Genomic DNA, 288,358 nt, shown 5'->3' on the forward strand with positions numbered 1-288,358 from the left:
GGATTTTCATATAATAAAAGCATATAAAATATATTCATCTAGCTAAAAGACTTTATACTGAGCTTTCTGACAGCAGTCAAATGCCTTTGTTAACTTCAAAGGTGACCCTTGCAATGCCAAACCACCTTCCCTTGAAAGAAGCAGCATTTGATGCAGGAAGTAGGGTCCGGCATTTTCAACTTTTGGACTGCCAAGGGGCCCCCATTCATGGCCCCTCGCCCCTCTGTTGCCATCAGTGAGGGGAGGCGCAGCTGGGAAGGGCCTGGGTCCTCCCCCATCACAATCAATGCAGATGACCTGCAAGAAACCCAATATAGCCTATGGCCAGTGGTCCTGCAAAAGGAAGGGGATGTTGCCTGGAAGAAGCAGGCACAGGGTAAGCTGAGCGAAGTGGGACAAGGGAGGAACAGAGGACAGTTTTGACTTGTAATCTCTAGGAATAACTACCTATATGCAATGCTCTACTCGACTCATCTTATTAATGATCCACTGCATGCCAGTGGCCTAAGATCAGAAAGGCATTGAGATACACCAAGTACTGGTCACTTCTCTGAGATATACTCCTGTAAGTGGAGCATTTATTTTGAGTGGGTGGCAATTTTGGACAATGCAAGGCAAAAAGGAAACTTAACAGTATACACATCAGGATTAAAGTACACGTAAATTGGGATTAAAGTACACGTAAATCAGGATTAAAGCTCAGGCCCTTTGCAGATGATTCATTCAAACCCATGTTCTGAAGAACTGCACTGATCTTGAGATCTCATGTTCCCTGAGCTACCAGGAGCTCTCCAAGAGCTGTCTACATTACTGTGTACATAGCAGTGTCCTGGTTTCAGCTGGGATAGAGTTAATTTTCTTCCTAGTAGCTGGTATAGTGCTGTGTTTTGGATTTAGGATGAGAATAATGTTGATAACCCGCTGATGTTGTAGTTGTTGCTAAGTAGTGCTTAAACTAGTCAAGGGCTTTTCAGCTTCCCATGCTCTGCGGGGTGCACAAGAAGCTGGGAGGGGGCACAGCCAGGACAGCTGACCCAGACTGGCCAAAGGGCTATTCCATACCATATGATGTCATGCCCAGTATATAAACTGGGAGGAGTTGGCTGGGGGGGAGTGATTGCTGCTCAGGGACAGGCTGGGCATTGGTCGGCAGGTGGTGAGCAATTGCATCACTTGTTTTTCCTGGGTTTTGTTCCTCTCTTCGTTGTTGTTGTTTTCCTTTTCACTACAATTTATTATTATTATTGTTGTTGTTATTATTATTTTATTTTATTTCAATTATTAAACTGTTCTTATCTCAACCCACGAGTTTTCTTACTTTTGCCCTTCCAATTCTCTCCCCCATCCCACCGGGAGGGGGAGCGAGCAGCTGCGTGGTGCTTAGTTGCTGGCTGGGGTTAAAGAAGGACAAGGAGCTAAGGCCTTTTTGGCTGCTTGCCTGAGATTGGAAAGTTCACTCCCATGCACTAGAAATGGTCACAGATCTCACGACAGCACTGTCCTCATAGCAAAGGCAATTCTGACCTCCCCCGCCCCCGAACCTATTAAGACTATACTAACCTATTAAGCAATAAACCCAGAGCTTATTAACTAGAAAACAACACTAAAATAAAGGGAAAAAACTGAGCTCGATTACAAAACATACCTTCCACAATGCAGGACAAGGAAGCAGAGAACATTTACATTGCCAAGGCAGCTCATTTCATACACTATGCTTCCCAAGGTGCTCTGATGCCAAAGCGCAAACACAAACAACGCAGAGTTGTGCTTACCACAGAGGGGCATCAGGCTGTGAAATTCCAGTCATGAAACAGCCATTTCTCACTGTTTTGTTCATATACTCTAGCTGCAAGGGTAGGCCAGAAGAATTTTTTTACACAAATTTACTACTGGGAAATTTTTTAAAAAATCTCCTACAGCTTGTGCACTATAAACTATAGCAGGAAATGTATCATAAAAGCAGCACAGTCAGTAAGTATTCCAGTCAGGGTAAAACCGAAAGAGAAGAAACAGCTTAGATGTAGTCTTATGTGCTATACCTGCCAAAGTTCCCACATCAGGTTTCATGGCTTTATGCTCATATTTTCCTTTAAAAGGTATTTTCTCCTTTCACTGTAAAAGAAGCTACACTGTCATCAGAGGAAACCAACCAGGGTACTTTCTCTATAGTCAAGCTCACTCTAAAGTCAAACTGAAAAAAAAATTACACTGGTAGTTTGGCTCTGTAATTCTTCCCATTTAGCTTATAATAAAAACAGGTAATGCAAAGTTTCATTGTTCCTTGTGGTTGCTGAGCTGATAAAGGTTACAGTCTCTACCTGGGAATTTGCCAATCTGTATAGCAAATGGCTTTACCTACAACCTGGTTTGTGTGAATTGTTCAGGTATCAGTGTTAAACATGTCTAAATATGTCTAAACATGTACTTTGATTTTTTTATACTTTAATGTTAGCCTTTACCATTGTGAGCTCTTCTCATTTATATTTTTAATTTTGTAGCTTTGTATTTCTGTGCAGTGTTCTGCATGGGAACTGAACCCTCTCAAAAATCTGAACCAATCAAAATTCAACCTTTGTTATGTGCTTTGCACTTAATGGGACTACTTCATCATCATTAAGCAAAAACTATACAGTCTGGGTCTAATTCTGATCAGTAAAAAATTTCCAACTGTGAAATCAGGTTCAGACTCAGAAGGCTGAATGAAACGGGATCCCCCAGCCATGGGGAGGGGATCCGTCCCTCCCCACTTACCAGCCACTCAGTAATGGCAGGCAAGGAGAATCGCCCATGGCACTGCCTAAAGCATGCTCCTGTCATTGCCCTGATGAGCTCTGGTGTCCAGCACAGGAAAGGAGGAAATATGCTGCCTTATTTTATTCCCTCATGTCATTGTCCTTCCTTGTATTGTGACTGGACTAACCCACATGTCATCCAGAAATGGGAGCCACCTCATGTGGCTGCTGAATTCAGGGCCACGAGGAATTAATTGCCTGCCTGGCATCTGTGTGCCAGATGAGGGAGGGAAGAAAAAAAAATGTTTCAACTCATCTGTGGGTGAGTAGATGTTTTGGCTTTATCCCACTACAACTCACATGTGCTGCTAGCTCATGAGTTGATCCACCTACTACACCAGCACATACTTCATTTGCCAGACTTTCTCATGGGGCATAGAAGGGATTTTCTTATATGGGAGAATTTGCAAACTGTAGTGTAAACATCCCAGCAGTACAGGCCTCTGGTTACATTTCCATCTGTCAGAACTCTAGAAGTTTCTAATGCATCTGGCAAACAAACAAACAAGCAAACGAACGTGCAAATCCATTATAAAAGTGAAAAATCTTCCAGGGCTACAAGACCCACTTCTATGCTTTCACCAAACCAAACCTTCTTAAAATATAACACTTAGGTTCTAAAACATTGAAAAAAACCCTATTTTAAAATGTTTAATAAAATCACAGTAATTGCCTCTAAATGAAAACCAAGGATTGACGTATTCCCCTCTGATATATGTGATGGAGATGATGCTGGGTATTCCAATACATGAAGTGCAGACCGTCTGCTCAGTGCAAGAGAATTCCCTCCAAGTTTCCTGCAGAACAGACACAGTTTCCTGTAGCAGTATGTTTATCTGTGAGAAGCTATCATCTTCTCAGCAGTGCGTCTGACAAACACAAACCCTTGCTAAAGGGAAACGGAGCGCTGCTAGGAAGACAGCGAGAGGGTCGTTACATCATTGAGCACTGATTCATCTTAGCCTTGACTGGTATCTGATAAACTACAAATAACCTAAGGTACATTTTAATACTCTAATCACTTTCACTCTGATTATATTTTTCCAGATCAAACATAGGGAAAGAAAACGTGATAAAACTAATCCTTTTAAAAAAAAAAAATCACCTTCTTTAGACTTGCAAGTGGTACCTCAGTGCTGCAAACAAATACCACACTTCCTTTTTCAGAACTTTGTGGGTACGCAAAAGTACATTTAATTTTGGTTTTGTTCATTACTGGGGACCAAATGCTCCAGTGCAGTACAGAATTTCTCTCCCTCTCCGTCGTATGACTTCCACTGCTTTCTCTAAACTCTCAACTCACACTCCATAATCTCTGCTTATCTCTTCCCCCTGCTTTTAACTTTACCCTCAGTGAAAAAAAACTGAAACACTTGTAACAAAATTAGCCTGCTCAATCCACCTATATACTAAGTCCTTGTCATTTTCTATATTCCTATGAGTCAGTATTTTAACCACAGTCTATTTTCAGCAGATCTGACCTTTTGTATACCTACCTTCCACCCCTTGTGCCTTTTTCTTTTTGTACAAGGCACACCCTGATAGACAGTTCCTATCCTCTACCTCTAAGTGTTGTTATCTGGCCTCATAATTTTACCAGATAACTTAGGAAGATAGCAGAAGTTTGTTGACAAGCTACAATCTAATGTACATAAAACTGAAAAGGGAGTTAATGTATAATGGAAAAGGGAAATGAGTTAAAAGGCAAGCTCCTAATAAAACCCTCTAAGAATGTGCCATGCTAGAGTGCCAATGAACTGTAATGGAGACCATGGGCAAGGCTATTCCATAAAGAGCTATTAAAAACTCCTGTAAAATAGGAGCTGCAATCCAACTGTTTACTTTTATCCAGACATGCTTAACTTTTAATCTAAATCAATCCCCTCTTTTTCCCCTGTGTGCTTTTCAGAGCTAGCAACCACTTCCCCAACTAACCCCATGTAAACACTCCAACTCATCAGTCATACATTAGATGTCACAGAAAGTGTTTACTTCCACACTACAAACTGGCAGCTTCAGTAAAACTAACTAGAACAAGTACATTAATTAACGGACTTCTGCTTTTGACAACAAAGAGAAGAAACCTTCACTAAGTAGCTCTCCAAATGGCTTGTTTAGGCTCAAAAATAACAAAGGGTCTACTGTGAAAGGAATAATGAAGTTCAGATGTCTGTTGCAAAGTGTTCCCAAAAAAGCAAAAAGAATATTACTATATTTGCATCCTCAATAAAGCTTTCAATTCCTCTTATTGTCCTGTCTCCTCACTTGAAGCTATGCCTTTTGTCTATCCAAAACCAAGGGAAGTTGGTTCAAGTCTTCAGATTGAGCCCACAGCTAAATTACAGCAGTTCTTTCTGTCTACGACATTTCCTACCCGAGCCAGCCAGCCAAAAATTCTATCCATGTTCTCATCATGTCGAGTATTGCAACATCCTTTTCTCGGGAGTTACCAAGCACAGTCTTGTCCTGCTCCAGTCCACCTAGAAAGCAGCTGAAAAGATCAGCTCTCTCATTCATCTTTTCCCCATTGCATCCTTCCACTGTTGGCCCCCACATGAAATTGAAGCTCTTTATCTTCCCCTTCAAGGCCTTTCTGATTTCTGCCTATCTATCCATCTATAGAGAAAGATTAGCTCCCAGCACTAATCAGCCTATTCATCACCGCTGTTTGTCTCAGGAAGGCACCTCTTGCAAAAAATTACACTCACAAGGAGCTCCCATTAAATAAAAGCAAAGGCATTTTGCTATCCTTTTCCAAGGATACACAATCCCTTTTGCCATGGTACACAGATGAGAGTGGTGACGAAAATCACCTCCCTGTCTCCTTCCAACTGCTTGGACCTGTTATCCCAGGCTTCATACTCAGTGCAAACACTGTATTGGAGGGGGTGTGAGAAGAGGAAGGGAGGATGTTGTAGGTACCATACGTTTACACAGTTCCAGTCACAACAGAGGTCTTCATCCATAAGTGCAGTTCCTAGACACCGATAATAAACAAAGAGTAACAGCATGCCCGGCAGAGACAGGCTTCTCAATCCAGGCTGAGAGCGTCAAATCCCTCTCCAGCACAGCGCAGATTTCACACACAATTGCTAGCTGCTCTCTTTCCAGCCTGGTTCCCCTGAAGAGGCCATTCCTGGTGTCTCCAGCACTCAGCCCTGCCTGGGTCTCACAGCCCCGTACCCACCCGTCACACGGGAGCAGCCAAAGCCATGACAAAGCTCCCCGAGCAGCTGGGGACTTGGAGCAGACCCGTACACTGATGCGCTCCAGCTGCTGGCAGGGCCCCTTCCTGGCTGAGTGGGTGGCAGGAGCTCCAGCGCTTGCGGTGAAGAAGTGAAAGCATGCCAGCAGCCCCGCAAAGTGATTCACAGCTCCCCAGTAAGCATTTTCCTGTTGAGATGACTGTGCTCCCTGCCTTACACATGCTCTGCTGACAGGCTGCAAGCAAGTTCAAAGGGTCAGCAATCCTGCAGCAGATACTGGGGGAAGACAACCAGCAGAGCCAACTTCAGCTACATCACCAAACAGGAGGAAGAGTGGTGCCACTGCATCACATCACAACAGGAGCGGGAAGAAGGGGGTCAGGACTCCTCTCAGGGAACATCACCAGCCAGTTTTGTAGCTCCATGAACAAAAAAACCATGTCATCTACCTGCTAGCAGAAAGTAATACAGAAGTCTCTGCGCTTGGGAGGGGGTCCTGCTGGGGTTTCTTGCTCCTCTTCCAACTGTGAAGGCTGAGCATGGGTAAGGGTGAGAAATACTGGGGGGGGCATCAGAGAACTGGAGAAAATTCAGAAGCCACCCATGTCCCCGAGGGACCAGCAGTGCCTAGCACAGACCAGCACTAAGCTGGCTGGTTCAGGCCCATCTGGAAACAGAGGAAACCACATAATTCTGGAGGCTGGCAGGGACTCCTGAAGATCACCTAGTCCAACCTCCTGCTCACAGCAGGGCTATAGCTTCAAACAGCACCCGTAGACCTCAGGGAGTTCTTGTTTCCATACCAACCTCAGACAGCTCATGGGTTTCAGGGCCTGAGCTGAAGTCAAATGTTTGTAGTAATAGAAAGTGGCTTAAACCAGGCTGAACACACCATGTGAATGCCCATAGTGCCATAATCACAGGGACTGGGGATACCGCCACCATATACACGCATTTGTCCTCCACCCTTCTGCTTTCTCTGCATCTTCGACCAGATGCAGTTCACTATTTGCTGGAAAGCCAAGCAGCCTCTTCATCTGTGTGTGAGAATAAAAGGACAAAGAGCCAAGAGTCATGTGCACAATGAAGACATTATGTTCCAGACTTCTTCATTATCTGCGCTGCTCGTGAAGGAACTGGGGGCGGGGAGGACATCAAAACCCTCGGTATGGGAAGCATTTGAGTTGACATTCAAGTACAAACAGCTTTGGTCTATTAGACTTTCTGCCACCGGAAGTGATTACATCAGTCAGAATTTGAATACACTCTGACCTAGATTTTCAGAAGCCCATAAAGAAGATGGTTGTCCCAATCCACTTTCACAGGTATGTACTGATTAATTTAGGATTTGCTGTTCTATTTGTTGAAAAATAAAATAAAATAAATTTTTAAAAAATCAACGTATACAGACAGTGGGTTGAGAGTTGGAGTTTGGGTGAGGATGCAAATGATCTGGCTAGGGAGTGGGAGCTGTAGGATTTTTTTTTCCCCAGAAAAGCCTGGGAATTTATATCTTGTATCCCTGTTTAAGTATCGGCAGGAATGTTGTAAGCAGATTGATCTGACAAAATCAATTAATTTCCTGGTCCTGCTGGTATGTTTGTTATTAGCCAGTGTCAGCTGACTTTTGGACAATGAGTCATGTCATACTTATTATCAGCAATATGTCACTTTTCCTTGTCAACATTTCTAAGCTCACCTGGAAAGCAGAGTACACTGGGAACCTTACAGGAATCTTCTGCTGCTTCTTTTGGGAATTTACCTGGCAGATCTGGGCCTTGTGCCCACCATCAAAGATCTGCTGTTGTCTTACAGTGATTTTATGTAACAATACATTAGTGAGGAGCCATAAAAAGCCATACTTCTCATAACATGAAGATTGAAAAGTATCAGAAGTTTTCTCCAAGAAGTGTTAAATCAGAGTTTTATGGTGGATTACATGAACTTAAAATTTTTAGTGGGGAGGACAAGTGAGATGATGGTGCTGATCTGTTGTTTTTGACAATTTTTTAGTATCCCCTTTTAAGTGTTTAATATGTAAGAGGAATGTTTCTAATTAAACTGAGTTGATGGGGAACACATCTCTAACCTCCATGTGAGACAATGCTTCTATGACCACTCAAAAATTACCCACCATTGCAGTCTGCTTTTATTTTCCTTCTTGCGGGTGTCCATGTCATAACGACAAGTTAGCTTAGGCAATTTAGCAGTAAGCAATTGTAGCCGACTGTTACAAGCCTCCTTCCCAGCCTCACTGGTGATCCAGCAGCTCACCTTAAACCATCTTCCTCCTCCTCCATAAATCACACCCTACTGCCCTGCTATTCCAACCTCCTTTCCTTCTGCACCGTGCTCAGTTCCACTCCCTGTTTGTGATTTCCTTCAGCTCTACATCCCCCATGGCTCAGCTGGTTTCCCAATGAAAATAATCCATCAGGATTTTGTCTCCCTCCTCCCTAAGGAAAATGGTAGCATCTAAAGCTACTAAATCTTCCTTCACAGAAGCTTGCTTTCCCCCCCCCCCCCCCTTTTTTGGTTTTGGTGGGTTTTTTGGTTTTGTTTGTAAAGAAAATAAAAGACAACAATGCCAGGGCACAGTTTTCCTTCAGTCTCACATTCAAAATGTCTTTAAAAGTTGTGGAGTATTGTTAGGAATCTCAGCTCTGATTCTGACCACACTTTTTGCAGAAAGCAGTGTCCCAGGCTGCTGAACTCTATGTGACTTTTAAGCTCTTTGAAATATAGGCCACCCTCCCCTTCAGCCCATTTCCAACAGGCTGAGGCTCTACATCTCTCTAATCGAGCTCTGCCCAGCATGTTACTGGGAGTTTCTTTACTCAGTCTCGCCCTCGTTTGTGCGATAAACAGTTAGAGATTGCATTGGCCTTCAGAAAAGAACAGAGTTCAACAAAAGAGCTTTGTAGACCAAAATCATACAAGATTTAGCGAGCTCTTCAGTAAAGAACTAATGATTAGTTTCAATTCTGAATTATATGTGATATTTTCTATGGGATCTAGCACGTATGGTTATGACTCCTGTCAAATTAGAAGACATGTAATCAGAACAGATTAAGAAAGCAGGAATGAAATTGCTTTGTATGTGGCAAAATAATTCTTGGGTACAAAAAACCCACAGCAATTATGGTAAAAAAAAACTCAGAGTGTATGTAAAATAAACACACAGGGATGATTCAGCTGCAAAATGCAGAATGATCAACTGCTTTTAGGAGTGGTGGGATGCAGGTTTTTGCTCTCGCCATTAGAAAACAGAAGCAGCATTTACAGGCTTTACTTCTAGATAATCCCCAAACTCAAAATAAGTCTCAAGCAAAATGAGACCCCAGTGGTAGGAATGTCGTTATTTTCAGCATCTGGTTTATGTAAATTCAATGTACAAACTGTGCACAGCACCTTCAAAATAGACTGCATTTTTCATTCTCTCCTGACATCAAATCGTCCATCCAAATAAATTAAAGGATTAAAATATCCAGTAAACCATAATACACACTGTCAGTAGCCCAACTAGGAAGAGCTTTTCATTAATGAGGTTATTAGATGAAATACACATAATAATATGTGGAAAATAGATGTCTTGTGTGCATTCCTGGTTGCTATACAATATCAAAAAGAGAAGCCAGAGTAAAGCAGCGTAAAAACAGAAAGGAAAATGCACTGTCTTTTGATGTCAGAGTTGAAATATGAGAACGTATCCTCCAGAGATGATGTCATGCATCAAATTCTCACATAGCAGCTAGGTGATTTTTTTTCAGAATAAAACTAGACTTTTATTTGATGAAAAGGTACATATTTGGATTATTAAAAACAACTAGGAAGTTTATATTATTTTTTGCTGGGGCTAAAAATCAATTTTTTAAAGTAACACATCTGTATGTTTAATTTCCATTTTTCAAAATTAAATGCTTTTAGTTTTGTTTCCAAATTAAGCTAATAATTGTGGACTAATATAAAACTTTAAAATACCAAGAAATAGATAAGGTAACTTTTCTTCGAAAAATGGAAAGAAAAACACCCCACTTGGTTTGATTCCAAAGGCCTGTTTTTCTAAGTGAGGCAATTAAAGTCACAGAAAGCTCCGATTTTTCTGTGATGTGTGCAGCTGTTTCTAGACAGCTCTGCACATCTGTGTACCCCTTCCCGTGTGGCCCCCAGAGGAGGGAGACCAAGGCTCTGCCCCTGCGGAGGCAGGTGGAGACACTAGAGCACTGCGCTCTACTCCAGCCTTGAACCTGTCCCCCTTGGCAAGCTCCTCTGCTGCTGTCAGGCTGTCTCCTGCAGAGCCGCCACGAGTTACGGCTACACTACGCTGTGGGTTCTGAGAGGACACAGGAGCTTGAGATGAGAAACAGCAGATGTTAAGGAGGAGAACAAGAGTTTGAGGGCAGAGGAGTAAGAGTCTGTGGAACTGGTTGTTAGGAACAACGTGGAAATGGTGTCGGAAAACGGTACAGTATGGGATAAGATGAAACAAAGAGAGGAAAAAAACCTCAAAACCCAAAAAGACATTTTTAGCAAGTACTTTTGAAATGAAGTGCCAGAGCTTTGCATTCTAATGAGGTCATAATGTCAAGTCTCTGTTTTCACTTCAGAATGAGTTTTACATAAATGTAAATTATCTAAATTCTTACATTAATGTAATTTATCTAATTCTAATTTCCTGCAGAATATTTGCTTGTCATTAAGCTGATATGTCCCAGTACTGGCCAGCTTTATTCTCTTAGTCCTCAGCTCACCTGTCTAGGAAAGGAACAGGGAGACAGGCTCTCTGTTTCTGCAACCCTTAGAAAAAGAGGTCAAACTGGATGCTAGGCATATTTTGTGCTCAAGCTGCAGCTTCACTGTCTAGAAAGAAAGCAGGTCCATCACTAGAAGCTGACCATTTGTGAGTTTGTTTCTTCTCAATCTTTTATCCAGACTAGTTAGTTTTCCTACACAATCCTAGAAAAATCACACAGTCTTCATTACAATTCTGGACCATTGCATCTTTAGCATTGAACAACCCTCTTCAAAGTTGAATCCACCCTTTCCATTCCACCTGTGGCCAGCGTGCATCTTGTAAAGTAAAATACATGTAGGCAATACCAATCAAAGATCTATGCAGAATGTATTCAACTAACATTTAGCATCTATGTTGCTCATTACTTCCTAAGGGATCAGAAATGAATATTTTCAGTCAAATGAAGTCCAGTCACCTAACAGCCTTAGTACAGTTTGGAATTTTCTTCAGTTGTGCAGATCTCCAAGAAAATCTTTCAATTATCCCAATTTCCAGAAAAATGTTCCGAAAAGTTATAACCTATCCATTCATTTTAAAAAGTATATGTTCATGAGTCAGGCTTTTTTTTTAAACAAGGCTGACAGTGGATAAAAATAAGACTCACAAAATCCTGACAAACCCAAGAGAAAGAGGATGAATGAGAACTATAAGTACAAAAATATCCATATTCAACACAGAGCAATTCTCCTTGCTGCAAAGACAGAGAGAGTTAACCTTAGCCAGTGTTTAGACTATTCATTTCCACAGATTTTGTTCTACTACCTTCACAATGCTGCTTGATGTCTAACACAGGATTTCACATGGACAGGAAACTCCCCCTTGACCACAGGAAAAATTCTGCTCTCTCTGGCCTTAAAGACTGTGATTCCCCTTTTGTATTACAAAGTTGAGAAAACCCCAGAAAACATTTCAGATCCTTGTACTTCTGAGTAAGCTTCCCGCCCCTTCCAGATTCAGATGTTAGTTTTGGCTCATAGGAAACACTGCTGAAGTCTTCATCAGCACTTCCTTTTTTTTGGGTGGGAGGTTTGATCTTCATCTTGACATGCTGCAAGCCAAACCCAAGCTTCTACCTGGGAGAAAAGATTAGGCCCCACTCAGGTGTGGTTTTTTTTCATTCTTTCTGTTCCAGATGCAAAGCAACTTACATCAGCTAGGATGACACAACTGAGATCAATGCAATACCTGCAGGTGAGGGGGAATGCTTTCAGGGTATTGCTCAAGCAAAGTAAGTGCAGCTCATTTCAGCGGATCTCCAAAAGAGGAAGCATTTGTGAAACTGGTAACACGATGCTTTAGCCAGCTGTCACTTGCTCAAGCTGACAGCAAAGTGCTAAAGAGAAACTAAATTAAGAAAAAAATTTTAGAAAAAGCTGGAGTGTTTTAATTTTCAGATATGCTCCAGGGTGCTTCTCTCTGACGGGTGCAGGGATGCACTAAGCCATGTAGGAGCAGGAGAAGGGGAGTACGGGGAAAGAGCTGGAACTACCTTGTGCAAGGAGGATTTCTGGAGGTGGGGATGCAGAACTGGGGGAACAGGTGAGGTGGTGAGGCTAGGGCTGGTTTTGCTAGGGTGCGGGATTCACAGACATTTGTAAGATCAGGTGTGGAAGGGAGTGGACAGCATGGATTGCTACAGTCAAAGAGACTGGAGGCCAGAGTACACAGTTTGGGACAGACCGCTCTGTTTGGATCTACGGGACAGTCATGTAGAAGAAGAAAAAGGCAGATGAACTGAATCTACACATAGCTTCCCACTAGTCTATTCAATTTTCAAAGACCTTACAGTTTTAGAGACAAATAAAAGCAATTTCCAATTTCTAGGAAAATTCTTCATAGTGATTTCATCTCCAGTTAATGTGGAATACCTTTCTTCTCAGAAAAGGCTACTTTATTTGATGATCGATGTCTCTACTCCCAGAATTTATAATGGTTTACATTACTATCATGCAAACTTGGGTCTTAAACTCACCTGAACTAGATAAATTAAGAGAGAAGTGATTGACTTAGAAAAAAAGTCTACAATAATGATACTGCAAACATTTTTTTTGTGGACAGTGATGACTAAAAACACAGAAAATTACATATTCATGCAATTAAATCACAACATTTGTGCCTTCACTTAGAACTGCTGCCATTCTACAGCAAAACTTCATTGGCTACAATTATCAGTCCTAAAATGATGTGGGCTCTGAAGTTCATGGAAGTCCTTCCTTCATTAACTTCCATAGGCTTTGGAACTCGGTTTTAGGACAAAGATTATTTAGTCAAGGTTGAAGCTACCTTTCTCAGTGAATGTCAGATAAACTGCAACTCTCCTAGTGTTTTTAGCCACTCAAACTACCACTGATCTCTATGGTCATGTTTCTGTCTTGTTCCGCCCTTGGTGTGGTTCAGAAATTGAGCATACCCAGGAGGTATACTGTTTCTCTTTTTTTTTTTTTTCCCTTTCTTCCTTTTTTTCTTTTCTTCTTTTTTTTCATCCTCTTTTCTTAAATCAGCTCCGTATTTGTTATTAAGCCTCACTGGTTGAGCTTCTTTTTAAGCAGCATATTCTTACTGTGACTACATCAGACTTTTTGAAGACCAACAGCAAATACATGAACTCATTCAAGAGCACTGTATCTACAATGCATTACACTATTTGAGTTAGCCAATTCAAATAGGTTAGCATGCAGTGAGAGCCAAAGTAAGAAACACAGCAACACAGTTTTACTGACTGCCAGTCCTCTTGTTGCAATGAAAGCTAAAGATAAGATTCCTGTCATAAAAGACTCCTGGCACTATAACATATCAAACAGACTTCCAGAAATAAGTGCAAGTAGGTGTTTAGTGTGCACAGAATGTCTCTCATATAAACTATCTCCTGGAATTCACTCCATGCTTCCCACCACTCGCTTTTCTATGTGGTCAGTCTGCCACCGTTCCCTGTCCTACAGCACTGACCAGCACCTCTTGCAAGACCTGCTCTCCCTTTTTGCACAGCTCTGGAGTTCACCTTCTTGTGAAGAAGCATGACACTGCTGAGCTCATCATGAGGTCTTTTCTGCAGAACTGTTCAGTTTGCATCACGAGTTGACTCCCTGATTTTGTCACATTTATCTCCACCCCTTTTCAATGAAAAAAGAGGGGCATAGTTCAAATCAAAGAAACTGCTTGCAGGTTGCAAATCCTTGTTTCCTGTGAATTATTGTCTTCATGAGTTACACACTACAACCACAAAAACCACAGAACCTCTGCCAGGTCCTCCCTGACACAGTACTATCATCTCCAGCTACCTCCAGGTTTTCTATACTGGCCCAGAAAATCCTCAGTCGTCTCCCATGTCCCCAGAGCTCACCTCCCTCCCACGAACACTGCAACATCATGCTTGTATCTCATTTGGCCTTTAGCTACAGAACAGACAGTACAGGCTGCAATTAATCTGGAGCTGCACATTTTTCCAGGGGCTGGCATACTGCTTTCACACAGAGCAAACCAGGGTTGGTTCCTCCCTGCCTCTTTGTAAATGGGTAAATAAAATGGTGTAAATACCTCTCGCCTCTGCCCAGCTAATGATTTTCATAAAATGTGAGAGCACTTAGTATCTTTGGGACCTCTCCTGTGCTTACACTGGATTTTACACCTTTGATCACATGTATTGCAACAAGAAAAATGAACTTACACTGGATTTTACACCTTTGATCACATGTATTGCAACAAGAAAAATGAACTTCTAAATCCCTCTTCTTGCCACAGCCAGCTAGAAGTTAAGCAGGTGCAACATCTACATCAAATAATCAAGATTTGTAATAACAGCACTGGGAAATAAATAAAGTCCCATTACTTGTTTTGTTTGGGTATTAGTGCTTTGTAGATAATGCACACCCATCAGCTTTTCAGGTATGTGAAAGGACTGGTTACTGCCAAGTCAAATTTAGATGTTTGTATTGAGAAAGTTTTGATTAAATTCTTCTAACAAAGAAGTGAATACAGCTTTCACAAAATATGTGTGTTAGATTTCTTCACTCTTACTTCACAACTTCACTGTAGCCACCAGGAAGGTGTAAATACCAAGAAAGTTGTTTGGCATAGCAGGGTAAAGCATGCAATTGAACTTTACTGCTAAAATGTGTGGGACCGAAAGAGTGACTATTTACTTTCCACTGCTATCATTGCATATTTTGAGTTAAAAACCTCCTACAGTCATAAGTTTAGTTCTTGTTTCTTACTTTCAGACCTAGTGGGAAAAATACATCAGCTTACAGCGGATGAAGAACATGTGTATTGATGGATTTTATTCTTCGTTTTGCTTTTCTTCAACTGTAATGATTAGAAACATAATTCATCCTCAGGGAATGCTTAGGTCTCAGAAGAAAGTTTGGCAGCAAGAAGCAGGTGCTATAACTCATTTCGGAATGCAGAAGGTCCATACTACATCTCTAGCCTCCTGGGAGATAGCTTTTTCCTCTGTGTTTGCAGAGCTCCTGGCATCTAGAGTTTGGCCAGGGTTTCAAAATTATATTAGAAATAATAGTATTTGAAATAGTGCTAACTGCAAATTATTAGGTTCTATCAGGATGGTTAACTTCTAGAAACGATACTGATGCTAGTACATGAGCACTATTTTATCCTATTACCCTATGATTAAGAGGCCTGAGAGAAGAGCAGGGAAGCAGTAAGCTGAAGCTCAATAGGCAAAGGAAATAAATAAAACAGAGAATCAGCTTGTTATGCTGACATAGCTGAGTACATGTGGCTTTCCACATATAACATACTCTGCTCTTTTTTTGTCTGTCCACAGCTTTCAGAGAAACAGTGCTCCTCCGCTAGCTGTGCCGAGTGTGGAGAGAAATTAAATTCCTTCTTCTAAAAAATGATTCCATTAATTAAGATACAAATTTGAGTCACAAAAAGAGAGGAAAAAAAACCCAAAAAATGCATATAGCATATGGGCTAAACTAGGCAATTAATTTCCAGAAAGAAAAGGACGCAGAACAGTAGGCTTAGGGCCTAGGTTTAACAGTGGTGGGAGAAGGGTTTTGGTTATAAACACAGTGTCAGAATTTGCTAGAAAGCAGATAAATAGTAAACTATCAGTCATGGTACTTACAGAAGAGTGTTGCTACATAGCCTAATTGTCCTCTAGCCAGTTGCAAGCTAGTGATTTTGCTTCAGCTTTCTAGCTTAGTAAACATGCGTGCTATGGAGTACAAAATGGAGATGTCATAAACTGGAAAAGCACTTTCCCACAGGCGAGTTGCAAGAAGCATCAGACACTGCTGAATCCAGGCTGAGCCATGGCTGTGGGAACAGAGGAAAGACACTAGCTGGAAACAATCAACCCCACAGGATAAGTAATTAAATGTTCTTTTGCTTTCCTCACCACATTAGTAGTGGAGCTACTAAGCCATTATGGACTTTCTTGAGGCTCCAACTTTGGGTTGGGCCTGATCACGCTGGAATTGTCGCTGGCGAGAAACTTCGACACCCTCAAACGCTGCATCCCACCACTCTACGTCAGCACGGCCCTGCTGACCCTCCAGGCACAGACCTACCAGAGACCCTTCCCCTCACACACACCACTCCGCTCGCCTTCCTCACCAGAGGACCTGGCACTTGCTTTGCATCCAGGGAAGAAACCACCCATGGGAGTGTTTCAGCTACCCCGCCACCCACAAACACACTTACTACACAGCAGAGAAGTCCAGCGTGAGTTAAGGTCACTTCAGCGAGCACAGTGAGCCAAACCAAAACCTCCCTGGACTAGGATTCAGGAGGGGAAAGCCGTCTCTCCTGCTGCTTTGAGCTGGGACAAGCAGGGCTCAAGTGGGCTCTAGAGGGGCAGGTAACAGGAGGGGGAAAGACCTAGAGAGAAAACACCTGAAATGCCAGCCAGCCTGCATGGCGCTGAGTAGGAGAGGAAAAGGGACAGGGGCAAGTGCTTGCCTTCTCAGATGTAGTATTCCAGGACAGGTTGTGAGGGATAAGCCTCTGTTCGCAGCAGGACGTGTGTGCAATGGTTTACAGGCTCTCAACTGATGCAGGCACAAGGGAGTGATCATCTGACTGCCTAAGTGAAAAAACACTGCAAACCTGGCAAAGCAGCTGGCAGTACTCAGCCAGTTTTCTTAAGGGAGGAGGGGAGGCTATCAGCAGCTGCTCAAGGGAAGTATTCTGGGGTTACCAGGAAAAGAGAATACCAGTGGAGAAGATCGCTAGAATAAAAAAAGAGGGAAGGCACCTAGTAGGCTTTTGCTCTTTCTGGAAGCTCAGCTGACTAGGCCACCTCTGAGCTTGCAGGTTTTGTAAGCTGCAAGCCTCAGAGGAGCGTGCTCACACAGTATTAAATCATTCCAGCCCTTAGCACCCGTCTATTTCCTGTGTTCATTTTTTTGGATAGCTTCACAAATTCTGTTGTGTCAGCTATTTAGACTAGCTTCTGAAGTTTTGTAAATAAATCACTTGAAGGGGCTTTGCCATTACCCAAGTGTGTTGTTTCTTAGGGGTGTAATCTTCCACAGCTTCTGTGAATGTCTGAAGACGTGTGTTAACAGCCTTACCTCAATACCATTTCTAGCAGTGCTTGTTCATGTTCTTTTGATAAAGAGGGTACATCTTGCTCACCTTAAACACAGATTTTCTATAGCTCATCCTAGACTTCAGGCTACTTCATCCCCTGAATTGTTTGCTGCTTAGTTCTGAGGACAAATAAAAGTACCTGCCATCTAAACTCTCCTTGGAAGTACAGGTAACACATCCTTCCACATCCCTCCAAATCACATATCTGTAGTATGAAGTTTCTCTCAGTAGACCGAAACCAAAGTAGTCATGTTTCTGCACGCCTGACCTACTAACCATCCCGCTTGGTTTGTTAGCTTTTTGGTTTCCCACACATAAAACCTGTCCTCTCCAAACTGAGAATGGAAGACACACTCCAGCCCATATGCCTGTAGGGTTTTTTTAAACTTAATCTTATATCTGATGACACAAAAGTGTGTTTGCATTTATGCTGACCAAAGGCTGAGTTCCCTCTTGCAGGTCACTGTGTTTTGCTGCTGTGGGAATTTCCAGAAAGAAGTAGATAACAGAAAGGAAAAGCTATGTGCAGATATTCAGTCTGTACCACTCCAGCGGTAAGAACCTGAGAGCTGAAAGTATCTGTGCCGCAGTGGGGAGGACATGTCAGTGCAGCCCTCCATCCGTTACCTGCCGGGTAGCGTGCGCTCCACCGAGGGACAGTGATGGAAGTGCCTGCAGACACACCAGTTTCCCTTTCTTCTTTCTCTCCTCCCCCTGTCCACACCAACAGCCTTGATCATGGCAATCATTGCAGTTTGGGGGACAAGGTGATTAGTAAGCTTTTCAAATCTTCTTTTTAAAAAGACAAAAGTTTGAAAAGAAGGATTAAAAAAACTCAGCATTTTCCACAGCTTAAAGGCCCTTCTGCATTATTTCTGTGCCCTTTAAAGTCTGGAATGCTTGTGTTGGTTGGGTTTAGGGGGTGTGGGTTTTTTTTCTGTGCCCTAAGCAACTTCAAATTTCCATAAATTAGAAACACGTTTAAGTTTTGGAAAACAATTTTTTGGCAGTTGTTTTTGCGAGAAAAACATACTGCAAACACAACTTCAGACTGTGCTACAAAGACCTTTCAGGTTGGACTGTACTGAGCAATGCAAGACCAGCCTAAATATTTGAGCAAGCTGGCACATCAGCCAAGCGCAGCACACAGAGCCAGGGTCTTAGATGCAGTTTACATGTAAATGTGGTAGTAGGCTCACACTGATCAGTCCTTCAACCAAGGTAATCTGGGAATAAATCCACAGGGGTTTTGTATTTTGAGAGAGTCCAAGATGACTGGATTTTTCAGATACAGAAGTGTAACTGGTTCCAAAAGGGTTGCATGGATGTAGGCAGGTAATAGTGGAAGCTTAATACTTGTGCATGAAAGCCAGAATAAGTAAAACTGCTGAAGTGCCTGCTGAGTCCACTAAGATAAAGCCACATCAAAGAGTTATTCACTCTTTCCAATGATGTTGAGGGGCAATGGGTGACAATTAAGTGCTCTGTCATTACAAGTTGCTTCAAAACTACTTTAGAGATAGCATAGTCTCGTAGCCCAAAGAGATACTTGTTTTTTCATTTAATCCAGATAACATACTAGATTAACTGAGTCACTAAATTCATTAATGACATGGATTATTTTTCAAATCATAAAAAGTCATAGCTGTAGACTGTAGAGTGTGTTGGTTTTCCCCTGTAAAATACTTGCATTTGATCAACATGAATAAGGACAAAACCTTTTCCAGAAGTGAATATTGACTCAGCAAGGCTCTAAACTTCATACGCTCCTTCCGAAGCACCTTAGGACCAGTTTCCAGCAGCGCTGAGAACGCACTCACTAAGCAAAAGCCTGTCCCTTGGCAGTGTTGTATACTGTTACCACAAAATTGCCAAACCAGGTATCATTTGAAAGACTCAGCCTAAATTTCAAGAGAAGTATGGTGCTAAATTGCCAGTGAGAATTTGGGAACTCCTGCAATTTGTAAGATCAGACAAAGAGTTCAATATTTAACGATGTGCCTAAGAACTAAGATACAGTTACAAAGAGAAATGCATAAAATCTTACTTCTTTGACCTTTGTTAAATTATGATTTTTAAAGATATAAAGTGGACAATAGCAGCAGCAAAAATCTCATTTTATAGCTTCAAGGGTCTGTGCAAACATCCTCTACTCACAAATGGCAACAGATTAGCTTTCGGCAGATTAGATAGGAAGTCTGTGTGGCACATCATGTCACGTTATAATGAGGAAGGAAGCTAGGAGAATTTTGGAACAGAAGAGAGAAAGTTGGATTTGGTTTTCTGACATAAACCCTTATAACATAGTGTCATGCCGTTCCATTTGTCTGGTAAAGACTGTGATGGTGCGCTTGACCCCTTGACCAGACTGGTGGTGGTTTGGTGCAGGCTCTGGAAGAGGTAAAGGCCTGAGCCACAGCCGGGCCCTGAACCTCTCTACTTTCAATCTGTTCTCTGAAAACCCACAAAGGAGCAGAGTGACACGGTGAGCATCGATGCATATGAGCTTGGAACACCAATCATGCGGCTGACACATGAACAACGAGTGGCTCTTCTAAGACTCATTTATCCAGGAACAAAGAAAGTTGTGGGTACAACTTAACTTTGTTAAGTCAAGTCACGTTTTTACAGCATCTTATTAAACCCACTTTTGCTAATAGCTTTGTCAGTGATTCCTTAAGCATTCTAAATCACCCATTTGTGACAAAGACTTGTGGTAAAGACCATGGGGAAATGCAAATATAGGAAGTAACATCTGTAAAACCCTGTTTTAAAATCTCAGCACCATGTGCTCTCACACTCAGTGGTACAGTATATGCTGAACTTTCAAGGAAAACAGGAAAAAAAACAACTCTTATTTGCTTTATCATCAGTATATGTTTTTGTCTATCTTTTGCTTTTCATTGAATTGCAAAGGCTTGAAGTTACATGTTTGTCTGCGTCTTCTGCTCATGAGTTTTTCTTATACATACACCTAAAGTTGTTATATTATAGCACACTGTTACAGACAGTGCTTCAAAGTACACACAATACACAAATGGTTTCAATCCCTCACGGTTTAGAGCCTAAGTTACCTTCAAAGCATTGGAGAAATAGGGACAAGGTATGCTAGGATTATGTCATGATGACGAAGTACAGGTATTTCTAGCATGGAATTCAAATAAGCCATTGCAGACACGTACTAGTCAAATTTTCATTTGACAACTATTTTTTGTTTGGTTTTTTGGTATTCCAAGTTCATGCAATAAGGAGCCTTTAAACCGAGATTCCAGCTCTGATTGGCAAGAGGTTCAGTACAGATATAACCTGGGGGAAATTCCATATTTGAGGAAATGCATTCTTGGTGTGTGTCTGAAGTCATGCAAATGTTGCGGATGTGAGGGAGAGAGGAGTAGGCAGGATCATCATGCAGTACATTGCCTCCTTCTATTGTCACTTTGATCATCCTCACCGCTGCTACGCTATGCTGTCGATGCCAAATGAGACTTACCTCACTTGACTTGACAAGAGCCAGCATAGTTTTGCCTGTAGCTGACTAGGACTCTTTCTCAAGTAGTAAAGTATTTGTTATATCAACTCTTAAGCTTCACGCAAAAAAGCAGAATAATCCCCATGGGTTCAGCTACAATTTTTCTTGTGGGATTTGCTCATAGGCTTCCTATAGCAACATATCCAAGTACCAGTTAGCCTTAACCCTGCTTACTTAGAGAGCCAATAGTACATGAAACAGACTGTTATAGTGTATAGTTACAATATATAGTTATAGTATAAGGTATAACTCATTGAAACCACAGAGCACCCCTGTCAGATGCTCAGTATTTGCCAAGCTGAATTAAGTGGGATTTCTAGAACTGAGAGGGTGACTTTAGGATACCTCAAAATGGCTAAGCAGCCCAAAGAAATCAGAGACTGTATTTTGCCTCCTGCATTTGGCAGAAAAACAGAATACTTCCTTCTTTTTGTAGCACACCCCAAAATACTTAAGATTATAATCATGAGAAAGACTGGGAATTCTTTCTTTCGGCTGAATAGATGCATGGCAAAAATTCCAGTTTTGTATTCTTTTAAGGCTCAGTTTTTGCTCTCAGGATGTGTCATGTTCTTACCACTGAAAAGAAGGGTTGCTCTTCTGTGATATCCAGAGAGCAGAGGGAGTAGTTGAGTATTAAGACTGCAGCATTTCATACTGTTTATGATGATGTTTATGAAAATTATTTCCTGTTATCAAAAAGATGCAGTGTCCAAAAGTGCTGTTCCCTTTATAAGGTCATATTGTTGGACATACTAAGGGTTCTCTCTTCTCCTGGACAAACAGCCTCTGTAAGGTCACACAACCCTGTAGACATAACACAATGACATTTTTGGATGATGATGCGTAAGTGTTCATTACACATTCTCTACATTATTTGCACTTTCTCTGTTCCCATCACTATCCTGAGAATTTTATTAGTAATACAGGATAGAAGATTATACGCATTAAAATGTTATGTAGTGGACATAAAAAGTCCATATGGATCTCTGCTGAATGAGACGTGGAAGACCTGCTTATCTCTTCATGCTTATTTTTTTCAGTGTGACTTCTGTGAGACTACATGGCAATGTTTTATATAAAACTGTTCTTCTAGCAACGTGTAGCCATTTTGTTCTATGGTTTAGGATCCTGAAAAGTTTGATTCTATTCCTCTGAAATCTGCTTGAAAGAATCCTTTATTTTGTAGAAACCCTGTTTATATTCCTTGCCAGGTTTTTGCATGCAAGTAACAATTAATTGATGTGGTTGTGAAGGACCAATGCTCCCTTTTATTAGGGGGCTGCTTAATGTTCTGCTCTCACTCCATAAATTTAGTGACAATTATTCAAGCTTCTCACAAACGTACTAATAAAATTTCACCATGGCTTTTTAAATTGCATTCTTCAATATTCTGTTTCTACAAAATTGAAAACTATTTAAAAATAACACGTGATTCTGAAGACAGAGTAAATGGTTCGCTTTTGAAATAACATGACAATATTTTAGTAAGAAAAGTCTGAAACTCTGAAACTCAAATAAACGACCCCTATGCAAAAGGAATCATACCTGTTCCTAATATGAACAGAGCAATGAATAAAATGAAACAATGTAATTTTAAAAGAATGACCATATTTATTTTCTATTAAAAACAGACAGTACATCAAAGTTGAAAATATAAATATCAAAATTATTCCAGAGTTAGCCAACTAGCTTTGTTTGGCAGCAATGTTTTACAACATCATTGTGCAATAACATGCTCTGGCAGATTAAACTCCACAAAATCCATGATGTGTACCTTTTCTGTTTACATCATAAATCATCCTACAACAGTAAGATAATTGTTCTGGCGTATGTATAAAACATCATACAATAATACAATGTATGCTTTATGAAAGCTGGAAAGAAGGAAAGAAGAGAGAATGTCTCTTAATGCTTCCCTTACACCTTTGACTCAAACAAATTTAAGCAACAGATATTTACCCTCCCATTTGCAGTCATTTAACATAGGCAGTTCCAAGTAAACACACAAATACACATATATTAAGAGGATTTGTTATAAATAGCTATTGTTTTATAGGCAGCTTCAAATATACAATCTTCCATATGTCTGTCTTTGAAAAATTAATGTCCCAGTTTAGTCTATAAAAAAATAAGAGTTCATCCACAGGTAAATATCCTTAATTAGAATGCGACTCTGTGAATGTCCCAAAGAGTTTGTCCCAGTGGGTGAAGTAAGGAGCATAGTTTGATTTGAATTTCAGATGATGGAGATCATGATGTGGTGCTCCTCCGTACAAACCAAAAGGCACAAGTCGGTGAGTTGACCACGGAAGGTCGTATCCTGAATGGTCCTCCACTGACAACCAGATGTTTACAAGGAAGAAAATCATTTCTGTCAAAGGATGGCATCCGAGGAGCACTGGGTTGATAGCAGCAAAAAATCCCAGCGAGAGCAATTCCCATACACTGGAATACTGTGTAGTAAGAGCAAATGTTGACACATGCTTGTGATGCACCTTGTGGAAGGTCTTGTAGAGCCAAGGCACCTTGTGATGAAGCAAATGCCACAGGAAGTACTCAAAATCAAACAGAAGCAGGCAAACTACTACTTCCAGCAGGGCCTCAGGCAGCTCTGGAGCGGTCACTGGTAGATTCATTGGTCTCCAGTACCAGTGGAGAAACGTCACCGGGAAGATCAAAACAGCATGGTGATACGCGCTTTGAAGAATGCAAGGCACCATCATTCCAAGAGTTGGATAGTTCTGTGGCTGGATTTTGTATTTTCTCAAGTTTGGTAGTCTAGTGCTTAAAAAGTCCAGTGCAATATATGGAAGACAGAAAGCCATGTATGCTGTAAAAGAAAACAGCACTGGAAAAAACGGTGACCTGATCAATGGCTCCTTTGCTGTGACAAAGTCCCAAAGAGACTGGAGGCACGACCTGTCTCGCTGTCCATCCATCGCATAGCTGAGCAGCACTCTGTCTGGCAGGCTGCAGTTCATGCTGATTGCAGTCTGAGAGGTCTGTAAATCCTGCCAGCCTTTATCTAGCCTGCTCAAGGGAAAACTCCGCCCATCAGAAATCCTCCTTACTTAGTAATGCATAGCTTTAAAGAGGAAGTTTCCTTTCCTGTTATACAGATATGGTATAATGCATTACAATCTCAGAACAGAATTAGCTGGCCAGGGTAATCACTGGAGCGCTACAAGAGACTTTCACGATAGGAAAAATAAGCAGAAACGCAAAACTCTTAACACTGGAATTCAGAGAAAGAGGGTAGGAACATTTTCCACTCCACTTAGTGCACACACTTGCAAAACTGCTGTCTCTCACTAATTTTAAATTGTGTCATCCTTTGTTATCCTTTTGCCTTTCCAGGTAAGGAAATACAACCTACCATTGATCTTTTATGTGACTTCTACCAAAGATGTACGTGTACCTAAACCGCAGGTCTGACCTGTGCATGTTCGGTGAGTAATGGATGTGTGCAAACACATTTTCTTAGTGATCCCTTGGATATACAACAGGCTGAGTCAAAACCTTAAGGAGACCTACACTATGCTTCCAGCCTGAATGTGGTGGCTGTGACTTATCTCCATCTACTTTTGAGGTCATGTTCTCCTTTATGCTCCTGTATCTACTTGACATGGCAAAATCCTCCTGACTTGACTAGATGCAAAATTGAGCCAACAACATTTGAAGAACAAAATATCCCCCAGTTGCTGGGAAGAATACAAGGTAAAATCTCATTATGCTTCCAAGCAGATGCTTAGTGACAAGTATTATTGCATTATTACAATATTCACTCCACATCTCAATAGCTCTCTGAATAGCTATGTTATGGAAATCATCCTTTACCTAAGTATCAAACTAACTTATGCAATTAAAAGATCCATTGGTTAGACCTACGTACTTTAAAGGATCTTCCTTTGACCATAGGTAAGCACACAGCAGACAGAAGCTAGCAGGCTTGACTCCCAACATTTCTGATTTGCTACAAGTATTTTAGGGGTAAACGAAGGTTTTGGTTTAACCACTAAGACATCACTTCTTTTATGCTTTTAGAAAAAGACAAACAAAGCTTTGAACATTTAGGGAAACAGAGCTTGCCATCAGCTTCCTGTGAACTCACCTCTTTTGTAGGTACAGCATTTATTCTAACATTGGAAATGAGCTCAACTTCCTGGATGGCTTTATTAGCTTGTTGAGATGATTTTAGTCCTTTGCTATTCAGAAAAGAAATCTGATGGGCAGGAAATGGGAGACAGAATTTCCTTGCTTCTCAGAAATTAAGAATGATTAACTAGCAGCAACCTTTTCTGAACTATGCATGGACTTCTCCTAATACATGTTTGCTTTCAGTCCTAACTATTTTCTCTTCAAGAGATTCTGCTCTTAAGGAAGTGCAGATTTTGCTCTCTCCTTAGACTTCAAGGAGTTTACTGAAACAGTAACATTATCTGTGCTATTATTCAGGCAATCAGAAGTTCTTTGTTAGAGACAGGCATGGTACAGCCTTCAAAGACTCTACCTGTTGCATATATATTTTAGAAAAAGATTCAGATTCTCTGCTATTGTGAGACTGTTCTGTTGAACTCAGTTAATTCAGACGGTTGAATGTAGTGAAACTAAAACCCAGTGAGAGACACTAATTTAATGGATGAGGATCTATATCCAAGAGCTTCATTTCAATCTTCTGGTTGTATTTTATCCTGACCTCCACTTCACAATAAGGACATGAAAAATGCATTTGTAACTGAATCACCATCTGGGTCTGAAAATATTCTTGTGAGAGACGTTTTCTGTTGATTTATGTAGTTACAATCAGAAATTAAGCCTCCCAGATGGGATACCTGATTCTCCATTTTATTAGAATTATGCAGGGACTAAATTTATTCTATAATGTATTCCAAATCTGCCTAAACAGAGATTGACAGAAATTGCTCAGCTGCCCTAAAGACACTCCTCCGACTAATCCCTAATAGCCATGTGAAGTCTCCAGAAGTTTTAGAATCACTGCTGCCTGCAAGCTGAGATTTAAAGAACAGGCATTTTGCCTGCAGATTAGGTCATAGAAAAATATTCTTAAGTCCCTTAAGGAAAAATAACGGCATTCTGCAGTCTTATTGCTAGCACATCCTGCAACATAACGCCCAAGGAAGGTGCAAGGCCAGCAGCACTCACCTGGGCGGCTGGCGCAGCCCCAAGCTGGCCCGCAGGCCGCAGGGCCAGCAGCGCCGCCGCCCGCGCTCCGCACCCCGTCCGCCCGCACGGCTCGCCCCGGCCGGCTACTGGGGCAGGCTCAGCAAGCGAGTAAGCTCAGAAAAAGGAATCCTCATGCATCAGAGAGGGCAAACCCTTATCCTCCAGAAACTGAGTTCAAGCTGTTCGGCTTAGCCACCCAAAAGCACTTACCACGTATTTCTGCTCTGCTAGCTTGGGTTTCTTTGTCAGCGCAAGGTACAATGTGAAGAAAAGACGAAGTATACGCAAATCCTTTCTGCACTCAATTCAGCAATACCAACCCCAGCTTTTTTCGCTCAAGCTACGATGCTGCCAAACTTTCTCATGTGTTACAAGACTCTAAACGGGTCTCTCAAAAAATCAGGACTCCTGCTACAGAGTTTAGGTTGAAGGGCACATAGTTTGGAATGAGGCCCCGCAAAGGGTCTTAAATAGATTCCACATGAGCGCAAGACGCAGGCACCTACCCCAGGCTGCACCGTTAGGTACGAGCTACAAGGTAAAGAGCAGAACAGCAAGCGGGTAGGAAAACAAGGAAAAGTGAGCAGAAGGAAAAACCAGGATCAACATGCTGAAACTAATGTCACAGCAGCAGAGGCAAAAGTTGTTTTTCCCTCCTCCTCTTCTCCCCCTCTGTATGGTAGGATTATTGCTGTACCAGAGACAAGGCAACATCCCAGTGCGTGCTGAGCCACCCACCAGAAAAAGGGCGCTGGGGAAGAGGGTTGATAACTTGTTCAGGGCAGTAGCGGGGAAGCAGGAGAGTAACCAGAGCAACGGCAGGCAGAGGCAGTCCCTTCTCTCATTTTAAAAGAAATTGTCACCACGCTGGAAAAGCAGAACGAGCCCGAGGCCCTGCCATCCCAACTCACCTCGCTCCGCGGGCCGGGGCGCCCGGAGGCGCGCTGTCCAGCAGCACCCGCGGCCGCGCGGCGAGGGCGCGGGCCCCGGCGGCCCCGCGTGCCCCCGCGCCTGCCGCCGCCGCTCCGCAAGCAACAGCGCCCCCGCGCGCCGGCGCGCGCCGCCGCCGCTCGGCTCCCCCCGCCCGCCGCGCCGCGGCCGGCCGCCGCCTTCCCCGGGAACCGCGTTCCGAGCAGCTGCCGGCGGCGCGGCGCGCAGGAAATATTCCCGGGCTTCGTTAAACATTTCAGGGGTAACAAACCATGCGCTGCTCTGCAGCGGGGCAAAAAGTCGGTAGGCGTCGGTCTGTCACAGGTCTTACAGGTGTAACAGGCTGGGAGGGAAAGAGGGAGCCGTGCGTATTTGCATCTTTTCAACCTATAGCCTCCTTATGTTTAGGCATACCGAGATTCAGGTCCAGGATCTGAATCCAAAGAAGGGACATGAGCCTCTGCTCCTCCCTTCCCGGGCAAGCAGCTCGAACCCTGAGCCCACGGGCGCGCTGAGTGCTGGAGGATGAACGCGCAGTCCTCTGCAGTTTTGATGAAAAACTTTAGCCTAAACGCAAAATACTTTTCTTAACAGGACTAACACATTTTCCTAATCAAAATATTTTCATACCAACACTCCACCTCCCTAACCAAGCTCTGCTGAAAACCTCTCCAGCCAGCACAGAAAGCAAGCTTAATCAAAAGTCTTTTTAATGAATTCCTAAAAATGGCCGGGGATGGAAAGCTGCCAGCACAGTAAACTGTTAATTCTCAAGCTTTACCTTAGCAGGATCAGTTTTCAAAATAATAACCATCAGGAAAAGATCCTAAAATTCTTTCATTCAGAATTCCTAATTCAGTAGTGGGAAACTGATTTGCATCTTCTGTAACTACACACACACATCATTTCTGGAGGAGTCAGTACGCAATACAGACACGTTTCAGCTCAGTATCCTCAGAAAATAAGACTTCGGCAATCATGTTACAGGTGTGGCTACTGTCCATCCAACGTTCGTAATTTTTTATTTCATTGATGGTTCAATGATTTTGTTCATATAAAGTTATTTGAAAATGGGCTACTGGAGAAGAGAGGCCATTATTAGCATGCTCATGATGGGCAATGCTGCAGCATCAGTTTGTATTTTATAAGGCATCAAAGAAAGGCAGAAGACATTATAAATGCTTTAATTATAGGAAAATCTTCCACCAAGAGCCATGCTTTATTCTGTGTCAGAAAGCCTATTCAGCCATCAAGGTTTCTCTCTCATATTTTACAGATTAAAGCCATTTGTAACTTTTCACGATATTAATGTGTTCATGTTTCCTTTTTTTTTGTATGGCACATTCACCATAAAGAGTAATTTCTAGAAAACTGGTTTATTTCGTTCCCAAGCTGACAAAACTGTTTCTCTTACAAGGTCCAAGGGAGTAGGAGCTCCGTTTTACCACCACTTCTTATGCTGAGGCACTTCTATGTTGTTTGAGTTGATGTGTAAACTTTTGTCAGTGTTATCGCTAGCTACAGAATCACTAACTAGTGTAAAAAAGCTCTGCATTGAGCTAGCACATCATTCAGTATGCACCGCTAACATACACGCCCTCTACCGTCCTTAGGCCTTCCGCATGAAATCAACAGCGTGAATACACTTGCAGATGACTACAAAAAAATCCTTTTCAGGTTCCAAGCACAACATGTGGACAAAAACACATGCCTTTATGTCTGCATAAGCCCTCGTATGCCCAGCTGTGTTGTACACCTGTAAGTCAAAACCCTGGATTGTGCACTCACTTCAGACGCGCACAGGTCCGTAAGTCTGGCAATCCATCAGCTGAACGGGGACTACTTTCTTCTGGCTTTCTAGCATAGTTTGATCACATCACTAAATGCTGAGACTAAGTCAGCAGAAGGTGTCCGATGCCCTCTGTTGTGCTAGTACACTTTTCTATTATCCAAAGCTGACGTTCAGCCAACCTTCAACATCATACATACGCACCTATAACACAAAGATGTCTATAGAACAGACCCTAAGTATGTGAGATCTGCTCTGAAAAATGTACCATTCATCATTGCTCATTCTTATTAGACCAAGCTTCTCGCTCTTCTCCTCTATGTTCAGGGCACCTTATTTTGCACATTTCTTTCCATAGACACCTCTCCAAGTTTGTGTCAAACAGTGCTTGGAACTTCAGCAGGCCAGGGAGAGCACCGCAGCTCGCAATTCCCATAGCCATCCCTGCTCCAGCGAAGCAGAGAAGCTCCATAATGGCTTTTGTGTAAAGCTTCCACTGTTCTGGCTTTATTTGCAGGCACACAAGGGGTTCATCAGCTGACAAAGCCGGCAACACAGAGGATTGAATACACCCTGCTACCTTGACTGCACATCCACTGTATTCAGAATGTACAGAAAGGTACAGCCAGCGCATATTTATTATTGAAGATGACAAAGGTCAAAAGCTAGGTCAAATGTACCACGGCAAAGATTAGTTCTCTACCTCATTATGTGGTTAAATGCTATTTATGAGATTACCAGACAGTCCATTAAGCAATCCAATTACCCAAGGTTTAAGAATGTGATACAAGAAGCTTTCCACCATGTCAGTGGTTTGAAAGGAGCCTTACCTGGAGGCTTAGAAAATGACTCCGTCTTGTGAGCAGTTATTTACGATTGGTACCTTACTTAAAAGTCTCAGAGAAGTCCCCCAAAACAACATGAATGGCCTTTTAGGCTTAGGAAAAGCCTCTTTCAGGACAAAAGTAAAAATGGAAGCTTACTTATTTTACTTTTTCATTCTACTTGTTCTATGGATGAATAGTTGTGAAAAACAGACTCAGCTTTCTGGATTCTGTCCCAAGATTCACATGCGTTCATGAAACAACAAAAAGTCAAACACAGCAAATTGCTCCGAACTCCAAGCAGGTCTCATGTTTATTGAAATATCTCAAGCTTAACAAACATGATGCACACGGCTGTTGCTGTGTCACATACCCTCACAACTGCTAAGTTAGCCACTTCGGATTCCTACAGAAACTTCCTTTCATCACAGCAAAGTGAAGCAAATACGGCTGCCACAAATACAAAGCAAACTTCGAGGTCCTGCTAGGAATCGCCACTGAAATACCATGAACCGCTTTTTCCTTAAACAAAGCCTGAGGATTCCCTGAGTCTAAATTACGAATAAAAAAACCCAACCAACCAAACTCTAATTTATGGCTTATGCATCTTTTTGTGATTTTTTTTTTTTTTTTTTTTTTTACAAAAAAAGTTTGCCTCAGTTTAAAATGCACTATTTTCTATGCCATGTAGAAAAGGCTTTTTATCCTGTTGGGATTACTGACAGAAATCTGGGTTGAATCCAACCATGGCACAGAAATTTTCATTCGGACTGTGGCAACTGACTCTGGAGATCGTTCATACCTCTACATCTGGCATGGAACTTTTGTACAATTCAGAGGAGCCAAAGTCCTCTGCATAGTCAATGGAAAGAGCAAGGCACTGATACTACAGACAATTACAGCTCCAAAGGCAGACCCCTGAAGCAGATGTGAATCCTCCCCCCCGTTAAATGGGGGCTTAGCCCAATTTTGAAGTGGCAACTGAGACAAATGGAAAGTGCCGTTAATACTGCCAGGCTTCACCAGGGTGTTGTACAGTTGCTGAACACAATGGTGGCAAGCACCACATAAGCAGCTAAGAAGTAAACAGATCTTCAAAGCAGCAGATGATTAAGGAGAAATGTTCACACACATTAAGTCACTCAAGCTATAAAATTAATGCTTTGGCTCTTCCCTCACCAGTTAGTATACTGGGCGAGTTTGCTCTCTAGTGGTCAATGCAAAGAAAAAAAAAAACCATGAGTGTGTTACATCATTCTCCTTGAAAGCCATAACCTATTGACAAAGCTAAGTGCAACTGGTATTTCTTTTAACCGCTTCTCTTATTCCAGGAATCTGCAAGGGCAAATAACGATCCTTATCCATAGCTGGTATGTGAAACATGAAAAGCTTCAGGGACACCATTAAATCAAGAAAAATGCAGCAATGAATCAGTCCCAAAATAGAAGATTTCAGCTGACAGTGGTATCTTCTCTGGCTTCATGACAGTTCTTCTGGGCAATATTGAAAAAGAAATTCATCTGATGTAGTCATCTTGTATGTGATGGCTAAAATAATAATGCAGCAAAAAGTCACTAAGTGCTTTTTAAAGTACCAGCACCAAATGGGTCACCGCAGTACAAGTAGTACTTCTGAAAGGTACTCAGAAATGGCAATGTTTTATGCACAGTGAAATACTTATTGTTTTAATTGTCAAGCACCTGAGGTGCTGAATGGACTAACTTGTCTTTCAGACATGTCACTAAATTTATATGCACTTGACATACTCCTTTTGTGCAAAGTCACACTGCTGGTTTTTGAGTACCATGCCACTGTGTGCAAAATCAGCAGGACACAATGAGGATTTCTGCAGGAGAGAGAAATACTACTGAGAAAAACAAACCAAATACGAATCCAATTCAGTAGTCATTGCTGGCATTTTAAAAATGCATCATAAATAAACAACGTAGCATTATTGCCAGAAAAGCATATGTTCCAAAAAGACAAATTCCCGGTGAACTAATACTCTGAAATACCATGCCGCTTTAGAGATACTTCTTAATCATGTTAATTATTTCATTATACATGCGATAAGGTGCATCAAGGCCCCAGATGAAATCTAAGTGTTCCCATTCTGGAATGTTTTTGTGGTAAACCAAGTTTGTGATCTGAGTGAGCAGCATAGCAACATCCTTTGGGTCTGCCAGCCAGTCCTGTCCACCAGTCCACACCGCGGTTGGTACAGTCATGTCTTTTATTTTGTAGAAAGGGGGAGTAGACTGAAGAGGTGGAAAGTGAAAACAAAAGCATTAGAAAGAACAAGTCTTCAGTGTGATACTACACTGTAGTGCAACATACTAGGAAATGCAAGGAAAATGTATCAGATTCTCATTTTCTCTTCCTCTCTTGGGCAGCTACAGATGGAGATGGAGTCCTAACTCAACAGAAAATGTAACTCCAAGAGTCCTGCAATACTATAGCACACACAGCAGTAAAGATGTGGTTTGAGGAGCTTATATGATGGCAGGGTAGCACAAGTCTCAGACAATGCATCCCATTCAAGTCATTTCTAAACCCTAATCAAATGCTAAAAGTGATTGCTACTCTGAAAGTATGATACTGCAATCTTTCCCAGTCACTAAAGTGACACAGGCCAAAATCTTTTCAGTATTGCACACAGCAATTTAGAAACAAACATGCGTTGAGATTAAACAGGCTGAAGATAAGCAATACACATGAATTGACAGTCTGTGCCTTATTGTGAGAAGTGCAGTGGGGTCTCATGATCTAGGCAGGCAGGACCACCCTCAAGAAAGTGTGTCATCACAACTTTTTACCCAGGCATGGGCTCTGTACTGAGTTAAGACTACCACAGAGCTCTGTAGTCCTGTCTTTTTTTTGAAAAGGCAGATCTCCAGTTGGTTACTGGGCAACACTAGTGGCTCTTTAGCATGCAGCATAAACACAACACCCAGAGAAGCGCCCAAGGACTTTTTTTTGTGACGCTCAAGAATTATAACATATCCATAAAAGATGTCTACCTGGTTGTAGTGAGCCATATTTGCAGCCTTGCTTCCCCAGTCATAAGCTTTGAGTTCCCCGGTCTTCACAGCCTAGAAATAAACAAATATTCACACATACAAAGAACTGCAACACTTCTATTGCAGGAATAAAAAAGTATAGGTCATCTGGAGAACTGGCAAAGGCAACTGACACAAGAAACAGTTAAATGCCAAGTATTAACAAGGACAAGTGTCACTGCTCTGCCAGCGTCGCAGGAGTAGGAAACATTAACATTCAATACCATTAGACTTTGTCCCTTAAGATTTCACACTCTTTCACAGCAATGGTAGGGAAAATTAAGGAAAAGAGTTTAGTGTATCCAAAGTCAGGGTGTGGCAGCTCCATGCTTACTTCTGAAATATTTACCTTGCTGTCAAAGGTTTATGAACACAGCACGGAGCTTTCTTACAAAGTCTACTCTGTATGATTTACCACCTGTTATTTTTCAGAAACAGAAGTCTATATCTGGAAAAAAAAGAAGTCTTCACAGATTTCTTTCCGAGCCAACACTTGAACAGCTATGTACAACAGAACATATTGCTTCTGAATAGATGACCAAGTTCAGTTACAAGATCACAAGTAGCACTGACCACTGCTTCCATGGCAAATGTCTTCTTGTATTTGTCAGCCTGCTGAGCAAGCTTCAGGCACAATAGCACCACAGGCATGAAATCATGCACTGAGGTGAAATTCAGAATACACTAATAAAATAGAAAATTAAGCCAAACAGAATAGAACAGAACAGAAATCCTGCTGCTTTTCACTGGCTAAAAATATAACTTGTAATCAAAACAGGGTTTTCTGAAAGGGGAGCAAATACTTGTTACAGCATCTCTGAGTTAAGTTATTCTGTTGTATTGTTTGTTGGTCTGAAGTACTTATAGTTAGCCTGTCTTCAAAGAAATAGGGGCGAGGAGTGAGCCACCATAGGTCAGTATCATCAAAGCAGCTGCAGTGAACAGTTGCCATTCTGACAACTGGCAGTTCCAGAATTTCACTTGGGCTATATTACATATATATTTTGGCACTTTATTCCATTTAAGTATCAGAGATACCCGTATTCTACAAACAAGCTAGAGTCATGGACATTTTAGATTCTGGAAAATCTACCTGGCTCCAGTGGATCATGTTTTGCACAGATGTGCCCGCAGGGCAGTGTGTCGAATACACATCCACTCGGCTCTGCAACAAGATAATTAATACAGTTTACTCCTCCCAGTGCAACAGTGCAATCATTATTGCTTCTTGAATAACTAACAGAAAATATTCCATTCCTCTTAGAACTGTTATAAACAAAAGTTAACTGGAGCCATACATACAGATGAGGTAAAAGGTTCAAATGTTTTGGGGATTACTTACAATTAACTGCAGAACTTTAAAGCTGAACTTTAAACCTGATAATGATATCCCTTAAGCATTTTTTATATATTCAGAATACCTTTTTAAAAGTGCTAGTATTGTAAGAATTGGGAGCACATTAACTAATATTTAGATGGACCTCCAGAGAAACCTTGCGTGACTTTACATCTGAACTAGTAGCTGTCAGTCCACAGTGATTCAGAACTTCATACACTTTGAGTTTAGAAGTACAAAATACCCAGGGGAAACGTAAATCGTGGCAGGAAAAACAAAAATTTTCCAGAAACTGGGTCAGAAACTGGGCCCAGAAAAAATAATTGCACACGTCCACCGAGAGACCAGAAAACTTCAACAGTTCTCTTGAAAATGGTTGAAAACTGTATCTTTATTCCTCACTTCCTTGCAAAAGGAATTAAACACTTGCACCATCATATTAATTCACTTCTCTTACCCACTTCCCCAAGAGATCCAAAATAAAGTATTTTAGCTTTCCAGTAACATTTAAAAGGTTAATTCTATCCATCCAAGCCGGGAAACTACATCTATACCAAAGAAAGATATTAATCCAAACTCAGTATGAAAGCAGCATTAGTTTTCTTCTAATTACATGTAAAAGACAATGAGTGCAGTGATACACAGTCAATACTGCGTTAGAGTTCACAATAACTCAGCTATTAAAAGTCGCCAAAACATACCATATTCAAGTTTCTCTCATTAAAACCACACAGAAGAAAGAATATGTTGCCACAAAGGTCATCAAGTATTCTGTGGGTGCAAACATGGGTAGCAAGCCACTTCAGCAAATAATTCTGAGGGAGGAATTGTTTCTTTCCAAACATGTCCTGCAAAATAACAAACACATAGGACAAACATGTAATTGCATAGAATGACCTGGGTTTAGTTTTTATACTATAACATTCTTAAGGTAATTATTCCCATTTGCACTGGTGACAAGTGTGTCATATGAAAATGATTTATCTCCTTATCAACCTTGCTTACAGTCCAATGGGAAGGTCACGGGTTAGTGCTTCTGCTACAAATGATGCAGTCCACTACCCCCACAAAAAGTATGTGGGAACTGGGACTATCATTAAAGAATTCCAAACGTAACCTCAAATTCTAATCAGTTTTAAATTCAGTATCTTACAAGAGTACTACACAGCTTCTTGTCATCAAAATTGTTTAAGGCTAAAGTATTTTAAGCTGCATCAACTAATGTTAAATGGCTTTGTACTTGCAACTTTGTCTCTTCAAACCATGTAAGAAAATCAAGTTGCATAAGCTGTGGTGGCCACTTCCTCTTGATGAGTATTTTTAAAATGTCCAACGATTTGAAAATGGCACAAGGATTTGAAAATGAGCACTTCCTCAAAAAGTGACACAGGTCTTTAAAGATATTCCTGACCCATGGTTTTGTGGCTGTTACGTACTTCTGCACTCCAATTTTTTTTTTTTTTTTTTGCAAGTCACCATGAGAATCAAATTCCTCAGCACAACATGAACATCTGCACAGGGCACTGATCAGCTACTAGCCTCATTAGGCAAAGCTCATTACACCAGGAGCAGGAGACCACAACTGTTAGTATCACTTTTACGTATCTGCCTTTGGAGTAGGGAACTAATAATGCAAACAGACATGCATTAAATGTGTACAAGGTACATTAGAGAAGGGTTTATCTCACAGAACAAACAGCTCTGTGTGGGAATCTCCACAGGTGGTGGAAAGAAAAGCGATGGTTAAAAAATGACAGATAGCAGGGCGTTCACAACGTCTGACTTCAGGCACTTACTGCAGCCTGCCAGTCTGCCTACATTCCCTTTGATGTTAATGGGCAAAGGTAAACTCCTCCAGAGGATGATTCACAGCATCTAAATAAAACTGCTGCTCTTAATCACCCTCTGAAGGATCCTCTTGTAATACTAAACAGTTAATTGTGAAACAAATCTGTTTAAGTTCATGACAATTCAAAAGTATTCTGTATAAAGCTATCATATGACTCTTCTAAAACAGACCAACTATTTAATTCATCATGTGATTTCTGTAGCGTAAATTCTAGAAACGCGTAAATTCTAGAAACGCGTAAATTCTAGAAACGCGTAAATTCTAGAAACGCGTAAATTCTAGAAACGCGTAAATTCTAGAAACGCGTAAATTCTAGAAACGCGTAAATGGAAAAACATAGTTTTATTCCATCTATTAAGTTGTAATTGTAAAATACTACTTTAAACTGATACAAATTGTCTCATTAGACAGCAGTAAAGCCAGAGAAGCCACTGCTTACTTCCATAGCATTATTACGGAAAAACTGGCCCAGTATTCTTGTCAAACATGGCAATCTAATCACAGCTATTAACATTCTTTGCTATGCTGTTTTCAACTAGAAAGGGGGGACACCTCATTTGGCTTAAAACATTTACACTCAAATACAAACCTTGAGTAGCAGGTCAGGAAACACTCCAAATTTTGTCAGAGGGCTAGTGGCAAACTTGACCGTAGCTACTGGTGCCAAGGCAAAGAACATTTTGATTTTCTTAGCCAGCTGTGGCAAAGTCGAAAAAGCAATGAAAGCTGTAAATAATATGAGAATAATTAACAAATCTCACTGACACAAGTTAGATGAAAATTTTACCTGGCAGTGATTCTATAAAATCTAAGATATGTTGAGTGTGAACAAGTATTTTTAGATTAATAGTTTGACTGTCGTCTCTAGGGTCGTTTAGATATTTTAAAATTTATCTAGTTACTATGGAACACAAATTAAATGAGGCTAATCAGAAGGATTTGTTTTCTTCTGAAAAACAAGTTCATGCTAACAAACCCAACACTCTTCCAGCTCTTTCTACCTGCAGGTCTAAAAGCACCTGAGCCAGGCTTACATACAGCAAACTATTCTGGAAGTGGGAATCTTTATTCTACATGTCTGATGATTCTAATTTTATGATGCACAGTTCATCAATTTATTTTAATAGAAACTGTACTGGTGGCTGCCTGTGACTTCAATTTATCATTTCAACAGCTTCCCACTTTAAGTAAACACAGAAAAGTTAAGTTTTTTCTTCTTCATGTTGATGAATATTCCAGGAAGCAGCTAAAACCCAAGAGCAGTAGATTTCAAAAGCCCTATTTTTATATCTTTAAACCACATATGTGGAACTTGAGATCATTTCAAACACAATATATTCTAACAAATGCATCTGTTCACATACCCATTGTGGTGCCCTGTGAATGGCCAACATAAAATACTTGTTTCTGGCCAGTCTTCTTCAAAATAAAGTCCACTGAGGCTGGAATGTCATACTTAGCCATTTCATCAAAGCTACAAAGCAAAGATAAAAAGTCAGTTGTGTACGTAAAGTTATCAGTGTGGAACAGCTGCACAGAGCTTTACTGCACTGCAGACCCATTGTCTGGACATAAAGAAAAGCTTCCTTTGGATGAAACAGAACACTCTCGTGATTGAGTCTTCACACCAAGCACCGGCAAATGCAATTAATGTTCTACTAACCACGTATGAAGGCTGTCTCAGGACACTATACTGACCATAAAACTCCCCTTTACTGCCCCTACATATGCGACAGCACACGTAACCAGAAAAAAAAAATCTTGTACATTTACAATGTGACTAAACTGAGATGATGGGCAAAGAGTGGAAGAGAAGCCTGCTCCCAAACAGCATATGTAGTTTCTCTAGTTTCTCTAGCAAGACGAGGATACCTGAAAACCCAGAATTCTTCTTGCTTCACTGTGAAGTGTGTATGTTTCCTGGACCAGGTGTTCCCTCTGCTGTTTCCCAGCCATACATCGTAGCCAGCGTCTGCCAGCATAAAGCCGAGGCTGTTGTAATCCAAGTTTGTGATCCAGTTGCTGGCATCTGCAAGCAAGCCATGCTGCAGAAACACAGGAGGCCTTGGACCTGAAAAATAAAGCATTTATCATAGCTTCCTGTTCATCTGTAAGTGAATGCCTAAGAATAATTCAACTGAAAGTCTGCTTTAGATTTGCACTTTGAGTATGTAAACTACTTGACTTAATCTACTAAGATTAGCAATTTGTGTAATATTCATAGTGCCATGAAATCACGTGTTTTTACAAAAAGCTACCTTTTATCATTAAGAATTTTAAACTAGCAACTTGTTAGTTTCCTAACTAGAGCAAAAGACTCCTTGAAGTTCAAAACAGACAGCAAATGTGCAATAAGCAAACATGAGAAAAGCAGAAGCTACAAGAAAAATACAGGTAGCCTTCACAACTGTTTCAAGCTCACAAATACTGAGCAAAGTCGCCCAAACACAGAAACAGCTAAACTATTTATGACCATTGCCTTGCCCCTAAACCTGAGGAAGACATTCCCATATACGTGCTACTGAGATCTTTGTTTTCCAGTTAAGACAATGCCAAACTAGGGTGCTGAGCTGTGGAAATCTCTGCGACTGGTACTGATGTTATCTCTACACAGCTGTCTTCCACTACCAAAGCTGTGGCAGAACCTGAAGAGCAGTACAAGTAGCCAACAAGGGAATCTATGTTTCAAAGGACTTTCTCCCCTTGACTTAAGTAGTTAAAAGAACCACAGTCAACACCCAGGTGGAATTTAGGAAGCCTCTCTCCTGACTTCCCCACCCTGAAAAGGCAAATGACACCTTTATGTGGAATACAGATTAAAAAAATTGAAGGTTCCTGTTTCTACACAAAGAAAATAAACTACCATATAATCCTTTAGGAGGAACATGACCTTCAGAAAATCCAAAGACCTGTCTCTGGATCTCGCAGTAGCACAGGTGTTTTGAGGCTTTTTTCTGCTTTAATAAGTGAAATCTGATAACATGGTAACTTTAGCTCAACGCCAGAGATTACTCAGAAATTTACCTCCTCCAATGACACATCATTCTACTACAATACTAACTCACGCAATACTTCCTCCATTGATAATTTAGACTTGGATCTTTCAGCAGAAACAGCCAAATCACAACTGTTTCAGTCACATACACACTCCAGGTCATGTCCATAAATCCTTGCTGTGCGTTCCAAAATCCAATTAGCAATATTCCTCCCTCCTGGCAACCTTTATACCTGTGACAAGGAACCTTTTCAGTGCCTGTTTTTCCCATTTTGTTAAAAAAACGTGTTGTGCCATACTGCCCCTGCAACCAGAACAAATCTCCAGCAGTGCCAAACTGGCACTGGAGACAGTACAGTTCAACGCACCTGTTTACTCCGCTGCAGTAATACTTCACTGCCTTACGAACAGTATGCAGGATTTTCAAGCCTAACATTAAATTTGTTTTCAGTTATGTTCACTTTTAGCTTTGATACCTTCTTCCCTTTTACTAAATGCAGATCAACCAACTTCTGATTTTTTGAAGAACAGGCTCTCCTCAAGCTGCTACTTGCATGTTTCATAACATAGGAAGAGGAAAACTGTTTAACTGCTTTAATGCTTTAATTCTCTTCTCTTATTAGCCTCCAATTTCTGCCAGTTCCTTTTTCACTTTACCAAACAGTCACCAGATCTGCACATGGATTGCACAATCACATGACAAACTGACTTGGACAATAATAATTTTGTATCACCTCTGATCTTAAAAACACCAGAGGGGGAATAAGAAAGGCAGGTCCTTACGTTACCCTTTCTGCTATAAAACATTTTGTTCTCTTCACTGCACGCCCACAAAGTTGAAGACAGACTTATTTCCATGCCCTTCTTACCCACGCTATGCAGTTGGTTTAGATTTTTAGTTAATACTAAAACCAAAAATCATTGATGTTTTGCTTTTAGGTTCTCTGGACATGTTCCCTTTTTTTTTTTTTTTTTTTAGCTGAAGAACTGTAGGCTTTGTTCCAAAACATCATGTGATACATAATTCCAAGGGTTCCTATTCTCATTATGCAGGTATTGCAAAAGAAGAATTATGACACATATATGCTAAGTGAGCAGTAACACATCATTGGTATCTTTCTGAGAAAAGATACCAAGTCTATAAAAACTTAAGATCAACATGAACTTTGAAATCTTCATTCTTCTAGGAGATCATACTTCCCCAAGTGTGCTCAGTAATCCTTGTTTTTAAAATTAAGGCACTTTGCAAAACATGAACTTGGGGTCGAGGGTGTGGCAAGGGGAATGTGGAGAATTCCCACAGGTCAGGAAACTTCTGTTTGCTTATGTCATCGATGAAAGATTCGACAAAATCAAAAGGTACAAAGGCAGCCTGTCTTTTTCCTGTGGGCTTCTCTGAAATTCTTAAGTACAAAGACACCTGCCAGGTTTGACTGGCCTGCACTGATCTTTACACACCCACCTTGTGAGAGACAGCGGACAGCGCAAACATCCTAACTCATACAAAACCAACAGATAAGGTCAGGAAGACTGCTGCTTGGCCTTTGGCAGAGGAGAGGGTTTTTCCATGGGTCTTGTTCGCACCCAAGGCTGTAGGACAATCACTGATTTCTTTTGTGAGCTCCATGTTTTTACATCTCATCCTAGGTTTTTTCAGTCCAAAGGGTTCTGAGGCAGTCCTTAGAATGCGTACAGTTTCTGTGTAAACAGGCTGCTGTTGTATGCATGCGATTGTCTGTAGGATCTTTTATAAGGGGTGGTGACAAAACTGGTATCAAATTCAGCCGCTGCTCTTCAAGTACACTGCTAATTCCATACGCAGTGTACAAGGATGGCAAGTCAAAGACTATGTGTCTCTCCTCTTCCACATACATTTGTCTCATTTTTAAAGCATCCCATAATTCAGTCCTTGCAAAAACCTTTGCCCATATCACTCCCTTAAGTTTCAGCTGACATTCCCCCTATCCATCCTCTCCCCCACCTCCTCACCTGTACACCCCCTGCATCCCTTCCATGGTTTTACACCAGCTTTCACAGTAGTTCTTACAGCCTGTAACAGTGCTCCGGTGGCACATGCGAATGCTTCTCCCAGTCCCCCATCAAATCACATCCATAAAACAACCTGGTCTGGGCTGACTGTTGCCAACTACCTGTTACATATTCTAATTTGCAATATATTTTTAAATGTATTGTACTCAAGATGTTCTGAAGGGATTTTATCTTATTACATTTTTTTACCTATTTAAGCAGCTGTGTAAAATGTGACACCCCAGTAGTATGTAGTATTGGTCTGGCTTGTACCTTACTGCAAGGGGAGCTTTAGAGAGGTTAAAATTAACAAATGAATTCTTATTTTATGCCGAAATCAGGCAAAAATTATTTTCTGAACATTCTAGTGGGAAGTCTTGCAGTTTAGTTATATTTCACCAAAAGAGATGTGTGAACTGCCCCTACTTCTGAAAATGGTCAGGCATTTTTAACAAACTTCTTCGTTATAAAGGAGCATTTTTAAAAATAGGGTTTGAAATAACCCAACAATGTTACAATCAATCTCTTTTCAAGAGACTTTTTTTACACAAAAAACCCCAACAAATCTCAACCCTTATTTTCCACTTCCTAGAAAATCCAGGCCCTCTCAGCCCCTCAAAAAATCAAACAATGAAGGGCTTGTATTAATGTCACAAAAAGGCAATGCCAGGAAAATACAGCTTTCTAACTCCTTTTCCCTTCCTTTACTCAAGTCACTCTACATGTACGTAATCCATTTTGGCCATAACATTCACCAATAAAACATTCTAACTGCATAGGTCATACAGTCTTTAATCTTTTTCTGGATTATTACAGGAGCAAAAGTTTTATAAATCAAAGAGAGCTTTTTCATGACTTCCCATTTTTCCAAGCAGAGATAAATCTTACCTTTGCTCCTCTCATGGCCTTTTCTTCCATAAGGAATTCTGTTAACAGAAAGGATATACCCATCTTCTGTTGTCACTTCGTACTCCTCACTAGGGTATCCCCTGAAGGTAATAATTTGACTCTGAAGAAAGAAAAGAAACCACCTTGGAGTAAGACTGCCAGCTTCCTCAGTTCATTAACATGTGCAAAGTACTCTGGGTTCCTCCCAAAGACAGCGATGTGAAATTAAAGGATGTAGTAGGAATGTGCCACACCACCCGCCTATTCAATGCAGACAGGTTTTCTTATGAGACTTATCCCAGTATAGAGTCAGGAACTAGACAGAGCACAAACCTTATCCCAGGAACCTGGGAGGACTCCGAGCCTGTCCCCATCCACTGTCACATTAGTTACTCACACACTGCTTACAGTGAGAAAGGAGACGGCAGTGTTGAAAAGGAGATGGCGAAACACCAAGACACAGATTTGGCAGACAAAAATTGAAACTGTCTGCTCTCAAGGAAAGCTGTATCTTCCGTTAACAAACAAGCGAGGACAGCAAAAAGCCACTGGCACCACAGCAGCATATAGAAGAAGAAAAGGGGGGAAGAGTTCACCTCTCCTGAAGGGAAAGGCTTCTTTAAAAGCACTTCAGATTTATATCTGAGCTTTATGCCAAATTCTCCGTTCTACAGAGGACACAATCATGTTTAGGCAATGTGCTGAAACGAACCACAAACACAGCAGCTTTAAAACACACTAAGGTCTCACTCCTCGCAGGTGTGAGCTGCTGACATTGCCACCTCAGCTCGTAGTTTCACGTGCCATTTCTTACTCACCTTTCTCCTCAAACCTTGTCTGTTGCAGAGCTTTTAAGTGACTTTGCTGACAAGCCGAACAAGAAAATAATGATAAACCCCCCATGCTTGTTCAACACTATGATTTCATCAAGAGGTTTATCTCCCGTCTCTTATGTCTCAGGCTTTATGTTATTTTCATTTGATGCAACTCCATTAGGACAGAGAACTTGCTATTTAATTGGGTTTACAACACCGACAGTGCCTTGAGAAAATGTAAGAGATGGAAGACATGACGGAATTCTACTCTTAGGCTGCTGGGCAAGGAAGAGAGGGAGCATTTAATTAAATATGCTATTTATTTTAAATATATCTTTAATCACCCACAGTGACATTAACACTCCAAAATTATTTTAAGGCTAAATTCCATTCAAATGCTATTTGCCTTAGACTAAATGACTATTTTCAGTCCTCGAAATGATACATACATGACACTGACGGCTCAAGCACTTCTTTTCTTACAGACCCTAGGAGCACTTCTAGCTTCAAGTATCTTCTTGCACATATGAGAAAGTAGCACAGTTTAGATGGGGCAGAGGAAAGAGCAACCAACACCAGTTACTAACAGCAAATATTTTCTGGAGTTGGCTATTGCGGTAGAAGGAGAATAAAGTTAAGAGAGTAAATGCCACATGGGGAGAAAAGCACACGGGAGCATCATGCTAGCAGCACAAGTACGCTTCATAAACATGTGCTTTTCTAGCAGTGAAGAGTGTCCCGACTCTAGCAAAAACCACAGGTCTGGATCAGAAAATATGGGAGAGAAGCGTCAGCCACAGGCAACAGGGGACCGGGAAGGACCTGGAAGGAGGAGAAGAGAAAGCCGCCGTGTAAGCGGAGGGTGCCAGGAGCCGCCGGCTGACCGCCCACCAGTGGCTGAAGCCTCCCGGAGCTTTCGCCGCGGCTGCCGAGGGCGGGAGGCTGCAGGCTTGCGCCCGTGGAGCCGCGAAGGGGCCGCCCGGCGCCCGCAGCCCCCTCTGCTCCCCTCCTCGCCCCGTTACAACCCCGCGGCCGCAGCCGGTGACAGTCCCGGGCGCTCCTCCCTCACCGCCGCGCCACTCACGATGTTCATGTTCGTTTCGGGGTCCACATTTCTCCTCCCTCTGGCGAACGCGCCCGAGCCGGCGATGCTCTGCAGCAGGAAAGCGGCGACCACCAGGCCCCGCATCCTGGCCCTGCGGGAAGGAGGCGGGAGGCGCCCGCTCGCCGCGGCGAAGCAGCACCGGGCGCTGAGGCGGCAGCGAGCGGGCCCCGCCGAGCCCCGCCTGCCGCCTCCGCCGGCCGCGGCACCGGCACGGGACCGCGTGACAGGGGCGGGGGCGGCCGCCCGGCTGACAGGGCGAGAGCGGGGCGGCCGCGGTCCTGCCGGCGGCGGGGAGGCAGCCGCGGGCCGGAGGCGTTGTCCAGCCCCGAGGGGCTGAACGAGGGCGGCCGGCCCCGCCGCCGGGCGCTGCCGGGCCGGGCGCCCGGGCGTGTCCCGCACCCTTCGCGCCTCCCCCCGCGGGTGGCTGGGGCCCGGCGGAGCCACCCGGCGGCCGGAGCGCCCGCCCTCCGCGGAGAGGAGCTGCCGCCGCGCCGCGCCCGACCTGCGCCCCCGCCCGCCGCTCCCCGGGCGGATGAGCGCAGCGCGGGGCGGCGGGAGGAGGGCGCTGGGCCGGCGGCGCCGCTCAGGCCACGCGGCGCGGCCTATCGGCGGCGGCGGGGGCCGCCCGGCCCACCTCGCCGGGCCCCGCGGGGCGGGAGCCCGCCCGGGGGCGGTGGCCGCCGAGCCCCGCGTAGCCCCCGGCCGCGGGCCGCTGTTGCCTCTCCCTGCCGCCGGCCCCCCTCGCCCGGCGGCGGGCGGCCTTGGGCTGCCTGAGCCGGCGTGAATCAGCGTTTCTCAAGTAATACTTGTGTGGATCCCCCCCGCCCTCCCGGCTCCGTTTTCAGAAATCCTTCAGCCCCGAGGACGGCGCCCATGATTTTTGCTCCCCAGCCCTCCGCGTCTTCTGCATCTGCTCCTCCTCGGAAGTCTCCAGAATCCTCAGGGTGCCGCCCTGCGCGGCTGCGTTTCATTTTCGGCCCTGGTCCCGCCGCGGAGCCCGCAGCGGCCTCCAGGGGAAAGCGGCAGCAAGGAGCGGGTGGAGCCTCGCCCGCCGCGGCCTCGCCCCGGCGCCGGAGCCCGGCCGGGGGCTGCCTCCCCCGGCTGCCGGACGCCTGCGCCTCGGGGCCAGCCCGTCCTTCGTAAGGACTGTGAAGCGTTGTCAGCAATCGCTGTTATTCTTACACAAAGAGAGCATCTATCCACCATTTTTGAGCATAGTCTAAATATATAAAATCTAATACAAGCGGGCTTAAGTTTCATGCAGGCACACGGTTCCAGCAGGGTTATCATCCGCTTCCTGCAAAGCTGTTTTATCTTCATGTTCTGAGTCAACTAGTCGGCACTGTGTTCCACACCTATCATTTCCCAGAGAAGCGTGTCTGTGGTCAGGGGATGTGTGACCAGCCTTGCAAAAACTTGGACGAAATTCAATCCTATAATATAACTATTCAAGTTACTACAGCCATAGTAATATCTTCAGAGTAATACAGAAACCTGATATAAAATACACAGTGGTAAGCAGGAATGTGTCAAGAGCAGAAGTGTTTCTGTTTGTTTAGAAAGCATTAAGGTTTTAATCGAAAAATAATTGAAGTTTTCATAGCATCCCTTGTTTTGATACATGGATACATCACTCAATACAAGTGACACTACGCAACCCTTTGCATTCCTGGATACCATTTCTTAGGGTCGTTTGGTTTTAAAGAACTTGGGTAGCAAAAATATTGCTCAGTGATTCACTGGGGTTTTCTGTCAAATTAATTACAAGGTACCCTTCCCCCCTAGGGGAAAACCCAAGTTATAAAATGCCACAACTGCTGCTGCCAAACACAGTAATTATATGCTAAACTAGGCTAAATTGAAACCAGAATAAAATAGGATATTTAAAGTGATCCTGTCATTTACTGTGGTATAGTTCATTTACAATATTTTAATAATGAAAACTGCATTTCAGGCAATTGTTTGGCTGGGCTAATGCTACCAGGGGAGAGTTCTTTGTCAGCAGGTATCCATTTCAGCTCCAAGGAAATGTACAGATATGAGTTTTCTGCCTAAAATATATAGATATTTTTGAAGCCATTCCCTGTTCTTGTGTATGTCCAGAACACTCAAGTAAACAAAGCCTTTGTATTAAATATGAATGCAGTTGTTGTTTCCAGCCCATTTCTGCACAAGTGTTTTCCAGGAAGCTCTTGCATTTGCTGCTGTGCAATGCAGCTCTCCCTGATCCCAGTCAGCCCAGCTGCAGCTTTCCCCGAAGTGAATGCAGCAGGGCTGTGGAAGGATTTCTGACGTTTCCTGGGCTGTGCCAAGCGAGTTACAAAGATGGCTGCAGAAAGGCATTGCATAACTGCTCTCTTACTTTCACTTACTCTATTTTAAGCACTTCCCTGCACTTATTTTATTCAAGAGGCATTTGTGTCAAACCAAAACATGTAGATGCAACTCAATTTGTAAAAATATGGACACCAGGGCAAATTTTTGCATTCCACAAGGAAAATTCCTGCATTTTCCCATATATGCCAAGCTAGGTACCAAGTAATGTACCAAGGAAAACAGACACCCGGGACAGAAGCAGAGACAAGAAACCCATAGATACTTAGCAGCGTAGTAAATCATTAGTGTCCACATTTGATTTGGGGCTTGCAGAAACCTTTTAAATACATTTTTTCTACAACTACCTGCAACCTTTATTTTCCATAAAACACATGAATCTGTGTAGATGCCCTAATCCTTTTTCCTTCCCAATTCACTACCTCTTTTCACCACTTATCAAATACCTGATTGCTAGAAGGTTGCATGCTACTCAGAGTAGTACCTGTACTAACCTTTATCTTGAGCTCTGAAATATCAGCTCCAACAAACCCACACACACACACACAAAATCACCTCAATGAGACACAAGAGGTGTCTGTGTTACTAAGGCTCTCCAACTTCTTGTAGAAACCAGAAGTTCTCAAATGTAAGACTGTTTGTTTTGTTTTGTTTTTAAAAGAAGGGGAAAGGGAAAGAAAGGAAAGGGAAAGGGAAAAGGAAAGAAAGGAAGGGAAAAGAAGGGAAAGAAGGGAAAGGCAAAGGATGGCCTTGCCCTGAAGAGTTACTGCCTACTGGGAATTCACTCCATGCAGGCTGAAATTCCCTGCACTGCCAGGAGCCTTCCCTGAGAGAGCACTTCCCCAGCAGCTTGCGGGCTGCCCCGGCCTCCCCCCGGACAGCCCAAGGGCCACTGGAGCCGGCCAGACAGAGCCACGACCTGCCCAAACCAGGAGGATGAGTGCAGCTTACCACCAGATCCAGAGGTTTGCTCCGCCCGACATAGATGCTTCCGACACACTTGTGAGGGTGGGGATACGGACTGTTCATACCGCAGAAGATGAACTTTTGTAAGCCAGAACCTAGAATTTTTGAAAACATACAAATTGGCAGTCAGAGATTATATAAATTTATAAATAAAACCATGGAATACTGTTAATTCTTGTCTGTAACTGCAGAGATTGGACATGATGGCAGCAGCAGCACTTCTGAGGTGATAATGAGGTTTGATATAAATGACTTTCTGGCTTGTTAGGACAGAGGGACAACCTTGTGCATCCTCCACTAAAAACCTCACAAAACGAGCGGAGCTGACACTGTCATATATCAGAAACAATGAGAAGCCTTGTGAGGCACCCTTATATACATTTTTATTTGCTTACTCCTACAAAATGGGGGGTGAGCCGCAAATTCTACAGATATTAATTATGAAAGGACATCAGACAGTATCTAATTAAACATACTTCTTAACAATATGCTCTCACGTTCTAAAATGGAATGGATTCAAGAACAGAGAGGTTCTGTGATGCTACTTAATAGATCTTGTTTATGGGTAAAGAGGAAGCAAATCTTACCTAGATAGGTAAAGACAAGAATTTTTTTGTTAGTATAATGAAAATCTTAGTCTAATGCAAGAATTATCATTAGTCTAGATCTAATTATTACGAGAAGAGAAAGAATAATAATGCAGTTAAAGTACTTATTTACAGAAAAAGTCACAATAATGGTAATATTATGGTTAAAATTGTTATACGCACACACGTGCATGGGCACTTCTTAGTTTCTGCTCCTTCCTCTAGAGATTGTTCCTCTGGGCATTCAGACCAGTAGCTTCAGGCTGCTGGAGGGAGTAACACCAACAGGCGCCAGCCACTGGTCTCCTTTCTGTGGAGAAACATGATGCTAATGGTGGTAGTTTCTTATTCCTCTCCCCAGCATCCACTTTGGGTCATTTTTATACATTTGCTAACATGCTTTTACACCTTTCTTTTTCTTCACTGGTCTGCAGCTTCAGGTTACATCTCAATTTACTGTATATAGTGCTATTTACGTGTGTTAGATGCTATTTCTTTGATCTCTTTGTTACCCCTAAAAATCCATTTTATCAAGCCAGGTTTGCATTTTTTTTTAACCTAAGCATCAGTGAGTTGTTTTTATCCATAGGGGCTCCAGTACCCAACCTGTGCCCCATCTCTTTGTTAATGTGCAGCCCTGCAACCTGGCATTGCTGTTGCTGGCAACAGGCCATAAGCTTTGCACTGAATTTGCATGGCCTCGGGACCAAGACTTGCCAGGCCTGCTCTGTTTGAGCTTGTCCTGCCTTGCCTGCAGCTTTGTTTTGCTTGGCACAACTGTGGCAGCAATTTCTTGAATTGACTGTCTGTCTCTAATTTGTTTTACTTTCGTTTATGCTTGCAGAGTGCAACTGCAGTTTTATGTAGAGAGCAGCAGCAAACAGTTGTTCTAGGTGGAATGAGATATTTAGTACTCTTACACAAAGCCATAGCATGGAGAAATACAGGCCTGGTACAACAGCAGAGACCTTGCAACGTGGAGACACAGGATGAAGGAGAACAGGCAGGGGCAATAAGATGTTGCGTGAGTGTTCTGTGGATGACACAATACCAGTAAAACAGGAGCCTAAAGCATGGTGCAAAATTCTGCAAAGATCCATCAGCAGAGGCAGGAGGGGGAAATGACCCTACCCTAGCCTGTGCATGATTACCAGGTCAGCCTATATTAGCCTGAAATATTCTTATCATAGATGCCTCTGGATTTGAACAAAGTAAACGCTGGGAGCTGTTGCCACATTCTTCACAACACAATGTAATGCATGGCACAGAGCCAGGCTGAAAAAAGCAGGTTAGTGACTCCTAAGTTTCTATTCCCCTGCTGGCAGCTGTTCCAGCTTCTTTGGCAGATTCAGACATAAACTGAAGTTTCAGTTTCTGGTTCCCATTAAATGACTCACCAATCACGTGAGGGCTGGAGCGCATAAAAGGGAAGTCATAACAACAGTGAGCAGCACTCCTTTGGCTTTGAAGCTACCTTAAGACAAGCGAGCAGAGAAGCAAAAGCATGAGGTAAGCAAGCAACCCAGTCTCTTAAAGATGCTTTTTTGCTGTGCCGTGGGAAAACAATGCTTATTATTTACATAAATGTAAGTAGTGAGGGACTTTGGGGATCCAAACAGCAGAAAATATTTTACAGAATATTTACTGGAAGAATCAAAATAAAATCAGCATGCTATTGAATACTGTAAGGTCATTGCTTCTCTGATAAGGGCCAGTCTCTGTGAACAGAACTGACAGTCAGAAAAGCTGTGTGCATGCAGTTCAGGGATGAAATCCAGGCTGCATCCATAGCTAGTGCCCAGCCAAATGGATGGCTGGCACTGATGTGTTTGAGAATTTACTTTCTGATCTCTACTACTGCAAGGACCGGCAAACAGGGCAGTGCAGGTTCTGGGCTGCAGCTTGGAGCCTAAGAGTGGGGGTAACATTTTCTGAAGACTGCCACGCATGCACAGAGGTGCACGCACACATACTCAAATAGGGCAAAGCCAAGGTCTTTATGACAACTTTGGAAATTGCATTTACCAGTTATGTGTTGAACTAAGCTAAACTGTATGTAATCTGCATCATAAACCTGTTTTTGTGACATTCGTGAATATTCATTTTCCACAAATGTCTTTTCATTAATTACTCTCCACTGTTGTTTTCAGCCATGGACGTTGTCATGGTTCTCAGTTGAGGCAATAAAAAAACCCACACGTTTCGTTTTGAATTGAATGGGACTACTGAAATGCTTCAAGCTATTCCTGCTGATTTGGGAGCCAATATCTGTTCTGTGGTATTCATGGCCAAAGGTTTCTAACAAGACAGTGATAATAACAGGAACTTACTCTCACTTCCCCTTCATCCCAGAAAAACTGTAATTACCTCACTTACAGTTTTCTAATTAGGAACAGTTGTTAATATCAAAAACAACAGTTAGGCAGAGGAGATTATTTGAGAAAGGCAAGGAAGTCTGTAAGACAAATTATGCATTAACAGCATTTAGAAATACTTTTTCTGACTGACCTTCTTCCAGTACCTCTGTGCCACATGGTTTGGGTGGAAACACGTATTCAGTGTTGCTTTCCCCAGTATCCTTCCCACTGTCCCAGAACCTGTAAGAATTGCTTCCTGATTCCTCCTTGATTTGCTGCCTCATAATTTTGCAGTCTTTCCACTCCTTATTTTTTTACCCAAAAGACATCTCCTCTTTTAGATGATTGTGCAGATGAGCAGCAGCACACGTTTTACCACACAGGCTGTTAGACCCTCTAGGTTTTACAGGAGGGAGAGAAGGAACAAATGTTGAAAAACAGAGAGGGATAAAGGGGTATTAAGGACCAGGTGTATGTAAACAGGGTCTAGTCAGTATGCGTGTGTGCATGTGTCTTGGGGTGAGGCACCTGGGTAGCAAGAGGATCTTTGACCAGCTACTGGATGTCCAAAGCCAGCTTCTGGGGATCCATAGGGTTAGTGAGCGATGAGTGTGTGGTCTGTGCCAGCAAGTGGAGTGGGGTTGCACCCCTGGGGGCCTGTGCATCCAAGTGCCAGCAGCTGGCGAGACTGGTGGGCTCTAGGAGTCAGCTACTAGATATATCAGTATAATCACAGAATGCTTAAAAATAGTGCTATGATCTAACAAACAAGGATCTACAAATGCAGGAAATTCAGGATTAAATTTATAATCCAAACCGTAGAATATACGGAGACATGGGAAAAGCACTATATCACTTTCCCTATATTGTGGGGGAAGTTTTGTATCTGATTACCTCTTTTGCGTAGGCTTCAGCAATTGTTCCCGGCATAGGTAATATGTTCCTGAGGCCCAGAGGTGTGCCAGATTTACCATGGAGACTAGCCCTCCTCTTTGACATCCAGACCACCAGCTCTGTTGCTGTGTAAGAGGTGCCCTCATACGATGGCAAGGAAAATTAGTAAAATAACTATTCAGCTCTTTAGACCTATGGCTTCCCACAGCTTTGGCTTGTTTGAAGTACTGTTGACTAGTGGCACCAGATGAGGTATTGCCTGCTTTTGAAGTACATTATGCCCGGTTTAAAAACAAGAGTAGGAAAAAGCAAATGGAGTATAAGTTTTTTTCTTTGATTTCTTCTAGTGCCATTTCCAAGAATTCCTTGAAGAGCTCCCTGCTGCAGCTAGAATGTCATTTTACGTGGACTTTGCTGAAGCAAGATGTGGATCTTGATGACCTAGAGGAAACAATAGACAACCAGATCGAGTTTTTCATGATATCCAACACCACAAATTATAATCTACTATCCTATGTGTGCCACCTAAAGAATTCAAATGAGGAAGCCCTGAGAAATCTCCAAAAAGCTGAAGAAGAAGTTCAAAAAAATCATCCAGATGAAATTGCCAGGAGAAGTCTTGTTACCTGGGGGAACTATGCCTGGATATATTACCACATGGGGAGATACGAAGAAGCTCAAACTTATGTAAGCAAAGTGGAAAACAGCTGCAAAAAACTTTCAAGTACTGCTCAACTGAAGATTCAGCTTCCAGAGATCTATGCTGAGCAAGGATGGGCATTATTAAAGTTTGGGGCAAAATACTACATGAGAGCAAAGAATTGCTTTGAAAATGCTCTGAAGAATGAACCCAAGAACCCAGAATTTAATGCCGGCTATGCAATAGCAATGTATCGTTTGGAAAGTTTTTCTCAGCGACAATGTGAAGATGTAGACCTGTGCCTCGAGCCCCTGAAGCGTGCAGTGGAACTGAATCCAAAGGACACCTTCATTATGGCATTACTTGCATTAAAACTTCAGGACTTAAACCAAGTTGATGAAGGGGAGAAGTACATTGAAGAAGCAATGCAGAAAACCCCTGATCTTCCTTATTTCCTGCGATATGCTGCTAAATTTTACAGAAGGAAAGGAGAAGTGGACAAGGCACTCAAGATTTTGAAAAAGGCCCTAGTGGTGACACCAAAATCTGCCTTTTTGCATCACCAACTAGGACTCTGCTACAGAGCAAAGCTGTTTCAATTGAAAAAGACTACAAGATACCCACCTCAAGAGCAAGTGGAGGAACTCATCCGACTTTCCATTTTTCATTTTAAAACAGTGACTGACCAAAAGACAAAATTTTTTTCTGCCCATACTGACCTAGCAAACATGTATGCACAAGGAAGGAGGTATGAAGAAGCAGAAGAGGCATTTCAGAAAGCGTTTCAGATAAATATTCTGTCCTGTAGTGATAAACAAGAACTCTACTACCATTATGGCAATTTTCAGTATTTTCATAGGAAATCAGAATCTGAAGCCATTAAGTATTACATAGAAGGGCTGAAAATTGAAACAGAGTCTTATGCAAGAAATAAGTGCAGAAATGCTCTGAAGAAATTGTTGGAACAGAGAATTCAGGGAGGTTTAGGAGATGCAACAGATTTTGGTACACTTGGACTCTTTCACAATCTAAATGGTGAGAAACATGAAGCAATTGAGTGCTATGAGAAAGCCATTGCCTTGGATCCCGACAATGAAGAATATCTGAATGCATTATGTGAGCTACGACTTTCCATCTCAAGCTAAAGCTCACAAAAATCCTGCACACCGAAAAAAAATCCCAAACCCAAGGACATTTCAATAGACTCTCAAAACTTTTTTTTTTTTTTGAAGGTTGAAGTTATAACCAAATGAAACATCTGATGGCATCACTTTCTAGTGATAATGTAGAAACTGCAGATGATGATTGTTCATTTTTTTTGTTCTTTCACCAATAGAGAGCATACTTGGAACAACTAAATAATAGCTAAGCTTTCTTAGTCTTTGTTGCTAATGCTGGTATAAGGTTGTGTTTAAGTGATGATCTGTAGAACACAGAACTTCTAAGCTGGAAATCAGAGCTTACCTTCTACTGAGTAAAAGATAAGGGAATCATATTGTAGTATTTCATCTATCCACTTGAAAGGCATGCTTATATACAAATGCAATTTCTGGTGCTTTTTCAGCTCTTTAAAAAATGTCTTTTTTATTGTTATTTAGAAGAAACTTCCATGGAAGACTTGTTCAGTTTACTACCTGGTATGTTGTTTAACTATGAAATATAACCACTGTTTGGCTAGTTCATTGGAAAGCTTACAAAACATGTATTATTGTTGTGAACTATTAAAGAGCATTGTATCCATCAAGTGTTGCTTCTGGTATCTCTCTGCTGACCCATCCTCATGTTAGCAGATGAAGAAAAGGGAAATGGCCATTCAAAAAAGTAACAGGGATAAAGGTTTGGCAGGATATGAAAGGGTCATTTGATATAGCCTCATTTATTCTCCCAAACTCTCAGCAAAGCTGTCTTCAGAGGTGCTGCACCAAAGAATTAAACTGTGCACAAAACAACATCTGTCTAGTTTACCCAAAACCACACCCTCAGGAACCACTACAGCAAACATCTGGAGAGGAAGGAAAGGCAGTCTTTGAGATGCCAAAGAGACGGCTGTCTCCAGCCATGCTTGTGAAACAAGCCATGGGTAGAAAACACACACAAGAAATATACTGAACTGGACATGCAGGGCAGAGTGCAACTAGAGCAAAGAGTTGCATGAGCACCGGAGAACAGGCCAGCAGAACGCAAGGGGCATGTGGGAAAAGGGGTGGTTGCCCAGTGCGCAAAGGCCGGTGCAGGGGGGCGCGCGCCACAATATATTATAATATACAGTATATTTTAACATACCTTAATGTACCTGATGCTTTCCGAGATGAGACTTGTCTGACATTCAGCCCTGCGTCTTGTAATGCAGAGGCCCGGACAGTTTACGCTGCGTCTCTCGTACCTCCTGTCGCCTCTGGAGAGGCTAAAACAGAACAGACCTCATTGAAACCCAAATCCAACTGCAAAACCCATCTGAGAAAGGCTGATGAACCCGCCTCCCTTTCCCAACCATCCCCCAGTCCCAAAACTTTGGAAAGCCCTTACCTCCTTTCTTCAGGGAGCTCATTCTGCTCCTGGGCTTCTCTGGTGTCAGTGCTCTGCTGTTCCTTCAGTTGATTGCAGCTTTTGAGCTAAGCTGTTTGGGTAGGTGTGCTTTGACATTTAGAGAAGCAGAGGTGTCTGTTTGAGGTAAGGGCTTCAGGACCAGTCAAGGTTCAGCAGCATATATCATATATCATATTTATCAGCAGTCCTGGTCAACCGGGGAGGTCCCGGATGACTGGAAACTAGCAAACGTGACACCCCTCTACAAGAAGGGTCGGAAGGAGGATCCTGGGAACTACAGGCCTGTCAGCCTGACCTCGGTGCCAGGGAAGGTCATGGAGCAGGTCATCTTGAGTGCCATTATGCAGCAAGTGCGGGACAACCAAGGGATCAGGCCCAGCCAGCATGGGTTTATGAAAGGGAGATCCTGTTTCACTAACCTGGTCTCCTTCTATGACAAGGTGACCTGCTTAGTGGATGAGGGGAAGGCTGTGGATGTTTACTTGGACTTTAGTAAGGCCTTTGACACAGTCTCCCACAGCATTCTCCTGGAGAAGGTGGTGAATGGAGTCAAATCCAGTTGGCGGCCGGTCACGAGTGGTGTTTCTCAGGGCTCAGTACTGGGACCAGTCCTGTTCAATATCTTCATTGATGATCTGGATGAGGGGATCGAGTGCACCCTCAGTAAGTTTGCAGATGACACCAAGTTGGGTGGAAGTGTCGATCTGCTGGAGGGTAGGAAGGCTCTACAGAGGGACCTGGACAGGCTGGACCGATGGGCCGGGGCCAACTGCATGAGATTCAACAAGGCTAAGTGCCGGGTCCTGCACTTCAGTCACAACAACCCCATGCAACGCTACAGGCTGGGGGAGGAGTGGCTGGAGAGCTGTCTGGAGGAAAAGGACCTGGGGGTATTGGTTGACAGCCACCTGAACATGAGCCAGCAGTGTGCCCAGGTGGCCAAGAGGGCCAATGGCATCCCGGCTTGTATCAAGAATAGTGTGGCCAGCAGGACCAGGGAGGTGATAGTGCCCCTGTGCTCGGCACTGGTGGGGCCGCGCCTCGAGTACTGTGTTCAGTTTTGGGCCCCTCACTACAAGAAGGACATCAAGGCACTGGAATGTGTCCAAAGAAGGGCAACGAAATTGGTGAAGGGTCTGGAGCACAAGTCTTATGAGGAGCGGCTGAGGGAACTGGGGCTGTTTAGTCTGGAGAAGAGGAGGCTGAGGGGAGACCTTATCGCTCTCTACAACTACCTGAAAGGAGGTTGTAGCGAGGGGGGGGTCGGTCTCTTCTCCCAAGTAACAAGCGATAGGACAAGAGGAAATGGCCTCAAGCGGCGCCAGGGGAGGTTTAGGTTGGATATTAGGGAAAATCTTCGTCACTGAGAGGGTGGTCAAGCATTGGAACAGGCTGCCCAGGGAAGTGGTTGAGTCTCCATCCCTGGAGGTATTTAAAGAACGGATAGATACGGTGCTTGAAGACATGGTATAGATGGACTTGGCAGTGATAGGTTGACGGTTGGACTCGATGATCTTAAGGGTCTTTTTCCAACCTTGACGATCCTATGATTCTATGATATATGGTAGAAAGTACACTTGTATGCAGCTTTTTTTTTTTCAGGTCAGTAATTTTGTATTGGGTGTTCAGGGGTGGCAAGATGGTTTAATAGTATGTTTTTGTTTTTAATTCTAAAAATGCTCTGTATTTTCCTGGACTTCCTGACTTTTTTGAAGATCTGTGCAAACTGTTGACACCATCTCTTACTAGGACTGATGGTGAGATGACCTAGCAGGGGTTAAGGCGGGCATCTTGTTGCATCTGTATATGGAGTTTCAGCATTTCTCAAGAAAACAGCTGGGACATAAGGCATAGTGTCCTTCAAGGTACGGAACAGCTCACCACCTTTCCTGATCGCCAACTGCGTACCATGTTTTCCTAGAACCTTTGCAGCAGGCCCCTCATAGATTATAAGCATCAGGACTTCACTTATTTTATGGGCCTGTAGCAGAGCCCAGAGCCTGTAGGAAGATGGAAGAGAGGAGGTGCTCGCAGAACGCAGGGCACAGCTCAGAACAGCAGCTCCCGAGGAGCAGCCGACACAGGGGGTTCAGGGGTGCAAATACAGGGCAGGAGCTGTCAGGAAGGAGTGGGCTTCCTTCCCTGAAAGTTCAGGAGAAGAGAAGGGGTTTCTAAAGTTTTGGGACCAGGGGATAGTTGGGAAAGGGTACCAGAGAAGCCCATGGAAGAAAGGGCTGAAAGGACAGAGAGAATGGGTAGAGGATGTGGTTGTCTTCAGATAACCAACTAAAAGTCAGTATTCTTTACAACAGGCCAGCCTAATTCCGTGGTATTGTACCTTGGTATAATAGATCACAGTGCTCAGGAAAAACTAATGCTGTACTTCCAAAACACTTCTGAGCCCTAGCCAGTACTGTAGAATGAAGCAAACTGGTGACAGAGCCCATCAGGAAGGATGTGCACTTTTGTTTCCAGCCATCCTGGAACATTCCTGCCCCCACAACAGCAGTCCCATGTACAGACAGGATGACAGGCCTGAAGGAGTGTAAAATATGATGGCAGATCACAAAACATCAAGAAACCTCTTCCTTCTCAGCTCTCCCTCAAAGAATCTTTCATAATACAAGCAAAAGTAATCAGGAGCTTAACAGTGTACGAAATACAACCACACCTTCTTCCTAAGAAAGGGCTGGGGCAAAATCCATCCTTTTTTTCCAGCCGCCTGACAGCTTCTCTTTTACAAAGGTCTTTTACCTAGGGCAAGAGCAGGGAGGGAGAAGAACAGGAAGGACTGGGAGCAGGACTGACACACCACTCCTGAAAGCTGGTAAGAGCAACAGCAGGGTTGAAGTCAGGAACTGGTGACTACCTATGGTGTTGTGGGCAAAAGGGTATATTAGGCGACCTCACTGCCTTTCTCCATCTTGAGGCTTCTAACGGTAGCATCGTTGCCATCCAAACCCTCCTGAAGGCATGGAGGGCAGCAGGGAAGAATTGGAGGAAGAGGTGGTGCAGGTTCCCAAAGCCGTGCTGGCACATTCATGCTCCCCTCCACACCCTGCCACCAGGGCCTCTCCTGCCTCTCTCCTGGAAGATGAACCTTGCGGAAATAAGGAGAAGCAATAAAGTATTTTGAGAAAAATGTGAGCCTGAATTTTTATCAAGAGTCAGAGCGGCTCAACCTTCTCCACAGTGAAGAAATTGACTGTGAGGCGTAGTGATGCAAGAAATCTATTTATTGTGCCTTACCTTCTTCGGGCTCTGGAGGATTGCTCTGGGCTGCAGTACTACCCGGGGATGCTCTGTGCAAACACTGCCTTCTAGCTTTTGCCTTGTGTCTTGTAAATGAGGAGAAATGTTATTTCCCACAGGGTGGTGCTGCTGCATTGCCTGGCGTGGCAACACAGGGAAGAGGCTGAGCTTGAGCTTGGGGAAGTGGACAAAACACACATTTTGCAGTGTCCAAGTCCAATGGGCAAAATCAGAACCACACAGAAGCTGAACACCTCTCAGTTCACACCCAAGTATGAATACATCACTGGAGCCTACACTAGTGGTGCAGGGGGAAAAAAAGGAGTGAAGATAACCCTTCAGGAAGTGTTCATTTATGAATCAAAAGCACCTTATAAATTATATAGAAAACTACTGGAACACACCAGAATAGTCACTTAGAAGAAGGTATGATTTATTGAGGTGATCCCGACTAAGGACTTCATTATGCTGACCATGAAGTACTGTTACAGCTTAACTTAAACAAGCTCTTCCTTCTCACATAAATTTGTTACACTTTAGACAGCAAACAAGGAATTGTTGTGGCAATATAAAATATATTCACCATATAGTAGCACAGACAACCTTTGTTTTTCAGGAGATAAATTATCATCCAAGCTGGCAGAAATGTTTCAGGCTCCAAGTTTTCTCTTTTTTTCTGAAAACGGGATTATTTTTCAATAGAAGGTACTTGACTTTTGTAATGCTGTTTTCACACAATTTTTCAAGGTACAATTTATTAAATGTTCTAAAGCTGATCTGATAAAAATTATTACTGGAGCATAAGCAATTTCAAATGATTTCCCCATTTCAAACCTTATGGAATGGAAACAGATGGGATAACTTCAGCCGCTGTAAGCAGTTTCACTTAAACTGAATTCCCGTTCACTGCACGCAATAGAGTATTATTCCAGGCAGGATTCATCTGAGGTAGGATCTGCCTGTTTCTGTCTCGGACAGGTGTTACCCCAGCCAAGTCAGACCACGCTGTCCCGGGAAGCCAGACAGGCTCAGGGGTGCAGTGCTCCGTTCAAGCTCGTATCCATCAGTGCTCAACAGGGCTGGTGGGAACATGCAGTGTTAGCCTGGGAAATTGTTCACAGCCAGCCCAGGTATCTCTGCCTACTGCTGCACCGTGCCATGCCAGGAAATATCCTCTGTGGAGAACAGCCTGAATATTATAATCTCTGAAAAAAACATTGCAGATACAATAAACCATTTTTTAAAAATGGTATAATCCAGAGACTTCAGTAATGCGCCACCTGAAACGTTTCACATGGCAGGATGAAGACGAGCTGTTCAGTTTGGGTTGTGTGGATCATGGGGTGGAAGCCTGGCATGAGGCTTTGCAAACCTGGATTGCATTCCCGTTTCTTCCACTCGCAGGTCATTTCTTGTTATGCTTCCTCCCTTCTGTTTCTGAGCTGGGGAGATTCACAACAGGGCTGATATTTCACAGTGTGTTTTATGCACAGAGAGCATCATTCTGGTATATAAGCTTTTGTCCATTGGCTTAATTCAGAGCAGAAACAGTGTTAGAAAATCCTGAAATAATTCCATAATTTTCTACAAAAGGTCCGTGTATAAAACCAGTTGAATGTTTTCTGCTGAATTAGATATTTAAAACAAGAAATACTGCCTATGAAAACAAGAAAAAGCCTATGAAAAAATATCTTGAAATTAAAAAAAAAATCAAAATATGCTAATAATGTATTACACAGTATCATTTACTAGGATAAAACGCATATAGTATTATTCCAACAGACTTTTATAAGATGCAGTTCTGGTATGAGCAACTGCTGACATGTCATGATGTGGTAAAAAAAGTAATTAAATTTTTGTAAAGTAAATAACAGTGGTAAATTATAACTTGTTGAAATAGCTTATGTTCTTTGTAGACCACATATTTCCTACTTTTTGATATAAACTTTTGCATTAAGATCTAAAACAATATCTTTATTGCTACTAATAAATAAAGCCACCTTTTTTTTCCTCCCAAAGGTGCATATTTTTCCTAACTCATTAAGAAATACTCATGGATAATTTTTGTCTTTTTTTATGAATGTATGTTAAAATCAAAATTAGGGCCATGCAGAGCTGAAAAAAGGTTATGTCATTAGTTCTAAGCAATTTTTGCACTCCCATCTCTTAGTCTGTGCTCTGATCATGTAAGTCATGCTACTGGCTCTGACCACACTTCTGAAGCAAGGCAGCAAGAAATGCTTTGTTTGAGCACAGACAACTAAAGTCAAACAATTTTAATATATTTGAAATATGCATGAACAATAGAACTACTTGATACACATACTATTCATACATATAAAAAAATACATGATACCACTATGAATGTACTCTTGATCTAAATCAAATTTGTGAACATCATCCTATTTTGCTTTCCCTTCTGAGGCACAGACTGGAATAGGTCACCATGAGCAACCATTGAATACGCTGCAGATGATTAACAAAACTACTAGTTCAGTATTAAGAAAAATTATTTGGACTCTGATCAATTTGCTAATGAACAGAATGCAGCTTTCTACAGCACCAAAACACAGAAGTGATTTGCATTGCAGAGTGTGAAGTTCCTCCATTGCTGACAACAGTTTCACTCTGGAAATGCAGAAACATCCCATTATTTATTAAATCATCACATCAGTAATTTACCCCATGAGCTACATTGAGTCTATAGCTGCCATGAAGCAGCCAGCTGTAGTATATTCCTCACGTAAGTAGCAGGAAACCATCAGCAAATGGCAGCTGTTGTGTTCTGGCCATCCAGGACAAGTGACCTGATCAGCTCTTCAGTTGGGACAGATGAGTAATTTGCACCATCTGAAGATACAGCCCCTAGGTCCAAGAAGAGACAAACTTGCCACTGCGATACACAGAAACAACTTTGTCAGCCAACATCCTCTTTACTAATAGCCTGTGGAATGGGCAGTTTCTCAGTCATCTGCTTGCACAGACTCTAAATTTTTTTCAACAGCTGCTAATTTTACAGGAGGAAGAGGCTCTGTATTTGGAAAAACACGAGCCTCTCCTCTAATCTCCCGGGCTGCCTTTGGGCTTCTTCCAACTAATGCAGCTAAAGCAGGTTTGTCTATCAGCATGCCTAGTCCCCTGGCACAAATTTACTCCTTTTCAGACAGCAGAGGAACCACAGTACCTCTTCCACCCTCCCAGACAAGGATCAGCTGGAGGATCATACCTGGAATGTCAATGTTTAGAAAGTCAAGCTTTAAAATATCCAGAAAAAAAAGCAGCAACCACCTCAAAATCTTGCTGTAGGGGGCTTGGGAAAGCAAGCCTAAAAACATATTTGAAATTAAATTGCAACTTATGTACAAAATTCAGGCACACTGTAAAAATTAAAGCTGCTCCAGTGATACTTTCAGCATAAGTCACAGTTTCCTGCCAGATTTTCTAAAAAAAAAAAAAAAAAAAAAAAAAAAAAGGGCTTTGGCATTTGAAACAGCTATTTGGAAAGAGTTTAATGCAGACTGATAATTGTGGAGGTGTTTTGGTGGTGCGTGCAATTAGTCCATTGAAACATAATAGACCAGACCACCAAAAAGCTTATTTCATTAACACTGTTTTTGAAATAATTTAAACTTTATTGTTAAGTTTTGGTGACTGATTACTTTATAGTTTTCTTTTGATTATAGCCAATTATTATTTTTGAGATTACCTGTGGAGTCAACATATTGCATTTCAAATAAATCTGTGAACATTGGTATCTACAAACTCTATTTTCAGTCTAGCTTTCTTCTGTTACTACATTAACTTGGTATTACTGTTGCTGTATGTAGATTTTTAGCCAACTAAAACACAACAGAAAAATCTAATTGAGCGATGCCTTTTTTCACAGGAGTAATATCTTCAACAGCATAACACTACGGAGCTACCTCCATCTCAGTCACGGCTGTGCAGTGCTGAATCCTGACGGTGCTTGTCATCTGTTGCTGTAGCTGTTTGTATCCACAGCCAAAAATTCAGCATCCTTTTGGTCTAATTCTGCTGTGACAGAATAAGCTATTGCTCCGTTTGTCCAGATGTGCTGTTTGGTGCCAGTATCATTGGTGAGTGACTGCAAATGTGTTCTTTTGATTTTCTTTGCTAGTCTTGCAAAGCACAATAACGTTGAACTAAATATCATAGAAAATCCACACAGGAGGAATGATGCGGTATAGCTGCCAGTTGTGTCCACAAGCCAACCTGTAGGAAAACAAGTCATGGGTTTTTAAACGCCCACCAAAATTCTCATCATTTACAAGTCCTGTCATCAACAGGAGTTTTATAAACTTCTGGAGTTATCAGATACAAATACAATCAAACGGTATGGGTTTACATCACCATCACTATACTTTTACCTCCTGGGGCAGAGAGGGATTTGTCCTCAGCAGACAGATAAGATTTTTATGGGCTTTTGTTTAGAGGTCAAACCCATGAGAAAAGGCACAGCAGTCGTCACCACAATATTAAATAAACATCTTTCAATTGCATCGATTTAACTGGCAGTCATTATAGTCATTTAGACATGCTTAGAGAGCCCTGGGATTAAATATTGTGTGCATGAGATCCTCATACAGAAACATCTAGTGAGCTATGCCCTAGGCTCATCACTTAATTCCATTTTGCCATATTTTTTTGCTATGGAAAATTAAATTAAAAGCTGCAGAAGCAGAGGTTAATTGGGAATTGATGTGAACAGCAGACAAAATATGCAAGACATATATACATGGCTGTTTGAAAAAAGATCTCTGTCCTTCCACAATATTCAAAGTTCTTTCTAAAGAATAATAGGAGTACAGCTCTCATCCTTACTTCACTGTGATGGAACCAATGGGGAAAATGATGGTTCGATATTACAGTGATGAGCCTGTGACCAAACAGTAGTAACAGCTGTCTCACCCACCTGTTCCAGGCAGTCTGGAGATGAAAAGATCAAGTCCTTCACACACAAAAAAAATCCTTGGAATGAAACTCTCTTTATATTACATTTTCAAAATAATGTAATTTCACACTGAAATCTTTCGTTCCTTCTACTTACACAATTTCTGAACTACATGAAGCAGTGATGTAACAGCTCTTAGAAGCCCTGTTCCATACTGTTTTCTTTTTTAAATTTCAAGTCACTCTGTATGTAGAAATCATCCCATCAAGACAGGGCTTAAGTGGGATCTAGAGTCTTCTGAAGGTCTAGGTATGTTATTTCCCTGCCCAGGGACTACCTCCACATGCAGTGTGCATTTGCTCTCCTTCCACATCACACTGATAGGTAAATCTGAAGTAGTGATAAGATTATAGGAAAGTAATTTGTGAACTGACCTGCAACAGGTGGGCTCACTAGATATGGTATGGCATGCAGAAAACACACGACACCCAGTGCTGCTGATAAGGAAGAAGTTCCCACTACATCTGCCGTCACGACAGGGATCAGTGTTACATAGGCTCCATCGAAGTAGCCAAAGGTAAACGAGAAAGGCACGAGCAAGGGGAAGTTTTGGAGAACTGGCAGGAAAAGACAACAGAGGCCATCCATTCCCACAGCAAAGAGGTAGCAAAAGTGACGATGCTTCTTCAGACACCTGCAAATTTCAAAACAGAAAAAGATTATCACTGGACACAGCATCTCAGTTTGTATGACCTGGCACTCAGCACTTCAGTCTCTCTCTCTCTCTCTCTTTTATATAGCTCAAATTTACGTCCATTTTCTTACACAGTCTTCAAGATGAAAAGCTCAACACTGATGAGCCCAGGTAGGGAAAGCTGCCCACTGACAGCTGCAGAAACATCTGGTAAGCAGCAGCCCATGCTGCCTGCCGTGTTCTTCGGGCTGCCCCTAGTGAGGGGAGCCACTCTGCTGCCAGGATTTTGCAGCCCTCTGAAGTTTCAATGTTCAAAGCAGTATTCCATCAGGCTTTACATCCCAGCTCAGCAAGGTGCTCCCAGTATTATGCAAAAAATATTACAGTATAGCTCTCTTAGCTGTCATTCTTCACATCAGCCCTTAAACACTGGAGTTTGTGTGAGCTAAGTGAGATGGCAATTCCCTTTCTCCCTGCCCCACAAAACCAATGATTGATTTTTCCCACAAATTGAATATGCACAAGGAATGTGTCCTTTAGAATCAAAATCCTTCTTAATTTAGCCAGTCTCTCCTGATGTTACAGATGCTGCACACAGATGTTTGGAGTGAGCTGAATTAGCAAAGCATGGTGAGCTCTCATATACTGAAAAATGCGTAACAATTTTAGGTCATTTCTTCTGAGTATATGCCTGACAGTGTTAGGCCAGACCCTTGACCCTTTTCCATGAATTCTGTGCCTCCCCAGCAGCACAAAAGAGATGGAAAGCAGAGGAAGTAGAGTGAGATCCTCTAGGAAATAGGTACAGAGGATCACACTCAACATACTTCAGGCAGGGGGTTACATTTCCACTGCCAAATGCAAGAGCTTTGCAGAAACACATCATTTCTTCAGGGAAAAAAAAAGAAATTAAATCAGCAGAATTGAACAAACTCAGAAGAGACAAAAACATTAAATAGTAAGCATTTCTGAAGGTTAGACTGTGATTTTTTTTTTTAAAGTTACACTTCCTACAGAAAAAGCCCATAATGTTAAATTTTATATGTATTATACCTCACTTGCATCCAGCCTCTCACCAGCTAACGCTTACACTTGCTTAGCTGTAAGCTATTACCTTCTGTCTGTTAGCCATCCAAAGGTGATATTACCAATGATGTCTATGACACCAAGTATGGACATGAGGAAGGCAGCCTGGTGATGAGTCACTCCAACGCTCAAAGCATAAGGCACTAGGTAGACAAAAAGAGGGCTACAGCCATATGCCATAAATAAAACCGACACTGCCAGCACCATGAAGTCTGGCATCAGTAAAAAGTCATATTCCTTCCATGAACAGTAGCATAAACATTCATGAGACCATGCTTTGATTAAAGGTGAACAGATGGACATTCGCTTTAAGTCTCGTTTCTGTGCTTCGGGGACATAATCCTGTTCAAGAAACTCAGGAGCAGTTTTACGGTCCTCTTTAAGAGCAATAGGCCGCATCAAGGCACCACAGACACAGAGGTTTAAAACAAAACCTCCCAGGATGAGTAAAGCTCCACGCCAGGAAAACTGCTCGATTAAGAGCTGGACCACGGGGGCCAGGATGAAGGTACCGATTCCACTTCCCGACATGGCTATTCCATATGCCAGCGCTTTCTTTTTGTTGAAATATTTGCCCACCATTGCGATGGCTGGAGAATAACAGAGTGCAAACCCAAGTCCTAGAAGAGAAAGCACAGTGCAGATGGCTTAATACTGAGCATGACATATGGAATACATTAAATTAAACCACATAACCTACTTTCATTAGCACAAATGAATAGGAATTTTTTTGATTCTGTATCACACAGCTCAGTCACAGTGTGAAGAGAAACCAGGATGACTGCTTTCTTCCACTGTCAGGGTCACTGACTTGACAAACCTAACAGATCATCATTAATCCATGATAACAAGGCTCAGAAAGAAGCGATGGGGTTCACTTAACAAGAACAAGGACGATCAATAAACGTCAGAGAAATAGTGTGTCAGCTTCTCCTGGATGCAGGATGAGGTCTTGCCCCAGGGTCTGTGCAGATGCTGGCACTGGGCACACTGTCCTGATGAGGCACCATTTTGTGTTTCAGTCTGTTGCAACCCTGAACGTTAATTTTCAGGTCTCTGAAACACGGTACAGAGTCTGTCTCTGCTACTAATATTCTACAATAAACCTTTTTTGTCAGCTAAATAAACTCCACACAGCAGCTGGTTGGAGTCCTGACCATTAAATCCCTGCCTACAAGTAAAGAGGGGGAAAAGCCTCAGAAAACAAAGCCATGTCCAATTTAGTAAACAAATAAGATCCATCTCTTGGACCGGGAAAAAGATTGTGGTCTCTGCTGCAGAACCAGAGAACAGATTTTAATCATCAAATGCTTGCCCTAACACTAAAACATAGTTCTGAATCAGCTGCAGAAATGAGTTCCTGACTAGGTTTTTGGAGCATGTGCTACATTGAGGGTAAAATGGTCCCCACTGCCTTTGGCAGAACTTGCCAATAGAGGAGACAATCACCCGGCGCCGAAAACAGCTTGCTGTGTCCTCCTCAAAGGCTACACTGTCCCAGGCGGGCACTAAGTCTGCCAGGATGGGATAAGAGGATTAGAGGGACTCTGGGTGGCAGGTGCCCGCTCTGGCACCCCTCAGGAGGCGAGGGGAGGAGCAGGGCAGAGAGCTGCGGTTGGACCTGTGTGGGCAGCAGAGCTGCAGGAGCAGCCCTGAGCTACACATCATCACTCGAGAGCTGTGAAAATCATACTCTATTTGGCATACACACCATTTATTTTTTAGTGAGTTGGCAGGGGGAAATAGGTCCCAAAAAAAGCCAATAAATGTCCTGTGAAAAGTGGAAATGCAAAGTTTGGGGCTGAAAACATTTTCATACCTCTTAGAAGAAACTCTGCTACTTATTGCCACTCCCCCATCTCACCTCTGCTTCACTCCTCACAGTTTCAAGTCCTGCAGCTTTTATGGCTGTAGACCTTCACCAGTTATGCTCCCACCTCCTTCTCTGGGTTGGGGCACCACCTCTAGCCTTTACCAACAGTTCACCTCTCCATTAATCAGTCCCCACAGACTAGAAGGCTCACTGCTTGTAGAATTGGCTCTTTACAACTCCATGTACAAAGTGCAACTGCTTTTCCACCTCAGTATTCACGCTGCTAAGGAAGCCTCAGTGGCATTAGCATGGCACAGTCCCTCGAGTTACAAGGAGCCTTTTTATTTGTTATGAACACATTTGTCAAAGATTAACATTGTAATACAGGAGTGGCATGCACTACAATAAGGATTTTATTTTTTTTTTTAAACAAATAAGCTGTTGGCAGCATGTGAACTGCAGTAATTCCACCAACTTGTTACTAAACAGCAGGGAACCAAGTACAAGGGCTTATATCACCGTGGCTACCAGGTCAGTATTAATGAGGAAGGAATGTCAGTGTGACCATGGGCACATCTCAAGTTCCTCTGTGCACAGCAAACATAGGGAGATAGGACAGAGCAAAGATATTTGTTATCACTGTACCTGAACGCAAATGGAGGAGCTGCTACAGCAACACTACCAACCAGCAATTTGTTTGCTTTTCAAATGGAATGGAATGCAGAAAAATAAGGTGCACAGGTGAGGTTCCAGGTGTTCACCCAGTGGTCCTCTGCCCACTTACTCTTTTGTTTTTATTTAAACTTTTTTTTTTAATATGCAAATATTTTGGGGCAGTCTAGAAGTCCTACCGTAACAAACTCCTCCCAAATCACAGGCAAAAAAGGAAACATTTTGGGTATCACCTGCAACAGGAGTCCTTCCTCGCCTCCCATAATTTCAGAACTTTATCCATAGTCCTCTCTCTAACAGAAGTTAAAGGGTTGCTTTTGCAGTGTGCTGCATCTGGGCTGTATGAGACTCACTGAGTGCTGAAGCCCTCACAGGGCCAGCCAAAGCCTCTCTTTTACAATGAAGGGAACAGGTCTGAGGATCTCTATTGACCAGTGCGGTGGCAATACAACATGGAGAAGAGATCACTCCTCTTGAAAGGAAGGACCATCATTTTTAACATTCCTGTGTTGTTTTCCTGGCAGGAGCAAAGGAGCTGAATGTCTCCTACCTGTAAGGACTCCTAATGATATGTAGAGATGTTCCAGGCTGGTGGCAAACGAACCCAAAATTAGTCCAGTAGATGCAAGCAGGCCTCCTAGCATGATACCAACTTGGCAGGATACATGATTACTGATTAAACTCCCAAGTGGGGCTTCAAAGAAACAAATAAATCTGGTAGTTAATGGCAGGTCCTCACACACAGTTTGTTGCAACAGTCATCAAGGAAAGGAAGCAGTAGGCAAGCAGGAGAAAATGGTGATCACAGCTACACAGAGTGGTCTTCCAGCATCTCCTCCATCACAATGGTGTGAGCACCAAAATACTTCTAAAAATCATTTTCCTGAAAGTCAGGATAAAACTGAAATTTACAGTAGCTTTCTCAGCAGCCATTTTAGTAGAGCAAAGTCATTATGAGACACTGCTACTCTGCAGTTTTTGGGGTCAAGAGAAGCAACAGCGACAGCCCACACTGTTCATTACTCCACACTTACAACACTGAGGCCTTCCTCCACCTGGAATTTGCACTTCAACCCTCAGTAACTTCAGGCGTCCTTCCTCGCTCCTCCCTGGCCTTATGAGCTCTCCAAACAGGAGAGGTCTTACATCTTTTGGCACATCTCCAGGGCTGCTACCCCTCTCCTGCACTTTTCCAACATTGATGGCTCCCAGATCACCCTCCCTCTACCATGGGGCATCATCACCAGCCCTCTTCCTCGCCACTACCTGCAATGCCAGGGCAATGTTATCCTTATTTCTCTTTTTTTCCCCAAGGTATAACCTGGCTGACACAGAGAGTTCTTATGTCTCATTCCAGCTGTGTCCCTGTGGCTTCATAGCAATTCTCATGGATTAACCCTTTTCCACAGGATTAGGACATGGATTTTCACCTAGCTGTACGGTTTTAAAGTAAACCCATGAGAAATTTGGTACAACTGCTGCATTGGTGCATGTCATTTTTAGTAACACTGAATTTTCTTTTAAGGGAAAAGACTATTTGTAAACATACAAGTTTGCTAAAAGGAGGATGACTGTGACTTGATCTGAAGGTAAGATGTACATCTTGTGCTAAGTCTCAAATATGATTCCAATCAAAACGCAAAAGAAAAAAGTGCTCAGTTAGTAGCTCTCAAACACAACTTGTCCCACTAGACCTAGATAAAAGTACGTTTCTGAAAACTTAGCTTATTTGACAAAACAAAGTTCTGCTTCTTTTCTGTAGTATGAAGACACTCCCTTCCTGCACAACTATGCTGCAGGAAGCAGCTTGGATATACCATACCCCAGAGAGCCCACAGTATCTATCTTTCCCAGCTTACTCCACCAACTTGTGAACATGCTAAAACCAGATGAAGCTGAAGAAAAAGCAGCCACATTAGTCTTAAAAGGGTAATACACACCACAGAGCATTGTAGCGCAGTCAACAATGGAGTGGATCCAAGCCGTTCTGGCATAATCCTGCCCAAAGTATGCCTGGAACTCCACAAAAAAAATGGAGATGCACCTAGGAAAGAAAACATGAACACCAATCTGTTGAACGTGGGATATTTCCGTCACAGAAAACACTGGTCTTGCTCTTTAGGTGTAAAGAGTACCTACTTGAAGGTCCTCTCCAGCTCCCAGGAAAATCAAATCTGTGGTTTGCCTAAATCCCAACGAAATGGAGAAATTTTTAAACAGTTTCTAAGGGATTTTGGAAATGAAGGGCTATCTTAATGAGGGACAAGACATGAAATGATGTGTGCAAGTTGAATAATTCCAACAGTACTCTGTGTAAGGAACCTAGGCTAGGGTGATTCAACCAGAGGAGAATAGTTGCTTTGCACTGGCAACAACTGAATCACAAACTGGTGTCCAACTATTATCCCAACAGTGGATTTAGACAATTCGGCTGATGTAGAACTTAATTCAGCCAGATAATTACTCCAGAGAGATTATGAACATTATAATACCACGTTTCTCACTGTGGTATCGGCTGATAGATTTTTATAACTCGTATTATTTTTAACTGAAATGAAATTGATGTTGTAATTATCACCGGCAATTTATAGCCCACATCCTCATGTTGCTTCCCTGGTATGCAAAGCCCCAGCTCCTCAGTTCTTCACTGACCTGGTTGCTTGCTAATGGTGGCATTCACATCTGCACAAACTGGCAGGGCAGGGCCAGCGTAGTACCTATAGAGCCACCACCACCTATAGCTATGTGTTCATGGATGCACAAGTGCAAAGCAAGTGAAAAAACAACTCATGAACAGAGAACCAAAACACAGCAGGAGCCCATGGACCTTCCAACAGTTTATTAAAATGCTTCTAGGAGAGGCTACTTTGCTCTGGTTAACAAGTGTTACTGTTCTACCTCTCTCTGCAGGGGAATTAAAAAGCTGCATAGTTTCATTCTGGTTTGTGGATCAGCAAGAGGTCCCTTTTCCCCCCTCTCTTTTTTTTCCTCCTGCAAATCAACAAACAACCACTTTCTTCAGCTTTTTTCTTGCACATACTTCATTCTTGTATGTACTCCAGATGTATGCCAGCCATTGGATGATTTCTTGGATGTTACGCATTTCACACGTGAAAAAGGAATTAAATCCACTAGGAAATCTCTACTGTTATTGCGGAATTGGTACATTTGCATACATAAACTAACACTGTGTCAACATTTCCATGCCCCTTTTATGCTGTTGACACCAAGAACCTAGACTTTAGATCCCTAAACCTAGCAGCTTTATTTTAAAGGAAATGTAAAATTTAGGTAGGAAACACTGTATTTACATTATACTGACTGTCCAACAAGACACTGTCTCAGTATTCCTCACTTACTAGTGTGCCCATCTCTCTGCTTAATATAGCTTAAATGTCCATGTTCACACACACACCAGGCTCCTCTGTCTCCAGCTGACATCAAAGTCACCCAACAGCAGCTGTGGAAGCCATCTCACCCCAGATGTATACATTATGTTTATGCAAGGCAGCAGTCTATTCCTGTTCTTTCTATTTTTGAGAAAATATGTTCTGCATATTTTGGATACCAGAAGGGTATAGAGAGGGGCCTCCTCTCTAGGGCACGGACCTTCTCAGGCTGGATAGCACCCGAAATGCTTGAAGCAGGAGAAGCGGGTATTTACAGGTTTCTCAGATAGACACAGGAGCCAAGCAAATCCACTGGGACTAGCAAAAATGAGCATGGCTGTGGGGTCAGAGGGACACAACACACCCGAAGAGACCCTACATGATTCCTCCCTCCCCGACCAAACCACACAGCCTGAAATAATGCTGCCTGCCCGAGGCTTTGATTCTGAAAAAAAATCAAAGAGAGGGTGTTGAGAGATAGAGCAGCTGTCAGAAGAGGCGAGACTAAAACCAGACAGATCATAATCCCTCAGCCATCCCCACAGCCTTAGGGATTTCCGGAAGCCTTTAAAACTGTAGCAAGAGAGAGGTTTGTAGCTAGCCAGAATAACCACTGCAGCTGTGGGACATCAGGGGAGATCCCAAATCCTCTTCCTAAGGGGGGAAAAAAAAAGGGGGTAATGCTGCAACCAGGTCAGAAAGACAAGAAGCAGCCCCTTTACCTCGTCACGGCCCTGGTACAGATAGTGACAAGGAAGCAGCCAGCAACGATCATCCACCCCCAGCCTCCGTCGGGAGGGCCGGCGTGCCGGGCCGAGGCCATGGCGCAGGCTGGGGCGATTCCTCCCTCCTTCCCACCTCAGTGGCAGGGGCCAACTCCGGCTGGCTCGGCGAGTGCCAGCTGGGGCTGCCTGGCACATGGGTTACTGGCCATCTGAAGGGAGAGAGAGAGAAAAAACAAGCAGAGAGGGAATCAGGGTATATCATACGCACTGTAACCTGAACAGCTGGGCTAGGACATACTGCTTTGGCTTTACTGCATAAAAGCGAGGGTTTTCTTTCAAATGCAGTTTATGAAAATTTGTTGGAAGCAAGAATGCCATCAGAGTTTGTCCCCGTGTCTGGTATCATTTATTTCAGGGTAATTTGCCTAGCAGTTACATCCTAGCACGATACCCTTTTCCCCCACAAATGTCACAGCACATACATGTAAGTCACACACTTTACTGATGCCAGTCACTGCAGGCCATTTACCTTCAGTGGGCTCTCCCCTCTCACACCAGTCCCGGGCCTGAATTGTATTTTCAATTGCAGTCTCCACTCAAAGTAGCTATTCTTCCTTGTACACAATTTAGTGCAAAATTTTCGTTTGCGGGAATACAGTTTTCACCTTTGTATGAAAAGGGAATATTTGCTGCAAAATCAGAGCACATCTGATTGCAGTGACCATGAAATGGTGGAGTTCGAGATCCTTAGAGCACCGAGGGTGCACAGCAAGCTCACTACCCTGGACTTCAGGAGAGCAGACTTTGGCCTCTTCAGGGATCTGCTTGGTAGAGTACCATGGAATAAAGCCCTGGAGGGAAGAGAGGCCCAAGAAAGCTGGTTAATATTCAAGGAGCGCCTCCTCCAAGCTCAGGAGTGATGTATCCCAACAAAGAGGAAGTCAGGCAAAAACACCAGGAGGCCTGCATGGATGAACAAGGAGCTCCTGGACAAACTCACATTCAGAAAGGAAGCCTACAGAGGGTGGAAGCAAGGACAGGTAGCCTGGGAGGCATACAGAGAAATTGTCTAAGCAGCCAGGGATCAGCTTAGGAAAGCTAAAGCTCTGATAGAATTAAATCTGGTCAGTGATGTCAAGGGCAACAAGAAAAGCTTCTATAGGTATGTCATTGATAAAAGCAAGGCTAGGGAAAATGCAGGCCCTCTCTGGAAGGAAATGGGAGACCTGGTTACCTGGGATATGGAGAAGGCTGAGGTACTCAACAACTTTTTTGCCTCAGTCTTCACTGGCAAGTGCTCAAGCCACACTGTCCAAGTCTTAGAAGGCAAAGACAGGGACTGGGAGAATGAAGAACTGCTCACTGTAGGAGAAGATCAGGTTCGAGACCATCTAAGGAATGTGAAGGTGCACAAGTCCGTGGTACCTGATGAGATGCATCTGTGGGTCCTGAGGGCACTGGTGGATAAAGTTACTAAGCCACTATCCATCATATTTGAGAAGTTGTGGCAGTTTGGTGAAGTTCCCACTGACTGGAAAAGGGGAAACGTAATGCCCATTTTTAAAAAGGGAAAAAAGGAAGACGCGGGGAACTACAGGCCAGTCAGCCTCACCTCTGTGCTCAGCAAGATCACGGAGCAGATCCTCCTGGAAACTATGCTAAGGCATGTGGAAAATAAGGAGGTGACTGGTGACAGCCAACATGGCTTCACTAAAGGTAAACTGTGCTTGACAAATTTGGTGGCCTTCTACGATGGGATAACAGCATTAGTGGAGAAGAGAAGAGCAACTAACATCATCTACCTGGACTTGTGCAAAGCATTTGACACTGTCCTGCATGACATCCTTGTCTCTAAATTGGAGAGACGTGGATTTGATGGATGGACCACTTGGTGGATAAGGAATTGACTGGATGGTTGCACTCAAAGAGTTGCAGTCAATGGCTTGATGTCCAAGCAGAGTGACGAGCAGTATTCCACAGGGGTCGGTATTGGGACCGGCACTGTTTAACATCTTTGTCGGTGACATGAATAGTGGGATTGAGTGCACCCTCAGCAAGTTTGCCGATGACACCAAGCTGTGTGGTGTGGTCAACACACTGGAAAGTAGGAATGCCATCCAGAGGAACCTTAACAGGCTGGACAGGTGGGCCTGTGTGAACCTCGTGAAGTTCAACATGGCCAAATGCAAGGTCCTGCACATGGGTCAGGGCAATTCCAAGCACAAATACAGGCTGGGCAGAGAATGGATTGAGAGCAGCCCTGAGGGAGGTATTGGTTGCTAAGAAGCTCAACATGACCCAGCAATGTGTGCTTGCAGCCCAGAAAGCCAACCGTATCCTGGGCTGCATCAAAAGAAGCGTGACCAGCAGGTCAAGGGAGGTGGTTCTCACCCTCTACTCCACTATAGTGAGACCCCATCTGCAGTACTGCATTCAGCTCTGGGGTCCCTGATATAAGAAGGACATGGACCTGTTGGAGTGAGTCCAGAGGAAGGCCACAAAGATGATCAGAGGGCTGAAGCACCTCTCCTATGAAGACACGCTGAGAGTTGGGGTTGTTCATCCTGGAGAAGAGAAGGCCCCATGGAGACCTTATAGCAGCCTTCCAGTACTTAAAGAGGGCCTAGAGGAAAGATGCAGAGGGACTCTTTATCAGGGAGTGTAGTGACAGGACAAGGGGTAATGGCACTAAGCTGAAAGAGGGTAGATTTAGATTAGATATAAGGAAGAAATTCTTAACTGTGAGGGTGGTGAGGCACTGGAACAGGTTGCCCAGAGAAGGCATGGATGTCCCATCCCTGGAAGTGTTCAAGGCCAGACTGGATGGGCCTTTGAGCAACCTGGTCTAGTGAAAGGTATCTCTGCCCATGGCAGGAGGGGTTGGAATTAGATGATCTTTAAGGTCCCTACCAACCCAAACCGTTCTATGATTCTATGAAACCACCACCACCACATCCGTGTCTACTTAGATGGAAAACAAAATTCAACACTTTTGTGGGTGTCTGTGTCTAACCTAGCCACAAAAAATGTTGATATCCAATCTGGCATGAAGCCAGAGTGGCACAGAGAGATTATACCCCTATTTGGCAATAAAGTCTCCCATTACATTATCCTGCCAAATTCACGTGAACAAGCAGAGCAAGTACCAGTGCTTTAAGCCATGCGGCCACCACACTTTGCATCTAACGCTAAGGGCCTCAAAGGTGGATTTATTGTATTATTGCAAATTTAATATGTTATGTTCAACTGCCTGGATGATTGAATAGCCCATAAGAATCCATGACAACCACCTGAATTAACAGGGTGCTGATAAAGTTCAAATTATTTTGCTCAAGGGTTTCCTGGCAATCACAAGTAATGCTGTTTGGTGGAGTTTGTATAAGCACATAATACATCACAGAGAGATCCTGAGCAATTCAGACATACCTCTGCAGCACTTTTTCAGAGTCTTGGCAAGGCAGGTCTTCTTATTTTGGATCTGAGCAGTATCTTTCACTGTCCCTTCTGGAAGAATGAAGATTTCATTTCAAGTTCAGGTTACTAAGGGTGGAGGAGAAATTTCCAGGAATGCCAGAAGGGATAACAGTAACCCTTGAATAAGCAGAAATACACACAAAAATCTTTCAGAGGAGTTAACAATCTCCACATACAGAGCCCTAACTGATTTTAATGCGTGTACAGCAATAGCCGGGTTTCAGGACCTCAGCCTAGGTCTCTAGCCCAACTTCCCAGGCAAGCTTCAGATAGGGTCTGAGACCCTAGTTAGCATTTTAGCTGTACATTAATGTACTTGGGAAGAATTTGATGACATATTAGGCTAAGCAAACATAGATTTGATTACGTGATCACTTGCTGTTATTTTCACAGAACCTTGCCTGCCAATGTACACATGAACGGCAAACATTTAATGAGATTACCAGCAACCGAAAACAGCCATATTAAGAGAAATGCCTGGCCAACATAGAAATAGGCCACCCAACGTCCCCATAGTAGGATCAGTACAAACCTCATCTCTTTGACTTCACGCTCACTTCAGGGAGTACTATACCTGTCATAGCCACTGAACTAATAGTAAATTAAATAATTACCTTTCTTGTTGCTGCACATGTCTAATAAACACTTATTATGGCATCCTGGCAATTTTATTCTGAGGTTAGAAAACTTCATTTGCTTACACCCTGGTGCTGTTTTTTAATTATCCATATCATGGATGTGGACTCTGCAAATGAAGTCCAACAGGCAGAAAGCACGTACTTTGTCTGAGCAATCACATCCTCCGCTTCTCAGCCCTACCTTGGTTTGCTCTCATGTTGCATCTTTTTCTTAACCTTTCTGGTGCAGGATAAGACTCTTATTGCATATCTGCTCCACCTTTAGCACTGTGAGGCCTGATGCCCACTGGCAGTGCTGGTTGCTATCATAACATATCTCAGACGTGCATAAAAGTTCCTGCTACTTGAGATGGCTAAAGGAAAGCAAGGTTAAAAGAAAAGCTCATGAAAGAGCTCTGCACTTTGTAACATTTGCTAGATAATTTTCAGTCAAGCATTAAGTAAATGTGCTTTGCCGTGAGTTCAAAGATGATGTAAGTTGGGTGAAGGTAGCAACAAATTCTGCTGATCCCTAAGAAAGCCTCAGTTACCCAGCATGCCCTGACAGTTCACTAAACAGTAACTCTGTTCCCCAAGTTAATACATTAGGTTTAATTTGGCAGGATAAATAACCTATCAGTTATTTCAACAGCTGTTTTTGAAAACTCTGGAAAGGAAATAATAGCTCCTGAGAGCATCTCCCTTACTCGGTCTGCTCAGCCAGCAGAAAGGAGTGGGTGAGGTTAATAAAAAGGCAGTACTATAACCTTGCACCTCATCACGAGATCCCTTTTGCTGGAGAAAGGAGCACAGAAATCCACGGCAGCCTAGCAACTGGCCGGCACAGCAACTGACCTTTTAAAACACGGCATGCAGCCAGCAAAGCACTCGCTGCCCCTTCCGTCTGCCCCTCCTTCCACTGTAAGATTTTCTTCTTTAAACAAATTAATTCAATAATGATATCGCAACAGCGTGAAGTGAAGATGCAAACCATTTTTGTGATGAAGGACAGAGGAATAGCAGGTACAGTAATACCAGCCTGTCTGGGGCCCGGGGGGTTGCTTTTTTCCTACCTTGTTCAGCTGCTCCATTTACAGCGTTGATGTACCTGGGCAGCTCCATCATCTCAAGAAATGCTACCTCACCTGCCAAAGAGTTTGGATGCTTTTTGAAAAAGCTCCATTTGTAGAAAGGATATGGCTTCAGCCAGAGCAACAGGCACAAGGTCAGGTTTGTATCACAGCTGTCCCACGGTGGGAGCACACAGCCCCCGGACCATACTGGGGGTCTCACCCTGCTACTTTCTGCTTCTTCACACTATTCTGGCTACACAAAATTAAAATGGCTGTGCATTAAGATGGCTTTGCAATTTCTTTCAGAACTGTATGGAAGGATTTTGTGCAGTTTATCCCAAAGGAGCTGGCCCAAATATGTATAGAGCATAAATAAGTGCAGAATCCAACACTTACTTTTAACTGTTTGACAATACAGAGATCCATAAGAGAAGAATGAGAAGGAGACTTATCTAGAATTTTCTTTCTGGATCAGTGTAAGATATGTACATACACATAAACTGTACATGCCATTTGCTACCTTCACAGCGATGATGGGTTGGGCAAGGCCTGAGAAACTTGTGACAGTCCCTGTGTCCAGAACGCCAGGACACACTCCCAGAACAGGTTCATTTGCACCAATGAATTTAAACCCTATTTTTCTTGTGAACAACAATGTACACAGCTTTCAAAGTCACTTTGAGAACATTCGTGCAGATTAAGTTTATGAAGAACAAGTATAAAGCAGCGTAAGCGTAGCTGGAGAAAATTCATTACTGCTTAGATTGAAAGGTAATGGAATTGCATATATTTACCACATTTACCACCCTATGCACCTAGCTCTAGGGCAGTCTTAATATTTTCCTATATTTACCCTATCATGTAGCTCAAGGACAGTTCTACTATCTTTCTTACTTTTCTTGACCTTAAGATTATACCAAACATTAATAATTTGTAGTCATTTGCTACATTCATTCATGTTAACCTCTTGCTTTAATACTCTTGCTTTCTGTTCCCTTTTCTCTGACTGCTGCATCTTTAATAAAAAAAAGAAAAAAACAGAAGAAAAAAACTATGAATAAAAAAGAATAAAAAGGGCACAGAATGAGTAGCAAAGGATAGAAGAAGGGGAGAGAGAGAGAAAAATGTTAGATAACAAAGAGAAACATTGTATGTGCTATGTGACAGTGGATCATAAGAAATGTATAAGATTAAATATTTAACGTGTTTTGAAAGAGTTAATTTTTTAGGTCTTGAAGGATCAGGGATGACCTTATCTGTAACAATATGCAGGAGAGAAATGAGCTTAAACCAAGTAGCAGGTTAAAGGGAAAACAGAAAACTAGCAGAATACTGATTACCAATTAATAGCCGTATTACCTTCTTGTCACAGGTCTCTCTAATTCCACGGTGTCAGGGATCTCCCTTCCCCACTGACCAGTGTCCTCCCCAGAGGCTTGCTAGCCACTTAACTCATTTCCTACATCCCATCAAATACAGCAGAGCACATGTAAGTGGGATGCAGTATTTGATATGAGCACAGAAGATGCCGACAGCTGCAGAAGCTTCTGTCAACTGGATTGTCAAGAAATGGCACTTTTTCAGTCTCCTTTTGCTCCCAGCCCCCTGCAATTGCATACCATGGTAGGCACTACAGTCAGCAGTCTGACAGGCAGCTAAATTCCAAGTTGTTCTTAAATACATGGGAAGTAAAGACTCTTCTAATTCTGTACCACTCTTGGGATTCAAAGGCTATTTCTAATCTATTTTCTTCAATAAAGAGCTGTCCCATCCTGCACCCTGGGTCAGCTATTTAACTGGAAAAGTACAGCTTGTGTTGATTTCAGCAGAGGCTATTTATCAAGAGGTGTATGATTATGACTTTGACTTGTTTAAAAACAACCCAAGAGGTCCTTTCCAACCCTATAGTCCTAAATAAAACTAACTCCGCTGAGCATCTTAAGGCTGCTACTCTATATCCTCAGCTTCCTTTTCTGCTTAAAGATGTCTCTGTCCAGCCTCTAGATAAAACTAAAGTATGTGCTTTTCTGAGAAGACTGGCAGGTTGGTCCACTGAAATTTTCCTTGTGCAAGCCAGTAAGCCTGAGGATTATGTGTATCTATATAAGCAGGACACACATTCAGCTTCTCAGATCTCCATAAATTCAGTACCTCTCCAGCACTGTTACGAATGGTTAACAACAAGAACCACTCACCTGAAAGTTCATTCAGGGAATTGTACTAGAACCAAAGTAAAGAAAAAAAATTAAATACAAACAAAAACCAACCTGACTTTTAATTGCTGTCACAGCACTAACACAAGAAACATATTAAGACAGATTGCAATAACTTTTTCCAGTTTTTTTTATCTATAATATCCCTGCATAAATCTGGATGGTTTACTCTGGAAATCTTTAATCTTTTTTATACTTTTAAGGAGAGGTTTCCCTATGATACAAAATAAGAGCAACATTAATAACCTATTTATATTCTGGTAGTACTTTGGGACTTCTAATCAGAAAGCAGGTGTCACAATGCTAGGCATCACACAAATATCTAATAAAACTTGCCCGGCATCCAAAATGTATCAAGATAGAGAAGATGAATCGTATGACAGCCCAGCTTATTAACTCCCATCACGATGCTGAGCAGCAAATGTTCTTCATTTGCTTCAGCTTGTGTGTATGAGGGAGGGAGATCACTGTTGAAGAGGACGGACTGAATGGAGCATAGATGTAGGAACAGGAGAAGCAACATGGAAACCAAAGGGATGTTAAACAGCTGATAGAGAAGGGAGGTGCCAGAGAGAGGCATAGGTGAGTGGGGTGGCGCAAAAGAGGGGCAGGAGTTGAGAAAACTCCCTTTTACCCAAGAGCAAAAGTACTCAGAGCAGAAACATGAAAAAGATAGTAAAAAGTAAAGGTCGTAGAACAGCACAACGTTCATTAGTTGCTCCCCTACCGAGAAGCATGTCACTGGAAAAGGAAGAGCTGCGCTGGCCTCCCACAAGGATGGCTTTGCAACACTGTCAAATAGATCAGAAATTTAATTTGTCAAATATGCCAGAAATTACTAAACCAAAGGGCATGGCTAGAGCCCCAGCAGAAATAGTTACTGTCTGCTGAGTTGGTAGCACTCTGATGAAAAACGTAATGTGAACTTCCCTTGTCTCTGGAAACCATTTTATGGGGCTAACAGAAAGACAACAGCCTGACAGAAGAAGTCTACAGCAAAAGGTTAAGCAAATTGTAACAGAAACCTTTTGACCCTTTAACATAGTTTCTGGCTAGGTTATCCTTAAATAATGCAGGTTAACTACAGAGGGTAAAAAAAAATACAAAGGAATATTTTTGTAAGAAAACACCTTTACACAGAAAGCTTGACTTTAGCCTACTTAATCCCACCTGGAAATGTGCATTTTCGATTGACATTCTGGAAGGTTTTTAAACTAGCAAGCGCAGTGCTCACCATTTCACTTTTTACTGTGATGAAAACAACAGAGGGCTCAACTACTTTCCTTGAGTACACCGCTGTTACCGAAATCAGAGCTGAGCCCATGACCGTGCACACCCTTAGCAAGGTTATGGTCACCCATGTTCCATCAAACACATAGTTTCTCCCTGAAAGAGAATGCTACTCATTGACTAACTGATAGCCAACAGCCACGCTGCTGGGGGCGGGGACCATCACTGTCGCCATTTTAACATCTTTCTTTCCCCTTCCTGCAAATAAGTGAGAATAGCCAAAAATTGTTACAAAAAAATATCAGGAAACCTTTTGGGGAGGAAAAGATCAGTCTCTGCTGTCCAATAACTGCAATTATACAAGACTTCTAAGACAATGTTTTGGAATTTTTGGTGTTGAGGGGTTGCTGATGACATATTAGTATATAGTGAAAGCATAAGATAATGTCAGAATTGTCTGATTCTTATTGTTTTTCTAGTATCTCTACATTTTAAAATATTTCTATGTTTTCCTAATATTTCTAATATTTATTTCTAATAATTATTTTTAACACATGGTGGGTACGCAGCAGTTGTGGAAGGAGGTTTTTTTGTTTGTTTGTGTACAGAGCTACCTATATGTTTATTGATTTATAATTACATTGCATTTATCTATTACTTTTGAGATTTATGACATATCATTAATGATGACTAAACATTTTGTCAAGCAATTCTCATTTACAGTTAAACTTAAGTATGTGATAGTCCAATCATTTTCTGAATCATCAAGCACTTATTAATATCCCATTATATCCTTAAAGAAATGTTAACATACAACCACAATTGTTTGGGAATGCTGAAAAAGGTTTTTATTCAAAGTGGTCTTCAGCTGACACTTTTCCTACATCTGGTATATTAATTTTTCCATCTTCAGGAAAATCTTGCCCTGAGAAACTGAAAAGCTGCCATAGAACATGTGGAAATAGGACATTTTTTCTTAGACCATTATACAGTTGGTCTGTGGAAATCACTACTCTCTCCTTCTTTTACAGATTCTGCACCCCAGATTCTACTTGGGTGATAAGGATCCAAAAATCAACCTCTCTTAGCTTAGCTGGAGATGACCTGGCAAAGAAGATACCAAGCAAGTGCTCTTCTGATCCCTCCAGAAAAAATTAGGGTGTTGTCAGGCCCCCCCAGGAGTGCTCAGACACCAACAGTGCAGCTGCGCCTGGATAAAACCGAGGAGCTGAAGACTACGGAGACATCTTCCTGTGCACACCTGGAAGTGCCAAAGGCCACCCAAAAGCTGTGGTTGCTGCCAGCTTTTATGTCTCGTCTCTGACAAGAAATCAATGCAGATGGACACCGTTTCCAGCATACATCCCTGGTGGGGTGTCACAGCCCGGGGAAGTGCTGGCAACCGTTTGGCGGTGTCCTGGGAGAGCTGCCACCCAGCGCTCAGACACTCCTCGGCAGAGGGGAAGCCAAGAAAGCAAGAGGCAGAACCATGGGAAACTGATATGCCCTCACCTCGAAATCTCAGTGATGTACTTACAGAAAATGTACTTGTACTTTGAGCTCTTTCGCAGTTGTCATCTTTTCAGCCCTTCCAGTTATGGAAAAGCCTTATTCAAGTTATGCAAAACTAATTTGGTTTATAATGCCCTTGAGGTTGGGTTTAGTAAAATGAGGAACTGCACTTAAACAAAGACATCTTTTTCCCCTGTTCTTGAGGTGTTCAGAGCCTGAGTAGCATTATCAGGTTTTTAACAGTTCACGCAGAAAAATACTTTTCACTGTTAATTTTCAAGATGTGAATCTTACACAAGTGCTTTTTAAAGGGAAAGGAGATGACTATTTTAGAAAACAAATTCTGTACCTACAGAACAAGCTATCCAGAAGATTGCCGCTATTTATCTGATGTTCTAGGGCTGCTGTTAGCGTCAATTCATCATCTTCTCCTTCAACATGCAAGATTTGTTTGCAGAAACTAATCAGGTGTGAAAAGGCAAGGCAGGTTATTTCCTCCTGTTCACACAAGCTTATGTTCTGAAACAAAGCTATTAGGATACTTAATGCCATACGTGCTCTTCTAATGGACAATACACACCATACAATAGCAAACTGTCACTGTGACGATTATTTTTCTTGGGAGGTTTTCAGCTGAAACCTTGAACTCTAAAATTACTATCTACTATCATTTCAAAGCCACTATTAATTTTCCCTTTAATAATGATAATATATAATTGTTGTATATACAATGGTGCATTAATATAATCCCCAGCAGGAATGGAAGAAAAATCTCGAAATACTGGAAAGACAGAAGTTTAAGACAAAAACCAGGATGTCTGCCGTTTCCCGAAACAGGCTTCCAACAGCAACTACTGACGAATGTTGCTTTACAGGGTTAGGCATTTCTGCCAAGTCACTGCACAGATCACATTTACTCTATTAAAAAAAGCATACAGTATTATGTATATATAATAATATATATATAAATAATATAGCCATAGATACATACCAATGAACACATCTCTGTACAAGAAGGCTTATATATATGTCATTGCACACAAACTTAGCAAAATAGCAAAAAGAAAATAGCAACAGGGAAGCTGCTAAGCTGGGAAGGAAACATCAAATACTAAAAAGAAAGATAAGGAAACAGATGGAGGACAAGAGGAAAAATTCTTAGCATGCTATAAAAAAAAAATCTCTGACCAGGAAGAATGTATTTGACAGCATGCACATCATGAAAACGTGTATCTGCTCGCAAGTAACAGTTTATCTTAGTGAAATGACACACTGAAAGTCAACAAACAATCGACACATCTTGGGCAGATCAGCACATTCTTCATGCTCGGTCTTCCATTCAGCCTCACCAAGCCACCCGTATTTCAACTAGATCCTTGCTTAATAGCCTATTTTAGCTTTTAGGGAATCTTTAAAGCTGTGGTGGTTTTGACTGGGGTAGAGTTAATTTTCTTCATAGTAGCTAGTGTGGGGCTAAGTTTTGGATTTGTGCTGAAAACAGTGTTGATAACACAGGGATGTTTTAGTTACTGCTGAGCAGTGCTTACACAGAGTCAAGGCCTTTCCTGCTTCTCACACCACCCCTCCAGCGAGCAGGCTGGGGGTGCACAAGAAGTTGGGAGGGGACACGGCTGGGACAGCTGACCCCAACTGACCAAAGGGACATCCCACACCATAGGACATCATGCTCAGCATATAAAGCTGGGGGAAGAAGAAGGAAGCGGGGGACATTCGGAGTTATGGCGTTTGTCTTCCCAAGTAACTGTTACACGTGATGGAGCCCTGCTTTCCTGGAGATGGCTGAACACCTGCCTGCCAATAGGAAGTAGCGAATGAATTCCTTGCTTTGCTTTGCTTGCATGCGTGGCTTTTGCTTTACCTGTTAAACTGTCTTTATCTCAACCCACGAGTTCTCTCACTTTTACCCTTTCAATTCTCTACCCCATCCCACCGGGGAGGAGTGAGCGAGGGGCTGTGTGGCACTTAGTTGCTGCCTGGGGTTAAACCACAACAAAAGCTTTGAGAAAAAGTGCCTCAAGTTCCCTCTGCTGAGTGAATACTGGTGCAGCTGCTTGATTACATCATTTTCAGGAATGATCAGCAGAAACTTTCCATGTTACTTAAGGGTGTACTTCTGCTAATTAGTATTGCAGCCCAAAAATACAGTTTCTCAATTTTATGTTAAAGAACATTTCTATCTACAGAGAATGTTTTTGTTTTGGTAAGTGAAGCATGGGAAAAAAAAAATCTACCTGTCCTATTAAGTGTATTTTACCTTTGCTCTCCAGATTTCTGGCTATGTTAATTCTTTAAAAGTTAACTTCCATTTTCATTTTCTCTGCTGTTCCCATACAGCTCCTCTTCTTGGCAGAACTGTCAGCAAGCAGAATATTACAGCAAGTGTTTGAGCATGCCTATGTTCACATTTAAGGAAAGAAGATGTAATTGGAGAGAATGCTTGAGAAAAATAGCTGACCACAAGAAGCATGGGATTAGCTTAACTCATAAAAAGCACGAGACCAAGGACTCTGCAGCAAAGGACGCAAGGGTGCCTCTGGCAGGAAAACTAACCTGTAAGCAGGGAGGGCAGAAATTTTACATAAGAGAGGTTTGAGTTACGTTAGGAGTAATGAGACAGTATGTAGAAAAACAGGAAACCACTTTCCCCAGATTGTATTATGTTTGTCTTTTCTCTTCAACAGCTACACTGAAAAGGCAGATAGCTATAAAAGAAAGAGGAAAAGAGCCCATATGGAGCAGTAAGACAAGACGTTAGGGAGTCATCTTGTTAAATGTTAGACAGCAATGATAAAAGAGCCCATAAAAGGTGATATCTTAAAGGACTTGAAAAGGGAAAAAAGAGAGAAAGAGACTGATGCTATCTAAGAAAAAAAAAACCACCTAGAAATTTACCTAAGAAATTGTCATAAAAGAATTAATAAAAATGCTCCATCTCTTCTTCCTATTAAACCCAGTCCAAATTACAGCAGCTGAGAGCAGCAGAGCATTTACAACCACAGAACCAGCGCAGCCTGCCAAATCTCCCGTACAACACCCAACCACTCCTATCAGCAAACTCTCAAATGGAAACACTTCAGAAGCAAACTATGCAGGCTCTGCTGCTTCATGTGATCCTACAGACCAACTGCAGGCCATTTATCACAGCATCTTGAACTACTGCAATAGAAAGTTTATAAAAACGAACACCTGGCTAACAAATTCAGGAAAAGATTGTAGAAATAAGTACAGGCTTTCAACCTGCTACCAAGCTCCCATAGGAGTTATGAGAAAGTTTAAAAAAAAAAAAAAGTAGTCCTGGCTCCTCTATCAGCATCCTTATTGACACTAATGGTCAAGGAGTCATTGTGAAGAAATGCATTTGCTAGCTGTTCAGATTGGACAATCATATGAGTACTGTTTGGTCAAAGTCTCACCACACATCAGTTTGGGAACCAGAAAACAAGAGACTTAAAAGGAGGACTCAACAGTTATCCTGTTATTCCAGCCAACCTTGTAATTGTCCCTTAACTAGATCCTATTATCAGTAAACCTTTTAGTGGGATCAGTTTCACTGTAAACAGCTTATTACATGGGTGACAAAAGAAGCAAAAAATAACTCAAGAATGATCTGACAACAAAAATTATGTCTAAAATCAATGTTTATATCTTGATACACAAGACGATGATATTCCTTCAAATCTTCTCTAAAGTTTTTTCCATGAAAGAGAACAGGCCCTAGTGATTTTTTTCAAGAACATCTTCTATTTACAGTGAAAATTCACCCCATCTAAGGAATAAACTATAACTATTATGATAGCATTATTTAAATTGCACCTTCCGAACTACCTGAAAGAGTAACATGGAGTATCCCAAAGAACAGTTGTTACAGGGAACTGTTGGTTCACCCATAAGTTCATCTATACCATAATAACAAAAGGATAATCTTGATCTCACATTAAAACTGATAGACAAAAATTAAGGTCAAATTAAATTAATATCTATTTCTCAGCTAAGAGCTCTCTCACTGAACTAACTTTCCATTTCCAGTTAAGTAACACCTGTGTATGTTGGTATCCTGAAAAACACCCGAAAGATGTCGCTAGCAGTGTCTGCCTATGAACCTTCCTGAACAAAGCTCTGTTGCATGCTCCGAATCCTGCATCGTTAGATCATTTTTCTTCTTGACCTGGCATCTCACATTAGGGCAGGTTGCATTTGATAAATTTTAAATTACTACAAACTTCCACATTCATCTGAAGGAAAAAAAAAAATCCCAACCAACTTTTAATCGGTCCTCAAGTGCCAGCTGATTTCCTTTTCCTCCTTCGCAGCCACCCTAAAACACACTCCACTTGTTTCACACATTATCCTGCCTGTCACCACCTTCACATCCTCTGGTTTTTTCCCATTTTTTCCCCATCCAGTTTTTATTTAGTGCTTCAGTGCCAACTGCATAGTCCTTCCCTGTCAGGAGGCATTGATACATTGGCAACGTCATTTACATGCTTGCTATATTCTCTAGGAGCAATAAAACTAACTTTTTTAATTTTCAAGGAGTTCGTCCAAGGAGTAGCTTCATGTACCAGGTTTTCACAACTGTGTCTCAAGATTTACTTTCTCATTTGATTAAAATAAAAGAGTAAAGTTGCCTACTAAAGGAGTCCTCTGCAAAATACCGCTGCCGATATGTCGCGATGCCCATGCAAGAGCTCTTATTTGAAGTGCTTTGTTATCCCATCCTTTCTGGCAAACAAGCAGAACTTGGAAACTCTGACAAGTGTCACTTTACCATCAGTCATGTGTTGGCTGTTTCTATGTAGTGTGCACCATAAGCAAAAGGCAGAATTATGTCATCTGGGTTGCAACTCCCCGGAGATTACTCTCCACTCCGTTAACTTCATTAAGAATAAACTAGCTGTGTGGGATAATCCTATTTATTCTTTCCAACTTGCTACACCGTCAGGCTAAATTAAATGGACACTGATAGAACGAGCTCTGACCACAAATGAGAAAGGAAACACTAGCTTCATGAAGAGCAGAGGATGGTGGATCAGGCAGGGGAGGAGTCACAGTTCATCCTAAATTTCCCATTCTCTCTTGCGCTGCCTAGCTCTACTGCCCTACATACTCTGCATCTGGATCTTTAAGCAAACCAAAATGGTAACTGTTCGAAGCTTGGGATCTGTGCTGTGTACCACTGAGCTAAAGAACAGGGTACAGAAATAACAGTGTTTGCTTCTACAGGAAGCCGGCTCTGGCTGGGATGCACAGGGATGTCTCTGCTACAAAGCTTTTTTGCCCTGCCAATTTGCATTGCAGCCACATGTCAATTTGCAAAAATGAAAATGAAATTTGACCAGTTTAATTGTTCTCCAATTACATCCTGTTTTGACTGCTGAGATTTTCACATATTTAGGGTGGAAGCCAGGTCCTTCAATACATGACACAAATTGCTTATTTCTGCTGAGAGTTTGAGGGCCCTTTGTGATCAGCTGTGATGCTGCATTCACTACATTCTTCATCCAATACCAATTTCTCTGCTGTCATCAAGTTGTATTTTATGGCAGCTTCATTTCCCAAATTAAATATTTGGGCCACTTTTAATACAAAATATCAGATGCACAGAGAAATAGTCTGAACTGGTTTAGATGAGGAAAGAGAAAATACTAATTCTATACTTAATAGTGAAAACAGCTTTCACACAAAAAGCCCCAGATGCTACTGGAGCACAGCACTAATATCACTCAAGTGGAGAAATTACCTGGTCTTCCTATTAACTCAGTCCCTTCAAGAGGGGAAGTGCTGCTCCTCTCAGCTGGCTCTTCTTGCTCAGCTGATTTCCATTCCAATATTCTCTCTGCCCACAGGAGGACTTTTTTCTGTTCCTTCAAAAAAGGCACTTTTGCTTGTTCCTGCCAGTATCATGCTATAGCTGCTCCAACGACCATTCAACCTCATGAAATAAAGAAAGGCTATTACAGAAGTTTAGCAATGAGAGAGAAAGGGAGTCAACAGGGCGAGGGCATTTGATGAAGAAGCTTCCCAAATGCCTATTGGCTTTATCCAAAACAAGTAGTATTGGTTTGTTAGATTAAGCAGATCAGATAGTGTAACTTTCAAGCCTTTATGGAAGGAAGTGTAATTTAAGGGGATATTTGCATGAAAGCAGGGTTGCCAACAGATACAGTCAATAGGGAGAGAACTCTCCAGGAACATGTTGTAGCACAGGACATGATCATGGTGAGAAGATATGGGCAGTGGTTTGTTATCCAAACTGACGGGATCTCATCTGGAAGGCTGCAATGCTTAAAAAAAAGAATGTGAACTACCAGAAATGTTTCTTTCTCTAAAAAAATGAAAAGCTGCTTCTAATGAGAAGTGTAACAACATCAGGAAATTCAAATGGGAATATCGCATCAAATGTATTCCTTAAGTGCCAACTCAAAACATCAGGTTACAAACTCAAAAGTTAGGCCATATGATGAAAAAGACAGCCCTAATGCTCCCATCAAGTTCAGTGCTGCAACGTATTTTAATACCAGCTATGGATATTTATCGAACATTGATGCTGAGCCATGCCTATATAGGCAAGGCTGGGTGTGATGCTCCTGGCCCAGGGAATTTCAATCTCAATAGCTGAGAGACTGGATGCAGCATTTCAGTGACAGAAACGTGAAGCTGGCACATGCCTTGAAAGTGGAACCATTTGGGGTTTGACTCTTCTTATTTCAGCTCTTCCTTTCCCTGTTTTTTTAGTGACTTTTCATAGAATCATAGAATGCTTTGGGATGGAAGGGACCTTTAAAGGTCATCTAGTCCATCCCCCCTACAATTGGCAGGGACACCTACAACTAGATCAGGTTGCTCAGAGCCCCATCCAGCCTCGCCTTGAATGTTTCCAAGGATGGGGCATCTACCACCTCTCTGGGCAACCCAACTTTTATGGGGAAATAAACTTGAAGGGCTGATTACAGTGGCCTCCAAAGGAGAGGAACAAACACAAAGCCAAGAAATTACCAAGCCAGATACCCCGCTACCTTAGGGAAAGCATACAAGTGACGCACATGATTTCATGTGGGATCACATAGTCCATCGCAGTATCAGCAAATGAAGACATAGCAGAGAGGAGCTGGGACAGTGACCACAGACAAGCAGCGCACAGCCCTGTACTACCGGCTTCTCAACTGCACACCAACCAGCAGGTTGCCTGAACAAGCTCCAAACACTCCTCTATCGAAGGAGCTTGATATCGTCAAACACGACAACTTGACGAGATAAGCCCTAAAATGGACAGGAGGAGGAGGTATTTGCCTATGTCAACAGACTAAATTAAGTTTTATGTGGTCTTCAAGAAGCTCCCAAACCCAACAAGTTTAAGATGCGTATACAGTGAACACTTGAAGACATGACTTATTAAGTACTGTAACAGCCCCAAAAACACTGTGCCCAGCAGGAAAACCATTTGAATCAGGAGGGACACATTAATTAAGAAACTCAACAGCACCATAGACTCCAAGAAACCCTTAGAGAGGCAGGGGAAAGATCCCACTTCCCATGTTTGCATTTCACATCTGGGAAATGTGAGTCATCACATCCACTTTGGGAGAAATCCAGAAACTGCAGGAAGGAAGGAAGGAAGCTTTGAATTAAAAAAAAAAAAAAAAAAAGGTGAAAGACAGGAGACTGTTTCCATCTTGAACAAAGGGAGAGAAAGAGGTCAGCACTGTCCTGCTGAGGACTGAGGAGGCAAATTTCCAACTTCAAAACTACTTTCAGGTCCTATTCAGAAAAGAGGATGCATGAGTTTGGTGGTTGTTAGCTAAAACATCATCTTAGTTTTTGTACTCAAAACTTGCCTCTAGGATCTTCTGCAATGGCTAGGAAACACCTTTCAGTTTTGAAATATCTGAAGACAATGTTTTCTTCTTCTATTTGTCTCCTATCTGGAATTTTGCTTCCAACTTTGCAATCGAGAACTGAAATTTCTTTTACCACATTTTCATCTTCAGTCTTACCTAATGCTTAAAATGAATTCAAGAGAAGCTCCCAAACATTAGGTACATTGTTAGTCCAGAAGAAATGGAGTGTAAATGGTGTGTGTAGGCAAGGACACTGGCAAACTGAGACAGTTGAGGAATCCCAGAAGTTTGGTCATGTCTCTTGGCAACTATGGATATCATTTTGATGGTATCACCAAGTGTCAAGACCAGAAGAGACATTTCTCTTGACAAGCACAGGCCATCTCTCATCTAGCAGAAGGAAAATTTATAATTCCCAGTCCCTCCCAGATCACACAAAAAACTTGAAGAGTTGGAAAGAAACGGGTGACAAATTAGTTCTCTGTAAATAACCTACCAGTGAGTTAAAAGAACAATAATGTACATTATAACTAAATATCCACATATGGACTAGGGCTGCACATTACCATTATTTCTGGACACTGTTATGATGATCCTCTGGCAGCAACTAATGTACTTGCCATTCTAGAAGCATTCAAGGACAATAATCCCCAGAACCTGAATAGATTCTTGTGACAACCAGAACAGTTAAAGAAAATAAACTGGGCTCCTTTTACTATTAAACGTTATCTCAGATGTATTGTTTTTACATTAATTTTAACTCTATTAACTTAAACAGCATTACCCAACTTACACTTTGCATCAACTTGCAAACCTGTTTCCTGGTGCATACAAGTGTGGAGGTACATCCATCACATCGGCCAGACATACAACACACAAAAAAGACAGTTGCCTCATTTTTCTCCGTTATTTACATAACGCTCCAAGACAGCATTCACACCAAAGCCCATAAAATCATCTTACAATAAAACACCAGAAAAGGAAAAAAAGAAACCAACAATCCCTCAGTGAAAACAGGCAACGTTGTCTAAAAGCAAGCGCTAAAGACCACTTCATTTACTGCCTTCTCACTTCATTGTCCCATCAAATGAAACAAGCAGAAACTAATAAATATGACACATAAACCAAACAACAACAAAAACTGCTGCTTCATTTGTTTTAAGTCCCAAGGAAAAGCAACAAGAATACCCTGCTTTGTGGATAACCTGCAATTCAACATGGAACCGCAGCTGAGAAACAACTATTCAATGGCTTTTGTATTGTATGCAGAGTAACTGTTAGAGTTCTACTAATGAAGAGTAAGCTCACCCCAACTCACTAATAAAATATATTGTCTCATTCCCTCAAGTCAGTTCCACAATTCCCAGCTGCCGCAGGCTCTGGGGAAGAAGTCTGCCACAAACTGCTGGCTAATGTTATGACTGAATAAGTTATCTTGCTGCCAAAGTGATGATCTCTTGCCTCAGGGGCCTGCACAGCTTACAGTGCTGCAGAGACAAAAGTGATGGATTTTGCCTTTACAGTGAAAGGAAAGATACCGTATGTGCCTGCTGGCTATACCCGCATTCTGCAGGATCCTGATCGGCACTGCCACGGCATCTATGACCGTACCAGACAGGTGTCACCGGAGCAGCTAGGCACACAGCACCACCCCGCCCTCCAGGACTGAAAACGGAGAATGCTTCTTCCAAAAGCAGAAGGATGAGGACCCTTAGCTCCCAAGATTTTGTACTCAGAAGATCATAGCTTGCCCTGCATGTAGCTACATCCAGCATCCTACAAGCCTAAGACAGACAAGGAGACAATCCAGAAAAAGAGAGTCTCCATCCAGGTATCTTCATCCAGAGCAGGTGACTTGGTATATAATCCTATTGCCAACAGCTCTTCCACTTACCACATTATAGCAAGTGCAGACAGCTTCCAGAGAAGAAAACAAAACTATCTTTGCAGTTCAATAAGCCAAATAGAAAACACCTTCATTTTCAGTGAAGAAAAATTGAGTGATTAGCCTGGGTTTCTTCAATTTTGGTTTTAAATGATTGCACCTTTCCAAATTTTTCCATACCACAGGCTAGGAGCCTACCGCCTGCAGGCAAGCTGTAGCTGGCAGTTTTACTGCTCACAGACACATCAATATATGTCAATTAATACAGGCAGCAACACAGCATACAAAAGATGTATTTGGCTGTCATAAGGCTGCTGGCAAGAAACCCCTTTCCTCTGAGAAAGAATGGATAAAATTAAGATTTTTTTTTTTTTAAATTTACAGGAGACTCTAAGAAGATAATCCAGACCGCAGTTGTAGTGATCCTCCATAGGACAAACAGACAAGGTAACAGAGTTTCAGAGTTTCTTGTTTTGGGTTGGACAAAAAAACAACCAACCAACCAACCAAAAAAATCTGTGATTTTTCTCTGTTGAATAAAGACTGTAGTAGCAAGTAATTACTCCTTCAAGTTCTGTGAACGAGAAAGCGTACCATCATTCCCTAAATACGCACACATACTACACAGAAGTTGATGTGCTGAAAGTGTTTTCTTCCTGGCTACAACAGGATCATGACAGAGAAACAAAGTGTCTAAAGAAAGAATGAGAACAAGTCCTAAAACAATGCACAAAAGCATCAATGGTCTCCAGACTGAAATAAGTTACAGCAGATTATAGAGAGTTTACGCTCCACTGACTTTTCAGTCTCACCATGCCAATTAAAACAGTGCTATTTGTCTAATAACTTCTTCCTTTCAGAATGTAACAGCAGGTCTATGCTACAATCAAAAGTATATTTAACATTATAGCTACTTGTAAAAGAGAGTAAATTGCCTGCAGGTGACAATTATGCTCTCTAGGATTAGAGGCACCCTCTTAGGGGTGGTTTAATCTTCCCTTTTAGAATTTTAGGCATCCACCTATCCAGCTGAATATAATCTGATTAATAAAACTCATACTCTTACGATGCCTAGGTCTATTTTCCAGAAAAATGGGCTTTTGAAACCCTCACACTGCAAGAGAGAATAGTATAGGAAATGTATCCTGAAGTTATGCAAACACATAACTATACATCACGAAAGTAAAATCATTAGGTGAAAGCTCAGAATTACAACAGAAATACAGAATCAGTTCTTCATGTATACAGCTAACTGCATGAGCACACAACTGCATTAAGATATCTGAGCATTCGGCTACATTTTCCAAGCAACTGCCATAACCACATGCCATCTACTACCGACCCCAATTTGATAAGCAATTTCTTCTTTCAGCAGCAGCAATGCCTGCAGAAACAGCCCTTACCTCCTGCTCCCTGCCACACGTTCCCTCCTCCCAGGCCACCTTCTCAGCCCTGACACAGCAGCCACACAGTCAGACAGACTGGAGTTAAAAGTAATCGATAACCGAAGAAGAGAAGGTGCTTTTGATCTCGCGGCGGTACCCCGATGCGGCTCACCACCAGCCCCACAAATGGTTGTACTAGTACAGCTCAGAGGGTGGCAGGGGGCTGCTGACGCAAGCACGGTTCTCTAAGGAAACGCACGCCAAATTTCTCCCCGAGGAAGCAATTGTGTTTGCATCAAAACATCTGAAAAATCTTCCCCCCCTGTGCCCACTCCGTAGGATCTTGGCTGAGGAATACGGATCTGGAAGGGATCCCTGGAGGTCTCCTAGTCCCCTTCCTCGCAGTCGCGGGCAAGAACCAACCCAGCAAATCCAGTCAGTCAGGAGATCTAATGTAGCAAGCTTCTCGTTAGGTAAACGAAATACAGCATGTAGCTGAAATAAATATGCAAGCTGGGGGAAAATAAGGTTTCTGAGGTTTCCTCTCTTTACACATCAAGTGACTCAATTCTGATAAAGCTTTGCAAAATAAAGTTACACACTGTGCCATGTCTTTCATCATCGCTTTCCAACTTGCATTTAAGGCAAAAGTTAATGATTGAATTTTAGGGGCATTAACATGGAAACGCTCAAGGGAAGCCCTGAGAAACCTTCCATTAAAATACAGCTTCTGTAACACTGTTGCAAAAGACGGAAAAGTAAAAATTAAATATAATGTAAGTGAAAAAAATATAAAACAAAAAGCACATAAAACGATGAGCAATATATAGCTAAAAAAATTCATGTGAAAAGGCAGTAATAGCTAATGATTTGAGGTAATAATAGGGCCCTAACTGAGGCATAATAGAATCACTCCGAGCAAAATGCAATCCTGTTTCACTTCATTAAGTTTCATGCTATCCTCAAATTTCCCAGCGCTAACGGAAACGTTTCCTCGTTGCCGCTGCAGGAGCGGACTTACAACAACAAACAGGCTCAGCTACCCCAACCAGCTTCTAACTTAATGAAATCAATTCAGTCAGAAGGCTATCACGCAACCCCAAATTCATCCCAAATACCTAATTATCAACTTACCCCCAGAGATATTAAACAGAACACATCAATAAATGAGTGGCAAATTATCAGAAAGTTCAAAATAAGGATAACGCTCATTGCATCTTTTGGCATTTTTTTTTTTTTTCATTCTACAGTTTCCTGAACTTAGTCAGCCACCTGTGAACACAAGATTTCCTGTAAGGCCAGATGGTATTGTAGGCATGTGTCTACTATTGCACACCTGGTTAAGTCCTGCAAGGGACTAAGTATTCTTCTGGAAATGAATTATGTTAATATCCCAGAAGAAGCATTGAGGCTGTTCAGGATGGGGATCACTGCGATTAGCCACTTCCACAGCTGACTATTTCTGTGGAAGACCACAGACCAGCTCTTCCAGCCCATCACTGAGCCGTCTGTGCCTCAGTTTTCAGAGCTCTTTTTGGAGCCGCTTCCCCACACACTGCCGCAGCCCGCGCAAGCCAGGTCCAGGCAACAGCTGGGAGGGTCCGCGTACACACGGACACGGCGCACGCAGCAAAGCCTCGCTCTGCCATCTCTTGCAGCCCTCTCTGAACAGGTATATTTTTTCTGCTTATGCAACAGCAAAAAAGATAATTAAGTTTTCCTCGTACCGTCTAGGAACTTGAAAGGCTGTTTATTCTTTAACTATCTGCCTAGCATTTTATCTAACCAACACCTTATATATACGTACGCACGGGTAGACAGTTCCTGAATTCAACGGTGGGGTTTACACTTATTTTTATTTATTTTTCCCCAGTTTCTGCAGTTCTAGGCTCCGTGATGCAGGCAGAGCACGAAGGCGGCCCCGCCGCGCTGCAAACCGCCGCCGCCCGCCCCGCGCCCTCTCCTCGCCCGGGGCGCAGCTGCGCCCCGGCCCCGCAGCGGGGACACCCCCCCCCCCCCCCCCCAATGCGGGGGACCCCCGCGGGCTCGGCCCGCCCCCCCGGCAGCTGTCGGGGCGAGCCCCGCGGCCCCGGCGCAGCCCCTACCTGCCGGCTGCAGCCCCCGCGGCGGCGGGAGGAGCGGGGCCCGCCGGCCGCTGAGCGCTGCCCCCGCGGGGGCGGTGGCTCCCGCGGGCCCGGGGCGGGGGCCGGGGCTGGGCTTCGCACCCCGAGCAGGGCTCCGCACCGCCGGCCCCGCAGCGCGGGGGGCGAGGAGGCAGGGAAGCTCCGCGGTTTCATCTCCCCTCCGTAGGGCGCTCCAGACCCCCCGGCAGCTTCCCCGGCCGCCTTGGCCGCCCGCCCCGTCGGCTGGCAAGGAGAAGGCCGCCGGCTGCCGGGGCGGACGCCGGTTCCCTTCTCCCGCTGCCCGCCCGGCGCTGCCCCGCGGCGGGACCCGGTGGGGTCGGCGGGGCGCTTGCCCTTACCGTGGCTCCGGCTCCGTCAAGTTGTCATCAGAGGGACCAGGAATCCCTCCTTGCGCGATACCTTCACCAACGTGAACAGGCCGTCTCAACAGTGCCGCTTCATCGCATCAGGAGGGTTTTTCTTCCCCCATCAAGGCAAAGCCTGTACTGGGATTTCTGGATCAGTGCTCTCAGGCATTTCAGAAGGTATTTTTAAACTGTTCCAAAGTCAGGCAACACTCAAGAGTGGAAATAACACCAAAGCTTGTGCATAGGGCTGGCCCCCTGTCACATACACCAGCCCTGCAATGCCCTATACACCATGAGGAGTCATGCTGCCGCTGCTTGCTAGTCTTCAAATTTTCAAACTCAATTCAAAACCCCAGACCAGGGGAAGGACTTACACATATTTCAGCAGGCTTTGGACCCTAGACTCTTGGAACAAGTTTCAAATTCCAGCAGCCTTTTGTTTATCCAAGGAAGATAAACTAAGTGGCCTGCTGAATACCGCATGGGTTTTTCAGACAAGATCTGGAAAACAGCAGGTCTTTGCTCAGAAGGGACATCAAACATCCTGTGACACTTTCCATGAGAACAAAGATAAAATGGGACCTTTTCTTACCCTTCCCAAACACTGTCACAGACAAGGGCTGCCTGGTTCCTGTCTTTCAACCAGGACCTTGCTGCCTTTCAGCACTGCTATAAAGAGCAAGTGCAAAGCTCCCAGGGGTGCACAAGCAGAGCCAGAGGAGAGGGCGGCTGGGAGGCCTCTGCTACGCTGCTCATCCAGGGTAAGCTCAAAATCCTTCAATGTGAGGAAGTACACACGATTTGGGTAAGCACGGCAGCTTCGGGGCGGATTATTAGTTGGAAAAGACTCCCCTTTCCAGGTGCCAGAGCTACTCTGCACAGGACAGTAGCATGAGGTGTCTAGGAGAGACCGGTCTACAAGTGCTTCCTCCTCCTTCTGCACGCTGTGGGGTGAATGGGGTGAAGCTGTGCGCTGGGCAGCCCTCACCTACACACAGCTTCCCTAGTACTCCCCTTCCTATGGCTCACAGCAGCTGTAGGGAAAAGGGGCTAGGTTTTCCTCACCAACTGTGTGGGTAACGAAAACTTGTTCTTGAACAAGAAAAAAGTGCAGCTTTTACTTTCTTGGTAAGATTTTGATTTTTTCCTCTTTTATACAGTTCTGTAATATTTTGGAAAGATTTTTAACCTTACCTGGATTAAACTGTGCTTCATATTGAAAGATTTTCCTTGCCAAGATACACTGCTAACGTAATTGCAAGAGGCTTTATTTGTACTGCTTAACACTGCCAAATAACAGCCAGCTCTGGACAAGATGGCCTCTGCATTAAGCCACCCCTCCAGAGACTGGGGATCTCAGCATTGCAGCAAACTTCCTCTGCAAGTCTGGTTGGCAGCATCTCTATGACAACTCCGCATCAGCAATAGGAACAACAGTGGTTATCTATGTTGGCTGCTGACATTTTGATGTCTAGGTCAACAACAGGTAATGCTTTCCAATCTGTGGTGTGGAAAGGATACGGGCAGAGCACTGCAGAACAACTTCGTGTATTGTCCATACCAGGAATACACAGAGAGGCAGTAACGCTGCTTGTACTCTGCTGACCTGGCCATTGGCACTATAACAACTTTAAAACACACTTTTGTGCTATTTTATATAAATTCATTTTCAGCACTGAAGTATGACAAAGTAGATATCACGAAAACAATATGCATGACTTCATTTGGCTCTTTGGAGCAACACTCTGACAATAATAGAAATACAAGGTTTTGGGTTACGTTCATGTTTTACACATTCATGACAGGCTTCCTCTTGTCACTGCTAGAACAGATTTTCTTCATGCAAGTTTCAACTGCTGACACCGGATAAATGATCCATTGCACTGCTCCATCTAGCAGTTTGACAAACAACACAACATAACTCACTCGTAATGACCTTAATCCCTCCAGGGTTGCAGGACTATGCATGTTGCTCCTCTAGAACTGCTGTAATCACGATGCGAAAGGAGTACGTTCCCTCACCTGGAGTGCCCGAACAGGCAAAGACAACACATCTGGGAAGAGGGTTGTTTTGGTTTGGTCCCTATGCAAACAAGAATAATACCTTTACATTCTTTTACACTTTCCAAACCACAAAAATAATCAGAAACTATAACACTGTGGAATTTAGTGGGTAAGATAAATGCTTTTACAGTTTGGAAGATGGTTAGGTGCCATGGTACAGTTGATGAATGGCCTTCCTATACATGTATGTTCTTAAAGTATATTCTTTAATTGAACCTTTATATACAATTATCTGTGGTAAACTGAAAACCCCACTACCATCCTTCCTCTGCCCTCTTCTTCCACTTCCCTGATACAGCCAGCCAACAGTACAGGATATACCGTAATGGCATGCTGAGAGTAACATTTTCAGATCTTGCCACTAACATTTGGATCTACAGCCTTTGGCATCCTATAGTCAAGGGGACACAGCTTCCGCAACATCTCTGGAAATTAAGCCAGAGACATCACGGGCTGGAGAAACTGTAGTCCCTGTGGTTCCCCCAGTTCCCCTTCTGCAGCTACAGTCCAAATCTCTCTGACTCCAAGGCGAGAAGGTAAAGTACATACTCACCACTTGTGCACGGAGGCTCCTTTCTGAAGGTGAAGGCAAGCTCTGCTGCTTACCAACATACAGGGCTTCAGCAGAAGATCAGAAGACTCTGACGAATTCCTCAAAATACATGGCTGTGTAAGTCATATATGGAACCTGGGTTAGAAAAAAGACGGTGTGTAATTGTTATTCCATGGCCTCCTCACTTTTTACATGGACGTTAGCAATTCCTGGAACATAAGACCATCATACAGCGTCAGACCAAAAGACGCATTTAAAAACAGCCTTGTTTCTAATGTCACCCAGAACTAGATGCAGGTACATCTTGCAACCTATTTTGCGTAATCAAGTGTATCATCTTCCAGAATCTTTGGAAATTTTGGCAGAAATATCCTTTCTTTCTTGATATAAACTTTCTTGATATAAAGTATAGGCAGATCAATACTTAATATTAGTTGAACGAGAGGACGATTCATCTCCTTTTAGTGATTACAAGCTTCCACATTTCAAACCTCTTGCCTTGCTGCTGTTTATCTGGGGTATTCCTTCTGGTCTGTCATTGAAATCCTTGGTCCAAGCACACACAGCAAACTTTCTGGACACATTTTGACGCACGCATTTGACAAAGATCAGCACTCCACCTAGTCAGTATTTTCCAGTGCAACAATTTTTTGCTGGAAAACACAGATCCACCAAAACAAACGTTCTATGGAAATGTGGTTCTGTGGCTATATAAAGGCAGGAGCTTTAAAAAAATCTTGTCTGTCAAGTGACTTTCTTTTGGCAGCCTGCTAGGCTTCCTGCTAGCAGGCTTTTTTTGGTGGAAAAAGAGAAATTTCAAAATGTCTAAATTTCACTTCACATCAGAAGAAAAACTTAATTACATGTTGGAATTTTTCACAGCATGGGAATAATAAATTTGAATTAGTTGTACTTGGAAGCAAGCCTTTGCACAGCCATTCCCGTCTCCCTTCCATATCCACTTGACTGTGGACCAGAGGCTCAGGCTATTTCAATCCATAGAGGAATCCGACACCAAACACAGCCTGTGATGTTGCGCTAGTCTGAGGAGAGGTAACCATTTCTGTGGCTCTGCAACTTTTCATGGTGTTATGTTTTTGTTCTCCCTGCTGGATGATGAGTATGGCTTGCTGTGCTCTTCTGTAGCGCTGGTGTTAGCAGCTTATCCTGCTCATCATCAACACCCCACCTGTACCAACTCTTGGGGAAAAGCACAAGCTAAAGAAGGCTGAACTAGGGTTAAAAGCCTGAGGGCAGTCTTTATCCTATTCCCCGAATGAGCACATGATACCAAATAAAAGAAGATGGTGCGCCACCACTGATTCTCCATACCTCCACAACCAGTCACCTGGCAAGAACTGGCTGTACCTCAGGCAAAACTCCAGCTGGCGCTCGCTGCCTGCTGGGGCTTTCAGGGAGAGCTCCTCACCCATGCCTCCAGACATTTTTTCCCTCCAGCTCACCTGTAAAACACACAGCTTAACAGCTAGGACTACTTTCAATTCAGTTTTTACTACCTAATTGTTGTATTTGTCATGTTCACAGGCTGGGGGAAGAGTTTCTTTGCTTTAAACTTTAATATACTCCTTTAAATAAAATCCGCCCATTGATAATATCTACAGCAAACATTTACAATGTTAACAAACACAGAAACTATTGTCATTCCACCCAGAGAGAAAGTTACAAGCATCAAAGAATCTGTTTTATTTGGAGATGTACCAGATTAGTTCCAGGGGCACTTATGCAACACACAACCTTCCAGCTGATTTTTTTTTTTTGTACTCTGTGCATGTGGGTTTTTTTCCCCCCCCATTTGTTTGCTTTTTTCTCTCTGAGTTAAGCATGTGTGGACAAAGACCTAAGCCAGAGACAGCTAAAAGTACATCAGAAACTATCTGCTCCACATAGCAGATATTTTGATAAATATTACGACGTTGACTCCCTGCAGCCCTGCATTTCGCTATTGGCCTCGCGGCTGCAAAGCTGGACAAACTGCCGCCATTCTGACAGCGAAATGGTTTGATTCCCTCTGGCCACACAGCAGTGGCTAAGCAAGGTACCTCATGGGTTCTCAGTGAGGTACTTTTAGCATGGAAATTCAGCAGCCCCTTGAGATGAGAAGTACATTTGAGAGACAGGCTTCCCCAGGGAGCCGTGGGGCGCCCAGAGGCGGGCAGAGGGGCATGGGTGCAGGCTGGCTTGTGGCTGTGCTCCCCGCATGGGAACCCCCCTCGGGAGGGCCAGGGGCTGAAACTGGGCTGGGAAAAACGGCATCAGTGCCTGACCCTTCTTTGTGCCGCTGGTGCTGTTTGGTAGGAGAAGGTTTGAGGCATCACCCCTTCAAGGGCTAGCAGGTCAGCACAAACCAACCCACCCACCTTCTCACCAGATTTTCCTGCTGTAAAACCACCCAGATGCTGTACGAGGTCTGGGGACTTGGCAGCAGACCTGCAAAGCACAAGGGCCTGCTACCTTTTGCACGCGCATGCACGCACACAAGAGTGCTTTCAGGTAGGCCTGGGTGGAGGCATGCTTCACTACTCTTGGGTGATGAGTACGTGTCTGCATAAATGCTTGAAGCCTCATCTTACCTGCTCAAGACATGAAATTTAAAACAGTAGAGACACAGAACAGTATTATGTACCGTTTAATTGCTAGAAGACTAATGCTGCTAATTTTATGACTGGTGACAGAAACCTATTTCTTCATTGATAGATTTCTGATTCAAGCCTGAGTAATGTTTCACTATTTAAGGCGTCTTGCTTGTTTGTTTTTAAAAGCAGTTCTCTGGTGTTTGTATATCAGCCTTTTTTTTTTTTTTGTGGCCAGAAGCTCCCCTCATTGAGTTGTCAGTCATATACACCATCGCCTTCCTACCACAGCAGGGTAGGTGGAAAGGTTAGGGGCTGAAAGGGAACCGACTCTAAATTATCTTCTTTCCTCTAACAGCTCTGCAAGGCAAATAGGTTAGCAAAGTAAAAGCCAGTCCTTCTCTTACTCTTGTGAATAAAGAGATTTCAATCGCCAAGCCTAACCATCTTCATACATAGGAAAGACAGACTTCTGCAGCGTCTTCATACCAGTTGTCAGGGTCTCCACAGAGCGGTGTTAGTAACAGCCCCTTTTGCTCCTATGCTGATAAAAGCACTTAGAATTCTAGGGTTGGTATCCGAGAACTTTATAGTAGCGTGTATAAAATGAAACTTAAAAAAAAAATCCCATAATGCTGTGAAGCAGATGTTCATGGAAATCTGACAAAGATGATTTTATATCCCTTTCAGGTAAGAGAGCTAGAACAGGGAGATAGGTTGTATGGCAGGTTAAAAAAAATCAAGCTCCTAGTAAATATAGAAAAATATCAGAAGTTGAAAAAAGAAGTCTTCCTGACAGAAGCTAAGCTGACCTTCGTGATTCCTTCCATGAATAAAAGGTGAATTCATTTTCAGGGGTTGGTGCCTCTTTTCTTCTGCTTTTTTTTTTTATTTTTTTTAAATTTTTTTTATGCCATTTCTTGTGTGGTGAGAGCAAGGGGTGGAAGAGAGAGAAGACTCTTACGAAAGTTCAGTTCCTGAGTATTTTCTGTCCTACCTGTAAAAGAGCAGCTGTAGTGTGAGATGGGTTGTGGGTCAGTCTGCAGCCATCATCAGCCTTCTTCAAAGAAGAGGCAAACCAGTGATGCATAGGGAGTTGCCACACTGCACAGGCAAATCTGCTGGAGAGAAGACTTCAAACCTCCTATATTTGAAGAGATAACTTACTTTCTAATCTAAAAAAGAAATGACTAAAACACTGGGAAATGTGGGAGTGTTTTTGGCTTATCTTGTAAATATTTCTGGAGTTTTTTGTGCACAGCCTTTTGTAGCCAAGTACAATATGCTGAATGCTAGCTGGGTAACAGCATGCTCCATGCTTAGGACATAAGAACAGCATGTATTTGTTTACTTATTCAAATAACACTAGGGGTGAGGTTGCTCAAAAAACAAAGCAATTCTGCTAAAAGGAACAAGAATTTCTTTTAAGTATATTCAGAATTTTGTGATTAATTTAGCCAGTCAGCTTTGAAAATGCAAAATTCGTTTGTTCATTTAGTTTTTTTAAGTAATACCCTTTATTTTTACAGTTAATTTTTAAAAATATAAAAAGAGTAAAAATAACTTTCAAATACAAGAGAGCGTTCTCACTGTTCAAATCAATTCCAATAATAATTTTTTATTTCAATCTCCAGGTGAAGCCTATGCAACTTTCTCAGAGAAGAAGCTTCTCAGCTTCAGTTGCCTCGCCCACATTATACTACTGCATTTCACAAAACAGACGTTCACAGACCACACTTGCTGTGCTGCCTCAGTTGCTCACTGGGCTAAGGGCATGCTGACCATCAGGGTATCGATGGGGTAATGCCAGTAGGAGGGCAGAGGGGGCAGATTCAGCGGAGTAGATAAAAACACTACTATCTCAACACAGTATTACATCTGCCAGTTGGTAATGATTTACTGATTTACACAAGAATACTTTGATTGCAGTCTCCCAGCTGATGCAACTGTTATAAAAGCTTGTAGGAAAGAATATTTTGATCAGCACATTTTTCCTATGGGCTTGAGGCATTGATTTCCTCATCCTTACTGGCACACACATCCCCACTTCCACCCAGCCTAGCATTGGGAACTCAGCTCCTAAAAGCTGGAGACCAGCCATTTTATTTTGTGCAATTGGCTAACATATACGAATGCAAAAAAAATCCCCCCAAAACAGCAACAAAAAACCCCCAACCAAGTCTCAACATACCAGTGACCATACCATCGTGTTGCTCGGAGCACTAATGTCTCTGTTGTGACAATCCTCTGCATTATCAAACCAGTGGCTGTTCTTGATGAGGCTCTGTCTTACTCTAAGCACTTTCGCTCAATGCTTTCAAGGCAGCAGAGAATACGTGTTACCTCACAAGGCAAAGTTCCTCTCCCAAAACAATTTAAACCAAAAAAGTATGCCACTTGGAAAAAAAAATATAAATTCTAACATATTATGTGAGAACATGGTAACACGGTTAGCTGAGGCCACATCCTCATGGATGGGCATAAATGCATATCTCGGTAACAGGGGCAAACTCAATGCTGTACACACACTGCCAAGGCTGCTTGGTACTAGACACAATGTTCAGGTTTGCTCAAACTTTGAAGTTTGCAGAGAGATGGATGTGTCATCCATCCAAAATGCTGGAAAACACTGAAGTTGTCAACTTGGAAAGACACTTGTGAAGCTGGAAGTGCCCTGATCATCACAACAAAATAAGGAAAGCCACTTAAGAACAGGGAGTGACACATTTGCTATTTTCAGTACAACACACCGCCATTTCAGGCCGTTTGCCCTCCTTCATTACCTTACGTCCAGTCTTTAACTTGGTGCTTCATAGTTGCATCGACAGCGTTCCGAAATAGAACAGGACCAAGGCACTCTGCTGGGGCTCTCCGCTGGCTGCAGCGCCCTGCCGCTTGCAAGTGGCTCGGGGTTTGCCTCGGGGGAAGCTGCGGGAGGCTGCTGACCCCTGGCTACAACCAGCTGCTTCGCACAGCTGCGCACAACAGCGCAAACTGCTGAAGGCCAGCAGACAAGAGCTCCAATACGATAGAACTGGTTTTGATGCTAAAAGAAAAGAAAATCATTCTGAGGCCAGTACATCCCCTACTGTGTGTCTCACGTACTGAGACAAGCAATGTTTCAGACCAGGCTATTGCCTGCACCAGAGAGCACATCTGCATCTACACAGAGACCGAACGCTTCGGCACAGGTCGCTGGGTACTTTACACGGGGGTGCTCAACCCAAGGAGTAACCATTAAGCAACCATTAACTGCTTTAGCTCACAACCTCCCAGTCCACTCTTCCTTCTCCTCTGAATTAGGACAACACCCTGACCTCCCCGCTCCTGTCACCCGTCTCTCACTGGTTGCACTAACAAAGACCGAGTTTATTGCTTACCCTGCAGTGCCCTTCCCACCTTGTTCATGTCACCCCCAGAAACCTCTAAAGATGATGTTGCCATATCCCTTTCACAGGCTCAGTAGCTTCCCCCTCTTGTGAGCCTCAGCTTTTCTTACTCATTTCTCTTCCACCTCTCCAAGTGCCAGTACCTCCTCCTGCTTGAGGTGAATCTCAATTCCCAAGGCAGTTGACAGGTTCTCTCTTACTTTTACAATTAGAACCACAATTTTTGTTTATTTTTGTCAGGATTTTTTGCGGGGGAGACGGTAGGGGGAGGTCTGAAGAACAGACTCTTATTGCACAGTCCCTACATCTCTTTCTCCAAACACACTAATAATCATGCAACTATTAAGTTCCAGTCAGTACCAGTAATGCTTAAAGAATCAGAAACTGGATTCAGTTCTTAGGTTTAAACAAGTGTTTATTTTCCAGGACATCCTAGAGATCAGATGTCCTCTACCTCCCAGGTACTAGAGAGGCAGCAAGACACAAACAAGACCGTGGTCTTTTTCATAGCCTGTATTTCATTTAAACCCAAATTCAAAGACACCTTGTACTTGAAAAACAGATCCCAGTAGAAGAACTCATCTGACTGGAAACAATCATGTATGTTTATTTTGTCACCAGTTCAACCCCATATGGTTTTCCCATCCCTAAAATTCTGCTGTGTCCTGCCAAAAATCACTTGCAAGTATCTTGTGACGGTCTCACGGGAACGTAAGCGCTGGTAACAGTGAAACACCAGGACAGCTTTGCTGAGGGTGGTATGCACTGCAAACACCCTGCTTGTCCTAGAAGTCAGATTCTTGTCCTGCCCCCATCCACCCCATGCTAGTCTTCTCTATCAAATCTGATCAAGTAAATACTTTTCATCATCTCTCACTCTTCAGCCAGCATTAGCAACTTTTCCCCAAAAATTTAGTCCAAAAACTTAACTTTAAAACATAGACCCTTCTTCCTACGGGATGTGATTAGAATTTTTGTCAAAACCATTAAAAATTGGGGTTTCTTAGCAGGGGGGAAAGACTGAGGAGAGTAGCATGTGTTTCCACAAGAACAAATGTTTGAGTCCAAAAGAAGCAGACCTTGGGACAAGCCATCACAACTGAGACCAAGGAATCCCACTCATTCTGCTCCAACTTGCCTTAATAATTACCTTAACATGTTTCAGAAAGAGACACTAGATGAACACAGCCTAGCTTCTTAAGAGACCTCATCAGTTATACCGAAACAAGTGCTTTGAATACATACTGAAGTTGCAAACTCACTAATCTTCATTAGGGAAGTCTGGTCCTTCACCCTCACCATTCCCAAAACAAAAATATCGAAAGATCTGGGTATTTCTACGTTCTCAATACAACTCTTTGATAGCAGTGCAACAGAGATTTGCTTGCTCAAATTTCCAGTTTGTACCAGTTATAGTAGAGGTTCATCTATGTAGCGGAGTAAGACTGTTTTCAGATTCTCTAGATACCTCTGGATCATGAAGCGGGGCAAAGTACCGTCCCATCAGGTGACTGTAGACAGCAACTAGATACAAAACAATCAGAAAAATTCAAAACAACAGTGATGCTCATAGAACAGCCCCAAAGTGCTTCCCTATGGCAAAAATACTGGAACAGTGCTAGAAATAAATCACATTGTCATTCGTCCATTACCTTAATTATGGAGGAGGTACGTGGGAGGAAAACAAAAGTTGGGATTAGTGAAGGCAGGCAAAGCCTAAAGGTAAAGAAGCAAATTACAATACTAACAGATTCATATGATGGTGCTGATGGGGAAGGAGGAAAAAAAAAAAGTCAACTGTAGATTTCAAGGTAACAAAGATACTTTTGCAGTAGGCTTTTCTCCCTCAGAAAAGGAAGAATGTAACTTGCAACGTCATTTTGCTCTTACACCAGGCTCCTCTAATTTCTGCTACTTAGTGACTTCTCATAACTCTCCATCCTATTTAGTATGCTAATATTTTTCTGAACCAAATGTACTCATTTGTGTAGTATACACTTCGGAGTATTTTTTTCCAGTCTTTTAACTACAGCAACTTACCTGTTAATGATCTTAAATTTCCAACCAGCATTTTCAAGTTGAAGTTTTATTTTGTGCCTCTCTTGGAACTGCTGTGATGAGCTTACCTGACAGTCCCTGGAATCTTACAGCTAACATTAGGGCTACCAGAATTGTGCTTTCCTTCTTCAACCACACAGCCTCAATTTGTGCATCTTGCATAGTTCATAAATATATATTCCTGAATTAGTTGCTAGGGTTCCGATTTTTCTTTTTTTTTTGAGGACTAGAGGATTTTAATCTTAAAAGAAGTGCTATTTCCTATTTTTTTTACTTAACATTATATTCTTCCTTCATATAACTATAAATGCTAAGAATCCAAGAACACCCAAGTGATAGATATCGCCATATCAAATTCCCTTCAAAAACTGACCAGGGAGAAAAAGATGGAATCTTTCTCTGAAAGAAACAAACCAACCCCACAAATTGCCCTGACTTCCACTGCTTTAGCAAAACATATTTATATTGTCGATGTTATGCTTCCCTCTACAGTTTATCATAGGAAGTGCAGTTACCTCTTATTCTGAAGTCTTCCTTAAAAAAAAAAAAACCAACAAAAAACCCCACACCACCAACATACAAAACCAATCTTTAGTTGCAGGCAAAACTTAGCAAACAAGCTTAATGAAAATTTCATTTTGTTCATGAAAAATTAGAGGCATTGAGCAGAACTATCCCCACTTATCTCAAGCTCAGTATTACATGAAATACCAACTACAACATGCTAATTGTCTGATGTTGTAGTTTACAGTCTACAAAAAAGTCAACTTCAAGCAGGCAAAAAGCTTCAAAGACCAAAGCAACGTAACAACAAAAAAACATCAAGAACCAAAGAAATATCATAGAAATAACTAGTCAGATGTGTCACAAAACAGTGTTATGTATTTCACATAATTGATTTCAAGAAATGAATTCCACAGATACATTAATACATTAAAACAGTCAAAAGAGTAGTGGTCTTTATTTCCATCAGACAAGTTAACACTTTGATTAATATGAATTTATTTCAACATTTGGGAGATACGGAAATTAATGACTATTAAAAAAGTGAAATAAACCCCCTTCCAAAAATATATTGGATAGTACACATCTGAATTTTATACTGTGCCTCTGATGAGCCCTTTACATTATGTGACATCACATACAGTTTTGCAAGACAAAATCATTTATGGACTGGTTTTCAGCCTCCGATTTGTGAGCCCTCATGGTGTCTAAGAAAAGCAAGTTTATACATGCTACGCAGCAACTTAAGTACATAGATTTCAAAGGGGTCTCAATTCAACTGGAAAAAAAAAAAAAACTAGAGAGGTCCACAAATCAAAAAAAGGTATAAAATACTGTATTGGAATAAACACTCAAATCTTAGTGTCCTGGAGGGAAAATTAACATTAGCTTAAAACCAGAAAATACATTAGTCAGTATTTTTCTTAGAAACTGGGCTTTGAATAATGCAGTTATCAGTTGTTTTCGATTAAGTTAAAAATTGCAGACTACAGAAGTCTTCAAATAAATGAAAACAAATCTCCTCCTTTTGTCATCTAACGCCAAGTATGTACCATATAAATAACAACTGTAGTATAGAACTCTTCATACAGATCAGAGATCTTCAACAGAAACAGGATTTCATTTTAGTGTTAAGCCAATAATTAAAATCTTAGTTTGCATCTTGTTTAAAATTTTTTAATATAGAGGAGAATTAGTCCTGCAAAACCAGTTAGCAGTCTGTTCCTGTTGCAAGTCATGACTACTGAAAAATTACAATCTTAAACCCCCTGCCCTCATCAAGTTTTCTTGCAGTCTTGCCAAGAACTAGTCACAGAAAGCTTGTAAATTTATTTGTTTGGGGAGGGGATGTTAAATAAACAAATGTCTCATCTAATGAGGAAAGGAAAGGCAAATAATCAATGACTAGTTTTCACAGTAAAATGCATCAGCTTTGTAGTTTCATTTGAAACCAAGAACAAATCATGAAACGTCATGAAAATAAGATAAAAAAATCTCCTAGAGTGATTACTAAATGAAGTTAAAATTACCACACTAATCAGTAAACCCCAGAAGAAAAGCAGATGCCTCATATCACATGTCTTACATTAAACAGTATCCACTTTTTAAAATAAATCCATAAAATCTGTATGTTTGGCCACTTTGCACATTTTTCCCCTAAAAAATACAGTGTACAGAAAAAAAAAAAATCTCGTTATTCCCAGTATGAATTCTGAAGTATAAGCTCAAAACCCCAAAGTTAAAGATCAGCTAAAAGGATTTTAAATTATTTACAAATCCAGCAGGTAGAACTACCATAATGGCTTCATTTCCATCCTTGTAGTGGCTTTCACTCTTATCCAGCAGCATCTGCAGTAGGAATCTCTTCAGACAGCTTCATCACTGATCATCTGTCATTTTAAGCAATTCTAGAAGAGCCCCAACAGCTCCAAAATAACCCTTTAAACAAGGCAAAAGCAAAACAAAACCAATCAAATTCCAAAATAAGACATAAGCATGAACATGTAAAGTTTTCCGTTCTGTTAAAGCAATAAAGATACCTTTCTTATAAGATCAGCCCTGCTGTGCCAAGTATTTGCTGTATCTGAATTATGACTTAGTATGACCTTGTTTAGGTCCAAGAAAGGACCTTATACCAGGAGAAATCTTACACAGTTCTCAAAAATTGTCAAAAAAGAAGAAATTACAGAACCGTTATAACGATGCTGTATTGAGGCAGGGCAGTTTCCATTATGAACACATTCATCTGACAGTCACCTCAAAACTATGCCTACAAAAATTAATTCTAGTTGAGGCTTATATACCAGACCACACAAATGAACATTGTTGGTAGTAGGGTCAGAAAGCAAGAATAAGAGACATGCAACATTTAGCAACAAATACCACAAGATTAACTCCCTGGCTTGATCGCTAACAAGGGGTATTTTCAAATGAATTTTTAATTAAATTATATTTATGTAGAACTTAGTTTGTGCATTCACTTCAAAGCAATGGCTTTGAAATTCTCCCTTTTAACTTCACCAAGTGAAGAACCACAAGATTTTTGTACTTACAGATAAAAGGAAGTTCAACATGTATTTCCTTACCTCATGTTCCAAAAACAGAGCTTTCAGCTGTCCCTTGGACCAATAATCCATAGCATATGCTAGCACCTTCATAGAAATCATATTAATTCTGAGGAAGTTGCCAACAAATACCACCTTGTCAATATTCTGTGAAATTGAAAAGCAGACCAGCAAAAATTATATTCAGCTACATTATTTGCCTCATTCAACATGTACTTCTGCCTCCACTATAAAGTTAAATGGGAATTTTGGATTACATTTATCTTCTCCAGACTGAAAAGCCAAAAAAATAATTGCAATTACTGACTGCTAAGTAGAGATGTTGCAAGGAGGAAAAAAAAAAAATTTACTCCAAAGAAAGTGAGAGGCTGATATCACAGATGGTGAATATTTGCCTAAAAGCCCAGGACCTACCTAACATGAACAGGATTACGAGTGTTTTGTTGGGGTTTTTTGTGTGTGTTTTTTTTTTTTTTTTTTAATTGTGTATGACATGGCTGCACTGAAGACATCTTTTCCCCCTGCTTGTTAAATGAAGCAACTTTTCATAGATGACTATGATTATTAAATCCAGATGGAGAACCTCTGAAGGGTATCTGAGAAGGATTACGTTAGAGATGGGAAGAAGCATCTTTCATTATCTATTATCTGGACTGTTGTTCCATTTTCAAAAAGCAAGCAAAAGATGGCCAACATGATACTTGACATGCATTGCATTCCTTTGTTTGTAAGCCCACTTGAACTTACTAGCAGAAATCTGCATAGAGGCTAGAACTACCAAGTATTACCTCTCTAGATTCATACAGCTCTATAAAGGCCAACACTTGGTTCTGCTGCAATTACTTTGCTACAGACTGCATTTTTGTTGTGCCCTGTACTGTGCATGTGACATACCACAGAGAACATCCTCACCTGAATACTCAAGTATTGGAGAGTGCTGATACCTAGATGCAATAATTCATTTCTCCAGTGTCCGATGACTGAGTTACATGTCTGACTGTCCTCACACCAAACACATCAACACAAACTTTATTTAAATAATTCAGGTTTATAGTCATCTATCCCCTTAGACTCTGCAGTCACATCAGGATGCGTTCATACTCACTCCTAGGAACGTGTATCGCTGAAAATAAAAACTTCTCAAATTTTAAAAGGCTGCTATTAAAAATGGCCAAGAGCACTTTGCATCCTCTGACAAGGCAGTTTTGTCTTTGAAGTAATTTCTGACAAAGGAGGGACAAATGTAATTAATTAATTTCCTATAATGCAATACCATCAAATTGATTAGAATCTACATTTGAATTTAATTTTCGTTACTTTTTTTTTTGCTGAATAAGCTACTGTTACCAGAAATTCAAGCAAGCAGCATCTAACACTGAGTATAAAAATTACTGAAAATTTTACATCTAACAATACTAGTCATATCTGCTAGAATAGCAGAGTGTATATCAACGTGCAAATTTCATACCAATTTTATTTTCCAACGTTCCTTGACCAGGTTAAAAATTATGTTAAAGATGTACAGTTTCCTAAATTTTTGAACTGAACTAAAAACAGCTTTAGCATTTTTCAGGAGTTGGAAAACAAAGAAATGCTACTTTTATTTCTTAAGGCAGTCTTGCCAATTTACTTTTAAATTGTTCACTGCTGCAATATTGAAAGCTGAAAGACAGAAATCTTAAACTGATGAAGGGATGGTGATGAAATGCTTACTTAAGCTAACCAAATTACAACATCCTGGAAAAGACATGCACTCTTCCATTCTGTGGGGTCTTGCTAAATTGTTCAACTACCCTGCAGCAGAAAGCTATAGTATAGCTTCAACATAGTATATATAGTATATACACATATTTGCCAATTTAACTGAATATGGAAATCTGTATCAAAGATGCAATAAAAAAAATTCTGCACATATTTTTGAAAGAAGGCTTGTTCGGATGCAACTTACATGTTCTGCTAGTAGGAACAGTATAAACCAGGGAGATTGGTTTCCTTTATGCAGTTCTGCTGTGCCTAGGACAGACTGCTTCAAATGATGTGTAGCCAAATGGTTCCAGACTACGGAATTTTTCTACCCTACTGCCAACTTTGTGCAAGCAAACTTTGCTTTGAAGTTCTGCAGACAGAATATTTCATTTATTCCCCAGCCTCATTTTTTCCTGCACATATGCAAGTCATTTTCAACACAATATTAAAGCTGCAATCATGGAGGGGCGGGAAGGAAAAAAACCCCCAACTTCTCAAAACTCATGCTTCAGGGCATAAATTGATTTTGTCAAAGAACCTAAAAGTGAGCTTCACCATAACCCTAATCTAATACACACAAGCTTCAGAAAAGAATATATCATATTCAACATTTTTAATCTCCTATTTGGGCATTTCATTTATCAAGCTTAGTAAGAGTTGTATCTCCCAAAGGCAATTTAGTGTCTAGATTATTTAACAGAATGACAGCATTACTTTTTTCTCCCTGAGAGCAAGCTATCTGGAGATTAGCTGATTTGCAATTATATACCGTGTCTGAAATATTTTTTAATAATATGTAAAGCTACTAAATGAAGGTTTTTTTTTTCTTCTCTAAAGCTACAGAATAAATTTAGTTCTGTTGGAGAAATTCTACTTTGACATTGTCTGGGAAATGAAGAATACTTTACACATCAATCCACATTCCTCCACAAAATTTTATGGATCATGTGCAGTTTTTGAGTAACCCTGCCCACAAAACAAAGATGTTAGGAACTTTTTCACAATGACTCAGAAGCATTAGTTTCATTAGTAGCCTATTTCCTCCTCTGAACGCATCGCATGTGGTTCCCTGCTGCAACTCTCCATGCTTTGATAGCCCTGTACAATGCTGCTTGAACTCCATGCCACAAGGCAACACTGTAAAGAAGCTGAAAGCAAAGAGAACACTGAAAGAGAATCATCCTGACTGAAAGAGTCAAATTGCCAAAAAAATTATGCCTGTAGCCACTTTTCACGATGAAGGGAGGTTATCAGTGGCATCTGATAGGGACATACACTGAGACTTGTGCTGTTCAACATATTTCTAAAGTGCTCTAGAAAGGGATATTAGCAACAAACATAACATTTATTGGCATACAAAGTTATTCAGGAGAGTCAGAATAAAAAACGAACAGCATAGCAATGCTGAAGAGACTTAAACCCAGTGACTGAGGAATAAAACAGCAGATGAAGTTTAAATTAAGAGAGTGAAATGACATAAAAGGAAGGGGGAAGAGAGAAAGAGAGACTCAGTATTCAGACACAATGACAGGCACCAAATTAGCCACCACCACTCAAGAAAGGTTGTGGAGGGACTGTGTATGGTTTCTGAAAAATATGACCTTCATGCTCACAAAAATAAAGTATTAAGAACTGTTAGTAAAGGAACTCAGAACGTGAAATTTATCAATATGCCATCACATAAATTCATTGTGCAACCACACTCTGAATACTGCATGAAGATCTGATCATTCGATCTCAAAATCAGAATCATAAGAAGATTAAAAAGACAAAATGAAACAGTGGGAAAGAGACCCAGAGTGTCTTCCATAGGAGAGGAGACTAAGTATTAGGACTTTCTGTCTTGGAAAGATCAGGACGGAGATGTGGTAAAGGTTTATTAAAAACAAAAACAAAACCCACCAAAAGCACTAATGATGAATTATTTTCTATTTCTCATAAAGCAAAAAACTAGATAGGACTCAATAAAGTAATCAGATGGCAGTTTGGCGAGTTTTTTTGTTTTGATGTTTTTTTTTGGGGCGTGTGTGTGCGCATTGTTGACTAAAAAAATAAAGAGAAGCACTTTCTTCTAACCATAGAATGCTGTGGAGCTAAAAACATCAATATATTGAAAAAATAGATAAATCCATTGAAAGCAGACAAAAGAGATTAGTTACTACATAATAATAATGGATGTAATTTGCAGCTTAAAACAAGTGTCTAAATGTTTGGGGTTTTGGTTTTTTTGAACTGCTGTAAGCTGGAAAGGTGTATCAATGGAACAATCCATCCATAGTTATCATGCCTAAAGAAAAGAATCTAACAAGCATCTGACAGGAGTTTGAGGCACGATAATGAACTGTATTTTTCTTCTTCTGACCCACCACAATGGATCTTATATATATCAAAACATTTAACAAAATACACAGTTTGAACCCATCATGCTATAGAAAAAAAGCCAAGCAAAATACTATTTAAAAAAAAAATCTGACATGGAATAGTAAGATCTGTTAGTAACTACAAGGTAATTGAGAGTATTAATTTGGATTACAAAGGCATTAATATCTATGTATTACAGCTTGAGAGCAATTGAACAGCTCTAGGCATCAATGTTTGACGGAGATCTTTGCAGTCAACTTTTCTCCCTTCTTCCCTACCTTTGAAGCTCAAAGTACCTTACACTTTGCATCAAAGCATACATATAACACAAATCACAAGACTTAGGACCCAACATTAAATGTATGCATATTTACCAAGGCCAGTTACACACCTACTATACCAGAAATTTGTATTTTTGTATTCTGATAATCTTACTTTGTTGTTTCTGAAGGTTTTAAGCTCGTAGTAAATACGCTATCTTACCTCATTCAATGCGCACATGCGAGCAATAGAACCTATGTTGTTGGTGATGGTGACCAAAGTAGCTCTGGCCAAGTCCTCTTTACTGATGGAATCTCTCTTTTCTTTACTCATCATATGCCCAAAGCTGTGTGAGGAAGATTATACCTTTTAATATGAGTTATTTAGGAGTGCTAAAAGCCTTTACAAATTTTATCATTTAATAAGCTTTGATTGGATTTGATATCCATTGATTTGAAACAGATTTTAACGTGAAAAGGGATCTCATTGGGAAAGCAGAACAAGCAAGGACAGTTCTAAACTAACTGTAATTTAAATGGAAGCAAACTACATCAAGCATTGCTTATACCTGTTAAAAAAAAAACAAATGAGTAAGAAGTAGGTGAGAGATCTAAGGACAAACCACATGATACATTCAGAGTGACATTTCCACATGGACATAGTGCATAGTCCAGGGATTACACGCTCAGTTCATCATGCACAGTAAGTTTTCCAAGGAACGCCTTAAAAACAGCTCAATTAACACATACCTTGAGGCTACAGCAGACCCTTGAAGGCCAAACCGCTCATAGTCTCCTCCGTAAATATCTTTCACCAGTTTATCGACATTGGTGCTGTCTCCTTTTGCAGCCATTTCTAGTGCTTCTTCAAATGTCTCGCAGCCAGTCAGCAGACAGCACAGGCCCAGGAAGGTTCCTCCTCCAAGACTAGAAAAGCACAGTTCTTTCAGACAAGCAACTTCAACCAGCTTTTACCACAGCTCTTCAGATTCCCGTTTTCAACATGGTCTACATGGTCTACACAGCTACCAACTATATCTTGCAACTCCTCCCTCAGAGAAGTGAAGACAGGCACCCTAAATTGAGTTTCTATTGAACGCAAATGTCATCTAGTGTGGTTTTAACTAAACCACTCTTTAAGTCCTTAATATTTAAATAGGAGAAATGATGCTAAATAAAGAGTTAGCTGAGAATAAGGTCCAATCCAACACCACAGATGTCAGTTTGCTATTTGTATCACTCCAGCAAGTTTTCCTTGTGCAAGAGTAATTAGGCAGCAGATCACTTAAGTCGGTGATGAAAGAATAAACGGTGATCAAAGCTAAACATCTACGCAGGGGCAGGCAGCCAAGACAGATCTTGTCCTCCTAGCCAGTGGCAGAAAGCAGTCTGGTTGGTTCCTGTTCAAAGCAAAGCTAGCATCAGCCCTGAATGTCTCAGCCCTCCAAAGAACTCTGAGCAAGGAGCAGCCACTTTAATATCTTGCACAGGCTCAAGTACAACATTTACTGACTATACAAATTTAGCAGGGAGTATTTGACTGTGCATAACAGGCTGCTAACTCATTTCATTAAAATTCTACTTTGGACTCTTCAGTCTTACCAGACATAAACTTCAACTTACTAACCTCTACATCCTTCCTCATTCTTTCTTAACCCTTGAGAAAGTTAGCTTACTTGCACTGATTGCAGTCACACCGATCAGAGCCACTGTAAACAACAGGATCAGTGAGACACCACACTTGCACTTCATGAAAAAGCACAGGAGGTCAGATAGGGACATCATTCAGTCAGTGCTCTTGGATTATTAGGCAAGCTTTACAGAACACATCTAGGAGCACTGTAATATATTCAGTATCTGAACAGTAGGAAACTGCACACCATCCACAAGACAGTATTGATTTCATCATCTATAACAAGTCAGCAACTCGCTGCAGCCATGTTTTTCCTTTCGTAGTGGAAAGGATCAGAAGCATATCTACAGATATGAAAAGGGCTATGCTTGAAAAACAACCAGAATTGCAAGAAAACCAGTACCTCTTCCATTCAACTTGCATTCACCTGTATTGTATACAGAAAAATGTCTCGTGGCTACCCACTGTGGCAAAGATACGCCCTAGATAAGGCAACAGAAGACACATATGTAGTCATGTGCTGTATACAGGAGAAGCTTTATTAATATGTACCATGCACTGAAGAACAGAATGCAGCTTTGGAAGGGACTACTGCAAATCCAAAAAGCTTCTTTGGTTGTTGTTTTGGAAGGGGATATTTTTTTAGGTTTCTGTTTTGGTGGTTTGTTTGGGGTTTTTTTCTTTTTAAAATTACTAAAAATGAAGTATACCGATTTAGTTTGCATACATGAGGAAAAAGCGGGATAGATTTATTGGTATTTTTACTGCTAGTCTGGATGGACACATTTCTAACTAAAGTGGTTTCCTGTAAGCAAGCACTGTTGCCACACCTATAGAGTAAACTTAAACATGCCTCAGGCTGTTTTTTGGCCTTAAGAACAAAATTCTGCATCCACACTACTGAACTCCTGAATTCCTAAACAGAGCAGTCACATCTAAATCTCTTACTGAACATAGGCCAGAGACCATTTCAACTCAACTGTACCCTACAAATTATTTCACGGCGCACTAGCTGACCCAGGCTGAAATCACACTGAAGACCAAGTAAGAATACAGACAATCAGATTCTAGTCTTTACACACTGGCCTTTCTTAATTTACCAGCATGGTCCAAAGACTAGTACAATCAGTAAGGAAACAAGAGATCTAGTGAGATTCCTCTGCCAAAATCCAGTAGTAGCAGGTGATTCTACAAAGTTTTCCTATATCCTGGATACATCCTAACTACTAAGCAAGAGGTTTTTGTTTAGCCCAAACACTTTTATTTCACTGCTCTGGCTGTTCTGGGGGATCAAAGCAGGGGAGGGAAGATTCATTTACTGGAACAGCTTTATTTTGGTAATTCACAGCAAAAGACAGGAAGTAGGAAAGAACCCCAAGAAGAGACTAAGGCAGCTCTGAAGTTCAATGGATCAATGATTTCCCTGATGTAGACCCCCTCTCTGAAGGAATCCTAGGATATTTCCAGCCTTGCTACTGGTGGGCTTTTAAAGGAAATGGGAAGACAAGCACAATTTGGGGCTCCACTTACTAGTCACACTGTCTGGTTTTATCTGTTCAATTATTAAGGAGAAAAGAAAATAGAATTCAAAGAACATAGAATGAAATTTACCTGGATCCTGTGACTCTCTTGTAGTTGTCCTTAGAATACACAGCTAGGATGCTGACCCCTGAGCCTATGTTAACCAGCAGCATAGGATATGGATTATCAAGGCAGTAAGGCTTTTTCTGGCACTGTTCAGGATCTGTAGGATTTTCAAAATAATAGCACTCCGGTTGGCCATTGAAACCAACAGAATCAACATAAAGGAGGCCCTGGATCAAACAGTCCAATTCATCCAGTTTATGGAGTTGTAGATCAGCAATCTGGAAAAGAACAACAAGAAATTAAGAAACAAACATTCCCTAGTATAATACAACACTGAGAAGGACAAAAGGCTCTGCTGAAGTACTTTGATCACTTTAATAGTAACACATTATGTTATTTAAACAGTACAAAGATCTGTCTAAGCATGAAGTTCAAAATAAAAGGAGTTTGCTATCTGCCTGACAACAGGTACCTCCCAAAACAATGATGTGCTGCACAGTAATGTCATTTAGTTCCTTTGCCTTTGAAAAATTCCCTGCTCTGCAAGCAGGAAACATTTCCCCCCCTCAGTATTCTGAAGCAATAAATTTCTTTCCCCTCATCCCCATCCCAAGAGGAGCCACGTTTTGCAGCTTTTGGACAGTATTGACACATGCCTGCACAGCAGCATTCCTCAGGATGCAAAGTGCTTTAACTCGTCACCCAACTACATTTTCCAGCAATTTAATATAATATTCAACAGAATTGTTAAGATCAAGAAACTTCAGTTAAAGAACAAGATAGTTAAAGCCTTACAGAGAACACACACTTATGCTAATATGCATTAAATATGCAGTGGCTTATGCTTAAAAGATTTGCATTTTTTTTAGTATATGTCACCAGTAATCTGAGAGAGCTATGTCTTTAAATTATTATGAGCACTTTAAAATGCCTTATGAAAAACAGGGTATTCCCAATGTTTGGTGAAAAACAATATAAAAAACAAACAAAAATATTGTCAGGCCCATGCCCCCAGCAAAATGTTCATAAAAATATAACTGTAACAAAAGGCAGAAAAGCAATTATAAGAGCTTAAAAAGGACATTCCCTCTGAGATCTCACAGGTCACCCATGACTGTACTTAAACAGACATGTGTACTTGCCATAGCATTCCGTCTACTAGAATTAGAAACCACATCCCTTTCTCAAAATAGGATAGTGACAATCTGTAGAAAGTCTCCTTTCCAGATGACATTGAGCTTAGACTTGTGTTAGGGAGAGGAGAGGGAGAAACCATAGTAAAAGTTACCTGTCCAAACCCTGAGGTCATTTGCATCCTCACACCTGCAAAGTAGTCTTATCTAACCCCACTTTCTAGCAGAAAAAGCAACAGGGTATTAGGAACAAAAGGGAGTTATACAGCACAGATCTGGTTTTCAAACATTTGCATATCGCAGGATGTTTTTATAACAGCTAATGGAGAAGATTTATGAGGCTAACTACCTCCTATTTTTAATTCTGGAAGCTATATTAAGTCACTATAAAGAGGAAAGATATTTCTGAGGAATGGGCATGGCCAATAGGTTACATTCTTTTGAGCTATTTAAATCTCTCCCCTTAAGTTTTTTCTCTACTTGTACATAGCTCTAACTTGCCTTAACTGAAAGCCATTCTACTCTTTGGGTCTGCCCTTCTGTTATACTTGCTGGTCCTCAAATCCTGGAACCACAGAAAAGAAATAAGACCAAAAAAACCCAAACCAGCAGTCTCAAAGACCTCAATATAGATCCAGTTATTCATAGGACAACAGAGACAGACAGAGATCATTTCTTCTTGTTTCACTATTTCCTCCTGTAACTTTTGTAATTCCTTCATATTTTGTTCTTGGTTACCACATGGCTACACAAATTACAACTACAGAAACACAGCATAAAAGACTTGAACCATTTAGCCAGCAAATAAAAAGTATAACCACAAATCAGGAGAAAAGGTTTTTAAAGAAATGTTACTAAAACCTTAAGGCTACTTTGCCAATATCTTGGATTTCAGCAATTTCTTGCTATTAGACTAAAAGGAAAAGCTCCAATCAAGAGATATACAATACAAGGCATTAACATAATAAACACTTCAGGCACTCTTTCCCACAATGGACATTGTATGGAGCCCACTAAGAGGATTGATTTATTTTGTTAAAACCGAACTAACATTGCACATAGCTAGTCAAAATAAGGAGAGACTCTATACTAACCATGATCTTTCTCTAGGTTATATGCTGTACAGTCTCAATTTCCTCATCTTACTGTATAAGCTAGATGCAGCATGACCAAACACGATCTAACACAGGTACAGCATGCACAAACATGCTATGAACTAGAAGCCTGCTATACAAAGGGAAGTCATTAGCAGATTTATGGCCCCGACTGTCAAAACCTCTATTCCCCCATACCCAGCCACATGGATGAGACCAAAGCAGCTTGTTATGCTTTTATAAATAGGTAAGCATCAATGCGAGAACCTGCAAGACACGAGCAAGCAATACAAATCTAAGAGTAAAACACTTTGGCATCAGTGCAAAAACAGACAAAATCCTCGTTTCTACAAACTCTCTGGTCAGCCCACCGATTTTATAAGGACACAACAAAAGAAACTAATCAAAGGTTCTTTTTAAAGCACTAAGCATAGAAGTTTTATTAGGTCCAGCCCTCCACATATAAAAGACACGCTAGAATTTGCTATGCTTTTTATAGCTCTGTGCTATATTTAACAGCTGATATACTGTAAGCAGAAAAGCCCTATTACTGCTTTCTTTCATGTATGATATTCATAGCAGACTGAAAAAATATTTTCCTGTGTTGTTGCAGCAGTCTGGTTTTCATTTTTGGAACGAGCAAGACTGGCATCAGTATTCCACGTTGATCCGCCTTCATTCAGAGAACCGTGAGCTCTGCAGCCACCAGACCTCTGGAACTCCAAACAGCCCAGTGAGCCACTGCTGCTTGTTTCTAAACACAAATTAGGGCACAGTTGCAAGAAATGTAGTAACCCAGCCTTGTACAAGAAGCCACAACAGAGCCAGGGTCACAATTCTCAGTCCCTTTGCCTGCATATAGAACTGCCTTGTCTCTGTTCGTTGCTTTGCTTACAATGACTCAAGCAGCAAAACTGCATCACAAAATAGATGTGCCTGTAAATGTCGTAACTAACATATGATTAGGCAAACTTTTTTTTCTGGTGCCATCACCTGACCTACCAGTCTACTTGTCCTCATCTTTCAGCTTTTCAAACCACTTCTTGCAGGAACCGAAGTTTAGGTGCAAAAACACAAAATAAAAACAGGAGCTGTGTGTAGAAGCACATTTTAATTGGATGTTTTTCCTACAACTTTTTACAAAATGCGTTTGCAGATTTTTTTCCAGCCGTTTACAAACCCTAATGTGAGGGCAGACAGCGTAACGGTCAACTTACCCTGCTCTGCACTCCTGTAACTATATTCAGCACAGTGCCTCTCCAGATAAGTTTTATGTCAGAAAGTTGTGCTATGAGAGGAAGAACTGCAGAACAAAGTAGTATACAGGACCTTGGAGGGAAAATTTATGATGGTTACAGGGAAACCATATGTACATTTTTTTTTAAAAAAACAGTTTTTCTGCATTATAGCCAGACTGTAGAAATTCCTCTTTATTTTAGACTGTTTTATAAATACTGGGGGAGGGAACAGAATGCTTTGGACCTCAAGGAACTCTTCAGGACCATCAAAAGCAGGGACTCAGGACTTTAACCATGTTTACAAGCGGCTGCAACACAGCAAGGAAGTAGCAAACCCTTCCCCATGACAGTTCACACCCTAGCAACAAACTCCTGAAACCCAGCTGATTTCAAGGATACACAAAAGGTCTGTTGTTGCTGTGTACAGGTGCTATTCTAAGGAAAATGAAAGCCCACCTCTTGTTGTATATTTGCAAGTAGTGCTGGAAAACAGTATTGTCTGTTCAAGTTTAGTTCTTGGTTTTTGTGGTTTTTTGGTTGTGGTTTTTTTTTAAATAATATGTATAATGTCAAACAATTTTTAGCTGCATTCAAGTACCAGACAGCATAAAAGGGAAAAAAAAAGTGGTACCAACCTGCTGCTGCTTTGAAGCATGCAAGCACAGAACCCAAAGACTTGGGTCACATTTGTTTCTTTATGGATGAGTAAGTATTTCCACCTCAGCAAGGAAAACATTAAGCAGCCCAGTCCTCTAGAAGTGAGCTGAGGGCAGCCGTGACATATACGCAGTGGGGCTGAAGCCTAATGGATCAACATTGGTGTGCAGACATCTTTTCAATAAAGCTCCAGCTCATGAAAGATTTCACCCAGTTTGAATTTTCACACTGTTACCGAGTTCTGGCAAGTGCAGGAATGTCCAAACCCAGATGCAATCACGAGTTCATCTGTCTCTTGGACTTTCAATCAGGAATATTAATTTTTTTCTGTAAGAAACTGTTAGGAACACATCATCTTGCAAGTTTTAAAGTATCATTTACAACAGCCTCATTTACTACAACACTCTGGCTTTTGTATGCCTTCTGGGCATTGCTCCAGTTTTTATTTCTTATAATAGCTTACGGTCTAGCTTTTCCTTCCATCTCCCTCCCATTACCTCTCCTCCACTTCCATAAAGACGCACTGTGCTTCTTTTATATTTTGATTGTCTTCACCTCAACCCCCAACCCTGCTTCTTTTTGAGCTCAGATGAGGTACTGTTCCACACCCTGGGGCTGGGAAATACCCACTCACATTCAAACCAGACAAAGTCTAATGCAAATAAAGGGTAAACCCAACATTCGCTGAGGCAGAAGGGAAGACGGACTCTGTGCCAGACTTGGGCAAAAAAAGCACTAGTTTGGGATCCTCTGCAGAGCATCTGCCCTCTCACCCAACTGGCTGTAAGGATCTCTTCCCTCTCTTGACAGGGAAAAGATGCACATTGCTTCTCCCCATTCCCTCTGAAGAGTTTCCTAGCTTCTCGCGGTGGTGGTAACAGAAGGTATCATGGTTACTTCACCTGTTCTCTGGATACCACTTTCAACTCCAGCCCAGTCTGCACACTACAGGCCAGCACTTAACGGCCTGAGCAGCGGTATCCAGCCTCCTCAAGCAAGTGAGGTGCAACGAGATTTTTTTGAGTGTCTTACACTAACCTAGAGTTACATGGCTTACTCATCCTACAATGCAGGACAGTGAGTTTATTTGTTTTAACATCAATACAGCCTACGAGTCGTCCACAGGCATTCGGTTCATACCACAAAGTCAAGCCTTAGAATCAGCTAATAACTGGCACAAGGAAATCACTCTCCAACAGCCAAGCTTACTCTAAAAGCATTTTTCTTACAGGTTATGGGGAAGGTCGAGGCCCGAGTTTAAGTTTGTGTTGGTAACAGATTTCCTTCCTCCCTTCCCCCAAATGTTCTTTATTAAAGGATTGGTTTTTGGCTGAAGCCCTGCCTTCACTGAAGCCAGCAGTAAAATTTCTATCAAGACAAGTCAGGTTCTGTAGGTGTCTGTTCAGGAACAGAATACAAAGATCCCACCTTTGAGCCACTGCAAGTGACAGGAATTTTGTAATAGAGCAAGTTTTAGAGAAAAGTCTGAATAGTCCTTTCTTCCTTCATCCCCCATGTATCCTTTACATTGAGTTCCTTTACAAAACTGAGTGGCAGCCTAAGAACCTATTCCTCATTACATTAACACCATACTTTTGTGCAAGTGATGTGCGTGTGCTGTCATGGAGGAGTCACAGAGTATGAAGAGATTTTATTACAGGTACACAAGCAAGTCTGTCTATGTACTCCTTACTTTTATGGAAGTGATGTTACTTGAGCATTTACAGAATATGCAAGGTGACAGTACATAGTTGGGGAAAGGAAAGAGGATTATCAGAATTAGGCAACAGATTCATCCATGCCTTAACACCACTGTTACCTGAAAATAAAGTCAGCCAGCCATAAAGACCAGTCATTCAGAAAGGGGAAATAAAACACAAAAACAAGTAAAAACACCCCAAGCTGGAAACAGTCCTTTTAGTGAATTAATGTTCATTGCAGAGCATCAGTAAGTAAGTATAACCATATGGATGGTAAAATTATTTCTGTGGTCTAGTTTAATGAATAGAGTCAGTTTTCCTACTTCTAGGGGAAGCATTCAGCTCTTAAGAGTACTGATCATTATTGCCAGCAGTCACCAAACAGTCCACAGAGATTTCCCCAGGTCTCCTCCTATCCAACACGGCAGATCACATGAGAGGCAGGTCAAATAGCTAAACCTAGCTAGCTTTGCATATTTAGTTGCCTTTCTATGGCACAGAAGACAGGCTGAAGGTAAACAGAAGATACCTCCCAATTTTATTTTATTTTTTAATACACAAAAGCAACAGAGATATCTAGATCAAACCTATTTAACCCATTTAGGGATTTAGAATTAGACACTGGAAAAGCCAAGTAACAACAGGGTGTTTGCTTGTCTATTTTAAGGAGAAAAAGCTGCTGTAATCTTAGAAGGATCCCTTCTTTGGGATTTGAATGCTGTTTTGCAATATGTTGGATCTTTTGTCCTAAATCTATGCAATCCTGAAAACTACATAAGCATTTAGAAATACTGTGAAAGACAAATAACTTAAAAGCATGTACGTAGGAAAATAAAGGGCCAGAACAAAAGCACGTTACCTATATCAGTTTCATGACTTTCCTAGCATTTAGCCAGATTTTTTGATTAAATTAACAACATTCACAAACAAAGGGTAGTTTTTCCACATTGCTTCTAAGTAACAGAAACAGTAAAATTTAAAGCCTCCTCCATATAAGGCATTATACAATACTCAGTCCTGCAACAGCAGGATATTAGACTTGGCACATGTTCTCTACTTCTACAGGTGCATTAGAGTGATCAAATATTTGAAACAGACATTTCAATATTTTGAGAGAGCAACCCTGAAGCTGTTGTCCAATGTCAATTTACAGTCAGCAGAACACACTGAGACAGCCAGCTGCTGTTACAATGCCTAAGGAAGTGTGACAATTTAAGTGCCAGTACCCAGGACACTCAGCCCCCTCGAGAGAGATTAAGCAAGCAAACTTTTATGTAATGGACAGTTTTTTGCTTCTGTAATACTCTATGGGTATTAGTTTGAGCCAAGAAATACTTGCTATAAAGGAAGGCGTGGAACTGGATAGCTGTAAGAGGTGTCCAAAGCACTCACTTAGGTGCGAGTGCACTTCTCCAATTGCTCTATGCTACAAAACACCCCAGCCAGCTTTTATAGTGTTTTTCTTAATCTACCTACAAGCGTTGCAGTGCACAGAATGTTAACTAATTCTGCAGAGATGTGGGATTTCACGCCTAAGTCCCCCAGTAATTTGCTATGTGACCTCGTATTTTTGTACAGTAGCTAGCAAAACAGCCCCAACTTCAGATGCTACATCAACTATATTGCAGCTGAGATGACAAGAGACTTGTCCCTCACTGTAAATTGCATATTTGGGCCAGATAAAGCCAAAGCTATGGAGCAAAATGCCTAGCTGTGATAGCCACCAGGTAACTTCCAGTTCAGTTCTACAGCTGTGGGAGCAAAGGACATGAACTTCCTTATTAAGTAAGCAACTCTAGCTGCTATTACATGATGCAGAAGAGATGAATTTGGGAAGACTGACCATTCCAAAGGGATAGTCAACCTCTTCAGAAAGTCTCAAAGTGACCTCCTGTTGTCACTAGAGAACGTGACCTGAATCACTCCCTGGACTCATGGAAGGACACTCGAAAACCTGAACTGAGGCCACACTGACTAGCACTCGAACTCACCTCCTACCGTGCTGCCAACATCCTTAGACAACACGAGACAAACTAAAACTTTTGAGGACTCAATCATCAGTAGAGCCTAACACGTAAGGGACCTGCAATCAGCCTAAAGGACAAGAAAGCTGGCACTAGTAGTGGACTACCACAGCAATTCAGAAACTTGATAGTACTTCATTAGACTAGCTGCTTCCATGTCCAACGTTTACTGAAAATGATTGCACAACAGTTTAACAGCTGGAATTCATGTTGATCTCTTACAACATTCTCTTTCCTCCATAGGATCTTGGTCATCTGGTAGGTGAGGAGTATTGACAAAGAACAAACCTTTTGTACTGAAGGAATGGATGCTCGGAGTTAAAAATGAAGCACATAAAGCCAAGGACTGAAGTCAACAGCAGTTGGTAAATCAGTATGATAGCTCCCTACACTGAAGCACAGACAGAAAAGCAACTGATGTAACGTGTCATACCCAGCAGCCATCCCTCACCCTCAAGATCAGGTCAAAAGCTAGGCACAGAAGCGTCAGACCTGCCTGCCAAATAGATCATTCACATTAACCTTAGTGAGACTACTCTGGTACAGGCAGACTAGTCATTCTTTTACAGAATATAAATGGAGATACGCCCCAGTAGAGACACATACACAACCAGCAATTGCCTCCCGAATGACTACTACTCTCTCATGCAGTTTGTACAACAGCTCTCTATGCCTCTATAGTCACAATCAATTTTTGCAGTGCACTCATTTGGAAGCTAAAACTATTGTTGAAGTTTATACAAACAGCAACATCGCAATACTTCAGATTTACATCAGCTTCTGAGGCTCCCTGCAGAGGTTATTTTTAAATTTTAGGGGACCTGGGACCTAGTCACCTCATGAACCGCCTTTCTTCACATGATGTACTCCCACAATTGAAATCAAAAGCTAGCTGCTGTTGTCATGCTTCCATACACTGTTTCTCCCCCTGCTCCATGGCTGGTCTTCCAGACCCTTGACTTAGGCCCGCTTAAAGATTAATACAAGGGGAAGAGAACCCGAATCTAATCTCCAGCCTTTACGGTTTCATTTTTGGTTTTCCAACAGATATCCAGTTTGCAAGATGAGTACCTGTACTCTCAGGCTTCTAGGTTGTCATAACACACCCTCAGTTGATTGAGACATCTGATCATCACAGCTGTACTCTAAAAAAACACATTTACTGAAGACATCCTGCACAGTAGTACTTCAGTAGAATACCCAGCAAGTACAATACCATCCCCTGCCTCCATGTTCCCAGCAATTCCACCAATTAACAAATGTGAATTGATTCTGTTAGTCTTAACCAGTTAGGATGGACAAAAAAAATTTCATTTTCTCTGCAAGTTTTAACAGAAGGACTGCCATGATGTTTTACCAAAGTACTTCCCACTGAACCTATATGAACTGTTCACGTACCGTTCTAAAGTCCTCCTCAAACTTGTAAGCTCCACCTCCTGTGGCACAGAGCGTAGTGTGCAAACTGGAGAAGTTCTTTTCACTACCCATCTGTATGAACCTGTGCATGGCACAGCTGGGAAAGCGGATGAAGTGCAGGTTTCCTTTGCGTCCACACATAGTCAAATTTTTCAGTTCAAGATGGACATCGCGAATGCCAGTTTTACCATAGGCTGTATTGGAGGTCAAGTATTTCCTAATGCTTTTCAGGTTTTCCACCTCCTCCTGTTCCTCTTCTGCAGTAATGTCCTTAGGTTCAAAGTAGACCAGTTTAACCAACGTTCCACCGATATCCATTCCAAACCATGGAAACGCTAAGGACAACGGGGTTGGGGAGGAAGAAAGAGAAAGTCACTGTAAATATACTGGTTAGCAATATCACTTAAAACATTTGCTGAATGGCAATTCAGTGCAGTCAGAGTAGCAGTATCTGCTCCTGAAAGCTGGTGGTCACTTACATGTCCAATTCACATGTACTAAACACCTCTCTATGTTAAGACTTGATAAAGCCTCCGTTAAGAATAAAGAAAATCTCAAAATACTCTTCTCTGAAGAAGCAGGTTTTAATAAAATGAAAATATTTTTTCCCAGGAAAACATTTTACTCTTCAGTCATCACCTCTTGACAGAGCGCATTTACTGCATTCCACCCAGTCCGACTCCCGGCACCAATTCTTAAAATATACTAAGGAGGGGAGGAGGAACAACCAACCAAACAGGAGAACAAGATTTCCCAAGTCACATCCCCACTGCATAACATCTACAATTGCCCTTCCAAGATCAGTCGGAATTTCCACAGTCACAAGGCTCTGCCTGAAGAGCAGCAATACATAACTCTCCCATTATGCTGGGAGTCTCTGGACTTCAACCCACCAGAACCAGCAGCTCTGTTGGAACTACACCACCTACATGCATTAGCAGAAAGAGAAGGAGCTGTTTTAAGTTCAGTATTTACCACTGACAGTCCTTTTCTTTGAGCATAGACTCCCTTTGCTGGTGTATGTGTTAGCCTATCATACAAGAAATGCCACTATTTGCTTCTCAGCATATATATATATAATTTGCCGCAGTCAGCCTAGGTCTACCAAACCCTTTGGTCTGTTAATAGCAAGAGAAAATGACTATGGAGAACACACAGACAGAAGATACTAACTGAAACAGGTTGGTCTGCCTGCTCTGCTTATATATACACACATACATTTTAAGTAGTAAGCCGGGTAACTTTATGAAGCAATGAGACGTGAGAATACAAAATCTATACACAGGTACTGCAGAAGGAGGCAGATAGTAATGTTTCTTAGAGAAATTAAATTAAAAGTTCTGAGTATGTGGCTAACATCTAAAGATACATTTCTAAAACAGCAGTCACACAGTCACCTCCCTGCTTTTAGGGAGAATCAGGCAGACTTGCTAGAAATGTGATTCTCCCGACTAGGGCATCCCAACTTAGTGTTGACACAAACTCCAAACCATGGACACCGTATGCGTTACTGATTTTTCTGCCAGTGAACCTAAATGTAAACAACTTGGGGGCAAAGACTTTAATAAGCATAGGAGGTACTGATCACACTGTTCTTTGTCACATAGTCACAGATCAGTATTAAGTTACTCAACTTCAGGCTGAAAGGAGCTTAGAGTCTTTTACTTCTTACCACAAGGGTCTCAGCACCATTCTTGTCTGGCTAAATAATTAAAAAGTCTAAATTTCACAATTGTTAATACACCCACCTCCCCCAAACCAATCCTTAAACGTCAGATGTTTGAAACTTATTTTGCTCCATTGCTGTATGCCAAATAATGGAATCATCAGTTTCTCCCTCCTTTCCCTAAGGACAAGGCAAGCATAATGCACAAACTCCCATGAAGCAGCTTACTTACAGTTCAGTTTTTTCTAAGAGCATCTACTGTTATCTGTTGTAAAGTCTAATTTCTTTTCCCATGCCCTACAAGCTGCGAGACATGAAGACACTGAAATGAAGTCTAATTTGAGGTTTGGGAAGATACATCCTATGCAGATGCATGAGAGCTCCCTGAAATGGGAAGAATTTGAAACAAGTGCTTTTAAAATAGGCTTTATTTTAAAGAGGAAAAATACATTACCATACACTAACCTGTAACTCAAACACTTTTGGAAGTACAAGGTAAATATTTAAGCAAAAGTGGTCCGGTCCACACTGTACAACGCTACAGCGCAGTGGAGCTCAGGACACCAATCCCATTAGTGATTTACACAAATCTTTATTTAAGCTACTGAGAACTTTAATTACCTGTCCCACTGGAACGGTAAGTTTCCTCCTTGGATGTATCTTAACTATGCAAGCAGGAAGCTTAATTTTAAAAGCAGCATGGTTGGACTGTGCAAAACAGAATCAGCCTGTAGCAAAGTGTAAGCCAGTTTCCAATAGTCTACATTAAGGCCATAAAATCTGCTACAATCTACCTGCACCAACAGTTGCTTTAAAGCTGTAGTGTAGATTTAATCTTTAAGAGAGGAAGAAGCATTCCATCCTCCTATCAAACACAAGTCCAGCAATAAAAGCGTGAAGTACTAACAGCTGAGAGTTATTCATAAATGACTGCCAAGACATTTACTTTTATATCTTAACATTTTGAAGAGTCATAACTAAATCATTAACAAAGAATAAGTACTGTAGAAAACAACTATGAAGTTATTTCAAGTCTGTAGAGTTCTTGGGATAGGTACACATAATGCTCACATTTAAAAAGCAAGCAGAAATACCAAGACACTTTGTTTTTTAGTTTATTCTCTCTGTGAATCTGAGCTCCTTTCATTTTGTTGTGAGCCAAATGGAGAGCTGCAGAAAGAAAAGAACTTTGCTCTTAGAACAGCAGCAGTTTTCTTCAGCACTAATAAAGACCACAAAATCCATCCACAGCAACCGATATTTTAGTTACACAGAAGAGCAGCTTAAGTTTTCTTCACAGCTGCTAACACCAGCTATCTGTTGGAATCACTTGCAATAACGATGACAACTATTTTGACCGGCTGACCAATTAGGACAAAAACCAAACCTCAAAGTTCCTGACAAGTCCCACTGAAATTCATATAACTTGCGTACAACTGGAGTGACAGTAGAAACACTTCTGTATTCCAGTGATTATTTTAAAAATTTATTCATTGTATCTTTTGTTACTATCAGTATGTTCCAAAACAAAATGCACCACTGAAGCACCATCAGGTCTTTTCAGTACCTTTAGATAACCCACCTTAGCTAGTAACTATAGACTTTAACTTTGCTGACACCACTGAACGTGGTGCTCATGGGAGCATGCATGCAGACTGCAAGGTGCTCCTGGGTTTTGCTGCCGCCCTGAATAAAGGGAGTAAGACCATTCAGAGGCCACCACATTGGGGCCATCACTGCTACAACCAGGGGACATGAAAAAAGGTATTTGTGTAGATACAGTCTCCACAGACTTGAGGGAAAATTGGGGGGAAACAGTGTTGGGTTTTTTTTTGTTTTGTTTTGGGTTGTTTGGGGTTTTGTTTGTTTTAAGCTCGAAGTCCAGCATTTCATTGATAATCTGAATAAATATCCAGTTTCTTGAGTTATTAAAAGCCAGGAGAGCAAGGAGAAGAAAGTGAAATCCATCACATCTACATCTTAGGCTGATAACAGTTATTTAAAACTGTGTGACTTACTATGAAAAATGAAGACACTGGATATGTTGCAGAAGTGCTTTCACAGCGTAAAAAATGCACTTCTTAACTAAAATCGTCTGATAAGACTGTTATGAGCCGATTTCTCTCTTCTCAATAAAATCAGTATGCAATACACCTATTACCTAATCTATTACTGTGGAGAAAATAAAACTATTCCACTGTATTGCTATACTGCAGTAAGTCATTAAAAATAACAACACTATAAAATCTAGTTCTAGGTCCCATAGAACTGACACAGAAAGCGTCAAGATGAATCATGCATTCTTAAAAGCCTAGCATAAATCAAAAACTCCGCTTATCTTCTTAAGAAAATTAATTCTCTTTATGTTAAACTGCACCAACTACTTACTGGTTTGTTATCTTGAGATAAAAATCTCCATTACTCCAAAATTTAGCTGCAGAAGCATGTGACAATGCAAACAGAAGGGATCTACAGCATTGCATCATTAGGTAATCTGATGCACACCAACAGCTGTGCTATCTGGGGGAAAGGTTCACTCACGAGAAATTCCTTTATACATTTTACCTCATTTCTGCACAAACTTTGAACACTATGAACCTATAAGGCTATTCCTATAAGGAATATTACATTCAGAGTTGAACATATTTGATTTTTAAAAATCCTGTGCTTAACATACAATATAAGGAGGGTGCGTGGAGGGTAAATATGAAATCACAGCGTGGAGAAGATCGGGGGAAGCAAGAACGAAAGGGAACTCCTAGGTCACTAAGTAACATTTTCCCCCCATTAAAGAGGATAACCAAGGGTAATCCTTTTCATACGTTTAAACAACCACCACATAAGGTTAGCTGAATCTCTTTACTCCTCAACTCTTAGAAAGAGATTGTGCCTGAGTCCTGCTGGTTAGAGCTTTCTTCTCTCTACCTGGACCCTAGATTTATCCATGACCAATTTACAGCAGTTTCTTCTTTTGCCGAAACTGTTTCGGCTTATCTCTCTCTGTTACAAGATCTGTATTTCCTTGAATGCAGGTACAGTATCTCAATTTTTTATCAATTTGAATGGTGGTATCAATACTCTGATATCTTGGTCATAAATATCTCGGATGAAATAGCTTAGGTTCAGCTGCTTTTCTTCCTGGACACACATATGATGAAATCCTATTACTTCATTTACATTTTTCATTTGCATTTAATTTACATTGCTTGATTCTTTGATGATGTAAGGACTTCCTGTTTTAATTGGGACTGGAAGAGAGAGCCAAAAATAAGGGGTGCGGAGGAATCAAAATAAAAGTCACACAGAAGATGGGATAGTATTCTCACAGCTTCTGAAAACTGTTGAAAGCTGCCTTCTATTAAAACAGCTGATAACAGCTTACATATATTTTTCAGTTACTTCCTCCTATTTTACACAGTTATTTTGAGCAATCCAAACATGTTGTAAAATGGAAGATTTGTTTTCCTTTGAACAAAAATAGAACATATAGCCTAAAAAATTAATTATATCTGCTTAGTAATGGAAGCTTCTTCAAACCTTACAAAGCTAGAGCTAAATAAATCATGCACATATATCAGGAGAAGCCTTCCAGTTAATTTTCAGCTGCAAGGGCTTATTGAATGTCTACCTCCTCACCAGAAAATGAAACAACCAAAACAAAGCCAAAAACCAAAACCACAACCCAAACCAAACTTCAAACTCAAAAGCACAGAGCTGTTTGTTAAACAGTCGTGAGCATTCACACATATGTAGTCATATTGCCACAAACTGACTTCTGAAGATAGCACTGGGAGACTAGCTCATTACCTAGCCTGTATAGCTTCAGTAAAACACCCTAACAAATAAAAGCCAAACTTACAAAGCTACAAGAAGCAATGATTAGCTATGGAGAATCTCATTCTTGGATCTAAGAGCACCCAGTCTGATGGAAGTGATTTGCGTAAGCTTCCCACTCCTGTTGGAAGTTACCTGGTTGGGAAGGCAGATACACAGTTTTAACTCACGGGATGCTGGACCACAACACACCAACTAGTTCAGTTTGTTATGACCAGTCCTATTCCTTAGGCAACCCTCACTTTCACCTACATTAAAAGCAGCTGGAGACTAACTTGACACAGCATGTCACCTGAAGAAATTCTTAAAAGATTGTGGGATATTCCAATGCCTTGGACAAAATTTCAGTAACCAATGATGTTGTACTTACTTACTGTGTCGAACAATAGCAAGACCAAAACCATCCTCACTCCTGTATTCTTCACTAAAATATACTATATAATCATGGCATGCCATATTTAACATCACCACAGGTGAAAAAAACCCTAGGTTTTCCACAGTTTCCACCTGGCCTTAAGTAGCACTACATAACCACACTGCAGCCAAACATCACAGGTGTAACAATCTAAATATTGACCAAAAGCTTCCTTTACTGTGAAGCTACAACTTGAAGTGTTTAACCATGGCAATTATAATGGGTATCAGTTGTAAACAGTCACACTGCCTCAAAACACACATTCTTTGACCCCTAACAACTACCAACTGACTTGGGGTGAGACGTAAGATGCTAATTGGAGTAGAGACCCCAAAGCTTTACCTTAATTTAAGAAAAACAATAGAATTAAGATGTCCAGCTGGCTTCTCCCTATGTCTGATGTAGAATAATGCTGTGAAGCACCAGTCTAGTTAACTGCCATGCCGAAATCTTTGTCCTTACTCGACTACAATGCTGTTTCACAGGGATGGATGAAGGCACTTAACTGCTCTTTTTCTTTCTTCTGTTCAAAGATCACATTTAAACTGAACAATATGACACTTCAGCAGACTTTTGAAATTTGCAACATTCACACCGTTTCAGTAGTTTATTCTCTTCTGGAGTGCTGCACAGCGTAAGGCATCATCACAGGTACTTTTCTGTATTCATTATGTGGTGCTGTGATACAGAACAGTAACGTAAACCCTAGTCTCACAAAGGGCCTGCACTAATGATTTGAACCAGAAAACTGACATAAGCCTAATATCCCTGACAACTCATCTAGTTCAACTAACGAAAAAACAAAGCAAAGACAAGCTTCTCAGCAGAAGCAGCAGGACGCGAGTCGAAAGGATCTAAGTTCCAGATCCTCTCTCACTGCAGGCTAATCAGCAAAGCGCACTGGTTTCACAGGGAATCTTCCCTTCTCAGAGGGGAAAAAAAACTTGGGAACGTAGAAGCCTACCTCACTTTGGCAGAAAGTAAAAACAATCAAGAAAACATGCACTTCATAAGGATTTAAAGGAATAATTGCTGCAGAAAGATAGGTTTCATTTGTTGAAATATTGGGAAATGCTAATTATCTCATTATCTTTTCCACCACACAAAGCAAACCCTGCAATCAATACTGAAGTCTTACATGGCATGTGGCAACTGCACTTCATTTTGCAATGTGTCCTTAAGCACAGAACAAACATCTGCAGAGGCCAGGATTAAATAAAAAAAACAGTAAAACAGGACTGTGTAGCCTTCACCAGAGATAGATACAGTGGAAAGCTACGCAGTACCAGGAGAATTTAAGTATAATTTAACGTATTAAAGCTGATGACAATATGCTATCATATTTTCCTGCAAAACTAATACTAAATTGCAAATTTATTCTTGTACAAAATAAACCATATAAATTAAGAAGCATAAGATTGGCAAGGATCCATGCATTTTATTCAGCAAAGAAATTGCCCATAAAATAGTTCTACAAAGCACTTCCCTCACCTGCTGTTTTCATTGAAGCCTCATTTCATTAAAACCCCACAAATAAAGACTCCGTTGTCTTACGTCTTGGGCAGTATAGACAGTCACCTACGCTCTTTACTCTGATGGGCTCTTTTCCCCCTCAAGATGGGAGGCAAATTCCAAATCCCTCATTCTTTCTTATTCAAGTGATTACATGAATCCCTAAAAGCCTTATTCTTTGCTTCAAAATAGTTTTTACTATTATTTAGAGTTTGATATGCAAGTTCTGACTCTTCTTAGTTACATCAAATCAAAATGTAAATTAGTCCAAGTTCTGCAGTTTTTGTTCCTGAATGAAAACGTGAAGCTGGACAAAGACTACAAAACCAGCTAGTGACAGAGAATGATTCAGTCATCGATATGTTAAATTTGGTACAAGACTAAATTAACTATCAACAGGTACTGTAAGCACTACATGATTAATCAATACAGAGAACATTCTAAGGGAAAGTGGTATGCGTAGCTCAGCAAAAACACTTAAAAAGCCAGAGAAGGCACTGGCTAATAAGTAGCCCTGTAAAAGCTGCAGTCCTTCAAGGCTGTTTCTGACTATTTTGCTCTGCTTGTACAGAAAACTAGGCATTCATTTCAAAAGAAAGAAAAAAAAAATCCAGAGTAGCTGAATACACACTACTTCCTACTGAGTAGAAACATGTTTAAGTTTTGGCAGTGGGTAGCTGTGATCCTGACTATCCCTGATTACCCTTTCGGAACATGCTGAACTTTTAACAAAGAAACAAACATTTGTTGGCTTTATTTGAAGGGCTAGTGAAGCGAGAGCGCACAGAAACAGAGCACTTTTCCCATTGGATTGTTTTACTTGTAGAGCTTACCGTGGAACTACTCAATGGCTCCATACCTACCTATAAGTTAGCTATAATAAAGTAAGTAAAACACACTATTAATCAACAAACCTTATACAATTAAGTACATTACATATATGTAATACGGATGTCTGAGACTCACAGCCTTAAAACAAAACGTGAAGTAGACATCCAGTTCACTAACACCTCCCAAACCAACTAACCAAAAGCCACAGGCGATGCTCACAAGGAGCATATTCCAAATTCATCGTGTTTGCAAGATAATCTTTTTTTTTTTCCTTCTTCCTCCCCAGTCAGAATAGTTCGCACTCAGCTCCCAGGTCTACCTTTTTCTTAACTCTTAACAGCGTTCAGGGACGGGACAGGAGCACGCACTAGGACGGCAGAGCCTCCCCAGCACCCAGCGCACACCAGCGCCCAGCTCGGCCCGGGCCCGGGCGTTACTTACAGCGCTGCTTGGGCACTATGAGCTTCATGGGCGCGTCCGGGAGGCGGCGGAGGCCGGCGGGACCCTGGGCGCCGCCCGACGCGGTCCCCGGCGCGGCGGAGAGCTGGCGCCCGCCGCCCGCCCGCGTTTGTGCCGGGCCGCCGCTCCCCGCCCGCCGCCGCCCCATTGGCGCAGGGCGGGCCCGGCCCACGCCGCAGCGGGGCCGTGCCCGGGCGCCGCCGCCGCATTGGCCGGCAGCGGGGGCCCTCGCTCCGCCCGCCCGGCCGCCGTGGGAGCGGTGGGGGGGACGCCCGCGGCGCGGGAGCCGGGCGGCCGCCAGCCCCGGCCGGGCGGCGCTCTGCGGGGGAGGCGGCGCAGGAGCCGCGGCCGCCTAACGCCGGGCCGCTGTCCGGGCCCGCCGGGCCGGGCTGCGGCAGCGCCGCCCGGAGGGGGCCGGGCCGCCGAGCCGGGCAGAGCCAGCGCCGCCCCGCAGTGCCGCCGCGCTGAGCCCATCACTTACGTGGCCTGTGCCGCCGGCCCGAGTCCATCCTCCGGCGCAGCCTGCATTTCTTGGCCGGGGAGCCGTGGCCGAGCGGCGGCAGCTCCGGGCGGAGCAGCAGCGGGTGCGGCGCCTCCCCGCAGCCGCCGTTGCTCAGCGGCTGGCTCGAGGGGTGGAAGCCGTTCTGCAGCAGCCCGCCGAGCAGCGAGCAGGAGGCGGCGGCGGCGGGCGGCGGCCCCGCCGGGGCGGTGGGCTGGGCGCGGAGCTGCTCTCCCATGGCGGCAGCGGCCTCTCCCCTTTGTCTGCCGGCTCAGCTCCGGCTGGGCGCGGCGGAGCCTCCGCTCATGCCGGCGCCCGTGCCCGCAGCTCCGTGCGCTGGGGATGCGGCGCCCGCCCCCCCGCCGGCGGCGGCGCACGGCGCAGGCGTCCTGCCCGCAGCGCGCTGCAGAGGGGCGGCCGCCGCCCTCCGCCGAGGACGCGGCGACCCCCCCCCCTCCGCCCCCGCCTACCGGCCGCCTTCCCGGCCGCCGCGCCCGGCACCTGCGGGGCGCCACCAGGAGCCGCGGGAGCGCGCCGGGGCGGGGGGCGCGGCGCGGGCGGGCAGGGGCACGGTCCCGCTGGAAGCTGGCAGCCGGTGCCGCGTCAGTGTGACCGCGCTGCCGGCGGGCCCGCCCGTGCCCCTGCCCCCGGCCGCCGTCTCCTCTTCGCCTCAGGCTGTCCACACGCAGGCGTCTGTGACGCCGGTACCGGTGCCCCGGAGGCCTCGGTGCGCGCCTTGTGCAGCGCACGAAGTTACCTGCGCATCAACACCAACCGCCACGCTTTTGTCTGCGTTGTCACGTGTTTCCTCAACAGCTTAGAGGGACTCGGGTGACCTTGAACGCGCCTGACCTCCTGCTTTTTTAGTATCTTGGCTTTCCACGGGGCATCTTGTGACTGTCATTTGCTCCCCGACCACTCGGACACCCAAGTGTAAAAACACATTTCCTGAATGAGATGTGTTAAATATCAAGTGGGCATAAAACAAAACTGGGTGAACTGTGCTGGGGTGTCATGTGTACACTCGGAAAGAAACACCAATTGCATTTTGCTCTGCACATGAAGGTCATTTCTTTATACAAACTGCCAAGGATGATTGTCCTTAAAATAAAAAACAGGTCACATAATGGCTCCTCCTTACACCTAAAATTAGCACGGGACACAGGCCCTCCACTGTAAAACACCTACAAAGAATGAAGAGCTATTCCAGCTGCCTCCAGAAAGGGACACTGTACGAAGCAAGCGCTTCAGGAGAGGTAAGGTGACGTGCTCTCCACTTCTTGGCTGCGACCAGAACATTATGGTTTAGGTGACTGGGAGCAAGCCACAGAAAAACACGTGCATGAAGCTGTGGAAAAAGAGTGTTTGAGAACAAAGAGCAAGTAAAATTTTCTTCCTAAAAATCAGTAACCAATGTTCTGAAGATGATTAAAACACTCCAAATTTTCCTCATATCCTAATGCATAAGCAACTGCTGTAATTGCCAGCCTGAAAAGAAGGAAAGCAGACTATATACATTTAGAGCTAGAAGGAGCTGTAGTGCTTCCAAAACTCTGAAATTCTTTGAGAACTCCCTAACTTACTGAACTATGTTTATACTAAAAACCAGAAGGCTGCTCAGGGCATGAGGAATCCTTGCTGCTGCTGTCCCCCAGCTGGCAATGGTTGTTCCCTTCTCTGTCCCTGACATGGAAACTGACTGCACATACAACCAGCCCAATGCAGAACAGGTGGATCGTTCCTGCAAACCTGTTGTTTTCTGCAATTGCAGTGTAACTGGGAAGCAGATACATGGCCAGTTGCCATATCTCAGCTGAAGGGTATCAAGTTTTTACCTTACCCCAACAAAAGCAAGACCTGCTTTAATTGCACGCTTACATTTCCTTGTGGTAGGATAGCAGTCCGTCCACTGACCCTGCAATGGAAAACAGTACCTGTTTCAAGTACTGTAACCCACTTTAGGCACAAAACTGCTGGAATAACTAACAAAGGATTAAATGAAAGCATCAAGTTTTAGTCTAGGAAATGAAAGATTTAAAGGGATATTCAATTCTGGAACAGGTAACAGCAAAAGAAACACATCACAGTTGCTGAGAAACAAGAAAGAATTCATAAGCAATAACTGCAGTAAGGGAAATTCACTTTAGACTTGAAGCAGATATTTCTTAGAAAGAAGTCAGACAAGTATTAGACTGCACCAGAAGACTCAATTGTCCGCTGCTCCAAGTTTTTAGGAAAAGTTAAATATCTGTGAGGAACAGTCTAGGTAGAGTTGATCCTGACTTAGAGCAAGGAGAAGGCATGGCCTAGACACCTTTCTGAGGTTCTTTCCAATCTTTGATTTCTAATTAAATATTCCCCTAATGTTTTGCTGTCAATATTGCACAGTTATGCCCAGGACAGAAGTAGACTAGACTGTGCTGAATAGAAGAAGTAGGTGAGGAAAATACTATTACGATATGATCCAAATCCCTGACAAGTTCAGGGGCAGTGTAGACCAATGGCATATAACAACAACAAATGTCACCTCAAATAATGCTGGAGAAAATATAAACATGCAGAAATGTTAAATCAATTGACAGGTTTTATGTACAGGGGCAGATTCACTTCTAAGTGTGCAAGTTTCCCTGATCTTGTAAGCCCTCCAGCAGGAATGGATGAAAAGACTTTCCAAACTTTTTGCGTTGTGGAAAGGTTAAGTTTCAAACCAATGTGCTGCTTTATCAAGACAATTTCAGACTCTTGTACTGATGAATATCACATGAACCAATTTCTGCACTGCAAAATACCACCTTTTTCGTATTGTTTTTGTTTACAGTTGTCTAATTTTGGAATCAGCTTTTAGAAAGGTTTTACATACCCTCTTCAGTTTTGATTTCAGAATTCTTCAGCTCTTCTGCAATGTAAACTCAGACAAAGGGAATAAAATTAGAATATGCTTAGTGTATTATGTGATCATCTGTAAGGGTTTAAAATGAAGAAATCTCCTGTCCTCAGGTACATATAGCGTTGCTGATTTTGGGCACAAGCAAGCTACAGTGCAATCCATTTGGCATTCAGGGGAAAAAGACCTGAGCCTTTTGCATTAATAAAGTTGAAACTGGGAGCAGATGAACTGTTCATCCTATTCTGCATCAGCTGTGAGCCCCAGGTAGAACCACAGCACCACATTTCATGAACTCATTGCCTGATGTAGTGATGTAGACAGCCTGTGCTCTTCTAACATTCTGCCCAGGGGCTAAATCGGTGACGTGAAGGTCTCACGTTATACTTAGAAATACGATGGAAGTGATGTCACCTCCTCAAAATGGGACAAAAAGTAGAAATAAACTGTCCTGCTCCTCTCACATTTGAGCAGTTGGCTCAAGACCTGCTGTCTGCTGGATTTTTATCCATACTGTTTATGAGACAATGCATCACAGCACAACTGGCTGAAAGCAGGTATTGTCTTTAAGAGGTACTGCACTCTCTTGCCTTCGTACCACGTATACACATTCAGCATGCTACTGCCTACTCTAAACCCTTAGATACAAAATATACAGAAATTAATATAATTTAAGTTGTTGCAAATCAAGAACTAGGGGGAACATACAACATCCATCAATGAAGTCATGGCATGTATTACTGGTTCAGTTTCTAACACTTTGGTGCAACCAAAGTAAATTTTTCCTCTTCCTTTTATCCTACATTTCTAAACAAACCCTGTGAACCAGTTCAGTTTTCAGTCTAACTTGCAAGACAACAATCCAGGTAGAGGTGCAATATTGACGAACAAAATCAAGGATGCTTCCAGTTCTTTCAATATTAACTTTTACTCAGTATTTCTGTCTTCCTTTCTGAACAGGAGGAGGTGGAAGCTACTTGTTTATTTTTAAATATTTTTCCATATATTTCACTGTAAACCAGCAATCTGGTGGGAAAAGGACTACAAACACATAGTATGCTGAAGAATCCAGGACACAAATGGACTCAGAACAGCGAACAAGTCTGCTACGCTGACTCAGTGCATATTACACATTTCCACAGCAAATACTTCGCGGATTATTCCATACCTGCCTACACTTCAGACACCCAGTTTTCTATCACCTCTATTTATTTGTTTATAAACACAGAGAACCAGGCTGCAATTCTCTAACTCTATGAGTCAGCTTCAGCAAACTAATGACTACCTAATGGTTAAGATACTCTGCCACAGGATCAAAAGTGCTATGCTCCAGCCCTTACAGTTTCAAAGCCAATGGAACAAAACAAACCCACAACCAAAACCCAACCCCCCACCCTTTCAGGTATGTTATCATCAGGCACCCTGGCCTGAAATTTTTAGGAACCTATGAGGATTAGCTCCTCCTCCCTCATTCTGCGGGGCTCCCGTATCCTTGGTGTGAGGCTAAGCTAAAATAAGCATCAAACAGGTGCAGTCCACGTGTAAATCCATTACCCAAGAACCAAAAAAATCTTACAGAGCACCAGTGGTGTTATTCTAATTCAAAGCCAGACAGCTATGAAGCTTTGGTCATATTTTGAGGAGAAGTGGTAATGAGAAGCATGTACACATCTTCTCAAATTACACATAGTGTATTATGCAACGCAGAGTGTAATGAAACAGACTTCTGGCATAGCCGCCTGCAGATTTATGTTCAAGGGGTTGCTGGCACTCTGCCATTCCTGTTTATATTTCCATTCAGGTTACTTCTGTGTTTATCCTGTTTCTATATTACAGGAAAGTCATACTAGTTCTTATTCAATTGTATCCCTTTGAAAATAAAGCAAATACAGTACAGCTTAATAACATAAAAATATTAACAACATTCCTTGCAAAAAACCAGATGCTGTTGATTTGTTTTAGGTATATTCACATATCACACACATCAAAAGGAAAGTGCCAAGTCTAGGAGTCCAGTATTCCTTCCTAATTTCTTTTCAGAACTGAGAAAAAAACCCATACTTTTTTGGCGTATGCAGGACCTTCGGTAGACACATATTTAAAATATGTTTTAATGCTGTTTTTCCCTTACTTTAAATTGCAGGGCTAGAAGACCAACAGTCAAACTTAACTATATAATGACAAATGATAGATGTGTAAATCAAATGGGACAAAACAGCTCTAAAACTGTGTAGAATTCTTATCTGGAAAATGCAATGACAGAGTATTTAAAAAGGGACCCAAAGGGCTCTAGTACTATTAGTGTGATCACAGGAAAGCTAAGCCTTACTGTGACAACAGCTAGCTAGCACAAGAATTCTGCTTTCCCCAAATGCTAACGTATCTGAGAGGGGAAACTGATTGCAGATGACAGAGGAAGTGAAGGGCATAAATTCAGTCATATGCCTAAATCTTTGCCATATTGAGGCCAAGAAAGATATATTGAGACCATCAGTTCCTTCCTGCCCCACCGACCTCCTGGTGCAGGCTCCTTTCAATTATGCCTTCTGTGACACTTAAAGAAAACCTGTTGATGTAACGAAGAAAAGCCCTGTTCCCCTGCAGAGAGCTGAAGCTCATCTCCCCTTCACTTTCATCAAGGGAGAGAAAGACGGAGAAAGGCACTCTAAGTATGAACTTAGCTGTGGTGGTCTGAACAGCCCTCAGGAGAAATGTTCTCTCACTTCATTGATGACAAATAGAGCATAGATACATCTCCTGGCCCAAGCGCCAAGCTGAGTGTCCAGGCAAGGCAGTATGAATGCTACCTGGAAAAAGTTGTCTGGACTAGGACATGACTTACATATCTAACAACAATAGCCAAGACTAGGGAATAACAGTCCGAAGAGTACATAGGTGTAGTCTGGTCTTACCAGCCTGCCCATCCCTGTGGCCAGACTTTGCAGGGGCCCAAGTGGGTTCTACAGTTATCCTCTGGCAGTTCTGAGATGAGGTTAGAGGCTGTGGTTGTCGTCTTCCATCCCAACTGAAAAAAAGCACGCAGCAGTCACAAAACAGTGAGAACCTTTTCCTTCCAAAGCCTTCCCTGCCAATACTTCTGTTTCTCTGTGTCCAACTAGACAATTACAAGTTAATTTGCAGGTGCATTTATTCTTCACAACTTTAACTAATCCTTGGCAGAGCTGTTGGTGCCCTTCTTTTATAGGAAATAAAAACCTTCAGTGCCTTAGTTCAGACATTTCAAATAAAACTCCCCAAATTAGTAAACATTTAAAATCTAGTCCTTGATTATTGCTTAGGACTACATGCCAGTGAAGATAAAGTAGGTGTTGGAGGTGAATCATCTTTTTTTTTCCATGCCATAGTTTCTATTCTGCAGAGGGTTTGTAAAAAAGGAAAAGCCAGGTAATGGGTACAAACTGTTAGGTATGTAAAAAAGCTAAAAATCTCCTTTCAAATATGCTCTCCTTTTGCCCCCATCCACTCTATCTCATACCTAAGTATTTGGCTCAGTGTATTGCTGCTTATCTTTAACTATCAAACTTAAATAGACAAAATGTAATTGGAAAATACACAAGTTCACAAACCACTGATTGAGAAATACTGTTCATCCTCATAAAAAAAAAGATTGCAACAAGTGGCAGAACATTTGGTAGAGAAAACAATGGCCTTTGCTCCTGACTGCTCCCCCATAGACAATTACCCTCATGTATACATACTGGTTTTGCTTGGCTGAATGTCTTCACTTTCTTTTCAACTCAGCATTTTTATACAGTCCTCCATAATGCCATTGGGAGGGAAGTGACAGTTTCAAAACAAGCACTTTGAAAGACAACAACAGAATGGCTGACAATTACAAAAGACTCTCTCTTCCTCATTCAGCACTGCCACATCTGAAAAGAAGAAACTGATTCTCCTATTAATTCTCAGCTGCACAGAGATTTTTCACTTGCATTGGTCGGTATTCCCAGAGCTTAAATGCTGACATGAAATTCCCATGGATATTAATGATTACAAATCAGGTAACAACAGGGAAATAGACTTGGAGGGAACACGCAGTGTCCATCAGAGGGTAGAAAGGACAGAGAGCTTCTATTTTCCTTCTTCCAAACTAGTCCACAGATGGGAATCAGTGTAAAACTGAAACACACTACACCTTTGGTATTTCTCCTCAACCACTTTCAGTAGCAGGGAAGCATATGTCTGAATGAGCATTTAAGCACAGGGTTAAGTCCAAGCACCACAACTAATCTGGAGTTAAAACTTTAGTACTTGAACAATAGACTTTGCTTTCAGATAGATAAACCGAAGATTTGTTTAGGTTTTTGATGCTGAAAAAACGTTTAGTATGTTCTTGTGAGATTAAGCTGAAACCACAGACAATAAAACTCAAATGCTAATCTTTTTAAAAATATCTTTTTTATCCATGTTTGCAAAGAATGAGAGTCTTATGTAGGAAGGGGCTGTGCTATAAATGACAAATTTGTTCCTAAAGGCTCCAAATACCTAGTAACAAAGAAGGGAAACAACCAAACATTACGCTAACATTGGGTTGGTTTGCCATAGTTACATCCTCTGATATTTCTGGGACTGATGACCTTTCAGAGTAAATATTACAGTGAATAGCCTCTTCTGTGCAATGCATTTTGTTTTGTTCAAGAGGCCAATTTAGAGCTTTCAGGTTTTCACAAGTTCAATACAAACTATGTACATACAAAAAAAGAAAAACAGAACTGTAATGGTAGACTTCTGCCTTCTCATTAGATACATTGTGGAAAAAAACCCAAACAATGGAAAGTAAATTCCAGCGTCTCTCCTGCATAGAAGGCAACTTGCATTTCACTGCAGGAATCTTAGTGTGACCAAAATATTTGTTTTCTTGTAATAAAACAGAACTAAGACAAACACACACATGGTCTAAAGGGAATTTAAGACTCAAAGAGACCATGTGGGTCATCAAAACAAGTTCTCTGAATCAATGATTAACCTGAAAGCGTCTAAGAAACACACATGCCAAGTACCACGGAGCACAAAAGATTTTGTATTATCTCGTAACATATGACTGAACACCTTGGGACCAAAGCATTATTTTGACACTCACATATAAAGTCCTGATTATACACATTTATTGTTCTTTCTAACCCAGAATGATAAATCAGACTCTTTGATCTCGTGAACAGTGCTAACCAAATTTGCTGTATTTATCCTTAATTTTGACATGGAAATCAGATAAAGAAGCTACAGAGCTACTTTTGGTGCCAGCTACAGAGCTACTTTTGGTGCCAGCTATTTCACATATGGGAAAAGAAAACAAAAGCATGCTGTATCTCCTGTAAAACAGGAGACAAGGATATAGTTTTTGTTTATAAAACCTCTCTATATCCACTGAAAACAGAACTGATAGGGCTAAGACATCAATCTCATACTTTTTGCCTGACTGCTCTAGAAGTAGCAAGCACCAATTGATTTGCTTTTCCTCCGTTTCTAAAATTTACTTAAAATACCAAAGGAGACATGTATCTTATCTTCATTCCATTTCCTCTTAGAAGGAAAGGAAAAAGAAATCAAGCACACAAGCCAGAAAGGAAGGTACAGCTACCCCATCAGGTGAGGGTATGAGGAAAATACTGCTGCAGCAGTTATGAGACATCAGTGGTCAAGGATTGCAAATAAGAGAATCCCTACAGATTACATTACATGATCTAGTATCCATTCACAGGTACAACTGAAATCCAGTATAAGCTGGAATTGATACACCTGACCTAAAATCCTAAATCAAGAAAAAGTTGTCTGATTTATGACCTCCTTATAATTGCCAGTTTTCAGATCTTAGATCATCCCAGAACATATAAACTAAACAATACATAAACCAAGTCATTTTTAGAGTGGATTAATTCCCGCATTTTGAGGCAAATGGAAACAGCACTGGATTGACACATCATGACTGTTTTCATAGGACTAGCAAAGACTACCTAAATCAATGACAAAACCTAAAAAAAAAAAGAAAAAAAAAAAAAGAAAAAAAAAAAAAAAAAAAAAAACAAAAGAGAGAGACAGAGCGAGCTCTTTCCTGCAGAGAGAGATCAGGCCAGAACCCTAGTTTCAGTGAACTAGAAACTCTGTGGTTAAAACAAAAAACCCTCAATTCTCCGCCCCTATTCACCAACCAAGTTTAAATTTTACTATAAGCAGATTGATCTCAGTCACAGCAGACTGGCATAAGGAAAAAGGAAGAAGACATTAACATAGTTCTGAATTTAAACACCTTGCACTTATGTAGTGCTCTGTACCCACAGATCTTCAGACACCACAAACTCTGAATAACTGCTCTTCTCACTTCCCATTTTTCTCAGCCAGTCATAGATTCAAGAAACAGCTTCAGTTCCCCAGAAGTTTTATTCTCTTGGCCAATCAGCAGTCAAACTTACATTTCATCAGACAGAACATGCTGTCTTCCATTTGATATGACAGGGCCCTGGAAAGACTACTCCTTCATGCTGCTTATTGAAAACAGGATCCATTTAGGTTTAAAAAACAAACAAACAAAAAACCCTTGCTTGCAGTTTCAGCAAATGAACTCATCAGTATTAGCTTCCTTTGCTGAAGCTCCTTGACCATACATCTTCACTTCACTGACATTTTGCTGTTCTGCTTGTAAAATTCAATGAAAAGCTACCTATTTATCTTTGCATGTATATCCACATAAATTATGTCATCTGGCCATTACCAGCGTGATCAAAGTTCTAGGCACACAGGTTACTGACCTCAAAACACACTGTTTGAAATCCTTGTTTGACATAATTTGTGTTATTCTCTACGTCAATAGTCATTTGTTCTGCTGTCTACTATAGTCACACCTGAACAAAATAAAGAGAATAGCAACTACTACTCAATGCAGTTTTCTTAAGACATTCTCCTGGCCCAGTACAGGAATAATTTCAGCTATACTAGCAAATAGCCTACTTTTTAAGAATAAGGATGTACAGGTATCTGCAATGAACATGAATAATTTCTAATGTTATTAGAAACTTAAACTCCCAGTTTAAGAATCATAGTTGAGAAACATGAATATCTCACTAAAATGTGCCAGACTTTCCTCTTCATTACTTCAGCTGAAAATCATTCAGAACTATTACAATAAAATTGTGTTCCATATTTTCCTTCCATGATGAACATCCAACATGGAGGAAACATCTGACTTCTTTAGCGAAGAGTGTATGTATAGCCAAATGAAACTGGGTACCCAGCAACCAGTGACACTGAACTTCAATATGAGTTCATGATACAGAGGAAGGACAGGAACAAAGGGAACTGGGGGGGGAAAGGTGAAGATAAGCAACAGACTTGCCTAATAAGATGCCAACAATCCCAAGTTTGTGGTCTGTGTTCTCTTCATCATAGGCCAGCATCAGCATTAGTTGTGGTGTCATCAGATCAGAGCTGCATTGTGATACCACCTTACAAACTGCAGCCAAGGAGGAGGGGGGAGGGCAGGGAGAGAAAAAGAAACAAAACAGAGAGAGAGGGTTACAGCCAACAATATCGTACTATTATCGATCCCAAGCAAAGATGGCATGGATCCTCCTATCATCCCCATATCAATGTTCTCAATAATATTAATTAAACAATTTATTAAGAATTCTGAGATGAAAAGTTTATTCATAGGAATGTTCCTATGATGAGGCTTTAATAAATCACAGTTCCTGGATGGAAAGAAATACATACCACATTAGATTTTCCTTGCCCAAGTTCACTGCTGAGATTCTTTGTGGCCATGGCTGCTTTAGACACCCAGTAGCTAGCTACACCATCCACCTCAAACTGAAAACAAAACATCAGATAAAAAAATTCGCCATGTGTAACACAACCTCAAGCAGCACTGTGGCACAATTTGCAGGGTATAGCTATGTTTGTTATACCTGAAATGTTTATTTGTAACAGATACAGCCATCTGTTTAAAACAATAATAGAACTATAGCATCTATTTCTGAGTCCCTTGTCTTGGATAATTAATTTGCCAAGAGCATGAGTCACCCAGTTAGAATTTAGAGAATGACTCATTTCTAACTTTATACTAATATTATCCTTAAAATAAAAGGATTCCTCCCTTACCTTTAAATTTTGCATGTTTTGGTTCTTTTCACAATGCCAAAATCTGCTTTATATAGAATATTTGGATTAATTGCTGGAATAATGATCTTCATTTTATAATGCCATTCACCCAGAAAGATCTTATGGTGCTTTATAAATGTGTGTGTATTCTTTAGTGCACCCACATATATGATGAAGCATGGTAGCATGACAGTACTTGGCAACACTACACAAAAGCACCTGACTGGAACTGCAGTCAGATCCTATAATCTGTTGAAACAGCAAAGGGAAATTCAGATATACAAAACTGAACGACTAACAATGGAATTTTGCTGTTTACCTCTCAGTTTTTGCAAAATGGGGTTTATTCTGGGGTCAGATCAGTCAGTGCTTGGTAATAGTCACCATTTCAGTGGAAACCTTTCAGTTTCTTCAGATTTCAGCTGTGAGAAAACTTTCAGTAAGGAAGCCTGGCCTGTTTCAAAACTCTGCTTATCCTTGGCTGCAGCATGTTGTGACAACATCAGGCAGGGCAGCATCAAATTGAGAACTATATGTTGAATTACATTTGGAAATACTCTCTAACTCGGCAAGTCTGGATATGCCAAAGGCTGCAATCCAGCCAGCCATCTGCGTATTTGACTCCTTCCTGAAGAATTGCCAAAGATGCAACTTCACAAGCAATTTAGTCAATCTAAGACTGCCTCAAAGAAGAGAAGCAGCCCTGCCCTTTTGTCCCACCAGCATTTCTGCCTGCTCTTCTGCTATCCCAGCACCTGCTTGGCCACATAGAGCTACTTGATGATCTGGTTGAAAATAATGGTATAAGAATGTGTTTAAAAAATAAGCTGCTCATTAATCCACTCTTTGAGAAGCAACTGAGACTTCATGAGTTGTCATCATCTTTCATCCGCTGGTCCACTTTCACAGAAGACGACTGTGTTTCTCTTCAAGGATTGCAAAGAGCACTGTAGTCTGATTGCATAGCACAAGTACAGGCCGTTCTTTTCAGGAGTATGACTTCATTCTATGCAGGGCAGATGTCTAGCGTGTATTAAGCTCCCTGCTTTCTGTTTTTCCTACAGGATGAGCAATGCCCAGCCTGAAATACTAATAAAATATAAGCTTAAAAAAAAAAAAAAAAAAAAAAGATGAGCTCAGACCAAAATAGGAAATGCCCTGGGCCATGTACTATTGTCAAAGAGCCATTATTTTCAAGTCCTTTAAAGATAAGTCACTGGTTAAGAAATTTGTTTTCTAAATGTTCATTCCATGCCCTTTTATCATGATGTAGGATAACTGTGTTCCAATACTAGACATTAATTTTGATATCTAAACTAAGAGGCTAGTGAAGAAAGCACGGTTCCTCCAGAGGGCAATTCGGGTTATGGTTATATTGCTTAGCTGTACCATGTAGCATCACTGCACTTCCAGAACAAGAATTTAACTTAGGCCTGAAACTATTCTGAGCATTCCTCTCCGCTGGCTCTACAGGAAGCCCAGGTTAAAACATCTGAAGGTCAGTGGCGTGACTATCACACTCCAATTGCATCTTCACATGAGTTCAAGGAGAAGCCCCGAGTGCCCAAAGCCATGATGACATGCCGAGGAACGGTACATAATGTCAGAGAACGGCACTCGTTTCTGAGGTCAAGACAGACAGTTGACAGTTGCCAATAAAGAAGCTCTGTCTTGCAAGTCAGAGCCAGAAATACAAGTAATACTACACTGAAACAGTGTAATGGCTACACTGTAACATATCCTGCTCCTTGGATTTAGCCCGTGTTACACGAGCAGTACGCTTCTTGCTCTTGAACCCCATCTTTTTGAGGCACCTTATATTTTTGAGACACAGAAGTGTCCAGTCTTCTGGCTTCTACACAGAACTTTATATATAAAATATATACATATATATATATATGTACACACATATATATATATGTACACACGCACACACCCACAGTAGAAATCTTTCACTTTCTTCAGCTATACATTTGATATATATATTTAGATATATCTTGGTATCTTGGCCAGTTTCCCTATTTCTGAATTGCACTACTCTAGATGTGGATTGACTTCATGTTCCAATTTATTTACCTTGTTAAGTTTCTAGTAAGATGACAGAACAACAGTTGAGAATGTAAGGATCAACAGAATCTCTTTGGTAAAATTTTCTGGGGCTGTTCTGGGGGCTCTGGGACCATTAGACAGCTATTTGCAGCCTGTATTTTATGTAACACTACAAAAGAAGAAACAGTATTCTTAAAAAAGTAATCCTAAGGATTAAAGCTTGACTTTTTTGCACTGTGAAGAATTTCCATAAGCAGCCTGGAACTGAAACAAAACTTCTGAAACCTCAATTGAAATAAAACTGAAACATATATTTCATTTTAGGAAAGTCAATCCTGAGATTTTACCTTTAAATTATGGTTACCCATGTTAGTATTTATACGGCTCTGTGGATGATTGAAAAAGAATCAACAACACATGGAGAGAAATAAAGTTTTACTAATAAGATTTGGAATTCATCCCCAGCCCTTAACCTGGAGGTTACAAGCTAACACACCGTCTGCAAAGAAAATAATTAACATCATGTATGGCAAAAAGTGGCAACAGGCCTAGTCCCAGACTTGGAGCTAAAAAGACATTATGCAAATATTTGCAGTACTTAGGCACAGGTTTAGAAATTTACAAAAAAAAAAAAAGAAGGATCATTTCGGGGAGCCAAACAAAATTTGGAGACACAGTTCAAATATCCTTCATGACGTATAAGCAGCATATAGAAAAAACATTTTCTGAAGTAGCCAATGTTCCCGGACTGTATCTGTCCTTCTGTATCAACAACACTACTCCATTTTTATGTCCAAAGGATATAAGGACTTGAAATCCATAGGAAAACTAAGAGGCAAGATCCTGGTTATCTGGAAACAGTGGCAAAACTCATACTGACTTCTTTAAGTACAGGATTCAATTTATTATTCCAGCTGTAGAGCCATTTCTAACAGTACGTTCTGAGCCATCAGTATAATGTTGACTAGAAGGGAAGACTATTACACACCCAGTCAACACCAACCACCAGCCTTCCTGCTTGTGGATTCTCTGTCAAGGTTTCCAATTATGTGATTACCAGTAGCTCAAAACCGCCTGGTTTACATGATTCAGCATGATCACAACCCAAAGTGAGACAGTGTACTGGGTCTGGTTGAGATAGAGCTAAGCCATCTATGCAGACTTGTTCTTAAAAATACTAAGACAGCACACAATTTAAGAGTAGTCATCTTTTCTCGTATAAATACGCTTTCACTAAAAAACCCCTTGACTGTGTATTTTTTAAACAATAGTTTTACTATTCACAACATGTATCTTAAACACCTGATAAGTAACTACACTATTCGCTAAATGCCTATGAATCGGTCAGACAAAACAGTTGATACATTTATAGGACAAATACTCATGTCACAATGTGAAAACAACTCTTACCATTTTCTCCAACGGAGGCCACTTTTGCTGTTATATTGACTAATATGATATTGTGGTGTTTGGCCTGATCAGCCAACTCATGTCTAAATACTTCAGCCACTTTCAGCAATAAAGAAGCAAAATACTTAGCCATCACTAGTGGTCTTACAGCATCTGTTGCCAGAGTTACAGAAAGACCCTAAAAAAGGCAGAAGAAAAAAAAAAAATAGATTTGTTTTTGCCCTCCAGTTAGTATAGCTTCAGTTTCCTTTGGTAGTAAAACATATATAAATATATATATACACACACACATACACAAAATATTTCTCAGTTATTATTCATCTTGAAAGCCTATTAAATTTTACTCCAAACTAGCAGTTCAAATGAGTAGGGTATATCATAGAAACATTTAAGAAACATATTTTATCATCATTTATGCTGTGATGATGTTAAAAAGCCCCTGTGAGGTTAAGAATCCCACTATATTAGGAAAACATGAGTAAAACTGCCCTAATGGAAGGCCCTAATGATCCTGCCTTGAAAAGCTTCCCATTCATAATAAGATTTAAATATGGATGGGTGGGTGGAGAAAATATACAGCACACTAATACTGAAAAAAATTAACTGCATTACTAATTCCTCAGAATATCCAAGCCACTCACTTGCTTTAGTCACTAGAGCCAGTATAGAACACTATCACTATGAGGCACTTCGTTACACATGCTTATTAAAGAGCTTTTCAAATTCAAATAACCTGAGAAGCTAAGTACACTCATACATTTGGTAAGCATAATGATCCAAGACACACAATTATGTCTTCAGGTATGTTGATGAGAGGTAGAAGATTCTGATTTCAAAATGCTAGATCTGACCTTCAAAACAGTGATTATTTATATTACCATATTACAAAGAATAATCGATTTTGAAACTTTTCAGTTTAATTACAAGATTAAAAGGTTGGTTACAGCTGAAATGAACTCTCTAGCTCATCAGAGAATTATGCAATAATTCAAAGAGAAACAGAAGGAATAACCAGAGGGTTGAGGGAGAAGCAGGAAGAAATAGCGATAGCTTTTTTGTCTCAGTTGCACTCTTTCCAAAGACTGTCTTGAGTTATGCAACTGAACAAAATACATCTCAGTAAGTATATTTCAAATCTTCTCCTATGTAAGACAACACAGCTCCTGCTCAAGGAGTGATACTATGTTTGCCACGCACAGGTTTTCAAATGAAGCTATGGAGATTTAAAAATGATATGCTGAACACATGTAGCACATTTTTATCACACAAAACACTGGCATGGGACCAGGTGGCCTCACCGCATCTATGAGAAGCACACACATGGCAGTACCTAAACAAGCCTTCTTAACACAACCATGTCTCCAGCTGTGAGCTCCCCGTCTCCTCTGTCCTCAGTGAATGACTTTTTAAACAACCATGATCACAGAGCACAGGCAACCCCAACACCTTACTTGCCGGAGCAGCCAGCCCTGGTGCTGGGAAGCCACCAGAGGCCAAGCAAGCATCAAGGCCCAGGTCCAGCACCAGGCAGTAGGGCTTGCCTCCAGCCACCCATCAGCGATCCCCTCCTTCCTCCCCAGGCTCCTGGCTGGCTATCTCACACTGGCATGGGCTCCTCAAGCTCACTCTTTGCCGGTGGCTCTAGGATTCATTTTCCAGACTGTATTTTATGCTCCCAGAGCACCTCAAGGGAGCGGCCTCACGACCGTCCACAAGCTCCTTCCAGTGGCAGTTCCCCTGCCCCCGAAATCCCGCAGTTATTCAGTTAACCAGGTTAGCCACAAAACAGCCGCAGCATTTCCAATCCGGGGCTGGCAGAAAGCCCCTGCCCCCCCGGGCCCGCCGCCCCTCGCCGCGGCGGCTGGAGGCACGGCCGGGGCGGGCACCGCCGCGGGGCTCCTGCGGGCCACCCCCACCCTGCAGAGCCGGGCGCTGCCCGCTCCCGGCCGGGGCCGCCCGGCCCCGCTGCCATCGCCCGGGCCCCGGCGCCGTCACCTGCCCCCGGGGCGAAGCCTCCCCGGCAGCCCGCGGGCCGGGCGCCTTCCGCCGGGGGTCGCGCCGAGGGCCCGGCGGCGTCGGGGCGGCGTCGGGCGAGCGGGGCCCGGGCACTGACTCTGGACATTACGGCGAGCCTGACGCGCTGGGCCGCCTCCCCTTGTCTCGCGTAATTAATCTGACGCATGTTCACGTCTGTCGGAAGGAAGAAACGCTGTGCCAGTCAGCTTACACGGGATGGCAACGTGAACATTTGTTTGCTTTCAGGTGACCGCCTCTGTGCTGCTCCCTTCAAGGGAAAGCTTGAACGTATCCATGCTAAAGCACAAAAACGACACTGACAAACCCAAGCCATTTTTCTCTTAAGTTTGTTCCTTTAAGGCTGGTCTTGAGCAGGAAACAAGCACATGGGTAAGGAATCAAAAGTCAGCCATAGAAAAATGATATTGAACGAACTGGGAAACGCGAGACTGAAGAAGTAGCTCGTTACTTAAAAGAGATGATAAAGGAAAACGTACCTATGTTACTAAAGAAAAATAAGCAAATGAACAGCCTGCAAAGTCATGAGTTCATAAAATCAGCTGTATACGCATTGGAAATAATGTCACCTGAAGGCAACTGATGCGAGTGGAACAGCGAGGGTACCACTATACAGGTTCAAATTAAAGGAAGTGTGAAACGCATCCACAGGACTGTGCGAGTAACAAGGTAAATGACAAGCACTGCCCTGAAAAATAGGGGTGAAGAAGGGCTGACGTGGCAGACTACCAAGAAGGTAACACAACGCATTATTTTCCTCCAAGACACCTGTGTGACACGGAACAGGAGCCTTCTGTGCCAGTCAGCTCCAAACGAACTTTGCCTCCAAGCAGGACAGGAAGGCAGCGCTGTCAGGGCACGGGGAAGCACAGCAGAACCAGGAGTGCCGAGGGGAAACTGAAGCCCTTTGTTAATTCCCTGGGGAAGGTGAGTTGCGTACAAAGAAGCTGAAGCCAGTCCTGGTTTGGCTGCTGCTCAGATGTGCTGAAGGATGCCAGGCCAAGTCCCAGCAGTGTTGACTGTGTCTCTAATTACTTCTGACAGCAATGTAAAAGCTAGCTGAGGTACGCTGTCTCATAGGGCATCATCTCGCCACTCAGATAAGCAGACTAGCCACGTCTGAATCCTGTCCCAAACACAAGGAGCATAAGTTTCTAAGCGTAATAGTGAGAGTTCTAACAAGTAATTTATAAAAAATTGTTTCCCCCTGGGGAGTAGCAGCCTTGCTCTACAAGTTATAGAGAGTTTGAAAAGAAACATCAAATTTCAAGGGTGAATGAGTTAACAGTTTTGGCAGCAGATATTTTTGTTGTAACTGGCTGTCCTTGCACAAATCACTTTAAGGAAATATATTGGTGGAAAGCCATAATGATTATTTACATAGATGGAGTTTCATCATCCCCCACTCCAAATCAGGCTGGGTTGGTTATGCTGATCTAATGTTTTCCTTATCATGGTTTGTGTGAGGCTAAGAGCACATGTTTTAGTTTGCTTTTTCAGTATGCTGATGGTAGTCCTTTGAGATACTAGTTTAAATTATGCAGCATGTGCAGTATTATAAAAACAGTTTCAGAAATCAACTATTCAAACAAAACTGAAATACTGCTTGTACCATGAGCTTTGTTATGCCCCAACTTAGCAAGAACAATTTTCTGCAGAAAATAGCCCCCAACCTTTTTAGGAATACACCTTGCAAAATATTCTGAGAAAATCTTCAGTTTTCCTTTCCAACAAGTAGAAAAGAACAACTTTCAGGATTGCTCCCAGGAGCTAATTTTTTCCTTTCTTTGAGAGCCACCCTCAGTCCCCTCCTGGTATGAAAAAGGTGGTTTGGCATTAGGTTAGTTCAGTAGTTTGAATTCACTGTTCTGTTCAGGATAGAAACTAAGATACTTTTTAAAAACTTAGCCTAAGTCTTAAAGTATGTCTACAAGAGTTTTTCAGTTTTGTTGGGCAAACAATTTCAAATTCAACATTGCATCCTTTTCTGCCATTAAAACAGACCAACTCTTGCAACATGGCCTGCATCCAAACTGAAAAGCACACATCTTTTACTGATATGACATAGCCTCTATTTAAAGAAAGATAGGATTTAATCTTAAAGACAACCTCATCAAAGCAGCTGATACAGAGTCTGTGTAGAATTATTCTTTTACAGAATCACTTGCACTAGCTGGCATTCTTCTCTTCAAATGAAAGACAAACGTTTGTTTTTGGTAGTTACTGACTACTTTCAAGTTACTTCTCCTTTTATTTCAAACAGGCAGACATTTCTTATTAAAGTTCAAAGAACTCCTGTCTGAGTCTAAAGAGAAACTTATGGTGATTTTTGTTACCAAAATCTGTACATTTCCATACCCTGGCGTTCTAGAAAAGGATGATCTGTTTGGCATTATGACACTGTTTTGAAAATAAAACCAAAGGATTTCTCTCTTTGCTGTTTAAGAAATTAAATCCCTATCATGCAAGCCTGGTGCCAAACACTGATTTCCACCTGGGGAAGATTTTAAACAAAGATACTTTACCACGTGTTTTCCACAGCTGCCACTCTGTCAGTATTATAACCCAGGGTGAGGAACAGGCACAGCCTGAACTTAAAACCGGAGTTTCCCAATTCTGCCGATCCCTGCTCTGATATAGGGCATCTGCAGCCTGAGCAGGTCACCCGGCCTCTTCCCTTTCGCTACCTGCAAACAGTGATTATTCCGTTTATATACAGACTGCAAAGCCTCAGCTTGCCTCTCAGCCTGCAAAACGCCTGTGGAAATAGCATTACTGTAATCACCCGCAGTATCGACAAGCTTGAACTTACGTATACCTTTCTGCCAAACGTGAGGGAGGCAAAGCCCAGGCACTGCAAGACGGCGAGGCGGGCAGGTGAGGGCAGGCCGCGGGGCAGGCCCGGCGAGGCCAGGGCGCCTTCCCGTGGCAGTCGAGGTCCTGCTGCCGCTGAGGGGACAGGCCCCGACGGCTCTGGGTGCGTGCAATACAGAAGTCTCAGCAAACACCCCCTGGCAGCCCACTGCCATAGCAAAGCCCAGCCGCCACCTGAGAGGAAACCTCGCACGACACCGCAGCGCAGCGCCAGCCGGGCACTCGGCCCCGCCCCGCTTCCCCCGCCCCCACCGAGACTACACTTCCCGTCGAGCCTTTCGCCGCAGCAACGTCCGCCCTCCCAGAAGGCTACGCGGCGCCGCGCACTGCCATTGGTCGGATTTGAAAAGAAGCCGCGGCTTTGCCGGATACGCTGTACCGGTAAGCGGTGGCGGTTGACCGGGCAGGTGAGGGAGCGGAGCTGCCTTCACCCGGCGGGGGTCGGCGGCCGGGCCCGCTCGGCGCAGCGCAGCCCCTCAGGTAAGCCCGTGCGGGTTGCGGGGCTGCTGGGCTTTCGCTTGAGGAGGGAAAGGAGGCGGTGGTTGCGGCCTGGGGGTCGCGGAGCTGGGAAGCGGTGTGGGTGGCCTTCGTGGCGGGCGGTGCTGAGGCCCCGTCCCCTCGCTTCTCCCTGCTGCGATCGTGGTTGCTAGCGTTACGGTGGGTGGAAAGTCATAGGCAAGGGGGTGGTGCGGTGTGTGAAAACTTCTCGGTACTGCTGTGGGGCGCGCAGGTCGCGGGTGACGCCAGGGCCGTGATGCTGACAGAGCCCTGCGGCGGTGTCCCATAAGAACGGGCAAACAGTGCGAAGTCTCGACGTGAAAGATTGATATCTGCAGAGGGAAAATTTTCCTTTTTAGCTTTTTTATGTGTAAGGGCTGATGCTTTATGTTTTATATAAGCTGCCAGGCTTCTTGTGTGGTTTGGAGCCTTTTCTACACTTTCTTGTGCTGCCTGACAGTGCTACAGGCCGTGTGTGTACTGTGACCGCACTTTGCTGTGCGTGTTGCTCTGGATCCCCTTCTCTTAGGGTGTATGCAGCTCTAAACTATTGTCACGATAAGCAGAGTTACAATAACGTATCCCAGTATACAAGTACCTTTTAGCGGCTACAGCCAGACAATATACCTGTTTATGCCAGAATATCTAAGGTAATTACAGTGCTGTATGACAATGTGCAGACAGATGGACAGTCTGCATCTTGGGTTATGCATGCTGTCAGTGGCTGAACATTACAATGGTCTGAATGCTGGGCTCATACGAAGACTTTCAGTTCCAGCTTTGCATACATAGCTTAATGTTTGCCCCTTCCCTCTTACGTAAAGAGGCACAGAATGAGAGCATAATCTTGACAAATCACACTTTAAAATAAGCTTATATCTAAAGCAACTAAAATGTCAGTTATCTAACAAATATGTTTCCTGTCAAGGCCTGATAAGAGTTTTGCAGTGTGACTTTGTGTAGCTGATGAGTAAGACTTCTAGATCGTGACAGCACAGGTATGTTTCTTTGCAGTAGTAGCTTATTCACTGGTCAGTGTTTGTTCAAGCTGTGATAATATTTCAGGCTGAGTTTTTCCAGGTTTTCATACAGTTGCCTGACAAAAATAAAAACTGTAGATTAGAAGAAACAAAGTAAAAATTGCTGCTTAGTTTCTGTATCTGCCTTTTACAGGTTAGATAGGAAGGCTGAGCTGTTAAGTGTTTTGATGCTGAAGTGCTGACATGTTCCAGGTTTTATGCCAAGAGGAACAAAAATATTATGATTGCTTAATAGGCAACACTTCCTGTGCAAAGGGGCTTTGAACCAGCCCTGTTGTGTCTATTGTTTTAATGAACACTGTGTGTTCTCCATTAGTATTTAGAGAGACAATGTATATGCATTGCTGTAGCATAGATATGGGGATGTAGTATTAGAAGATCATTGAACTGTTGTGTCCAAAGCTTCAAAATTGTAGGAGGCCGTGTGGTAAGTGTCTAATTGCTGGAACACTTGCTGCCATAGTCTATGAGTAATTGCCCAATGAGTTATTTTAAACTTAATCCATAACAAAAGCTGCCAAGCCACATCTGTAATATCCCAGTGTCATGGTTTAACCCCAGCCAGCAACTAAGCACCACACTGCTGCTTGCTCACTCCCCCCGGTGGGATGGGGGAGAGAATCAGAAGGGTAAAAGGGAGAAAACTCGTCGGTTGAGATAAAGACAGTTTAATAATTGAAGTAAAATAAAAATAGAACAGTTAAATAGGTAAAGCAAAAGCTGCACACGCAAACAAAGCAAAACAAGGAATTCATTCACCGCTTCTCATGGGCAGGGAGGTGTTCAGCCATCCCCAGGAAAGCAGGGCTCCATCACACCCAGCGGTTACTTGGGAAGACAAATGCCATCATGCCGAATGTCCCCCCCTTCCTTCTTCTCCCAGTTTATATACTGAGCATGACGTCATATGGTATGGAATAGCCCTTGGGCCAGTCTGGGTCAGCCCCCCCCGGCTGTGCCCCCTCCCAGCCCCCCTGTGCACCGAGAAGAGCATGGGAAGCTGAAAAGTCCTTGACCAGTATAAGCACTGCTTAGCAACTATTCAGCAACAGCTTAGCACTACTTAGCAAGAACCAAAACATCAGTGTATCAACATTATTCTCATCCTAAACCCAAAACACAGCACTCTACCAGCTCCTAAGAAGAAAATTAACTCTGTCCCAGCTGAGACCAGGACACCCAGGAAAAAGCAATAGCAGAGTGCAGACAAAATATGCTAACGTTTTTAAATAAAATGCACTTTTTAAAGGTTATTTTGAAATTTATCTCTCTACTATCAACACTGAATCAGTTTATTTTCATTTTCTATGGCAAATTTTCACTGCCCGGATTCTGAGATGCATAAAAATAATTGTTATAGATTAATAAATGAATTAGTGATCTGTAAAAAGACTGAAAAAATGACTAAAAAGCACTACTTGTACTTTGGCATGAGGTCTTCTAATTTTCCAGTGTCCTCTTAATAGCTAAAACTATCTGTTAGTCTTTAGAACGTTTCTGAGCTCTGTCTTGTATTAAACTACATTTTGTTATCTTTAGAATACCAAGTATTTATCAGGTCCTGCAGAGATAACCATGGAGTTTGGGTTACTCTTGCAATGAGCTTTTATTCTAAATGAACATTATAATGAGATGATGGAGAAGTGGATGTGGAACAACATAATTTAAAAAAAAAAATCATATCTTCCTCATCAGACATGGTTTTTAGCAAGGTTGTGGTGTATGTGTAAGGCTTTTAGCTGGTAAATCGTCGCTTTTGAAAGAAGAATGGCTGTTCTTGTTTCATCATGATGCAAACCCCTCTGCAGACCCTCTCCCCAGCTATCAGAAACTTGGTTTATAAATTTTAAGTAGGATGAAGAAAGCTTTCTCCTTAAAGAAGTTGCAGCTATCGGTCTCAAATTGACTTGTTTTCTAAGGGACTTCAGAAGCTCTACATTATGTGATTAGAGAGCGAAAAATAGTTTTATTTTATCTTGCAGGATGGAACCGCCTTTGGATAATGAGAAACTTTTCAGACCATCCTATATTGCTAGTGTTGAGCCATCTCAAATAACAGGACTGGTAAATGTGGAGGATATTAAAGCAGATCTCTCTGCTGAATTTTCTTTGGTTTCTTCAAGCTCAGATACAAGCCAGGTAAGAAAGCTTTAATGCCTGCATTGTTTGGATTTTTTTTTTTAAATAAGCTTAGTCCTTTCATCAATAAAAATAATCAGAATTTTACAGAGAAGATGAAAAGCATCTTTAGTATGCTTTTAATTTGGAGGAGATGCATAGGATTGCACTACATTGTGTGGCACTGCACCAACTGCATTGGGTGCATCAGTCTTCTGTCAATGAAGTTAACTGCCAGTTCAGAGCAGCTTAATCATAGAATGTTTTTGTGAGTTTCATTCTTGATCTCTAGTTGGCCTGAATGTAGTGTATATACATGTGCTGCAAGATTATTAACTCTAAGTTAACACAGCAAACTTTTGCACGAGCCTAAGCACTTGTAAAAACTGATGTAGTGAATTACATTTGCTTCCCATGTCATCAAATAAGTCTGTTCAAAATAGCCTGATGAAAATAAAACTGCCTTAATGTGCTATCTTTCAAACAAAGAATCTAGTAAAATTTTTAACTTCCTTAATTTTTTTGTTTTCTTAAATTAAGAGGAGCAGTTTGGAGTCTAAGGGACACATACAAGTTTGCCTGCGTATTAGGCCATTTACATCGTTGGAAAGAGAAAATGAATTGCAGGTGTGGCATTTATTTAGTTCTAAAATACTTTAAATGTATGGGGTTTTTTTTCCTGTAATCTGAGCTCTTTATACTCTTTTCATGCCTGCATTGCTTGTGCTTCCTTTTAACAGGACTGTGTTTCACTTGAAGACTCAACAAGCATCATACTGAGGCCCCCAAAAAACTCTTTGAGTCGACTAAGTGAAAAAACTGCTGGACAGATGATACAGAAGTTCACTTTTTCACGAGTAAATGAATTGTCTTTGAAAGTTTTTAACTTATTCCTGGAAAAAGTTGTTTAACTTTATATTATTTAATACCAAGCAAACTAGATTTTTTTAACTCTCAATAGTCTTTAAGATTATAGACATATCGAATTTAAAAGATTCTTTAAAAGTCTCTAATGATTGCTTAAACAAAATAAAGATGTTTTGTTGGTAATGCTCAGGTGTTTGGACCAGAAACAACTCAAGAAGAATTCTTTGAAGGTACCATGAAGCAACCAGTGCAAGATTTCTTAGATGGATATAATCGTCTTATTTTTACATATGGCGTTACAAATGCTGGGAAAACCTACACATTCCAAGGTATAAATAGAGATGTGTTCTCCTTGAATAAACTTCTTTTTTTTTTTTTTTTTTAAATGAGGATTGTTCCTAGCAGAAATATTATAACTTTTTCCTTTATTTAAACTTTAGGCCCTATACATTGGCTTCTCTTGAATGTTAATAAATAGCCTTTGAAAGTGTCCTTCTGTAACAAATATCACTAAACTGACAACAGACAGAGTCACTGTCAGAGTTTACATAAACATGTAGTGATATTGCTTTGTGAGACTGGAATAATTTCAACCAGGTGTGTGTGACTTTTTCTCCCCCCTCCCCAAGTATCTAGAAGGTCAGGGAGGAGGAGGAATTAGGAAAAAACATCTTCTATATATCAGGATGTGAAAAGTGTGTAAGTTGCTCTACACCAGGCTAGCATTTTGTTATTTATTATTATTATTATTCTAAAGGCCATATGCATCTTATATGTGCTGTCTTCAAATAAGGAATAGTATTTGAGTATGTTTCAATTATTATAGGCAGAGAATAAACATTTTGAAACATGTTTGATTACTTCCAAGTATTTCTGTCTTGTCTCAAGTTTCCAAGCTTATTGATAATATTCTAGGAGACCTTGTCTCCTGATGCACTATTTCTGTACTGCTAAAACTCAATATGCTTTCTGGTCAGAAGATGTCATTCTTCAATTATTTTTCAAAGCATTTTAACAAACGAGGTGATTTGATTGACATGGAAACAATTTCTCCTAAATGAAATGGCAGTTCTAGATGCTATGCTACTTATTCTACATGAAGAAGTAGTAGAAGGACAGTGAATTTTGTGCCATATGAAACTGATCTTTATTGAAGTGACGTTGTCTTCTGAGTGATCTTCTGTTAGGTGGATTATGACTGAAGACTACTGCCAGTACTTTCAGTTATCATTAATCTTGGGCAATAATGGGATGCTCCCTCCTGTCCTAATAAATAATAGGTAAATAACAAAAACCAAAATTCCTAACATATACAGTCCCTCATGCTTGACTAGGTTGGGGTATATTGTGCGGTGTGGTTTTTCAATAATTTTTTGATTCACGTCTTTTCAGACTCTGGAGGCTTTTTCATGGTATTATAATTTTAGGACTTAACAATCAACTCGTGATGAGAATTGGCAGGGCAGAATGTAAGTGGCCTCCAAATTCCTCATGTATGCCTCGAGATTAGAATTGCTTATCTTTCTGTCTTCATTTATGTGTATGCCTTGTTCATAGTAATAATTGGGGTTTTTCTTTTGTGTGTTGCTTACAGGGACAGAAGATGACGTTGGTATTCTGCCAAGGACTATGGATATGTTGTTTAAAAGTATTCAAGGAAAGCTATACACAGCAATGGATCTCAAACCCCATCGGTGTAGAGATTATATAAAGTTGACTAAAGACCAAGTGAGAGAAGAAACTGCTATTAAAAATTCAATACTTCGCCTAACAAAAGAGGTAGAGGAGCACTTCTTTCTGTACTGATGAGTATGCACATATTTAGATAGTCTCCTCCCGTTGAAAAATTAACAGGATAACATTGAGCTATCTGTATTTAAGCATGGATGTGTCTCTTTGCTGTCAGCCAGCTATTCAGATTAGCAGTAAAGTGAGCAATAGAGCTGATCAACCCTGTTCTCCTGTGGATTACTGTCTTGTGGCTGAATACTTGATAGGATGTAAACTCTAAACTTTTTACTCTATAGCTTGGGCACCTGGTTATTTATCCTCTGAGGTTACTGGTGCTTAATAAGGACTGAATGGAAATAGTTTCCCCATCTGTGGGGATGCTAGTAGCTCTGCTCCTTTAAACAATTCACTGTCTTTCAGGATACTTGGAAGAAAATAATGATTTTGAGGTTGTTTCCCTCTTCCAGTTTAGCAAATATCCTCAAAAGATGCAATTTTTTTTTTTAAACAGAAGAGCTATGAAGACAGTGGACTTCTAAAGATTTGAATTAAAATGGGTTTCTGCTGGACTTTATTCTTAAACAGATCACTGTTGAGCAGTCCAGAAATACACTTCAGTTTTCTTGAGTTGCCTGGAATTCTAAAGCTGTTTAGTCCAATTAGTTATGGGAGATTTGTATTTTTTATAACCATACCTTTTTCTTGTTTTTAATTCTGAAATGAATGGAATTATATATATATATATATATATCTATAAAAAGCCCTGAGCATATGCTAGGAATTACAACTAGAAAGGGATTATTGTGTTTTTTTTATTTTTAATGAAAAGAATTAAGCATCTCCCTAGGGGTGTGCTGGGTTATAATGGGGTGTTCTGGCCATTGTGGGATAGAATATATCTGTTAACTTGATTTTTATCCGAGTTAGTTAACTGGAATTCTCCAGTGTGGAAGGCAGGTGGCAGCAAAATTCTCCAAGACCACTTCAAAAGCACAGGCATATGTTATATCTAGCTCTAGCAGTCTTTAAGGACTTCAGAAAAACCTGTCGTGAAATGTGTGTTTGACCACCCATACACGTCCCCTCTAGTTTCTAAAACTGTGGTTATAAGAAAAATACTTCAGCTTATAAATTTGGTGGCAAAGTTTGCATCTACTTCAACAGAGGCAGGTTTGGGTGGGTGTGTTGTCTGTAAAGCTTAAACCTAAAAGTCTTGATTACATAAATATTTAACTATTTCAGGAATTGCTTTATGGAAGCCCAGGTTTGTATGAAATATACTCTTGACAAAACATTAAAAAAACCCAACCCAAATCACACCTGTTTTTAATCCATGTTTCTTCTCTTAAGCATACTGGTTTTGGCAGATGAGCTGCACTTCTTTGCATTTCTGTGCCTAAAAAAAAAAAACCTACTAACCAAAACTAGGACTGTGAATGGAGTGTATGTGCATGAAACTCATGAGCTCTAGCTGAAGGGATTTGTTTTACTTTTTTTTAAAGAGCTCAGCAGAAGAAAATTTTCCTTCTTTCAAAAACCTAGACTTTATTTCAATTGTGAAAGGCTTCTACAGCTTGTATCATGAAGAAATAAGTTGCTCACTTAATTTCTTAAGCAAATGAGTGTTCTACATTTACCTCTGTTTCTGAGGGTTGACCTAGTCAGCCATAAGATATGGAATCCTGAATTAGCAAAATACCAACAATAAAACAATTTAGGACTCTCTAGATTCACCAGGTTGAGTAATGTATAAACTGCAACTGAACTACTACAACTGAACTTCTGCAAATCATCTTGTTAAATCACCCTGTTTCTGTGTGGGCTCCCACCTCTCTATTTTTCTGTGGCTAGTTTTCTTCTGGTTCAGCAAGCTGAAATACTATATCCTCTGATAAGACCTGATGTAAGGGAATTGTCAGGAATGAGTATTAAGGTAAGAACAACACTTTCACTAGGAGTGTACAGGTGCATTGAACGAGGCATGATGCATAGCCAGGATCTTTGTATTGGCTTATTGCGTCTACGCTGTATTGCTATCTAATAGGACCATAGAGCTGTTATAAAAGTAACTGGTGGTGTACTGGTGATGTACTGGCAACAATATATCTTAAAGTCTCTGTTTTCTTTTGTAGGCAGACCATCAAAATAGCAGTAACAACAAAGCACCAGTTGATTCTAAGGGTATGTTTTATATTAAAGAATTGCAATTAAAGCTGGCAAAGAAGCTTTCTTAAGGTCAATAACTGACTTCTGGCTTATGTTAATAATAAAATGACTACTTGGCATTTTTATATGCCTGTGAGTTGGATAGTGAGCAAGTTATCTGGACAGAAGACACAAGGATAAAATGGTTAGAAGAACACCTGAATGGGCATCAAATGAGATGAAACTATAGCAAGGAAAAGTAGTACTACTTATGCTATGGGCCCTAGTGTCCTGACAGGCTTTTAGAGTACCTGTATGTAATAGGTAAAATACTACCTAACTACTAGGTTTGCTTTAAAAAGTCAGAATGAAGTGTACTTGTCAGTTTAGTTCTGTCTTCTAAAGATATTCAAGAGACTTAAATAATTCTAACCAAGCTGTATGTGTTTGATAGAATTTGCAAGAGGAAAAGGAAGTGGTAAAGTAGGTGTCTCTTGCAAATATGTAGGGTAAGCATGTGATTTCCAGATACTTAAAGGGGGGGTGTGGAATTTCAATGGACTTTTGTCTGGGGTAAGTGTTTTTTGGAAGGCTGCTGTAAGATCAATTTTCACTTATTAATTCTTTTAAATGACATTAACTTTACTACGCCTATATTGACTTGTAATATTTTGTACTTGGCAGATTTAGAAGAACTCTTAAAGGACTCGGAAGAATCTAGCACAACTGTAAAAAACTACATGAAGTTTTCTGTTTGGGTTTCATTTTTTGAGATTTACAATGAATGTTTTTATGATCTACTGATTCCTATATCAAATGACAAGAAAAGAAAAACACTACGCCTTGCTCAAGACATCAAGGGATGTTCTTATGTAAAAGGTGATTAGAATACATTGCAAATTGCCAAATATGTAATTCAAAAAGTCAGTCTTCCTGTAATAACATTTCTTTCTAGATTAGAAAAGTCCTAAATGCATTCACTGTGGCACTAGAAATGTATACCTTGAGTATGAAAGGCAACAATCTACATACATAGAAGTATCTGTACCTTTAATAGTGTTTTCTCTTTATTCTTGACTGTAACTTTTAAAAGCCTGTGTGTACTCCACTGCCTTGCTATTTCTTTGAAATGGGAGAAAAATGAAAACAATTGACAAATTTTTTTAGTGGTTTGTTGTTTTTTTTTCCCATTTTCTTAAAGACTCCAAAAGTTCTTAACTATAGTTATAATTGACTCAACAGTGATGGGTGGGGTTTTTTGATATTTTTTTTTTTAATATTTTCTGTAGAGAAACAGACTTCAGAAAACATGTGAGAAAGTTCAGTCTGGCTTCAAATTACATTTTACAGTGCTCTAGTTTAAGCAAACTTGTAATTTGTTTTGGGTTGGGGGGTGGGGAGCTGACAGAACTCAAAATAACAGTTCAATGTTTGTTTTTGGCCATGGAAAAATAGGGTTTGAAACCTGTTTGATTTGTTACAGGTTCTTTGGACAGTCAACACACCAATTCTAGATTAAAGTCTTTTTTTTTTTTTGTAGGTGTTTGGCCTGCTGCTTTTATCTTTTATATGTCCAGTTATAGATTTTTAAAAGCTGAATTGGACACCAAACCCAACTCCTTCATTTCTTTAAAGACTAGCAAATGTGTGAACTAGGAAATAGTTTGCTTTGAGCTATGCTTCAGCCTAATCTTTTTTTATAAAATTTGGAAGTGTAAGGCTGTTCCGGGCGTTGTTGAGGAAAACCAGTTAATGATTTTCTTGTTTTTTCTTGATCACAGCTGGTATTTTTGCTAGTACAATTTTTGGTGACCTCTAGTTTAACAGAGGCCATAATGTTCATGTTACAAGTTCTGTTAGTAGGGTTGTAGGCATTTAATCTAGCACATACCAAGATGACGTATAGTCATCATATTGCAGACAAAATTCTTCACTGATGTTTTCCAGTTAAGTTGATGGCCCTGAAAGATATCCAGATGACGTCCCCTTGCTTCTCAAAATTGTAGGCTAAAACAGAGAAGCTGTCCAGGTAGAACTCTGCCTTGATGAATATGAACACAGGGCTTTCATACTTGTATTAGACCCTACCTTCTGGCTTTTCAGTGCTCAGGCTAAGATTGCTCACTTAATTTGGATGGAACATATTTTAGTGTGCTAATAGGATGAAATGATGCGATATACTTGTCCTTCCTTTCCCATGGAAGGAGGAATCTTGATCTTATTTCTCATCATATAATTTCTGTCTGAAGCAGGCTTAGTAAAATGTTTGTATGTATCACGTAAATGTATTATGCTTGGTGTGCATAATTATTCACTAATCCCTTCTTTCTTTTTGATAATGGTATTTACAAAATTATCGTGTTTGTTCTTCCTAAAGATCTGCAGTGGATTCAGATTTCTGATTCTAAAGAAGCTTTTAGACTTCTAAAACTGGGGTTGAAACACCAGAGTATTGCAAGCACGAAACTAAATACTTGCTCCAGCAGAAGGTGAGAAACACTTTGAATAACATTGGGCATAGGATGGTGTGTGGGAGGAAGGAGTAACTGACTTATGGCTTGTGGCTTTTAGGAGGGGAAGAGGCTTTAACAAGGCCTAGATATCTAGGTTTTGGTTTTGGTGTCCTTTAGCAGTATGTGACCAGTGCTTTAAGCTAAAAGGATTCAGTCCTTCAGTAAGATGAACATGTACAAAAGCTAACAACACTTTATCAAATACTCTCCTTCAAGCAAAAGCACTTAGCTTTATTCCATCTAAATGTCTGAGGACAAAGCAAAATAAGTGCTACATGAATATCTCTTTAAAAGTTTGTCTGGTAGGGCATAATCTTAGATATGTAAACAGATTCAACAACATTTTGAACAGATGTTGTGGAGGCTAAAAATATTTTGAAGATGTTAGTCTACTTTATCACTTCTCTGCTGACTTAAACTTCTCCTTTTAGTCACAGCATATTCACAGTTAAGGTACTGAAAATTGAAGATTCAGGAGCACCACGAGTGACCCGAGTCAATGAGTAAGTTCAGAGCAGAGTCCCCCTCTTCTTTTGTGATGTTGTCAATTATCTTCCATGTTGGTGTACTGATACTGCACTATGCACCCAGTGTTCCCTGGTACAGCCTTATGCATGTATGGTGGTTCCCCACTTCCTACACTCATTACAGTACTTGACCCTCTGCCTCAAGCCATCAGGTTGCAATGCTGTTCTATGTCTTGTCCCTTCTGTTCAGCACAAGGTTCTGCTAGCCTGCTATACTCCTGAACTCATGTAAGCCCTCAGAAGGAAGAGGATGGCGGGGGGGGGGGGGGGGGGGAAGAGGAAGTGTGTTGGAAAAAGTGTTTGGCAGGAAGTAGTGTGAAATTTGATGGGGGAAGCAACGTTGAAAAGGATGGAAGGGTTCATGCAGATGAAGACCAACAAATTCTTCCCCTAAGAAAAGGGATCATTTTTAGAAGTGAATAATTTGTGCATGTTCTAAGGTAAATAAAGTTAATTTTCCTTATCTGTTTTCAGATTGTCAATGTGTGATCTTGCTGGTTCAGAAAGGTATACCAAGACCCACAATGAAGGTGACAGATTAAAAGAGAGTGGAAATATAAACACCTCTCTCTTGATTCTAGGCAAGTGTATTAATGCACTCAAGAACAGTCAACAGTCAAAGTAAGTTCTCTTACAAATTGCAAACTAGTTGTGGTTTTTAGGTATTGCCTACTACGTTTAAAAGCTATTGTTTGAAATATGCAATGCTAACACTAAGTTTTTGGTAGAAAAGATGAATAGACTTGTAAAGTCTCTACTGTGAAGTCTTGTTGATCTACCAAAGTTATCTTTAAACTCTCCTTGTTTTGCTCTTTAATTAAATCATTCAAATTCTAGCATCCTTTAAACATGCTATCATAGAGTTCAGTAATTTAACTTTCTTCTGAGCTTGGCTTATCAAACAAACTTTGGAATAAGTTTAAAACTCCCTTTTCACTAGCATCATAGCAAGAGTCAAATTTTCAGCCTTTTATTACTCCTTTGTGAACTAACTCCATTTTCATCAGCAGGATATTACTGTGGTATCATAACTGTGCGCTCTGACAAAATTTGTCTGTTTTTTCTAAATCTTGATATAACTTTTAACACTCTCCTCCTGATCTAGCTAACCATATGCAGACAAAAGAAAGCCTTCCCACTATTTATGCCCTAGCTTGGGGATCTAAATAAGAGTAAAATCGTACAAAAAGTTAGCTGTCTAAAAAAACAAAAGTACAATATATAGTCACAGCTGGATGTAACTCTCCAGGAACTTTTTCCATAGGTTCTCATTTGAAGATCTTTTTCTGTCCCAGAAGTTAAATGAACTTTCATTCTGCTGATTGATATGCCCGTATGTGTTCTGCCAAATTCACTTAACCCGTAACAGTGTTCCGGATAGCCTATTCAAAGTCCATCACACCTTTAAGATGAAAAAGCTTTGCTAACATGTGTTCCTGATTAACCCTACATGTTTCAAATGTACAGTCTTTCTTATCTTTCTGTTCTTTCCAGATAGGAAGGATGCATTAAAACTAGCAGCTGCTTAGAGGGCTGTTAATGTATTCAGAATGTCTTTTTCTGATCCTAACAACTTGGAATTTTAACAATATAGAGGAAATGTTCTGAAGCATAATCTCTTAAAGTGTTAATAGATGACCCTTTCAAGTTGAATAGGAAGCAGTAACTTTCTTAAAATGATTCTTGTTTATTACTCCTGAAGCAAAGCTACTTATGAGCTGTATGTGTATTCTGGCAGGAGTGTCACAATCTCGCTGAGTTCTGTAGCACTATTCATATAACTGAATAGCTGTCATGGATCCAAAATGCAGGCCACATATTCAGTGGCAAGTGCATGTTTAGTCATGTTTTAAGAATTCTCATAAAATTTCCTATAAGCATCAAAAACTACATCACCAGCTGTTAAAATCAAGGGCACAACTTCTCACTTAGGAAATGCCAAACTGCTGGGGGATTAGGGAAAGCGTCCTGAAAAGTATCTCCATGTGTTTTGTGTACACTCATTTCCTTGCCTAGGCACATGTTGTTGTCCATTCTCAGAGGCAGGGTACTGAGTGAGAGAGATCTCTGATAATGTTGGATACTGCATGCCTAAACTGGATATGTCCTCTTCATGAATGTGGAAAGGAAAAGAGAGATGCTGTATAATTTGATGTAGCATGAGGCTATGACCTACCCTAGGCTAAACATTGAACATGCTTTTGGTTTAAGTTCTCCCATTGATTGCATTGCTGTAGCCTATCTGAGACAACAGCTAAAGCAGCAGCCACAACAGTGACACAATCTTTTCACAAACAGCTGTATCTAGTCCAAACCAATTTTAATTGATTGAAAGACTACTGCTTTAATAAATATTTTTAAGTCTTCAGGCTGGATAGTTCTTCCACTGACTGGAAACTATTAAACTTGTGGTCATCTATTCTTTTGTCTTTAAAGGTTGCAGCAGCACATACCCTTTCGGGAAAGTAAGTTAACTCATTTCCTTCAAGGATTCTTCAGTGGAAAGGGGAAGGTATACATGATAGTAAACATAAGTCAATGTGCTTCAGCATATGATGAAACACTCAATGTGCTAAAGTTCTCAGCCATTGCACAAAAAGTAAGTGTGTTGTAGTTTACCTTGTTGATCAGTACTTACGATTTGCATTTAAAGAGCAGGTTCTCTCAATTCTAAGAATATGAATTCAGTTACTGGATTTTTCTGTCTCATGTTGCAATCATATTTTCTAATTACTCCTAGTCAGGCTTTGTTTCCTTGTAGAGCTTTTAAAAAGGCTTTGTTGGGACATTTTTTTTTTTCTTTGGAGCGTGGGTGTGGGAGCATCCCCTACTGAAAATCCATAATCCCTATAAAATGTCCAGCCTAACAAGACGCTTTCTATATTTGGAAGAAATACCCTGAGATCTAGGTACATTTTTCTTCTGTGCTCACAACATGCTGTCACCTCGGAGCAACTCTAGCTGCTCCATATGCTACTGCTATCTTAATTTGGAATATTGCTCACCTGAAATATTGATAAAATGGAAGCCATGGAAAACTTCTGTTGACCGTTAGACATGTTCAAAGGACAATAGATCCAGGCCTTTGGAATGTGGGCTCATCTAATCAAGTTAAGTACAACACTAGAAGGAGCGGACTGTAAGGGTGATACAGTTGTCAAAGAAATAGAATTTGTAGGAAGATATTCATGTAATGCAACTAGAAACTCAAAGTATAGGAAATACAGAAATTTGTTGGTGCATGAGGTGGCAACCCTCTTGTAGGTTGCTGAGCTAGTGAAGCTTGGCATTCCTGGGATCAAAAGAAGGGTTAGACTATGAAGTGACTCCTTTGTACTCTGGCTGGAAACCGGTCTAAGTAGTGACCGAACAGAGGATAGGCTGGGGGAGTACTGTGCTCAGGAGACCTATAGGAAAGTGTAACGGGTATCTCTTCGAAGTGCCAGTAGAGGTTTAAGAAATACTGATGACTTTGTTCTTTATTTTCTGGGTAGGTTTTAGTTATGGACACATCTATTCTTCCCCAAGATCAGTCATTTGGCCAGAAATCGGCAAGAGAATTATCGCTACTTAGTGACACTAAAATGCCAATCCCAAGGAAAAGAACTACTATCCTATGGGACCGGAGCTTAGAAGATGTGATTGAAGATGATGATGATGAGATGGAGGAACAGCATAATATGTCAAGAGAAGAAGCAGTGCAGATACGTGAAGAAAATAAAGTTCTTATTGGAAAAGAAGAATATATGGTATGTGCCAGGGCTGCTTCAAGAATTAGTGTATCATGGAGTCTTGAAGCAAGGTGTTCTTCTGGTTTCCCCTATCTCTCGCCTATTCTTTTTTTTTTTTTTTCTAATCACCCTTATTCTACCTAAATCCAGCTTTAAGAACTAAGAGTGGGATTACTCATGACTTTGTGCCCATTGTGAGAAAACTCTATGAAATGTGTGTAAATACAGACTGAGCAGTAAGATTTGGCTTTCTCTCCTTTCGGTAACCTGTGGTCAATGCACAGCAAGTATTACCTGGCTTTTAGCAATACAGAAGGCTGTTCCTTTGTATGCAGAAGAAAACTCTGAAAACTGTTCTTTAAGGAACAGTAATTTTAGTCACTTCTAGGGAAGACAAGGAGGTAACAGAGGACTAGACTGTTTTGTGGAAGTTTCATTAATATTGCCCCAAAAATGAGCATCTGGAAAACAAGAGCCAAATTCTGTGGAGTGTAAGCCTGGTTTTTTTTAAGACAACTTCAGGAATTCTTGTAAACTTAATGATCTTTGCAAATGCCTACTCTATGCAAACTTGTAAATTGCTGTGCTAGTACCAAACAGATATTTCAATCTACTCAGGAATCTTCCTGTTTATGAATAAGCTAATAAAAGAACTGGAAGAACTTTTGCCAGCTGGAAGAGTAAAGTGTTGTAGTGTTTGAGGAATGGGAAAAATCTCACTTCTGGGAAACTATTTCTTTATGAAAAACTTAATGGTAATTCTAGACGCTGCTGAGTCTCATAGAAGAGTTGAAGAACAAACTTATTACTGAAAAGAAGAATAAGTTACTGCTGGAACTAAAAATTCGTGAAGAAGTGACACAAGAGTTTACCCAATATTTTGCTGAGCGGGAAATAGATTTCAAGTAAGTTACCTTTCAGTGGTTTTAAAGTTAAATTCATTTATTTCTTGGCTGTAAGAGACCACACTCTTCTGCTAGACTTACTGCCTCTGTTAATATATCAGTTTCCGTTTGGACTATGAGTTCAGGAAAAATACTGTGTAGGAAAGGCTTTGATTTTTTTGGGGGGGTAGGTGTGGAATCTGTAAGCGGTGTTTGTTCCTGTAGAACCCTCTCTGAGAGAAGAGCTTTGTTGATAGGGTGTCTATAGAAAGAGTGACACTTGCAGATTCTTTGGTTACTGCAGTCTTAGTGATACTCCAAACAGGTATTCTGGCTCAAGAAGCTTAGAAAAAATGCTTGTAGTTAAGTGCTATCCATAATCTGTGTATATATTTTCTCTCCTCTCATTCTTCAGGGGTGTGTGTGTGGGAAATATATTTCTATTTTGGTGTAGCAACACCGTTTTGTGTATCATTCTATTGTGCCAAAATAAAGAAAATAAAATCTTTGTTTATAGGCAGCTGTACTAATAACTTCTTAGCAGCTCATACTGGCTAGCTTTTAGCTGACTTATTTTTCCTGCTATAGAGAGTGCCTTTCTCACGAACGAGAACGGCTTGAAGAAAATTCTGAAAGACGCCTGGAAATCTTCAAGGAACTTGTAAATGGTTATGCTAAAAACACGGATGAAGAAAATAAATTTAAGGATCAGCCTTGCAGTGAACAAGCTGGACCTCTGGTATTTTTATATCTCCTCCCCCCCCCCCATCCCTTTTACTAACTACCTGTTATGGTGATGGTATGTCTCAAGGATTAGAAGGATGGTTTCAAGGGATTGCATGCTGTGTAACTGTATTCTCAGCAAGATATATTTATCACATTTAGTAGGAGTAGTTGCTGAGCCTTGGGTATGCATTTAGGAATCTTTGGGGTTTTCTGCATTTCTGCAACACAAAGTAAAAATTACTATATACAAAGAAATTGAGGGGGAAAGCTGCAATTATGGTGTAAACTCTATTATATTAAGTACCTATTTAAAGTATTTAAAGCTGATGTCTTAGGCACCATATATGGACTGTACTGGAGCGGTCCTAGAGACTTTGTCCTTCTTAAGGCTGTTGTAGCTACACAATTGAATGAATGAGAATTGTATATACGCTTAAGCCATAACTAGACTCTTAACTTGAGGCTGGCTCTTGTGAGCTGGAACCCCTTGTTTTTAAAAAACAAAGAGGAAAGATAATAAAGTCAATGTTTTGAGTACAACTTAATTTGATAAGTTACAAAAAACTTATTTCACCTCACACAATTTCAAATGTATTCCTTCTGAAACTGTTCACTTGCTGTGTTCATTCAATGTTCTCATCGGGTAAAAAAAAAATACTAGCTTTTATATTAAATTTAGAGGGGATGCTTTTGTGGTGATATAAAAGGGAATGTGATGGTGGGTCATTAAATGCTATAAAAATAAAGTAGCTATTTTTTGATACTGGAGACTTGTGTGTGGAGAAACTGACAATCAAATTGCATATGAACCCACGAGGTGGCTTTGAAGCCAGAATTAACTGTACTTACATGTTTGAATTCTTAATGGTCTTCCAAATTTTCTGTAGAAATAATGGCTATAGTGTAATTATTTGCCATTTCTAAATGGATATAAATTATCTTTCAGGATGAAGAATACAGCATGGGCCCAGGCACCTACATTGATCTTGAAGGCATTATTGATTCTCTGCAGAATGATGTCATTGATCTCAAAAAGCAGGCAGAAGCAGCACACAGATACATTTTGTCCCTAGAGGACCCAAAGGAAGCTATAGGTTGGCTTGAAAAACAACTGGGGAAAATTACCACTGAACTAACTAAGACCAAAGAAGAGCTGACAAAGAAAACCAATGAACTAACCAAAACTGAAGAAGAGCTGACACAGAAAACCAGAGGTGAGCTGGGTTTAAACGTGATGTGAAAGGCAGAAAAAAAAGACATGACTGACTACTGGAAAATAATAATAATAATCCAGCTGAGCAGGATTTTGGAACCAAATCATGTTTATAGAGGTAGTAACTAATTGTTTTGTGTACGTTCAGGTTCAACAATTCCACAGGCCTTGGTTATTTCATTTTTAAGACAAAACGTAAAACTGTAAATTGCAGACTTCTGAATTGTGGAGTAAAATGTCAACATTATTGAATCTTGATTTCATGGTTATATTGTAATCTAGGCACTTCTTTACATTTTGCTGATGAAGTGTTTTCAGGTATCCTGTGGAATGTTTATAGAGGAAAAGGTAGCAATACCTCATAATAAGATTTCAGCAGAAATCTCTGGATGTGATCTCTATTTTATACAAGTTGCAAGGCCCAATTTTCCTATTCAGAAAAACCTAAACAACTCTTGAAGTGTGTCCTGTGAGTAGAAGTCAACACAAAAATAAATTAATCTATTCAAAAGCTGCTGAGGCACCAGAAGGTCTGGAAAAATGGATTACCAAGTAAACTATATAATGGCTGCTTATTTGATGCAGGCTTCTTTTCTGGTTACAGACTTTGAAATGCAGATGACTAAATTGGATGAGTCTGCTGAACAGCTTAAAGAAGCAACTGAGGTAACTTTCTCAAGGAAAAGCTTATGCAAAATTGTTTGCTTTAATACAAAATTCCAGTAACTTAAAATGCTATTATAGTATGCTTCTAGCTTTTTTTATATCAAGCTTAGCTTAACTGATCTTGCTTCTAAATGCCTGGTATAGTTTAGCAATTTGGCACTGATGGCTGAACTACTATTCTTTCTTTTCCAAGAAAATGAATACACAGAATAAAAGGATTCAAGAACTAATGGACATTGTGGAGCAAAAAGATGATGTTATTACAAGACTACAAGATTTGATATCCCATTTAGAAGAAACCATAAAAGACTATGTAAGTCTTAGACATCTCAGTTTTCTTTACACAAAAAGAAAAAAAAAATCTATGCTTATAATGGATTTAACTATTTTGGAAAATTGAAATTTTCTGTAAGTAATTGCTACTTGCTTGAAATGGTAGCAGGTGAAGTTGGCATTGAAACTAAAGTTACAGCAAAATGTGTGCGGGGATGTGTGTGAAAAATGGGACTTTCAGAAGCAGCGATCTGGAGTTATTTGGAGGACTGTAGATGAGGCTCTGCAGAGCCACTCTAAAGGAAAAAACAAACACAAAAAAACCAACCAAACAAACCCACCACACCTCAAACTGGGAGGGCTTAAGCAGTGGGAATAGAGGGATTACGTCGCTGTCCATTTTTACCTGAATGGAAGAGGAAGGAGGTTTTGCTGTAGCAAAAGGTCAAAGTTAATTGAAGTTAGAAGTTAATAATGTGAGAAGGACAGTGACTGTAAATTGGCAACAAAAATCAGTGTGTTCTACCCATCACCACCATGTGCACACACACACTTTCAACAGAAGAGCAATAATATGAATATATTGAGCAGAGTTTGAACTAAGAGTGGATGGCCAGGGTATCTCTGCTTTTGATGGGATTAATAAAACTTGCAACTGGCTAGTCTACTGCTAGCTGCTGAATGCCAGAAGACTAGCTTGGCTAAATATATATAGGTTAAAAAAAAACAAAACATGGAGTTAGTTTTTGTTTTTGGTTGGTTTTTTTTTTTTTTTTTGAGCCTGATGTCTGGTAACCTGAAGTAGTTCTGAGAACACTTTTAAATTAAATTTAGTCAACACTCTGATCCATTTCTCTCTTCTGCTGTAAACTTAAGGCTTTGACCATATTTAATCTTCTATTCCCTCTCTCTGCCACACAGCAACTTAGCTTTTCAATAGTACGAATGCTCTGAGAGTGGTAAGAGTTGTGATGACTGCTTCCTGTTACTACTCCTTCCAAGAGCAAGGTTCCAGCTCTGTCCAGTGTTTCTATGAGACTGTGTGGCATGAAACTTAAAACATGACCACAAACCTCAAGTCTGTTCTATAGATATCTTTAAAGTACTTCATTAAAAAAAAAATGAGTAATTGGTCCTTGGCAACCAGCATGGCTTGCCACTTGTGTCATCTTACAAGTAAAGAAACTTTATTCTTAGTCAAATATATAATCTAAAGTATGTATGACAACTGACTAGCTTTTCGAATTGTATCAGATCTGTCATGATGAAAATGATCCGTGGCTTTGCTGAAGGCAGTCAAAACTCCCAACTCTACCAACTATGACAAGAAAGTGATGAATTTGTAGAGCTGGCCATTTGCCCTTTGAACAAATCGGGACTTTCCTCAACTCTTTTGACACTGGAAACTGTTTTCAGTAAACAAACTCCTCTTACACACATGTCTTGCATTTCGTAGTTTCCTAGTCTCTTGCTCCGCTTTCTGTACAGTGCGAAGCATTGAGCTTATTAGTATTTGAAGGTGTACCTGCTTTTGGTTTAAATAACTGATCTGTAACTGACTTGTTTCTCTGACAACCCCTATACATGTTACCCAGATAGTTTTGTAAAAATATTTGCATATAAAAGATTACTAAGCCTTTTAAGTGTTCACTTTGTAAAACTTCAAAGTAATTGATCTTATTTTAACACAGGACAACACCGTAACTACCATTAAAAGAAAGTTGGCAGAAAAGAACTCTAACAAAGTGATTGAAAGCAGCCAATTCAAGGATTGTGAGGAAACTGTATTGGAAGTGGGAAGAAAACGTTGCTTTGAAAATAACCCTACTGTGGAAGAAGAGCCACCTACAAAGAAAGGTACAATTTCTACCATCCCTCAACAGGGGGTCTTCCACAAAAACTTGATTACTATTCCAGAACAGAAGCAAAAAGTTGTGAAACGTAAACGTTATGTTATGGGGAGAAAATCTACTATGTTAAACTGTAAATGGAAGTAATTGTTATGTAAATATCATCTGTTTTGCAGAAGGTCCTATACTGTTCACTCCTAAATGCTTAAAATAAAAGTTAGTTTTTAGACTCTTTCCTTTCTGCTGTGTTTTTCTCATCTGTAAATGTACTTGTAGACTCAGCTGTAGTTCTTAAGCAATTTCTTATCAGGTTTTTTTTGTACTAAACTTGCTGTTGCTGGACTTCTGGGAAAGTAGCATCTCCTGTTGAAGTTTTTTAAAAATGTCTAAGCAAGCATCAAAGGTGTCAATGATTTACTGATTGTTCAGTCATATGGTACGTGCTGTGAAACTTGGTGTTTCATTCTGTATGTATGCTGTGAACACACCAGCTCTGGTCAAGGTGACAGTCCTGGCAAAGGAGAAAAGCTTTCCACTTGAACGGAAGTAAAATTTTAAGTGCACAGATGGCATATTTTGTGCAGCGCTCATGTTTGCACTTGCAATCCTTCTGCTTTCCTTGCTTTATCTGTGAGCTTACCAGTCTTTTTAGAATGAGGTGAATAAACTAGCTGCAGTTTGACTTTCAAGGATAAGAGTGAAACTTAAAAGGACAGCACTAATGTTATCCATTTCATTAAAGTCTATTAGTCAGTGAGACTGAGCTATATGGGACTGACTTGTGCAAAGTGGTATTTGTAAGATCTGTCTGTCTCTAACTTGACTTCAGGACACAGCTGGGCTTCAGTTTCTCGTAGAACTATGGAAAGCATCTGCAAAAGGAGAATGAAAGGTTTTCCCTTTTGTGTCCCTTACTTTCTTGCCTTCCTCCTGCAGAATAGGTGCAAGTAAGAAAATCTTCCAGGCATTGTTTGGGTGAGGATGGGATAGAGAAACAAGATTAAAAATGGGAAGCAGAAAGTATCTATCCCCATAAAGAGGGATAAAACATGTTGAAAGGAGACTTGTCAAATTCACATGATCACAGAAACCTGAGGATACAGATGGTGAATAAGCTGAATGCTGGACTGTCATTCATCACATTCTGGAGTGAAAGAACAAGGGAACGCTCAATCTAGTAGAAGATCAGTTTAAGTTTATGGAACAAAGCATTTCATGCAGTGGGTAGTGAACTTCTAATATTTGCTGCCCTAGAAGGTGGGAGAGGCAGATAACTCTCAGATTCCAGGAGTGGTTAGACAAGCTAATGGACAACAGGTTCATATGTAGATACCGAAAGGGTTAAGCAGGGATGTATTGTCTCTTATTCCTTCAACATTCCCAATTGTTCTCTGTCAGGAAAAGTCCATAGGAAGTGTCTGGGCCTACCAACAGTAGCAAAAGGACGTAAAATATTAGGCTAGTCAACTGATGGTGTGTGATCCAGTAGGGCATTTCTGATGTTTGTACATCTTGTTCAAATAAGTGTAATTTGAAGTCTTTCTTAAGACAAGCTTTTGTCTCTGTACCAGATGCATCTCTGATTTGTCTCTACCATCTTCAGCTGGGATGAATATTGGATCCTAGCATGGCCATTTGATGGTGCCACCTATATAATTGTTACAGGAAGGGGGTGGGAAATGAAGCTGATGTAGACTCCTTGATATACTAGATAATAAGAGGTTTGTTATAATCTCATGACTGAAGCTCATTTAAACAACCAAAAAATAGAAAAGTGATATCCATTCTCAAACAAGAAATTAAAGTGGATAACTAACAGTGCCAATTAATGTCAGCACTGAGATTTTTCTGTTGGGAAGAACAGGCTCTTCAGTCATGTTAAATATGTTTCTTTTGTGGGCATTGAGAATACAGGGCATCTGACTTAAAAACTGAGTTGTTAGATGCTCCATAACGATGAAGTTTATTAATATATATATATACTTAACATTCAACCATTCTCATTAAATGTACTTGGCACAATAGAACAATGAGCACAGCTACACTGTGATGGCTTTCTCTTAGAATTTAGGTATGCTAGTGGCCTGTGACCAAAGCTTATTTTGCAAGAAGATAGGTTATCTTGTCTTGAAGTTCAGGTTTTTGTACTCTTCTCTAGGACTTGCCTGCCATGTTTTGGGTGGGGCTCTTTCGTTCTTAGTACTTCCTACATAAAAAGCTTCTGAACTGAATGTCATGTATCTTCTTGCACTAATATTTATCCTGCTTTGCTGCGTGACTCTGGTTGTCAGTACAAAGCATCAAGATCACTTCTAAATTCTCTTGTGAATGATCATACCCTTCTTGCTATAGGCGTTGGGCCAAGATCTGCTACTTTTTTCATCTTACCACCTTAGATCACAAAATATGTCTTAAGATACCTCAATGCCTCTCCCTTTTAGCGAAGTATGTAAAAATCATGTCCAGTGTGAGGAATATGTAGTATTTGGTTTGGTATGTTTTCTTGGGACTACACAACTGAGCTTTCAGAGCAAACCATCTCCCAGTCCAAAATTTTTAATGTTGTAGGATTTGGAAGCATGGCTTTATAAGCCAAAGTAAAGCTGCTGTTGTGTTTGACCTAGCAGGAACACTTGATATGTCTGATTAGAACAGAAAAGAGGAGGTACAAAAAAGCAGGAAGAAAAAAGTGTCCTGTGGAATTTGATTACTCTACAAATAATCAAAAACCAAAACTTGAATTGAGGTGGAAAACACTATTGCTAATGCTTCAGTATGACTGTTTGCTAGTGACTCAAAGTTAGTGACTCTCTAAAACTTGTTGGATCTGTTCAGAGGATGTTTCCATGCAGTACACATGTACCCATGTGCTTAATGCTTCCAAAGTGAGATGACTGCCAAACTCTACCTTACTGTAGTTCTAGTATGCAAGAGAATCCATAGTATCTCCCTGGAGCACAGAGTTGTGATGGCCTAATCCTTAGAGATAGTCAGGCTTGATTTTAATACTAAAACATAGCATGCATGTTACTAAATGGACACGACTGGATTCTAAAACATTTGTGTGAAATACAGCTGGAGTCAGTTTTGAAGGTGGTGAAATGCATGTGATTTTTGTTAGAATCACTCATTACTTAGGGGAAAAAAACAGTCTTAAGCTAATAAAATATTTATGGAAATTTGGAGTTGTGATGGAATGTTGTACATCTTTCTGGGAGAACTTTACATGCAACACACTAGGTGTGGGCATAAATAATTATCCTTATATTTAGTTTAGAAACCAATTGAAAAAAGAGAGGAAGGTCCCAGATGCTAAGTGAAAAACTTGTGCTGGATTTTTAGTTTCATTTTTACAGTAAGGGGATATTGAGTATGAATGAAACTTCTCAGAAAAGTATATGATACCATTGCTCTTCTAAATGTAGAATGGGTGATTGCTGGCTGTATTAAAGGGATTGTTGAACCAGTGAAGGTGGAAACTAGATATAACTGTGAATGTTATCTAGCTCATAGGTATTACTACATACTAGTAAAACTAGCTAGATTTTTCTACTAGTGGTGCAGAGTAGAAGGTGGGAATAGAGCCACTGCAAAGTGTTCTTTAAGGCTCCTGAACACCTCTTGCTGCAAATTATGTCTGGAAGCCTAAGAGGCACCTATTGATGTTAAACCATTCAGAGGGCTTTAATTACTTCAGGACTTCAAAATGCCATATGGTATGAGGGTGTGGCTTTCAGATGGTGACTGTTTTCCATATAGTAATTGCTATATGGTATTGCTAGTGACTTGCCCTGTTGATTTTAATCAACCTGAGCTGTATGGTTTGTGTTTTTCTTTTTTTTTTTTTTTTTTAGGAGATATGAAGTACAGTTGGGAAGATGACTCTCTAGAGCAAAGGAGAACTGAATACGTGAAGACAAATACTTCTGAGAACTATGCAGAAATACTAGCACTGAAGGAAAGAACTGAAACTTTGGAAGGTCAGCTAGCTGCACTTGAAGAACAATGCAGAAGAGAAAAAACCAAAAAAGAAGAGTTCAGTGGGCAGATAACAAACTTGCATCTCAAGCTCTCTGCTTCTGAAGAAAGGGCTTCTGTTTTAAGTGAGAAACTTCAGCAATGTCAAGCTGACTATCAGGAGATCGTTTCTGAACTGGACAAACAGAAAACTATAAATAGGGAACAAGAAGAAAAGATTATTCGGCTAAATAACGAAGTAGAAGGTGCCAAACAAAATATAATTGCTAAAGTGTCACAAATCAAAACAATGCAGTCCAAAGCAGATGAGTTGTATAAATCTCACTTAAAGTCTTATGCTATGGATATTGATTTAGTTGATCTAAAGGATTCCTTAGACTCTCAAAATGATGAACCAGAGAGAGGTCAAATGAGTCCTGTATGCATGCAGTCCCAAACTGCTTCTACAGCAGATCTGAGACAGGAGAGCTCCTTTCACTGCAGTGTTGAAAGCATTTGGGAAGAATGCAAAAATATTATTAAGGTGTCTTCACAAAAAAGTCATCGGATTCAAGAACTACTTCAACAAGTTGAAGACTTGAAGAAGGGACTTGATGACACTGAGAATTATAATAATCAACTAAAAATAAAATTAAATGAGATTGCAAATCAAGATCGTCAGTCTGTAAAGGAAAAAGATCTTATGAATCAGTTACAAGAGCAAATCCAGAAGAAAACACAGGATTTTGAAAAACAGGCTGCAGAAGATCACAGAGTAATTGCACAGTTGGAGGAGGAAGTTACCAGCTACAAGGGAAAAATAAGAGAGCTTGAATGCCTCTTGGAGGCTTTTAGAGCTAAAGATGACAGCATAACAAAGTTAGAAGAAGTACTTAAAGAAAAAGAATCTATTATTTTAAATCTAGAAAGTAATGCAGTAGCTCTGCAAGAGAAATGTGCCAATTCAGACAAGAAACTGAAAGAATTAAATGATCAAGAAGCAAATCTGAAGGAGGAAGTTGTGCAGTTGATGAACAGCTTGGAGAACATGAAACGTTCTCTTCAGGAAAAGGAGAAAAATGAGGATGAGCAAATACAATCTATAGAATTGTAAGTAAATAATGAGATAACTCATAGCCCTTTGAGAATAGACTAAAGTTGAAACTACCTTCTGTGAACATCAGTTTATTTTGACAAACACATTTGCGTGTGTTTGAACTTTACTAACCAAACTGCTTCTTTAAGAAAATTTTAATACACTACTTGAATTTTATATTTGCATATTCTGCTGGCTATGTTTTCCTCACCTGTTTGCATATTCTTTCAAAAATATAGGTCTAAATCATGTGGAACTATTGTAGGGGGAAACAGGACCATGCAAGGAAATGAAGAATTATTTGGGGATTTCTAATAGTTTTATGTTGTATACCTTTTCTGCAGGAAATGACATAGTTTAATGTTATATCCTGTAACTTGTATAAAAGCAGGCAATGTTTTCTTTGGAAAGGACTGAATGGTAAAAAGGCAAAGAAGAAAGGAAAAAAAAAAGGCTAGGGAGTAAACAGCTGGTTTTGGTAATAGTTATTCTAGGGGAACGCAGTCTATGATAAGGACTTGAAGGAATAATGGTTGTAGGAGGGTAGAACTTCCCTCAGCCCCCTCTACTTTTCAAATCATTAAGAAATAAGAGATTAAATGTATCTGAGAGACTGTATTTGCTATGTGGTAAGGAAACTGCAATCATGTAAAAATAGCTTTAAGATGCTATGTAGCCCTACTCCTGACTAGGGTTTCTTTAGTGCCACATCTGTAGGTACCTGTATATACTCACTCTAAAGTATAATTTAGCATGAAGGTCTGGGGATTCTCAACCCTGTGCTTGTAAAGCTTTGAAAGGTTTTCCTTTTGTGAGGCCTTGTTTTGTATTATCAATTATAGAATCTAAAAAACCTTCTATTAGTTAGTTTTAAAGTAAAAATCCAAGATGTCTTACTGTAAACTTCTTAAAATAAATATGACCATTTAAAAATTAACCCATCAAACTTCTTAATTAATTCATAGCACTTGTGACAGCAGTACTTGTTGCAATGTTATTGTTTTTTGTTTTCTTTTTCTTTTTATTTATTTTGATCCTTACAAGGTCTGGGATGTAGATATCAAGTTTAAACTACTTGATATTAATCTTGTGCCTTTTTTTACTTTGCAGTGACACCTAATAGTAAAAATGGTTGCTCTACTGTGCTCAAAAAAATAAAATTAAAAAAATTTGCAGTGTTCAGAAGCGAACCTGAACAGTTTGTTACTTCAGAAGAAGCTGAAATCCAAAAATAAAATTATAAAGCTTGTCATTGATCTGATAGATCTGTGATTCTATTCATGGATAAAATCAGCAGTCAAAGAGCCTGAGTTAATATGTAAAAGCTGTTTCTTTGAGATGTGTAACACTAATGTTATTTATGTCTCTTAATTTCTAACACAAGGCTACATAAAGATCTTTCTGAGAGCTCTGCCCTTGTACAGAGTTTGAAAAAAGATTTGCAGAGGAAAGAGGAAGAATATACGGATTTGAAAGATAAATTTTCTGATGCCAAGAAACAAATTCAGCAAGTACAAAAAGAGGTTGGTAACCATAGGCCAAATGTTTCTTCTGCAAGTTTTTGCTTGGTGTTCTGTTATTAAAACCTGTTTTCATGAATCTCAAGCTACAAATGTTAAAAGTGATTCATAATAAGGCTCTTTTGAGTGATACATTTAGAGTAACAGCAAATCTTAAGTTATGTTGCCATTGAAGCTGTAAGCTAAAGGTAAGACTATGTCAAAACATGGATTAGTACAGGTATTGAAGGGGGAAGTAGATTTTATTAATACACTTGAAAAAGGTTTGTGAAAACTGACTAATCTGGTTATGGAGAAGAACTTCATGATCTCTATAACAACAGTAGCCTTACATTGTTATTCATGCTGACTTCAAAGCCTCAGGCTTCAGACTTGTGGAAAATGCTGATCTCTGGGAAGAAAAGATTAATCAGGAAAGGAAAGCACTAACTTCTAGCGACTTTTAAAAGTCTGAGCTATGTTTTCTATTAAGGTTGGGGAGAAGAAATAAAAATATGAAATAACTTTTACTAGTGTTAATTGTTAGTATTTATTTATCAAGCAGTAGGATTTCTTAGAACCTCATGGGATATTGCAAGAACTTAAAATCCAAAAGACTATTGCAATAGTTTAGGCTTGAAAGTTAACCCTTAAAAAAAAGTATTACTGTCTTCCCCAGTAGCCTAACACTTGAGGACCTTTTCCTGTCAACATTCAGTGTATAATCCTCTGTTTGAGAAGTAGCAAGGAGTAGATGGGATCACATGTCAGAAAACTCTCTTTTTTTTTTTTTTTTTTTTTTTTAAGGACAACTGAATTTGTAGTTTGATTATGTTATTTCCTGGTGTTGTTTTGGATTCCCCTGCCAAATGTAATACTCTTTTCTATAGTGAAAATCCTTCTCTAGGAAGGATGTACAGTATAGTGCGCTTCCAGCCCCTGAAATTTAGCTAAGATGCTGACAAAAATTTGACTCATAACTAGTTATTTAGATAACTTACAGAGATTGTAAAAGGCTTACAGCTAAATGTTAGCTTTGCTTGCTGTCTTTGTGTGTTGTTACAGGTATGTACAATGCGATCTGAGGAGAAATCCCTGAGGAACAAAGTTAATGAACTTCAGAAAATTAAAAACCAGCTTAGTGAAGAATTAGAGATGAAACAACGCACAATCCTGCAACTTAAAAAGGTATTTTATTTTTTAAAATTCTACTTGCTCTTGATTTTTTTAACTAATCCATTAATGAGGCAAGTTTTCCAAACAACAGGGGAAAGCTTACAGAAATTGGGGTAAAAATAAGAGTAGCCAGCTGAAATTAGTTTTAATGGATGAAAGATGTTTAAACAACTTCTCACTGCAGGATATTGTCAAATTGTTTTAAATAGAGTAATCTACCTAGTAAATGCCTACTTAATACCTGCAGATATTCTGATTAGTGACACTTAGATATGTTAGTGGCAATGTCTTCCTCTAAACGCTTTTTTTTTTTTATCAGCTTGAGTGCTCCTTCAGACTATATGAAAAACTTACTTATTTTGGACTGTTTGTCTTAAATACTTTATTCATTACTTATTAAAGCTCAGAATGAAAAGCTGCTTATTTCTAGCATGTATATTTGTTTCTTTCAACACATTTTCTTTAATTTGCTTTCAATGTGATATTTAGGAGCAGTTGAATAATGAGAAGCTGGAAGAAATCTCCAAACAGTACGAGAAAACACGTAAAGGTCAGAAAAAGCCATTATTGTTCTTTCTTTTTTTTTTTTTTTTTTTGGTGTGAAATTGTAACATAATGAGTTGTCATGTTGTTAACAGATTTGGAGAGTCTTGTATATTTATATTTTAAAATATTGAGAAACTCCAACCTGGACATTAAAATATTACAGTCAGGAACTAATTTTTATTGAATCATTATTAGCAGGTATATTTGAAAGCAAAGAAACAGTCTCAGAATTAGCAACATAAGCCCCTGAGAAAGTGTGGATTTGCTGTATCAGTGTTAACTTATTAAATGTTGATATTTATTTGCCATTTTAGTTGGCTGTTTTAACAAAATCAAACACTGAAACATGAACTAGCACAATAACAGTTTCTGCAGGTTTGATAAACGTTTAACAGTTGAACACTCATTAGTTTCTCATATAATACAAGCCATAGTATGACTGATGTTAATACTGAAACACTCACCTAAATCAAGTTGATGAGAATCACTTAAGAACTTTAGATTTGGATCATTCAGTAGAGAAGCTCTATTTCTTTCTAGTAGAGTTTTTAATCTCAGGGAATGGGGGAAATGGCTTGTAACAAAGGCACTTCGGGAGAGAATGGTGGGAACTAGGAGGGGACTCATCTGTAAATTTATTTTCAAATCTTCAGATCTGTGTGCAAAGGAGAAAATAATTGAAGATATGCGGATGACGTTAGAAGAACAAGAACAGACTCAGATTGAACAAGATCAAGTGCTTCAAGCCAAATTAGAAGAGACCAACAGATTAGTTTTGGGTAATCTCTCCATGGGAAAGGGAGCAGGGAGGCAGAATTGTTTTGGATATATTATGATAGCTGCTTTAAATTTCTGTTTTTATTTGTGGACTGTTATTTAGGCATTAATTTTATGTAGTACATTACTAACTGCTAACAGTTAAAGGCTTCTGTTGTCCCTTTGTGGTCATAGCTGATAAATCCAAGTAACTTTAGTAGAAGGATGTGAATGTGGTTAAATATGCATCTGAAACTGTACATAAAGTAACCTCATTTTGTGTACTGACTAGAACTGGAAGCATGGAAGCAGAAATATAGAGAGCTGAATAACCAGAGCAGTAATGACTGGCAGCAAAAGATGAGCAAAAACGAGGAGAAAAACATAAATGAAAATGAGGAATTAATAAAGCTGCAAAAAGAGCTGAAGGTAAAATATGGTGATGTAGTTCATACTTAGTTTTAAAGCCATAACTTTAATTTAGGAGTCTAAATTTCTTTCTGTCACTATCTTCAAGAGCTAGGGCATGATATGGTGAGTTGTTAGAGCGGTAAAGGAAACCTCCTCTAAAAGCTGCAGTGCTGCAGTGCACCAGTGCAGCGAAGTCTGTATGCCGTGTCTTTGTAATACACAGCATCACTGATGCCCCATAATGGAGTGCACCCTTCCCTATGTTATGCTACCATGCATGGTGCTTCTGTAGTTGGGCCCCTTGTACAGTTGTATTAATCAATCCAACTCCTGATATCTGTTCCGAACCTCTTTCCTGTCAGTTGCTTGGGCAACTAAATCAAACTCTTTCAAGATTTTGTGCTTGCTGTATGACCTGTAAGCCCTTCCTGTTCAGCTGAGGACTTGCCTCTAATTTTCCTTGGATTAGAAAGTAGACTTTTTTCCAAGCAGCTTTTCAGGTGCCTTCTGTCTTATGTGGGAGAATGTCTGACAAGAGGTTTGATTGTGATGGAAAAGGAGGCAAAGTTGCTGTGGATTGAAGGGATGTTCTTGGGTATGCATTATCTCTGCCTACCGTTCAAATTGTACTGCATTATTTGCCTTTCAGTCTTGAAGTAGAAGTAAGTTTTCTAACATGTCCTGTAAGGCAGCATAAAAGATTGGGAATTTGTGAGTTGAGTCTCTGTACCATTACTTTTGGTGTGACTTTTATAGTGTTTGTGACTTACCCAGAGCATTTGTAGCAGAAGAAAATTCTGTTCCATGAAGATGCGCCAGTCTGAATAAGAAGTGCTGAAAATTGTTAATTTTTTTCAATGGAGAAGAATAAATGAGAATGTAATACTTGTGCTTGGGAATATGCTGGAGTAAAACTGTGCTAGTATTTCTATTATCTTTTTGAAACTAATTCATTTAATGGTAATCTGGACTTTAAGACTTCTTTGGTTTTTGCTTAATCTCTACCTATGGTTTTATTTCTGGTTTCATTAAAATAGGAAAATGAGGCAAAGTATCAAACTGATAGAAAGAAATGGATGGAGGAAAAAATGGTACTCATAAGTCAAGTAAAAGAAGCTGAGAGCCATCGCAACAGAGAAATGAGAAAATCTGCAGAGGACAGAGAACGTCATGTAGAGCAGCAGGCAGAAATTGTAAGTGACTGGAGGTCCCAGCAGAGTCCTCTAGTGTAACTCTAGTACAGAGCAAATCTCATGTCAAGTGATCACAGGGTGGGCACTTGAGGGTAGCTGGCCTTTATCAAAGTCCCCTCACTTTATTACATGCCAAAGCCTAGATGAGATCTTCTCAATATGAAAAGGGAAGAATAGGAAGGTCATAAAGTGAAAAAGTTTAGTATGTAATGGAAGTTAACGTGTCTGTTCCTTTCTATCCTATCACTACCACCATCTCGCTAAGAATTCTTCAGACTTCATCTTGTATGTAGAACACCAATAAGTAACCTACACTTAAATGAATTGCTACTTAATGAAGCTAAGAAAACATACTTTGAAAAATAAGATTTGTTGCTTGGCTTTTCTTAAAAAAAAAAAAAAAGCTTATGAGGCTTTAGAAGGAAAAGGCAAGCAGAAGTTGATGAACAAAAAAGCTGGTTTCCAGATATAGAGTAAAAATACTTGGTCAAAATGCTAGTGGTTTTGCTACTACGTCACTTTCAAAATAGAGTGGCTGATAGTTAATAACAAGGTGGATACCTGGCCTGTTCCCTGGACTGCATCAAGGTTGTAATTTCTTAAGGATATGAAATTATTATATGAATCTGTACAATCTAAAACTATACGTGCATTTAGAAGTAGTTAGCAATGACTTTCTGGACCTGCAATCAGTACAGGAGGATGTTAGGAGCTTAGTACTACTTTCACTTTGTCTGTGAAGTTGCTTGCTTGAGACTTGTTAGCAGTAAAATCACAAAGTGAGCAAACAGGACTGGTGGTTCTTAACAAAAATTCTCTTCACAAAAAGTATAAATATAGATACAGATTTTCTAATTGAAGCATGGTTTGCTTTTGCATATTTGTAGTGAAACTAGTTCTATGTGGGCTTTTTAAGATCTACATAGGCTCTCAAGTTTACTAAGGCCATAAAATAGTACTAACTGTGTGAAACCAAACTATCAGAACAGTTCAGATAGGTTAGAATTGAATGCTGTTTCTACACACTGTTTTTTCCCCATTTAGGAAAGACTTACTGCGCAGCTGGTGGAAAAGGACTGCAATCTTCAAAAGTGGCGTGAAGAAAGAGATAAATTGGTAGAAGCTTTGGAAGTACAGCTCAAGACTTTGGCTTCTAACACCACACAAAAAGATAAAGAAATAGCAGAACTGAAACAGGCCGCACTAAAGGATTCAGGAAAGGTCATCCCTCTCTTTCTTGTTCCTGTGTGATTTTTTTTTTTTTTTAATTTTGTTTTATCCATTAATTCTGCAAAACACTATGCTTGCTTTTTGCATTTTGGTTCTATTTTTTGTTCTTAAATACTGTTGTATTGAAACCATTTCCAGCTAAGTTTAAAAAAAGCTTTGTTTTTTTTGAAACTGAATTTGTAACAGTAACTGAAGTTTCAAAATACTTAGTAGTTCAAATAAACACTCAAGTCTATTTGGTCCTTTGATTGCAAAGTTAGACTGGAAATTTGAAACACTTATCACACGTGCTGCCTTTTTCACAGCACCAAGGACTTAATGAACAAATAGGAGGTGAACTTCTTATAACTCTACGTAAGTAGAGTAAAAAAAATAAAAAAAGTTGCAGTACGTCTTCCCAGGCTGTGTTATGACTCTTCTTCACTTTGAATAGTGGCCACTTATACATGAAATTAATGGCTTTTTGTTGGATAGCTGACTGTTTTAGCCTGCAATTCTAAAACTATGCCACTGTGCTAAGTAATCATAATGATGCTTGTGTATATGTTAATTTCTTTTGTTAATCCTGCAATTTGTGGCAATTTTTGCTATGTTTATTAGGATAAGGAAACTGATATAGAAGAACTAAGAAAACAGCTGGCTGAGAAAGATGACTTTATAAAGGAATTGAAACAACGCGTTAACCATGAAAGTCTTCGGTCTTTGGCAGAAATACCTTTACCTGAAGAAGGACAAGATAAAATAGATCAGTCTGTAAAAAAAGAGGTATGTTTGCTATATTTATAGAAAGTATGTACTAATGATATATTGTTAATAACTTTTGTTATTTTTCTCAGTATATATTTCAGCAACATTGGGAATCTCTCAAGTTACTTTTCATAGTTCTTCATACTTTAGCTATATCTTCAATTCTGAATTCTTGTTCGTACTTTTTCTCTCCCTCTTTCATGCTTGCTCTCAGAAAAATAGTACTTTAGTTAATAGAATACCACCTCTCTCTACATTATAGAACTTATATATCTGAAGGAAAAGCTAGTTAACTAATCCAGGTTCTAGAGATTTGAAGACATATTTGTGTTGTCATCTCAATTTGCTTATGTCAATGTAAAGGGGATTTCAGCTCAAACAACTTTCATGATATCACCTGTAATGTGGCAATAGAGATGATTCTGTAATTAGAGCTGCCAGCCCATATGGGGGGGTGACAAGAACAAAACAGTATCTTGCATCCCACTTAAAACCAAAACAAAACAGTATTTGAAGTTTACACAAAGAAAAGATCAACTTTGCATATTTCCTGAACAAAAATTAAAAGGCTTGCGACTGTACTAAGACTCCTGATTCTGACTGAACCCTTGTGTGCTACCTGAATAGTATTTAATGAGGTAGTTCTCCTGCTAAACTGAATTAATGCTATATGGCTCTGTTGCTAATTAATAATGAACAGGGCTGAATACGGGTTTCCTAGCAGTCCCTTCCCTGGCCACTAGAAGATGTGATTCTCCTCTTGTTGCAGAACTAGACTGAATGCCCAAATGCATTTCTTCATCTCTTTGCTGTCTACTGAGAAATAAGACTGGCTAGTTTCTTACTGCTTCTTCACTTCAGCTAGTGCCATATAGATAAAGCTTGTGATGTATGAGGGAGGACAGAATAGCTCTCAGAAGGGTTACTGCTTCATACAGCTTAGTAACAGCAGCTAAGAGAGCACCGTAAAATTAGTTATTTTTGCTATAAAATCAGTTATAGAGAAGAACTGTTGTGAACAGTTGGTGCTGAAGTATTTACCTCAAGACAGTAACAACAATACTTGATGTTATGAATGAAGAGAGGCTGCTAACAGGATTATCACATGAGAAACTGTTATGGTGGTGTTGAAGTGAATGGGGTAAAGTTTTTTTTTTGGGGGGAAATCAAATAATTCTCAGGAAAGACATAGTGGAGATAAAGAAGAAAAACTAAGGTGATTTGGGTGATGTGTCTCCTGCCTTGTGAGGAGAGGCTAAGAAGCTGGCACTCTGATTAGGAGAGGTTAAGGCCACCAGAGGGTTATGGGGCTGAGGCTTACAAAATCATGGTTGTGGTGGGTAAACAGAAGGCAGAACTGTTCTTCCTAAAATCCTGCAAGAACTGGACAGCACTTGATGAAAGTAATAGGAGATAATTTTAAAACAGTTAAAATAACATATTCCTATATGAAGCAGCTAGTGATCTTCTGGAGGCGGTGGAAATGGGTACTGTCAGCAGGGATTAGAAAAATTTGTAGTAGAAATCCATAAATGTATTTGTAAATGGGTACTCTGAGGATTAGGCAGAGCTGTACCCTCTGACGCTTCTAATGCAACAACTGAGAGTGCTGGGAGAGTATGGAGGGAACAGATGACAAGGTGGCCAGGATCACACATGTTATCCCTAAATAGCATCTCCCTTTGCCACTCTCGGAGGCAGAATGTTGAACTAGATGGACTGTTGGTGAGACCCAGCAGGGCACATCTTACGATCGCATTGTGAATAGATGTTACTGACTTAAACTTGTGTTGTCTTTCAGCCCGGGTGTTCATTAGCTGTCTGCCTTGAGCTTTTATATTGTAACTTTAGAAAACTCAAAATATTTCGAGGTTTACAATCTAGCATAATCTTTATTCATTCTAAATATTTACAGTTTATGGAAAAACAAAGCAAGATTAATCTTATAGCTGGACAAAGTATTCCAGTGAGATATGATGAAGTTAAAGAGAATTATTCATTATCTCGATGTCCTAGCAGTGCCTCTTCATTAAGTGAGGTTGGTATAAAACTTTCAATTTGAAAATTATATGCAGTTTTATGGATTTTGCTAAATTCAGAATAGGGAAGAAAATGTGTCCCATTGCCTGAAGAATTCTAAAGTTTTATTCTGCAAATCCCTTTCTTGGTGATCAGATCACCTGATTTAGTGGCTTTTGGTAGAAATAAAAGCTGTATAACATAATCATGTGAATAATTATATCTGATTTCAACTGTGTGCTCTTGAAAACTTATCTCTCACCAATGATTATGAAGTGGCTGATTATTAGATAAGTCACCTGAAAAAAAATATGTAAACTCTTTTAAATGGATGAGCAATACCAGGGCAAATGGGATTTGCTTTCTTCCTCTGCAGGATTCCTGCGTGTAGCTTTGTTAGCTAATGATACTAACCATTCCTATGTAACTTTTTGATTACTAACTCTTTCATGAAGTAGCAGTTATAAAGAAAAAAGTTTTTATTAGCTGACTCCATTCTTGGGAATGCAGTGGTGCTGGTATTCCCACCCAAAATCCCAGCAAACCTATTGAAGAAGGTGACTACCTTTTGGCTTTCCATGAGCTTTGATCATTTTCCTTTTTGAGAGGACGAAGGTACCCTTCAGGGTGAACCAGCATAAGAAGCAACAGCAGCTAGTCTGTTTGGGACCCTGTTAGCAGCAGCAGTAGCAGCCATGGGCTGTTTCTCACCACCAACAACCCCAGCAGCCCATCTTCATGTTGCATTCAAACAGCCACTGAATTCATTTTTGTGTGCTAGCCAGCAGCTGAACTGCTGCCACAGAGATGCAGGAGTTGAGGAGACCATGGCTCTGACTTTCTTGCTGGTTTTGCTGAGAAAAACAGGGTCGGGTGGATGGTGGAAGGCAAGTGCTGCTGGGGAAGAAATGTTGTGCAAACTGACAATTTCCATCCCACCCGCACGGTGCAGCTCTTGTGGCTTGGCTGTAAGCAGGTACAAGACAAGGTCTTCAGCTTGCAGGCAGTGGTGCTGCCTGAATGCCTGCTCTTCCTCCAGAGAGCAGATAGTGATGTAGAAGTTTCTCATAGGTTGAATTTGACTTGTAGCTTGCCAGCTGGACCTTGTTACTTACACAATTAACTTCTCTAGTGTAGAAGAGGAAGGGAAAGTTCCATAAAGGTAAGCTAGAGAAAGATTATACTTTCCTCTCAAAAGCTCCTGTTACTGCCTAGTTCCTAAGGAGCAGCAGAGTTAAGATGAAGAAAATCATGTCAATTCTACTACTGCTAGCTGTGAAAACTGTGACTAGCTGTCTCTGCACTTGAAGAAAATTACTTGGAAACAAAGTATCAGGCTGCATTCACCAAGGAAAACTTTAAGTTCTGTGATCACAGATAGAAATGTTAACTTTTTAAAATTTAACAAAAAAGTTTTAGCAAATAAGAGTTAAACTCTGCTATAGCTGAAGTAGATTTCTTCACTTCTATTATAAATGTTCCAAAAGCTAACAGCTGGAAAACGGAATGCTTACTTTGCAATCCACTGGAGAGGAACATATATTATAGTTTTTTAACTCATAATTATTTTAAAACTTGTTTTCTTAAAATTTCTATATGCTTGCAGGACCATTCAGAAATTGTCCTTGACTCTTCTGAAGTGTCCATGGAAAATGGAAAAACTAGTCGGTTCCCAAAACCAGAGATGGAAATCCAGTTCACACCTCTGCAACCCAATAAGATGGAGGTGAAGCACCAAGGCAGCACCTTACCAGTTACAGTTAAAATGCTCAAGCCAAGAAAGAAAAGGAAGAGTGAAGAGATGGATGAGGTATGACCTAGACCAACCAACAAAATACGTTGTGCGGTTTTTCAATGTATTACTCTGATCATTTGTTAAAATCTTATCTTTATCTTCTGATTCTCACTGGGATCCTAAGGATCCTAGGGTATATTTAAAAACCACCACCCTCACCCCACCCCCGCCAAGTGATAGATCTCTGGCCTGTGTTGAATAAGGTCATAGACTTTAGTTTATTCAGACTCTGACCCCTTGTCCCTGATTTGCACTTTCTCTTTACCTTTTACATTTCTCTCTCCCTGCTGGTACCATTTGCTCCTGTCTCCAGCTCTGATCTGTGGGATTACAGACCAGTTCTATAGAATTGCTTCTTTTGATTTAGGCAATCATTGGTATCAATTATAATATCTTCTAATAGGCAATTACAAGTTAAGCCCCTGGGCTTAATCAATGCATTTCAGAGTTTCAAGACCACTTCCTTTGACTTTATTTCTCCAGCCTGTTTTCTTTGATCTTTTTGTACTTAGAGGGACTATACAAAACTAATTGCACCAGCACCTGAACCTCCCTGTTTTCTGTAGACCTTAATTCCTCTTTAATTCCTTCAGTTGTGCTAGGTTATATCCTCCAGCCTTCTTAATGTGCTGTGGTGTTTACACGTGAGACTAAGGCTCCACAGCAGTTCAAGGTGGTAAAAACTTCACTGCACCTACCTGGACTGCCTGTTCCTTTCCTCTGCATTTTATCAGCATTAGCACCAACACAGCTATCTCTAAGACACTTACAAAGGCTATGAAACCCTAAGACCACATTGTGGTGGTACTTACATACTTGTGATCCTACTTGGGGGTCTTATGAATCTCTGTACTTCTAAGGACTTTTGAAGCTGACAGGTGAGTATGAGGGAGATGACCTGTAGATGATTTGGCTAGGTGGTAAGTGATCTCTTTCCGCAAGTGAGCTTGTCTCTGCTGGAGAGTGAAATATCAGATGCTTTTCTAGCATTTCTCATTCAAGCATTCCCAAGTGATATATTTTTTTTTTAATCTTTTAGTAAAATAAGGGAAATAATCACTTCAGTGATTAGTGTTCAAGTGCTTCAACAAACTCGTTTTGTTAAACCTGGATTGCAAAAGTAACTGTTAAAAGCTGTGTAAATTAATTCATCTGGAATTCAACACTTCATTCTGGAATAATGTCCCGAGTTGATTTAACCTTCCTGTGTCTTCAACCAATTTTCTTCGAGAGTAGTATTCTCTCAGGCTGCTGGAAGAGTAGGTGTAAAAATAACCGCCCTTCTGAAGGTACTGAAAAGTACTGAACCTTATCTAGAGATGAATATATTTCATCTAATGTAGTTATCCATGTTTTTAGAGAAGACTGTTTTATGAATCCATTTAAATCCTTTCATAATGTAGTAGTCCATGTTCAGACCCTTATGGGATAACATTTAGCTAAGTAACTTTTCAATAACATGGAACCATGGAACTAAATTTAAAAGTATCTTGTTGCTCTCTTATTCACCTGAACGTTACTCTTAAATGTTATTTTCATGTTACATATGCCAAACAGAAATAGATTATAAAATGACTCGGTAACTTTAGCTGTCAGAAGTCTACTGAAGACACAATTTCTTTCTTAAATTTCCTAAAACTGAAAAGCACATTGTCAGCACTAAAACTAAGGACTGAAGGGAAACCTGTGGTGCTAAAATAACCACGTACTGCTCATCTCAAAGTTTTAAAAAATAAAACAAAACCCCCTTGTTTTTTTAGAAACAAACAAAACCAAATCTTTTGCAGAGACTCCCTTCTGATTAAACAAAGAACAAAATCCTCTTTCCCTTCTTTCTGACACTTATTAGTTAGTATGGCTATCAGTTATCTGAAATCTCTTGGCACCACTTCACAATATAGAAGATGTCTTTTAATGACAGCTTAACAATGGTACTATGCTACTAACCTGTTTTTATAGTTGTCACCATAAATCTGAATTTACATTGAGATTTATTGAGTTAATTTCAATTTATGTGTTCACTTGTCAAATGTCTTAAAGCCAAAAGTATAAGAAATAATGGAGGGAAGAAAATAGCAAATGTCACAATGGTTTGAGTACAGGTATTTCTAGTTCCCTTCCACAAATTTGTTTAGTGTTTAATTCACATTTGAATAGTTACCTCTATTCAGTATTAGCCAATGCCTCCCTGCTGTTAGTCATAGCATTTAAACAGTGGCTGCTTCTGCAATATAAATAATTGTTGTCCTTTCCAGAAGAATCCTAGTTAAAATTTGTCATATTTATTTTCTTAGGATTTTGTGAAAAGTGAGAACAAGAAAAATGCAAAACCTGCTATGACTGATTCACCTTCTACAAGCAACAAGAAAATGGTTTGGTTTTGTTCTATTTTTGAAGTTATTATTTTGGCCTTTTCTGTAAAGGTGGACTTGTGAAAGGAGCAAACATTCTTATGCAGCAGTATCTTATCCTTAAGAATCCCATTCAAGTACATAGATAAACACTTATGTTGTCTTCCTACTAAACTCTATAAGCTAACCAAAGAGAGTAAGTCTGTATTTGCCAAGAATGTGTACTAGCTGCAGTGTACAATGATTCAAAGGGAAGGATGTTGTATATTGAATAGTTATGAAGACTAGTTTGAACATACTATTAGTACATGTGATGTTATAGGCAATGCCTTTGAAGTAAAACTGAGGTTCATGTCTTCTGTATGCATGACAATTAAAAAGATTATTTGAGGCCTTAGTAGTAACGTGGGCAGGTTCAGAGGGTGGGTAGTAGATTTATTTTCCCCATCAGTTTCCTCCTGTTTTATTTATAACTAGAACAGCTTTTCTAATGAAACACTCTACAACTTTTAATCTACTTTTTTTTTTTTAAAGAAACTGTTTCCTATGTTACTCTTGCCCTTAAATGTATTTGACAATTTTTTTTTTTCTTCTGGGTATAAAAAGAGATTGTCTACATTGCTTGCTGGGGTAGTATTGTTAGTATAATGAACAGAGTTGTCAGTAGTAAAGCTCAAAATGTCAGCTTGAAAATAACATTGAAGCCGAATAAAATAGAATTAAACTTGAAGAGAAGTCAATTTTCAACTTAAACAATGATCTTGTATTTCTGTACAGATGTCTACTACACAGTCATTCAGAAAAGAATACCCCTTAAGAAAGCAAGAATCTACTTCAAGTAAAAGGTCCGCTAAAAAGAAAGATGGAACACTACAAAAAATTGGAGATTTTTTCCAAAATTCTCCTACTATTATTCACTCTAAAGGTTTGTACAGAATAAATAAGGCTTATTCCATGTTCTCTGGGCATTGTAGAATGGCTGTTTTTTCTGTAATCTATTAATGTATATGTTGTTAAAGGACATGTTCACTGCATTAAGTTGTTCTTTTTGTTTATGAAATAATGGAGTCTGAACTGGGGCCTGCTATATCGAATCTTGCAGAGTAGAAAAGGTTGTCTTGATTGCAAGGACCACATGGTTCTAAAGTTTAGGTTAAGTGTGAAAGGTAAACCAGGTGGAATGAAAGGATGCAGTGTGGAATATGTACATATAAATTTATGATAAAAACAATGATAACTGCTAAGCTCAAAATGTCTGAGTTACTTTATTCTTGCTTACAGTAAAATAGTTAAAGGCATTTCAGAAACTTGCCCTACTGCTCTAAAAAAAAAAAAAAATCAAGAGCTTAATCCAAACTTCAAACCTTACCTTGTTCTATAAGCAATCCCTCTTCCCCCTCACCCCCCGCCCCCCCCCCCCAGCAACCCGACTCTATTTCTGTGGAAATTGTATTAATGATTTTTTTAATGTGTGTATGTGGGAGGGGAAGATTAGTTCTACAGAATCCTAAAGCTGGTGTCTCATGAAAATATTTGGAAGACTTCAAAAAAACTGACTATGAAGCCATTAATGGATTTCGTTAAGTTTAAGCATAGCCTTGGGAAGATTAACTGCTAGGACTTTCTATTGAAGAACACATTTTCATTCTTTCCTACAGTAAGACATGTTCTTTGAGTTGCTGTGTTTGTTTAAAAAAAGATTAAAATTAACAGAGGCTTCAAGGAATCGCCAGCGTTAAATTCTAAAAGACACTATAATTTGGTTGATTAAAACAAGGTCAGTCATTATTCAACGTGGACAGTTAAATTTAAGATCTCTGTACCATCTTGAAAACTTGACTTGCTGCAGAGTACATCTTACTTATCTGCAGTGGAATTTTAAAAATTTTCCAGGTTTGTCAGATTTGTTCCATGAGAACAACATATCATTTTCAATGGAAGCCAAATCCAGACTACTCAAAACTTCACCCTGAAAATACTTAATTTGAGCAGATGAATTCTAGTTTGTAACCTTTATTACCATGTCCTGTATTTTTTTTTTTCCTCTTTTGCATAACTTAGTGTTGTTTGGTATTTCTTCTTTCCTTCTAGCTCATAATAAGCATTATCATTCATTTATTTTGAGGCGCTCAAAACCAGTAAGACATTGATGTACAATAAAATTTTTCTTCTAGCAAAGAAGCTGATGGCAACAATAACCTCTCCCAAGTCTGCACAACCAGAAGGTGTCAAAGAAAACGAGCTCAAGCCAAAACGAGCTAAGAGAAAGCTGTATTCAACTGACATTTCTTGCCCTCTAGATATCCCTGCTTCTTCAGTAAGTGATTACAGGTTACTGTTCTGTCCACTGTAATGTATTTCTGTAATCTTGGCTTAAAATAAGCTATTAGGGGGACAGAACAAACCTGAAGGTCTGATCAAATAGCAGAAGAGGTTTGAAGTAGTGATTTATTTTTTGATTCTACCTAAGCATTCCTTTTGGTCTTTTCTTCCTGCTGTTTTACTTAATTTTCTCTGTTTTCTCACTTCTTCTCTGTGTTTGACTGCTGACTTACCATATAGGTGATCCAGCAATCATGGAGATACCTTTAAATTTGGATCCATAAATATCTTAGCTGTGGTATGTGGAGGATTACTTTTTCCTCTACTACAGCAATTAAGTCTTAATTTGTTTTTCCAGTAGTTGGTGTTCATTTAAGTGTAGCGTAAAGGGAGAATAGAAATAGAGACCATTAAGGGATCCATAGATTTGGAATAGTATGATTGAAATGCTAAAGATAAAGGTCTTGCATGTGCAATTAACTTTGCAGGGCAAGTGAGCACCTAAGGTAATTTCCAATTCCATTTATGCCCAGCTGATATTTGGGTTACTTTAGGATGTGGATACATCCATGCTTTTCCAAAGCACAGTTCAGATAGCCTTCTGGCTGTGCTTAAAGTGTGTTGCCTTGTCTAAGCCAGCCTATAGAGTCTCATAGGCCAGGACTTAATGTATTGTTCCTGAAATCCAACTTTATGGTTTTCATAGTAGCTATAGTGCTGAGCATACTCTTGCTCTGTTGGAAGTACATCTCTTCATTCTGTTCAGTCCTTTCTTCCCTTCGCTATGGTGTTTGCCCATATTTAGATATCCTATTGAATTTTCTGTAAATTGTACAAATAGATGCGGCAGAAACCAAAATGCTGTCCATAGGAGGATGAAAAAAATGCCAGAAATGCAGAGCAAAAGAAGCTAAGAGGCTTGGAAGTGAAAGGAAAAGTGAAAGACTGAACCCTGTGAAGATCAGAGAAAGCTAAAGGAATTTAAACTAAAAACACTTCCTGTTTCACAAAATGAGTATTAGAGATTAGAAGTGAGAGCTGCTTTCAGATCACATTTTTCTTTGGACTTTGGTATTTGTTTCAGCAAAAATGGAATTTTGTATGTTCCCAGTATTTATTGCTTATTATGATGCACTAAAATGGTCTCTATATCCTGGAGACCTCTGACTAAAAGATAATAGGCAAATTTCATTCTGAAAACAGCTTCTGGGAAAAAACACGCTCTTGGTTACATGGGTCTAGGAGTGCATGTCATTTGTCTCTGGAAAAAATGCTGAGTAATTCTTGAAATATCATCTTTTTCAGATCTTTATAGAACAAAAAGAGAAGGAAAGTGATCATCTAATCATCAAGCGACGGCTACGATCAAAAACAGCTAAATAATCTTGCAAAAGCATGTTTGTATTTAGGACATAGTTCTAGTTAGGACATAATTCCATTGTGTTATTTCAGCTGATTGTATATAGGAAGTAATAGATACTTAGCCATGCTCCGAAGTCTGTATATAGCTGTATAGAATTGTTCTGATGTGTTCCAGTTCTGACTCCATTAAAGCTGAAATACTGTTCAAGAAATATTGTGTCTGATTTTTTTTTTTATGGTGTCTTTGGAAGTGTTCATAACTTACCCATTGTGCAGTAAGAACTATGCCTGTGTGGAATGGTTTTAAGTTGCTTTATTCAGGTGGCCACTATTATTACCATAACTTTGAGTGGAAAAAAATGAATACACATCAAAACTTGTATATCCTTAAATTCTTTAAGAAGATTAACAAAAATTCTGTGAAGGGACAAAATTAAGGAATTGGCACTATGTGGAGAAATATGATGTTTTTCATCACTTGTGTGGTTTTAACAGACTTCTGTTTTCTCTTCTAAATTAAGTCATTGATAAGCATAATATTCTTTCTTTAGGGATTATAATATCCATAAATACTTATAATCTGCTATTAGAATTGATCCACTCTCAGACATTTGACATTTTATTCTAACCATCCAGTTTGCTCAACTAGAACAGCTACTTTTTAACGGAGTAAGTTTTCAGCTTATAATCAGTGACTGAGCAAACATTTAAAACACTTTTGGTTTCATCAATGTAGCATTTACTTAAGTCACAAGCAATGCCTATATTTCATAGGATTCTGCATTGTTTTAAGAACAGTACTGGTCATCTTTCAGAAAGAGCTGAAATTACTTTGACAACCACCTGCTCTTGACATGGATGAAGCAAGACAATCCCAGCAAGTGATCATTTACTCTAACTTCTTGCTCATGTGGCTTCCTTTTTTTTTTTTTTATTTTCTTGAATTAGTGCCAACCATACAACATTGTTTTTATTTGCACTAGTGGATTATATTGATTATTACTGCATTTGGGTCTGTTTCACCCATCATATCTATGATATCTTTCTGTTCAGAGTTCCTTATCAATCTGTTTTGCTAATATATAGTGTTTAGCACCATAGGAAGAGTATCTTGTTTACAAGATTGCCTTTTGAGGTTTAGTATTGTCCTGACGACAAAAATTTTTCAGAAGTTCTCTGTCAGCATCTAGTCCGAGATTTCCAACCCCGCCCCCCCCCCCCCCCCCCCCTTTCCTCCAAGCCATACTGGTTCATCAGCAACAACCAGTTGGTCTGTAGAGGCAGTGATAGTTTTCTCATACAGCCAGATAAGTGCTATTAATTTTTGATAGAACAGCTGCAACCTTACTGTTCTTCAGAAATTATTCCATGATTTAACAGTTATAAGTGTGTGTTTGTTTTCTTGGACTGCTGCTCTGTATTGTCTTTTGTTTGATTGAAGAAAAAAAAAATCAGATTGACTCATTGACACAACCATGAGATTAAAATTCTTTTCTTGAAAGAAAAAAAGTGACTTTAAATGCCTGTTGCAGTTTAGTTTTAATAACAAATATGATACCTTTAAAAATGCAAATCGATGTGAAAATGGTCATTAGTCATTTCTTTATAGAAGTAGTTTTCCTTTAATTTTTATGTGAATATAGCTTAAATGTGGACAACAATGGTGTTGAGTCAGTTTAGTGGCAACAAACTCTGATGTGGTTTTCTCTACTGTTCTTCAGTAGATTGTCTGAGCATGAAATGTCTCTCCATAAGGATAATGCATAGTTCAGTTCTGTAGATCCTGACTTGTAAGATCAGATTCTCGTACGAAGTTGCTTCTCTAGTTTCCTGATTGCAAAATGGAGTTGTACTCCTATACTCTTCTATATCTCATCCTTAACAAAGAAAGATTAATGTTTTGTTCTTTCTGAAAGTGGCTACGTGAGCCTGATTCACAAATCATTCAGCTCTTCCATTGCTTCAACTTCTTGTCTTCATCTTCTGTCTGTCTACCGCCATGTTCTTTCCTTCCCTCTTTTTATTCTAATAGAAAAATGTAAAATCCAGGTGATGGTCAGATAATTCTAAATAAAAAGAAATGCAACATCACTTAATTTTTTTCACAGGTAGGATTTTATCCTTTGACCCCCTTTGTCCTTCCCCAGATCTTCTGTTTTCTGCTATCTGTGGTCCAGATATCTGGATTGATCTCTTTCAGGGCTATCGAACAGCACAGTAGTGAAGATTCTTACTTTGTGTAGGTGCAAGTTGCTCATTTTACACGAGTCTCATAGCTGGAGACAATAAATATACAAGTGAAGTCATATAACAGTCCTAAACAATGGGACAGTACTTTGAATATTTATTCTTTGTCTTTCTCAACATTTTTTCTGGGTTTTTTTTTCCATTTTTAGCAGATGTTCTCAGTCAGCTGTTCATCTTGACCCTTAACTTGTTTTTTCTGAACAGTTTCAGTTCATTTTCAAACCCATCAGCATGTGCCTGTTTAGCTGGATTTTTCTTCTGTTGTGTATAACCTTGCACTTGCCTGCAGTGAAATTCATACGCCATCGTGTTGCCTTGAATGACAGTTGATTGCTTATCATTAAATCATCAAATGGCCTTATAGTTCTTATTTAACCAAAAAACATTTGCAAGGTAAATGCAGGATTGGAAGGATGCTGAATTACTTGATTGTTGCATGTATGATTTCTTTATTAATTCAAATGTGTGGAAAGTAATAGAAATATCTTCAGCCATTTGACGTCTCTGAAATTGCTGATTTGTAGTGTTTGTTCTTTTCCCTATCAAATATAACATTTCATAGTTTCAAATAATTTATGCTTCTTTCTGATTTCATGGGTAAATACCAAATGACAAAACATTTAACAGTTTATTTTAATTACTCTGGTAAATTGCAATTTTTAGTTATCTGTGCAACTAACTAGGAAGTAGAATCTCAACTTAGTCAAGCCACTATGACACTCAGGAATGCTACCATATTTCTATCTGTATTGCCAATTTTTCTAAGTTCTTGTATTTACTAAAATTTTATCAGTGTTGCTGAGCTATCTGGAGGCTATATGAAAACCTGTTTTTTTCTGGAAGTCGTTTGAATGTGTGTTTTCAGTATTATTGAGCATTAGAGTAGCTGTATATACATGCACAAAAACTTTTTCGATTTCACTTACTCTAGTTTTTTTGTCCCTAGGGTAGCCTTTGCAATTGCAAGAACTGCACTGAATTAACTGCCTTCATAGGTGTAGGCTTAGTTATCAAACTCCATGGTTACAGATTTTTAATACATACAGAAATAAGGCATGCTCCCTTTGCTTTGGTCAAGGAACTGTCATTTCTGTACTTCCTACGGCTCTTGGAGTTTGAACCTGTATGTTGGTAGCCTAGGAAATGGGTCATACTTTGTGTACCTCCCTTGTCTATGTCAGGATTATCAATTATTTCCTAAGCAGGAAGAACATGGGTGTGATATGAAGGGGAAAAAAATAATCCAAGGAAGCAGTTTTTTTGATATTATCACATATAAAGATGTTCGCTTTCAGTTCTTAAGAAGTAATGGGAAATACTTTTTTTCCTGGTCAAGACTAAGGCTAGCTCGGTTTTGTCCTTTCTTTCAGCTCCTCTAGAGAATGAAGAAAAAAGTGGTTTAGGACATCATTTCCCTCTTGCCTTCTGACTCTTCCTGATAAGTACTGTAGCTAATTAAAAGCTGACAATGAATATGCCTCCTCCTTATTTAATTCTTATCTTAGCGTAAGGTTCATCAGTTAGCTTGCAGAGGAAAGATAATAGGTTTAGTCCATTAACAGAGGAGAGCTCAATTCTTCTACCTAGCAAAGACCAAGATAAACACCAATTAATGGAAACTTAGTCTATATTTTGACATGGAGAAGGCATCTGGTAATACTTAAATTTTCCTTGTTCTCTTCAGAACTTTCTGGGCTGTAGGAAGGTTGTACCCCAACAATGGGTGATGTGTGTGTCACTGTGCATCATTGGCTGAAGAGAGGAAAAAGAGCTTCTATATATGAAATTGGGTCATGCAGTGCTGATATCCTAAGAGAACTCAGATCCCATGAAGGAAAGTCTCCTGGGGTAGCAACAGAGACTTCTGCTGTTCTGCACCCCCCCCACCCCTCCAAGTAAATCTAGTATCTGAAACATTGAAATAGGACAACCTAGTTCAGTATCAATCTCTTCTATGCATTGAAAAGTTCTGATATGTAAAATGAAGTTTCATTTTCCCTGGAGAATAATCTTAAGTGTTTATAACTTTAATAATAGACTCTTAAGACTTGGCCTCACTTTTTTGGTGTTTTGTTTTCCTACACAAGGAAGGAAACTCTTCCATAGCATGGAACAGTTCTATTTCTGGTGAACACCTGAACTCTGCAAAGTGCCTTGTACAGCATCACCATTGTCTTTGAATAGTTCCTTTGGAGCATGTCATGCTGTGAGGGATAATTCTTAGAAAGTAGCCTGTGCTATACACATATCAAACTGCCCCAACTTTTCCAGTGGTTAAGCCTCATCTTGAAAAGACTGTCCCTTGCTCCACTTCAGCTCATTTGGGGTGAATGCTTTTTCTCTTGCTGTCCCCATGGCACTCCAATTATAGACATAATGAAGGCTTCTGGGAGGAAAATATGAGGACACTGCTTCATATAGGTCAAGCTTTTCTCTTTGGCAAAAAGAAAACAAGTAGGAACAGTGGCACCATTTGATCAGACAGTTCATGAAGGTGAGGGTGTTTCTGGAGAGAAAGTGAGAAAAGGGAGCAGAATATTTTTGAGGTCATTTTTCAGGGATAAGATAGCTTTCCGTAGATAATGCAAGTACTTGAAACTTGATTAGTGCTGTGAGAGAAGAAAAACAAAAATACTTTATTAAAACATGCTTACAAAGCCTGTTAACGAGAGCGTCTTGCCTGCGACAGCACAGTCCCCGGGAGATGGCGCCGAGACACTGCTTGAGGCCTCCAGTCCCGACGCTGGGCATTTCAGCTGGGAGCTGCAGGCGGGCAGAAATGTTTTGCTTTGTTTTAAGCTAACCCACTTTTCATCCCAGTTAGCCAAGCTTCATAAAAAGTTCAGAACGGGGCCTTGCTGGGCTATATTCTCTTGGCAAAGTCCTAGTCCTCCAGGTATTTTTTTTCCCTGCTACAATGACACTACCTATGCACACAAGCAATCGGTGTGTAGCCCTGCCATATAGGATTTTGTTTCTCGGGTCGGGATTCTGAGATGAAGCATTGGTTTATATGCACTGAAGTCTACCGTAACCTGTTCATCCATTGTTGCACACTAATATTTCACAGGAGTTTATGCACTTTTCTCTTTTTACAAAGACAAAAAGATATTTCTATTGAAAAATTCATTAGTCAGAACTAGAGGTCCTCCAAGGCTTAAGAAAAAGTATGAGATCAAATTTGTTAAGGAAGAGTTTGGTTCCAAAGTTGCTGGATTTAGTATTTATAGAATCTTTGTATTGATGTCGAACTTACTTTTTTCCAGAGATGTTGACACTGAACAAAAGCAGTGTTCTGCTATAGGGACTTGGAATGCATTTTGTGTAAGCGCTATAACATTGTTTTATTTTTGAATGATCTATGAAAACAAGGACTCTTCTGAGAAGCAAGCTTTGGCTTATTTTATAACGTAAAAATGCCAAATTGTACCTTTCCTGCTGTGCACTGAAGCATCCCTGCGCTTTCATATTGTTGCTGAAAGATGAGTTCTGAAACTCTTATGATTTTTTTGATTTTAACTGAAAGACCAGCTTTTTCAATTCATGAAATAACTCGAAGAATTGGATAAAATGAGCCTGCACCTCTTTCAGTGCATTTCCAACCATTTAAAGTGTGTTTTGCTTTTAAAAAGGAGTCCTTTTAATCATAGGTGAAGTGCTAATGTAATGCATCGGTGCTGTTTCATGTCAGCTTGGAGAAAATAGAAAATTCTGGCTAAAAAAACCCTGTGGATAAAGGAGAGGCAGCATGTGTAGATAAAATACCTCAGTACATTAAACAGCATGTCTATTTTAGAGCTCCTTAAAGTATTGTACCTTATGAGCAGGTATACTTCATCGTCTTGGAGACCTCACATAAAATGGATAATTCTGACTGTGTGTGTTTGGAGAAAGCTATCTAGCTATGCTTCTGTGTGCATGGCTAATCAAGGAAGACTTAGATGTTCTTTCCTAGTCATCTGCGGTCAATAGCCCTTAGATAGTATCTCTGCTCTGACATCTGTTAATGCCTCAAAGCAGCAGTAAAAATGATTGCACAGGTTCTGTGCAAAACTCCAAATACTAATCCTCCCCTCAGAGACCTTTAAAACTTTGGGTGTAGTCAGATGAGTCAGTTGAAAGGTTCTTGGCTGGCAATATGTCCCCATGCAATCTCATAGGTCCAGCAGTTCCTATGGGTTCTTGAAGGACAGAAACGTGGAAGGAAGCTGATGTGAGTGAGTACTTGAGAGTGTTTGACAGGAGCGAATTGCCTTAAAAGCAGCTGGCAATAGAATGATACGGTTTTATTTCCTGAAGAAGACAGAATCACAGTGTTTGCTGTACAAATAAAGCTTTTTCCTTGCTTGTAGACTTGTGATATCCAGGTTTGTGTTCTGGAGAAAATGATTGGTGAAAAAATCACAGAAATTGTGTTTATATTTAATTACCTCATTAAAAATTTTAACTTTAGAAGCTTAACTGTTTGGTGTTAGCCAGACGCATCTGCATGTGGATGCCAACGTGGAGGTTAGTATTGATCTCAAGAGAAATGCAACCTTCGTGACTTCCAGGAGAGACAGGCAGCTCCTGCGCAAGTACCTGAACAAGGAATTGATAGAAGGAGATGTGTTTGAAATCACCTTACCATTTTTTAGTGTGTTCCACATATAACAGTTACAAGATAATACTGTTTGAACTTCACCAGAAACTGGTTTTAAAACTTTTATTTGACTTACTCTAAGTGGATGCATGCAACGTCTTACTCCACAGAGAAATGTGTGTAATACAGCTATCCCATATTACTTATTTTGGTTTGGGTTTTAGGACAGCATTAGAAAGGAAAAAAAAAAAATAGTATTAATATGGGAGGCAAAAGTGCCTAGGAAAAAGGAATCCAATCAGATAAAAACTTATCTCTTTCCAGTGTTAATGAGACCTGGGCAAATGCTTCCAGGAGACAGCAGAATGCCTCAGGACCAGACTGCAAAATTAAACACTATAGCTTGAAATGATCGCTGAGGCTATTGAAGCTGACTCTGATTAACTGCAATCTGCAAATTACTTGAGCAAATATTTCCATTCCAGAAATCTGCAAGTCATCGACTGTGTGACATTAGAGGCAAAAGCATTGTAGGGGTGAGAGCGAACAACTTGGAACAAGAGATGTTAACAGAGCTTTCATTTGTATCAAACATTTTGTAATACACAGTTGCATCACAGAAGCACTTTTTTTTTTTAAATAGCATTTTTGTCATGAGAACAGCCTGATTTACTAGCTTCCACTGTACAAAAAAAAAAAATAGTAGTGCATTTACTATACTGATCTTGGCTTTGCTGCTACAAAATTGACCTTTTAGAAAATGTCACTTAGTGCATGGTGAGTCTCAGACTTATTTGTGTGCATTCTCATAATGCACAACAGGCAGGGAAAATAAGTTGCTTCCCTTTTTTTTTTTTAAATTGAAACATTTTAACATAGCAGTTTTATCAGTTTGACAACCTCTGACATTTACCTGCTGTGACTTAATAGGCTATCTTACAAAGTTATTGAAAATTTTTTAAGACACTGTGTTGTCAGTAGGTTCTGTCCGAGCTCAGGCTTTGAGAGGTGATGAGGGGAAGAGAGATGTTACTATTACACAACTTCTTTTTAGTACTGCTCTCTTACTACTAGATGTTCCTAGCAAACTAGGCAGTGCTGGCTCCTCTCTCTCTGCAGCCCTTTGGGATGCTACAGTGATGTCCTCCAGAGCCAGGCCACAGGTACCGCACAGCAGTCAGCTGAGGAACAGATAAACTTGCTGGCTTGTCACTTCTGTAAATCTCTGAGCTCCCTATTGCCCAATTGTAAGTGGAATGAAGTTACCTGCACTTACTCCCAGCTACACGAGCCTCTCGGCATTTAACATGATGTTACTTTACATATTTTTAATGAACTATTTAGGCTGTGTCACTGACTTCAGTGGGACGGGGATTTGACTTCTACATGCGTGAGGTGTTTGGAGGTCTCAGACTTTGCTTCACGCACATGAGGTCACAACCTCCTCTTCCGAAAGAGATGTTATGACCACAGATCCAAGTGTTTCCTTATTGGAAGAAAGCTTTGTGATCATCTGTGGGAACAGCTAGGTTTCAGTGACAGCTGAGATGCTGCTGCACAGGTTGACATCCTCCCTTTCTCCCATGAGAAACTCTGGCTTTATGACCTATGCCAATTTAGACATATTTTATCTGTATCTTTGTATTCAGGATTTAAGATGTTGATGAGGAAGAGACATTTGGAGAAAAGATGAAAAAGCCTGTGCCGTTGCTCCCCACAGAAGGAGTGCATTGCTTTTGTAATAGGGAAGTCTTTGAAAAGTGTCTTTGAAGCAGTCTTCTGCTTTGAGGCGTAGCTAGGTGTTGAAGTAAAGGCAATGACTGAATTCCTGAGGAAAGTAGTTTTACAGAGACATCTCTGTGCTTAAGGGTCTTTGAAAAAGTCGCTTATTCCTCTCTTGACAGGGAGGAATCTCACTAGCCCTGATCTCACATCATTAAACGCGAGGCTCATGTGGGTACTTAAATATGATGCATTCCTCTTAGGAAAAACCAATGGGAACACCCCAGAAAACGCTTCACTTGGACACATTCCAGCTTCTCTCTGGTTAAAGAGTATCTGTCTTTCCTCAACTGTGACGGGAGGTCAGGAGAAAGAGTCTACTTTCCAATCACCTGTTTAAGTTTTCCCCTTATGAAATGTAAATCACCTGGTATGCAGCTTTTGGAGCACTAAGCACTCTACAGATGCTGAGAAACAGTCTTGGTTTGTTTGCTTTCAGTGGTTTGATGAATAATTCTGAAATCAGGGAATTGATGTCTTTGTGGAAAGTCTGTGTGCAACATGCTCTGGATGTCTTTCTTTCCAAGCAGTTTAGCCAGCTAAAACATATTATCCAAATAATAAATTTGAATAATCCTTGTTTTTCAAACAAGGACTTCAGACATTTTGAAACAAATTCTGGAGAAAACGCTTTGAGCTTAATTTATGCCATTTTTTAAGCATATATCGATGTGTGAAATGCCACATGGCATTAATTTCCTGTAGTGTCTATTAATAATGTTAAGATGATTAGATAGGTGCTCTCATCACTAATATTGACTGTTAAACTTCTTGCTTATGCAAAAAGGCTCAGTGAAGTGCTTGTTCCTGCAGACACTGCTTAAGTAAAGCTGGAACACCACGTTCCCAGCAGGAAATCTCTTGGGACAATCTCAAAGAAAGTTTTCTCTTCCTTGTAAATTAAGCTTCATAAATATAGGCAGACTCTAGTGATGCAAATGAGTAACAAAAAATGAAATAGCAAGTACAGTTAGCCTCTTCGACTCTCATGACAGCTTTTCAAAGAAAAACCCTGAAGTTGAATTTCATTTAAGGAGTAACTCCTGTTTGCTAATACAATAAACATAACTGATGAAAGAGGAAATTTCTGTTATATAGATATTGCAAAAATACTAAGTACTTCATAACTTAAACATTTCAGTATTCTGGGACATAGAAATCTATGTTCCAGTACAAGATATATAGATAGATAGATATACAAGCCATGTTTGCTTATTATTTGTGATTTACAGAAATGAAATGTTCTGCTTGACTTAAACACTTTTCTAATATTTCATTCCCAAAGAATTCTGAAATTTCATTTTTACTTTAGGAAAAAAAGTTCCAAATCCTGTGTAAAATGACCTATAGCTGATGCTATGTCAGTCAGCGCAACACTGGTACCAGTTCTAAATCCAAGACTGGTCCAGATGAGCAATCTGCAGACAGCATATACAGCAATGGTATCAGGCAAATTGGTCCATGTACCGAAATGGGCTACTTAACACTGTTCCATCAGGTCTTCAGAAATCTTTATTTATGAATTTCCTCAAATAACACCACTACTATGCATTTCCTTAAAATCTTAATGCAAGAAACGGGCCCTTACTGACAACACTAAGATAAAGTAACATTCAAAAGGAAAAGCTATCTGAAGATCCAGCTTCTGCTCCCAGTATCAGATTGGCAGATAGGCTTCAATCTTACTTCAAATTCTTGTTGATAGAAGCACAATTGCTGATACAAACTCAAGAGCTATCAATATAGTCAAAACCATAAGTAGTTGCACACTCCCATCAAGCTATAAAGCAGCACAAAGTATCACACTTGTAACTAAACCAGGCACCATATCCTTGAATTAGGAGTTACTCAGATGGTCCGGATTATGAGGAAGAATGTGAGAGTAAAACTGCATAAAAAAAACCAAAACAAACCAAACACCTGTGTAAAAAACCAACCAAGCAAACAAACAAACTGCGTAAAACTGTGCACAACACAACACTTAATCTCTAGGAAAGGGAGAACAAATAGAATGATGAACATTAAAAAAGACGTGTAATATCAAGGTTTAACGGGTAATGGTAAAAATGGCATGAGAGACAAAACAGAAGTTAGAAGAATGAAAGGCAGTGAGACAGAAGTAGATATCAATACTTCTAAAAGGTATTCAAGAGAGATGTATGTAGACAGAATTTGATGCAAAATATAGTCTTTAATATAGCATTCTTGGCTAGATTGAAATAACCCATGATTAAAGAGACCTCTTTTTTACCTAACTTCATCTTGTTTGCTGGAGAGGTTAGGGAGTCTATAACCATACCAGTCAGTGTCCATCTTGCTTTTTATCTGTAGACCATTAACCTATAAACAAAATATTTTCCCTAATGGCTACAACAATAAAGCAGTGCAGAAGATACCATAGGTATCTTCTCTACCCTTCCTTCTCCCTCCCGCCTTGCTTTTTTTTCCCTAATATGCCACAGCTTTCGAAATAGAGGCAGCGTTATTCCACAGTTCATTCTGTTGTCTTATAAAGATTTATGCTGTTCATCACTATTTTGGTTTTGTAGTTCCATAAAATATCTACAGTAAAACAGCACTTGAGGGTCCTGTTTACTACAGTTGGAATGGGCTGATGACTTTCAGGTCCCTTTCTATGTAACATTAATTCACTTCACTCTTTCTTCCAGCCCACATGGGGAATCAAAATATCAATTTTGGTTTTGTTTATAACTTTACCGACAGAGATCTTATTGCTACAGAAAAGCACAATAACACTTCTCATCTTTTTAACATATAATTTTTCAGATTTTGTAAACTCTATTAGTTAACAAAATCTTATAGTTTAAATCAAAAACTGGGTTCCAGATGCAATGAGTCACTAAATAGTATTTTTTTTAATGTCAACATTCAAATGACTGAAAATGAATTAATTTATTACCACATGGACAACAGTGAATTAAATTAAAACTGTGGGCAGAGAATTTCAAAACTACCTTTCACTTTATCTTTCTTTTGACATATTTTTCCCTTGGTTGCTGTCAGTTTTTGCATTAACTAAAGACACTTGAAACATGAATCCATGTAATAATAAGACTAGTTACAGATGATTTGGAAGAGCTCATGATGGATGCAGTGATGGACAAAACCCCCAAAATACGTTCAGAACTGAGCCACTGTAGAACATCAGGTAGTTGGATAACAAGCTAGTGCACTGGAATTGCAGAGAATGCTGATATGAGACTGTACCAATTTAAAAATTTCAGATAATGGAAATATTTTTTCATACCTCACAGCTTTGCTTTCCAATGCTGTGATTCAAAGCTATGTACAGTAAGGACTAAAGCAGAGAGAGGAGACTAGGTCATTATGTTGGGAACATGCATACCTTTTTGTTAGTGTCCTATCCCAGTTTGGAAGGTGATTTAATTTGTAAATTGAATTGGAACAAATTGCCTGTGTAATAAATAAAATATTTGTATTAGCTGCTATATTATTCGAGCTGTCCTGACTGACTTCTCTGTTAACTACAGTGTGCCAAAACCTGTCCTTAAATGCAATTGTGTGTGATTGTGTTGGATTCTGTGGGAATTTGCCTGCAAGAAGAATGTAGCCCCATGGCTTCATGAGGGACTGTATTCAGAAGCAAATATTTTAGGAAGTATAACCTCTGAGTTCTGAATGAAAAGTAAGAAATCTATGGCTCGGAGTCTGCCGAAACAACAAAAAAGTTACCATTTCATGGACACTGATCAAACAAAAGCTCCTAAAGTACTGAATTACTTGCTGGCGTTATCAGAGATTCATTGACAGGCAAATGCTGACAAGTTAATTTTGTTTCAATGAGGAGCTGGAGAAGCTGTTAGCAGCTGTTACTAAGAGCATAGCCTCAAAATTTAGCAGAAGCATAAAGGTTAGACTACCTCAAGTGCTTTAAAGAGTTTTTCATCAACAGGTGCTTAGTCTCTGCAGTGCTTCTTTGTAGCACTCCAAACAACGAAGGGATGAAAAACAAATGAATTAAACAAAACTGCCACATTTCTAGCCTCTTGCCTTTAGTGAACACCACAAACTTTTTGATAAAAAGCAGTTCTACAAGTCCACAAATGTTTAGTGCCAACTTTCTGTTGCTCACATTTACAGTGTCAGCACTAACAGGATCACAGAAACCTCATGGAGCTTCATCAGTGGCCAGTGAGAACAAAAACCAGTGTGGCAGAAATGTGAATTCCTACTTCTCCCGGGTCTGATCTGTGTTCTCTCAAAGCCATTACCTGAAAGCTGTGAATTTAGCCATGAAACTAAGAAAGGCAGTAACTTGAGGCTAAAAGTTTGAGGTAGTATTATTTGTTGCCCATCAGCAAAAAGGCTTTCTGCAGTCAAGGATGTAATTTTCCTGTAACAGAGATTAGCAGTGTCTGCAGGCTATTCAGGTGTGATCTCTGTTAGAGGGGTACAACAAAAGCGCAAAAGAATAGCACACCTCTGGAAAGAATAAAGCTAATCTTTAACTTCAACAGTAGCTGCAGTCAACCTTTGCAGGAAACAATCTCTAGAAAATGTTCTACATAGCATATCTGTGAAATTTATTTTTCCTTTTTAAACAACACAAACATCAGAAAATATTAGGCATAAACATATTTGTTTTGATCTTGCTGACTTCAAATGCCTTTCATGTGGTTTTTGTATTCCATTTCAGTAAATTTAACAACATAAAATTAAAGGAAAAACAGAGTGGATTATCTCCATGAAAAGTTCGGGAAAGGATTACTGAGTGGAATCAAAATGGCCTGAAGAATGGCAGCATGTAGAACTAGAAGTAAGATAAAAGAAAAGGAAAAGCTATAGGAATAAGACACTGGAAGAGGGTTGGACTGGATGAGTTTTCCAAGAATCACGTCGCTCTGCTGCATCTGTGACAGACAGTAGCCCCGTACAGTGTCAAAGCCCTCCAGAGTGGGAGCCCAGACCCTTCTGGAAATCTCTAGTCCAAGAGTTCATCCTCTTTACCCTTAGATTTCCCTGCCCTCTAGATCTCCCTGTTGCAATATCAGTTCATTATTCCTTGTTCTGTCCTCATAGGATATAATGCCTTTATAACTACTTTTACATATTTAAAGATGGCCTTTTGTGTTCTCTGATGTTCAGCCTTTCTTGAAAGGCCATGTTTTCTACATCTCTGCTCATTCCCTGTGCTCTCCTTTGGTTATCCCCATTTGGGGGCAGAGGCCTCTCTCTCTCCTGGTCACTAGCATGCCCCAGCCCCACCTGCTTCAGGTTTTCATGGCATGTTATGTTCTGGGGGATCCGAAGCCTGTGCTAAAACTTGTGATATTTTGCTGTAGCTATGATGGACCAAAGACACAGGCAGAACAAGATCTGTAAATAGAGGTAATACCTTTGAGATATTTTTTAGACTGACAGGTATTTCTGGAAAGATCAGACAAGCTTGTGCCCACACAGACTCAGGCCCTGCTTTTTAGTTACTGCTTCATACAACCGATTTTTTTAATCTTCCATGCTATATCATGGCATAGAGATATAGATAGATAGATAGATAGATAGATAGATAGATAGATAGATAGATAGATAGATATAGGACACATACCATCCAACTTACAAGATTTGTGGTAGCCGTGGTGGTCTAAAGATGTAATTGTCCTTATAAGATCAAGGAGGGCTTACATGTCTAAAGGCTTGTCTAATTCTTCCCTCTGTACAAGTTAATCTAATAAGTGACATCTCTTCTGTTTGTAATCCTTGTCCTGCATGAGAATTTAGAGATTTTGTGCCCTATTGTGGTCACTTCATAAATTTATCAGATCCATGGTTGGGGAACGGTTTCTTGTTATTCAGTTACACTGAAATTACTCTTAACTCAAGGAAAGTTAAGGTAAAATGTAAATAAAACATACAAAATAGAAAAGACAGGCCTGATCTACTCATAATTAAATCAGAAGTTGCTGAATCTCCATTATTCAGGAACTAGTTATAGGTTTTTCCCTGACATGGCAATGAATGTCCCTGACATTTTCTCAGAAGTGCAATTGTCTCTTCACTGGCCACGTGTCATGTCTCATTTTTTAATGGCTGAACAACAAGTGTTTGGGTGAGAAAGGGATACAACTCCTCTGCTGATCCAGTGCCAGCTTCGCACTCACTCTGCTTGACCATGCCAGAGGATAGGATTCAGTGATGAAGGTGAGCTGATCTAGTGGCCTGTTGCTGTCAGACACAGAAGTCCTGTGCCCCTGCTGTCCCTCTTCTTGCGCCCATTTCTAGTGCTGATACCAGCACCCAACAGACCATTTAGGGAGCCACAGAAAACTGCCCCAGGAACAAAGCAAATCGATCTTTCTGTGGTTTGAGGAAGGGGGAGCAGCTCGGCAAGGGGGTGGATGACTAGCACAGCTGCAGCAGGAACACCGAAGAGTGGGACGATGTGGCTGGGTGCAGAGCCCATGCGGAGTGGGTAGAGTGGTCCGTGGGGCCTTCAGCTTGTCCATCAGCTCAGCTGTGCTGATGGACGGTAGGTACCCTGTGCTCTCTTTCAGCCTGGACTTCAGCAGGAGTAGCTGACATAAGTATTTAACAGTGATAGTTGTCAGCAGCTTGTTACTGGCTCTTGCTGGAGACCAGACACACTGGTGATTGATTTGGAGGTGACTGCCAGCATCTTTTTTTCCCAGAGTACTGTAATCCCTTGCCTGACACTGTGGGCTAGAAAGGGTGAGTAGGGGCAGGGGTCTCAGCTCCAAGGCAACTGTGGTGCAACAGGGGCACTGGCCAAAGTCAGAGGGCATGAGAAACATTGGCCACTTCACAGGGGACTGGGATGGGCTTAGATGTCATTTTGGGTGTGGTAGAATAGCTTCTTGCTTTAGTGGAGCTTTGTAATCTCTGGGGAAGTTTAAATGTATTTTCTGTAGCGAAAAATATTTGCTACACGGAATGAGATTTATGTGTTTGTAAGGAAAAAGCTAAGAAAGTAATTTTCATCTATTTTTAACAATGAGATTCCAGGCTCTCCAGGGATACATAACAGTAAATAAAATCTATAAATAAACATAAAAATTCTCTTGATCAAGAGGTGACTTTTTACTTTGTGTAAACCTGAGCATAATTTTACTCTGTAGAGAGAATAAAAAAGAATTGTTGCAAGATGTGCACCAGCCATAGTTTTCCAATATTAGCAGATAAAACTTAAGGTAGATTTTTTCATTAGAAAAAAGATCAGTTGTCAGCAAATGCTGTCACCAGAGTCTTTTAGGACAGAGCAAGGTTATTCCATTAATCATAGTTCTGGTCACTTGTCTTACTAATGTCAAAGTCTTGGTCTACAAGATTCCACCTCAGTGAACAGCATCAGCTGAAGATGCAGCATTACAAACTGCATGCCTCTGCTTTCAAACACAGAACTTATAGCTAGCTCACTATGGATGTTTCTGGGCAGCTGTAGTGTGCTCCTACAAAGCAAATCTTGATTTGTCACACCTGAGATTCAAGAGGTTTCAGCTAATAGTCTGCTGTGGATGCTGTCGCATGAGATGTGGGCTTCTGCTGATTTAGTGAGGAGGATCAGCTGGTGACAGGGTTCCATAGGTGACAGAAGAGAACAGAGGGGCACAGCCAGGAGAAGGAAGCCAAGGTGGCTCTTCCTGTCCATCCGTACTGAGCTCTGCTTCTGAATTAAGGCTGGAGTCTCACAAAGGCAATTATAGTCATCAGCAAAGGCACATCTAGCTAAATTTATCTAGTCTGGTGAGGGAGAAAATGGTATGAAATGTAAAGAGGATGAAAAAGCCAGAGTGGAGGAGGAATGTGGGGACTACCCTGTACCAGTCATGTTTTCTGCAAAAACTAACACTCCCCTTTGTAGTGTTACCAGCCTTTTCTTAGCATGTACTAACTGTATTGAAAGACAGTGGAAATAACCTTGACCTGGAAAGCTATTATGTGATCTGCCTCTTACTTGTGCCATCTCCCTTTTTGCCAGGCTAAGCTTAATTTTCAGCTCTGGTTTTATTTTTCTGCATGCGTGTCTCTATCTGGATATCTGAATTGACTCATACTAGAATTTCAGTTACAGCTTTCTGTAAAAAAGGCAACAAAAATTTTCCCTGCTAATTTCATGGTGGTGGATGACTAGTTGTGCCCTGGGTGTTTCAGGAGTTATGGGAAGAGGGTTGGAATTATGGACAAGAATTCTAACTGGATGCTAAAAAAGTGCTCAGTGCTGAAATGGTTAATAAAGTTAATGTTTCTGAAGAGCTAATGTGCTCCTGGCTTACTTGGAACAGCTGATACCCTCTAACACTGTTTCTGAGGTGGAAGCAGAGAAAAGCAGCTGTTATTACATTCTTCAGGTAAGCATTGATATATTAACAGGTCTATAGAAACATTATATACATAGAAATGTAACTATGAACAAATGAAAACTGTAGATTTGCAGTAAAGGGTACCTCTGAATATTCTTCAAGCACTTTATTGTGAGAGTGCAGCATTAGTACTGCCCTTCATAACTCTGTTTTGGAGAGAAGTCTCCCTGAATTCTTAAACTTGTGGCTTGCTCAGTCCCTGCAGCATGCTGAAACCTCAGAATTTACATAGCTTAAGCTTGTGTCCCTCTCTGACCCCCTATGGAGTTAATCTGTCCAGTTCTGCAGAAACACAGCAAGCAGTCAGCAGCTGATAATTTCTGAATATTTATCAGTGCTGAAGGTACATTCTTGTCACTAGGGTAAGTGAGAACTGCTAATCTAGTGTTTGGGAAACTCTTTTGGGGATCCCAGATAAATTTGACTGTGTGCAGCCCATCAGTGGCTCCTTCTTTGATTTATACTTGCTATAAATCAAGAGCTGCCTCCTGAGCTACCTTCTACACAACCATGCAGAAGGAGGGAGGAATTGCATTAAATAAATGTAGTTTTTCCTTGTTTGAAGTATGTTGAAAGTGTAAACAAAGCAAGGAAGCTCCTGCTGACACTGCCTGATAACACTTGGCTGTGTGGTTGCTCTATTACAGTGTCTGGGAATGGAATAGATATACCCCTACTTCTCCTGGTTACAGGCTTTGCTGCTTCTTGGTTCTACCAACAGGTAGCTGGAGCGGTGGAAAGGACAGCTGAAGTGCCTTACTATGGCATTACTCCGAGGTTAAGCCAAGGACTGTCCACTCTACCCAGATACTGATGGTTGCTGGTTTACTTGAGCCAAGGACTTAAAAGACAAATATATTTGTGGACATGGAACAATGCTAAATTAAGGGCTCACATGGATCTAACAGCTGTCCCTAATGTGGACCTTAGTCATTTGTCTTAACTCTGCAAGCAAAAATACCCCGGAAAAGATCATATGGCTCTGCCTTCATCTCAGCCCATTTGATCTCCCTTGTAGAAGCTTGTGTTAACTGATATACAAATAAAATTATGAGGCAAAGCCCTGCGCTGGTGAAGGATTTGCAGCTTACTTTATCTCTGTCTTCACACAACTTATGTACAAAGTATATTTTTGGCTTGAATTCCCTTACAATCTGATGTGTGCTGAGGTGTGCACCTTGGTAAACATCTTTCTCTTACAAACCTCATAAAAAACATAGAAGAAAAATCTATCTCTCATTCAAAAAATAGATTAAAAGTGTGGTGTAGTATAGTATCATTTGTTATCTTTGGCAGTATTTGGATTTATTTTAACTGTGTTAATTAAAACTCCTAGAAAATCCACATGAGGCCGTCTTTGAAAAATCTAGGAGAGTCCCAACTCTCAGCTAAACTTTCTCCTTCACAGAGTTCGGTGTCTTGATTTCCATTAATGAGTGGAAGAAAGGATTCTTGGGAAATGGTGATGTGTCAAAAGGAATTCATCTGAGGCAGTTTAAGAGTATGATTTATGGCATTTTTCTTTAAATTCAGTTTTTATGGAACTCCTTTTTACCTTTCAGGATGTTTCAGCATAAAAAAAGAGGCAAATAAACTAAAGTGTATGTGTGTGTGCATATGGGGAAGAAAAAGACTTTTAAACTCCAAATTCTATTATGGTAGCCAAATCTTTGCTCTGATTTGTTAGCATAGTTTTACAGCTGTTCTCAGTTAAGCCAATTAATCACAAGTCTTTTAAACAACCCAGTGTCATGGAGCTCAGATCAAGTTTCCTCATTTAATTATAGCTGCTACACTATAGGATATAATTGGATCTTCAGGAGAATTTCCCTCTATGTCAAGGAGGATAGGAAGAAGCAGCCTGAACTCAAAATCAGGTGTAAATGATTAGAAAGGGGCTGTAACTATGTGTTATAATTTACTTTAAGAGTCTGAAAATTACAGATTCTTTCCAAACTTAATGTTATTTTTTCTTTTCTTTTTTTTTTTTTCTTTTCGTTTTTTGGTAACATCTAGAATTCCTATTTTATGGTATTTCATTGTTTACTGAATTTGAGAATCCTGGAACTGAGTTGGCCTTATGACAACAATTCCAGGTACAATTGTTTTTTTTTTTTTCCTGGAAAATAATTAGGTTTGAACTGCCACAGAAGGAGTCAGTCCCCTACAGGAGAGAGAAGATGGATGTTGGTATGATATTCCTCATGCAGTCTTCTGTTGGCCTTAATGTCAGAACTATGGACACTGTCCTATGGAGTATATGGCCAAAGCTGCTTACAAAGGAGTCTTGAGTGTCTTGTCAGCATGATATGTGTACATGTACATGTGCAGGGAAAGGAAAAAACTTCTTTCATTCACTCTCAGGTGCCCTATTGCAAATTGTATCTTTCTTGTCAGTGTCGTCTTTACCTCTGACAGGGTCTTGGTGCTGTTGGAAATGGGAATCAGAGAATAAAGTGAAATTTTCCTTACGTGCAATTTAAACAGGCAAAGTACAATTCAAACCAAACACAAATGCAAGGAACAGTAAGCAGACTTTTTATGAAAAAGAACGGCTGTTTTAAGGCACAGACAGTGCGTGACTTTTCTCCATAGTGTGAAATCGGTTTTGTTGCCTCTTCTTCAACCAGTCCCTTGAATACTTTTGGATTTACAGAAGACATATACTATTGGTTTTGTTCTGTATTTTCTGCACTGATCCCGTGAGGATTTTAGCCCATTGCTGTGTATCTTTCTCTGAAGGGCACAGAAAGTCTGCACAACGACTCCTGTCAACGAGGAAACGCCCAAAATGGCTGTCATCCTGCATGCTGCTTACACCTTTCCATGTGGAGAGGGGACGTGCCTTCTTCCACTGAAGCCCCAAGTAGGGCTGAGGGTGTGGAAGGCTGTTAAATTCTGGCTCCGTCCTGAACATGAAGGAATTATCAACTCTTTTGGGGGAGCATCTGCAACGTAAACCAATTAGCATTGTACTTCTTAACACTATAATCTATCAAATATGGGGGCAACACAGCAATTTATAGAAGCAGTCTGCACCTTATATCTGACATCATCTGATACATGATTGCAAAGCAGGTTCTCCTAGTAGAGGAAAAATTGCATCTGAGTTCCGTCTCTGATCAGCCTAGCAGTGTCTCTTTACAGCTGAGAGAAAGTCTCCCAAACTGTGTCTCAAACATGGATGCCAGAGCACTTTATCAGACCAGGCAAAGCTACCCTAGCTTGTTTATGGAGCAGCGTGATGCTCCAGCAGTGGGTTCCCATGCTCAGTACCTCATCGTGTCACAGTCTAACCTCTCCCAGGGCAGCCTGATCTCGCCACGCTTGGGTAATCCTCACTGACCGGCGTGGTTAACTTCTGATTTTTGTGTCAGTGTGTTAGGCACAGAAATTCAACTCTATCTTTGTGCACTGATTAGTTTTCCTTTGCCACGAAACCTAAATCATTGTCAGGTGAAAAGTCCTCTGTTAAGGTGCCTGTAGGACTCACAGGATAATTTCAGTCCTAGAGCAGCAATTCAAGTGCTAGCAGCACTTAGATGCTGAATGTTTTAATGAGGGAGTTTATAGATGCCCCTCGTTTATGCATTTCACAACATCATAATAACCCACACACTTCTATATGACAGAACATCCTGAGAAGGAGGCTTTCTCTTATGGACTGTAAACAGAGCTAGAGAGATGCTATTCAGTAATGTTTCTCAAAGGCATCCCAGCAATTTCTAAGTACTCAGGGACTTCCCTGTGTCACTTAACAAAACAAAAAAAAACCCAACCCAAACCAACTAACCAACCAACCAAACAAAAAGAAATAGCACTATGTGGTAATAGCAAAGCCTAGGAGAAATGGTGTATGGACTGGCAGATCCCCAAAAGTGTTTGTTAGTAGAAAATCATCATTCAACAGCAGTATTTCCAATGGAACTGTAAAGACTGATACAACTCAGTGTTTTTTATAAAGAACAGAGAAAGGTAGAGAAGAACAGAGAAATGTAGAGAACAACAGAGAAACTTTTACAAAGTTTCAGGTTGTTAAGTTATGTTGAGAGGTAAATCACAGAGCTAAACTGAGCCCATTTAACTGAAATGTGTTTTAAATGCAAACAAATGCAAAGTTCAGTATCTAGCAGCAATGCATGCAAGGTCACAGTCACAGAAGGAAGGAAGGGCTCTGGAATATAGTGTCTCTGAGTACCTTTGCAGGGTTACATATCAGACACCAATATGTTGAGTTTAATGAAAAATGCAAGACCTGAAGCAATATTGAGTGGTTGAAGTGGTTGAGTCATCATCCCTGGAGGTATTTAAAAGCCATGTAGATGTGGGTCTTAGGGACATGATTTAGTGGTGGACTTGGCAGTGCTAGGTTAACGGTTGGACTTGATGATCTTGAAGGTCTTTTCCAACCTAGACAATTCTATGATTTAGGGGTGCACAGACCAAGGCAATTCAAATGGGAAACTAGGCATCACTTTTTACACTTAGAAGGCTTAAGCATTTCTAACATATCACTCCAGAATAGATAAACTCATTGCTTGATGTCCTCGGGCCCATCTCAAAAAGATGTTTTAGACAAACACAACTTAGTGGGTTCAGTTAAATACTCTGGCCTTTTCTAAACAGTTTCAAAGAAATCTGAGACTGAGAAGGGACCAGTCAGTCTGATCTCCATATGAACCCTTCTGGCCTTGGTTTCCTTCAAACCTGAAGCACGCAAATAGCAGAGTGTCTTTAAGCAATGGCTGTTGGTAACTGTGCTCTTGTTATTTGCCATGTCATGGCAGGACAGCATGTGATGCCATCTCAGGTGCTCCACAAGAGGAGGTAGAAGCCCACAGAAGATATTCTGTGATGTGAAAATGTTTAGAAATGATCCTACTTGGCAAACCCTGGGTGACAGTAAGAAAGGCAAGTGGAATTCACAGTTCAGTTTGAAAAGGAGCCTCATCAACACCCATGAAAACATAGCTTGAGTTAGCTCTAGAGTGACCAGGTTTAGACACAGTGTTGAATATCAGTGGCCAGTTCCAAAGAGCTGAAATTAGTTTAAGCCATCCAAAGAACTTCCTTCTACAGCCATGAAAGGGGGAAAAAGCAACAGAAGAAACATGAGAGCTGGGAATAAATGATTAAGAAAATAAAGCAATTTGGTTTATTAGAACAAGAGTATACTGTACAATTAGGCAATTACTGCCATTTCTATCATTCTGCTGTTTCTAGCTTGTAGGTCTTGCCGTAAAGGACCTTGACCTTCCCTGCATTGGAAGTGGCTACCTGTATATGGGGAGACAGTCTGAATTGGCAGGCAGATGTATGAGCAGTAAAGGAGCACTTCTAACTCTTTTAATCCTACAATTCTGTCATTACTCAGCATCCGTCTGTCCTGAACTCTTCACACCTTCTGAGCAGCAACATTTTCCATGCATGTCTTCTCTGCCTCATCCAAATTTCTGCTCTCCCAAGGCTTTTTGATTTTTCTCATACAAGTCAGAAACTGGTTTAAATTGCCATGGTATACAGCTATTATGTGTATAATTTATTTTGGCTAGAAAATACTGGCTTAAATGTGTTAACAAGTACGGTAAGCATTGGGTGGTAATGTTCCCCTGAGAGGCAGCATTTTATATTAAGAATTCTCTGAACTGTAGTTTGAATGAAGAATGTCCTTGGATGTGTCTGAAATAGCAGCTATTACCTGGTAGATAACAATGGTTTCAGAGGCTTGTATTCTCACAGCCAGAAAGATGGCAGGCATCTGTTCCCTGCTGCGGTCAAGATATAACCAAGTATAACATTCATAGGGACTTAATTTTATAATAAATCCAAGCAGTTTTGGCAAGTGCTGCTAAAAGAGGTCATTTCTCATGTAAATTAGTTTATCTCTGTGTCAATGGCTATATTATAAACTGTCTGTATAAAGTCTTCCCTATTTAAGGAAATCTGCAATTAGCATAACTGTCTTCTCAAATTTATTTCAAGAGCTTTTGTGGCTCTTAATTATAAATAGCTTTACATTTCTTAGGAAAAGGAAGAAGATACAATTGTCCTCCTCCCTCCTATTTCTTATAGCTTGTTTCTGTTATGCCTAAACCAGTTTTGAAGATCACCCTGTTTTTCCATTTAGGCCTTGATTCAGTCAGATGCTTGCTTGAGTTTAAGCAAATGAATATGCAGAGTGATTTTTAACTGAGCTGAATACTCATGGAGAGTATCTTGGTGAATCTGTGCTAAGGTTGCAGGAATAATATGGCTATGATAATGTGGTGCCCGAATCAGGGAAAACACCTTGAAGGTCAATATAGGACCAGCTAAGATCAGTTTTGAGTTTATTGATTCTGCATAAACAAGCACATATATTACTTTGCATAGAGCAAAACATTTTGCTTGATGCAAAACGGAACATCCGGATTTGGGAGCGTTTGTAATAAAGCCAGGGAAACAGAAGGCTAGAATTACAAAATAAGAGGCACTAGTGGAGATTCCCTGCCCTGGATCACCTTGGTTAACACTTGACCAGTGGTCATGGGTTCACTTCTTTCCTCCATTTCAAAACAACCCAGACCTAAGTACCTTCTCAGTTTGTCTGATTGACTTTTTTTTCCGCTTTGCAAGGGTGGTTCAAATGCTCACTGGGAGGGGTGGGGGTGAGAAGAAACAGGCAGATGGACAGACAGCCATGGGTGGTGGCTAGGGTAGTGTGCAGGTCATGCAGGTGACCTGCAGATCTTCATGTAGATCATTGCTGTGAATCACATAAGAGTTATCTTTCAAGTACAGTGGTTACATATGTTCAGTGGTTTGAAATGTCCACGACAGAGGACAGCCTGCAAGTATTCAATGATGCTCTTTTGCCAATACTCTGCTTTTTGAAGGGTCCCTGTTTATCACTGCTTTCCACTTTTGGTATTAAATTGTCAGGGCTAGATAGATACTCCCAGTTGTTTTCACTCATCGGGTAACTTACCAGTTGCATAGTGAACATGTTCCTTGGCAGTAACATTCACCAATTTCAGCACCCAGTAAACATTTTCTATCAGTTTGTGTCTTTTCCCATTTAAATCATCATCACTATTTGTCTGGCAGCTATGAACATAGGGGCAAATGCCCTATCACTTCATGATGTTGTTAGCGTAGGACCTTTATGTCATATCTCAAAATCAATGCGAAAAGGTGTCTAAAGGAGGGCTGGGGATGGGAATGTTAAAGTTAGAAAAGCAATGCCAGCTGTCCTTGCAGCTTTGCTGCTCTCTTTGGGGTCACTATAGGCACAACCTCTGGTGAGACACCTCTAGAAACTTGATGCAAATCAAACTGAAGACACAGAACCAGCTGTGTTTCTGCAGAATGAAAGCCCCCTGATTTGTGTTGTGCCTGGTCCAAGGGAAGACTTGGTAATAAGTCCCTTCCGCTTTCATTAGCATTTTCTTTTCCAGAACAGTGTGATGGTTTTCTCTTCTCTCCCCGCTGGCTCTATCGGGGTGCAGCGAGGCCTGGGGAGCCGAAGGGGATCCCAAGGATGCCGGGGCAGGGCCCATCCCACAGCACGGTGTGGGAGCAGGCCCTGGGGAGGCTGGTCAGGGCTGTAGGGACTATTAGAGCCCACAATGCCCTCGCAGGCTCTTTGTTTAAGCAAGGGCAAATAAAAACCAGTCCAGAACTATTTCACTATGTAATCCAAAGGAGAATCAGGCTTTAGTATTCTGGGAAATGATGAAAAACACAGGAGGAAATGTTCACATTTCCTTATCTCAACTGATCCTGACTTCCTTTGAGAAGTTGTTCTGCAGCTATGAAAGGTTTGGTTTTTTTTTTATAAAAGGCTGAGCTTTCACTCTGGCTGAAAACAGTTTAATTGCATACAATGTATCAGTATGATTCTCCTCCATAAAGAGAAAAAGAGCTGAGGCTTTTTAAGAAGGTTCTAGTAAATTTCCCACTTTCATTTAGTGCTTCTTTCTTTGGCTTTGGATGCCACTCCAAGATTTTTTTTATTATTATTACTATCTTTTCTTTGACATGTTTATCTGAAATAGGTGTATTTGTAAAGTTTCACAAAATACTATCTGTTCTTGAAAGAGCTGAAGTGGGTCAGCAATGCTTGCAGAGATCATCAAATTACAAGGGGATCGCACTGGAACATCCTATATCTTTTTACCTCTCCTTAAAGAAACTGCAAGACTAAAATGAAAGCTTTTTGTTTGATTTTTTTTTTTTGCTTGTTTTCATACAAAGGTACAGAGAGGAAAGAAAAAGTGTCCTAAAGGGAGTTTCATTATAAAAGTTCCACCAAGAATAAGGCAAAGGCATGTTTTTCAAGGTTATGAGATGGTTAGTCTATTCCTTATTTACTACCAATATATATCAATAATTAGTAATTGCCATTGGCAGGTGGCTTTTATTAAAGTGAAGTAAGGTTTTAAAAAAGTTGGGTTTGCAGTTATTGTGAGTTTACTCAAGAGCCTCTCGCCTCCGGGGCTGAGCCTTCACCTTTTGATTGAATTAGATGTTAAAAGAAAATGTTTCAGTCTCCATGCTACTGCTCCTTACAATGTGATTTCTGACTGAATATCTGCTTGCAGGAGGTAGTGGGGTTGTCAGTGGGGAGTACTGTGAGACAACATCTGGTACACTGAAAGAGAGGAAGGCAAAGCTTCCAGCAAGTCTGTCCAGACAACTCCAGAGATGCCTCAAACTGCTGAAATTTCCTGAACATGGAACTCAATCACAATTTACACTTTCTCTTTTCAAGTTCTTTTTCTCTGTCTTTGCCTCAAAGCTTAGTTTGCCTTTTGAATCAAAAATATTTTGAAAATATTTTCATCAGAAGGAATAAACAGCACAAGATATGTTGACACCTGCCTAAGAAATAATAAAATCCTTCTTGTTTTCTTCAGTAAGGAAAGTAAGCTACAGTGTGGAAAGATCCACCATTTGCAAGTCAACATATCTAGATCTGTGGGTTTCTTGTGACATATAAAAAACGTTGTACCTTGACAGCACACCTAGAGGACCTTGTCAGGGACCACTCCCAGACTTTCTTTATGCTCAAAATTTAAAAACACATGCCTGGTGGCTTGGAGGGCAGACCAGCAACAGGGGAACGTTCAGCAGATGGGTGTACAATGACTGTGATGTGTCTATTTGCCTGGTGAGTAGATTTACACATCTGCATTTTAAGAAGATGGATTGCTCTGGTCCTGCAGGAATTACCCACAGCTCTTCTGGGATACAGTCATGGCAAAGATCAGCTGTAAGTAAGTTATGATGTCTGCAACCTGATACAGCATCTGGTGGGTGATTTTTTTCTTGGTTTCCTGAAGAGATGAGATTTTATATGACCATTCTATGTGAGTGTGTCCACATCTTAACTGTTGAATGCATTGGCCAATTTCAGCCAGGTTTAGAAGCTAGGCAGACATGTCAAAATTACTGCATCTCCACAGGTGTTGTGAAAGTAGGCAGCCAGGCAGGGGACAGAGGAAAAGACTGCAGAATGATCTCATTCCTTACCAGATAATCCACACTGATGAAAGTCACCGTGCAGTAAATCATACGAATCTTATTACTGCAATTGATAATACCTGAATAAACAATATCTTTGTAATAAAACAGCTATACAGCTTTTTTTTTTTTTAATGGAGTAAATGGGTTTCATACCCATTAGACTATATGTTAGCTCAAATAATGGCTTATATTAGAAATAATGACATGAAAAATAACCACAAAATCTTGCTATACATATCTACACTATAATCTTGCCATCATGAATTAAATGCTTCAGCAAGTTTGTCAGAACATTTAAAGATGATTTAATTCAGGAAAGCATGATGTGGTTTTACTACAGCTGAAGGTAAGACTCTCTTCCCTAGTCTCATGCTAGATGTTTTTCCTTCTTAGAGCTTCTGATGTGCTATGTTCTGAGCTTGCTTTTCTGAGTAGTTACCTATCAGCCTTTCTCATTCAGGAGTTTATGTGGACAAGATGTAATTTAATGACAATTAGACACAGGTGAGCCACTTTTTTATTTTAAGTATCAGCCTTTTGATGAAGACTGATAATGAAAAAGCTTCAATTCGAAATTACTTAGAACTTACTGGGTTTTCTTTGGTTTTAGTTGAAATGTAAGAAATAAAAAGAAAATCTGGCTTTTGTACTAAGGAATAAAAACTAATTGACACAGCACAATTTGAAGTGTTTGGCTTATATCAGAACTAGAAATGTTCAACAGAAATTCAGTGGGCTAGTTTCTTTAGGACCAAGTGCTGAACCCCTAGGAGATGTGAATTACAGCTGACTGACAGAGTTGGCATTTGAAGAGAACCCAAGATATTGAAAGTTTCTTCTTATGTATGTACAAAATTTACAAAACAACTGTGCACATTGCAATGACTACCCACCAATTCAGGTTTTGATTTTCTGTAAAGTGGGACTTGAAATTCTTCTGAGGGATGACCTGTGAAACCCATGCTTTAAATGGAAGTGTAATGTGTCTCTTAAACCTGCCAGAATACTACAAGTAGAAGAGCTGGAAAGGATAATCTTCTGTTATCATAGCACGAGTGTATGGTGCAATGTTTGGATTTGGGACAGATGCAGCTTCAGCTTTGTCTATTTGCCCATATCTCTAGGGTGATGTAGATTATGAGATCTGGTAAGTGGAAATTAACTGCTATCAGGGAAAACTGTTTCATGGCAGATCACTAGACTGAGTAAGAGTATGGGATATGCAGATTACTTTAGAGGATCTCATACAAGCAGCAGTCACAAAAAATTAAGACTATTAAATCTCATGTCAGAACAAAAGGATTTACCAACTTCTGCCAACAATGATGCCAGTAACTTTAGGAAGTCTTTAAGTCCAAACATTGGTGCATAGCACTTTGACAATTAGTTAGTGTTTGAATTGTATAAATATTGTTTGCTTGCTCACAGAGAAGTGGGAAATTGTACTACAAGGAGGTTTGTGTTATGTGAAACATGTTTGAAACACTAAACGAAGCAAGTGCCATATCTCTGCTAAAGACAGATTCTCCCTCCTCTGTCCCATGCCTTGGAAGGCATGGAGTAATATAAACTGAATGCTTTTCTAGGTGCAGTTTTGCTTTTAGCTTTTTCAGTAGAACCACTGTTTTGAATCAGCATCATGAACCGACATGACCTTTTACCATTGCTTCTGGCAATTTCTTAGTGGCAAGATGTGGAACACTGCTTATTACTGTTAAGGGTTAGCTGTAACAATAAATATGTTATTATTATTATAAACAATCCCAAACCTCAGCTCTAAATCTGAACTTTGCCAAAGTTCAGGTAGAGAAACTGTATGATATGAATTCCCCAGAAATCTTATTCCTTTGTTCTAAATGCATCTCCTCTGCCATACAATCTATGCACTTGCAATCCACATTCAAACATGAACAAGGTCTGGCTTTGGTTAGCGTGTCGAAAAGATTAGGATGAGATAAGGATGTAAGCATTACTAGCTGAGACCTATGTGCTTTTTTGCGCTTGACAGAAAAAGTCTTCTCAAACTGTTTAATGAAACCTAGTGATGTGAGCTGTATTGTGCTGGGACCTGCGCTGGCTTTCATTCCAAACTGCAGGGAACTGGCAAAACCTTCACACACACAACTGACTGAGGGGATGGAAAACTGTTGCTAGATGCAATTTGTTCAACTGATCTTTTGGGGAAGAAATACTTTGATTTTTTTCCTTTTTTTTAATTTCAAAAATTCTTTTTGTTTAATTTATTCAATAAAATTCTGGATTAAAACAGTAACAAAGCATTGACAAAATAAACAGCTCAACTGCTTTAAAGTGCAGTTTATTTGAAGATTAAGGTGTGACTTCAGAGTCTTTCTGTTTGCATGTTTTAAAGTGGAAAAACATATAAAAGCTGAAAAAGGTCCCTATCCCCCCTAGACAAAAAAGATTTTCCTCACAAATTTCTGGAGGCAAATATAGGGTCTTCTAGCAGACAGAGTGAGCTGGGTTCTGCTCATAGTTATGGACTCTCAGCAGAATTATTTACTGAGGTAAATTCATTAAAGATGTGAGAGTTCACAGGTGTCTCTGTAGGGGCAAGTTGATGCCTGAGAAGTTGCTCAGGCATTGGTGATGATGTCTGGTCTGAGAGTTATTAAGGGCAGCTGAAGTCACTAGCTAGCTAGATCTTCTGGGGCTGGAGAGAAGGGATGTGTAGTGTGGAAGTATGTTGTGGTGTCTGCTCTGTGCTATGGAGAGTAGAAAAGAAAGACTTTAAGGAGCAGGTGCTGGTGGAGGCCTGCACTACTGAGCACAAGTTTGGGGCTCTGTCTGCTGAAGGCATTGAATGAACCAGGGCACTAGGTAAGAGTTGGGTGCATATTTTCTTCTTTACATCTTTTTTTAAATCATCTTTTTCTCTAGCGGTTAATATTTTTTTTCCCTTATCTGTAAAGTGTTTCTGCTGTTTGTCTAGGAGGTTATTGAAGTGACTTCTGATGTAGGCTTTATCTTCTGTGGTGCAGAAAAAGATAAAAATACTACAGATTTTTCAGGTTCTCTGATCTTTATTTAGCCTGTGTTTTGTAAAACTTTATTTCACTTCAAAGAGTGCTCTGCTTACATAAGAACTGAAGCAAGCAGTTTTAAAGAACAGTTATTTCTGCAACAGATGAAAAGACCTAAGGCTTTTCCTAGTGCGTTGGGCTGTACGTTTAGTGCCGTGGAAGTGAATACTTGACTGAGAACCCCATTAAGTTTGTGTTAATCTCTGGGCTTTCACAAGCGCAATATGTTGTTTTTGTCTGTATTTCAGCAAGCAGATTGTTAAATAAGTGTGTAGGTAAATGTTATGGTGGTGTTAAGACATAAAAGAATATAAATTTAACCAAATATTAAACAGAACTCTGTTTTGCTTTTTTTCACATAATTGTAAGTGAAAACCAATTGTGTGGTCTCCCCAAATAAAATTCAGGCATGTTGCATTTTCATGTGAAAAATGTCATGTTTTTGCAGCCTCGTGGTCAAGTTGTATAGTCGTTCCCTTCCCTCCACAGAGAACTCCGCAATGTTTCTATTCAGAACGCTAGGCAACTTAAAGGATTAATTCTACATTACTTTAAATCTCTATCTTGACTATAAAGGCAAAAATCAAACCCCATGGCTTCAAGTAACTACCAAATGTTTCAAATTTCAATCTTGAAACACAAACGACTAAAGCTGCCTTCTAGAACAGCAAAGCTCTGCTGTAAAACTATGAGGCTGAGCCACAATCAGATTGATGTGTAGGGCTGTGAGGCCACTCTTTTTGTGGGACAGTGAGTTTGATGTAGGTGCAGTGCCTATTAGTTTTTTGGTATACTGCACAGATTTTTGCTTTTATCTCTAGTACTGCTGGTGAAGGTGGCAAGAAATAACTGGGGTTTTTTTAGATTGTTGTGGCCATGGTCCTAAAAGCTCAAATGCAGAAGCTAGAAGGAGAGGGGAGGGGCTGGCAGGCTGGCCTGGTGTCACACAGGTGGACCAGATGAGGTCAAGCAATGGGCTGTCTACATCAAAGGTGACCTTGAGGTTCACTGAAGCTGCTTGTGGTGAGTTTGAGCACACAAGTGACTTCATGTGTTTGCTTGTATAAAGATTGGCTTAGAACAGCAAATGTAGGAACACATTTGATACAAATGCTTTGCTCTGGGGGAAATGTACTTGAAATAATTGCATGAAGTGTAAATGACTTGGGGAATTGGAGGATCCATAGGTGATTTGAGTGTGGTTTTCTGTTAAGGTTTGCATCAAACCTGTTTAATTTTGTAAGTCCTTTGACTCTTACTGCAAGCAACCTGAGAGGGGAGTAACAACAATTTTCCTTGAAATGTGACAGTCTGAAATACCAAGTTATTAATTGAAACACATGAGGTTTCAATGAAGACTATGGCTCCTTTGTCACCTGTCTCAAAAGTGTCATAAGAACTTAATTGCAGAAGCACTAATAGCTGGATTTAAAACTTTGGGCAGGTGGGGAGGAAGGACAGCTCTTGCTGCAAGTCAGCTGCATTCAGTAAGCTACAGTTGCTTTCTGTAGGTCTGGTTTCTGTCAGTATGAGCCCTGCCAATGCAAAATCAGGTGTTTCTATTCAGACTCTGAACTTCATTAGCTGTGTTTTCATCATGACACCTGTGGATGATACTTCCAGCAGATGGCTAAAGCAAAGCCTGTCTGAGATGTTAAGTGGTACAAAAAGAAAGGAATACAGCCAAGAGCTGTAGCATGTTTTTCCTGAAATACCTGCCTCCCTGTGGAGGGGCAGAGCTGGATCTGACAGAAGGAAGTTTTTGCCTGCAGGTTGTTTCTATCTACTTGTGAGTGCAAAAGGCTTTGTTGTTTGACTAGATCTGCCTTAACTCTGTCATTAAATGTAGTAAAGGTTGTTTGGTAGAAGCTTGTATTATTCATGACATTGGTTTCAGCAAGAATCAAACAGCTGAAAATCCTGAAGTATACAGGGACTTGCCTAACTCTATCTGCATCATCTGAAGTTTGTGGTGCATGCAGGTAATTCTGTTTGCATTGGGAGTAACTGTGCTGCCAGGTTGGTTAGAGTTGTACGGCAGTGCTATGAGACTTTGGTAAAACGAGATGCTTCAGGTTCTCAACTTAATGTTTTTATGCCTGTGTGCTTTGCATTTGAGAAGACCCAGTACGTCTTGCTTAAGCACGGGTTGCGCTGTTCTGCTGAGATGTGGAAGTGAGCCTCCTGTAGATACTCTTCAGTGGTTAAAGTGGAGATCAGTAGGATCTTGGATGTAATGAAGGGCAATTGGGAAGCATTAGTGTGAAGTGGGCTGATGGCATTGTGGGAATCAACACGACTATGGAGCTTATTGTACAGAGGCTTATTTCCATTGGTAGAGACATGGACAATAGAAATGCTTTTGGACATTGCTTAAAGAGACCAGAGTTAAGAGAGGGGAATGCAATTTTTCTACTTGAGGTACTGCTTGACTTGGCATCTTGGAAGAGTACTAAACATCACTTGGAAGCCTTAATATTTAGTTAATAAAGCTGTTTAGATAAACTTTTCAGGGAAAAAACTGCTTTAAAAGGGAAAATCTTACACACTTATAAGAAAACGCATCCAGTAAATCTTTGCTGTGTATGAAGTTAAAATACAACTGTGACAATGTTGTGATTTTTATGTGATTCTTAAATATCCCACCTTGCTCATGCACACTCCCACCTTTTAACAGAAGCAGCTGATGCCATCTCTCCTCTGTGTTCTGACAATAATACAGTCTTACGTGATGGCTACACTGAACTGCAACTGTCTTGGCTGTGGCTGGCTGGTCCTGAGTGCTGCCTGCTCGTTCTCAAGGGCTGGAGAATTTTATGTGTAAGCACAAAGCATTTTAGGTGCAGCTGCAATTCAGGAGCTGGGTATTTGGTCTGTGTATACATAACTCTTATCTCTGAAATGTTAACAGATTGTCCAAGTTGAAGCACTGAGTTTTCTTTGGATGTAATCATGGAGCCTGGTGGTTTGACAGAACTCTTCAAGGCACCCATGGCTTAGCTTTAGGCGCGGGGGATGAAGCTGAGTAGCTGAGCAAATGAAGATTAGGAAAGGCACTAAGTGTCTGTCCTTAGATGTTGCTGTGCTTGCAGTGGTTTTGATGCACTGTCAGCTGACGCAGTGCATCTGCTGTTGCAGAGCAGGGTGGGGGGAAAAGGGTAGATGGGTACCTTCACCACCTGGCTCATGCTTCCTTTTGGTCATAGAACTAGGGAAAGTTGCTCCTCCCTACCTCCCCTCTCCACTCCTCCTCAAGTCTCCTTTTCCCTCTGATATGCTATGAAAACAAACATTAAAGCCACCAGTTTCTCCCCAAACACAACTCTTACTGTTGTGGCTAGTGGTGTTTTGACAGTTGACACTGTTAAGAGAGGAAAATGCTTAATTAAATGTCTCGAGAAAATAAACAGACCTGGTGAGGAAAGATTTCCTAAACTCTTACTATTTAAAAAAAAATAATCTAGAGAAGTCATTGGTCAACAACCAGCAAACCATGGAACAGGACTACTGGAAAATGATTACAAGCCAATTTCCAAACCATAATTTGCACTTGGGTAACAAAAAGCAAGGTATCTTTTCAAAGAGATAAAAAGGACAGGTGTGTCATCTCTTCATAATGGCAAAATAAAACTAGTTCATGGTGATTGGGTGAAGATTTTAATAGTCTCTAATTTGAATGTTATGAATAATTAAGGTTTAGAAGTACAGCCAGACAATGAAATTGATTATCCTGGATTTAGGATATGTACAGTGATTATCCAAATGGGTTGATATCACCAGTATGGTTATGAGCCAAGTCTTTATCCATTTTTAATATCAATATGGAATTAGCTGCTTCCATTTTCCACATAATTGGGGAGATTTTTCTGTAATTTATGCAGTCAAATCCTGTCTCTCACCTTGCTCCAAAAGCCTACACACTGCCTGGTTCATATGCTCTTCAGGGTCACAAAGTATAGCTCAAGACCGGGTTGGAAATGAAATAGGTGACAGAGAGAAATACTATTTTTTCTTTATTGCTTATCCATGACAAGACAGCTGTCCTTATTGAACCTCACTGATTAATTCATCAAACTTACTGAAGAGTTATGTCCTCAGTATGTTACATGATCCAATTAGCTCAGTCACTCTCATTTCTTGAGAAAATGATAGTCTAATTCCCTTGTTTTTCTTGAGGTTTTACAAGTAATTTAACATCTTGTAAAGATTAACGTCTCAAAAATGTCACTTTGTTCTTTGCTCCAATCTGATAACTAATCTTTTCATTTTGCAGCAAAAGCAAATTAGTGAATTTCAATTAATGCAGTAATGTGTCTTCCTGGATACAAATTTGCCTTTGAGCACTTTCTTTTTAAGCTGAAAGATTTTAACAGTAGTAAATATTACTGTTGAAGGTAACCAAATTCAATCATATAATTTCTCTGTCTACAGTACTCCATTACACAAGTTACAAGAGGTGGTTCATTTGACTGTTCCATTAACTCTGAAATATTTCAGTGTAGACCCTGTTGGATTTTCAAACTGAATAGGTCTTGCCAATCTGACACACTCTTGGATGCTTTTAACAGATTTTCATGATGCAGTGATCTTATTTCTTGGTTTGGATTTTCTTTGTTTTCAGAGAAATCTAATATGTGAAGATGAATAGAACTCATTCATGAACTAGCTTTAGTTATTCAAGACACAAATTATTCAAATATTACTGTACTGAAATAATTTTGGTGACTATTTTGACCTATTTTAGATGCTTTAAAGTTTTTGTCATTCTTAACTCATAAAATAATATTTCATTTTTCTTAAATGCACATTTCTGTATAAAATCTGACGTTTGCCCCTTAAGACAATGCACACACACACATATATATATATAAGTGTATATATATATATAAAACAATATTATGGCTTCCACTGAAGAGACTTCAATAATTTCTGAAAACCCTCAGTTACTTTTTCTGTCACTTTACATGGATGAAAACCTAAATTGAAAAAGAAGCAGATGTTGCCTAGGTAACTGCAGTATTCACAACTCTGATTCTAAATGATGCTTGACCTTGCTGTTGCTACATATTTATTTATACTTCTAATTTACTCTTAATATTAGCATTTATGTGCTGGGGGTTTTTGTGGGTGGTGTGTTTTGCGTTGTTTGTTTGTTTTGGTTGTGTGGTGTTGTTTGGTGTCTGGGTTTTGGTTTTTGTGTTGTGTTTTTTTTTTTTTTTTTAACATTGCAGTTAGCCTCATCTCTCTGCCTATGTCCTGTCCTCTCTTCTTCACCTGGATGCCTGTATACATATGCATCTAACCCTGCATGACAGGAGTGCTAATATGACTGATGGGCTAAAGAAAGGTGTCTTCACGTGTGCTGGTGGGGTGGAAGTAGCGACATCATCACTTTAACTTTCTGGTTACCACATACTAATGTATGCATTTATTATACATATGGTTTTGCTGGAGATTGCTAGTGAGAGAACTAAGCAGGTGCTTTTTTAAAAATATTCTTACTAAACACAAAATTAATTAAGCTTAGGAAATGGAATTATATTAATTGCATTTCCTCTTGGGATGAAGTTGCTCAGATCTATATCAGTAACCCCTTTCTTGACTCTTTCTATCTGCAAATCAGTACTACATAAGAGCACTCATTTTTCATCTCAAGCACTAGCACCGTTTGCAGTATAACTGGAGAAAAAGCTATAAAGTTTATCAGCTGTGTGAGGTACAGGGAGCTAGAAAAAGGCTGAGTGGTTGGTAATAGCCAGGCAGGAAAGATCTAAACTGGAGCAAGTACGAAACCTTCTGAATGAGGAAGAACGCTTAATGAGCAGTCACTGGGGCAGAGAGGATCACCTCGTTTCTGCTGCTTGTGTCTTCCCAGTATTTCCTGGTCCTCTGCCGCATCACAAAAGGTAGCATATGTGCATTAGCCTGTTGAAGAACTTGTAGGAATATGAGGCAAGAGAAGACGGTGCTCCTAGAAAGGACTCGGTGCGTGCTCCAGTCTGGTGTGTAGGTGCAACAGGCTGCCGAGTCTGGGACGAGGGGGAAAAACTCTGCCAGTGCTGCTGCTAAGGTTTTGTTTACTTGAGCTATTTCAGCTGAACTTTATTTCCTCAGCAAAAATCTCGCATTGAAAGTGAGCAAGCAAGCATGTTTGGGGGAGAGTTTCACTGAAGTGAAAGTAAACAACTGCTACTGTGCTTTAGAGCATTGTCACTGCTCAAATGCAAAGAGTAGGACAGCCTGCTAATATAGTGTGTGTATATATATATTTTTGTAACCAATCAAGTGCTCAAGTCTTGTAATTTGAATATATAAATCATTCAGCAGAAGCTGTTATATTTGTGCTTGAAATGTTGGCAATAAATGTTTTTCTAACGCATGTTCCCTGGATATCGCTGATTGAACTGCGCTAATTTTTGTGTGATTCCTTTTGATTATATCCTGTAAATTGCCTATTTGGAACCGCTCAGGCATGCTTTGTCACTGTCTAAAGAGCTTCCCATCACCGGTATTATGTCCATGTATGTCATAGCTAATACTGAGGGGAAAAAGTCTACCATCTATTGCAGTCGTGTCTCGATGGAATATAGTGAGATTTCAATAGAGGATCCTCTAATGTGATTTTTACCCCCCCGCCCCGTGCCTTTCTGCCAAGAGGCTACGGCTACTATCTTTTGAGGTGCGATAGCTCTATAATGCCCCTGAAAATTTTCTCATTAAACATCTGTCCCCTAAAATTAAACTCTCCCAAATGACAGATCAGGGTTTTTATTAGCTCTGCATGTTCCTGTTCTGCAGGTCAGGCAAAAACTTCAGTTTTTCCTTCTGCTCTCTTCATCCTAAGCAGCATTATGGTGCCTAATGAATTCTGTGTAAGCAATGCTACTGAACTGTACTTCTTTTACACTACTATAATGTAATAATATAAAGTGAATTTACCACCTTGTACTCAGTATATAATATCTGAATTTAACTGATTATGAACAAAATCATAATTTGGGGTTTTTCATGAAAACTGCTAAAGTAAAGAATAAAAAAAAAATCCCAACAGAGCTGGGAGTATGGCTATAAGAGTTGGCAATTTTGCACAAGAGTAGCTTATGAAATGATTTCTCTAATGTTAAACTTAATCATCACAGAACTTCAACTGGGTCTTATTTGGGAAGGGTTGTTGTTTGATTGGTTTTTTTAATTATAAACTAAGTGGGATTTTGGTCTTATTAAAATGAGTGAGGAAATAAGATCCTCCTTTTTCCTTTCATGCCAAAAACAGCTCCACCCTTTTCTCAGGGACCTTTGCTTAAGATCTCCTGCATATCAGTAGGAAGTAACGGGATGGTAAAGAGCGAAGGAGCTGAAGGGCTGGGACTGTACAGCTAGGTAAAAGGACGACCTCATGGTACCTATTGGTGTCCAGAGCTCATTTGCTTGCATGTCCCTCTCCTCTGATATTTTCAGGCATTCTTAAACCTGGGATCCCTGTATGTATGAGGAAATGCTTCTTTGCCTGCCAGTAGCAAGCACAAGGTGTAGCCTTACAAGCCTTTGGGCTCTAGACATCTCACACCAGAGGGGACTCTGCAGTGATATCCATCTTCTCTTCCTGTGGAGGGTGCTCTGTGTAACTGTATAACATTAGCTTGACTCATGTGCTAATTAAGTGACTTACCATCATAACTCTGGATTTTAGCCTTGTTGAGTAAGTGCATCTCCCTCAGCCAAGGGAGGGATCTATTTATAACATGATGGCTCAATTTTCTCTTGGCCCAAAATTTCTATTCTGTCTTCTCCAATCTATATCCAGTCTTTGCTGTATTGCACATTATTCACAATCCTGTGTTTAATCAGTCTGAATCTAACCTTTTAAAATCCATTGCCTCATTGCCATGAGAAGGGATAGGAATGTTAATCCCAGTGAGGAGATAGTAGTTATTTATTGGTCTGTCTCAAGTCTTCGTCGACTTGAGTCGACCAAGAAAGCAGAGTGAAAGCAGGGCTCTGGTCCTTCAAGATCTTGTTAGAAGCTTTGCAAACCATTCTCTGTTATGGGTGCTCTCCTTGAAGAAAGTAGGTGATTTGTTATAGCCTTTCCCAAGATATGCTTTGGCCTTCCTGAGATCTCTCACAAGCTGTTTTTCGTTCCTGCTATGTAAATGTTGAGTTATTACTACTTTATGTAAGTGTTATGCTATTTATATAGCAAAAGAAACTTGTACCATGGTAAGATGAAACACTGAGGGCCTGTCTCTTCTGTAATGATTTGTGCCTTTGTCATGCAAAAAGATTATTGCTGTTCACTTTACTGTGCAAGACTCACGTGCTGAAAAAGTTACACTGCAAATATAGTTCTGCCTCAGCCAGTAGCCTGTGGTTTTGTGTCGATTTTCAGCAGGCTGGTAGGTTTGTATGTTTCTTGCTGAGCTTTCTTTTCAAGCTCTCTGAGAAAGAAATGAAAAAAAAATGAAACCAGAAATATCCTCCTCAAATCTCCCTTGCCTTAGAAAGTCTGTCCACCACAATGCCCCACTTGAACGTTTCCCCATGCTGCTAATGCACTTTTAAGACATTATGGTGATATGATGCTGTTGACACCAGAACGTGATAGCATGCACAAATTTCAGCGTTTTGCCACTTTGTCAATGTTTTCCACTATTAACCTTACCAGAAATTTTCACCACCTCTGCTTCATTTTTGTGTAGGAGATGATAGCACGAAGAGTCAACTTGCATAATGATTACAGTCATACGTGAATACTCTTTTATTTTGTTTTTAGCTTATTCTGAAGTACTTTTTAAAGAGGCTCTGCAGCTCAATAAGTCATAAAAACACCCCAACACAAAAACTCCCATGTTTGTACGTATCTATAAAAGGTAGCATTAAAAATAAGTTGTTGTCCATGGTACTTATTTTTAATAAGTTGTAAAGTATCAATTGCAATGAGATCTTCCGAGGCATTTGTCATATTGCTGTTCCAGACTCCCTTTCTTTTCAGCTCCTTCCTACACATCTCATTATTTTAAATCCTTGCAATAAGAGTTAACTCTTTGATATGACTCTCTTACTTCAAGGAAAAATAGACCATAGGCCATGAAAGCTGGAAGATGACTGCAAAATTGACTCAGTAGAAGAATACGATCAAAGATGAGTGAAGAACTAGTGCCAAAACTTGCATAAGTAGTCACTCTGAGATAATAGGAAGTTATTATGGAAATTTTTCTGGTGTAGGCAAGTCCAGAGCCAGCTGGCTCTCAGTCTGGTAGAATTGTGATGTAAACAGGTATGAGCCAGTGTGTTAATAATAAGAGGAAAAAAAAAAAATCTTTCTGGTGTAGCGGTCAAAACTTCTAGCTTTGTAATCGTAGAATCATTAAGGTTGGAAAAGACCCTTAAGGTCATCAAGTCCAACTGTTAACCTATCACTGCCAAGTCCACCACTAACCCATGTCCTTGAGCACCACGTCTACCCTTCTTTTAAATACCTCCAGGGATGGAGACTCAACCACTTCCCTGGGCAGTCTGTTCCAATGCCTGACTACCCTTTTGGTGAAGAAGTTTTTTCTAATATTCAACCTAAACTTCCCCTGGCGCCGCTTGAGGCCGTTTCCTCTCGTCCTATCGCTTGTTACTAGGGAGAATAGACTGACCCCCACCTCACTACAACCCCCTTTCAGGTAGTTGTAGAGAGCGATAAGGTCTCCCCTCAGCCTCCTCTTCTCCAGACTCTTTCCTCTGTCTCTTGGTGGAGCCGTTCTTGCGCTACATGGGACAAAACAAGCTGCCATTATTTTTGCGATTGCTAGCTCTCTATTGCTGCACTCTGGTAGCTCTGAGCTAGAGACTATTTACCTGGATGGTTAGTTTTATGTTTCCTTGGAAACAATAGTTGAAAATGCAGAAGAATGTGACAAACTTCATAATTACATCTTCTTGGTCTTTTTATTTAAATAAACCTGGAAATGCATCTTTTTAGGAGCCAGTGAAATGAAAATGGTTTCTGCTCTAATGCTTTGCTGCTTTTTCTCTTTATTTTGGTTGACTGTATTAATTAATAGCCCAATAACTGGAGAGTTCTCTGAAGAACCTAAGAGTGAGTGTCAAAACCTGAAACTTTGTCTTGTCTTTAAAACTTTCTGCCTTCACTCTGTGATCCATACAACTAGAGACTAAATGTCTCTGAAGTTATTTGCCCTGAAGAAACTATTGATAAGGTTGTGGCTGCTGTTGTAGGCTCCCTACAATGGACTTGCACTTGCCTCTGTGTTCTAAAAAGACATCTTTTTATCTGTTGTTTTTTGTTGCTGTTTTTGGCTGTCTTTTCCCTCAGTCCTTCATGAATAGAGGGTGATGCCGTCTGTATTCCATGGGTATAGAAAACCGGGCCTGCCATCAGCAGAGGATAGTGTCTAGAGTGCATCTTCTACAGGTTAGGTGTCAGCTGGTGTGAGCCCTGCTGGGTCAGTACATGCAAGCATGCGCCGCTACTGGTGGCAGCAGTGAAGGCATCTTTCAGAGTTGTTTCTTGTTCTCTTTCCCAACTGAACCTGTGACTATTGAAAAGCAGTGGATCTCGACATTGTAAGGGAAAAGCTTGCAGCTTTATAGATACATATATAAAGCTGTAACCTATTGTTTCCTGAAAGAGTTTTCAAACTAATTATGATGTTATCCTGCTCTTAATGGCTATTTTGAGACAGGAATCTTTTTTGGTTGTTTTGCCTTTAACTTTTGATGAATTTTTTGAACAATTGATGCCGAAATATAATGACACATTTGCCACCTCGGATATCTTAAAGCATCAGATCACTGCAATTGTCTGGGAAGTGTCAGGATGTACCCTCTGATTAGTTAAACTTGATGGCTCAGAATGTTTTAGCAAATGAAGTTGTTCCTTTGGAAGGGAATGGGAAATGCACTTAAGATTTTCATTAACTGTGACATCAGATGAGAGCTTAATGCTCAGGAGTTGGGAGGTGGAAAAGGATCGTGTTATGCTTGTCACTGTCTTGACAAATATTCCTTGCCAAACACTTTTCTGCTTCCTATCTGGAGTTATGAAGACAAACACAGAATATTTCTGTTGCTGAAAATAACCAGTGAAATACAATAGATCCGCACAGCTGAGCTGAACAAATGGTGCAGCAATTGCATCCCTTCCAACCATGCAGCAAAAACTGCTTTGGAAAAGTATTGGACAAATGGGAAAGAGTCAAATCTATATAAAGATTTGAAAAAAAAAAAAAAAAAGGGGATTATAACCTACAGACTTTTCTGAGACTTGACTCGCTGATGCCCAGAAAGATTAGTTCTATACAGTGGTGCATTTTCCACCTTTGGATCTGAAGACTATTATACCTGTTTGGCATGGGTGGGTGTTTTTGGTGGGTGTGTGGGTTTTTTTGGTTGTTTGTGTGTGTGTGTGTTTTCTGTTTGGTTGGTTGGTGTGGGTTTTTTTGTTCTGGTTTGTTTTGTTTTTACGAAAATACAATAGTGCCTACTGATGTTAAAGAAAAGACTGACTTAAATGGGGCTGGATGCGGCCTTTGCCCTTTCCCTGTTTGAGGAGAAAGGCAGCCTATGTCTGTTATGCTTTGTAGTTCATAAAATGAAAATATGAAAAACTTGTATCAGGTTTCTATCAAGACAAAATGATTTTAAGGAACAGCTTTGGCTCAAACACCATAGCATTTAAAATAGATATAATCAGTAGTAATACTGTTTAAAAACAAACAAAAAATCAGTTTGCATGTAATCTATCATAATATTGTATAGTTTAACTTACAATTTTAGGTGCTTCTCAAGTTTTAAACGCTTTCCAAGTAATTGGCTTGTGGCAAGGCAAGAGTATGACAAACTGTACAATGGCTGATGCTACACATAAAATTATTGGGAGTAACTTGAAAAAATATTTCATAAATGAAAAATAGAATGAACAGTTTTAACTTCAGAATCAACCTTTTCCATCATACAGTACTGGAAAAAATCTGACATGATATCTCACCCTGGTTTGTAATAAGGCGCTCATTTATTCAAGTGAAAATCATAAGTGATGATGGATTATCTATTCATGGAGCAGAAGAAGGAAGGATCTTGGGGGATTAATTAATAATTAAAGGTAACCTGTGTTTCCTAAATAAGATGAATTTATTCCAAGTGATTTTATGCTCTGTTGGGATTTGCTCGAAGGAGATAGGACTATAATATCAGCAAATATCACTTGCTATTATGCCTGGATATCCATTTGAATGTCTGGTCCAGGTATGCACTATTCCACACAGCTCACTGGAAAATTATTCTTCCTTTTCTGGTTCAAATGCACTTTTTCCACTGTGTCTCACTGTGAAATTAATTGATAACCACAAACTCTATTATATAGGGCTATTACGAGTGACTTTTTCAATTAAGTCAGAGACAGCTGAGGCATTTGAAAAACCATTTATTCCTTACAATTTTGATTGTGAAGAAATTGACTTTTTGTAGCTGTAGTCTTAGAGGATTTCAACATGGATGTATATCCTTGGCATTTTAAGGATACATAATTGCATATATTAAAAACAGCAGCAACAAAACCGAAACCAATCAAACAAAACAACCTGATACCAAACAGCAAAATAATAACCTCTGAATGCTTGAACAGAGTTTCTGCACCTTATTAAGGTAATCCTGGGAGAGTTAATTTGTTAAAAGCAAGAGAGGCAAACTTTAGAGTTAGCTTTTGCAAATCTTATCAAAAGATAAGATCTTATCATATTCAAAGATAAGATCATCTTATTCAAATTGTTTCTTTGGTTCAAAAAGTAGCTTGTTGCATAAGTGGTTGTGTGGGGGGTTTTTTTGTTTTGTTTTTTCTATTTTGCTTACTTGATTTGTATTCCAGCTTCAATATTTTCTGCATGAGAATGATCTGGCCTTTGCCCCTTACTTACCCCTTACTCAGTTTTGTGCATGCATGTGAAAAGCAGTTAACCCTGGTTAAGTTATAAAGCTTCCCTCATTGGAAAAGGTAGATATAGATGGTAACTTCACATAGATGGTATCCTGTTGAAACAGATAGCACCAATCATAAAGAATAATTTATCCACCAGGTAGGCAGAGCAAGTGTTGTGTCCTCAGATGACTTTCTCCTGACTTGTCTGATAACAGCGTTATTTCTGAGGAAAGGCTAATGCAGGCAAGCAGGTCTTGCTCACAGATGTGAAACTAGTTGGATTATTCCAGTCTCTTCACAGGGAGCTGTAGAATAGCAGGTTGATTGCGGAAGAATTTTGTACCATTCTCATTCAAGCTTTAAAATTAGCATGGAAAAGACTATAATCACTGTTTCCATTCTCTAGCTCTTGCGTGCTTCTATGGCTTTTAATTTTTTTTATTTTTTTAATTGGTGTCCGTCCCCTCTGCTGTGTTGCCCCCGCGAAGAGAGTAACACAATGTTCTGAGTTTCAGAATTTAGGTGCAAAACATTCTTCTTTTTTTAGGACTGTATGCTATAACCTGTTTAGAACAGTTCTACAGCTGTAATGGTGAGAGGGAGACAGTTCATTTCTGATAAGAAAACAGTCTTCATGAGGGAAAAACTTGTGAAAACTCTAGCAAAAATAATTGCTAGAATGGTTTTTAAATTATTCAAACTAGGAATCTTTGAAAACCAAGCTTAACAAGCAATCAGGATGCTGTGAATATGACTTATTAGTAGATTCTTTCAGTGGCAGTTGAGCAGAGGTAGGGTCCCATAGATATTGAATGAGGCGAGATTAATAGGATCTCTGGATTGACTGAGATTTAGCTTCTGTATGCAAACAGGGTTTATACTCACTATTTGCAGTTTTACAGCCCATGTGTTTGAGCTGAAGAATTGCCAAGAATTGAACATTTCACCTTGGCTTTACTTTGTGTTTCCCCTCTTTTTCCATTTCCGCTCAGTTGCATTCACTTCCCAGGACTCCATCATACCTTCTTAGCCACATCTAGCCCTCAGCAAACTCCAGTTTTGCATGTGTCATTTTTTCATTGCATTTGTTAGTCTATGTTCCCTTCTTCCTGTCCTGTTTCTCCTGTATGCTTGCACTGGGAGCACTTAGATTATCTGCTGTTCTGTCTGCGATGCCTAGCACAATATAGTCCCATTTGTGGTTGATGCCTAACCATGTTTAGAACAGAAAAGACAACTAATAGTAAATAGACAGCAAAAAAAATAGTTTTACTTGAATAGAAGAATACTGTAAAGAGAACTGCAGAGGCAACGTAGCTGAGGTGATGTGAGAGGGTAAAAAAAGTGTGTTAAAATGTATATCTTTACCATGCTGGCTTCGATCATCCCCTCTCCCTTTAAACGGAATACATTGAAGTCTTCCAAAATAACTTCACTTGTCTCTTTCTTGGTTATAAAATTTTTTTAAACTACTTTTCATAGCTATGCTTTATCAGAGAAATGTTTTCTTATGAGTATTCTAGTTTTTTAATAGCATTTTTTGTTTTTCTGAGAGCATATTTCTAATTTAGTGTAATAGTGTACAAATGTTTTAATTGAAACTACAAATACAAAATCTCCCAATGGATTACTGCTTTTCAGTTTTGGACTTTGGCCTGACATAACTGCAGATTATTTGTACTTTTGGTGGTGGAAGTTTTTTTCTGTTCTTCTACCCCAAGTGCATAGCGCTTAACACATCTTCAGGGTTGCACATCTAACATGTGTATGTTCAACCTGGGGAAACTCTGCCAAAAGTGAGGGCAACCTCAGGTGTGAGCAATACAAATGGGCATGTAAAATAAGAGAAGAGATGCTTGTGGGTGTATGTATGCTTTGCCTGTGTTACTTTCTATTTTAAACAGCAGTGGCCTCAGTTATTCAGGGCACCATTTTCTGAGGGATAGTGTTGGTCTGTAATAGTGGCACTGATCTTGATTCTTTTATAATTCACTGCTTTGGAGGGAAGCAGAGCGGGGATAGCTGATTAGACAATGAACATGCATTTTTTTCTTTTTTTTTTTTTTTTTTAATCCCCCTCTTTAAAGGGGGAACTCCAAAGGGAAGCACAACAATAGACAAGGAAGACAGCCAGCTGGCCTTCACCAGTGCCCCAGACAAATTCAGCCTGGCCTTGAAGCCTGAAATAACCTGCCTGCCTATTACCATTAGACTGGAACACAAATGTGCATATTTATATTAAAAGTAGGTCAAGACCACAGTGAAGACAAAAGAGAGCAGCTCTGTTTGTTCTGGAAATCTGTTGAACAGGCTTATATTTCTGCTCAAATACTTTTGAAACTCTTAATCATGTATTGATATTCTGAGATTTGTTGATGAATTTTTGCCTTGCTCCTTTTCTTGTTTCTGCCATCACTTATGGAATCCCAGATCATCATGCAGACACCTCCCTGGGAACAGATGTATGAGTTGCAGAAAAGTTGTGACAGAGCTAAAGTCTCCTCAGCAGGTGACATTCCTCAAGGGCCATTTCAACATGCTTTACGTTTGACTCCTCAATGTGATACAAGTCAAGCTTTTCAGACTACACAGTTGAAACCCAAATTTCTTCTACTCTTGACTCTTCCTCTGTCTTTTCAAGGGTCAGACCACTTCACTGTGGAACCTCTACTTGGCTTGGTCTATCCCTTGTTTTCTGTTTGGAGATTATACCATAAACTGTTACAATACAGAGGTTATGGTACAGAAGGTGTATTGTTCCTGCCTCGTTAGCAGCAGTACTTTGACCCTGTACTGAGAAGAGTACGTACCACTGACTATATTGCATTTTTAGGGTAGAATTACAAGGCAGAATTTCTCATCTTGTTTTAGCAACAGTCATACTAATTTTCTTTATATAAAGCAGGCACCTTTTTTGACCGTAAAATACACCCAAAGGGGTTGTCAACTAGTGTTTCTCTTTCTTACTTTGGGATCGTTTAGTGTGATATTAGCACTATGGTATTGTTTGCCAACTGAGTCATTGTTGGTAAGTCTTTCTTTTCAGAGGTGACTGCATTGACACAACTTCTGTTGTTTAATAGGTCATCTTCAGAGACTATTCAAAGCTGGTGGGGAAAATAGAACTGCAACTGTGTTAACACTTCTTCTGGGGGCCAATCTGAAGCTGTTGCTTACTGTAGCACTGGTTTATTTTCTTTGTCCCCCTGTGTGTCCGTCCCCCCCCAGCATAAACCAAAGCATCATTCTGTACACACTTTATTGCGGTTCTTTTATAAAAACATAAAAATGCCTTCACAGTGGCAGACCTTGTTGTTCCTGTGGCAAAACATAGGAAAACTCTAAGGCAGGCCAAAACTTTCCTTTCTTTTTGGTTTCAACAGTGCTGCAGTGCCCCATGTCAGGGAAGTGCCTGCTGTCACTGGAGCAATTTTTTTTTCTATAAATGTCTGTAACAATTTCATTTTATCCAACTATTTTAGTTGTAGCTTATCTGACAGGAGAGTAGAGAATCTGAATGCATGTTATCTCAGTAGCTCAATTGTAAAATAAAAATATTTTTGAACTCTTACTAAGCTTTCTTCAGCCTTTTTTCTACTGTTGAAATTACCGCTTCATATTTTCAGTTTGTGCATGTTAGTAAGCTTTTACAGAAAGTCCCACTACTTGTTATATCAGTAGGTGAATAAAGGCTGTGATAGAATGGTGGTCTTGCACTGGGAGATGTGCAAACACATTTATTGACTTACACAATTTTTATTTATTTTCTTTTTATCTATCATACTAAACTGGTTCCAAGGGCCAAGATTTTGCTTGTATTTAGGACTATACCAAAGAAACCTTCTCAGTAATTATTCTGGAATAGTTAGTTTCAGCCAAAACAGTTATTCTGGGATAACTATTCTGATAAAGTTCCAAGTGTAGACAAGTGTTAATAAACACAAGTCTGTCATTTTGTTCACAATTAGCGTTCTGTTTGTCTTCTCAGCTGGCTCTGTTCCACATGTCGTTATTGGTGTCATCCAAAAAGACTTTTTGTACTTAACTTGCCATGGCCTTGAGGAGGCCTGACCTTTCAGGCAAAGGTTATAAAGACTTTCATCAATTTTTGGAAGGAAAAAGACTTAAATCTTTATAGTGAAACTAAAACCAAACAACTCAAACACAAAACTGTTCAGTGACAACTTCATTCCTGTTAGAATCCAGGTATGCTGTAAAAATTAGAGAAGCATCTGTAAGTTAACTACCATGTAGTAAAATGGTTCTGGAAGGAAGGATTTTCTCCAACTTCAGTGATCATATAACGACAGCAGATGGTTGAGAGGGTTTTTAAAAGCTCTCTTGCAACGAAAAATGGTCACATCTTACTTCTGTGACTAATTTGTTCAGTGTCACGTGTATTATTTCAAATTGCTGAAAATGGAACCTTTTGTTATTTTTCTCAGTTTTTACTTAATTGGCTTTTCCTCACACGCAGTGTATATTTTCCCCTTCTGAATTGTCTCCTAGAATATGGTGTTTTCTAACTGCTGTCCTTCTGTCCTAATAGTGATGCTGTGGGAGGAAAGCCAGATGTGTTTAACAGAAAAGAGGAGAAAAATCTCTCATTTTCATGAAAATATTTTGCTTATAGCATTTTTTTGTTTGTCTCTTTTTTCCCTTTTTCTGTATGTTGTCACTGAGATGCTTGGCCCTGCTCTGATGTAGATGAGTAGTGTAGCTGTTGTCTCTGTCTTTCTACGCTTGTTTTTATCTTTTCATCTTCCTAGCTCTTTGTGAGATATCCCAAAAGGACCTAAAGCAACAATTGGTTAGTAGTTAGAATCTGTTCTTCCCTTTCTATACTACTTTGTCCTTTCCTACCCCAGTCTTTCCCTGTGGCTTCATCTAGGAATATGTGGACAAAAGCTTCACTCACAGTGAAAAATCATCAGCTAAATTTTCATGACATCAAACAACTTTCAGAAGCCGCTCAGTGTCTCCCCTGTTCAGAAAGGAGGTGTGCTGCAGGTGCTACTGCTACTTTTTTCTTAGCAAAACGAAGACCGTGAAAGAGGATCTGTTTTACTTGCCTTAAGAACATCAGGTAGTAGGTCTAAGGGAGAGAGAAGAGTTAGTTAAGCTAGCCCAACTCTATTGGCAACAGGACAGCTGCATGACCAGAGCTAGGACAGAAATAAGTTTGGTTTGGATACCAGAGGAATAAGACTTAGGCTTCCAGGGGGAGAGATGGCACAAAAGCAACCCAGAAGCTGGAGCCTGCAAGTTTTGTGGCATGCAGAGGAGAGCTGTGAGGGGCTACTGGTTGTAGGCTGTGGTGTGGGAAATGAAGCATGTATAGATAGAGCAGCTTTGAACTGGTGACATTGAGCTATCAGATCTGGGTATATATTTATTTGTGGGATAATCATCCATGTTTTCCACATATTTGGCTGCATTTGTCACTGTGTCCTACAAAGCAGGATCTAGAAAAAACCTCAGAAGTTTTTCCTTCTTTAGCATAAAAACTTACCTGGCTTTTCATGAATAAAAGCTGTCTACTTTACTCTGAATGTGGCTTTTTTTGTTAATTTCTAGGTAGAAGATATTCTCCTTCACCCTGTCTTCAAGCTGTAGACAGACTGTCTATTTAATTCTTTTTCTGACAAAAATAAACACACGGTATTTTTCTTTTTAAACACTTTTGTTGTGCAAAACTCAAAGTGCCAAGAGCCCTTCAACCCATCCTTTCTATCCTCTGCATTTCTGAAGATTGCAGGGGTGGGTTCATGCTTTGCTAACACTGTAGTCACATTGTCACATCCATCTCTGTTACTTTCCACAGGCTTAGGGTGATGCACATCAGATGGGCATGTCCCTGATTCTGGTCCTGCAACTGGTTCTCCTTGGTGTGCAATTCTGCTCAGCGGGTGCAGGGATTCACCTGTGTGAGCCTAGTGGTAGTTTGAGGATCCATGAGAGCTGATGACAGTGGTACTGTTACACTACTGATTTATTTATTTATTTGTAACTTGGGTGATCAATGAGGGAAAGGAAGTCTACATGACATCTTAATGCTTTGCACAAATGCAAATTAAATCAAAATGTTATCTCTCTCGCATTAGGAAAACAAGTTCTTACCTGTCGTGGCTGGCGCAGTTCTCCCTGCCGCTTCAGCTCCAGCAGATTTGGTGTATATTTCTTGGAGTGTTTTGCTTAGCCAGTGTTTGCTCTGGCGTGATGGGAACTTTTCTCGGGGAGATGAACAATATCCTCATAAACAGCAGAGAGCATTGTGATAAATAAAGAAGAGCACATTTACCAGAGCCGTTAAGCTCTTCAGTGCAGACTGTTTCTGGATCTCCTGATGCCTAGAGCTAGTAGGAGCTCTCATTTTATTTCCATTTTACTTTGAACACTTGTCGCTCTGCCTGCCGCTCCTTCAAAGCTATTGCTTTTCAAGAAGGAGAGAAGGTCATTAGAAAACAACAGTGCTTCTAGATTTACACTCTCTTCTTTCTGACAAGAGTTGAGTCTAAGGACCTCAGAATTGGGCTGTAAGCAGAAACAAGCATGAAGTGAAAATTCACTCTTCTTAAATAAAACCTTTCAGATGCTTTCCAAACTGTGAATGTGTCACAGGAGTTGCCAGCCTAAATATGACCATGTTTCATTTTAAACACAATCAAATAAAAGCTTTAACTGATCTTGGACAACACATGATTTTTTTTTTTTTTTTTTTTTTTAGTTTAAAGGATGAAACAACTCTGCAATCACAACAGAAAAAGCTCCAGAATCTTTGTTATTCAAGATAAATGTATGGATTTACTAAAATAGAGGAGGCTGGCAAAGCTGAATTCCAATCAAGACAGCAATCATAGTATATAGAGAGCTCTGTTCAGGAAGCTGATTAGTCAATCAAAATGCAAATAATTTGCAATCTGCATAATATCTTGAAGTATTTGGTTTATGGATACTTTTAGCAGAGTTCCCCTAAAACTTTCACTGTGTTTGCATTTGAAAGTGTGTGGTTTGTAAAAGGATTAGTGAACCAAAGTGGTGTGATGTGATTTGTCTGGTAGAGGGCAAGCTGTTTCTTTGAGCCTTTGTGTAGCCTCCGTGTGGATACAACTCTTTAGCTCAAAGGCCTGTGCCTGTTCTGTCCCATAAAATTACATTCACTGTACTCAGAGTCCTTGGCTCGTAGCTTTCCTGTGAGACCTCGGTAGACCCAACTGGATTTTGTTTCATTAAAGAAATCTGTTCAGGTCCTGTGAGTGAGGCTATGGGAATAAATGACTTTATTTTCCTCCCCTCTCACCACCCCATATCTGTTGTGGGGTGAAGAAAAAGAAATCAAAGGCAGTCACTCAAAACAGATTTTAATCAATCTATTTTTGTGTCCTGAGCTGGTGTGAAAAACAGTTTTCACAACGTGTGGAGCAACTTATGTTGATGCATTTGCAAGAAAAGACAACTAAGATCTATGTTTGTAGTGCTGGAGGAACAGGCTGCTCTTTTGTGTAACAATCCAGTAGTGAAGGTACCCACCTGGCAAGTGGGAGACTTGAAATCATCCTTCCACCACCCAGGAGGATGCCCTAATCTCCTGTTAGAGCTGTCCTATCTTGTATGAAAGAATTAAATAGCTAATGAGAGAGAACAAGAGAAGAATAGCTTTTCAGCCTGCCGGCAAGGATGCACTCTCAAGATAGGTCACAGGCTTTTTACTCTCTGCTCCAGTGATTTTTTTTTTAATCTATCTTTTTTTTTTTTTTCCCCTCTTTCTTCCCTCTACAGACCTTGGCTTGCATACAGAAAAAACATCTCTCATTAGACTACATTGTGTATGCCCGGGAAAAGTAAGCAAGCGTAAAGGCAAAGCATTGATACTGAAAGGAGACTTTGCCAGGACCCCTTACTGTGTCGCTGCAGTCAGGGCATTTCCAGGATAAGGAGGATGTGGGACTGAATTCAGTCAAGCAGAGGAAGGAACTGAACTTGTACCTCTGTCCATATGCACAACTGCCTCAGTCGAGGGACTTTCAGCTAACTGGGTATAGCACTGTTACTAGTGGCCTTTTCAGAAAGAGCAACTCCATGTTTCTGGGAAACTTGCTGCTGGCAGTGATCAGTGCAAAAGTATGGTGAGCAAGGACTGTCTGCTCAAAATTGATCAATACTTATTTGTCTGTGGAGCAAATAAATTTATCATATGAATATAGCGCTACCGTTATAATCCCTTATATGTTTTTCCCTATTTGTTTTATCTGACTGAATTATGTGCAGTTTGTCCCAATGTTTTCCTCACAAGGGTTGTGACTGTATGAGATGGGCACTTGCCTGTGACTCTGCAAGGGTTTTCTCCCTGTGCCTGAAAGTCAGGGCTGTCCACAAAGCCCATTCATTTCTCTCTTTTTCTGGGGACCTGGTTTGTGCATCTCTGCACCAGGCTTGTGGCAAGAGATTGGGTTTATTAATGGACTGGATTGAGGCCATTATTTACCTTTCTAGGGTTTATGCTGATTGATTTTTTTTTTTTTTTTTTTTTTTTTTTAAACTGGAGTTTAACTTTTTTAGTGGGCATGTGTCAGTAATTGTAATACATGAGACTAGTTACCTTCTGTGTGTTTTGTGCTTTGGAGCACATAAGTTGAAAGTTAATAAAGAACAAAACTTCCCGGTTTAAGATGACGGACACTTAACAAACCCAGTCAGTCCATCTCCAAGGGGCACTATCTGCTGTTTGAATGGTCTCTTGAGTCCGGTGCATAAGCACCAAATATTGTCCTTTATACCTGCTGTATTGCTCACTAGGCAATAATTTAAATGATACATAAGTGTATATGTATATAAAATAGAAGCAAAACATGAAAAATAATAGAGAGAATACATTTCTTCAAAAATACCTCTAACATTAGCTAATTTCAGCCCTTTCAGAAGTGCCAGCTTTTCTTTATTGCATCCCATTGTACAGATTACTGCTTGAAGGCTTTTGAAAATTGACTCTCTGGTGGTTCATTCATTATGTTGTCTCCTTTCTTACTAACAGGCAGTTTCCAAAATGCTGAGCAGCACTGCCAGTAAAAAGTACTTGGAATCCTTGCTTGCTTACACTGGAGAGAAAACATGATCAAACTCTACGATGTTCTGGACAATGTCAATGGTTTTCTTGCTTTGAATACTTTAATCACATCTGTGTTTTAGTGTGGTGGGGAGAGGAACTAGAAGAAGCCAAAGGTTGGGGAAATATATACTTGTACTAATGAACACTGGCATCGTGAGTCAAACCCTGGCTCTGCCCAAGTCACTTGGGAATCTTGCCATTGAGTTCTGTCAGGCTGGAATTTTTATGTCAGTACTTGAAGTTAGATGAAATTTGTTTTAGCAAAGGATCTCTTTTTACAAAATTTCATATTTTAAATTCTTCTCATGAAGATTGGCAATTATTATTCTAAATATAACTAATTGCTTAAATAGAAAACTCAGTCTAATGAGCAGATAAATGAGCATGAACATAACTGTTTATTTGGACAGTGCTATCTAGTTGTCGTAAAACGTAGTGGGTTTCTCTTGTAAAATTCAATTACTATGGCAAATCACAACTCTATAAAAAGCCTTCGGTGTAATTTAAGGCTGTTTTCATCCATTATCCAAACAGTTATTTCTCTGAAAAGATACTATTAATGTAAAGCAATGGCTGTCTTAATGGAATCTGTGGAGCTGGCTGCAACGTGATTTTTTTTGTTGTTTTTTTTTTTTCTCCTGTGGTACACTCTGTTAGAAAGACTCTTATTTACTATGTAAAAGGTAACCTATGAAAAGATCTAACGATTTTCTGGTTTTGCTAGAGCATCTCTTCACCTATTCCTCCTAAATCTCCCCAGTAGTCTTTTTCCATCACAGTTCTCACTGATAAAAATTCACCAAATCTAACCAAGTTCTATACCCAGAACATTCAGGGTCAATAACTAATCTACTGTAGCCCTTCAGATTTGTCAGTCATATGGAAGGAGGTCAGGCATCAATAACTTCTAAGGATTGTTTTAAGAACTTCAATGGTATTTCATGTTTCTTTGGCACTTGCCTTGCTATCTGCTTTATTCTTGATTTGAATATTGAGCAAATGTTTAATATAATGACTACTTTCCGCCCAAGACTGCAGTCTTCTCTATTTTTAATAACTGAGTAATCTTGCTTGTCTGGAATATGATGCCAAAGAAAGATTAGGAACACGAAAGCTATTTCTTGGCAAAGTAAGCCCTGAGCTGGTGGAATAAATGTTATAGGAAATGTTGATATTAGGGAATATATTGGAAGACCGAGGTCTCTAAACTTTTTCCTGTGTTTATTTTCTATCACACCTATAACTGAATGTTTTCTGACCATCCAGCTTATAGTTGAGAGTCTATTTGTGACTTGTTAATTCACTGAGTGCTAGTCTGCAATAAATAGATGTCTATTTGGTAACATCATTAGATTGCATTTTTCCCCCCCCCCCCCCTCTTTTTAAAAAAGTCATCTTATTCTTTTATGGAACACTTTATCAAAAAAGCAAACAAATAATCACCATTTATTCACTCTCTCACAGTGATCTTTTTTTTTTTTCTGCCTAGATTGATTGAAACATAATAGATTGAACCCCCTTTTTTTCTTTGAAGGAAAACTTCAGGTTAAAAAGATTCAGCAAGCACCTCTAGCATTCAGAAGAGTTATTGAGTAGAATGATTTCTGGGATAATAGCTGCTTAACTGAAAACATCTTGCTCTTAAAATAAGCTCTTGGTATAACACTACGGGGTCAGAGCAAAGGACCATATAGTGTCAGTAAGAGCAGTCGGTAGTGGATATGTTGGGCAGGGTGTACTATAGTCATTGGCTTGCTTCCAGCAATTTGTAGAAGTTGTGATATATGATAGCAGGGATAGAAGGCAGACCTGAAAATGGGACCGCTCATGAGATGGAGTACTTGCTTTTCATCCCAGTGACTTCCCCCTCTGCCCGCTCCCCCAAAAGGAATTTGAGTCATAGTAGCACGCCAGGGAGGAAAATCCATATGGTAAGAAATAACATCATTATGCGGGAACCTTGCTCACACAGTTGGTAAAGGTTGAAATCCTCTTCCTTGAAAACGGTGCAAGCTCTGTTGCAGAGCAGTTGCGTATAAGAGAATAGGTAATCAGTCTTGCCTCTTTCTTGGCCTTGCAGTCTTAAACCTTGGGTTGCTCAAGGGCTGAAAAAGAAATTGTACCTAAGACATCTTGCTGAGAATCAGAGGGGAATGCAAGATGTCAGCAGACTGTGTTACCTGAACCTTCTGCAGTGGGTTCTGCAGAAAAAGTTGTTACGTCTTTGGCCAAGAGAATTGTTTGCATATGATGTGAATGACACTGGAAAACCAACAATATCCTTATCTTAATTTCTGCTCCCTAGAGGAAACTCAGTAAATCATGATCAATATTGCTATGCTTACAAAACTCCTAGTGAAGCTGCGGGTATGCAGACAAAACTTATTACTATAGCTTGGTTTCTTCTGGGTGATATGATTGTACAAAGTACAGCTCTGCCAGTTCATTTGTGTTCATTTCAGTTTAATATTGTGCTCTTTCTATCCCGGCAAAGAGCTCCCTCTATAACACGGTCCTGACTTGCATGGTTCTGAAATCTTGCTTTCACAAGTATTTAGCTTGTTGTGATAGTTCCTGATGTTTAATTAAGCTGCAGTCTGAGCTGAGATGTTCTGTGGGCTTCTGGAGGAGGTCAGAATTTATTGGTGTGCTGGAAATAATTAGTTGGTCTGCAGTAAAGCTTAAAAAGGTAAGAGTAGTTTTACTGAGATTGATCAGTTAGAAGAAGTCTGGGGCAAAGACTCATTATGCACAATTATTTTATAAGTACAGACAGAGCTTATTCAGTAGAGATAGCAACTGTTAAGATATAGGAGCAAATAGTTATGGTTTGAATTAAGTCACTTTGGTGACTCCAGGATCATTACTAGTGTATTCAAGTCTCTTCAGTGATTAGGAAGGGGATTCTTCCTATGTTGCATGTCCTTTAGATAAGGTATAAATTTTCAGTTACAGTGTTTAAGAGCATCATAAGAGATGTTCTCTGACTTCTGCTTGTTCAACTCCTGGCTAGATACAGTCATAGCATCTTAAAATCCAAAGTATAAATTACTTTGTGAATTAGGGGCAACTTAAGGCTGAAAAAACAGTGTTTTCGTCACACATCGCAGAACTTGCCAGTTAAAAGCTATTCACATTGGAAATTTTCTTAGTCTTATGCAGAACTTGAACAGGAGGACAAAAAAAAGAAGCTATATTGTCAGTTGAAGCATATGCAGAGAAATCTAGTTGCTTTACCAGAACATGCATAATAGCAGCTGATTTTGCAGAGCATGTTGGTTCCACAGAGGCATCAGTTGACAAATTCTGAATCTGATTTTGTATTTTTAGTTACTAATTGATTTATCCTACTGGCAAGTACTTTGTGATGATAATTTTTCATGTAGTTATTAAAAAAATAATGAAATGTCAAACTGTCTTACAGCAGAATTCAAAACTTGTCAGCAGGGTTTGTTAATTTTTGGTTATTAACATGAAGATTGCAAAGGTGGGGAGGGATTCAGGGCAGGGTGTAACTCTTGATGTATTATTTCTTCCCAGGTCTGTTTATTGACAAGGAGCATAATAATCCAGAATATAGAATCCAGCCTGTGTGCCCCTGTTCCAATTGCAGAAGTGGCTTCTGTTCCTAAGTTATGTAGGTCTTTTTGAAAATCTTATTTTCCATCAGGAATACAAAAAGAATAACAATATACAAGGCATTCCTTCACTCAGGAGTCGAGGCTACTTCTAATCATTGTAAATGAGAAGAGACAAAGAGTGTCTGGAAAAAGGAATGTTCCAAATATGAATAATTCATTTCTTGTTTTAAATCAATGAGCATTCATAGTTATTTTAATTGACAAATTTTATTTTCAATACAAGGCACTATGAATGGCTTGACAAAACTTGTTACTTGCTTGTACAATGCAATGTGAGCAAGACATGCAGTTGAAGCCCAGCTTCCTGCTGGATCCCAGGTGACTGTGCTGTCAGCTGGCCCTCCAGATGGCACACATCTCGAGATGATGACATGCTGGTTTATGAAGTGGAAAGTGTAATTACTGTGTTAACAATGCATAATGTTGGATTTACTGTTGATACTAAAGCTAGAGAAGCTGAATAATACATCAGGAAAAGACAAATGCTTTAATCCATGGAGAATGGTTTCACTGGTGTCCTTAATTTTCAAGTGCCTTTCAAAAGCATTTTTTTTCTTACTTCCTATCCATTGCCATAAGAAATAATGCATTAAGAACAGACTCTCATCCATTCTCCAACCATTTAATGGCTTGTTTAACAGTGTCAGTTTTGAACACAACCATCTGAATGGCCACTGAAAGAATAAAAATGGCACGTGAATGTGAAGCATGATTGTGTTTGAGACACCTATACAGCCCCTTTAAAATATTAATTTTGAGGTACTGACAGAATATGTCTCTGGTGACCCAAGACTGCAAACATGACTTATGACTCTACAACTAGCTTAGGTCACCCAAGGAACTTCTTAATGCTTTTCTAATCTGTTTAGCTCTCTTGAAATTCTTGATGAATTATGAAGTAATGCATTACTAAGAAGATAGTGGGTACAGTATTTTATAACTATGCATATAATACACATGCTTGCACACACACACGTATATATTTCCAGCTCTCCTGTTGAGCTGTTTGGTAAAAACCCAAACATTCCTCTGAGATAGTTTATAAATTACTAGGTGTTATTAATAGTGTTATCACTGGTAAAGATTGGTAAGGTTACTGCAAGTAAGAGTTGCTAGATTAAAATGCCTTAAGATTGCTTGGATTTTAAGTCTTTAATTACAGTGCATATTGTCTGTGTGTGTATATATATATATATAAAAATTACTGGGGGAAATCTCTTGGTTGATGATATCATGTTGTACCTATTTTGATAGTTTGGGCTTAAATAGGGTAAATATTACTAATAATAATTCTCTGTCAAAGACAACAATGGCTAATGGAGATACTGGTAAAGAGAATACTGGCCCAAACCTCAGATGATAATATCTCTTCAGTGCAAATGGAAGTGTATAAGTCAAGCTATTCTCAGTTCATAAATTTGCTACCAGTTGTTGCCTGTTGGATAAATTTTAAGGTAAATCCTTGCTACTGTCCAGTATGTAGGAGTAGAAAAGCCGAATGCATTTATATCTTCCTTCCCTCCAGAGAAAGGCAGATGGGTGCCTTCATACTTACTGAAGTAGAAGGAAGACAAGCAATAATTCAAATTTCTGTCTAGGTGATGAAAGCTCTGAACTGATGTTAACGTATGCTAAGTTAATGTAGCATATCTTCTACATTAATGACAAATGTGATGAACAATGATGAACATGATCATGGAGACAGGTCCCAATACTCAAGTGTCAGCCCTGTTCACATCTTCATATTTGTACTTGCTTGTTTTTCTGCACATGGAAATGAGACGTGGTGGGATAGATAGTAACAGGACCAGTTGTGTGCCTAGAGGTGTATACAGGTCTAATGTCTAAAAGCCAGTTCCAAATCATATTATCATGTATTTAAAATAACTATAAGAATACAGGACTTGGCGATGAAATCATTCCATTCTGAAAAACAACCTAGTATATTGAAAAAGTGCATTGTATTTCCAAAATATTGTGTAGTTACTAGCTTTTGTGGTCTTGTTCTTCCAAGGCATGATCTTCCTTGAACTAGCTGTCCTGAAGTCCAGAATATATAGTAAGATTTTGAAAGTGACTCTCATAATGAATCATGTTAATAACTACAATCAAAGTGATACTTCTCTTGTTTGGCTTTCAGGCAGCTGATATTAAATATATGGTTTTATACCCAAAATATTGCTTCATGTAACTTGTAAGTAATACATCTGTGTTACTGTTTTATTTTCAAGTGTGTAAACTCCTTACGTGGACTTATCAAAACCATTCCTGTAATGGGAAAAGGAAGACTGTAGGAAACAGTTGAATTCACATGCCTTATTTTAGGCTGTTTGCACTCTGTTTGCTTGTACTGTGTCTCCATACTAGAAAAATTTGCTTTGGTGTCTGGCTTTATAATAGATGCCTTGTAAAACATCAAAGTATTTGTGGTTTGGTTTCCTAATTATCAAGATTTTCATCCGATGAGAAAACGTTAAGGAGCAGTGTATGCACTGCATGGAGCAGATCATCTTCTGTTCTTTTGAAATAAGCGTTAGTCTCCCTTGAACAAATGCTGATGCCCTCTCAGTTTCATGATCTAAGTAGTACCTTCCTGTATCCCTATAATATTTAAAGACTGTTATGATAGTCTGATATTGAACACCTCAGGAACTACCTGCAATGTTGATTTTCTAGCAAGTATCATCACTTTGCTTATAAGGAATTATGATGGCTGCATATAATTGCAAACAAACGTAAATATGAATAGTTCTTGTAAAATAAAGCTGTATTTGAGGTGCAGTATTTAATGATGCAGAGGTCTAGATTTATATTAATTTTCTAAAAAAAAAAAAAAAAATACATGCCATTTTAAAATGTCATGCCCTGCTATTTAAGAATTCCAAGAATAGGTTCTATGAGACAACCTATATTCTGTTATTTTTACTTGAGGACATTGTTCCTTTTAAGAAGGTTGGAATTTTGGAGGATATGAAACATCACAAAACTATACCATATTTATTAATACCCTTAAAAACAAAGTTAGTGTTTATGAAATATGCATCTATGGCAACCGTTACTTAGAAAAATAAGGCAAAGTCTTTATTCATGTCATCTTTTAAAATGTTTCTCCACAGTTTATTTCAAGGTATTAAATGAATCCTATGGATATAAATGAATTAGACTATGACATTGGAATAAATTCTCTATCGAACAATCCTATTGTAAAATGAAGATTTTTGGAAAAATTTTCATCAGGAAATAGTTAATGCTAATAGTTAACGGCTTTTTTATACTTGTAGATTACACTGTATTTTTTTTAGTTGTTTAGGAAACTAGCTAGACATCAGTAACAGTGACTGATAATTCAGATTCTCCAACTTTGACCTACAAGGTGGGTACACTCATGCATTGCATCACTTATTATAGTACAACACTCTGAAAATACTGTTCTGTTGTGGGTTTTTGTTTTGTTGTTTGTGGGTTTTGGTTATTTGTTTTGTTTTTTAAATGATGGGAACAACAGCAGAAGGTTCCTGCATGGGATTTGACTTCTGGCTGAACCAGTGGGAAAAGTGGGAGGATCTGAGCCTGTATAAACTGAAATACATGTAGAGCTGATCTTAAATTTCCTAACATTATCATAACTGACCTTCACATTTTACAAAAGATAATGCTGAGCTCTGTTATTCAGTTTAGCCAGGTGAAATATTTTCTACCAATGTTTTTTAATTGCAAAAATGTTTGTGATAATTATTAGAAAGGTACATTCCATGGAAATGGATAATTATTTAGAAATTTACATGTTCCATGGAAATTTGTAAATTGTGGTGGTATCTCTGGTTTGCTGTCAGCTCTTTTCCCTCTCCTGCTTGGCAGTCTTTTAGCATAATGAGAGAAAGCATGGGTTTGCTGATTTCTTAACAGCCTGTCTGGCAAGCTGACTGGGAGCTGTGAAAACTGAAGCCCTAAGAAGTCCTCTTCTCATAATCCAGACACCAAAATCCTTCTGATCTAAGCTTTTAGGGCTCTTGGGGGAGCCCTGGCTCTGGCTGAGATAGGTTTTTATAGTGTTATCCTACACCATTATGTTTATATTTTTAAAAGCTCTTTATCTTTGGTTTCTTGATCCAAGAAAAAGTCTTGTTCCCACAAACAGTTGTTTTATGTGGAGACCACGTGTATCTCGGGAGAAGCTGACTGAAGCAGTGCTAACAACATTGACAGCTGCGAGCTCAAAATATTAAAGATTAAATAATTTTTGGTGAAATAACAGTGTAGAATGATTTTCTCAGCCCTAGGATAAATCTCAGTTGTTTTTGAGTTGTCTCACTCTCGGGAGGAGAGTGCTCCATGCGGTTACAGTCTTGTCCTGCGGGTGCTTTGGCAAAAAGAGAAGTCCATGGGGAACTCAACGGCATCAGTGCTTGTGGTGCTGCTGGGTCTTCTGGCCAAGACCTGCAGGTGGGCAATGAAGCTTTCTCCAGTGCTCTTTTCTCCCTATGTAGGAGAAAGAAGGGGGGGAAGCAACAGCTCTATAATGCATGGGAAACAACATTAATATGTTAGCACTGTGTAGAAGCAAGGGGTCATCTTATGTTTTTGTCTTCCTGTGGTTTGTTAATGGGCAGGAAAAGAAAGTATATGTTTTGTTATTCATAAAAAAAAAAAAAAACCTGAAACTTCCTTAAGGTTCCTTTATACAACCACATAGAACTTCTAGATTTTTAAATTTATTGCTAGTTTTGATCTAGCTTAAGAAATACTGAGAAGATAAGGAAGACTTTGATTATAGAAGTACAACTAACATATACTCTTCAACATATTATGATGTAATGCTGAAAACACCATTGTTTTTCAGACTTCTTAATACACAAATTCTAATGCAAGGTGTTGCCTGGTAGTTGAGGAAAGCTGCAAAAGTGAAGGAAGAGGTGGACAAGGCAGTTAGATTAACAGGTTCGGCTTGATGATCTCGGAGGTCCTTTCCAACTGATTCTATGATTCTGTAAGAGTAACTTAAAATTGTGAAAACTATGAAGGCAAAATTCAGCATCTGGATGAGCTCTGGATCATGTTTCAATCATCAGATATTCCATTGATTTGCTTTCCTGCATCCATTTTGAAGAATTTGTCTAACCCCAGTAAAACATCCAAACTTGTAGCAAATCCAACAGTATTCCAGAGTTTAGTGATGGAAGAATGTTTGTAAAATCCAGATCTAAATAATGTTTTACTATGACAACAAAAAATATTCTGCAGATGTGTGGGTGTCCAGTCCTTGAGATGATTACTCTGGTTTTGGCTTCAGCTAGAACTTGTCGGTTGGATGTGTCCATTTTCCTCATTGCTCCGTATGTGTGTCTGTATGTACTTGTAGGAAAACGGAGAGCAGAAAGGTGCCTGCTTTCTGAAATACCCTTAAGATTCTCTTCTTCCTACAGTTCTTCAACTTCCTTTGTTTGTATTTGCTGTTTGCGTTTTTCCTCACTGCAGCACCTTCCAAAATAGTTGATATTCAGTGTGCAATGTAAATTGAGTAGATGGATGTAATGTGTTGGGTGAGAGGTGATAGACATAATTGACCCTCAGTTCTGACCCTCAGAACACTTTTACAGCATTCTAGTCTCTTATACTGGTTTTGGAAATGTTTTTGGAAACTGTTTTCAAGTTGAAAGGCTCCCAGGAGGAAGAATACGAAAAGCATGAAACAATATTTATTTCTAAATATTACAGTTATTTTTATGTTTATGGCCTATTTTTAAACAGTATCTGCACAGTGCCAGGAGGTGTATACCTTGGCTTATTCTCCATAAGAGAATGGAGAACTCGGTAGAAAATTGGTAAAGCATTCAGATATGTTGCTTTGTAACCGAATATGTAGTAATAAACAGAAATATGCATTTTCCTTGGAAAACACATGTTGTCAATATGATTTCAGAAATCATCTCAACTTACCACTGCCTGCAGAAGCATAAAAAATGGCAAGTGGTGAGGCGAGTCAGTGGATGTTCAAGAATCAGTAATGATGTGGTGTGTGATGTGGATAAGTCTTAAGAATTATTTTGACATGCAGGATTGAGTGTGAACTCTGCATGTCCAGGGTAACCTAACGGGGGCAAGCTGAAGCATCCTGCTACTGGGGAAACACTGATTAGGTTAACCTTTGAACATGTTTGGCATGTGAAAGCAATTCCTCTTCTTGTCATCATTCTCCTCTTCCTCCAAGCAGTCTTTTGGTTAGACTACAACCTTAGATACATCCAGGAGAAAATGTATAGGAAAAAATAAGGATTTTTGTATAGAAGTATCTAGGCAAGTGCCTAGAAGTATCTAGGCTTTGGTGTGAAAGTAAGGGATTTCCTGACTAGTTTGTGTTGCAGAAATAAACATCAACAATCATGAAAATATTTAATAGCCAATGTGCTTAAAAGCACTTTATAATCCTTTTTGGCTGAAGAAACATAAATTTGCATTGATCCATATAAGACTTTTTTTTTCTCTAAAGAAAAAGGGTTTAAGGGCTGCACTTGGAGGATTGAAAAGATGAGACATACTTATGCTTTGAGTGGTAAATTAATTGCATTTTCAAGCCAGGCTATACATCTTAAAACCTCAATATAAATGTACGTACGGTATATCCATGGGGCATAACAGATGTTGCCTTATGAAGCATGTATTGAATATATAAGGCAGCAAGGCGGTGGTAAGCAATACTCTGTCAGATGCTGTGTAGCCTGAGGAGTTAATAACTATTATCAGTGCAAAGCTGAAACCATGTACAGAGGGGGTTTGCAGCTTTTACTGAATTTTCAGTACAGTTTCTAGCACAACATGAGCATGCGAGGGATAAATTGCCAAAGCCCTTCTCGCTGATGTTTATCTCAGAAGAATTCAGCTGTTTGACTAAACAAAAGGCTTTGGGCATTAGCGACTTTCTCTTGATGTGTCCTTTTCTCCTCTGGGTGACATCCAACAGGCCTGGGAAACATTTTCAGTTAACATAGTTTTTGCAGCTGATTGAAAAACAAGACTAAAAAGGATCTCTGTGCTGGTCAATGTAATACATTTGCACCCTGCAGTGTCCCTTTGCTCTAGTAGGCTTGATCAAATTTGTTTGGGATGCTTGTTTGTCAAGATCTGTCCTGATACGTGCCTATAAAATAGGAAGAAATAAAGATCATTGTTGTTTTCTTTGGCTTGAAAAAGACTATCTTTAGAATGTTTCTCCCTTATGTCCTTGTACTCTGTGCTCTAAGATTCAGCCACAAAAAATGCTTTTTGTTACAAAAGTGTCTCAGTGTAATTAAACAAAATGTATTTTCACCCCAACACTTTTATTTCAGTATTTTCAGTATCTCCAATTTGCACAAAACTCCTATCCAGATCAACTCCTGCTGATCAGTTCAATATAGCTCAGCATTTTTCTCATTTGCTGAAGAACATTTTTGTATTTGGAATTAAATACTTGTGTGTGTGTGTGCATATGCATATTTCCCCAGCTGCTGCTTTGCTACTAAACACTTTGATTTATGACAGTTCCATTCTTATAATTGCTCTGTTTTCGCTACATAAAAGAGAAAATGCTGTTTACTTTCATCCTAGATGATTCTTATTGAAATAAACATATATAGACACTCTGGGAGACAAGGGAAAATGATGTTCTGCAAATGGCAGTGACCCCAATAATTGCTCTTGTAGCTGACAGCCAGACACAGCCATGGTAGGCGCAGTACACAGTAAAACAGAATATCCCTTTAAATGTAATAATAACATGTACTGCTGATGAACATATATCAAGGTCTGGTTCAGAGATCCAGTCAGTCTCCAGCTTTCCTTTCCACTGGATCCCATGCTGGCTAGAACAGTGTCAGACAAAAGGCACAGATGTAATGATCTCTCACGTTTTCTTCATAGAAAAAGTCCCGTTCCATCTTGAATGCTCAGGGAGTTTAATTGTAGTAGAAAGCAAGTAGATGGTGAGCTTAGCAAGTTGCGTGACTTCCATCAGATGCTGTTGCAAATCATGGAGTTTCAGAGAAAGCTAACTGTGCTCCCTATTTCAAAGGCTAAAAAGTGCAACAATTATAAAAGCGTATACTTAAAGCTCAAGAAAACTTTTTTCAAGGCGTGCAGAGGGTGAAAATTTTTTCTCTTGAAATAGCTAGAGATTATTTTTTCTCAACCAGTAAATTTTCCATTAAACTGGATTTTCATTTAAAAATGTTAAGAAAGCATCGCTTTCAATAATACGAAGCACAGATATGTTATTACAGACTCTCTTTTTCATCAGACTTAATGGAAAGTATGATGCAATGTGCTGTCAGATAAGAAATAAAGAACATCTTTCTTTCCAGGGTGTATCTTTCAAAGACGCTAAAATGGCAAAACTTACATGGAGCTTGATTGTGCCAAATGCTGAATGTCTGTAAATGTCAATGCCATCAGAGCTGTGAGTTTCCACGAAGCTCAATATGCAGCATTTTGTAGGGAAGCTGGTCCTCTGGATCTCAGGAGATCTGGTTCACTTCTAAACTGATCTGTAAGCTTTCTCTGCATGGTCTTGGTCAAGTTGCTTCATTCCAATCTATCAGTTCACTTTGGCAGAGCAGATACAATATTTTTTTTTTTTTTTTTTTTAGGTAAAATCCTTCAGTAGTCAGGGAGCCTGCAGACTTCACAGTTCTCTTCCTGAAGGATTAGTATCAATAATTGCATTACACTTTAGCCTGTTTCTGAAATCATATTGACAACATGTGTTTTCCAAGGAAAATGTATATTTCTGTTTATTACTACATATTTGGTTACAAAGCAACATATCTGAATGCTTTCCTGATTTTTTTACTTTAATATTCTTGATTTCTGTGCTTGTGAAGTGTATTGTATATTCCTTAGAATGCATACCTGCGTTTTCATTCTATAGCGTTTCTGAAGTGTGCTTTGAGTACCCCACACTGTAGATGCCTAAAATGAAGGTTCTTGGAAAACAATGTGTACAAACCGTCTACACAGAGCTATGCTAAGAGGAACAATCTAGAGACTACATCTAATGCATTATAATGTATAAAAATCCATGTGTTTCACTCTTCCTGCACTTGCTGTTCATTTCCTTGGGCTCTTTGCCACACTCCCTTTTTCCTTGCTGTTCCACACCATTCTTACCGAGAGGTGAGGACAGGCAGTGAACAAACAGTCTGGACCTTTTCAGACCACTGTGAAATGTTTTCCTGGCTCCCATCCTTGTATCTTGAATCCTTTTTTGCCCTGTGCCACAGTTCAGAGTATGTTTGTTTGTGCTCATATAATGTCTTGAATAATGATTTCCTAATCCTCATTAGGACTGAGTATTGCCAAAAGAACTGTTTTATCATATTTTGAAGACTAACAGAAGTCGCTATTAAACATTTATCTGCAATTGTTTCCTTATTTGCCATTAATTAGTAAGCTTGATTTTTTGGGAGGGTTTATTTCTTTCTTTTTTTTCTTTAGACTTTGTTTCTTCCTAGTGAAATTTTCAGCTTAATCAGTGTTGCTAGAAATGCACTCTTGAATATTCTCCGACTGATTTATAACTGATGTCCTTCTGCTCTCCCCCTACAAGCAGCCTAAAGAGACAAAATTTATACCATAGATTAGCAGTTCTTTTACCTATGACAATAATCTTGGATTAATGAATGAAAGTATGTATCCAAAGTTTTAAGATATAATAATGCTAGGAATGTGTCAGTGGAAAGCAGTAGGGCGCTAGTGTAAATGTGTCCCTAAATGTAAAGATATGGGGATATTAAGCCAAGCACACCACGGTGAAATACTGAGTTAGGTCAAGATATTAGAAAGTAACATCAGATACTGTCAACAACAGTTGTAACTTGTGAAGGCATACTCAGGTCAAGCTGATGTTAAAACAGGCAAGGCTGACAAGGTGGCGTCCCCAATCTGCCAACAAAGGCAGATTGTTTTTGAGTTAGTCTAATGCCTGTTCTTTTTTTATTATAGCTTGTACTCTTCCATTAAGGTTGAGACTTTGTGTTGTATGAAATGAGACCTAAAAGATATTGACTGTACTTTGACTTCAAAGGTCATTCAAACACAGTGGTTTGTCACAGCAGCTCATGCGGAGATACTGCTGAGCTCTGCAGGTCTGAGGATGGCACACTCCAGCACTGGGGTGCAGCGCCACGGGGTGCCTTGGGTAGCTGCAGGCCTTCCCTCTCTTGACAGCTGGTTTCCATCCTGGAGCCACAGGTTACCAACCTTCAGTTATGCCAGTACAGCCACTGGGCTGCAATGAAAATGGTATCACTGGAATGACCTTTGGTTTAAAAATAAATCACTAAACATCCCTTCTACAAAATTACTGAATATTGCTAAAACGAGGGAGAAGGATATTCCTAACATAGGTTGTTTCAGTTTTGCATTCCTAGTTTATAGTCCAGCCTGACAAACAGTGCTGCTACCACTGCTGGTGAGCTGTAAGGCAGGGAGGAAATATGTCCGTCGCTGATGCTAGAGTCTCTCTGTGGCTGTGCTTTGATGTTACACAGGGTTTGGCAGTAATACTGCCCTTTGTTACTGCCATGTCTAGCATCCGGACTACGAAATCAAACTGGCTTAAAAATATATATCTATGTTTTGCCTACCTGAGTTTCTGTTGGTTCAAGTTGTAGCCATGCAAACGGATTTATCAGCACCGCTGAAGAATTAGTACTGTAGGAAAGAAGAATGAATAGTAGGGATACAGATTTGAGAAATTGCTGTATTGCTGTCCGTTACTTAGTAATGTTAAACCACAGCTGGCAAGAGAGCTTTATAATGTGCCATGCAGTCACTGAAATTCTTGTCTTGACTGACTCGCCAAATAGTAATTTTTTCAAAAAGACCAGTACCTTAAAAGCTGCTTTCGTTAGTAGCTTGAAGGAACAGGTGTGATTGCTATGCTGCAAGTGTAAAATGACTTTTATTGATGTGCCACCTTTTTATGTGATCATAGTTCAAGAAATATTTTAGGGTGAAAATTTCATTTCTGTTCACTCAGATGTAATTTCTGGTATGATCAGGTAAAAGCTGTTCAGTAGGTTAAGAGAGTGAGCAAATCTTTTATTTCTGTTGGGTAAACTTTCAAAATGGCTTTGACAAACAATCCGTATATGTGCAGTTTAAATTTGGTGTAAAAAATAATTTCATGAACTGTCCTGCTCAGCCTGTAAGCAGGAATAACTGTCTGCACACCTACAGAGAAAGAAATAACTGGCTGGTTGGTGTTACCTGTGCAGAGGGACTGAGGTTTACAGTGGATGAGTTGAATAGGAATCTATGATGTTGTGCTAAGGCTGTATAGAAGCTGCAGTACTGTTTAGAAGACATCTGAATTATTTCTCCCGCTCTGCTCTTATAGGGCTTTAGGTGTTGTCTGTGTCCCATAGGGGTAAATAAGATAAGAACCAAATAGAGGGGACCAGAACAGATGGATGTTGAGAACCATCAGTTCTAGAAAACGTCCTATGAGGAAAGGTTGCAGGAACTGATGCTGAATTTGTCCAGAGACAAAAAGACAATTCAGACCGTGGCACTACACTTTTCAGACAAGCGAAAGGTAAGAAGGATTAAACTCTTCCTTCTCTGTACAAATAATGAGCAGAGTGCTTAAGTTACAACAAAAATAGTTTATTAGGCATTGGGAAAAGCTCTAAGGAACATCAGGAAAGCACTGTAATTACCTGCCAAGAGAGACTGTTAAATCACTACTGTATAACACGTTCTTGAAGATCGCCACCGTGTATCCATCTGGAATGGCATGGTGTTATTGATTTCTCCTTTTATGAAGGAGACACAATTATCTTCTCTCTCCTACAGAGGTGGAAAAAGACTAGGTAGGTTAAAATTTCAAAGTAAGTGAAAATAGTTTCAATGTGGTGAAAATGGAAAAAAGCAGTTATGAAGAAAAGGGCATGTCAGAAGAATTAATCTTCAAATGTGTGATGTGCTAAATCAGTAAGTACTTGTATAGTATGTTCTTTGTAAAATATGTACTATATCTGATATGAATTAACAAAGCAGTTGTGTACCATGAACAGTGAATGTCCCCATGGACCTGCACAATGAAACCAGGTCGTGTTGCAGGTATGCCAAGTGCAGCACACGTTTTAAATCTACCATTATGCAACAAAAACTGCAGTGCTCCATCAGATGCCTGAAAACTGGAATGCTGAAAAGGGAGTAGTTTGATAATCTAATGCAGAGCTGCATTAATTAGAGAGTGTCTTAGTACCAGAGCTATGGAACAAAAAATCCTCAGACACGTGTACGCTGGTCCAGCAGTCAGAGAAGAGCTGGCTGAAAACGGCCGCAGGGTGTCAGTTTAATGGTGATTGCTGCAGAATGATGGGGGAGGGCTTCGGCCAAACTGCCAATGTCTTGAAAAGGTTGTAAATTCAAAGTGCTGAGGGAGTTGTGCCAATTACTGTAATACATTTACTGTGTGATGTCATTATTGATCATATCACTTTGAGATGTGATTTGCAGTCCTACTGCAATGTTAACAAAATGTGTTTCCCAAGTCGAGATCATACTCAGTTCTTCTTGGCACATGGATTGTTTTGGGGTTTGAGTTTCTATATCCATTTCCCCCAAGGAAAAAAAGGGAATTTCAGAGAATGAAGCAGAGGCAGGCAGGCAGGGAGGGAGGGGGACTGGCCCTGACATCCAGTTGGCTGCAATTTGCTTCGCCTGAGATCATGTTCTTTCAGATATTGATAGGTCTTAGGGTTCCTCGGGGAAGGAGCGAGGAGAGGCATTCTTGCTCTTTCTACAAGATCTGTTCTGACCCCTTTTGCTGTTATAATTGCGTTTTTTCCCCTTGACAGTGTTAGAGAATTTTCTAATCTTATCATCTGCTGAGGCATGGAACTACTAGAAATAGTCAGACATGTTAAAGGAAGAAATTCTCTATTATGCTGCTTAGCCAGTTCTCTGGCACTTGCTTTTTCCACCAGCACATAGACAAGAGTTTGGGCCTGACTAGGTTAACTGAGAATATTTATGAAGGCATTAAATACAGAGCTATTATTGTTAGTCTTAAAAACCAGGTTTTGTTATGGAAAATGTACTACAGAATAAACGCGAGTGCATGTGTAATTGCAAACGCAGTGCAGTTAAGCTTTACAGACCTCCCCTACAGTTTTGCTTGGAAGTGAGGGTGACACTTCCATTAATGACACCTATAGCCAGTCTTGTACTAAATTAGAGACTAGATTAGAATAGTCCTATGATGATTTACCTCAAATTGGTCTCTAGAACTTTCCAAAGGTATGACAATAGCTGCCGTTTAACACTGCAGTACAGTCAGCATCGTTCTTACCAGCTTCCCAGCACGTAAGTTTTACACCAGCTCCATGTTTCAGCCTTGCTTGTTACTGTGTGTATCCCGTGCTGATTCTGGGCCACCTCAGCATTCATTGTGCCAGGGAAGTCACTGCTCGACTATGTGAGCTAATCATGAGATTGATTTGAACCACTGAAAGGGCAGAAAGAAACTTTCTGGAGCTGAAAATCCAATTGTATATACATACATATGCATATGTTGTATACTCTAGATATATAAATAGAATTAGATATATGTATATCTAATACCTTTATATATGTGTACATACATATATTCTGCTGCTGAAAAGCTACTGAAGAAGAGAGAGAGAGATTTAGAGGCACTATTGCAAGAGATTCTGTGAGGTTCCTAACTTTTCTTTAATTAGAGAAGTAACTCTTAGGTGTTAGAAACAGGTGGGTTGTGGTTTTTTTTCTTTTATGAACAAAGGCCTTTCTATAGATTCTATGTGACTGGTTGGTTGGTTTGTTTTACATGTGTAATGTCAAAGAGTAATGGAATATCCTTGCCACAGAATAAATAGGCAATTTATTTAAAATAACTTTATAATAGATGGCTTTGACACCTACAGTAAACCCAAGGACAATAAATTATCTGATTAAAACCTCTGTTTTCTGTTCTGGGTTGGAGAACTCGGTCCATAAGCAGAGATCCAGCAGATCTGCAAACCTTTGACGAAACGGAATAACAGTGAATAGTAGTTTCCTTTGTGTCATAGAACCCAGTCACTGATTTTAGATAACTTGTAGCAGGTTGAGCGATGCACTAAGTTTGAAGCAGCTTATTGAAGTCAAAATCTGCATCTAAGAACTGAATCTTTCAGATAGTGCACAGAAATTCTTACTGGAACATAACTTTTGTAAGGTGATCATTTTATGATAGAGATGTCTCTGTTATGAAATAAATAAACATTTTACAAACATGCAATCTAGATTGGTAATAGGAGAAGATTTTATTTTGAAGTTCAACCTCTGCTAATAAAGTTTTTTCTCTCTATGCTTGTTTATCTTAAATATCAGTTATTTCAAGGAAGTAGCTCTAAAGAGGCTAATGGATTTTTGTGATAAAAGACAACCGATGTATAAGTTCTAGTCCAATCTTCTGTTTTCAAAGCTGCAATAAATTTTTCAAATGAAGGGCACATTTTTTTAAGAATTGTATTCCAAATAATGAACTAAAAGTTAAATAGAGCTTTTAGTGGATTGCAAATGATGATATTTAAATAAAGAAAAGCTAGGTAGAGTATTGAACTCGCTGAGAAATATTTTGAAATTAATAAACTTGGAAAGAAATCTAATGCTGTTTCTGCTTGGCTGAGCTGTTAGAACCTCTAAGGGCATTTGGAATTGTATTTGGAAATAGCAGGGATAAATTTTCCTTTTTGTTTTCGTGGTTAGACTAGGGTTAGGTTAGAGTCAAAAGCTTTTTGTCCTGGATGTGATTCCTGAGGCTCTTACCATGGTTGAGAAACACAAGAATGGAAATGCTATATACCTGTTTTCTCAGAAAATTAAAAAGGGAGGTAATTGTATGATTGTTAGAACTGGCCAGGAAACTGGAATCTTTTGCTGAAAAAGAATTTTTCATCTTCCAAATGGGAACAGAAGTTTGTCTTTTGGTTGGTTTTTGTAAACCCAAAAAAACCCAACCAACATTCGTGAAAGATTTTTCAGGGGACAAGATACATTTTGGGAGAAATTAAATGAATGGCCTAATGTAAATTGGGGTTTGTGTGTTTTGACAGCAAATGGAAATTTTTCTGGTCAAGGATATGTAGTTTTTGTATAAAGGAAGTTTTCTATTATGAAATTATTCTAACATAGAATTTCCAGTTCTCTGCAACTGTTATAATTCTGGCTATTACTAATAACATCCTTTGTATGCAGGTCCTCTCTAAATACAAAAGGAAAACAGCCCCTTTTCTTAGGACTTCACTCTACCATTGTTCAAAAACCACATGGTTTCTCATCTCTCATTGGCTAAGTTCTCCTAAGAAAGATCAACTGCTTTTCTCAAAAACAGGCCTTAAAATTGCCTCAGATCTTAGTATTTTCCCCATCAACTAAACCCTGAATATCCTCTTGGCAATGGACTTTCATAGCCTAACTCTTCAGCCACGTGCGTTGTTTGCATCATGAGGCAAATAAAGAATCTGTATATCTATATAATAATCCAGGATGAATGTCAAAAAGGATGTTATAGATCTGCTCACAGATGCTGAACAGGTTTAAACACATAGACAAGGATTTCCCGCTGTATATAACAAACACATGTATTTCAAGTTTTAGAAAAGGAGATCTCCTTTTGTAAATGAACCTACTTAGCACCAGGCTGTATTTGGAAACTAGTGAGGAGGAGCAGCACAGTTCACAGAAGTTCAAATAGTAAAAGGACAAAATACAAATTAGACTGGAAAGCTGTTAATGATTTTGTTTTGCTCCAGATGAGACTTGGTCTGTGAAGATTTGCAACATAATTGGTTCCTTGGGACTGCTGTACTTTTGTGCAAGTATTATTGAACATATAAACATATCACATTCACAAGACTGAATTAAGAATGTCCCAAAGAATCTTTCAGTTGTTACTTAAACCAGACAGTGAAAGCTGTTACAGCTCGGTAGTTGCCATTATCAGTAGTTATTTCTTTTCACACTTTCAGTACTTGTTATTTCCTATGATAAATCGGGAGGAAACACACATTTTACCTCCCAATGTTAATAATTAGAACACCAGTGACAAAATTTTATATTTGGAAAAAAATCACTGCAAGAGCAAAATGGTAATTACTGTAGGCAATCCAGAAATACTTGATGGGCACTTTGATTTGTGAGATAACTAATCTGCTAACCATATACAGCAGAGTTACAGTAACTTTCTAAAATTGTTTTGTCATTGTAATTATACCTTGTGCCAGCAGTTCTAAGCAAAACTTGCTATTAGCTTAATTGAGGAAAGAAATGAAGTGAAAAAATATCTGATCTAATGGCCCAAAAGCTGCAGCAAGTGCACAGCAAACCCAAAAAATAGGTCCCTGGAGCACACAGAGGTGAATTCCTGATCCTGGAGCACTAAGATAAATAATGCCAATTACTCCAAAGGTACTTCATGAACTCAATGCTTTTGCCTGTTTTTGATACAGGTCTTGGAATGAATTCAGCTATACGTTACTGTAGATTTTACCAAGTGGGTGCCCTCATATAGGGCTTGGTTGTGGTGCTGGGAAGTGCCTCTGCTTGCTTCTCTACCAGAAGGGAGTAACTGAATCACTGAGAAATTGAATGAGAAGTAGATGAAACGTACTATGATGGGAACGACAACTAATCATCATGTCTCCAAAGAGCGGACACTAGCAAGTTTCACTGGTGTCCCTACAAGTTAGAGAGCTGGGGTTTGCTGGCAGAGAACAGCAGTGCTGGTGATAACCTGCTCCTTTCCATCCTGAATCCTTTCTGGAGGAAAGGACAATACCTGCATTTGCTGACAGCATAGCTGTCATCATGCAGAACAGGACTGGAGCTTATTAGACAGCACAAGGAAGGGAACAAGGGAAAAAACAGAATTGTTCTTCAGATGTAAAAACTTCTATTTTGTGAATTTAACACATGGGTTCCTAAAGAGATAATATCCATGTGTACTTTCTTATCTTGCTCTAACTGGCATAGGGTTTTCTGGGCAAACGATGAGCAGAACCACATGATTTTACAGCAGTGCCTTCTACATGAAATACTGCTGCTGGAGACTTTAGCAACAGCATCTTCTAAAGTAGCACTAGTTATAGTGCGGACTTTCACTCTTGTGAACAATGCTGCCTTCTCAGCAAGACTTTTTTGTCTTGTTTTAGGTAAAAAGGATTCCTGTGCTTTGTCTCGTAATGCTTATAAATGGGGAATAAATGAGAGGCTCAGCTTTATTTTAAAACAATATGTTCTGGTTTTTTATTTAATTATTTTGCTGCTTATTCTTCAATGTCTCGGGTAAAGCTGATTCTCTTGGCTTCCAATCTGCCTGTTTCTGAGCTCTTTATTTTAAGTAAATTAATGAGAGGTAGTTTTGAACCTCTGCAAAATGATCAGAGAGTCAGCAACTCAAATCCAAAAGATTTACTTTGTCTTTTTGGAAGTCATTAATTTCTCCTAGAATGCTGCCATTTTTAGGCTAGTGAAGGGTATGATATTGTCGTGGAAAATGCTGTGTATTTTGTCCACTGATGAAAGAAAGTAGTGATTTTTCCAATTTGAGTGCTTTCATTCTTAATTTATATTGCTAATCATTTGTGCTAGAAAACTATACAGAATAAAAGGCAAGTGTTCACACAGGATGAGATCTTCGTTGTACTGGGCACTGTTTGGATCCATTTGCAGTTCTTGCTCCCAGGAATACATCATAAGCTAGCAAAATATTAAGTGTGTCAAACTTTCAATATGTCTAAAGGAAAGTAATTTAATCGCAAACACATAGATGTAAGGTTAGCCTTGCTGATATCACTGAACAGGTTAAAATTAATGATGTAATCTGGCCTTGGGTAATCTGCCTTTAAATAGCTTGCTGAACTAAAGTACAAAGGTCAAAGATGTAATGCTAACTTCACTTATATGATTTGTCAATACAGTGTTATTAGAAGAAGCTTAAAATGCTTACTTACAGTGATTATTTAAGATGTTTCATAAGTTAGCCACAAGTGTGTTTTACCATTTGTAGTTGTGTAGTAGTAAAACAGTGATACTGACAGAGATGTTTTGGGGACAGCCATCATTCCCACTGGCTCTGGAAAGCAGTGTCTCCTCTGTTAATTGGAAGTAATAGCAAGGACCATTTATAACAAAATACTTTTCCATTCCAAATTTTTAGCTATTGTGACTTTAAGGGACTTAAATCCTTAGAAGAGCTTATCTTTAACTGAGAAAATAATGTCTCTTCTTCTTTCCCTTTATTTTGAAAGCTGATGTCAAAATGATAGTAAAAGGTGAATTCTGGGTCAAACCATGGCACATTCCTCATTAAATTGGAGGCTTTTTATCAAAAACAGCCCCTGGAAAGCCTGAGGGGCGATGGTTAACTTTGAAGAGTGGTGCTATCTGATTCTTAAGGATTATAGGATGTGATTCTTTCTGGGCCAAGTGGGTAGCCTTTCCTCTTACTGATGTGTGTATCTTCTCAAGCAAAAGCAGATGTATAAATAACTGAAAACATTGAAATACTACTTTTTAACGTGAAGAAATAGTCATATTCCAATAGTCGTTAAGGGTATGAAACAGAAACCTTAATTTGCCTTGATGACAAGCTTGATGAGTAAACTTGTTATTTTAGTAAATCTCAAAATACTGTAATACAGATAAAACTCTTCAACTACAACTCAGAAAGCTGTCTCTTTAGTTACGTTTTGCCCAAAAACCTCTGTCCTTTCCTAGATAGTGTGGTTTTGGCTTGCTTTATTTTTTCTCTCTACCTGGTTGTGTTAAAGTGCTGATATTGAACTTTGCAGAATTTATACTATTTGAATATAATTATTTCATGGTAAGCTATTTCCTAAGACAAAATTTTGAAGCAGCAGTTCAATGACGTAGAATGATTTTTAAAACCCACAGAACCTCCCCCCGAAGCTCTCCCTGAAAATTTTTGCCAAAACTCATATGTTTTCTAAGCCTCATATATAGGCAGCATGCAGAAATAATGATTTAGGGAGGCAGGCACTTAAACAGTATAAATATTAAATAATAAATGAAAGTTCTCCTTAAAATAGCCATTAATCTTTTGTATTTGCATAAAACAATCCAGTTGCTTAAGAACATCAAATGATGCTATCTTGCAAAGAAGAATAGATCCCTGATAGATACTTATTCTCACTGGAGCTGGGGCTGGGGCGGGGGGGAAGGCCTTAACATCTTCAAGAATCTGGACCAAAATGTTTTGGGTAATTGCTAAAACTGAAGTAAGTATCTTGTAATCCTGAATAGAAGTAAGATAGTAGTAAGTATTTCCTATCTTAAAATAGCAACCTGCTAATGCTTAGAGCTTTTCTTTTCAAATGCCTTTAATGAGATTTAAGTAACTGTCAAAAATAACAAATACTAATAAATATTAGGTCTAGAAGCAAACAACATTTCAGGCAATAGAACATACATCTTAGCAGTAAGTGTTAATTATTGACAGGTATATGAGTTTAAAGTTTGTATAAAATACCACATTAACAGACAGTCTGCTTAGGAAAGGTTTTAGTGCTTAATTAAACTGAAGTGTAATATTCTGTCTGGGGCTTGATTACCTTATATATCTGCTTATCTGATTATTCTGGCGTTACCTTCCTCTGATTTTATTAGCTGATGTGAATAAGCAATCTAATCAGTCACATTAGGGCAGAATCCAAATAGTCTGAGGCCTGGACTCAGTTCTACCCATAAGCTGTAACTGTACTACTCCCTGGTATCTGTGCTTTAAATATTCTCTATAAAAGTATTTTATACAAGATGCTTCTGAGAACCTCTGATTTTTGGACTATGGAATAGAAAAGGGATAATCATGATAACTTAAAAATCAAAGTTTAAATCTGTTTTACTGTAAGCTAATCTTAAAACTATATATTTCTGTAGGAGAATAGCTGAGATCATATTTTTGAGTAGAAGGACAGCAGTTCTTAATGACATTGTCTTATTTTAAGAGAGAGTTAGAAATGTTTGTATACAATGGCAAATTTATGTCAATACCCCTTATATCTACCACCTGTAGCCTGGTTTTCAGGAGCAGCAAGCAAACATCCCACAGGCTCACCCAAAAATACAAGAAATATTCATGTAATCATATACTTCACTAACAACTTCTGCCTGATAGACTGTTAATGATCATCCTCGGAAACCACAGTATCTAGATTCACTAACGTTCATGCAGAAGTATTTTTTAAGTATCTCTTTGAACAATAGTATGGTTTTGTGTTTTACTTGCCTGAAAACGACAATTTGTTGGCTGAGGTGACATAGCAACAAGAAGCTGGAGTTTTTCTCAAGCAGCATGTAGTATTTTAATTGCATGTAGCAGTGTTGCTGATGCAGAATTAAATACGACATCTGGTCACAGTCAAAACTCTGCCTTGATTCCCTGTCGTGCTGCTGTCAGACCTGCAGTGTTTGTACAACTGATTTTGAGGGAGTGTTTGTATTACAGCTTGTATATTCATCTGCCTGACATGAAGTCTCCGACAGCTAGGCATGTTTAGGGCAGTCTGACGCTAATATCTAGAGAACCGTTACGTATAATGTTCACCACCAAGGGAGCAGAGCTACGTAGTTGTACCTATTTGTTTATCTGACTTAAATCATGTTTGTAAATTCCTGTGAATAGATTGACTTGAATAATGACTTCTATATGTTTTAAATATTCTTGTAGTTTTTTGCATGCAAATCATAAAATAGATTCAGAAGTCATATGTCAAAGCTGGCTAGTTCACCTGTTTACCTAGGGTGGGATCAGCTAAGTCTAAACCACTTCTGACAGCTGTTTGTCCAAGCTGGTCTTAATAAAGCTCCTAAGTAACCTCTTTCTGTATTTAACTACAGCTATGGCTAAAAAGTTCTGCTTATACCTAACATAAGCTTTTCTTGCTGCCGTATATAACTGTTTCTTCTACATTTACAATAGAAGTTATCTACAATTGCTTTGTAGAATACTTAATTTCCCTTTTCTTTGTGGCAGTATTTCGTGGAGGATAAAACTTATCCCTGCATTAGTCTTGTCTTTCCCTGATTTCATAGGCATTGTTTGTGCAACTGTTTCTTGTGGATCATGAGGTTAGCACCCCTGATCACTTACTGGTCTTCCATCCCTGGTGCAAATCTTTCCTAGAAAGTAGTACTTGAAATTCAACAAGATGCTTCTACTGAAGCCTTGCCAAGGACAGGTAGAAAGAAGATTGACTTTACAGATTTGCATGGGGCTAATCTGTTCCCGTACTCAAGTCTGCTATTTGCTTTCTCCTATTTCACATTCAGTTTGTGTTCTGCAGCACTGTACAATATGTTTAAATTTGGAATTGCTCAGCAACAAATCACTGTTTATTGCATGAAGTGTTTGCTATTCATAATTTGCCAGCCATAACATGGTTACCTAAATCATACCATGGGTTTTCCCCTTTCTTTCCTGCCTTGCACAAATAGATGGCTAACAATTTACAAGCATTAGGTCATGTATTTGCAGGGTGAATGATCTCATATACATGAATGTATATTGGAACATTATCATGATTTCTGATATTTTTCTTAAGCACCTTACTGGTGTTTCCACATTCTCTTCTGTACTTTCATTATAGCAGATTTTCAAATCCAGTTTGGATGGGCAGGATAGGCAGTTGTGCTTTGTGGTGGTTGGGTAGTCTGGTTTTGTTGGTTTTTTGGTTGTGGTTTGTTTTGTTTTTTTTGTTTTTTTTTTTTTTTGTCCGTCCGCCCCCTGACTTCAGTTTGTTTCTTGACAGATTTTCTTAAAGATTATGTAGAAGTAATTTTGTGCAATGAGGTATTCTGTGTACTCAAAGACTTTGGGCTGACCAATATTAAAGGTATTTTATTAAATTATCAGGCCTTACTTTTTCTTAAATCTTTATTAAAACAAACTGTGTTATGCTACTAAGTGTTAATACCTTCTTCAGATAGTTTGATTTGATTTCATCACCGACATGCTATGACGGGAATTTTTGGTGCCCTGTGTCTCAGCAAAATAATTTAGTTTGTTCTGTAGATCAAAGCTTAAAATAGCTTAGGCCTCCAATAGTGCAGAGTTCTTTGCATCTTGAAATTCTTGGGGTTTTGTTTGGGGTGGTTTTTTGTTTTGTTTTTTTATCCTTACTAAATGCTGAAAGGACTATGTGTTTTCTTTTTCTAAAAGGCTTCAAAATATTTTAAGCATTTAATATACCCATTTTATTGAGAGCTTTTGCAAGTCCTGGGAATCTGTCTTGAGGCAAGACTGCTCTCTGCACAACTATAAAAGCTCTGAAATTTGAAAAAAATATTTATAAAAGTCTTTTTGAATCTCTGAATGATAAATCTATTTTTAATCATACTTTTGCTGCTAGAAAGACTTTGAATTCTTCTTTTCTTTATTATGCATATTTATAAGGCTTGTTTAAAAAAGAAATCATAAATCATGGATAAAGCTCCCTTTAGAATAACAGGATGAGTGGATTAAATCTCCCACAGATGTTCAGTATATTAATATCTCTTCAACATCAGTTTCTCTGTAAAAGTGTCCACTAGTAATATTCTTTTCAATTAGATCATGTACATGGGTCCTACATGTTATCCAGCTTGTATGTTCACACGCTGTTAGCAGTGGCATAAGAGCCAAAGGACACAGCATAAGAGCAAAGTGCACTACTACTCTGCCTGCCTTTAGGGGAGGAGGGAAAAGCTCAGCATGAGGTGGGGTTTGCATGCTTCTCTCTCTTGTTGGTTTTGGGGGGTTCTGTTCACTTTTTCTTTGTTCTGATGTTTGGTTTCTTTGTTTTGTTTTTGTTGTTTTAACATTCTGGAAGGACAGACTAGTAAGCCCATGATTTACAAAGCAGCTGAAAACCATGAACAATAGATCTTCCTTTGCTCTTCTACCAAGAGACTGCACGTGCAGGATGCCAGTGTAACGAGTGTTATGTTCTCTGTGCCTATTGGCCTGTGCTAGCCTCATTTCATGGAGGGCAGCAAAACCTGTACCTGAAAAACTATTGTCCCTGTCTGTTAAGGTCTTTACAGAGAAGAACATACCAAGATCTAGTAGTGAAGTGAAATACTGATGTGGGGGACTTGCACTGATTTATTTTTTGTTGACAAGAGCTCTATTGGATTATGTGCTAGTTTCATGATTTTTAATGGATGCAGGTAGCCCACCAGCAAATTTACATTGTATACTCTATTAAACTGACGATTAAATGAATATTGATCTAGGATGGAGCATCCTAACAGATATTGAATTGTTTTTTGTATCTTTATTTTAGAAAGCAGGCGTGAATACATGGTAAGTAGTTTCAAAAAGCTGTTTAATGTTCCGTTCAAGCAAGAATGACAGAATTGCATCTTGAAAGTGAAGGTGGTTAAATATATATTAATAAATTGATTAAACTCAATTAACAGGTGGAACATGGTAGTCTAACTGGGCAGTACTTGGACTTGCATATATGTGTAGCCTTAATTATTTGATAAGGAATGTAAGGAATTCATTGCCCTTTTTTGGATGACCAAAAAAAGATACACACCTGCACATTAATACTTAGAGACAGTATATAAAAGTATGGTTGATTTAGCTTTGGGTTTTGCTTGTTTGCTTTGGTGTGAGCCACTAAACGAAGATACAAATCTCAGGCAGATATCAATTAGCATGAATATCTCTTTTCCTCTCTGTACAGATAAAAGAAACCCTGGCAAAGCTAAAGAGGGAAAATTATCTCTGCTGTGCCAGTGACATTTCTACTGAATGCATCGGCTTAATGCAAAGTTAATATCTACTTAAATGCTTCCAAGACTTAGCAAATGGAAGTACAAATTAAACTGCTTATGCAGAATATTCAATTTAGTTAAATGTTTGAAGTTGTGGCATAGCAGAATCATGAAAATATTTGCTGACGTTTACCCTGCTTTTACAGTTGCCTTTTAGTAGCTGTGGTTTAGATTGTGCTTGATATTTTCTGATATTTTTCCCAGTAGCCTTCCACAGGGGTGTAATATATTACACAAAGCCTAGTGTTTTGTATGAATTCTTCTGTAATAATAGTTTTCAGCATATTGGTCTAGATCCTCCTGTTTTGATGCCAGTGGCAAGAATCCCATTAATTTAACCGGGTAAAAGAATATGCCTGTTTAGAAAACAACTATGTGCTGGCTTTTGAAAGACTTGATGCACAAGTTCATTTAGAAAAAAGAAAAAACAAAACCAAAAAACAAACCTACTTCCATACCCAATAATACATTGACAAAATTCACATGCATTTATGGGTATTAAGAATTGAATGACCAGAACAGCTGGGCCAATTCTTTTCATTTTAGCTAATCTCCCACTCCCCCTTTTATCTCAGGGGGTGAGTTGGCAGTGGTGGTGTGGGTGTTTGGATACTGTTTATGAAATTGTTATCTGTTATATTTATGTTGGTCCTGGGTTATATATTTTCATCTGGGCACATTGAGTCTGTTTATGTGTATTTTTAAATGATGACTAAAGTTGCTAGCAGCATTGGCTAGCCATGTTTACAAAATCTGAAGAGACTCTATAATAGACAGTTAAAATGTTTATCAGTAAGACTTTCCTCCTCCTATGGAGCGTAACAGTTTTTCCAATTTTTATGATGTTAAGAATACAGCGCCTGTTTACCTAGTGTGGAAGGTACCCACGATAACAGCAATCCACCATTTCTTGCTCAGTAACCTTCCAGGTGGAAAGGTGCAACTTTAATGAGATGTCACCTGGGGAACACTAAGAAATTAACTATATGATGATTATTAATATATTCAGCTACCTATTATCTTCTTAATAGATTCCTTGTTACCAGGGCTGGGTTCAGTCATGCTGCGAACAAAGAGGCATTTTTTGCTTTTTTGAAGCGGAATTTTAAATTTTTGGCCAACTTGAGCTGGCTGCCATTAAATTTAAGGAATATTTTAAAACATATAAATTTCATCCTTAATAACAATAGAAGAGCTGATTAATAGTCATAATTTGCTAGAAATTATTGATTTAGCAAAAATTGTTACTTGAGGCAAAATGTTTCACTGGAAACATACCCCAGAGGATGAATATTGAGCATCAAACAGCAAATATCTCCAAATGGCTACTTGTCAGCTCAGGCGAAGTGGAATACAACATGTTTTTTTTCCCTACATGCCAGAGCCAGATGAAAAAGTAGCTAAACCTTTGAAACCCCATAGTGTATGCTAATGCTGAGCAAGGTAACCTCTTGGCTGCTGCTGCAAATAGTGTTCAAAACATGTTTGGGTTTTTTGTTTGTTTGTTTGCTTGGGGTTGGTTGGTTTTTTTTGTTTTGTTTTTTTTTTTTTGTGGTCAGGAGACTTGCCAAGAAATTCTGTTTTGCATTAAGCCTGTTGATAACTCCTAGTGAAAAAAATAAATATTTACTTTTTCTTTTTTCAAATTTAATTGCTATTTGAGAAAATAAAATTTCATCTGCTGATGGTACTTTTTGATGTTGTCAGCTTTCAGGAACAGTCTTCTAGAATGAAAACAGATTTGATAAAACCTTTAAGGGAAATCTAAATTGAAATTGCTCAGAATATGAAACAAAATGGCAAAATCCATCCCGTCTGATTTGGCCATATTTCTATGTAAATCCCCTATTGAAGATGTACACACACATAAACATATATACACCATATATGTAAAATATACACATGCATACATAGTCTGTATGCCTGTGTGTCTATGTAGGTGTACATATAAATACACGCTCACAATTTTTGCCAGTGTAGTTACCCCATCAATTTGCCAATATAATTTTATTTGTATTGATGAACTCAGTCATGATGATGAACTTTTATGCAAATCAGTTTTGGCTTTTAAAATTTTATTGAATTTATTAAATTGATTTAAGTAGTACTAGGCAAAAAACATTTGCAGTCTATAATAAAAAAAATCAGTACTTTTATCTCCCGATAACACAGGCATCACTGGACTTTTGATTTGATTGATGAGAAAACTTTTACTGAAGTCCTTATCACAAGTCATACTGAGCTCAGGGTATAATTGTGTGCAGGATCAATGTGTAGTTTTGTAATGTGTAATCATTATGTAGATAAAAGTAATTTTAAATTTCTCTGTGTAAACACCCACTTATTAGTTTATGAGTTAAAATCAATGTATATGTCACTGTTATATATGGCAAATATTTTTTTCGGAGTACTAGTAGGGGAGTAGACATAAAGAGCAAATTACACCACTTCATCTTAACATTTCTCCATAAAATAAGATTTCCTGTTATGCAATCGTTGCTGTGAACATCTCCCAGTGGTCTCATTCTCTTCCCCTCATTTACTTATCCCACGCGGCCTCGATGCATGTTGTAGAACTGTCCGTGTACAGGCTGCAGAATTTTCTGGAAGTTGTAGACTTGATATACGCAGTGAGCAGATGACAGCTCCCAGCAGCTCCCTGCCAGGTCTCGCAGAGAACGGCAGGTTCCTGCCTGCGATGCACTCCCACTGCTGCGGGCAGGGATTGGGAGATCAATCACCCTGACCCTCTAAGAGGGAAACCGCCTCAACTTCAACTGCAGTCTGTCCACTACAAAATAACAATAGAAATTATGGTTCTCTCCATGCTCTGCAATACAAGGGTTCAAAGGGTAGAAACACCTGCCTTTATAGTGGGGGGGTGATAACTCAGCATCTTCCAAAAAGGAAGCTTAAGCAGGAGGGTGAGTTGTCCCCTGGATATGCTCTGCAGAAGGCTGAGCTCCACATTGAGGCAGAGCAAGGGGGCTCCTTTCAGGCATTTTTTCAACTAATCAGATCCTACTCTGCCCCTTGGGGTTTCACCAGCCACCCCCACAGATGTCAGGCACTGCCTGATGCTGGGGCTCCATTCAGGTAAAGCTTGCAGGCAGAATATGCAAGAGGTGAATCCTAAGGTGAGGATGCTTACAGTAGTGTTCGTTGTGGAGCATCAGTCTTCTGAAATTTGGTCCTTACTAGCGAAGTTCTCCGCCTCTGCAACTAGTGTCATATTCAAATAAATGTTCATGTTAACAGAGTGGTGATTCCTGCTGTTTAGCAATGATGGGAACACTATCTGTGTCAAGTGTATTCTGCAACACTTTCTCCTTCCTCACTTCTTAAAATGCTTCTCTGATTTGAAGACTACTCAATAACACTGCCAAGTGCTTTAGCAGAGGGGTTTCAGGGAGCTAGATTATTTATCATGGTGTGCCTGGATGGGTCAAAGTTGTTCTGTCACTGTTCCCAGAAGAATGTGCCGAGTTGCATAAAGTACAAGTGAGACATCAATCTATTATATGTGATCACTGAACTTACCTCCCACATCTTCTGATTTAGTCACACTGTTAGGTATTGGTTTTACAACACTTTAAATACAAAAGTGCAAAAAGAAGGTATGGATGTGAACTGCTTCTTAGGCTGAAAAATTCAAAGAACTGTGTATTTTGATGTAAACATTTTTGTGGCATACTCCAGAGAGCCTTTCTGTTTCCACTTCAGTCGCTCCCTGGAGGAAGGAAACTTTAACATACTCAAAAATTTCCATTTTTTTATTTACAATGTCATCTTATTGCTAGTCAACTTATAGCCAGTTGTCTTTGGTTGTATTCTGTTTTGACCCATTTCCATTAGCTTCATTACTTAATATCCATAATATTTTATTTCAATCATCCATTATTTAACCAGAGCAATCGAGAGTCTCCTTAAGAATGTTTTGCTTAACAGTTTGACTGCTGGAGCAAAAAAAGCCTCAGTGTAATCAATTCATCTGTTCCTATTGCAAATGGGTTTTACTAAGTGTGGACTGTAAAGAAATACAGCCAGTTCTTGTGATCTGCACTGTCCTCATCCCAGTGTTTTATCTGAGTAGTGCCCTCATAGTGGCTAGTCATTCCTGTAAGCTACTGGTTTGCAGGTGGGGAAAGGAGATGTTAATATTGACAAAGTTTAGAAACAGAAATCATAATGTGATTTCTGGATTTAAATAACTGACGGAAGTACCTTTGACAGGTGTAAAACTTAGAGAAACTGCATTTTGGAAGCTTACAGAACTAAGTCACTTGAATTATATAATTAGACTTTCAGAAAAGTGATGTTGGTTCAGGTTTTTGTTTATTCCTGAAGGTGGGGATGCCTTGTTATATTTGGTGCAGCAGTATTTGTTTCATTGACATGGCAAGACATGGAGCATTAGTCACAAAGACCAGAGGTTACTTCATTACATTGAAGTGATTACCTCATAAATTACAAAAAAAACCAAAACAACAAAAAAAAAAAACCCAAACAAACAAAAAAACCACCCATACGACAAACAAAACCAACAAAACAAAAAGAAACCACCACCACCAAAGCAAGCAAACAAACAAAAAAACCCCACAAAACAGCACCCCCCCAAAAAAAAAAAAAAAAAAAAACAAACAAAAAGCAAAGAAACAAAAAAAGAATTTAGATTAAGCCCTTGCATATACTACACCTGTTCAACATTAAGGTCTCCACTGACACTTTCTACTGCATGATTAAAAAAAAAAATCTTTAGAGATTCTTAAGTTTCTTTAGAAATTTAAGAACAATGTCTGAAAATTCTTGTGCAGTCTCAACTGTCATATAAGGTCAGCTTGCTGGATACTGAAGAGTTAAAAATTTGTGAGTTCTTCATATATATTTCTGTGTTTCGTTCTTTTTATTTTCTACGCTCGCACACAGTAACCATTTATCATGTGCCAGAACTCGAATGTTTCTCTGCTTGGCTTTGTGATTGTATTCAGCATCACTAATAAGCCACTGTAATTCTATCTGTTTCTATTGCTTCTGCTTTCTGTTTAGATTTCCTTCATTGCCTCTCAAGTGACGCACTGCAGCTATCACCTGATTCTAAAACTCTCTTTAATCCACTTATCTTACATGGAGCAGGATTAAAACTCTGTTCAGGGCAAGGCTAGTCAGAAGCTGATTTTTGCCAAAGTACATGAAGCCATACTTGAGAAGCAAAATTTGCAAGGCATACCCTTGCACGTGGATGACTGCAAAAGTTTTGTTCCATGTGTCATACATATTACTGATGTTATTCTGGCACTGTGATTCTTCCTGTGTCTGGATGCAAAACGGCAAGAGATGTGAAATGCTTGTGGAGATGTCTTTGCACTGATGTCTGTATCCTGCTTGCAAGTCACAAAGCCTGCCCTGAGTGTGCTCTCTCTTTTTTTTTTTTTTTCTTCTTGTTCTTCCACTGACAAGGTTCTCACTAACAGTTATTTCCTGTAGTAGATGTGAGCTGTAGTAATGCGATCTATTGCTCAGTTTTTCCATGTGTGTTTTTCACAGGAGGAAGAGATGAGTGATGGTCTGACCTACAAAGTCCTATACCGTGTGGATACCAGCCCTGATTGTAGAGAGCCATGGGTAGCTAGAGGTTCTGTTGGTATCCCCCTCAAATACATCATGTAGCTCCTGGAAATGCTGGCATGTAAGTGGAGCTGCCTTGGAAATGTGGCGTCTCTCCATGTCACAGCATTAAGCAAGCATCAGGCTTTGAAACTTGTACCACCAAGGTGTGTCAGCTCCTGTAAAACTAGCCTGTGCTAGCAACTGTCCTGTGTTGCTTCCTGGACAGTCTTCTCATTCATATCTTGCATGTAATTGTGGTCTTGGTCCATGGCAGTCATCAGCTGTCACCTCTTTGTCCCGCTGCCATGAATAGGTGCTGAGCAGTATTAATGGGGGAGCTGTTTTGTAGCTTTCCAAAGAGGAGTTAGAGCAGATGGGCATACCCACAGGGCTGTACTGGGGAGGTGGGAGTAAAAATTGCGTGTAAAGCTATAAAACCTGCTGTGATACACTTGGAAAGCTGGAATGGGCTGAGGAGAACTAGATGTCCAAGTTTTTCTGTGCTCCAGAATGAAGCTTGCCTTTGAACTGATGCACGGAGTGCAAGTAAGGGTTAGCAACCTGCCTCAAAACAGGTAACTTAAACTGACAGTATAGTTTTATCTTCTGAAGTTATTAAGGTGTATTTTTTTACTAAGCCTTTTACATCTTCTTCCAACCCCTAGTATAACTCTTTATAAGTGCTATTAAGTAATTCAGTAAACTTGGCACTGTGGCTATGATTTTCAGTAGGCTAGGAATTAACGTCCTCTATTATTGCTTCCAGTTATTGAGAAATATAGATGTGAACCGACTTGTTAGTCGGAGACTTCAATCAAAGAAACAGGTAAATTTGTAATTTTTCTCACGTAGCTTTCAGTAAATCTTCAATTTGTCATGTTCATCACTTGTGTTAATGTTTGTCATCCAAATGACTAAGAATACATGGCAATGAATTAACCAAAAATAATTCTGATAAATGCTTCTAGGAATGTTGAGGGGGTAGATGACGGAATCATGTTGGGGGCAGTCCCACTTTAAAGTGAAATATTTGAGAACAAGATTAGTTTTGTCTTGTTTAATCTTCTAAGGTAATAGATTGACAAAATAAGGAAACTACCGTAATAAAAGAAGAAGAAAAGGGAAGAAAAAAAAAAAAGTCCCAGAGATTAACTGTGTGGTGAAACAGGTATTTGAACATCTGAGTGATTCTTATGGTGTGTGCATGTCTTGTGCTGCTCTCTGAGACTTCATTCTGTAGTCTTCACAAGTATGAAAGCATTTGTACGTAAGGTGAAAACTGGTTGTCAGACCAAAGGTCTGCACTGGCTCACATCTTGTTTCCAAGTGCAGTCAGCAGCAGCGTGTAGGGCAGAAATGAGGACCAGGACAAGCACGCAGTGATACTTCTGCAATATGGTCATCAAAGGGGTTGGTAGCGCCAGGTCTTTTCAAGCCAGAGATAGCAACTTTGTGGCATTATCCATGCTTTGGAGTTAGGGACATGTAAAGGTCGATATATTTATTCTTAAATGTTTTATGTGTCTTCAAGGTCACATATGAGATAAGGTGCAGATAAATAGCATCTAAATTAGACCAGTGTCTATTAGTAAAACAATTCTTTTGCTCACTTTTCTTGCCTAGTAATTACTTTATCCCTTGCAATGTCTTAATTTGCGTCTCAGTAATGAACATTAGTATTTCTGTTTCATAAAGCAAATAAGTCAAAAGACCTGTGTTAGAGACACTCTAAATTTGAACTTTTAGAAGCAGTTACAAAGAGTTCTGCATCTACCATAAAGAGTGTTTTTTTTCATACTTCAGCATAAGATGGAATATTTTTCAGTAGAAAAATAAAGGGATGCTTCAACACTGGTAACTCATTTCACTAATGGCAGTAGTCAGTCAGTGGATTACCACCCTAGTTTAAAGATCTACCAGTCTTGTTGAAGAACTGAGGCTGTAGAATATAAGGTCCTTTCTTTTCTCTTCACAAAGCTGTTTCTGCCTTATTTCAAGCTAAATGAAAACAGCTGCATATCTCATAAATTATGCATTCAGAGACGACTCTGATATTACACTCTTCAAAACACAGTTAATTTTAATCTTTCCCATGCAATTTTTGTGACAAAAAAGATTGATGGTGCTTTGTTTCCTCCTCTTTTTGCTGTAATTTTAACAGTGAAATATCAGAGTATGTTAAGTAGTCTATTAGACATCTGATTTTAAGGTAAGTAGTTCTTATACTGACTATGACCAGAGAAGATGTTAGCCCATCTATTCCACATCCAATATTTCATGAAGCAAATCCAAAATATAATGTGACAGATATACGTATAAGAACAAAAAAAGGAACATGGACATACTGCCATGCTTAGTTTCTCTCTTTTGATGGGAGATCTTCAAGCACCTGTCCATTATTGCAATGTAGTTAGTAAGGCAGTGAGAGCTTGATTTAGACATTTCTTTAGTGATATTTGTAAAGCCCTTCTTATTTGGAACTATGCTGATTAACTCTAGAGCAGAGGTAACACGCTCAACACCAGAGTGCTTAGAGGCTGAAGTGTATGGTAGAAAGCGTGTATCCAAGAGCCATCACAGCAGCAGATCCTCAGCATTCGAGCGACATTCTCAAAAATAATATTAATAAATGAAGTGGAAAAATGCTTGAACGGCAGCTGTTGTTAACAGATTATTCCCACTTCCCATTTAGAAAAATGCAGTGCTCGTTAATGCAACAAGATCATTCGTTCAAGTTCCTTGGCAGAAGACACATATTCTTTCCACTTTTGCCTTTACCTGAATTTGAGAGTAGCAGCAGCAAAATCTCTCTGTTGTAACTATAACCTTAGAGATCTGCAAATCCTTTTTCTCCCAGTACCTGCTCTGCCATTACCACAAAACCAAGAGGTTTTTTGCTATGGAGGTGACAGAAAAATCCTTGGCATGGCAAAACATATGTGATGTTTATGTTATTGAGAAGTCTTGACCTGTCTCTGATTCCTGGCATCTGCTAATACAAACGAATAATATATGTTTCTGTCATGGTCTGTGAAACTTTTCTGGATTTCAAGAACATTCCTGCTCAAACCTGCAAAACAAATGAGTTGTGAAGGGTATTCTCAAAATTGAGATTTCATGCTAACAAGGGAAAGTGTTTCATCCTCTTTGTTTCCTTTCAAAAAAGAAAGTCTTGTTTGCACTGCTTTCCAGCTTAAGGAATAAGATTCCTTAATTCAGAAACAAACAGCAGTTGATTCACAATAGGGATTGAGAGAGCCCTAAAACCTTTTGCTTGGCTTCATATTGGCTGGCAGTGGAGCCCCAAAAAGTCTCACAACTGGGTGACTCATAGATGACTGCTGTCTGTAACTACCTGCTGGGAAAATCAACTAGAAAGCGTGCTTTAAGCAGCTGTACCACAATTACAGAGAAATGCAAAAATGAAAAGCATCTCCTATCTCACTCTTTGGGAAGATGCACAAGGGACATCTCCAGCTCTTGAAATCCTGCAGATGTTCCTTAGGCACAGGAGTTGCAAAGCATTAGAAAAAGGCACTCTTAATTCAGTACACATCTTTTAAGCCAGATGTGTGGTTCTAAACTATGGTTTTATTTCCACTGTTATTAAATGCAATAAAACTCTAATGATAAAGCAAAAACTCAGCTCAAATCTTAAGGATGTTTTTGCAAAATAAAACCTTGCTGTTCCATCTTCTTTCTCCTGTGAGATTTGGACAATTTTTTTCTCTCCATAAATCTTGTAAATTGTGTAAAATTACTTTTAATCATTGGAGTTTGCAGCTCTTTTCTCTAGATTTGATAATCTCAAATTTTTCTGTATGATAAGGGAGATGCTTACATTAAAGCCAGATTTAAACTCTTTAATTGGACAAGGTTAAAAGGATCAATGAAATGGTTATAGCCCTACAGTATTTTAGCTGTTTTTCATAATGTTCAGGATTTCTGATCTAGATGTTATTCTTAATTTAAAATGAGGGTAGATCTATAAAACGTATCTTTCCTACACTTTATTGTAATTATGGGAAATGTTCTCATGGAAAAATAAAATGTAAGTTTTCCCATCTTTATAAAAAGGTAGGAAGAAATATCTTTTCAGTGTTCCATATTATTGAATTTTCCTCTTCAATATACAAAACCTATTAAAGAGAAAAGACAAGACATGCTGATACTGGCTGTGAAAGCTGGTTGCCTAAAGTCTATGTAAGATCATTTCTTTATTGTGCAGCTGTACATTGTTAGTCATCTAAATATAAGTACCAAGCTTCTAAACAAGGGATCTGAAACGTCTTGTTGCAGCACGATAGTGCACATACATTTAGCTGGACTCAGTGTATAGCTGGAAAGCTCTTTTGATATTTCATGTCCAGTTTCCACTTCCACACCATAAAACTATTGCAAATTGACCTTAATGTCCATTGTTCTTTGGATTTGTATTTCTAAATGGGGTTTAAAGTGATGAGAGGATCATAGACTTATTTTACTTCAACTTTTAATTCCCTTATGTTAGAAGAGCTGAGATTTGCTGACAGGTGATGGTCTTCAGCATGTGACTAATATATTTTAGGTTACTTAATACATGTGATAGTGTTGAGTGACCTGAGGGAAATCTGCAAGCTGATTGTAAGAAGCAAATACTGAACTAGAACAACATTACACTGATCCTGATGCCTGTGGTGTCTGGTTACGTACAGAGAAGTCTTGTAAAAAAGAAATGTAAATTACATGGATATTAAAAAGCTTCGACCTTGCACATCACTAGGAGCATTTTTCCAATTCAATTCTGTGAATGAGTACACGGAGACAAAATGAACTGGCAGGGATGTTAAGCAGTATACTGTTAAAAGCTGGTGAGAAGATAGGAAACAAAATATAGACTCTTTGTACAATTCAGAAGAAGGTCCAAAACAGTTCCATTTACTTCTCTGAGCTAAGCAGAGGCCATGGTGAGCTGAGGGAGAGCTCTTCACTCCTCGCTTTCTGGGGTTTGCATGTGTCCATTCAGGCTTGCAGGGAGGCAGTGCCAATCATGTAGGTACTGTATGCTTTTTACTGCAGATGACTAAAAAGTGTTTATTTCTGAAAGGACTGAACAAAGCTAGGTCACTTCCAGGGCTGCTGTTGGTAGTGGTGCTATTGTGGGTTTGGTCTGGTGTTGCTATGCTTTTAAAAACCCATTTTTTGCAGTTGCAGTTCAAAGATGTGTCAGCAATTGGTATACCTCTGGAAATATATATATGGTCACAAGTATAATGCTGTAATTTTGAACATGTTATCTGGGAGTATCTTGGAGGAAGGTTGACTTCAAAATGTCCTGTGCTGTTAAGGATACTTTTTTCCAAAACAAATTATTTTTGTGGAAAGAAAAATACTTCATTATTATATGACATGAGCAGATAAAGATGTGGTAAATCATATTTTGATGGCTAAAGTAGAGTTATTAGTGGTAGACTGCTGATTTTTAATTCAGAATGAAATTTTTATTCCTTTTTCATGACTGGGATTTATGTGTAAAATCATTCTATACTATTGGATCCAGAGAAGCATCTTGGAATAGGTTTTTGTCTGTGTGTGGTTTTTTGTTTTTTTTTTTTTTTCAGTTGAGAAACCTTTGCTGGAGATACAAGAAAGTTAATGAAATGCCTTTTCATCAGGCCTGAGAACATGTAAGATTTAGCCTAATCACGTTACTTTCCGTGATGCATCTTAGTAAATAATCCCTTCATGTCTATGAGACTTCCATCTTATTTCTTTCAGTATTTATTTGTTGCATCATTTCCAACGAAATGTACTTTAATATGTAATATTTTATTTCAAATGGCACTTCAAAGCTTTTCAATAAACACTAAAAAGTACTTTTAAATGACCGAACTAGTTTTATTACAGCGTTGTTGTGTTCCACTTTGCAGTTTCCAAGTCCACCTGTCCTGTGTACAATAAATGTTTGACGTCTCGTGTTTGTGTAATATCCACGTACCACTTTTGTATCATCTGCGAGCATTACAGAATAATAAGCACTGAGTTTTTAAAGCCACACGCTGTAGCTCAAGCTTGATGGCTTAATGTTTTCCTAAAAGCTGTAGCTCTCATGAATGTTGGCAATATGTTACTGTATGCTGTGGCCTTCGGGCACTGTGTCCTATGCTGAAAATAGCTTCCTAAAATCTTGCAGTGCACTGGCACGTGACTAGGCAGCATGGTGGAAGCAGCTGTTTGGATGTGGTAGTGTGTCATAGCAGCTGCTATGCAGGCACAGCCCAAACTGTCCTATATATCAGCAGATAAAACTTCTGTATTTTTAAACTGTTTCTGACACTTGGGTTGTTGTGAATACAACTAGCTTGTTTGGGTCTAAACCCTATTCTTCTCCAGTAGACTTCTCTACAAGACCCGTTGTCTTTGCTGAATGCTTGAGTTAAAAGGAATCTCCCCTGATTCTCAGAATGTTTGAGAAGTAGCTCTAGGAAGAGTTTGGAGACATATTTCTCAGTTATCTTCACTTCTACTATTTCTATTAATTTTTGAAAAAGTACTGATACATAACGATTTTGCTCTGAAAGATGAGATGTTATCTACATCATGAGGCTTATGCAAGAGATGGACAATGTCTGCTTGAGTGGAAGGACAGCAGAAATGATGGAATGAACAGTATTTCTTTGCTGCAACACACTAAAATGAATTTTCAGGCTGAATAATACTCATTTTGAAATGCATGTTGTTTCCCGATGTAGTTTTTTCATCAATGAGTTTACTGTGTTTTTGGTGCAAATTTGTCTCCTCACAGGGTGTTAACTGTACAGATGAGTGACCCAATGCTATCTACGTGAGGGAGAAGACAGACCTCTATTTGATGTAGTAAAACCATAGTCCTATCCTTAAAGGAAAAGGCACCTTTTCTTAGATAATTCCTTTATCATACATGAGGCAAAGGCAAACAAACATCTCTTGTTTTGCTTTCTGACATGACACTGCATGCGGTCATAAGCAGCATTATGTCTTTTTGAGTGATAAGCAAAACTAGGGCAAGAGGAGTTTAACAG

General features: G+C 40.0%; 6 protein-coding genes across 25 annotated transcripts; 2 read left to right on the plus strand and 4 right to left on the minus strand.

Annotated features, from left to right (window-relative positions):
• Positions 1 to 22,474: 22,474 nt before the first annotated feature.
• CH25H (cholesterol 25-hydroxylase) lies at positions 22,475 to 23,916 on the minus strand. The gene has a single exon (XM_009465582.2). The coding sequence runs from the start codon at positions 23,865 to 23,867 to the stop codon at positions 23,043 to 23,045; it is 825 nt and encodes a 274-aa protein (XP_009463857.1). The 5' UTR covers positions 23,868 to 23,916; the 3' UTR covers positions 22,475 to 23,042.
• A 5,992-nt stretch (positions 23,917 to 29,908) lies between these two features.
• LOC104013967 (putative lysosomal acid lipase/cholesteryl ester hydrolase) lies at positions 29,909 to 44,450 on the minus strand. 3 transcript variants are annotated; one of them, XM_087764500.1, is made up of 9 exons: positions 43,653 to 44,450; positions 41,769 to 41,889; positions 37,730 to 37,928; positions 37,222 to 37,331; positions 36,447 to 36,583; positions 34,710 to 34,856; positions 33,766 to 33,837; positions 32,634 to 32,705; positions 29,909 to 31,160 (listed from the first exon to the last, which is right to left on the minus strand). In XM_087764500.1, exons 1-9 carry the CDS (start codon positions 43,770 to 43,772, stop codon positions 31,143 to 31,145), a joined length of 996 nt encoding a protein of 331 aa, XP_087620626.1. In that variant the 5' UTR covers positions 43,773 to 44,450; the 3' UTR covers positions 29,909 to 31,142. The 3 variants fall into 3 exon arrangements, with proteins under 3 accessions (XP_087620626.1, XP_087620624.1, XP_087620625.1); XM_087764498.1 differs by having other exon boundaries at positions 29,909 to 31,871; positions 43,653 to 44,444; XM_087764499.1 differs by having other exon boundaries at positions 29,909 to 31,871; positions 43,668 to 44,437.
• Positions 44,451 to 49,001: 4,551 nt separating this feature from the next.
• On the plus strand, positions 49,002 to 53,210 carry IFIT5 (interferon induced protein with tetratricopeptide repeats 5). Of its 3 annotated transcripts, XM_087765393.1 has the most exons (3): positions 49,038 to 49,084; positions 49,726 to 49,934; positions 51,174 to 53,210. In XM_087765393.1, the coding sequence occupies exons 2-3, from the start codon at positions 49,792 to 49,794 to the stop codon at positions 52,609 to 52,611; spliced, it is 1,581 nt and encodes a 526-aa protein (XP_087621519.1). In that variant the 5' UTR covers positions 49,038 to 49,084; positions 49,726 to 49,791; the 3' UTR covers positions 52,612 to 53,210. The 3 variants fall into 3 exon arrangements, with proteins under 3 accessions (XP_009463846.2, XP_087621519.1, XP_087621520.1); XM_009465571.2 differs by lacking the exon at positions 49,726 to 49,934 and having other exon boundaries at positions 49,002 to 49,084; XM_087765394.1 differs by lacking the exons at positions 49,038 to 49,084; positions 49,726 to 49,934 and adding an exon at positions 50,399 to 51,078.
• Positions 53,211 to 57,677: 4,467 nt separating this feature from the next.
• SLC16A12 (solute carrier family 16 member 12) lies at positions 57,678 to 105,085 on the minus strand. Its single transcript, XM_009465560.2, has 16 exons — positions 104,300 to 105,085; positions 102,287 to 102,549; positions 101,695 to 101,817; positions 100,501 to 100,621; positions 98,245 to 98,375; positions 96,913 to 97,047; positions 96,222 to 96,378; positions 73,983 to 74,147; positions 71,086 to 71,407; positions 70,554 to 70,765; positions 68,383 to 68,486; positions 66,993 to 67,136; positions 63,986 to 64,577; positions 62,612 to 62,871; positions 61,189 to 61,498; positions 57,678 to 60,590 (listed from the first exon to the last, which is right to left on the minus strand). Exons 10-15 carry the CDS (start codon positions 70,652 to 70,654, stop codon positions 61,236 to 61,238), a joined length of 1,464 nt encoding a protein of 487 aa, XP_009463835.2. The 5' UTR covers positions 70,655 to 70,765; positions 71,086 to 71,407; positions 73,983 to 74,147; positions 96,222 to 96,378; positions 96,913 to 97,047; positions 98,245 to 98,375; positions 100,501 to 100,621; positions 101,695 to 101,817; positions 102,287 to 102,549; positions 104,300 to 105,085; the 3' UTR covers positions 57,678 to 60,590; positions 61,189 to 61,235.
• A 727-nt stretch (positions 105,086 to 105,812) lies between these two features.
• PANK1 (pantothenate kinase 1) lies at positions 105,813 to 153,686 on the minus strand. 15 transcript variants are annotated; one of them, XM_087765067.1, is made up of 11 exons: positions 148,539 to 148,678; positions 144,693 to 144,788; positions 144,316 to 144,432; positions 139,880 to 139,992; positions 135,962 to 135,998; positions 124,850 to 125,202; positions 115,630 to 115,883; positions 113,136 to 113,312; positions 112,609 to 112,732; positions 108,040 to 108,165; positions 105,813 to 107,392 (listed from the first exon to the last, which is right to left on the minus strand). In XM_087765067.1, the coding sequence occupies exons 4-11, from the start codon at positions 139,889 to 139,891 to the stop codon at positions 107,333 to 107,335; spliced, it is 1,143 nt and encodes a 380-aa protein (XP_087621193.1). In that variant the 5' UTR covers positions 139,892 to 139,992; positions 144,316 to 144,432; positions 144,693 to 144,788; positions 148,539 to 148,678; the 3' UTR covers positions 105,813 to 107,332. The 15 variants fall into 15 exon arrangements, with proteins under 15 accessions (XP_087621193.1, XP_087621186.1, XP_087621191.1 ...); XM_087765060.1 differs by lacking the exons at positions 135,962 to 135,998; positions 139,880 to 139,992; positions 144,693 to 144,788 and adding exons at positions 153,098 to 153,259; positions 153,391 to 153,528 and having other exon boundaries at positions 148,539 to 148,716; XM_087765065.1 differs by lacking the exons at positions 135,962 to 135,998; positions 139,880 to 139,992 and adding an exon at positions 145,399 to 146,183 and having other exon boundaries at positions 148,539 to 148,663.
• A 114-nt stretch (positions 153,687 to 153,800) lies between these two features.
• Positions 153,801 to 196,900, plus strand: KIF20B (kinesin family member 20B). Of its 2 annotated transcripts, XM_087765114.1 has the most exons (34): positions 153,801 to 153,926; positions 156,967 to 157,123; positions 157,643 to 157,729; positions 157,843 to 157,959; positions 158,160 to 158,298; positions 159,564 to 159,748; positions 161,833 to 161,881; positions 162,530 to 162,724; positions 164,223 to 164,334; positions 164,790 to 164,861; positions 165,360 to 165,506; positions 167,322 to 167,484; positions 168,380 to 168,634; positions 169,382 to 169,521; positions 170,089 to 170,239; positions 171,173 to 171,440; positions 172,044 to 172,105; positions 172,299 to 172,418; positions 174,070 to 174,235; positions 178,083 to 179,295; positions 180,666 to 180,804; positions 181,846 to 181,968; positions 182,446 to 182,506; positions 183,156 to 183,281; positions 183,551 to 183,687; positions 184,707 to 184,862; positions 185,907 to 186,083; positions 186,693 to 186,857; positions 188,755 to 188,877; positions 190,465 to 190,668; positions 192,948 to 193,025; positions 193,782 to 193,929; positions 195,179 to 195,321; positions 196,632 to 196,900. In XM_087765114.1, exons 2-34 carry the CDS (start codon positions 156,968 to 156,970, stop codon positions 196,707 to 196,709), a joined length of 5,655 nt encoding a protein of 1,884 aa, XP_087621240.1. In that variant the 5' UTR covers positions 153,801 to 153,926; position 156,967; the 3' UTR covers positions 196,710 to 196,900. The 2 variants fall into 2 exon arrangements, with proteins under 2 accessions (XP_087621240.1, XP_087621241.1); XM_087765115.1 differs by lacking the exon at positions 188,755 to 188,877.
• The last annotated feature ends 91,458 nt before the right edge of the window (positions 196,901 to 288,358 follow it).

The sequence above is a fragment of the Nipponia nippon genome, unplaced genomic scaffold, assembly GCF_047370975.1.
Source record: "Nipponia nippon isolate SJK-2023a ecotype South Korea unplaced genomic scaffold, ASM4737097v1 scaffold_3, whole genome shotgun sequence".
NCBI classification, from domain to species: domain Eukaryota; kingdom Metazoa; phylum Chordata; class Aves; order Pelecaniformes; family Threskiornithidae; genus Nipponia; species Nipponia nippon.

Excerpts from the sequence above, each read along its gene's own strand:
- SLC16A12 (XM_009465560.2), bottom strand. The coding sequence starts at position 70,654 with ATGGCCTCGGCCCGGCACGCCGGCCCTCCCGACGGAGGCTGGGGGTGG. Across the intron at positions 68,487-70,553 it reads TGTACCAGGGCCGTGACGAG|GTGCATCTCCATTTTTTTTG; the intron begins GTAAAGGGGCTG and ends TTTCTTTCCTAG. Across the intron at positions 61,499-62,611 it reads AGTGAGCCCACCTGTTGCAG|GTTGGCTTGTGGACACAACT; the intron begins GTCAGTTCACAA and ends GTTTTCCTACAG.
- PANK1 (XM_087765058.1), bottom strand. The coding sequence starts at position 134,321 with ATGGGAGAGCAGCTCCGCGCCCAGCCCACCGCCCCGGCGGGGCCGCCG. Across the intron at positions 125,203-134,065 it reads GGGCCGGCGGCACAGGCCAC|CGTTTCCATGGTTTGGAATG; the intron begins GTAAGTGATGGG and ends CGTTGTCCTTAG. Across the intron at positions 115,884-124,849 it reads TTGAGGAGGACTTTAGAACG|ATTGCTGATCTACAACTCCA; the intron begins GTACGTGAACAG and ends GTTCTTTTCCAG.
- KIF20B (XM_087765114.1), top strand. The coding sequence starts at position 156,968 with ATGGAACCGCCTTTGGATAATGAGAAACTTTTCAGACCATCCTATATT. Across the intron at positions 171,441-172,043 it reads GCTGACACAGAAAACCAGAG|ACTTTGAAATGCAGATGACT; the intron begins GTGAGCTGGGTT and ends TTCTGGTTACAG. Across the intron at positions 184,863-185,906 it reads TAGAGCAGCAGGCAGAAATT|GAAAGACTTACTGCGCAGCT; the intron begins GTAAGTGACTGG and ends TTCCCCATTTAG.
- CH25H (XM_009465582.2), bottom strand. The coding sequence starts at position 23,867 with ATGAACTGCAGCCTGCCAGACAGAGTGCTGCTCAGCTATGCGATGGAT.
- IFIT5 (XM_087765393.1), top strand. The coding sequence starts at position 49,792 with ATGGGACTACTGAAATGCTTCAAGCTATTCCTGCTGATTTGGGAGCCA. Across the intron at positions 49,935-51,173 it reads CCCTTCATCCCAGAAAAACT|TGCCATTTCCAAGAATTCCT; the intron begins GTAATTACCTCA and ends GATTTCTTCTAG.
- LOC104013967 (XM_087764498.1), bottom strand. The coding sequence starts at position 43,772 with ATGCGGGGCCTGGTGGTCGCCGCTTTCCTGCTGCAGAGCATCGCCGGC. Across the intron at positions 37,332-37,729 it reads GAAGAATTCTGGGTTTTCAG|CTTTGATGAAATGGCTAAGT; the intron begins GTATCCTCGTCT and ends TTTGCTTTGTAG. Across the intron at positions 31,872-32,633 it reads ATATGGCTCACTACAACCAG|TCTACTCCCCCTTTCTACAA; the intron begins GTAGACATCTTT and ends CCACCTCTTCAG.